This window comes from Heptranchias perlo, chromosome 25 (assembly GCF_035084215.1).
Source record: "Heptranchias perlo isolate sHepPer1 chromosome 25, sHepPer1.hap1, whole genome shotgun sequence".
Classification (NCBI taxonomy): Eukaryota; Metazoa; Chordata; class Chondrichthyes; order Hexanchiformes; family Hexanchidae; genus Heptranchias; species Heptranchias perlo.
This window is the reverse complement of record NC_090349.1, coordinates 25,578,913-25,811,899: the sequence shown is the minus strand read 5'-3', so window position 1 is coordinate 25,811,899 and position 232,987 is coordinate 25,578,913. Positions and strand designations below refer to the sequence as shown.

The 232,987-nt window shown below is 40.8% G+C and overlaps 3 protein-coding genes across 3 annotated transcripts in view; 2 read left to right on the top strand and 1 right to left on the bottom strand.

Annotated features, from left to right (window-relative positions):
• LOC137342312 (transmembrane protein 120B-like) overlaps nt 1-56,570 on the top strand; it is an 86,580-nt gene extending 30,010 nt beyond the window's left edge. The window contains exons 9-19 of the mRNA XM_068006251.1: nt 5,957-6,075; nt 7,411-7,527; nt 16,260-16,319; nt 18,797-18,889; nt 28,945-29,034; nt 44,035-44,100; nt 45,580-45,641; nt 48,699-48,791; nt 50,190-50,254; nt 52,889-52,957; nt 56,071-56,570. Coding sequence (XP_067862352.1) covers nt 5,957-6,075; nt 7,411-7,527; nt 16,260-16,319; nt 18,797-18,889; nt 28,945-29,034; nt 44,035-44,100; nt 45,580-45,641; nt 48,699-48,791; nt 50,190-50,254; nt 52,889-52,957; nt 56,071-56,184 — 948 coding nt within the window. The 3' untranslated portion in view covers nt 56,185-56,570. The remainder of the gene's footprint in view (nt 1-5,956; nt 6,076-7,410; nt 7,528-16,259; nt 16,320-18,796; nt 18,890-28,944; nt 29,035-44,034; nt 44,101-45,579; nt 45,642-48,698; nt 48,792-50,189; nt 50,255-52,888; nt 52,958-56,070) is intronic.
• A 9,607-nt stretch (nt 56,571-66,177) lies between these two features.
• rhof (ras homolog family member F) lies at nt 66,178-93,198 on the bottom strand. The gene is made up of 5 exons (XM_068005801.1): nt 92,741-93,198; nt 89,152-89,239; nt 73,757-73,866; nt 72,633-72,767; nt 66,178-69,131 (listed from the first exon to the last, which is right to left on the bottom strand). The coding sequence occupies exons 1-5, from the start codon at nt 92,867-92,869 to the stop codon at nt 68,961-68,963; spliced, it is 633 nt and encodes a 210-aa protein (XP_067861902.1). The 5' UTR covers nt 92,870-93,198; the 3' UTR covers nt 66,178-68,960.
• A 17,820-nt stretch (nt 93,199-111,018) lies between these two features.
• On the top strand, nt 111,019-227,100 carry setd1ba (SET domain containing 1B, histone lysine methyltransferase a). Its single transcript, XM_068005800.1, has 18 exons — nt 111,019-111,125; nt 111,284-111,438; nt 111,657-111,755; nt 111,955-112,225; nt 112,747-112,868; nt 119,882-121,090; nt 171,463-172,290; nt 198,142-198,324; nt 205,443-205,530; nt 206,176-206,411; nt 208,421-208,481; nt 209,018-209,299; nt 211,736-213,439; nt 220,520-220,686; nt 222,286-222,423; nt 223,494-223,613; nt 224,678-224,815; nt 225,487-227,100. Exons 1-18 carry the CDS (start codon nt 111,053-111,055, stop codon nt 225,658-225,660), a joined length of 6,048 nt encoding a protein of 2,015 aa, XP_067861901.1. The 5' UTR covers nt 111,019-111,052; the 3' UTR covers nt 225,661-227,100.
• Nucleotides 227,101-232,987: the final 5,887 nt, after the last annotated feature.

Below are 232,987 nucleotides of genomic sequence, written 5' to 3'. Positions count from 1 at the left end.
CATCCAAAATACATTTCATATCATGCTCATATTATAATGGATATATTATTTAGAAAGTAGCAAAACTTGTTGTGCAACCAGATTTGATCTGATCCTGTTCAATAGTTCAAGTATTTTTATCAATTGAGAGATATTTGTAAGAGGACATAATCCAAAGTCCATAGATACTAACATTATTACAATAAGGTGTGTCTCAGTCACATGGGAGAAGATCCTTTACTTTTAGTCTGTGAGCAGTTAGCATCAAAAAATAATTGTGATGTCTTATTCATACAACGTTTGAGTCAAAACTAGACACTCCCACCATAGCTGCTGACATTTGTTGACCCCTTCAATTGTTTCTACTGCGCCAACTTTCACAGTCATATTTTTAAAACATAGTATATAACCCTGTTTCTGAGGCATATACTGTTGCATACATATTATGCTATCCACTTTTTCAATGTTAGACATTCAATGAACTTTTTGACATAGAATGGGAGGAAGTGAAGAGCAAGTGTGACAGCTGTGTTCTATCCTGGTCACTGCGAAATAGAATTAACTGCAGTTGAAATTGCAATACACCAGATGCTTCAATAATTACTGGGTCTTCATGCATGTGACTTATTATTAGACTTGTGAGATGAGATGCCTGTATCAGGTCAGAGTGAAAGAAGTCAGTTGTCTTTTTAACCCTCTCCCACCCCCCCTCCCCTCCCATATGAGCACACTCATTCCCAGCAAAAAGCAGTTCGTGGCTGCTGCCTAACAAGTTTCATTGGTGAAGCTGTTTGTTTTTGACCAAAATTGGGGAATGACCACTATGACATACACTATTCTTGATTTTGACTTTTCTGGCAGATATTTTACTATTTTCAGCAAGAAGTGAAACTTGGGTCTATAGGATTTACTTCAATTTAACTCAAGTATCCAAAGAACAACATAAATTTCCTTTTTTGTACATATAATAAATGTAAGAGAGGCAAGTAGTGAAGAATGGGATTTGCTGGTGGACGATTAGATTGAAATCTTCTGCATCCAAATATACTTTCATAATTCAAAAGTTGTTCTAATTCTTGTGTTCAATGTCTGTTTCCAGTTATAGTGTGTTTCTTAAAAATATTTAAAGTTCCTGCAACTTTGACTTGCACTGTTATTTAGCTTTCACATTCCTGAGTCTGAGGCACAGTTCTGTTAAATTCACCATGTATTTTCTTCTTAGTGATAACACTAATTATTTACAAATAAGTGTTGTTAGAGTGCCAGCATCTGCCCCGAATAGCTGGTGAGATGATTATGTTCCCTTTAAAAATGTGTCTTAGTATATTACAGCACAGAAGGAGACCATTCGGCCCATTGTGCCTGTGCCGGCTCTTTGAAAGAGCTATCAAATTAGTCCTACTCCCCTACTCTTTCCCCTAGCCCTATAAATTTTCTCCTTTCAAGTATTTACCCAATTCCCTTTTGAAAGTTATTATTGAATTTGCTTCCACCATCCTTCCAGGCTGAGCATTCCAGATCATAACTCTGTTTTAAAAAATTGTTTCCTTACGTTGCCTCTGGTTCTTTTGCCAGTCACCTTAAATCTGTGTCCTCTGGTTACTGACCCTTCTGCCACTGGAAACAGTTTCTCCTTATTTACTCTGTCAAAACCGTTCATGATTTTGAACATCTCTGTCAAATCTGCTCTTAACCTTCTCTGCTCTAAGGAGAACAGCCCCAGCTTCTCCAGTCTCTCCACATAACTGAAGTTCCTCATCCCTGGTACCATTCTAGTAAATCTCTTCTGTACCCTCTCTACGGCCTTGACATCCTTCCTAAAGTGTGGTGCCCAGAATTGAACACCATACTCCAGCTGAAGCATAACCAGTAGTTTTATAAAGGTTTAGCATAACGTCCTTGCTTTTGTACCCTATGCCTCTATTAATGAAGCCCAGGATCCCATATGCTTTTTTAACAGCCTTCTCAACTTGTCCTGCCACCTTCAAAGATTTGTGTACATACATCCCCCAGTCTCTCTGTTCCTGTACCCTCACTAAAATTCCAATCATTTAGTTTATATTGGCTCTGCTCATTCTTCCTACCAAAATGTATCACTTCACACTTCTCTACACTAAATTTCATCTGCCACGTGTCTGCCCATTTCACCAGTCTGTCTATGTCGTCCTAAAGTCTGTTACTATCCTCTACATTGTTTATTACATTCCCGAGTTTCATGTCATCTGCACACTTCGAAATTATACTCTGTATACCCAAGTCCAGGTCATGAATATATATCAAAAAGAGCAGTGGTCCTAATACTGCCCCCTGGGGAACACTGCTGTATACTTCCCCCCCAATCTGGAAAAAGATTGTATCCACACTGCCACTGTCCCTTTAATCCCGTGGGCTTGAATTTTGCTATCAACTCTATTATGTGGTACTTTATCAAAGGCCTTTTGAAAGTCCATATACACATCAACCGCACAACCCTCATCAACCCTCTCCATTACTTCATTAAAGATCTCAATCAAGTTAGTCAAACATAATTTTCCTTTAACAAATCGGTGCTGACTTTCATTTATTAGCCCATACTTTTCCAGGTGCCAATTAATTTTGTCCCAGATTATTGTCTCTAAAAGTTTCCCTACCACTGATGTTAGGCTGACTGGCCTGTAATTGCCTGGTTTACCCTGCCTAACATGTATGCTTTAAAGGTTCTTCAGAGATAGTTCTGTTTGTTTCATGGTGATGTAGCGTATTGGTTCACTAATGCACTGAGCCATAGAGTGCAAAGATATGAGTTTCAGCATCCTGATTCCCAAAGATTTCCCGATAAGAGCCATGACACTGGAGCATGGCTCTTATCGGGACAAAAGGTCAACCTTCTGATTTCTTAGCCATAGCAGATAATGTGGATTCTGGAGAGGGAGGGGAGAAGTAAAGATGGCCTTATTTCACAATCCAGATGATGGTTCAGTATAATATGTAAAATATTAATGAATTTCAAAGGATAAAAAAATTAGGGTAATGTTAGGTACTGGAAAAATTGTAAATTATAACAAAATAGGTTAGAGATATTGAAAGAGAGAGAGGTTAGTACATTGCCCTTTCGTCTCTCTGATCTGAGTTTGAATCTAGCCCAGATTCATTTTATTATTTGTTCTTGGGAATTGGAAACACTGGCATTTATTGCCCATCCTTAGATTCACCTCTTGGTTAAGGATTAAAAAAACTATTAGACACATAATTGTTTGTACAATTGAGTGGCTTGCTAGGGGCATTATGAGTCAACCATCAGCTGGGGACTAGTGCCACACATTAGCCTGGCCAGTTAGGAGTGGCAGGTTCCCTTCCCTGAGGAAACTTAGCGAATGAGTTGGGTCTGGCATCATTCATGGTAATTTTTTCTAGGGCCAACCTACACATTACCAGATTTACACAATTCAGTTTTACAATGTGCAGTGGTGGGTTTTAAACTTGTGACTCTTGCTAGTCCATTCCTATAACCTCTACACTCTTATAGCTGTTGCATTCATATGTAAAAATCTCCTTTCTGATTGCTGCAAGAGTCCTATATGAATGGATTTGGGCAGTCAGCCAGCCTGGTAGTTGGAACATTAAATTTCCCACAATTTGGTAATAAATTGACAGTCTTGATCGTAAAGGCCATTGGAAAGCTGGAATGGAAAATGGAAATAGCAGAAGATATTTTTCTAATACTGTACTAAGGTAAAGCTACATTACTGGGACAGAGTAGAGGGTGATTTATTTGCACCTGGCCCAGCTATATCTGACCATCGCTGACCAAGAGTGACAAAAGTGAAAAGTGTCCTACTCCCTTTGGTATGCACAAAAATTCACCAAAAAATTAATAAATGTAGGTTACATGTCATCGTCAAAGAAATTCAATTAGCATAAGGCCTACAGTAAACATGGAACTGTTGTCTTCAAACAGTAAATATTGTACCAGCTATCTGGCATATACATTTCAGTATTTTTAAACAAATAATTTTTGAAGACCTGTTCAATGATTAACTGTTTCCAAGATGTTATTTAGCTGATTTCTCTATCTGAAGATGATATAGGGTTATGTATTGTACAGTATGAGGAAGAGTAAAGATGATCAATTGGAGTGTTTACATTGGTTCAGTTTAATGCCAATGAACCTTGTGCCAGTTTTGAAATTCAGGTTATTCAATTTGCATTGTTTGAGGTGTACCACATCAAAGTAGCTTTCATCTGAAATAGATTCTTTTTCAAAGGGTATTTAATATTGGAATAAAGGAATCACATGGCTGTGCAGTTAATGACCATGCATTAATTGTTTATAATCTCAGACAGTATTTTTAGAATTTTTAATTTAATAAAGCAGTATTATCCAATATGTTAGCTACTAGCCACATGTTGCTAATTGGGAGTCCAGATGTAGCTAATTGCATTTTTGATTAGTAAATAAAAAAATTAATAATAGATACTGTTGTTGGGAATGTGATCTCTGTACTCAAATCCGCACAATGTATGCATGTGTACTTTAATCTTTTTGTGCATTTGTCGGTAAAATGGTAAGAGAAAAAGCAGAGCGAATGTATTTTGACCATTGTGTGTTCGTTACTTCCTTGATTACTGCTTATTAGTTATCTGCTAAAATTGTGTGTAACACGGGTGGAAAATATCAGACTTCAGCACCATGGGAACACCAGCAACAGTTCATGGAGAGCAAACCTGTCACCATCAGCTCACCCAATCAGAATAACCACTCCAGGCCAGCGGAAGAAAGCAAATCTAGCCACTAATGAACAGCTCCAACAGGGCACATCATGCTAAAGGGCAAACATCCTGGATGGAGAGCAGAGTTGGGTCTGGCTGATCTTGTGTGAGTCAACATTCTCAGCAATCACTCTGAAGTTCAAAGTACTGCTTGCAACTGCTGGGAAAAGAAAAAACTACAAGCTGCACCAAGATTTGTTGACCAATACATTCATGCCAGAATTTTAAACTTTTGTAAGACTGCAAAGTTTTGCATTGATTGATGGTGTATGCTTGTTAAGTAAATATACATGTGAAGTACATTTACCTGTATTGTGTGTAAGGCATTTTCTACTAAAATTTGTTCATATGGCTGCAACAATTTTGCCGTAGCCATACCTGTGGCTCGTTAGTGATTTCTATTGGACAGCACTGCACTGAAGGAAAATGTTGCTCATTTAAAAAGTGAAGTCAGAGTGGATGTCACAACTACCATTTATCCAATATTAACTGGATAGGTTGTGGGAGTTCATAAGGGAATCTGTAGTGTGTTTGCCTATCCTATTTTAATGATGCTACATGGAAAGAAACTGCAGGGAAAACCATGTTCTACAGGAGATGTAGGAAAAAATTTGAAACAAAAAGAAACTGAATGAGAAATTCACCTAGTGATTGACATAAGCACTTCATGATCACTTGGTGACTTGATGGAGTTACAGCATGACCTGACTATTCAATCAAGCACCTATACCTGTAAGAGTTTAAAGGATTCTGCAAGCTACTGGATGCTATCTTACAGTAGCAGAGTATCTTATGGGATAAAGCTAACCTATGACATCCTGCCTTTTGGTAAGTGCACAACCTGTTGACTGAATAAGGAGTTCTCTGAAAACTTGAAGGAGTCAGCAACAGCTTCTTAGTGAAAGGAGTGTAAATGGGGCTAGGAGGTCTTTTTGAGGCGGGGAAAGGAAAGTGCAAACAAATCTGGTGTGTCCTACACAGTTCTTTTCAGTCAGTTTATTAGTTGCATCATGATATCTTACATCTTGAGAACATAAAAACATGAAGTTGTGACCTACACACCAGATTTTACTGAACATCTTAAACAAGATAATGAGCAATTAAGTCAAGTCCCTTTTTTAAAAAAAAAAGAGCCTTGCAATTGCATTTTCATATGTGTGTGATTTTTTTTTTTTTGCTTTCTAAATCAAACTGTAGAACCTCTAACTTTTATCTTTATCCATTGTAGGAAACGCACAAAGTGTATAGACAAAAACTTGATGAACTTACAAACCTTCAGACAATATGTAACAACTCTATAAGTAAACAAAAAAGAAGAATAAAAGACCTCACGTGCAATCTCCGAAGGTAAGAAAGTTAATGACAAGCACATGCAATTGCATTTGAACACTGTTTTGTAAAGGGAATTGTAATAAAAATCATTATTCTTCACTGAAAAATCAAACTTCATTGCAGCCAACAAATACATTCTGACCAGCTCCAATATTTTTCATAACCTGATCTGCTGAGACAGGAAGGCATTGTGTCCGTCAAATCTGCCCCAGCTCCACCCCAGACCTGCCTTTTGCTGGAAGGTTTTAATATCTTTTCACAGTTATGAGGAAGGACTTCGAAAATTTGACTGACAATCCATTACATTTTTTTTAAAAATGTTTTTTCTGTATTTAAAGTTATTTAGTAACAAAATTGCTCTGTGGAATAAATAGAAAATTCCTGACTATGTCATTAGTGTTTAATATTCTTCTATGCATTATTGCAGTTTCATGTTAAATATTTTATTTTAATATCCTGTAAGTGAATTGACTGTTTTATCATGTAATGTTCTTGGTGGCATAATTTATCATGGTACACCTGTCTCTCTCAAGCTTTGGGCACCTGGCATCAGCAATAAACAGTCCCAGGACATATATCGCTGTTCCATCACCCTCTCGCTGGGTCAAAATCCTGGAACTCCCTACCTTACAGCATTGTGGGAGCACCTTCACCACACGGACTGCAGCATTTCATGAAGAAGGCCCACCATCATTTTCTCAAGGGCAACTGTGGATGGGCAATAAATGCCAGCCTTGCCAGTGATGCCCACATCCTGAGAATGGAAAGAAAAAGGAAAACAGAATGCAAAAAGTCTGGATATTCCTATATTGCATGTAAACAGATGGACTGAAGCCTCAAATCTTTGGTTGAAAATACAAGTATTGAAAATACAATAAGTCGCTTTTAAGTGCATATTTAGCAAGCAAAATTGAACTTGGCGGTTAAACTATGGAAGTAATACAACTCATCCATATTAACATGCTTGTAGGTGCCAAATTTGCTTTCCCCCCCCTCCACCCCCAAGAAAATATTATTAACTCACCTATCGGTCACATGCCCAGTTCAAACAGATTTTTTTTAAAGTGTGGGCTTCATGCAAGTCAGTAAGACATTTGGTTATTTATAATTGATTTTGAACAATTCAGTGACTGTTTCAGACACCATTAGAAGTATCCAGCTTAACAGTAATGTATAGTTGAGCTTCATGTAACTACATTGTATATTAAGTTCCTCGTTATACCTCCCATCCCCGCTGAAAGGCTGGAGAAAACATTGCATATTTGTTATATGGTATTTCTGTTTCTTCATCAGGATAAGGGCTAAAAGACGCATGATGTAGCTTAAAAAAATCTTTTGTTTTTCGCACAGATATAAACATTCAGCTAATGCAGATGAAGCTCAAGTCATACAGAAAATTGATAATGATATCAAAGAGCGACGCAATGTTTTCTTTGATATGGAAGCATTCTTACCTAAGAAGAATGGGTAAGTGTTTTTTTTCCCCCCCAAAAAAAGAACCCTAAGTAAACATTTTTATAACAGTAGATGTACCAGGGATTGGCAGTATTGCCTGGGAGGATGTGGGTTTGCATCTACTTCCCCACAATCAGAGTTCCTGCTTTTAGCCAAGCTATTATGGGAAGATAAGCCACTTTTCATAGGGAGGGAGGCTCAGGCAGGCAGCAACTTGCATAAATTTTGCATTTATTGATTGAAATTTTATGCTTCAAGGTGAGAGATGTTAGCACTGAGTAATGCAGCATTTCCTTTTTGGACATTGTGTCAGCAATCAGCAGTCCCAGGTCACAGGTTAAATGCAGGGCAAAGCTCCCTTTTATCTTGCCCAATAATAAGCCGTAAACTCAGAAGGTCACCTACGACTGCACGAAATGTGACATTTTCATTTTGCACACTTGCTAACCTTGTAGATATGCTAAATGAGTTTGCCAGTTTGTGACAAATTAAATGCATTTTTGTACTGTGGCTGACATCCACTAGGAGCTGCCAAGATGAACTTATTTCATAATGACAGAAAATTTTCATCTCCTCTGTCTGGCTGGATCCAAACCCAGGTCCCAGCAGCGACATGACATTGTGCTAACCCATTGCAGTATCCATCTGCACAACTCTTAACCCAGCCAAGATTTAGCAATCTTGTTTCCTAAGAGAAGATGAACCATAAACCTATCAAGAAAGGGATTTAAATTTTGTTTTCCTATTTGAGCATGACATTCTTTGTGTTTAAACTTTTGGACTGCTTTTCCTCCTTGCTATTAACAAAAATAAGGTCACCACACATAACTTTTATGAGAGAATTTGAAACATAGAAATTATGGGGTAGAACAGAACTTTTTTTTCTTCTGATTTTCTGCCTTCCTTCCTGAAAGTAGCAACTCAAACTGGGATATGGTTCAACAACAACTGGTAAATATATAGCGCCTTTAACGTAAAGAAACTTCCCAATGTGCTACACGAATAAATGGAAGGAAACAGGTGTATAAGCCAAGAAAGAAAACATTCAGGGAGGTGACCAAAAGCTTGGTTGCAAAAGTGGGTTTTGAGAAGGTTCTTTAAAGACGGAGAGAGGCAGAGATATTTAGGGACAGACCTCCAGATAGTAAGACTGAGGAAACTGAAGGCTTTGCCACCAATAGTTGGGCAAAGGGAGGGTCGATGCAGAAAAGGCTAGAATCATAGAATGGTTACAGCATAGAAGGAGGCCATTCGGCCCATCCAGCTTGTCCCACTCCCTGCCCTATCCCCGTAGCCCTGCAAATTTTTTCCCTTCAAGTACTTCTCCAGTTCCCTTTTGAAAGCCACAATTGAAACAACCTCCACCACCCCCTTGGGCAGTGCATTCCAGATCATAACCACTTGCTGTGTTTAAAACAAAAAAGTTTTTCCTCATGTTGCCTTTGGTTCTTTTGCCAATCACCTTAAATCTGTGTCCTCTGGTTCTTGACTCTTCTGCCAATGGGAACAGTTTCTCTATATGTACTCTGTCTAGACCCTTCATGATTTTGAATATCTTTATCAAATCTCCTCACAACCGTCTCTGTTCTAAGGAGAACAACCCCAGCCTCTCCAGTCTAACCACGTAACTGAAGTCTCTCATCCCTGGAATCATTCTAGTAAATCTCTCTTCTGCACCCTCTCTAAGGCCTTCACATCCTTCCTAAAATGCGGTGCCCAGAACTGGACACAATACTCCAGTTGTGGCTGAACCAGTGTTTTATGAAGGCTCATCATAACCTCCTTGCTTTTGTACTGTATGCCTCTATTTATAAAGCCCAGGGTTCCATATACTTAATCGCTTTCTCAACCTGCCCTGCCTCCTTCAACGATTTGTGCACATATACCCCCAGATCTCTCTGTTCCTGAACCCCTTTTAGAATTGTACCCTTTAGTTTATATTGTCTCTCCTCGTTTCTGCATTAAATTTAATCTGCCACATGTCCGCCCATTCCACCAGCCTGTCCATGTCCTCTTGAAATCTATCACTATCCTCCTCACTATTTACTACACTTCCAAGTTTTGTGTCATCTGCAAATTTTGAAATTGTGCCATGTACACCCAAGTCCAAGTCATTAATATATATCAAGAAAAGCAATGGTCCTAGTACCGACCCCTGGGGAACACCACTGTATACCTCCCTCCAGTCCGAAAAACAACCATTCACCACTACTCTCTCTATCCTGTTACTTTGCCAATTTCGTATCCATGCTGCCGCTGCCCCTTTTATTCCATGGGCTTCAACTTTGATGACAAGCCTATTATGCGGCACTTTATCAAACACCTTTTGGAAGTCCATATACACCACATCAACTGCATTGCTCTCATCAAAAAACTCTATCAAGTCAGTTAAACACGATTTGCCCTTAAGAAACCCGTGCTGGCTTTCCTTAATTAATCCCCACTTGTCCAAGTGACTGTTAATTTTGTCCCGGATTATTGTTTTTAAAAGTTTCCCCACTACTGAGGTTAAACTGACTGGCCTGTAGTTGCTGGGTTCATCCTTACAACCTTTTTTGAACAAGGGTGTAACATTTGCAATTCTCCAGTCCTCTGATACCACCCTCGTATCTAAGGATGATTGGAAGATTATGCCCAGTACCTCTGCAATTTCCACCCTTGTTTCACTCAGCAACCTAGGATGCATCCCATTTGGGCTGGGTGTCTTATCAACTGAAGTACAGCTAGCCTTTCTAGTATCTCCTCTTTATCAATTTTTAGCCTGTTCACTATCTCAACTGCCTCCGCTTTTACTGTAACGTCGGCAGCATCTTCTTCATTGGTAATGATCGATGCGAAGTAATCATTTAGTATCTCAGCCATGCCCTCTGCCTCCAAGCATAGATATCCTTTTTGGTCCCTAATCAGTCCCACCCCTCCTCTTGCTACCTATTTACCGTTTACATGTCTATAGAAGACGTTTGGATTCCCTTTTATGTTAGCCGCCAGTCTGTTCTCATACTCTCTCTTATTTCCTTTATCACTTCCTCTCTGAACTTTCTGTATTCAGCCTGGTTCTCACTTGTATTATCAACCTGACATCTGTCATACGCCCTTTTTTCTGCTTCATCTTACTCTCTATTCCTTTTGTCATGCAGGGAGCTCTGGCTTTAGTTGCCCTACCTTTCTCCCTCGTGGGAATGTACCTAGACTGTACCCGAACAATCTCCTCTTTAAAGGCCACCCATTGTTCAATTACACTTTTGCCTGACAATCTTTGATTCCAATTTACTCAGGCCAGATCCGTTCTCAAACTCCACTGAAATTAGCCCTCCTCCAATTGAGTATTTTTACTTTAGAGTGGTCCATGTCCTTTTCCGTAACTTTTCTAAACCTTATGATACTATGATCGCTGTTCCCTAAATGTTCCCCCACTGACACTTGCTCCACTTGGCCCACTTCATTCCCCAGAACCAGATCCAGCAATGTCTCCTTCCTCATTGGGCTGGAAACATACTGGTCAAGAAGTTCTTCTGACCACACTTCAAAAATTCCTCCCTCTCTTTGCCCCTTACACTGTTATTATCCCAGTCTACATTAGGATAGTTGAAGTCCCCTGTTATCACTACTCTATGGCTTTTGCACCTCTCTGTAATTTCCTTGCAAATTTGCGCCTCTATATCCTTTCCACTAGTTGGTGGCCTATAGAATACCCCCAGTAGTGTAATGGCACCTCTATTGTTTCTTAACTCTAACCAAATAGATTCTGTTCTTGACCCCTCCAGGACATCCCCTCTCTCCAGCACTGCAATATTCAATAATCAATACTGCCACCCCCCACCCCCCCCCTTTCTTTCTTTCTTTCTTTCCCTATCTTTCCTGAACACCTTGTATCCAGGAATATTTAGAATCCAATCCTGCCCTTTTTTGAGCCAGGTCTCTGTTATCCCCACAACATCATATTCCCATGTGGCAAATTGGACATACAACTCACCAACCTTCTTTACCACGCTTCGTGCGTTTACACACATGCACTGTAAACCTATCCTAGACCATCTTGTATTCTCTTTAAATCTGATCCCACCTAATACCGTACTATTTCTTACTCTAGTGCTGTCTGTCTCTCCCAATCCTTTGAGCACCTTGTTTCTCCTTTCCAATGCTACATCCTGGTGCCCATCCCCGTGCTAAGTTAGATTAAACCCTCCCCCACAGCACTAGCGAACCTCACCACAAGGACATTGGTCCCTGCTCTGTTGAGATTCAATCCATCCGACCTGTACAGGTCCCACTTCCCCCAGAACTGGTCCCAATGCCCCAGGAATCTAAAGCCCTCCCTCCTGCACCATCTCTCCAGCCACACATTCATCTGCTGTATCCAGGGTACCGCAGAGATCAGGGCTTGGGCCCCAGCTATTCACAATATATATCAATGATTTGGATGAGGGAACCAAATATAGTATTTCCAAGTTTGCTGATGACACAAAACTAGGTGGGATCGTGAGTTGTGAGGAGGGTGCATAGAGGCTTCAAGGCAATTTAGACAAGTTGAGTGAAGTTATGTGAAGTTATCCACTTCGGAAGGAAAAACAGAAAGGCAGAGTATTGTTTAAATGGTGATAGATTGGGAAATGTTGATGTACAAAGGGATCTAGGTGTCCTTGTACACCAGTCACTGAAAGCAAACATGCAGGTGCAGCAAACAGTTGGGAAGGCAAATGGTATGTTGGCCTTCATTCCAAGAGGATTTGAATACAGGAGCAAGGTATCTTACTGCAGTTATACAGGGCCTTGGTGAGACCACACCTGGAGTATTGTGTGCAGTTTTGGTCTCCTTACCTAAGAAAGGATATACTTGCCATAGAGAGAGTGCAGCGAAGGTTCACCAGACTGATTCCTGGGATGGCAGGACTGTTGTATGAGGAGAGATTGGGTCGACTCGGCCTGTATTCACTCGAGTTTATAAGAATGAGAGGGGATCTCATTGAAACGTATAAAATTCTGACTGGGCTAGACAGACTGGATGCAGGGAGGATGCTTCGCCTGGCTGGGGGTCCAGAACGAGGGGTCACAGTCTCAGGATATGGGGTAGGATGTTTAGGACTGAGATGAGGAGAAATTTCTTCACTCAGAGGATGGTGAACCTGTGGAATTCTCTACCACAGAAGGCTGTGGAGGCCAAGTCACTGAATATATTTAAGAAGGAGCTAGATAGATTTCTAACACAGAAGGCATCAAGGGGTATGGGGAGAGAGCAGGAATATGGAATTGAGATAGAGGATCAGCCATGATCATATTGAATGGCAGAGCAGGCTCGAATGGCCTACTCCTGCTTCTATTTTCTATGTTTCTATCCTCCTATTTCTATACTCACTAGCGCGTGGCACTGGGAGTAACTGGACATTACTACCTTTTGCCTGCTTCTTAATCTCTTTCCTAACTCCCTAAAATCTTCCTGCTGGACCTCATCCCTCTTTCAACCTATGTCATTGGTACCGATCTGGACCACAACCTCTGGCTGTTCACCCTCCCCCTTCAAAATGTTCTGCAGCCACTCAATGACATCCTTGACCCTGGCACCAGGGAGGCAACCTACTTTCCTGGACTCACATCTGTGGCTGCAGAAAGCCCATCTATGCCCTAACTATTGAATCCCCTATCACTATTGCTCCTCTGACCTTTCTCCTCCCCTCCTGTACAGCTGAGCCACCCATGGTGCTGTGGACTTGGCTCTGGCTGCACTTCCTAGAGCAACCCTGTCCCTCACCAGTATTCAGAATACCGGTTAGAGAGTGAGATGCACTCAGGGATCTCCTGCACTACCTGCCTGGTTCTCCTTGTCTCTCCAGTCCCTCTCTGCCTGCACTCTCTTAAGCTGTGGGGTGACCACCTCCAGAAATGTGCTTTCCATGTAGCTCAGCCTCGTGGATGCACTGCAGTGACGCCAGCCACTGCTCAAGCTCCGAAACCCAGAGCTTGAGCTCTTCCAGCTGGCAACACTTCCTGCACATGTGATTGTCCAGGACATGGGAAGCGTCCTGGAGTTCCCACATGGCACTGGACGTGCATTTGACGGGACTGAAGTGCCCTGCCATGCCTCTATTTATTAGACTACTAACTAAACTTAACAGAAATAAACTAAAGACTTAAAAAAAACACTCACCAGTTACTCACCTACCAGCTTGTCATTTCAGGTTTTTTCCTTGTTCCCTGGGCCTGAGTCAGAGGAGCAGAGTAATTGGGAGGAGGCTATAGGGCTGTAGGCGATTGCAGAAATAAGGTGGAGCAAGGCCAACAATGGATTTACAGACTTGTTCGAGAATGGGAGCTCGTGTAGGTCAGAGAGGATGGGCATGATGGATGAGTGGAAGTTAATGCTGGACAGGATACCTGTGGCAAAGGTTTTTGGACAAGTTGGAATTTATGGAAGTTGGAAAATGGGAGACCAGCAAGGAGGTTGTTGGAGTAGTCAAGTTTGGAGATGACAAAGACATATATAAGGGTTTCAGTGGTAAAGGTGCTCAGCTGGGGTTGAAGATGGGCAATGTTACAGTGGAGGTAACTGGTCTTGGTGATGGATACGATGTGGGTTTAAAGCTCCAGTCAGGATTGAACAGGATGCCAAGGTTCTGAATTGTCTAGTTAAGCTTGAGATAGTTGCCGGGAAGGGGATGGAGTCAGTGGACAGGGAGTGGAGGTTGTGACAATGGCCAAAGATAACCAGATTGGTTTTCTTGATGTTGAATTGGAGGAAATTGTGACTTTTATCCAGGACTTGAAGTTGGACAAGCAGTCTGACAGCACAAAGGCAGCCAAGCTGTTGAGAGAAGTGATGGAGCGATAGAGCTGGGTATTATCAGTGCACATGTGAAAGCTGATGCCGTGCCTGCAGATGATATCATCAAAGGAGCAGTTTGCAGATAAGAAAGAGGACAGGGCAAAAGAAATATGATGTGCGGAGAAGGGGAGGGAATCTATTGATGGAGATACACTGGTTGCATTCATATAAATATAACTGGAACCATGCAAGGCCAATCCCATGGTGCTGGACAACAGAGGTAGATGCATTGGAGGAGAACAGCGTGACCAACCTATCAAATGCCAAAGAAAGAATGAGGAGGGATAATCACAGTCACCGAGAATATCATTCATGACTTTGGCTCGAGCCATTTCGGTGCAGTGAGAAGGGTGGAATTTGGACTGGAGAGATTTGAACAGGACGTTTTGGGAGAGATGGGCACAGAGCTGAGAGGCAACGCATTCGAGGATCTTGGGTGTCAGTGATGGTACTCTCGGTCTAAATCAGAAGGTCGTGGGTTCAAGCCCCACTCCAGAGATTTGAACACATAATTTAGGCTGACACTTCAGTGTAGTGCGGAGCGAATGCTGGACTGTCAGAAGTGCTGACTTTCGGATGAGACGTTAAACCGAGGTTCTGTCTGCCTTCTCAGGATCCCATGGCACTATTCGAAGAAGAACAAGGGAGTTCTCAAGGTGTCCTGGCCAATATTTATTTCTCATCCAACATCACTAAAATAGATTATCTTGTCATTAATATCATTGTTGTTTGTGGGACCTTGCTGTGCTCAAATTGACTGTTGCGTTTCCCTACATTACAATAGTGAGCACACATGAAAACGTATTTCATTAGCTGTGAAGCACTTTGGGATGTCCTGAGGTCGTGAAAGGCACTATATAAATGCAAGTTCTTCCTTTCTCTTTCACAATAAGGAAAGGGAGGTAGAAAATGGGGTGATAATTGGAGAGGATAGATGGATTGAGGGTTAGTTTTTTGAGAAGTGGTGTGATGATAGCAGTTTTGAAGGATGGGGGACAGGGCTGGTCCTGAAGAAAGGGAACAATGTCAGCTAGCATGGGGACCAGGAAAGGGAGTTGAATGTCCAGGAATTGAATGGGGAGGGGAGTGAGGAAGCAGGAGGTAACTTGTGGATAAGATGAACTCTGGCACTAGGAACCCTCCAGGTCCTTGCCCCAGTAATATGAACCTAGGTAGTGAATATGACCATGGGGAGAACCATAACCAGTCCAATTCTGTTCTCAAACCAATATCCTCATGCACGTATCCACATATTCAAATTTCCACCAGGATCGCTAAATGGTCATTGCAAATAGGATTACTTCTTTTCGTTACTAGCCTGGGGACAATGAGACCAATTGTAACACCCCATTGCCACACAGTTGAGAATTGCAAACCTAGCACGATTAAACTTAAAATCCCATTTATGTGACTTACCACCACACTATGTGGTGTATTTGACCATTGGAGTAGCAGAGAATGACTTTAATGTGTAGCTATCAAAGTCACCCTTCAAAACAAGCAAACGGGAAGAAATTATGAAACAAGCTTTTACTTTAATTGTTATTTCATCCAGTTTTTGATAATTTACAAAGTGCTTTGGTGACCTCTAAAAATCTAAGTTAGAGTGGAAATTTTGCCAAAATCCTGTATTTTTGATTCATTCTAATTTACCAACTGTCACTAGATAAAGAGGATTCATTTTTGCTTAGATATTTCTTCCAGACTGAAGCTCACTAGCACAAGATACATGATTTCCCAAAAATCTTAATTGATCGTCAAGTCAGACTACGTTTGTTCTTTTTACCCCATTTGTGTAAATTCAGAATGTTTTAATCATGGAGTTATGGCAAGACAAATGATGACCTTTGATTTTGTTGTCTGTGGAAATGCTAATAGTCAAATGATAGTAAAACTCTGCAAATTTTAATGGTTTTTCTTCTTTCAGGCTATACTTAAACCTGGTGCTTGGAAACGTGAATGTAACTCTTCTCAGCAAGCAGGCTAAGTAATATCAATTTACCTTTTGATCTGTGTTTCATAACTATATTCTAGCATGTTTCCCAATGCTTTTGACCACTTGATTTCTCTGGTAGCTTTGCAAAAGAGGAAGATAATTTTTTAATATATTGTGTGTGTGTGTGTGTGTGTGTGTGTGTGTGTGTGTGTGTGTTAAAAAATATGATTCCATGGGTGCCGACAGCCCCCTGGCATCTTGTCCAAGAAGCCGTTCTTCACGTGTGTTGAGCATGTCAGTGGTGTATTTAACTGTTGAGGGCATCCCAGCTGAGCCCAGTCCTGTGCTTACCTGACATGCATACTTGCACTTTCTAACAGTGCAAGTATGATCGTGAGTAGGAACTCTGGCCTATTTGCCCATGCCCTTCCAACGTCGATTGTAGTGCTCCAATTACTGCACCAGTGAGATCAGATGACTCGGCACTCACTGGGAATCAAACCCGGAACCTTTTGGTTTGTTTGGCTTAAATTCTATATCTTTTAAGTGGTCAGGCCATCTGAAGAACTTCTTTTAATTTGTACCCAATTAATGTTTAGTGAATTCAGCAGCACAGTTACCAGTTAAATTGAGCGTTCTTTTGGTTTTCACTTTGCTTAGTTAATTTGTGATATTGGGGTTTTCTTTTTTAAATGATACTGCCCATTTTAGTTATGTTTTCATTCCTTCCACTTGTCATTCTTCTTGCCAAACACCAGCCCAGGTTGAGAGGCTGGAAGTGCAACCTATTTCCTGTTATTTGCCACTTGGTTTAGTGAAATTCTATAGGGAGCCCAGACAACATAAATTAGAACTGTAGCAAAACCCTGTTGCCAAAAGATGCTATATGCTGTCCAAAAGATCACCAAGCGTGCTACTGAACCAGATTCAGCACATTTCCCACAGTGACATCTCCTCCATTCCAGTATGAACAAGTTCTGGAATTTTCTCCGAACTGCAGCCCATCAGTCGGTGCATTCCACTGAGCTGATGGCAGGAAAACCGCACCCACACAATCAGTATGGAATGAGACAAAGTAGCAATTAGCCCATTTGAAGAAAATCTTGTACTCCCAAGACCGAGCAGGAAGAAATTTGTTGAAATTTTATCCACATTCTTGGTTTACTGTTAGACTGGTGGGCATGCCAACAACATTCACCACATACCTCGTAAGTCAGCCATCTGGAGCATACTCCAGGCAATGACACCATGGGCAAAAACAGCAGTACACCTTAACACCACTGCTACCCACTGCATCAGTGTCCAATATTGTTCCCAACCCAAGCCACTCCATAAAATTCACTCTATATTGTAGTTCACCATGTACATTGTATACTATCAATTTATTGTAACCAAACAATTATTTTTTTAAAATATTTTTTTTCAAAATAGCTTCAGAACAGTGGTAAACAACAAAGCATAAATCTGTATGCACTTTACCATTTTTTTAAAAAGAAACTATCTCCTGGATGGCAAGCACATGTACAGTGGTTTTGTCTGCTATATATAATTTTTACTTCTGTAAGTTTTCCTCTGCATAAATTAACGCCATAGTTCTTTAGTTTGCCCTAGATATGCCTTTGCTGCTGAAAGGCTGGTTGACAGATTGCTTCCAGATATCTAACAAAGCCCCCTTTGCCCACTCAGAGGCACAACGTACTGCTGGGAACCCATTTTCCCTCTTGCCTGTAGGAAGCTAGTCCAGCTCTGCTTGCCACAATTCACAATTGGAAAGTGAGTAGAGTGGGAGATTGACCAACTTCTCTGTTGACCGGCTACAGCGTTGACACTCTGTCACCATCCCATTTTTTTAATGTCATCATACTTTGTGTTCATTCACACATCGTATATTCTGTGAATAAAATGTACATTATGCATTTTGAAAACATGCTCAATAAAAACTTGTACAGTCAGTCAGGAGGAACCCCACTGCAGGTTACAGTTATATCGAAGCCAGGATTTATTACTGTGCAAAGATTTCAATGAATGAGAACTTGTGAATGGATACTCCTAAAACCTTCATAAATCAAAAACAGAAGAAATACTGTATTTTCCCCCCAAAGATCTGAAATACAACTGCTGATTGGATCTTGCTGATTCAATGCATGTTCATTTTTGTTACTGAACAGTTTTTTTGATATAGAACAAAATTTATCTGAAAGCAATAACATTTGAGAAACACTAATTAATTGAGATAGAAACAGAAAATGCTGGAAATACTCAGCAAGTCAGGTAGCATCTGTGGAAAAAGAAACGAGTTAACATTTCAGGTTGATGGCCTCTTGTCAGATTTCCAGCATCTGCAGTATGTTGCTTTTGAGTAATTAATTGAGTTTGTTCTGTTGTGTGAACGTCAGTAAATAGTGGCAAGCTAGGATTTGAAGAACAATACTAAAACTGAAAGGAGAAGGGGTAAAATATTTGTTTTGTTCCATTACATTAGTGTGAAAATACCCAACTTATTGCTGTTTCCAATAATGTTTTCACAGGTTTGCCTACAAAGACGAATATGAAAAATTCAAACTTTATCTGACCATCATCTTGTTACTTGGTGCAATATCTTGCATGTTTCTGCTGAATAGGTAAAACTTTCATGTTTTTTTTGGTCTATCCTTCCATTAGAAGGACAGTTGCAATATTATATGTTTTGTGCTCACCAGGGTGCTGGGAATTTTTTAACTTGGACCCAGTGCCAGCTTTCTGCATTGGCCAGCTGCACAGTTAAGCTCCCTTTCTTCTGCTCCAACAATGTGTTTTACCGTCAACTGCAAAAGAGAGTCCTATACTTTACCAGTATAAGTTTTCTTTCCATTTCTCATGACATTGTGGCCTTTTTGGGCGCAACCCCTGGTTTAGTACCAACCAGGAACAACTTATGGTCAGGTTTGCGTTGTAACCTCATGCCCAAAAGGAACTGAATTATGACTGCTCAAACTTATCCTACTCGTGACCTTTGTAGCTGCCACTCAGAGAAGAATTTAATTGCAATAATCTGGGCTAGATTTAAGCTAACGATCCTGAGGTGAAGGGATAAGGTTTTTAACCCAATCCATGGAAATAGTGTTAATTTTAAATTAATATATTTACATTTCTTTGATAGTTTTTGCTGGTAATCCTTTTATGTAAGTACTAATTGAATAATTTTTTTGAATTAGTTCCAGGGCAATCATTTGTACAGTACTGTTTGTCTTGTAAATATTCTTCCTAGTTGTATAAGTAACTTGGTAAAAGCAAAGGGCAATGTTTGTACAGAACAGCCAACTGGGCAATGTCCAACATGACTGATCTGATTTGACTCCAATTTTCAGTAACGCATGAATTTTGGTGTTTAAATAATTCAACTTTAGTTTAAACTTTCAGGGGGTAATACTCAACTTTGACGGGGGCAGAAAACTGGCTGTAGCAGATCAGCCGTGCGTTATATACACCGCCCGATTTTCCTATCCGGAATGGATAGCAAGCTGGCTGCAAATCAGAAAAGAGAGTAGGGGTTAAAGGTAGTTACTTAAACAGGCAAAAGGTGGGAAGTGGTGTTCCACAAGGATTGGTGCTGGGACCACTGTTGTTCACCATTTAAATAAACGATTTGGACTCTGGAATCGGAAGTACAATTTCAAAATTTGTGGACAACACCAAATTGGCGCATATAATTTGTACTGAGGAGGACTGCAACAAAATATAGGAAGACATTAATAAACTTGCAGAATAAGCATGTAATTGGCAAATGAATTTCAATATAGATAAGTGTGAGGTAGAACATTTTGGTAGGAAGAATAAGGAGGCCACATACTCCTTGTAAAATAAGAGTCTAAATGGGATAGAGGAGCAGAGGGATCTGGGGATACCGATACACAAATCTCTAAAAGTAGCGACGCAGATTAATAAGGCCATAAAAAAAAGCAAACCAAGCACTGGGGTTCATTTCAAGAGGGATAGAATTGAAAAGCAGTTAAACTTGTAAAGAACCTTGGTTAGACTACACTTGGAGTCTTGTGAACAGTCCTGGTCTCCTTATTATAAAAAGGATATAGAGGCACTGGAGAAGATGCAAAGAAGATTTACTAGGATGTACAAGAACTGAGAGGTTATACCTATCAGGAAAGATTGAACAGGCTGGGGCTCTGTTCTCCAGAAAAGAAAAGACTGAGAGGTGACCTGATAATGAAAGGATTTGATAGGGTAGAAGTAGAAAAGATGTTTCCACTGGGGAGACCAGAACTAGGGACCATAAATATAAGATAGTCGCTAATAATTCCAATAGGGAGTTTAGGAAAAGCTTCTTTACCCAGAGAGTGGTTAGAATGTGGAATTTGCTACTACAAGGAGTAGCTGAGGCGACTAGTATAGATGCATTTAAGGTGAAGCTAGATAAACACGTGAGGGAGAAAGGGATAGAATGATATGTTGATAGGGTTAGATGAAGAAGGGTAGGAGGAGGCTCGTCTGAAGCATAAACACTGGCACAGACCTGATGGGCCGAATGGTCTGTTTCTGTGCTGTACGTTCTATGTAATTCAGAGGAAAGGAAAATCGGGCGTAGTAGTATTATTATTATTTATTATTATAATTACAACAACCACTTGCATTTATATAGCACCTTTAACGTAGTAAAACGTCCCAAGGCGCTTAACAGGAGCATTTTCAAACAAAATTTCACACCGAGCCACATAAGGAGATACTGGGACAGGTGACCCAAAGCTTGGTCAAAGAGGTAGGTTTTAAGGAGCATCATAAAAGAGGAGAGAGAGGCGGAGAGGTTTAGGGAGGGAATTCCGGAGCTTAGGCCCTAGGCAGTTGAAGGCATGGCCGCCAATGGTGGAGCGACTAAAATCGGGGATGCGCAAGAGGCAAGAATTGGAGGAGCACAGAGATCTCGGAGGGTTATAGGGCTGGACGAGGTTACAGAGATATGGAGGAGCAATGCCATGGAGGGATTGGGAAAACAAGGATGAGAATTTTAAATTCGAGGCATTCCTAGTCCGGGAGCCAATGTAGGTCAGTGAGCACAGGGGCGATGGGTGAATGCAACTTGGTACGAGTTAGGATACGGGCAGCAGAGTTTTAGATGAGCTCAAGTGTATGGAGGGTAGAAGATGGGAAGCCGGCTAAGAAAATTTTGGATTAGTCAAGTCTAGAGGTAACAAAGGAATGGATGAGGATTTGAGCAGCGGATGAGCTGAGGCAGGGGCGGAGACGGGCGATGTTACGGAGGTGGAAGTAGGCGGCCTTGGTGATGGAGCAGATATGTGGTCTGAAGCTCATCTCTGGATCCAATAGGACGCCATGGTTGCTGACAGCCTGGTTCAGCCTCAGACAGTGGCCAGGAAGTGGGATGGAGTCGTTGACTAGGGAACGGAGTTTGTGGTGGGGACTGAAGACAATGGCTTCGGTCTTTCCAATATTTAGTTGGAGGAAATTTTTTGCTCATCCAGTACTAGATATTGGACAAGCAGTATAACAAATCAGGCACAGTAGAAGGGTTGAAGGAGGTGTGGTGAGGTGGAGCTTGGTGTTGTCTGCATATGTGTGGAACCTAACATTGTGTTTTCGGATGATGTCGCCAAGGGGCAGCATGTAGATGAGAAGTAGGAGGGTGCCAAGGATAGATCCTTGGGGGTTTCCAGAGGTAACAGTGCGGGAGCGGGAAGAGAAGCCATTGCAGGTGATTCTCTGGCTAATGGGCTACCAATTTGGAAACGCCAGTTTTCCGCCCCCTCCGAAGTTGAAAATTACTACATGGTGTTTAAATGCCTTTTTAAAGTAGCTTGAGCTATCCTGATGGCTTAGTGTAAATGTACTGTGTGATACTTCACTGAGCTGTACAGAAGTTTCTGTGCCATGTTAGCTGATGTGACCTAGGATGGCAGTGTAGGCACTAAAATTGGTCTTGGTGTTCTGAGCTATGGAAGGGACAAATTTACCATGCGGGTCATAAGGAAGTGTGTGCATGGGATCAGGCTTGGCTATGATGCACGCCCAACACATCCACAAACAGGCATGCATGCACCTGAGTGTCCAGGTTCATTTGTGAAGAATGGCAACTTCAAGGAACCACAGGAGTGCGACTGCCCTTGGAAATGCACCCCTGTAAAGGTAACTCAGTCTTGAACTGCTTTGGAACTTGAGACCAATGTAAATTGTTCAGCAACTGATTGCTTCCCCCCCCCCCCCCCCCCCCCCAAATTACTGAGAACACCACACGCCTTTCACCATGCAAAGCCAGACAGTGGGAGATGCACAATGAGCTTGTGGTGACGACCACTCTAGTTTTTGTTCCTTCCGAGTGGATAAGGACCAAGCCTCTGCTTGCCACATCCCTGTGGGGTAGCACTTGACAAGAACTAACTTGTTCTTGTCTTCAGAAGAGAAGAGCAGTGTGGCATTTGAGAGATTATTATCTTTAGAGAAGCTTGAGCCACTTGGTAACACTTTTGCCTCTGAGTCGAAAAATTGCAGGTTCAAATACCACTCTCGATTGAGCTTGCAGTCTGAGCTGACACTCCAATGCAGTACTAAGGGAGCAGTAAATCATCAAGTGCAGTTCTTCAGATGAGACGTAAAATCAAGAAACCTTCTATCTGCTACAGTGATTTCTTTGACATTATTTGAAGAACAGTGTGTTTTGCCAGGGCCCTAGTCAAGCTGTTTCCCTCAACAAACCACCAAAAGCAGATTAACTGATCATTCAACTTATTGCTGTTAGTGTACATCTTGCAGTGCACAAATGCCTGTCACAGTTGCATTTGCTTGTATGTGAAGTGCTTTGAGACATTTCTAAGATATGTGATAACTGCAAGTCCTTTTGCTTTATTTTTTTTTTCCAAAGCTTTGATTAGCTTGCATTGTTGGATTGACAGTTCCAAATATAGATAGAGATAATAGAATGTTGTTTGGAACATCTGTCAAGTTATGACAAGGAATGTAACTAGTCAAGAATGTATTTCAGGAAGCAGGGTTATTTCGGTTTTTCTGGAGATTCGTTTGATTTACCTTTGGCGAGAAAGGAGAAACCTTGCAGAACGTTTCCTCGATGGTTTAGATAGGGCCCATGTTAGAGTGGGTTGTGCAAGGTGTATGAGAAAATGGGGCATTATGGGCCAACTATCCTTTTTCTCATTCCTTGCTTTCTTATGTGAAATAGCATTTGGTGACTGAGTACTGTGAAAGTATCTGATTTTTATTTTTGCAAAACGCTCCACCTACTGTAAAATCTGAGTACCTGCATGACATTTTCTGGTGTTTTGCAGTGTAATTGAAATATGTTATGCAGGACTGAAACCCGATTATGACATTGAACAAAACTTTTCACTTCTTGCAGTGGCTTTGCAAAGAAGTTATATTGTTGATTTTCTTTTTGCTTTAAGGAATAGTCCACAAAAAGACCATACAATGCTAGTCATATGTAGTATATTAGTGGATCTCCTATAGCATTGCACATGGTGAGTCAGAGAGTACATTGTTTTATAAGAAGAGGAACATTATATCATGCAACATAAAATGTATTATTCAGCTGCTATAGTTTTGTAGCCCTTGAAACATAGTGAATCTTGCCAAAACCTGCAAATCTCCTAAACCTTCTACCTCTCCACCTTCCTCTCCATCTTTAAGACCCTCTTCGGAACCCAGCTCTTTGACCAAACATTTGGTCACCCTTCCTAATGCCTGCCTCTTTGTCTCAATGTTTATTTCTTTCCTTACACCTCTGAAGCATTTTGAGGCATTTTTCTATGTTTAAGGTGCTCTAAAAATGCAAGTTGTTAAAAATAAATTATTGCAAAATGGATTAAATTGTGCTGGGCCATTATTTATTCCTCAACCAACATCACTAAAACAGATTATCTGGCCATTTATCTCATTGCTGTTTGTGGGACCTTGCTGTGTGCAAAATGGCTGCTGGGTTTCCTGCATTACAACAGTGACTACAAAAAGTACCTCATTGGCTGCAAAGCGCTTTGGGACGTCCAGAGATCACGAAAGGCGCTATATAAATGGAAGTCTTTCTTTTTCTTTATTAAATTGTACATAGAAATTATGCACTTTTAATGTAGGAAAGCATTTACATTTATTAAGTCCTTTATCACATCCTGAGGATGTTTCAAATGTTTCACAGCCAGTAAATTGCTCTCTAAGTGCTGTCACTATTAGGATAGCAAATGTGGCAGTCCATTTATGTATGCAAGGTCCCACAAATAGCAAATGAGATGAATAACCAGTTAATTTGTTTTGGTTGTGTTGGTTGAGGGGAAAATGTTGCCCAGGGCACCAGGAGAGTGCCCTATTCTTTGAATAATGCTATGCGACCTTTTGCACTCACCTGAACAGACAGCTGGGGCGTTCATCCCAAAGACAGCATCTCTGACACAACAACACTTGGTACTGCACTGAAGTATCTGTCTTGATTATGTGCCTACTGGAGTTTGAACCCACAACCTTCTGATTCAGAGGTGAATCTACCAACTGAGCCATGCTAACACTTAATTGAAAAAACAGATCTAATTGTATATTTAAAAAAGGGATTTATATCAGCAAGAAGAGAATTGTTAAAAGCAAGGTGGGACCCCTGAGAGGAAGGATTGTCGATTTGTAGATGATGATAAAAGAAATGGCAGAGGTATTTAACAACTACTTTGCATCTGTCTTTACTAAAGAGAAGGATGTCGGAGAGGTGGTTGAGAGTGATATTATGACGGACAAAAGAAAATGTTTAGATATGTGAGGCAAAGGGAAGGCAAAGCAGCAGGACCTGACAGAATAAATCTTAGAATCCTGAGAAGATGAGGGAGGAAATTGCCACGGCTCTAGAAATGATATTTTAGGGTTCTATCGAGCGTGGATGTATCCCAGAGGGCTGGCGAGTAGCCAGTATAATACTCCTTTTTAAAAAGGGAGACATGGCTAATCTGGGTAATTCCACGCCAGTTAGCTTTACATCTGTAGTATAGAAAACTTTAGAGTTTAATTAAGGATGAAATTACCATGGGCTGAATGTTCAGGTACCCGCCTGGCAGAGGTGGGGCAGTAGCGCCTCAAAAATAGAATCATAAAAAATTTACGGCACAAAAGGAGGCCATTCGGCTCATCGCGTCCGCGCCGGCTGAGAAACGAGCCTCCCAGCCTAATCCCACTTTCCCGCATTTGGTCCGTAGCACTGCAGGTCACAGCTCTTCAGGTGCACATCCAGGTATTTTTTTAAATGAGTTGAGGATTTCTTCCTCTACCATCCTCTCAGGCAGTGAGTTCCAGACTTCAACTACCCTCTGGTTTTGAATAGAAATCTCGGTTTTCAGTCAACAAAAAATGGTAGGCAATAACCTACTGCTCCGTTGCCGCTGTTGCTGTGGCCAAGGCAATGTTCACCCATGCCTACTGCTGGGTGGTGGGAGTGGCCTCAAGTCAGGTGATAGGCCCATTTAAAATGCTAATCGAGATCCAAAGACCTACATAGGACCGCGATTGCCATTTCTTGACTGAACTCGGCTGAGCGTGTGCCGTGCACAATTGGCCTAGTATTGGCTAGCGGCCTGGCCGAAGTGGATACCAAAGGTAAGTTCCTCTTTTTATGTGGCCAGGAGGAGCAGGAGTGCTCCCTCACAGACCTACTGTCTTACGGCCTGCAGGCAGGAGCCAACGGGCTGGCTTGGAATGGTGGAACTCCAGCCGCATCCTGCCATCTTAATGTTTGAGGCCCGGCACTCAAAATGGACCAGGCCTCATGCCAGGACTACAAGGCTGGCGTGTTCCATTGGCCAGCTGCCCAAAGTCCACTTGGGGAGAATCCACCCCCATGTATCTAGATATAGAGAAAATAGTTAGTAGCCAGCATGGATTTCAAAAGGGATGATCCTTCGTGATAAATCTCAGAATTCTTTGAGGAGTAACACACTTGGTAGATGGGGGAGTTGTAGTGGATGTAGCATACATGGACTTCAGGAGAACATGAAAGATTATTCGAGAAGATCAAGGGGTATAGAATTAGAGGGAAAGTAGCAAACTGGATTCAAAATTGATTAGTAGGAGTTAAAAGCAGTTTTTCAGAATGAAATGGGTTGTGATGTGCCAGTTCTGGGGCCACTTCTGTTCGCTGCTTATATCAATGATTTGGATATAGGGAGGGAGTGGTGCCAAAATTTACAGGTGATGCCAAAATAGGAAGTATGGTTAATTCTTTGGAAGACCAAAGGAAGCTACAAGGAGATAGTGATAAGATGGAATGGGCTAAAGTGGCAGATGGAATTAAGTGTCAGTAAGTATGAAGTGATGCACTTCGGTTTAAAAAAAAAAGCAGCAATTATAGTCTGAATAGAAGTAGGCCCAGTGCTGTAGAATAGCAGAGGGATTTGGAGATACAGGATCACAAGACATTAAAGGCAGAACCTCAGGTTGAAAAGGCCATTAAAAAAATGAATGGAATTCTAGCTTTTATCACAAGAGATATAGAATATAAATGCCACAAGTAATGAGCCTATCTAAAACCTTAACAAGTACTCATTTAAAATATTGTGTGCAGGATTGGGCTGCACACAATAAGGGGGATATTGAGGCTTTAGAGAGGGTACAATACAGATTCACTAGGATGCTGCCTGGTTTGAGGAAATACAAATATGAAGAAAGACTTGAAAAATTGGGGCTTTTTTCATTCAAACAATGCAGATGATGGGACAGTATGAAAGAAGTGTTTAAAATTATGAAAAGATGGGATAGGGTAGATAGAAACAGACTATTTCCAGTAGTTGAGAGGCCAAGAATGAGGGACTATAGACAAGATTAAATGTAAGCGATTTAAAACAGAGAGCAAGAGAAACATCTTTACAGAGAGTAATGAGGCAGTGGAATTCACTTGGAGGGTTAGTAGTTGAGACAGAAACAAACTGTCAACATTCAAAATTAGATTGGAAAGGTGGATGTCAGGATATGGGAACAGGGCAGGTAAATGCGATTAAGGTTACTTGCTCACTTGGAGGGTAAATGCCGACATGGACTCATTGGGCTGAATGCTCTGTTTTCGTGTTGTTTCTTCTGTTTATTTCTATGTAATTTTAAAGTTTTGGGAATGAAGGGAATGTCCATTAAAATAAATAAATGTAAAATAGATTATATTGTATAGTAAAGGGCATTTAAATACATTTCTTTTTTTAAAAAAACCCACAGTACCATGCAGCAAATGATGGGAAGAGGCATAGAAAAATCTGTACGAAAGAAGGCAAAATAAGTAAGAAAAGAGCAAAAATATATCAGAAAAAATGGTAAATGTAAAAATAATGAAAAGCAGACCTAAGGTGAACTGGGTGATGGAACAGATTAAACACTCGACTTTTACCTATGGAACCTGGGTTCAAATATAGCCCAAAATTATGGGTGAATTAGGCTAGCTAATACCTCAGCAAGATAAAAACTCAAGACACCCAGCTTTATCTCACAGCAAGAGGCCTGTGAAGAAAAATATTTGTGGACAGATTTCAAAGATTAAAAAAGCAACTCAACTGGTAAATTTAATAATGTGATTGCAAATCATGTAATTTTTACTTTATTTATTATGTTACAACTTGAGCACCAACTCATTGGATCACTGAGAAAATAAAAGGGTGGATGGAAAGATTTTCAAAAAAAACTTTTAGTAATTTGATTATTTTACCGTTTTAAAAAATTGGTTGCTGTTGCGAATTATCTGTTGTTGATTTGTAGGTTTTCTTAACTTAACAATTGGTGGAATTTATTTATGCTGGCTACCTGCTAATTGATGCTGTGCTTAGCTGCTAAGTTATGATTTGTTGCTGATGTGTAAATGTGAAATTTGAGACGATCAGGTGAAAGTATGACACGACTTGTACGTGTTGCATGATAGATGTACCATTTTTATAATATAACTAGCGAATGTCCCATGGCGCCACTCACAATAGTCACAGCATGTTCTTTAAGGACATGAAACTTATGCCATGTTAAATACAATCGCTGGGAATTTCTACGAGGGTTCTCCTAACCGGCCGCCATAACTTCAGTGGAGGATCGGTGGAAATTCCAGCTATACCGCGGAAACAGGATTTCCGCCAAAGTTATGAAAGTTGATAGGGGAAACCCCAGGAAAATCGCAGCAAATGTATTCTGGTGCAGTAAATGCTTTGGTGCGGGTCAATTAAGAGGCTATAGACATTGTGGCTCCAATATTTTTTGTTGTCAGAGATTAAGTACATTCTGACTGCTCTTCTTTATACTTTTTCCAGTTGGAAGTGTGACAGAAATTTACATTATAGCATTACAGTACGTTACAGGAGTGAGGATATCTGAGAAACTTGGCATGGATGGACGGTAGAGAACGAGGATTTTAAGGAGGGGGATTAATTCCAGAACTGTTAACAAGCAAGTATGTAGAAGCATCTTCTGTCTGGCCACTAAGCCAATCTTGTTGTGTACCATGTACTCCAATGCAAATGGGGTCAGGTTGCTGGGTGGAAGGCAGAAATGGATAGCTACAACTACCTGTGCTTGTACAAACCCCATAGTTATTTTTCTTCAAATAAAAATACACCTCTAATTGTGCAGACTACAGCGTACACTCTTTAGTAAGGAATTCTACTGCTATTAAGTCTACCTTCGTACATTTACTCCTTTTTTAGTTTATATTTTTTGTTTTTGTTACCAGGGTGATTGATGAAATCTTTAATTTCCTGTTGGTGTGGTATTACTGCACGTTAACAATAAGGGAGAGCATTCTTATCAGCAATGGATCACGGTAATATGACACTTTTCTGTTTATGCTACTTTTTCCTAACTACCTTGAACTTGAATTATTGTTAGTAGTTTTTCATCATATCTCAAGAAATATTTGAATTTGTTTTAATAATTATGCTGTAGTACAAGCCTGACAGCTATACGGTAACACTGCCTTCTCATTAAAGAAATTGTAATGTTATTAGAGAAGCATTATTTAAGGCAATTATTTAAAAATATATATTTACAGCCACTGTCCATGGTTGTATAGTTCCTTCCCTACCCATACATGTTGCACTAGAAAGCTAGCTCAACATTATGGTAACCAAGGAAAAAGGCTAGATGCAGCACCTAACCCTCAGAATACATGTGAATAGTGCTTTCAAAGACTGATCCTATCCTGCTACCATGTAATTTTATTGATACAACTCGCCATTCCAATTCTGTATAAAGAAGATGCTGAAGTATCTTTCCCACCCACCTCACCCCCATCCCTTTTCTCCAGTAATAGTCCCTGATGTAATGGTGTTAACCAAGGAGGTCCAGTGTTCCAGAGTAGAAAAGAATCATATCCAAAATAAAGTCCACACTGTGATAATGAGATGCGGATTGAAGAAGTGGAGGCTCACATTTGCCAGGACATTGCACAGATACTTATCTCCTGAAGCTATTGTGGACTTTTTACTGCAGATGGACCATATGGATCCAGCAAGGTGTTCAATGTAGATAGTGTTTTGCTGGAACATTGCAAGGCTCTTTTGTGTCCCTGAGGATACAACAAACTTGTACAGTTAACTGAACAATTGTTTGTGATCTTATTTTACATTCCTGCAGCTGGAAAGGACGCACTAGACACTTAAGGGGTTCTCCCTCTCATCCGCCATAATTCAGCATAACAGCTGCAGAAACCCTCGAAAAATGGTGTAAACAGCATCTAAGCCATTTTCTGTGGTTTCTGCGGCTCTTCTGCCGAAGTTACAGCGGGAGAGTGGGACAACCTCAGAGGAAATTCATGCCCTTAAACTCAAACCTACAGATGATAAATATTCTCAAGCTATTATAGCCCACTTTCTCAACTTGCATCCAAGGAACTGATGGGATATTGACAGGTTAAGCGAATGGGCAAAAATTTGGCAAATGGAATATAATGTGGGAAAATGTGAAGTCATCCATTTTGGGAGGGAAAAGAAAAAGCAAAATATTATTTGAATGGAGAAATACTACAAAATGCGGCAGTACAGAGGGATCTGGATGTCCTCGTACATGAAACGCCAAAAGTCAACATACAGGTGCAGCAGGTAATCTGGAAGGCAAATGGAATATTGGCCTTTATTTTTGGGGGATGGAGTATAAAAGCAGGGAAGTCATGTTACAACTGTACATGGTGCTGGTGAGACCACACCTGGAGTACTGCGTACAGTTCTGGTGCCCTTATTTAAGGAAGGACATACTTGCATTGGAGGTAGTTCAGAGAAGGTTCACTAATTTGATTCTGGGTATGGAAGGGTTGTCCTTTGAGGAAAGATTGAACAGGTTGGGTCTATACTCATTGGAGTTTAGAAGAATGAGAGGAGATCTTATTGAAACATACAAGATTCTGACCAGGACTTGATAGGTTAGATGCTGAGAGGATGTTACCCCTCATGGGGGAATCTAAAACTAGGGGGCATAGTCTCAGAATAAGGGACGCCAGTTTAAGACAGAAATTAGGAGGAATTTCTTCTCCCAGAGGGTCGTGAATCTTTGGAATTCTTTACCCCAAAAAGCTGTGGCGGCTGAATCATTGAATACATTCAAGGCTGAGTTAGACAAACTTTTGATCAGCAAGGGAGTCTAAGAATATGGGGAAAAAGGCAGGAAGTGGAATTGAGGTAAAAATCAGATCAGCCATGATCTCATTAAATGGTGGAGCAGGCTTGAAGGGCCAAATGGCCTATTCCTGCCCCTATCTCTTATGATCTTATGGTCTCTTTGTGTGGGAGAAGGACACCCTGCTCTTTTTTTTTTAAATGGCAAACAGCAGGATCTCAAAATAAGGCATCCTCTCCACAGCAAAGGAAGCATTCTGAAAAAAGCAAAGACACATGGAAATTATATATGATACTCTACCTCCTCCACCCCCACCCCCCAATTTCACATTAATCTGCCAAGAACCCCCAAATTCTGAAGATGCAATTGCCTACCTAGTTTTTAAGCATACCAACCTGTTCCCTCACATCTCTAAAAATGGCCAAGGACAAAGAGCTAGTATTCTCATACACTTAACATTTACAACCACCATTGTCACATTGATCATGATAAATAGCAATCTGAATTGGTATGTTTTTTAAAACATTCTATATCCCTATATCTAAATCCCTATCATGCTTCCTCCTTAAGCCACTAGAGGGTGGATGATTCCTGAACATGTATTTGAACCCAGAAAACATGATGGAATGATATTTCCTCCCTGATTGCTCTAAGGCCCAGTGTGAAATAACATAAGATTTTATGTTGGCTCCCTTAACGGCTTAGAAAATTAATCAAGTGAATAGCTGAGGCACACAGGCCAGGAACATCTCAGGCTTGATCCCTACTAATCTCAGCTGGGGAGATGGAGGAGGTTACAATTGGCCTCAATGCTCCTGGATTAAGGAAAGGAAAATCAGACAAGGTTTCCACTTCTAATATGTGTCTAGTAATCACATTCAGGAAGTGCATATGTGTGGATGTTAGCTGAAGACAGGTTTGAGTTGGCTGCAGTGTTCCCCAGAATCAAATAGCCCACCAAACTTTTCTGTCGAAATTCACGTGAATAATGGCCACTTGGCTCCAATATGAGAAAAAGTGCCAAGTGCCTTTGAAACAGTACCCCAACAGAGAGTTAATGCCTTATTCAGAGTGGCCACGGGATGGCTGCTGTGGAAAGCAGAATAATATAAATACCGGTACAGTAGATATACTGACATTAGAGTTGAGCCATGTTATTGGGCCATGGTAGGGGGAGTTTATTCTACACACAATCTGTAATATGCCTAACCTTGAAATACTTAATACTGATAGAATACAACATCTTGAGCATACTCTCAGTACTAATGTCTCTGAGCTTGTTGAGCCCCAAAATTCCCCAAATAATTTTCCTGTTTGGTTTACACTTTTGCAAAGAGTTTTGAAGTGTAAAACTGCAGCCAAACCTTTATAAGCTGTTAATCATATTGGACTATAACAACTAGTTGATTGCTGTGGCTCACGGAGGAAAAGAAAAAAATTCTTCCTCCTTTTGTGCTGCATTATTTCCTACTGTAATTCTTTATGCATTGCTTTTATTTTCTCGTGTTCCACTCTTTTTCTCTTTCTGTAGGCCTCTTGCACTTTTCTCATTGTGGTATTCTATCTCTCTTTGTCTCTGACTCTCTCTCACTTTTTCTCTTTATGTAAGTCTCTCTTCTGTGTCTCCTCTCTCTTCAGAATGCATCACTTTCTCATCATATAGCTCTCATATATTCCTTTACTCATATACTCAGTTTCTCTTACTTTTTAGAAAAAATAAGTCCAGGGTACATAGCAAGATGTTAGGTAACGTGTATTTAGTTAAAAATGTCTACTGGAATCAGATGGGAGAAGCTGTCCAGGAACTGATGGAATATGCGTGGATGAGAGAGAAAGTAGGTGTCTGGGAGAGAATGGGAAGGAACATTGCAGACAAGGAGATCGAAGGCTGGAACTAGCAATTGGAGGATGGTGTCATCTGGGAGGGAGTTGAGGGGCCTGGTCCCAAATTATGGGTTCTAAGAGTTTGCCCACAAGTGACGTTAGACTAACAGTTTGTCCTTCCCTTCGTGAACAAGGATGTTACTTCAGCTAATCTCCAATCCTACAGCATGATTGTATATTTAAGGAGAATTGAAAAAATATGGGCATAGCCTCTGCTATCTCTCTGACTTTTAACAGCCTGCCATCAAGGTAACAACCATCTTAAATTTTCAGAACCAATTCCTTTTTTACAGCTAACTCCATCAGTTGTTCCATATTCTCGAGTACACCGATATTCTCACTTCCGTTATCATTTGTATAAAAAAAGGGCAAAATATTTATTTAATATCTCTTCCATGCCTTCATCCTCCACAATTAGCCTCTTTCCTTCATTCCTGAGTGGTCCTACTTCTTATTGTTTATTTTTATATGCTTATAAAAGCCCTTAGTATTTCCTTTTTCTATTTATCTTCTAGCCTCCTTTCGTTTCCTTATAGCCCTACTTATTTCTCTCTTCACCCCCACTACACTTTCTATATTCCTCATGATTTTCTTCTGTATTCTATTGTTATCCCTAATTTTAATCATGTGACCCCCTTTTAGGTTTTCCATTTAATTTTACACACACTATCTATGGAACTTTATTCCCTGTTCACTGTATGGGAATATATTTATTTTGTACTCCATCCATCTTGTATTTGAGGATTTTCCACTTATAATGCATTGACCTGTTTGCTAACTTTTCCGCCCAGTTAATTTTGGCCAGATCCCCTTTTATCAAACTGAACTTTGCTTTTTTCCAGTCCAGCGCCTTTTTCCAGACCAGCACCTTCTCTTTGATTATTCGTAATCCTTTTCTATTCTTACATTGAACCTACGGGATACTTTCCTCTATTAGCCAAGGCATAGAATATAAGAGCAGGGAGGTTATGCTAGAACTGTGTAAAACTCTAGTTAGGCCACAGCTTGAGTACTGTGTACAGTTCTGGTTGTCACATCACAGGAAAGATGTGATTGCACTAGAGACGGTACAGAGGAGATTTACAAGGATATAGCCAGGACTGGAGGATTTTAATTATGAGAAAAGATGGGATGGGCTGGGGTTGTTTTCTTTGTTCCTCAGGGCAATGTCCTTGGCCCAACCATCTTCAGCTGCTTCATCAATGTCCTTCCCTCCTTCATAAGGTCAGAAATGGGGATGTTCGCTGATGCTTGCACAGTGTTCAGTTCCATTCGCAACCCCTCAGATAATGAAGCAGTCCGTGCCCATATGCAGCAACATCCAGGCTTGGGCTGATACGTGGCAAGTGACATTCACGCCAGACAAGTGCCAGGCAATGGCCATCTCCAACAAGAGAGAGTCTGACCACCTCCTTTTGACATTCAACGGCATTACCTTCGTCGAATCCCCCACCATCAACATCCTGGGGTCACCATTGACCAGGAACTTAACTGGACCAGCCACATAATTACTGTGGCTACAAGAGCAGGTCAGAGGCTGGGTATTCTGCGGCGAGTGACTCACCTCCTGACTCCCCAAAGCCTTTCCACCATCTACAAGGCACAAGTCAGGAGTGTGATGGAATACTCTCCACTTGCTTGGATGAGTGCAGCTCCAACAACACTCAAGAAGCTCGACACCATCCAGGACAAAGCAGCCCACTTGATTGGCATCCCATCCATCACCCTAAACATTCACTCCCTTCACCACTGGCGCACCATGGCTGTAGTGTGTACCATCCACAGGATGCACTGCAGCAACTCGCCAAGGCGGCTTCGACACCACCTCCCAAACCTGCGACCTCTACCACCTAGAAGGATAAGGGCAGCAGGCACATGTGAACAACACCACCTACACGTTCCCCTCCAAGTCACACACCATCCCGACTTGTAAATATATTACCGTTCCTTCATCATCGCTGGGTCAAAATCCTGGAATTCCCTACCTAATAGCACTGTGGGAGAACCTTCAGCACACAGGCTGCAGCGGTCCAAGAAGGCAGCTCACCACTACCTTCTCAAGAGCAATTTGGGATGGGCAATAAATGCTGGCCTTGCCAATGACACCCACATCCCATGAACAAATTTTTTTTAAAAAGCAGGTGTTTGAGGCGAGATTTAATTGAGGTGTATAAAATTATGAGGGGCCTAGATAGAATGGAAAGGAAGGACCTATTTCCCTTAGCAGAGAGGTCAATAACCAGGGGGCATAGATTTAAAGTAATTGGTAGAAGGATTAGAGTGGAGTTGAGGAGAATTTTTTTCACCCATAGGGTGGTGGGGGTCTAGAACTCACTGCCTGAAAGGGTGGTAGAGGCAGAAACCCCGCCATCACATTTAAAAAGTATTTGGATAGGCACTTGAAGTGTCGTAATCTACAAGGTTACGGACCAAGGGCTGGATAGCTCTTTTTCAGCCGGCACAGACATGACGGGCCGAATGGCCTCCTTCTGTGTCATAAATTTCTATGATTCTAAGTATATTGTTGACACTATTTCCAAATTATTGTTCTACTCACATCAGTTATTTGCCCCATTTTATTTCCCAGCATCAAATCAAGCAGTGCGTCTTTTCGTGTTGAACTAGAAACATACTGATCTAAAAAGCAGTCCTGGATGCATTCTTAAAAAAAAACGGTCCCAATTTGACCGCATGCATTACCTTTATTCCAGCCTATTTTGGGATAATTAAAATCGCCCAATATTATTGCCCTGTTTTCTCTGAACTGCCTGCAGATCACCCCCATTATCTCATTGGTACTGTTTGGTGGACTGTACTGCACACCGAAAATTGTACAGTTTTCATTGCTCTTAATCTTTATGCTCTAGTGCTGTGATAGAACCCTTTGCTAACACTGCCACCCCACTCCATTTCTTTTCCCTCCCTAACTCTCCCGAAAATGTTGTAACCAAAAATACTAAGTTCCCAGTCTATCCACGTAACCCCACCAGCAGGGGGAAAAAAAAGTTATCTTTTTAATATTCTCTCTCTCTGCCATTTGGGTCTCTTTCTCTCTGTCTGTGTAATTTGACACAATGTATATTCAGTGTACTGGGACGTACTGTTCTCCGTGGCTAATCTGTCTGAACACCAACGACACCTTTTGATTGGTGTGATGGTGTCCCAGCCTAATATAAGATATGTGATTTGAGAACCTTTCACTCATTCACCTGACGAAGGGGATAATCTCCGAAAGCTTGTGATTTTAAAATAAATTTGTTGGACTATAACCCGGTGTTGTAAGATTCCTTACATTTGTCCACCCCAGTCCATCACCGGCACCTCCACACCCAGTCTATCCAGACCAGGGGCTTGATTTTCGCATCCCCGAGCGGGTGCATTCGTGGCGGGGGGGCTCCGAAAATCGGGGATTCCTGGGGCGGGTCCGGAGCCCGGCTCCAACCCTTCCACTTTCGGGTTCCCCAGTGACGCGCTGACATGCATGCGCAGCCCCTGCATGTGGGACTCCCGCTGGCAATTAAAGTCGGCGGGATGCCACTTAAAGTAATTAACCAGGTACTTCAGGTTGTTTACAGACCTGATTGACCTGATTTTTTAGGAGGGGAGGGATTTTGAAATAAACTGAGACTGTTTCCTGTACTGGGGGAAACACGCCTAGTTGAAATGGACGTGTTGCAGCCACCAGCCTGTGGGAGCTGCAAAAGCCCATTTAACAGGTTGGGGGAGGGTGGGAGAGGGGGAGACCCTCAGTCATTGCAGGAGGCCACTCTGTCACTTTGGACAAAGTTTGGCCTCCATCACCTTCCTCCTAACACTACAATTCACCAACTTGGAACCTCAGCCCCGGTGTGCGGACACATTTACCTACCTTGCGGACCCCCTCAAACGTACATCTTCCGGATGGGGGCCGCCGTAGCGGCAGTCATGACCTCCTCGGAGGATGAACAGCATCACCAGCCTCGCCGACCACGCCGTCCATCTCTGACACGTGGAGCTCCACAACACAGTGCTGTGACACATCCACCTGCACAGCAGGAGGGAGGGCAACCGCAGAGAGAGATGCGTCGCAGAAGGCACTACCCTCGCCACAGGGTCTACAGACCGAGGCTCAGCTTCCTGGACCTCACTGGGGAGCAGTGCATACGGAGGCTCAGAGTCAGTCACCAGGTAGTCGCAGACATCTGCAGCCTCCTTAATGACTAGCTGCTCCCGGATGGACTGAGCAGCATCTTCTTACCTGTCGCTGTCAAAGTCACCACTGCCCTCAACTTCTTCGCCTGCAGATCCTTCCTGGGTGCCACCAGGGACATCACCGGGGCCTCTCAGTCGTCTGCACACAAGTGCATAAGGCAGATCACCGACAGCTTGTTCTGCAGGGCCTCGCACTATATCAATTTCCCCATGGATGACCTCAGCCAGATGGAGAGGGCAGTGGGATTCCACGCTGTGGCTGGCTTCCCACGGGTGCATGGTGTAATCAGTTGCACCCATATAGCAATACGAGCACCTCCACACGAGCCAGGACTGTTCGTCAACAGGAAGGGTTATCACTCCATGAACACTCAGCTCATCTGTGACCACTGCAAGAGATTCCTTCACGTGTGCGCCAGATACCCTGGTAGCTGTCACGATTCCTTCATCCTCAGGGAGTCCACCGTCCCGCCCCTCTTCCACTCACCCAACACCCGCAAGGGCTGGCTCCTCGGGGACAAGGGATATCCCCTGCACACGTGGCTTATGACACCTCTGAGGAACCCCACCACCAAACCACAGCGTCGATATAACGACAGCCACATCGCTACCAGGTCTACAGTTGAGCAGGCTATAGGGCTGCTCAAGATGCGCTTCAGGTGCCTTGATCATTCTGGGGGAGCGCTTCAATATGCACCACACAGAGTGGGACGCATTATAGTCGTCTGTTGTGCCCTGCACAACATGGCACAACAGAGAGGGGTGCCACTGGAGGAGGCCCCATCCACATCTGCCACCCATATTGAGGATGAGGAGGAGGAGGCCGAGGAGGAGGAACAACCCATGGGCAGAACAGCGGCTCACCTTGTGAGGCCAGGGAGTCACTGATATGTGAACGGTTCTCCTAACATCAGACTGTGTGACGAGTCCAGTCCTCATCACCTGGACAGAGGAGCGGCCACACCAGCCCCCTGCACAAAACAGTGGTGCAACTACACCTACACCCACTGTAGAATGACCCAATGGGTGGCATCAAGTGTGCGTGTTCATGGTGAATCTCATGGAAGGGACCTATTCCACAAGCCAGTCATGAATGGGCAAGATGTGGCAGTAGTGATGATAATAAGACTTCTTGTGAATGTGGAAGAAAACAAATATAAATAAAAGACATGACAAATAGTCAAACACCCTTGTGCATCCCCTTTGTGCTCACAAAACCTTCGCCTTGCGTTTACAGGAACCCCTACGTGGTGCTACCCCTGTGGCTTCAGCAGAGGTAGTGGCAGGTTGCTCTTGTCCATGCCCTGACTGATTCGATGCTTTGCGCGGACGCCCTCTGGGTTTTGGTGCCCGTGAGGGTCCCTCCAAAGACTGCTCCACCTCACCTGTGCAGGGGCAGACTCGGCCATCTGGAGAGGGGGCAGCATTGCAGGTACTGGTTGAGATGGGGGCAACAGGTGAGATGTGGGAGCGCTTTGAGTGGCGTCCCCACTTCCTGTCCCCTTTCACCATCATCCCTCTCCTGGCCCAGGCCCACATCACACTTTCCACCCTGCTGGACGACAGTTTGGAGGACTTGTGTGAAGCCTTGGCAGGTTGATTGAACGCTCTCGCATCTTCTTATTGTGTCTAATGATGCTGAGTGTGGCCAATTGCTCTTGGAACAAAGAAATACTTCGCTCCTGAGCCCTCAGTTTTCTGATGCTTAGTGTAAATGTGCTGTACCTGGACACAGAGGATTCATGATGGCTCACGTATCGTACTCCGCACTCATCACAAAGGTTCCCTGCACTGTTATCCCCTTGTGTCTAACTTGAAAAAATGTAGATATAGGAACAGGAGTAGGCCATTCAGCCCCTCATGCCTGCTCCACCATTTGATAAGATCATGGGTGATCTGTGATCTAACTCCATATACCTGCCTTTGGCCCATATCCCTTAATACCTTTGGTTGCCAAAAAGCTATCTCAGATTTAAATTTAGCAATTGAGCTAGTATCAATTGCCGTTTGCGGAAGAGAATTCCAAACTTCTACCACCCTTTGTGTGTAGAAATGTTTTCTACTCTCGCTCCTGAAAGGTCTGGCTCTAATTTTTAGACTGTGCCCCCTACTCCTAAAATCCCCAATCAGCGGAAATAGTTTCTCTCTATCCACCCTATCCGTTCCCCTTAATATCTTATAAACTTCGATCAGATCACCCCTTAACCTTCGAAACTCCAGAGAATACAACCCCAATTTGTGTAATCTCTCCTCATAACTTAACCCTTGAAGTCCGGGTGTCATTCTAGTAAACCTACGCTGCGCTCCCTCCAAGGCCAATATGTCCTTCCGAAGGTGCGGTGCCCAGAACTGTTCACAGTATTCCAGGTGCGGTCTAACCAGGGTTTTGTATATCTGCAGCATAACTTCTGCCCCCTTTTACTCTAGTCCTCCATATATATATATATAGGCCAGCATTCCATTTGCTGCCTTGATTATTTTCTGCACCTGTTCATGACACTTCAATGATCTGTGTACCTGAACCCCTAAGTCCCTTTGGACATCCACTGTTTTTAACTTTTTACCATTTAGAAAGTACCCTGTTCTATCCTTTTTTGATCCAAAGTGGATGACCTCACATTTGTCTACATTGAATTCCATTTGCCACAATTTTGCCCATTCACCTAATCTATCAATATCCCTTTGTAATTTTATGTTTTCATCTACACTGCTTACAATGCCACGAATCTTTGGTGTCATCGGCAAACTTAGATATGAGACTTTCTATGCCTTCATCTAAGTCATGATGTGGAGATGCCGGTGATGGACTGGGGTGGACAAATGTAAGGAATCTTACAACACCAGGTTATAGTCCCAACAATTTTATTTTAAAATCACAAGCTTTCGGAGATTGTCCCCTTCGTCAGGTGAGTGAATGAATAAGAGGTTCTCAAATCGCATATCTTATATTAGGCTGGGACACCATCACACCAATCAAAAGGTGTCATTGGTGTTCAGACAGGTTTGCCACGGAAAACAGTAGGCCCCAGTATGCTGAATACACATTGTGTCAAATTACACAGACAGAGAGAAAGAGACCCAAAAGGCAGAGAGAGAGAGAATATTAAAAACAGATAACTTTTTTTTCCCCCTTGCTGGTGGGGTTACGTGTAGCGTGACATGAACTCAAGATCCCGGTTGAGGCCGTCCTCATGGGTGCGGAACTTGGCTATCGATTTTTGCTTCGAGCGGCCTTCGAGACACACGACAACGCAAAATCATCGAGCAGAAATTGATAGCCAAGTTCCGCACCCATGAGGACGGCCTCAACCGGGATCTTGAGTTCATGTCACGCTACACGTAACCCCACCAGCAAGGGGGAAAAAAAAGTTATCTGTTTTTAATATTCTCTCTCTCTCTGCCTTTTGGGTCTCTTTCTCTCTGTCTGTGTAATTTGACACAATGTGTATTCAGCATACTGGGGCCTACTGTTTTCCGTGGCTAACCTGTCAGAACACCAATGACACCTTTTGATTGGTGTGATGGTGTCCCAGCCTAATATAAGATATGCGATTTGAGAACCTCTTATTCATTCACTCACCTGACGAAGGGGACAATCTCCGAAAGCTTGTGATTTTAAAATAAAATTGTTGGACTATAACCTGGTGTTGTAAGATTCCTTACATTCATCTAAGTCGTTAATAAATATTGTGAATAATTGAGGCCCCAAGACAGATCCCTGCGGGACTCCACTAGTCACATCCTGCCAATGTGAATACTTACCCATTATCCCTACTCTCTCGCCTTTCGCTCAGCCAGTTTCCTAACCAAGTCCGTACTTTTCCCTCGATTCCATGGGCTTCTAACTTAGCTAACAGTCTCTTATGTGGGACCTTATCAAATGCCTTCTGGAAGTCCATATAAATAACGTCCATTGACATTCCCCTGTCCACTACTTTAGTCACCTCTTCAAAAAATTCAATCAGGTTTGTCAGGCACGACCTACCTTTCACAAATCCATGCTGGCTCTCCCTGATTAACTGAAAATTCTCGAGGTGTTCAGTCACCCTATCCTTAATTATAGACTCCAGCAATTTCCCCACAACAGATGTTAGGCTAACCGGTCTATAATTATAGATAATGTTAGCCTGCCCACTAATACCAAACTCAAGCTCCTCTTAGTTTTTTTTCCCTTTAATAAATACTGTCCAACTGCACCTCAAGGCTGAACTTTCGATGAGGCTAAACTCTTCACTCCTCTGGCCTCCCTCAGCTTGAGGTCAGCAGTTAATGGTTCCGAACCGGCATGGTAGTCGTATCAAACCTGGATTGTTTTCAGGTGTACATAAATACATAGATTGTACTAGTATGTTGTATGTGCCACAGGTAGAAAACAGTTTATGCTCTTTATCCAGTGGTGACAACATTTCGGCAATGGAGCGGGGGGAAAAAGGCAGAGCTCTCTACGTGTGCACTCAAACATTCAGAAAGAGTCTGCTTTCCGTCCTCCAAATCCATTTGGAAAGTTATTTCAGTCCATGGTAATTAAAAGGTTATAGGTTTTGCTGCCTTTTTGTTTGGAGCAATTTTAAAAAGTGGGCTTTACATGGAATGTACAGCTGTTGATGCAAAGTGAAGGAAACAAAACCACCTGTAGGAGGCGCCATTGGTTCCTCTGATACTGGCCCACACCAAAGGTGGAGAATAGGCAGTCGTCCTTCAGTTGTGAAGGTCACTAGTCAGGAATCAATTGTTTTTCTATGGACCTCCTCATGTCTGTGTGGTCCCATGTGAGAGGCACAGGGGTTCCCACAATGTGTGCATACAACCTATTTTGGTCACTTAGTTATTGCTGCTGTTGATAACGTAATATAAGATGTCTGCTGAGTGGTTGCTACTTTATTCTTTGCCCCATCTCTTTCATCGTTAGCATCGCTTCCGTCAGGCTTGTGGTTAACAGCAGTTTTCCAGAGTAGAAAAATATTTTTGAAGTGTATGTAGTGTTCTTGATACCAATTTTATATGGTGTACTTTTTTTTGCAGTGTGAATGTAAGTTACTAATTGATGCGATTGTTTGGTTTGGTTTATCAGTCGATACCAAATTATAATCTAATGTTTCCTGTACAAGGCAGAAGTCAGATGACTGTTTTCATAAGACAGGAAATGTAGTTTTCAACACACTGAAACAGGATATAAAATAGACAACCCTAATTGATTTTTAGATCAGTTTTACATCAAGAGCTTTAATCTGATTGTTTTAAATTAAAAATTACCATCCTTCAAAAAGTTACGAGTAAAACTTTTGTTCAAGAGCATTTCAGACCTGGTTATTGTATTTAAATATAAAATGATCTTTTAATTATCTGTAGAATAATGGAAGGCCAAGCATGAATTTAGACGTGCTACTTTTGAGCTTTCACTCTTGGCCTAAAGCAGCAGCAGAGCACACATGTATCTAAGTTGTTACCATCCAGCCACATCTTTTGTTTTATTTTTCTTGATACTCAAGGTTGTTCTCCCTTCTCTTGTTTTGTTTGAAATATAGTTAACATAAATTTCAGCAATGAACAATAGTTGTGATATTGCAGGTGCATCACAATGGATGTAGTTTCCAGGATATAGTTTTAAAGCTATTTGACTTTCCCAGCCATTGCTTCTCAGCAAAAAAAAATTAAAACAGAATATTTACATTATAAATAAGCATATTCATGTTTGTATTTATATGAATTAAAAACCTTACATCTGCATGACTTCCATTATAAATTCTTATGTCCATATTTATAATGGAAATTTGTCACCCTCCCACCACTGGTGGCAATGTAGCAACTCAATTTTGCATCTTCCAGCTCCTCAGCCTGTACTGCAGAGAAACTCTTGCTCCAGCCAATGCTGCCTGTCTGTTTACCATATTGCTAGAAGTTTTGCTACTTAACTATAAAAATATAAAATCAAAGTATTATATAAAATAAGAATAAAATTAATGACTCTAAAACTCAGACTAAATTACATCCACACAATCTGGTCTCCTGCCATCTCATCCTGTTTCAGCTGAAGACTGCACTTAGTCTAAAGACTAAGTACAAAATCACAGGAGATCAACTAGGTCAGTGTTGTCCAATATACTCGCCACTAGCCACATGTGGCTGATTGAGAATCCAGATGATGCTAATTGTATTTTTAATTAGTTGTCCACAGTGCAACCCACCTTGAAGATTTTAAAATATTGCTCGTGACATGATGCTGCCTGCACCCCCTCTACGTCTGACCTTGGTAATATATTTGAAAGGGATTTTTTTCATACCTCAATAAAAATCAGGTGAAACTGCTCTGAGACACTTTCTCATAGTATATCAAAGTTACCAGGAACCAGTGAGCAGCACTTACAAGCGACCAATGACCGTTGAAATTTTTTAGTCACAAATGTTCCCCTGGACACGTTCCAGTGCCGAAGAAACAATGAGCAATAATTGACAAAGGCACAGTCCTTTTGTTTAATAGGAACCAAATCTGCTGAAACCCTGCCACGCCCCTGCCTTTACCAGTGTCGGTAAAGAGCCCCATCAGTCAGGCACAGAACAACCAGGTTAGTCATGTGATCAGCTGCAACCAAAGAGATTACTTTACTTGTCACTTTCTAGCAATCTTGTGATCACTTAGTAAATGAAATGCTTAAGTGACACTAAATTTTGAAAAGGCATCGAATTATTGACTAATGAGATTGAGAGTCATTCAGTTGGAAAGACCATTGGCCAATAGGCTTATTCAAAAAAAAAGCACCAGTTTTAAAAAATTTAGATATATGAGCTAATGTAGATTAGATAGGCATTTCATGATTTTAGAAGTTTTTTATAGCTTGAATTTATTCAGAAATGGCCTAAGGGAAGCAAATCCTCAATTCGTGGTATAATTTGTCTTTTAAAAACATGTATTGGGTATGCACAATGGATTTAAATTTGTTTCTTTAATCATAGATTTCTTTTCATTGTTAATTAAAGCTTTTATCTTGCAGTGCCAGAGAACTTCCATCTACTTTGATGCTTTTTGGTATTTTGGAAAGTGGATTGAACATACCACATTATAAAAGAGACCTAAATAAACTCTTAATTTGGTTTCAAGCAGAAATTTTTCACCTTCACATTTTGTTTCTTTATCTGATAGAATCAAGGGCTGGTGGGTGTCTCATCATTATGTGTCTACATTTCTCTCTGGGGTAATGTTAACATGGTAAGCTTCAAACTTTCATTTAATGATGCAACATTTGGGCAAATTGCACTTTAGAACATTCTTTGGGAAATTCTTGCAACAAAATGGTCATTTATACAGTAAAATTTACAATAAAGTTAATTTTTAGACTCTTTCCACCTCCCACCACCCCTCAATTGTTTAGTGGGTAAATGCACCTCTAGTTCTGGTACATAGCTGTAGATCCAGAAAGGCTTTTGTTCCTTCCGCAATCTGTGCTGAATTAGCTAATCTCAGCTCGGGAAGTAGTGGAGCATAACAATTGGCTGCAGCATCCCTGGCTTATGAAAGGCAAAACCAACCCATGTATTTCTGCTCCTGATCATGATCTGTGGCCATTCTGGAAGGAGGATGGAAGTTATGCTGCAGTTGTATAAAGCTCTGTTTAGACCACATCAGGAGTTCAGTTCTGGGCACCGCACCTTAGGAAGAATACATTGGCCTTGGAGGGGCTGCAGCACAAATTCACCAGAATGATACTGGGACTAAAATGGTTAAATTATGAGGACAGGTTACATGGACTAGGCTTGTATTCCTTTGAGTATAGAAGATTAAGGGGTGATCTAATTGAGGTATTTAAGAAGACTAAAGAATTTGATGGGGTAGATAGAAACCATTTCCTCTGGTGGGGGAGTTCAGAACAAGGGGGCGTAACCCTAAAATTAGAGCTAAGCCATTCAGGGGTGCTGTCAGGGAGCACTTTTTCACACAAAGGGTAATAAAAACCTGGAACTCTCTTCTCCCAAAAAGCTATTGAGGTTAGGTCAATTGAAAATGTCAAAACTGAGATTGATAGATTTTTGTTAGGTAAGGGTATTAAGGGATATGGAACCAAGGCGGGGAAATGGAGTTAAGGTACAGATCAGCCATGATCTAATTAAATGATAACAGACTCGAGGGACTAAATGGCCTCCTCCTGTTCCTATGACAGGATTAGGTTGGGCTGTTTTGTCTCCACAATCTGGTAGTCTGCCAATACACACTGTCAAGGCTCACACATAAATAATAGCCACTTATGTGAGGTACTGGAGGGCAACCACTGCTCAAGGCACCATATCCCAGTCAAAGTTTTAAGGAAAGTGGGGATGGAGGGAGGGGGGAAGTGGGGATGGAGGGAGGGGGAAAGTGGGGATGGAGGGAGGGGGAAAGTGGGGATGGAGGGAGGGGGAAAGTGGGGATGGAGGGAGGGGGGAATTGGTGAGGAGAAAAATTAAAAATGATCCCCTGCTGGAAAATGGACATGTGTGGATATGAGGTGAAGTCAGGATCAGATGCTTTTTATTAGCTTAGTTTGCAGCTGTACCCAGCTAGCATTGTATTTTTTCACCTAGGTTTTATTTCCTGTTTTTAAAGAATATGTATATGCTAATGTGAATTAACAGTTCACTTTAATGATCAGAAATTGTATATGTACACTTCTGAACTTTTTTCCATTAATAATGTATTTCTTTTGTTCTTAAGGCCTAATGGGTTAATGTATCAGATGTTTCGCAGTCAATTTCTAGCATTTTCCATTTATCAAAGTAAGTATTTTGTTTTCTCTGCCTCCTTGATTTTTGCAACTTGCGCTATTATGAGATATGTGCCATTTTTGGGGGAGGGCGAAACTGGAGCAGTGAGGTAAATCTGTAAGAAACAAGGACTTGTTGATCTTGTATCAAAATGAAAATTTTGGTTATCATCTTTTGGAGAGTTTAGTGTGAACATTGAGAGTTGCATTTCCACCCAGTCAGGCTGACTATAATTATAGGGTCACCTCTTCAAAATGGTGGCTCAAACCTTTATTTCCATGTAAGGTTAGCAAAACCTTGATTCCTATGATAATTGCATCGATTAGTTGGAAAAAGACTGGCCTAAATGGATCTGCGGTTGATATTCTTAAGCTTTTTTTTTGTGCTCCTTTTTGCTTTCAGAAAAGCTGTACTTTTTACAGTAAATGAATAATTCCATCCTTCATTTTTTTTTAATGTATTTTTCAACTTCCTTTGAGGACCTCATGATATTGTATATTCTCTGGGCTGTGGACTTTTACATGGATTTTGCCAACCAGGACTTCGTTATCCTACCCCTCCTGAAAATGTGTTATTTTTCATTGTCAAAATCCAGCTTATACCCTTTCATCTGTGCAGGCCAAGTCAAATGATAACTATTTGATTTCCCTTGTACCCTCTCCTACCACCCAAGGTAAGATACCTTGCTATTCATCTCAGTTTGATTGATTTTTTTTTTCCCACGGTTTCTAAGACCAGCGCAACTCTGATGCAGCTGGCAGGGAATATGTCTCCATGGAATTTCCCACCATGTAGCCTGTTTGGAAACTGATACCCTTTATGTACGTTCAGTTGGTTAGAGTGTCAGCCACTGTTGAGACTTGGACCCTTGATCATGGAGATGTTAAGTCTACATTCTAACCATTGCATTATTAAACAATTACCATTTTTGCTCATTACTAAAATCTTTTCTCAAAATTCAGTTATGGGAATTTTGTTTTAATAACTGACTGGGCTGTCCACTTGTACATTATGACAATGAACACTTTACAATACATTAAAGTGTGTCTGAATTTGAAGTATGAAATGTTTTATCTGCAAATCTGAGCCTATTGATACAAGGGGTTAAAATTTTCAGACACAAGACAAATTTTAGCATTTTATCTTGGTATTGTAATTTCCTACCCTGACGATGGGTTGGGGGGGGCGGAATTATTCTGGTCACCACGTGTAGCAGCATTGAATTGCATTCAAAAAGAACATATCTACAGTGTCATTACGCATAGCGGCCTGAGCAATTCTTCTTGTGGTGAGATTTTGACCGTAAGCAAGTAATTCAAGGTTGTTGTCGCATAAACAAGTCATTTTGGGTTGGCAGGTTGTAACTAGAGGAGTGCTGCAAGGATCAGTGCTTGGGCCGCAGCTGTTTACAATATATATCAATGACTTAGGTAAGAGGACAGAGTGTAATGTATCCAAGTTTGCTGATGATACAAAGCTAGGTGGGAAAGTGAGCTGTGAGGAGGACACAAAGAGGCTGCAATGGGATATAGACAGGTTAAGTGAGTGGGCGAGAAGGTGGCAAATGGAGTATAATATGGGGAAATGTGAAATTATCCACTTTGGTAGGAAGAATAGAAAAGCACAATTTTTTTAAAAGGTGAGAGACTAAGAGATGTTGGTAGTCAGAGGGATTTGGGTGTCCTTGTACACAAATCACAGACAGTTAACATGCAGGTACAGCAAGCAGTTAGGAAGACCAATGATATGTTAGCCTTTATTGCAAGGGGGCTGGAGTATAAGAGGAAGGAGGTCTTGCTGCAATTAAATAGTAAGGAATCTTACAACACCAGGTTATAGTCCAACCGTTGGACTATAACCTGGTGTTGTAAGATTCCTTGCATTTGTCAACCCCAGTCCATCACCAGCATCTCCACATCATCGCAATTAAATAGGGCTGTGGTGAGACCACACCTGGAATATTGTGTATAGTTTTGCTCTCCTTACCTAAGGTAGTCATGATGTGGAGATGCCGGTGATGGACTGGGGTTGACAATTATAAACAATTTTACAACACCAAGTTATAGTCCAGCAATTTTATTTTAAATTCACAAGCTTTCGGAGGCTTGTGAATTTAAAATAATTTAAAATTTCGAAAGCTTGTGAATTTAAAATAAAATTGCTGGACTATAACTTGGTGTTGTAAAATTGTTTACAATTACCTAAGGTAGGATATACTTGCCTTAGAGGAAGTGCAACGAAAGTTCATTAGGTTGTCCTATTAGGAGAGATTGAGTAGAATGGGCCTCTATTCTCAGAAGTTTAGAAGAATAAGGTGATCTCATTGAAATGTATAAAATTCTTAGAGGGCTTGACGGGAGATGCTGAGAGACTGTTTCCCGTGGCTGGAGAGTCGAGAACTAGTTGTCAAAGGCTCAAGATAAGAGGCCGGCCATTTAGGACTGAGATGAGGAAAAACTTCTTCACTGAGGGTTGTGAATCTTTGGAATCTTCATCCACAGCCCTCTGGAGTAACTCAATCATTGAATATATTCAAGATTGATATCGATAGATTTTTGGACACTGAGGGAATCAAGGGATATGGGGATAGGGTGGGAAGGTGGAGTTGAGGTCGAAGATCAGCTATGATCTTGTTGAATGGCAGACCAGGCTCGAGGACGCCTGCTCTTATTTCTTATGCTCTTGCGTTCTTATAAAAGCAATTTCCTTAATAGAAAAAAAGCAAATCGGGGAGGGGTGGAAGGTAACTCAGCCACAATACTGCACTTTGCTGGAGCAATTACATGGTCTTGACTGGGGGCCCAGGAACAGATTGCTTGCTCCAAACCTTTTACCTGGAATGGTGTGGAAAATTAGCACAGAACCTAAAGAAGGTGTGGAAATAAATTTGAGCAATATTAATGTTTTTTAAGCAAGGGAATCATAGAACACATTAGAATCCTCTAATAGTGATAAAATGGGACATATCCATTGGCATTGGTTATGTTTCCAGTTTCCTATGATTATTCCTGAGAGTGTACCATTTAGTTTTGCATAATCTTTTGAGCTTATAAATCCATTTTCCTGCAGGTTGTGTACAGTTCCTGCAGTATTATTACCAAAGTGGCTGTCTTTATAGATTGCGGGCATTGGGCGAAAGGGATCACATGGATCTCACAGTAGGTATGTGATGCAGCAGCAATTTGTATTCCTAAAGACTTCAATATTTACAAAATAACCACACTGTTTTCAGTTATGAGAATGAAAAGAGGGTGAGGCACTGTTGTCCTACCCCCCCCCCCACTTTGAAGGGCCCTTTACAGAGTAAGGGGATGTGGGTGGGTGCCCATCACCCTCCTTGCACTAATTTCTCAAACATAGCTGTTGTCCTGTGTGGATGTGTTGAATAGATTCCAGGTGCCTTCCTCAGATTTTCCCTCCATCCTTGTGGGAAGAGTCACACGAGACAACTTTTTTAAAATTATTACTCATTCTCAGGATGTGGGTGTCACTGGCAAGAATGACATTTATTGCCTATCCCTAGTTGCCCTTGAGATGGTGATGTTGGCCTTCTTGAACCACTGCAGTCTGTGTGGTGAAGGTGTTCCCACAATGATGTTAGGTGGGGAGTTCCAGAATTTTGACCCAGCAACCATAGAAGGCATTCTCTGTAATCTCTTGGATACTGAAGATTTATCTTCCCCTTTTTTGGCTCTGTAGATTTGATATGTCTACTTACTTTGATTTATAGTGAACTCTGCCCTTACGCTTGATGTAGCATTGATAAGTTCTTCTCTACTCCTATCCTGGATCTGACTGCTGCAGATTAGCAATTGAAATGATCTGATTCTGTTTAAATAATCAGTCAAACACCATGACTGAATACTATGCTATTAGTAATGGCACCAAAGAATATTCTAAACTCACATATCTAGCCTTGTAATGGGGCTAGATTTACAGTGGATCTCAGCCATAAATCATAATCATTCCTGACACTGATAATGTTGGGCATATGAGGTACAAAACCTTATCCCCAGGGTCTGATGGATAAATAAACATTCCATCGTGTCCTACTGGGTGTGGTGAGAAAGTATAATTTCATCACCTGTTTACAGAAGCTTTTCAGTTTGAATCAGAGAGTGTGAGAAGTGGAGGATTTTCTTTCTCTGTTTCCATTTTATCTTTTGTCAAAATTCAACCACCAATGTATTCTCTTCATAAAGAGATACACTCCTAGAGTACAGTAATGCCCAACGTGACTGTTTGGCATCTTATCCTAATTTTAAAGTGATATTAAAGAAAGGGAGTATAGATTACATCTAGCCACACACTGCCTAACGGCTGACACACCCGCTTGTTTGGGAGTGAATGAAGAAGGGAAGAACCTAAAAGAGGGGAGTAAATAACTACAAATTGAACATGGGAAATAATTCTTACAAATTTCTGTAACTAGAAAGAACAAAAGGATTAAAGTTTTGTATTTTTATTTTTAAACTCCCAAAATTTGGTGCCGGGTGAAGAATGTTCACTCATTGACACCACTCCGTTTGCTGGTTATTTATACTATATTTGTAATTGCAGAAGGATTTCAATCATGGATGTGGAGAGGTTTAACTTTTCTTCTACCATTTCTTTTCTTTGGTCATGTAAGTATAACAAAATCAATCTTTACTAACAGTTTGTAAAATGTTTTCAAAGATGTTTAATGGAATGTAATTTTGTCAGAGATGAAGTATTACAGGACAGCTGGATGCAGTTTATACTATTTGCTTAAGGTTACAAACATTATTTCTGCTATAGTACAGTAACTTCACATCAAAAGGACATATAAGGTAGCCAAACTTAGTGGGAGGATAGAAGATTGGGAAGTCTTCAAAAGACAGCAAAAAGTAACTAAAGGATTGATTAAGAAAGGGAAGATGGATTATGAAAATAAATTAGCAAAAAATATAAGAACAGATAGCAAGAGTTTCTACAGTTACATAAAAAGAAAAAGGGTGGCTAAGGCAAACGTAGGTCCCTTAGAAGATGAGACCGGGAAATTAATGGTGGGAAACATGGAGATGGCAAAAATGCTGAACAAATATTTTGTTTCAGTCTTTATGGCAGAGGACACTAAGAATATCCCAACACTGGACAAACAGGGGACTCTAGGGGGGGAGGAGCTAAATACGATTAAAATCACTGAGGAATTGGTACTCAGTAAATTAATGGGACTCGAGGCGGATAAATCCCCTGGACCTGATGGCTTACATCCTAGGGTCTTGAGGGAAGTGGCAGTAGGGATTGTGGATGCTTTGGTAATAATTTTCCAAAATTCTCTGGACTCGGCAAAGGTCCCGGCAGATTGGAAAACTGCTAATGTAACACCCTTATTTAAAAAGGGTAGTAGGCAGAAGGCTGGAAATTATAGACCAGTTAGCCTAACATCTGTGGTGGGTAAAATTTTGGAGTCTATTATTAAGGAGACAGTAGCGGAACATTTAGATAAACATAATTTAATAGGACAAAGTCAGCATGCCTTTATGAAGGGGAAGTCATGTCTGACAAATTTGCTTGAGTTCTTTGAGGATATAACGTACAGGGTGGATAAAGGGGAACCAGTGGACGTAGTGTATTGAGACTTCCAGAAGGCATTCGACAAGGTGCCACATAAAAGATTATTGCTCAAGATAAAGAATCACTGGATTGGGGGTAATATTCTGGCATGGGTGGAGGATTGGTTATCTAACAGGAAGCAGAGGGTTGGGATAAATGGTTCATTCTCGGACTGGCAACCAGTAGCCAGTGGTGTTCCGCAGGGGTTGGTGCTGGGTCCCCAACTCTTTACAATCTATATTAACTATTTGGAGGAGGGGACCGAGTGTAACATATCAAAGTTTGCAGATGATACAAAGATGGGAGGGAAAGTAGAGAGTGAGGAGGACATAAAAACGTACAAGGGGATATAGACAGGCTGGGTGAGTGGGCGGAGATTTGGCAGATGCAATACAATATTGGAAAATGTGAGTTTATGCACTTTGGCAGGAAAAATCAGAGAGCAAGTTATTATCTTAATGGCAAGAAACTGGAAAGTACTGCAGTCCAAAGGGATCTGGGGGTCCCAGTGCAAGAAAATCAAAAAGTTAGTATGCAGGTGCAGCCTGTGATCAAGAAGGCCAACGGAATGTTGGCTTTTATTGATAGGGAGATAGAATATAAAAACAGGGAGGTATTGCTGCAGTTATATAAGGTATTGGTGAGACCGCACCTGGAATACTGCATACAGTTTTGGTGTCCATACTTAAGAAAAGACATCCTTGCTGTCGAGGCAGTACAAAGAAGGTTCACTCGGTTAATCCCGGGGATGAGGGGGTGGACATATGAGGAGAGGTTGAGTAGATTGGGACTCTGCTCATTGGAGTTCAGAAGAATGAGAGGCGATCTTATTGAAACATATAAGATTGTGAAGGGGCTTGATCGGGTGGATGCGGTAAGGATGTTCCCAAGGATGGGTGAAACTAGAACTAGGGGGCATAATCTTAGAATAAGGGGCTGCTCTTTCAAAACTGAGATGAGTAGAAACTTCTTCACTCAGAGGGTAGTAGGTCTGTGGAATTTGCTGCCCCAGGAAGCTGTGGAAGCTACATCATTAAATAAATTTAAAACAGAAATAGACGGTTTCCTAGAAGTAAAGGGAATTAGGGGTTACGGGGAGCGGGCAGGAAATTGGACATGAATTTAGATTTGAGGTTAGGATCAGATCAGCCATGATCTTATTGAATGGCGGAGCAGGCTCGAGGGGCCGATTGGCCTATTCCTGCTCCTATTTCTTATGTTCTTATATTAAAAGCTTGCTTAGAAGGTAATTGTGTTCTAATGGCTCAGTGAATTTATCCAGCAAGTAAATCAGCTTTATAGACTAGGATTGATCCTTGGTTTCTGATGAAATAGCTGCTCTCAGTTAGAACAATGGTACAATTAGACTTAGCACTTCCGAGTTAGAGAAAAATAATTGGCCATGGTTCCCACGGGCCTCAGCTGGACGTGCATGTGTGTGCACATTGGGAGAGGACAGGATTGGGCTTGGCAATGATGTCCCGATATCAAATAATCTATTGTCACTCAACTGTCAAGGGTCAGTTGCAAGATGAGGACAAAATACACAAGTGAAACTATGCCGAAGCAAGGAGTCAACATCTTCAGGAAGAAGATTTTGGCAATGGGAAAAAAAACAGAATTTAAGTGTATCCATGCTTATTAAATTTGATTTTGTTACTTTATTTATCCTATTTTTGCAGTTTTGGCAATTATACAATTCAGTAACACTCTTTGGACTTTCACAACATGAACGGTGCAAAGAATGGCAAGTGAGTACAGACCAGTGGAATTTTCTTAAAACTTTAGTCAAGTTTTTCTACCACGAGATTCATCTCCTCTGGATGATCTCCAGCTAGAAGACTGATTCCAGACAGCAGAACTTGTTGCGATTTTACTTGATACTTTTTCTTGTATCCAGCATAAAAGGCCATTCACATAAGCAAGCCCTCGCTCCCTATGAATTCAAGCATGAATTTGTATGCGAAGTATCTGATAATGTAGCATGCCCGGTGTGACCAATAAATTCCTTATGCTGCTGATAAGCTCATTGTAAATATGGTCTTTCCAACTGACGGACAAATAATACTCTCTTTGACAGACATCATCTCAGGCTATAAACTATGAATCATCTTTATTAAGAAATAAAATTAAACAGAAAAAGAGTAAACTATGCAGATATCACTAGATTACAGTAAAAAATACTTGATTTCTCACCAGTACTTTAAAACTATTTAAAAATAATAACTGTTTTGAACCTTTAATCATTTTTGAGACTTGAATCAACAACAACTTGCAATTATATAGCGCATATAACGTAGTAAAACGTCCCTAGGCGCTTCACAGGAGCGATCAAACAAAATTTGACACCGAGCCACATGAGCCAATATTAGGCCAGGTGACCAAAAGCTTGGTCAAAGAGGTAGGTTTTAAGGAGCGTCTTAAAGGACGAGAGAGAGGTGGAGAAATTTAAGGAGGGAATTCCAGAGCTCAGGACCTAGGCAGCTGAAGGCACGGTCGCCAATGGTGGAGGGATTAAAATCAGGGATACGCGAGAGGCCAGAATTGGAGGAGCGCAGAGATCTCGGAGGGTTGTGGGGCTAGAGGAGGTTACAGAGTTAGGGAGGAGCGAGGCCATGGAGGGATTTGAAAACCAGGATAAGAATTTTAAAATCAAGGCGTTACCAGACCAGGAGCCGATGTAGGTTAGTGAACATAGGGGTGATGGGTGAATGGGACCTGGTGCAAATTAGAATACGGGCAGCAGAGTTTTGGATGAGCTCAAGTTTATGGAGAGTGGAAGGTGGGAGGCCAGCCAGGAGAGCATTGGAATAGTCAAGTCTAGAGGAACAAAAGCATAGTTGAGGGTTTCAGCAGCAGATGAGCTAAAGCTGGGATGGAGTCAGACGATGTTATGGAGGTGGAAGTATGCAGTATTGGTGATGTAGCAGATATTTGGTTGAAAGCTTATCTCGGGGTCAAATAGGAAGCCAAGGTTGCGAACAATCTCGTTCAGCCTCAGACAGACAGTGGCCAGGGAGTGTGATGGAGTTTGTGGCTAAGGGACGGAATTTGTTGCAGGGACCAAAGACAATAGCTTCGGTCTGCCCAGTATTTAGTTGGAGGAAATTTCTGCTATGTCAGACAAGCAGAGTGACAAATCGGAGACAGCGAAGGGGTCGAAGTGGGTGGTGGTGAGGTAGAGCTGGGTGTTGTCAGCGTACATGTGGAACCTGACGTGTTTTTGAATGATGTCACAAAGGGCAGCGTGTAGATGAGAAATGGGGGGCTGAGGTTAGAAGCTTGTGGGTGTGGGGGGGGGCTCCAGAGGTAATGGAGCAGGGAGAGAAGGCATTCCAGATGATTATCTGGCTGCGACTGGATAGGTAAGAATGGAACCGGGCTAGGGCAGTCCCACTCAGCTGGACGATGGAAGCGAGGTGTTGGAGGAAGATGGTGTCAACCATGTCAAATCTCATGTCTATTAGGAAAAGCTTATACATTTAATTGTATATTCACAAGTGTTCATTGACTCCAGCTCATCAACTGCCTGACAAAGCAGAAAGTCACTAAAGGAACCTTGATCCAACAATTATATGTCTTTCATTACTTTGAAGCCCAAACTAGTATAGGGTTCAGAGGAACAGAAATTGCCTGACAGGTTTTCCTGTTAATAATGGGTAACTGCACTCTTTCTTCCCTTCCTCCCCCACGCCTCTTTCTGGTAGGTCAGCAATCCCAAATAACTAACTCAGTCTCCTACCAAGCAGAGATGTGGATTCATATACAGACTAATCCCAGCAAACTGATGACTAATTTCAAGTGGTCATTAGCTGACCAGCTATCAGAATCCCAGAAAGAAATATTAAAAAATGTGACCTATTTTGTGACACGAAACAAAACAGATCTCCAACCTGCCACAAGCCTCTCCATAACTGCTGCATAACTGCTTCTCCATAACTAAGGAACATGATTTCTGATAAAATCAGTCCAAATTGATAATCCTTTGTGATGTTATGATTCTTTAGAGCAAGCTCAATAGCAGAGATGATAGATCATCTGTCTCAAATATCGGAACATGCTTGGAGATCAGTAAGGCTGCAGTCAATCAAGCTCATCCCACTTTTAAGCAAATTTAGATTAATTCTTAAACTGGACAGCCAAATAGAGCACCACACTTTAACAAAACACTTAGACTTAGTGCGATAATATTGCAAACTATCAAACTGATACCATGTCGCACTATCAAACTGAAAATGAGGAGACACTAGACGAAGGCTGTGGGGAGGGAAGGGCTGGGACTGGTGAAAATACTAGATGAGGGGGTAGTCACAGTTTTATGCCTTCTCACCTGTCAATTGCAGAGGTGTAGATCCTATTGGAAGGTAAATATGCACAAAAATGAAGTCTTTTGCAGGAGCTGCTCACTATAAGACTACCTGAGCTTTTCCAGAAGTGCAGCCAGTTCATTTTAGTGATCAATTAATAGAAGATATGCTTCCATCAAAATATGTCATTCTCCACATCCTGAGTCGAAGTGTCTTGTTAAATTGTGGTGCTTTATTTGATTGGTCAGTTTAAGAATGAATCTAAATTTGCTTAATGGTGAGATGAGCTTGACTGATTGCAGCCTTACTGATCTCCAAGCATATCACCATGTAAGAGACAGGTGATCCATCATCTCTGCTACCGAGCTTGTCCAATAATGCTCTTTGTGTGGTTTAATTTCTTTTCTAGTAAGAAACCCACTAACTGATATTTAGAAGTTATCAGCAATGGCAATCAGCAATAACACCAGCTAAAATTGGTTATTTTTGTCTTAATACAAAAGCTATGCCTCGTATTGGTTGTTTTGTCAATTTGTTTCACCTGTTTCCTCTCTCAGGTTTTTGTCTTGGCTCTCACATTCCTGGTGCTCTTCCTTGGGAACTTTCTTACTACTCTTAAAGTGGTTCATCAAAAATTTCAGAAAAACAAAGAAAAACTGAAGAAGCTATGAATGTTTGAATCCTGCTGAATAAACAACATTGTTGGGGAAGATGGCACTATTCTATTCTTACTCTTGCTGCTGTATTTGAGGGTCTGAACACTCCCACATCAGTGAGGTTGGATTTGCAACTGTCGCACAAATATTTATAAGAATCCTGATGCTAGCTGCATTCTCTACACAAATTCTTAGAGAAAATGCCGAAGCTAATTTACTCTAATTTTAAGATCTATACATTAATATGGCTCATTATCCTTTAACCAAATCTGTTGAATATTCTTTTCAGTATTAGTTTTTCACCACCATGAGAGATATTACCATCCTTAATGTGATTTATAGTATCATGGAATCCTTCTTAAAAATGACCATGGATGGGCTGGGAGGGTGGGGGGTGGGAGGGAATAAATGACCTCTCCAAGATCAGATGTTTGGCTAATCCTTTATCATGATTGGACTAGAGTTAGCCAGTTTGTGAGCTGTCTGCAATGTAAAAAGAGATGAATTTTGATTGAAGTATAAAATTAGTCTGAACTGGCTGATGAGAAGGGTTATTATCCAAGTAAAATTAATACTGCACCATTTGAAATATAAGGCATAATATTCATGTAAATTCTGCATGTGCGTTCTGTGTTCAGCCTTTGTGGATGTTATTTTAACATCAAGTAAATGTGTATTACAATTTGGATTATATATCAAATTATTTCATTGTCAGATGCTGTGTGCATAACATTACTTTTTAAAATATGCATTCACCCACCCTTCTATGTTTAGTGTGCTTTTTCCTTGGATTTTGTTTTAAGGACCTTTCTTCCAACACCATGCACTATTTCTTGTCTGAGAGGGCAAACAAACTACCTCCTCCCATATGTCTACCAATGCCACTCTTGATCTAGTTGGTTGTATGTACACAGAGTGACTCAGGGTAACTCTGATCTTTTTGCCTCCCTACAATTGGGGGAAGTGCCTGGGATCCATTTAATGCCTTCTCTTGATGGTATGGCTCAGAAGGAATTCATTACCTTTGGGATTGTGGATGAACCTATGTCCTGCCACTCAGTGAATAAACTGACTGCATAAATTAATTAAGTTTCTTTTATTTAGTGTACATTTTTTGTGAAATAATTTAAGCTACATATTAAAACAGTCACTGTGTCCTGAATTTTCCAAACTGAGAAATCTGATTTTATTTAATTACAAACAATTGCATATGTTAATAGCATTTGCCCCACCTGTTTTTTTTATTTCATGAATCCATTTGCTCTTCACTTAAGCTAGACTAAGTATTTTGTGCATATGAACTTGTGAAATACTGATATATTTGTGTGTGGTATTAAGATACATTAAAGCTCATTAGAATAGTTTATATTTTCTAGTAAAACAAATGTAATTCACTGTAAAAATTGAACCTGCTTCTAGACCAAAGGCTGTTGTACATTGAAGAATTTGATCATTTTTGGAATTCTCTGACCATTGTAACAGGTTGGTGAAAACTTAATAGAAAAATACTGTAGCTTATCTAACCCTAAGGAAAACAATTGTCAAATAAGTTGAATGTTTTTCTTTGGAACTTGAATTCCATTCAGCCATGGGAATTTTGTTTTTGTGTAGCAGTAAGCATTTTAAAAATTGTCTAATTTTCTTTTTCATGTAAACAGAAACATATCTAATTGAGCACAAAAAAAAGGTTCTCTTAAATTAGTTTAACCCTTGCTTAAAAATTATGTGACACTGACACTGATGTATTTCAAGAGAAATTCCAATCTCAGCTTAGAAATGAGCATGAACACAGCACAGGTCATGTAGAAACCAAAAACGAGGGCGTGCCTGTTCAGTGGTCTATTATTTCACAGCAAGAGTACTTATTCTTCCAAAGTGGAAGCATATTGATCTTAATGCATCTATTGATGAGCAGCAAACATTGTAGCTACATCATTGACCCTAGATTTGAAATGTGCTGAGAAGGCAGGTACCATCCACCACAGCCCATGTGATTTAGGATTTGTTAAAAATTTGTTGCTTTGGAATAGACACCTTTTAATTGATGTCAAAATCAATGTGGAAATCTACATGTTCTAGAGCAAAATCTTTACAGAGAATAGTCAGAAACTGTGAGCACTGTTCATAAGCAAAAAGGATTTGTAATTTAAACATGAAAACCTAAGACACTGTTATGGACATATGAGCAGCACATCACTGTAATTGCAATTTTCATTTTTGACTAGAGCAAGGACTCCATAAATGTCTGTAAAGCTTCCCAGAGCTAGAAATTCACTCATGATTGACTTTTGCAGAAGACTTCAGTGGCACATTGTCATACAGTGTCATGTTCAGTGGTCACTCAGACTTCTGCAAACTGTGAAACTTAATTGTCTTTTCAAATTTATGATTTACAAAGTACATTTGACTGTCACTAGGAAGTTACAATATGTAAAATATTTTTTGCAGATAAACCAGTGTTTTCTATTAATGCTAGGAAAAGAAAATTAATTTTTACTGCTTGTTATCAAACAGCTGTTTGTATTATTTAACATTTTCACTGAATAGAATTAATTTTTGCTGCACAAAATGGGAACAATTGAATGTGTACCTGTTAAAGGTGTCAAGAATTCAGTTACTTATAAACTTGAAACCACACATTATCAGGCAAGTGTAATTTAAATTATTTTACTACCAAAGTGCAATACAGCAGTAATAAGCTACAATTTTCAACAATTTGTTTCAGTCAGATCCCAGTAGGATATTTTATTGCTTAGAGGTAGTCACATGTAAAAAGTGGTTTAAGAAGGTTGCTAGTGAGCAATATTAGAGAGTGTGATGCCTTAAACTGTTGTACAGAAAAAACACACATAATCAGAGAAATAAACTTGTAGTGAACTAATTGTACTTATTGAAGTCCAGTGGTGGACATTTTATGAAAACGTCTGTAATATAATAGTGATAGCGAGAAGTCTGTTTATAAATAAACAGAATACAGCCGCAGTGACGCACAGCCTCGTTTAAAATGTTCCTCAACCTAGTGTATCTCCAAACTGAAAGTTCTCTTTTTTTTTCCCCCAAATACTGATTGTGAATATATGCTTCCTGGGCTATTTTATCTAAGTATCTGCAGCTTCAGTTCCTTGTAAGGTTCACATTATACTTGAAATAGAATTAAAAGGGAAGATCTGGATGTTTCTGATTGCGATTGTTACAGGTTAAGATGTTTCTGTCCATCTATGTGGGAAGACTTGGCCTTCCATATGGGTTAACTTCTACTGCACTGTCACTTGTGTATAAGGCTGTTAAAATAAACCAATTCAAGAAAACATCTCTTGGCCTATAAATTTATAAATAATGACATCAGATCTCCAACTATGGCTTTTAGTATTGTCTTTTGATAGTTGAGCTACTAAACCATTACATCTTGAACAGCAATCTCTTTTTAACCTCTCTCAATGGTTGTATTTTTCACAAAATTAGACTTAGTTGTGACCTAAAATATGAACAGTGCTGGAAATGCATACCAAGTTGGTCAGTATTTGTTCCAGAAATTTGGAGGCAGTAATACATTTGAAGAAGAATTGGGTGATTAAGTATTATTTCAAGGCTGGGTAATGTACTTTGTTAAATTCCATTAATTGTTTATTGGGTTGATCTATTCTTCTGTGATACCAATGTATTATAGTGATCAAATTAATTCATTGACTCACATATTTGATAGATTTTGTTAAGCTCCTCAAATTCTTAATCATTATACTGTTAGTAAATCCAGGGAATTCCACTCACTCAGGACCTGCCAATTCAGCTGACAGACTGCAGGGCTGAAAAGTTACAATAATAATGCTACTGTGATGTCAGGAGTAGCGTTATTGCTGTAATAAGGTGATATGAATAAACAAGTCATTTTTAAAATGATCCTAAGTTTTTTTTTAAACTCTTCTGCATTTTTTCCTGATTCTCTATCTTCAGTGTTCTCTGTTTTAACATTTATTGTACAGGCTATATATTTTGCCTCTAGTCTATATTTTAGCTCTAACATTTTTCTTCTTTTACATTCAAACATATACTTTACCTGTTCTGTGCCTCCAGCATCCCAAGGTCCATTTTGGAGCTGGGACCCACATTAGTACAATTTGGCCCTGGATTGGGAAAAGTGGCTTCTAGTGCCAATTGTTAGCGAACCAACAAAGAAGCAAACTTTTTTGAAGTTTGACCTGGTCAACTCATTAGAGTGACCAGGTCAAACTTATGAGGAGGCTGAAGGTGGGTGTTGCAAGCACTTGACAGGATAACTCATTGTTTAGGGAACTGGCAATGTTGAAACAATTTGCCTCAACTGTGGCTGCCGAAGGATTAAGTTAATCTATTTTTGTCACCAAATGTCTCCCCTTCCCTACAGAAGGGGTTGATTCCTTGAAGGGGTTCACTTCCACAGGCATTGAGTGCTGTCCAGTACCACATCCAAGTGCCCATTATTCATATGTTAGCAGGTTCTTCAGCGGCAGGGAGGCATTGTAGCCTAGCTGTGCTCATCCCGACTCAACATACATGTACTTCTTGCAGCGACCGCTGGATAGTGATCAGAAGCTGGAACCATGGCTGCTTTTTTTTCTTTCTTCCTTCCTTCCCTAGCCCACGGTTTTGTAGTCAATTGTAGTGTCCCTACTGCCAGACCAGGAATCGAAACTAACCTTCCTGAAACAAATAAAAACAGAAAATGCTGGAACTACTCAGACAGGCAGCATCTGTGGAGAAAGGAACAGAGTTAACATTTCACCATCAACCTAAAATGTTGGGGGTAATTTTAACCCCCAAGAACGGGTGAGTTGGGGGTGGGTGGGAGTTGAAAATAGTTTTTTGGGTCGCAACTGCAAGATTTTCAGACTTTGTATTCCCATTGGGAAGCCTGTAGTTCTACGCGCCCATGTTAAATCCAGAAGTAAAGCCGGGTTGCGGTCGCGACCCAAAAAACAACTATTTTCAACTCCCACCCACTCCCAACCCACCTGTTCTTGGGGGTTAAAATCACCCCCGTTAATTCTGATTCTTTCTCCACAGATGCTGCCTGACATGCTGAGTATTTCCAGCATTTTCTGTTTTTTCAGATGATTTCCAGCATCTGCAGTATTTTGCTCCCTGAAACTAATCTGCATCATAACCTATGACATAATCCCTAATGCATTCCTCACAAGGGTGTGTCTGTCTAAATATCCAACACCTGGATAAGACTACATTTTTTTCATTCTTGCTTTACATAGAGATAAAGGAATGTTGAAAAACAGCAACCTATGTTGAAGACATAAGAAAAAATGTTAATGGGAAAACTGCACATGTACCTCGGTGTGGATTAATAATAGGAAAAAATCCTATCCACATACAAATAGATACTTACCTTTTATTTGTATTAGTCATCATTCCTTGAATGAAACAGTCATTGTGTTAAATTCAATGTGATTATGCAATGAGAGGCTAAAGTCTAGGAGACTAATTACCAAGGATAACGTGATCTTCCTTCTATTAAATCTGCCCTCTACTGTGTCTTTTTGAGTTCTTGAAATCACAAGAGGCATTTTAACATAATATTTTGTAAAGAAATCCACAGATCCAAGTACTTAATGGATTATATTTTTTAAATAAGGATTTAAGAACATAAGAAATAGGAGCAGGAGTGGGCTATAGGCCCTCGAGCCTGCTCCGCCATTCAATACGATCATGGCTGATTATTTACCTCAACTCCACTTTCCTGCCCTATCCCCATATCCCTTGATTCCCTTAGTGTCCAAATATCCATCGATCTCAGTCTTAAATATACACTATTACTGAGCATCCACAGCCCTCTGGGATAGAGAATTCCAAAGATTCACAATCCTCTGAGTGAAGAAATTTCTCCATCTCAGTGCTGAATGTCCGACGCCTTATCCTGAGACGATGCCCCCTAGATCTAGATTCTCCAGCCAGGGGAAACAGCCTCTCAGCATCCACCCAGTCAAGTCCTCTCAGAATCTTGTATGTTTCAATAAGATCACCTCTCATTCTTCTAAACTCCAGGAAGTGTAGGCCCATTCTGCTCAATCTCATAGGACAAGCCTCTCAACCCAGGATGGAAAATTATCCTACCTTGATTACTGTAGTAATCAACAGGATCGATTTTCACAAAGAATTATTAAACATGAAACATTTGCTTACTGTAAAATGACTTGAATAATTTGGTGTTTCTGGAAAGGAGGAACATGGAGACACAACTGTTGTTGCATTTGCTACAGGTAACAGTTAGGAAAAGGTGTTCCTTATTAACTCTGCCCATAGATGTCTCGCATTCAGTAAAGGGTTCTCCTATGCAACCTCTTCCTGTAGCGTTTCCACAACTGCCTGCTCACCTTGCTGGACTGATTTTTCTTCCTCCTGAGCAAGTATCATTGCAGAGCAAAAATGTGTAGTCTACAGCATGCCGTCATAATCCCAGAAACACTGGTTGCACTATACTGAGGAGCACCTGAAGCATGTCTTCGGAATTCCAGCCTTCTGTTCCAATCTGATTCAGGTGTCACCTTGAATCTCATTTATATCACTGTTCACCTTGGGTGCTAGAGGCTACAGCTACAGAGAGTAGTCCTGATCTTCAAAGAACTACCCACACATCTGCCTTTCAGCTGCACAACACTAATGGCTGCCTTAATTTGAGAGGATCATGGCAACTTCTTTGGTAGCGAACATTTACGTGCAATATTTGGTATTTGTGATCTCTTAACAGGTTGGATAATCATTGTAAAACCCTTTCCTGTTTAGGAAGTTCATTGTATTGCAGAAAGGGGCATGTAGGGTGACATGGATGCAATCATTGAGACCGGGAACCTTGGGGAATCTTGCCATGAGCTAAAAGTTGACAGCCCTGTCACACTGATGGAGCATGTCCTTTCCTATTCCTATTCGTATACTGGCCAGCTCTCGCAAAGAATGCATCATTGACTTGTTTTATACATTGTGTCCAGTTGATTGGTTAATGTATTAAATGTCCCCAGATTGAGCCTTAAATGATCCTGGGATGTGGAAGTTCAGGGCAGTAGTCATCTTTACTGAACCTGCCAATGCAGTGCCTCTGGTGGGCTCCAGGTTTGGAAACAACATACGGAATAATTGTTGCAGTCTCATGAGTGAAGCACAGCCAAGCTGGAGATGTGAGTATATTATGCTGTAGATGCAGGTGCATGCCAGATGCTTCCTGTGGTGTCTGATCAGCATTGCTTTCCTGCTTTCTTTCTCCTCACCCTCCTTCTACCTGTAAATAACACAAATAGAGAGGAATCCCTAAAAGATGCACTATTGCCTCTTCTGTTCAATATCTTGGGTTTAAAAAAAAAGAATGCCCTGGAGACTAAAGCAGAATGCTGAACCTAGCAGCAAGGCTTTGATGATGATAAACAAAAATAATTTTCTAAACCATTACTGAAAAGTAAACTTAGTGATGTTTAAAGACCCACTGAAATGTTCCTATAAATGCATCTCTGGCTGTTGGCAGGATGCTGTTGATGGAGGCAGATCACCATAGCACCAGGGGATTGCTGCAGGAGTTTCTCGTGGTAGCTTTCTCATCTCAACCATCTTCAGCTACTTCATCAATGACTGTCCCTCTGTCATAAGGACAGGAGTGGAGCTGCATGTTGATGATTTCAAAGTATTCACTTAATAAGTGTAATAATAATATTTAATAAAATTGTTCCTCTGATAATGAAGTACAATATCCAAACTTGGGCAGAAAAGGGCCAGTTAGCATTCATACCACTCAAGTATCAGGCAACGGCCATCTCCAATAAGAAAAAGCTGAACCACGTCTCCCAACCTTCAAGAGCACCATCATCATCAAGTTCCCCATCATCAACATTTTATGGGTCGCTGTTAACCAGAAGTTTACCTGCACCAGCCATATCAATCCCATGGCTGGGCACAGGCTGTGTACTCTGCAATGAGTACTTACCTCCTGACTCTTCAAAGCTTCTCCATCATCTGCAAGGCTAAAATCAGGAATGTGATGCAGTACTCACCACTCAGCTAGTTGGGTGCAGCCACAGCAACACTCAAAATGCTCAACAACATCCAGGATAGAGCAGGTCGTTTGATTTGCGCCTCTGACAATTCTATCGCTGGCAAACAGTAGCTGTAGTAGCTACTACACCACAGCAACTCAGCAAGGTTACTTCAACAGCACCTCACTCCCCTGTGAGGTCAAGAGCAGCAACATCATCGGAACATCATCACCGCCAAGTCACACACCATCCTAACTTGAATGTATATCACAATTCTTTCATCAGCACTGGTGACTATCCTGGAATTCTCTACTTAACACCATTGTGGGAGCACCATTATCGCAGGAACTGCAGCGCTTCACACAAATGGGCAGCCACCACCATCTTCTGTTCATGTCACCACCTCATTTTCTTCTTTTCTACCACAGGAAAGTGGGCAGTAAAATGGAGGAAAAATCAACCCTAATTGCCCTTCCTGTCACATTGTTGTCTCCTATGGAACCTGAGGGTTCTAGGTTCAAACCTCTTCTACGCTCAGTTAACTGATTTCAGCATATTGGCACAACAATTGACCTTCGTGCCTCTAGGTTAGAGAGGGGGAAATTGTCCAGGGTACCAAGTACTGGTCACTGCTAGGAGTGTGCATACGTTGACAGGATTGGGCCAGTTGTGGTGAACCATATATGGTCATATAGCCTTTCAGTACCAAATTATTCAAGAATAATTGTCACTTGAGTGAGGGAGTGAAGCACGTCCAACACAGGTGGAGAGGAGGGAAGAGAAGAAAATTGGTAGAGAAAATAACAATAATAAAAATATATATAATGCATAATATCACTCATTTAGTAAACATTGCGATGAATCCTGGAGGAATTCCTGCATAACTTATTTTTAAAAGAAAATAAATAAAGTTTATATATAAAATGCAAATAACTAATGAATCCATATTCTTAGTCTTTCCATGACGAGCATAAATTGAGAGTGCTGCAGTGGATGAAATTTGGTTCTTATTACATAGTGTAACAGTGATATGTTGGACATGATTAAGGCATTATCACATTTATAAATAAATATCCACGTGCAACTCTTACAAGGCATCACTACACAAGAAGTCCTTTATTTGTGCTAGTCGAGGTAAAGAATGTTAGTACTGGGGAATGAATACTTTTCATTTCAATCACCATGTCAGTTATAGCAGGGGTGTCTGTGTGTTTTGTCTTTGTAGGTCACATAGGTGTCTAGCATGGAGCCTTGGGCTATGTATAACGATTAAATCTGTTCAATTAATTTACATATATCTCAAGTTTCTGATACTAACATTTTGGTATTTAGACCACCAAGGCGGCAAAGGTGCTACAAACAGTTCTTTCCAAACCTCAAGACCACCACAGTTTAATATGGGACAAGCTAACAAATAAGAAATATAGGCACAATTAGCACTGAGTTGCCTGGACTTTGAGGGCTGGATTACCAGTACTCAGGGTCAGGGTCATAGTTTAGACTACACAACAAGGTGCCCTCAACTCCAGATTTACATTTCTCCTTTTTCCACACCAACCATGCCATGGTCTCTCCAGGTGAGATTGGTAATTAAGTGCCAATTAGTGCAGAATTAGGACCCTCACAAGGTAACTTTCATCCCATCATTCTAGGCTGGACTTGAATGCAGCTCCCAGAGGTGAAAGGTCCACTGTTCTATACCACATACTTCCCTAGAACCCTTGTTTAAGATGATGATTTGTCTCATTTTACCTGCTCTACCCATAATCACTTATTTCCAACTTTGGGACAAAATGACCTGGACTCTCAGAAGCACTCAGTTGTCAATGGTTGTGTGAAGTCATGTAGAGAACAAGCTGAATTGATTTAATCTGGATGCATTTTGTGCTGAGCTGCAACCTACAGAAGAATACCATACTATTAATAGAGGTAAACAATATATGTACCTTAAATGATAAAAGTTTATAGAGTAGTCAATGACAAAAGATGAAAACAACAATGCAAATGGTTTTAAATTCTTTATTAAAATATAATTTCCCATGTTGGTAGAACAGTTTGCTAAAGTTTGGGATTCAATGACTTTTTTTTTAAATGCTGAAAGTTCAAACTGATGGGTGAAGCTCCTAGCTGATCATCCTTGTCTCATGTTATCGTCAGAAATATACAAAAGTTATTAAGGAATGGAGTACAATCTCTAAGATATATTGAGGGCAAAATTGGTCTGCACAAGTAGTGCGAAACGGGCAATAGTGAATCGACAGCCCATTTTACACCACGCCTGATGTTCTTTACCGTTGAAATCATTGGTTTTACATAGGAACCATCTATGCAATTCTTTGTCAGACACAATTATAATCAGTTGAGTTTTTGAGCATTTTTGTCAATTTACATCAAATGCAACAATACTAGATGGCATTGGCAGGAACAAAAGTAATATGTAGGATTCAATTTTTCATGTTATTACATACACTTCAAGTCGTACAGGAAGCCAGCTCACATTGCAGTACTTAAAATGACAAATCTGGGGGTGTAAGCTGATGGCTTTGGTGATTTCTGTTTCAATTTTGCTAAATGTGATTAGAAAAATTATTCTAAGTTTACTTCGAGCAAACTTCTGAAGCACTGGTTAGCATGTAAGAGAAATTAACCTTCACCCTGCTGATTTGATAGAGGTATTCAAAACCATGAAGAGTCTAAACAGAGTAAATAGAGGGAAACTGTTCCCATTGGTGGAAGGGTCAAGAACCAGAGGACATAGATTTAAGGTGATTGGCAAAAGAACCGAAAGCGACATGAGGAAAAATTTTTTTACACAACGAGTGGTTATGATCTGTAATGCGCTGCCTGAGGGGGTGGTGGAGGCAGATTCAATCATAGCTTTCAAAAGAGAATTGGATAAGTACTTGAAGGGAAAAAAAATTGCAAAGCTACAGGGAAAGGGCGGGGGAGTGGGACTAGCTGGATTGCTCTTGCAAAGAGCCGGCATGGACTTGATGGGCTGAGTGGCCTCCTTCCGTGTTGTAACCATTCTATGATTCTAATACGTAGGGACTCAATACCGTTACCATAGCAAATGCAGTGAATGGTGCATTTTTAATGCCATTTTTTATCTTTGTATCATGCTGGACAACCCACCCTGGACTTTGGCTGCAGGAATAGGCAGGCAGCTGCAGACATCTCTACAGTGGCTCTCAGTGCTGTCTTGTATTTCAGCTGTTGTGGGCCAATAAAGAGGGGCAGCTTTTCTTTTCCCTTATTTAATAAACTCTTTACTTTTGCACTAATGTGCTGCAACCGGGACCCCTTTCTGCCTAGTAATTTATGTTATACAAGGGACTCAAAATGATGACTTTATGAAAAAGGCAGAGCTGCAACTTATGAAAGGACACTAGCAATTTAAAATACTGAATTGATTTTTCTTCAGGACATTGTAGCTAGTCCTGTAAAAACAGCCGACTATTTCCCAACCCAAGGTAGATTGATCCTGTCTCTGTTATCTGGGGAAAAAAACGGAACATAATTAATCTCAGTCTGGCTCCTGCAGCATTCTTGTATTTGTTTGTTATTTCTAGTAGCTAGGCACAAGGAAAGAATTGCAGCTGTTCAACAAAATGCATTTAAAACTTATTTCTATATATGTGTATTTTGTTTAAAGTGCTTCAGTAACTCCCCTGATAGGTCAGTTTTAAAGGCAGTGTGTGACTGAGTGATGTACACCAAAAGGTCCTAGTTTTATTTCCCATTCAGTGTTGAATTAGCTGTTCTCAGCTAGGGCAGTGGTAGAGGCACTACAATAGGCCTGAGTGTCCCAGAGCCATGGAGGGGAAAATTCTGCAAACATTCCCACTCCTGATTGCTGCTGGAAACTGAACATTAAATGAGGAGAGGGTAGGGCTCACCCATGTACCCACAGTTGCATAGCCTGCTGATATTTAAGATCACATACAAAAAATATGATAATTTGAGAGAGGTGCCAGAAGGAGTGTAACTGGAGTCCTGCATGATTCAGTGCCTGCAGGAGAGGAGGGGAAAAAGCTGGAAAAGTACTTCTTTTAAAAAGTGCTTTAGTGCCATTAAGCTGTTGCTCGTAGTGACAGGTTATACTGTTACTCTCACAATTTCAAGCATGGTTGATCTGAAAACAGCTGCTAGTTATTGTCACTTTTACAGTCAGCGTTAATTTAGAAAAACATTTGCAGCGGTAAGATGCAGGAGACAAATCAAACACGAAACCCAACAACCGATGAGCAGCAGTGATGGTTAAAGTGACAACGCTGCATTGAGTGACATACACACACTGACTATTTTTGAACAAGAACAGAAAATTCTGGAAATGCACAACAAGTTAGTCAGCATCAAGGCAAGGCAGGGTGCGTCTTCAGCCATGAAGAGAGGCCCTGCTCAAAATATTGTCCTGTCTTCTCCCTCTGCAGATGCTGACTGACTTTGAGTTTTTTTGTGTTTGATTTGCAGTTTGTTTTTCTTTTTATTTGTTGGGCTATTTTTTAATACGGATGAAACATCTGTTTCTGTACACCACAGTTTTCTTGCATCTTTGATTTATTTTATCGTGCTTTGGCAAATGTATCTCTAGCCTGAAGAATCCTGCAACATATGGCTAAAACATTTTCCCAGGGATGTGAAAAATATCCCGCTAACAGTAAATGAGTGCACTTAGAAAGTAGTACAATTACATGAAATTATTGATAGCTTTGATACATTTGCAATACACCGTATGGAGCACAGTCTGACGCACTGATGACCAATAACATCGATAGGTAACAACTGTCAAAGGAGCAGGCATTGCTTCTGCTTCCTTCTCCTTTTGCTTTTTTTCTTCTTTATGGCATTTAAAGCGACACGGGAAGCTTCTTTAAAGATGTCCTCTATGTTCTCACGGAATTTGGCTGAGCATTCCAAGTACATCACAGCGTTAATCTGGCAAGCAGCCTCTTCACCCTGGAAGAAACAAAAATGTGACAATCTGCAAACTTTTTCCTTGTTTTTTCTCTCACCTCTTAGCCTGTTGTACTTCAGTTCACCCCACACCTGCAGCCAGGTAGTGGAAAGGTTTTGGTTATGGACTTCTCTTTAGTTTCACTCTGTACAGTTCTGTCCTTCTGCTGAAGGGGCTGCCAACTCTTCCTCTTCTACCGGCGAGCTGGCCAAAACTTAACCGATAAAGACAACCAAGTGCAAATGTTATTTAGGACTAGGATTCAAACTCAAGCTCCCTGGTTGGGAGTCCAATGCTCCACCACGATTGCAGAGACACATAAATTGTTCAATCTGATGAGGAAATCTATCTTTCTCATTATACCAAAGGCTAAAACAATTGAAATGAGATTAAGCTCGCATACAAATAAAGAATGATGCAAACAGTTTTGATTTATTAGAGAATGGGTACAATGGAGTGTTAAGAATAGCTTCGCACAGGTTATTATGGAGATTAAAAGGTGTGTGTTGGTGTATTGGGAATTTTAAGCAGGCTGAATATCTGGAACATCAGAAATAGCTTGCTATGAAAATACCACTGAAATATTACCTTATTGACCACAGAGGTAAATTTGTGCTCCCAATAATGCACCTAATGGGTGTTAGCCTTGGCTCAGTGGTAGCACCTTTACCTCTGAGTGATGTCAAGGGTTCAATCCCTACTCCAGAGATTTGAGCATATAATGTAGGCTGACACTTCAGTGCAGTACAGGGAGAGTGCCGTCATTTAGATGAGACATTAAACCAAGTCTTCGTCTGCCCTGTTGGGTGAACGTAAAAGACCCCATGGCATTATTTCAAACAAGAGTCGGGGAGTTTCTCAGATTCTGATGTCTCTTAACAGTTTCTATTGTTTCCTGTTTTACTTTCAGTTCCTTATTTGCCTATGTTTTTCTCTCTTTTTACTGTTTTTCTGTACTCTAAGGGCCAGATTTTGACTGGGCCAGTCAGCAATTCTGACAAGTCAGGAAAACTGAACTGAAGGAGAAAGATCAGTTTCTCACTCAAATGGGAAGGGCTAGGCATGAGGCTTCGGCATTGTCATTGATCTGTACAAACTCATAATCCATCTGTCGGGTGTTTGGGAGAGCTTTTTTGGCATCGTAAGAGTCTCGTACTTGTTAGTCGGTTGCATAGGGTCCATATTCTTAGAATTGTCTGTAATTCTCTTTGGGCTATCTTCAGCACACAAATTGACTGCATTGGCAGTTTGGTGCCATTGACAAAGATACATTGATAGTGACCGCTCCATTCTTAGAACTTTTTAGTTAAAAAAAATTGCAGTTACAAGAGAAAGTTGGAGGAACTTGCAGTAAAACAGGCCTAAACTGCCATGGCAAACCAAAGGTAGGCTGAAGGAAGAGATGAACATAATTTTGGGTCTGTCTGACTTTTAAACTTGGGCAACATATATCTTATGTCCATGATTGCTATTTTTTTTTATTCGTTCATGGGATGTGGGCATCGCTGGCGAGGCCAGCATTTATTGCCCATCCCTAATTGCCCTTGAGAAGGTGATGGTGAGCCACCTTCTTGAACCGCTGCAGTCCATGTGGTGAAGGTTCTCCCACAGTACTGTTAGGAAGGGAGTTCCAGGATTTTGACGATGAAGGAACGGCGATATATTTCCAAGTCGGGATGGTGTGTGACTTGGAGGGGAACGTGCAGGTGGTGGTGTTCCCATGTGCCTGCTGCCCTTGTCCTTCTAGGTGGTAGAGGTCACTGGTTTGGGTGGTGCTGTCGAAGAAGCCTTGGCGAGTTGCTGCAGTGCATCCTGTGGATGGTATACACTGCAGCCACAGTGCGCCGGTGGTGAAAGGAGTGAATGTTTAGGGTGGTGGATGGGGTGCCAATCAAGCGGGCTGCTTTGTCCTGGATGGTGTCAAGCTTCTTGAGTGTTGTTGGAGCTGCACTCATCCAGACAAGTGGAGAGTATTCCATCACACTCCTGACTTGAATTCAATCATATTTCAAACATCTTTGAAAACTAAGGAAAAAACAATCATTTTTATATGCGCTCAAAATTTGTGCAGTGAATACAGCTTTCATCTGCCTCTCTAATCCCACTTCAACCCTTGCAGTCTGTGTGGAGTTAGCTGATCTCCACCCTGGTGGCTACTGTTGACCTTAGCACTTCTGGGTTGGAGAGGAGAAATTTTTCTTTGTCTTAAAAATTAATTCTCGGGACATGGGCGTCGCTGGCAATGCCGGCATTTATTGCCCATCCCTAGTTGCCCTTGAGAAGGTGGTGATGGGCCGTCTTCTTGAAAAGCTGCGGTGAAGATGTTCTTTCAGTGCTGTTCTGTAGGGAGTTCCAGGATTTTGACCCAGCAACAATGAAGGAACGGCGAAATGTGTCCAAGTCGGGACGGTGTGTGACTTGGAGGGGAACTTCGAGGTTATGGTGTTCACATGCACGTAAAGTGTCTGGAAGTGTTCTTATATGGATGTTGGCTAAGGGCAGGAACTGGCTATTTTGTGTTGTCCCCTGAAATCAATTAGCCTCCAAATGTTTATTAATATGGCTCAAGCATAAATAATGGCATGTGGCACCTATGGAACTATATCTCATTAACAAGCCAAACAGGAGAAAGTTGGCAACAGAAAGCAAGATTAACTTCAAATGCACAGCTTGAAAAACTTACTTTTTCTGTTAAATTTTTTATTGTGATGTTTTTAATGTACTGCAAGTAGGCAGAACTTAGGCAATTATATCTGTAGCCTGAACTCACTTCAAACATCAGAAGAGAATTTAAATTTCCTTGAAAAACAAGAATTCCCTTTGGAGGGTTAGTTTAGAAAACAGCAGTACTTTGCTCTGACATGATGTGGAGATGCCGGTTCGCATCTCCGACACCGCGCAACAATTGCCAAACAGGAGGGTTCTCTCCCTGTCGGGGAACACTTCAGCAGTCATGGACATTCAGCCACCGACCTTCGGGTAAACATACTCCAAGGCGGCCTTCGAGACACACGACAACGCAAAATCGTCGAGCAGAAATTAATAGCCAAGTTCCGCACCCATGAGGACGGCCTCAACCGGGATCTTGGGTTCATGTCACACTACACGTAACCCCACCAGCGAACAAATGTTATCTGTTTTTAATATAACGGGTCATTGACTGTCTTCGTTCTGTCTCTTTTTTTTCTTTTTTTTCCTTTTTTTCCTTTTTTTCCCCTTTTTTTTGGGGGGTTGTATATTCAGTGGCCTTTTAGATGACACCTTTCTGTCTGCTCACTGTGATTGCCTTGGCAACGGGCAGTAATCACCAGGCTTTGTTATGTGATCTTAAAATGCGAAGGATTCGAAATTGTCACTTCCACACCGCCTGAGGAAGGGGAAAGCCCCCGAAAGTTTGTGGGATTAAAAATAAAATCGTTGGACTATAACTTGGTGTTGTAAAATTGTTTACAATTGCTCTGACATGGCATTGTAGCCACGTTAACATCATTCAATCACTTTACCTCATTATATGTGATTGGTTCCTGCTGGGCAGCTCTCAGTCTTCTCAAGCGTTCTTTGTCCATCCGAAGGTCTGTTTTGCAACCAATCAAGAGTATGGGGACTTCCTGGCAGAAGTGATTTACTTCTGGAACCCACTGCCATAGTTGAGGAAATACAACAAAAAATGTGCATTTTAACATCACTTGTAGATATGTATGGCATTTTATATTTGTCCAGAATTGTTCCACGAAACCTCTGCCAAGGCATGTACTTGATTTACTTTGGCTTCAGTAGCTATAAATGAAATTATCATTTTGATCAGAATTAATGTTTTACAGATTTTACATGTACTGGCTTCACCAAGTATAGACTCCACCAGCTGGTTTAATTTTACGCCAAGAAATATTGAAGATAAAAAATTCTGCCCATAGGATTAACATGAAAGAAGTCAATCACATTTCAGCAATGACTCTTACTGTAGCTGTATGATGGATTTAACTAGACTGGCCATTTAGAAAGAACTATTGCTGTAAATAAATATATGCATTTAAATGTTTTAAAATGTTAATATGCAGTAATAAGCTATAGAAAACTGATACTGTCTGATAAAATATGATTGTGAACTGACAAACAGTGCAATTGGCCACATTTATACTGCATATAATTCTTCTATGACAGTCTAACATTTCTGGAAATCCTTGGGCCTTATTACCATCCTGGGACATTCTGTAAGGCGAGACATTGCAGTGCTGCAATGTGTGGCGGTCCAGTGCACTGCACTATATAATGGTAGGAGGTAGATTTGTACCTACAATGTTTCTTATGATGAGGTCCCAGTTCCACCCTTGACATAATGAGGATGTTGAGCAGAGGTGAGGCACAATGGTCCCCTCATACACCTCCTGATACCTGGATAGAAAGTGGTTTTAGCAGATTGAGGAATGGGTCATTTACCCACCCTTTTAGTTGTAAATGATGTGCTGGGCTACCATGAGAAGAGAATGGAAGAAAATAATAAATGCTTTACCAAAAAAACGAGTGGTTAGGGTCCATCAATAATTTTGGAAAAATGCTAAAACAAATGAGCAAGAACTAACATGATTTTCTTTCTGTTGAAAATAGAAGACATGATTTGTCCTCTCACCTTAATACGGACGTTCTCAAAACTTGTGGGGTTTGTGACATCATAACAGATTAAGACAATATTCGTATCTTGGTAGGATAGTGGGCGGAGCCTGTCATAGTCCTCTTGACCTAAATCAAACAAAAGAGAAAAGCAAGCACAAAATGATGCATGTTCTTTTAGTGTTTCATTTTAAACTGTTTATTCAGCTAATAATGCTTTGTCTATCCAAGATATACCAGAAATGTATGCATTTGACATGGATAAATGCAAAGAAACAAATCATGCACTGTGTGAACTCCTGTTGGTGTATGTTGCCATTACTGCTGGCAACCCCCCTGTACCTCGATCAAGTAGTTGGTGTTCATATGAGTCTGGACAGTGTGTGGCAACAGGACCAATTCAAGGGGGAGTATAAATACACACATCTTCCAGTAATCATGAGTGGGAACCCAGGCTGATTTTTCCTCCTGATAACCCAAAGATGCTGAAATAGCAAAGGCTCCCCTCCCTCACTTGGCTAAGATCAACAAATTCAGCATGGATCAGAGATCAAAGCTATGACCTTCCTGGTCTGCATAGCTTGGAATTGCCCCACAAAGTATATTTATCTGCTGAGATAATGATATCACTTCTAAATCAGCCTCAGGACAGAAATCATAACTTCTCATTCTGAATTTTGCAACACTAACGTAAAACTGATATGTAGATCTTGGAGAAAGAGATACTTTAAAAAAGAAAACTCAGTCTTGGGAATGTGAATTTTATGTGCAGAAATGGTGAAAACCACTACAAAATTTATAAAGATCGTGGATATCCTGTGTCATTGCTCATGGTGAGTTAAAGGACATTGGTTGAAACTTATGAGAGATATGGAGAGATACAGATAAATAAGTGAATAGTAACAAAATGTTTTTTTCTGGGAATTGCAGGCACAGATGGTTTTGTAGTTTGTTACCTTGTAGTGTCTCTTCATACAGCTTTCACTTCATACAATGATAGTTCCAGGACGCCCAAGAACTCTAGTCTTAGGCTTCTTAGACAGGCTCTGATAGAAAATGGTGTTATAGACATTTCAAGCATAGGAAATGCAGCTGTAAGTTTAATCATTTTTTATTATAAATCTCATTTCCAGTGCTCAGTTTCTCCGCTTAGTGAGAAACCAAGATGGATTGAAATGATTGGCAAAGATATTTTGAGCATTTTCATTGCTTCCTCTAAGTTTTGCTAACTACCGATTGGTTGCTTTCATATGTCCATGGTAGTTTTTCATTAGAAGTTTATGCATCCACGTTCAACTCTACAATCCCTATATGTTCAGGTGTGATTTATTCCTGTTTTATGGATATGAAATCTGAGCCAATCAGATGCAAGAGTAACATAAATTTGCATATAGACAGTTGAGACAGACAAGATGCACACTAGACATGAGACTTATATGTTACACACACCAGTGGAGTAGAACAATATGCTCTTTTACAAGAACAGACGTGTTACATGATGTATTGCAGAATGTAATATTCTGTTCTGAAGGGGGAGCTATTTCCAATTAAGCTCACAAAATTCTACTTGTTAAATGAGCCTCAGGTCATTCAGAGCTTAACTGTTGTTTGGTCAAGGAGTGTAACGGATTGGAATGTGCTTCTCCGTTTTAGCCTCCATAGCATTTTAAGATTGTTCTGCATCTAGAACAAAGTGTGATATCTACCATGTGATGTGTGCTGATGTACTGTTTTAATATATTTATGACCCCTGGTTTTGTACTCCCCCACAAGTGGAAACATCTTCTCTATGTCTACCCTATCAAACCCCTTCATAATTTTAAAAGACCTCTATTAAGTTCCATGAACCAAATGTTAAAAGGATGCTTTAATGCTTTAACAGTGGTATATTGCTTAGTCATCCAAGATACTGAAAAATCTGTGGCACTACTCATGGTAAATCAGAGGATGCACCATACTATGTAACATGGAATGCAATATGCAGCTGCCTACATTGTTGAAATGAATCCTGTAATCCTGTAATCAGTTACAGATCAGACTGTCATTCTTTCTCTTTTCAAAAAAAAATTAGCCGCAAAGTCTAAATAGGTTATTCAGAATTTACAGACATTCTGGCTTCTGTGTCAAAAGAATATCTTTGCTTATATATTGTTCATATTTTTCTTTTGAAGTATGAAACTTCAACAACAACTTGCATTTACATACCACCTTTAACGAAGAAAAAGGCACTTCACAGATATCAAAAAATGTATGATGGTCAGGAAGTGAATGGTACTCACTTAATTAGATCAACTCAAATATTAATTGTTTTTCAGGAAATGTATATTATCTTGGATCTTTTAGTTTTTTAAAATTATGAAGGGGTTTGATAGGGTAGACATAGAGAAAGTGTTTCCACTTGTGGGGGAGTCCAAGACTAGGGGTCATAAATATAAGATAATCACTAATAAATCCAATAAGGAATTCAGGAGAAACTTTTTTACCAAAGAGCGGTGAGAATGTGGAACTTGCTCCCTCATGGAGTAGTTGAGGTGAATAGCATAGATGAATTTAAGGGAAGTTAGATAAGTACATGAGGGAGAAAGGAATAGAAAGATATGCTGATAGGGTTAGATGAAGTAGGGTGGGAGGAGGCTCACGTGGAGCATAAACTCCGGCACAGACCAATTGGGCCGAATGGCTTGATTCTGTGCTGTAAATTCTATGTAACAATTAAACAAATTTAGTAGATTTATAAGGAGATCAGGAGGGAAATAATGAACCAATTCCTGTCATCAGCAGAATACACCAGTTATCAGTTAAATACATGGTGCTGCAATAACAGAATTACAGAAGTATTTTAAGGTTCAGCAATAAATGCTGTTGTGATACATACAAAACACAAGCTTCAGAGGAAATTGTGTTCTCTGGCAAAGACAGGAAGAGAGGCAAGGCACATTATCTATCTCTTTACAGTAAATGCTAACCACATCCCTTTCCTTACATGATTTCAGTGCATTGGGTGAACAATGCATTGAGGATGCACAATTCTGTTACAATTTCAGACTTTTACATATTGTCTTTGGTCAGTGATCTAACAGCAGTTCCCTTGAGTAGGCCTTATCCATTACAAGCAAAAGCTATACATTTTTTTCTATAATGTTAGCAAAGGCGTGTGCATACCTGAGGACTGACAATTATCCTAATTACAACAATCTTAAAGAAAGAACTTGTCTTATCACATCCTCAGGTTGTCCAAAAGTGCTTCACAGTCAATCAATTACTTTTGAAGTGTAAATACTGTTGTTATGTAGGCAAATACAGCAGCTAATTTGCACATAACAAAGACCCACAAACAGCACAGGAGATGAATGACCAGTTAATCTGTTTTTCTGATATTAGTTGAGGGGGAAATGTTGGGCAGGACATCAGGAGAACTCCCTACTCTTCAAAATGTGCCATAGGATCTTTTATGTCCACCGAAACAGTTAGATGGGGCCTCAATTTATCTCCTCACATTTCCTCCTGTTTGTGTAGCCAGGACAAAAGAAGCCCATCAGGCTCATCCAAAAGTCAGCACGTTCAATAAAGCAGCACGCCTTCAGTACTGCACCGGAGTCCCAGCCAAGATTATGTGCTCAAATCCTACAATACACTCAGAGATGACAGTGTTACCAACTAAGTCAAGCTGGCACTATATCTTCTTACTAGATTTAATAGCCGAGTTTGGTATTGCAGTCTCATTCTTCGAAATAATGGACATCAAACATAGACCAGATTTTATTAACTAAAGAATAAATACTATATATGAATTTGCATTTAAAAGGTGATACAAAGCACAGAAATCGCATTCTAGAAGTAAAATATATATATATATATACACACACACACGCATACATACATACACAATGAGAGAGTCTGTAATGGGTCAATTAACATTCAGAAGAAATATAAAAGTCTCTGATAAGTAGTAAATAAAGTTCTGTTTTATGAATGGAAAATAAGCTGCTTTCTTAGTTGTGTAAACCTTTCTGTATTGCTGTCTCATAAAGTAATGTCACCTAAGTGGAGAGTGAAACTCAAGTCTTTCACCTGATCAAATACGAGAATTTCAGAAAAGATGCCAGCCCTACTGTAAACTTCAACTATTGGGGGTTGAATCCATCAATTCTGGAAATCTTAAAAGCTCCTTTCCCAAACCACGTCAAATAATGCCTTGTATGATCTTTCTATTTGTTTAGGAGTTTGCATAAGAACAACATAAGAAATAGGAGCAGGAGTCGGCCATATGGACCCTCGAGCCTGCTCCGCCATTCAATAAGATCATGGCTGGTTTTCAACCTCAACTCCACTTTCTCGCCCAATCCCCATATCCCTTGATTCCCTGAGATTCCAAAAATCTATCAATCTTAGCCTTGACTATACTCTACGACTCAGCATCCAGAGCCCTCTGGGGTACAGAATTCCAAAGATTCACAACCTTCTGAGTGAAGAAATTCCTCCTCGTCTCAGTCTTAAATGGCTGACCCCTTATCTTGAGACTATGACCCCTAGTTCTAGACTCTCCAGCCAGGGAAAACATCCTCTCAGCACCTACCCTGTCAAGCCTTCTCAGAATCTTATACATTTCAATGAGATCACCACTCATTCTTCTAAACTCCAGGGAGTAGAGGCCCATTGAACTCAATCTCTCCTCATAAGAAAACCCTCTCTTCTCAGGAATCAATCCAGTGAACCTTCGATGCACCGCCTCCAAGACAAGTATATCCTTCCTTAGATAAGGAGACCAAAACCGTATACAGTAGTTCAGGCGTGGTCTCACTAAGGCCCTGTACAATTGTAGTTAGACTTCCTTACTCCTGTCCTCCAACCCCCTTGCTTGTTGTACCTGCATGTAAACTTTGTGTTTGTATGCGAGGATACCCAAATCTCTCTGAACACCAACATTTAATAGTTTCTCACCATTTGAAAAATATTCTGCTTTTCTATTCTTTCTACCAAATTGAATAACCTCATATTTTCCCACATCATATCCCATCTGCTGCCTTTTTGCCCACTCACTTAACCTGTCTATATCCCTTTGCGGACTCTTTGGGGTCGATTTTAGCACCTGCTATCGGGTGCGTTCCTGGCGGGGGGGCTCCGAAAATCGGGGATTCCCGGGGCGGGGCAGGAGCCCGGCTCCAACCCGCCCACTTCCGGGTTTCCCACAGACGCGCTGACGTGCACGCGCAGCCCCCGCATGTGGGACTCCCGCAGGCAATTAAAGCCGGTGGGGTGCCACTTAAGCTATTTATTTAGGTATTTCAGGTCGTTTAGAGACCTGATTAAGGAGATATTTTACATGGGGTGGGATTTTGCAAACAACTGGGACTGTTTCCCATACTGGGGGAAACACTCCCAGTTCAAATGTACGTGTTGCAGCCATCAGCCTGTGGCTGCTGCAAAGGTCCATTTGACAGGTGGTGGGGGGAGACCCTCACTCATTGCAGGAGGCCACTCTGTCACTTTGGACAAAGTTTGGCCTCCATCACCCTCCTCCTAACAATAAAATTCACCAACTTGCACACTTACCCCGGTGTCCAGACACATGTACCTACCTTGCGGACCCCCTCAGATGTACATCTTCCAGATGGGGGCCGCCGTAGCTGCAGTCATGACCTCCTCGGAGGGCGAACAGCATCACCAGCCTCGCCGGCCACGCCGTCCACCTCTGACACGTGGAGCTCCACAACACAGTGCTGTGACACATCCACCTGCACAGCAGGAGGGAGGGCAAAAGCAGAGAGAGGTGCATCGCAGAGGGCACTACCCTCGTCACAGGGTCCACAGACCGAGGCTCAGCTTCGTGGACCACTCTGAGCAGCAGTGCACACGGAGGCTCAGAGTCACTCAACAAGTAGTCGTGGACATCTGCAGCCTCCTTCATGCCGAGCTGCTCCCGGCTGGCCCGAGCACCATCTTCTTACCTGTCGCTGTCAAAGTCACCACTGCCCTCAACAGTGACACAATGGGTGGCATCAGGTGTGGGTCTTCATTGTGATCCTCAGGAAAGGGCATTATTGCACAAACCAGACAAGATTCGCAAAGACGTGGCAGTAGCGGCGCCAATATAATATGTAATGTGAGTTGCTCAGAAATTAAATATAAGTAAAAACCATGACAAACCCTCAAGCACCCTTGTGCATCCCCTTCACGCTCACGACACATTTACCTTACGCTGCCTACTGCACATATGTGATGCATGCCCTGTGGCTGCAGCACAGGTAGTGGCAGGTTGAGTGAGGCTGACCGTGAAAGAGATGCATGAGAGGATGAGTATGAGATAGAGCCATGAGATTGTATGAGGATTGGGTTGAGTGGTAGTGGCGGGATGAGTACTGGCGAGGTGAGTAAGTGCAGGTAAGATGAGAATGAGGTTTGAGTGGGTGTGACGGGTGATGTGACAGAGTAGTGTTGGCAGTGCAGAAGGAGGTGTGGGGTGGGGGCAGTGATGTGGCAGATGGAGTGTAGGGGAATGAGTAAGTGTACTCACTTTGGCTGACCTACTTAGGTCATTGCAGCGCCTCCTGCACTGTATGCAGGTGGGCGATATGTTGGTGGTGCAGGTGACCTCCTCTGCCACCTCGAGCCAGGCCTTCTTGGTGGCAGAGGCAGGCTACTTCCTCCCGCCCGCCGGGGGGAAGATCTCTGTCCTCCCCCTCCTCCTCACCCCATCCAATGATACCTGGAGTGGGACATCATTAAACCTGGGAGCAGCCTTCCCCCTGAGCTGCTCCATGCTGTAATTTTTCCTATTTCTTGCAACATCAGTCAGTGGAGGACTGCCCCTTTAAAAGAGCTCCTCCAGCTGGCAGACCTTATTGTGCGTGCGCAGTCCGCCCGACGCGCAGCTCAGCAGCGGGGAACCCGGAAGACCAGGTAAGTGGCTCCAATTAGCCTGCGATTGCTCGCGGGGCAGACTGATTTAACCGGTTGCGTGGGTCGATCCCCCGCCGCCCTGGTAATATCGAGCCCTTTGTGTCCTCCTCACAGCTTACTTTCTCACCTAACTTTGTATTGTCAGCAAACTTGGATATATTACACTTGGTCTCTTCATCTAAGACATTAATGTAGATTGTAAATAGCTGAGGCCCAAGCACTGATCCTTGTGGCACCCCACTAGTTACAGCCTACCAACCTGAAAATGACCAGTTTATTCCTACTCTCTGTTTTCTGTCTGTTAACCAATCCTCTATCCATGCATGTAGATTGTTTCAGCAGATATGAATAATACTTATTATGTAAATTCAACTAAACACAATAGACAGATTGTACTATCTACAAATATATGATTAAGTACATTCACAATAACACTCAGCATTACAGAAACCTGGCTGGAGATACAATCATAATTCTCCAACAGTAAGTCAAGTACACTTAATATTTTTACCAACAAACCTTTGACTAAGTTCATCTTCAATTAAATGAAACAAGCAATTCAAACTTTGTGATATGTATCATGCCCTTCAGAGATCATTTTATTAAAACAAAGTGCTATAGAACTGGGGACTTTGCAGAACAACTTTGCAACAAACTATTTTGTGGTGTACATTCTACTGTGAGTGCTGCCGCATACAACACAACCCAACCCAACCCAAAGGAAATCTATTCTGATCAATGTTAACAAACCACTAATTAAAAGGAAACATCCACTTTAAAACAAAAGACATGGACTGTACCAAGTCAGAGGAAGCAACCAGAGTAAAAATGTCAATATTGATGCAATGTATTATAGTTGAGAACATAAGATATAAAAAGGCATAAATTGCAGAAGCATATATTCAACTACATAAAGAAGCAAAGAAAAAGAAAAGATTATTTGACCTCTTGAACCCACTCCTTTTGGAAACAGTGCACAATCTACACTTTTATGAACTCTAATGGGGGGACGGGGGACGGAGGATAGGGATAACCTCCTGAGGGCAAGTTCTGCAAAACAAAAGCTCAGTTAGCAAAGACAATGCTATATCTCACCTATACAGACTAATGGGTCCCAGGCTCTACTCCCAGTCTTTGATGACTTAGCTAATTCTAGGTGAGGTGGCGGTAAGGACAGTATAATTAGCCTCAGTGCCTCTGAGTTAGAGAGGGGAAAAATTTCTCTCGTGTCCCTGCTTCTGATTGCTTTCCAATAACCCCTGCTGGAATGTGTGGGTGGATGTCGAGCTGAGGACAGGATCCAGTGCTGTCCGTGCTGGAATAGTCTGCGAACACTCATTGTCTAGCCTCACACCTGAAAAAAAGCCAACTGGGCGAGGTACAGGAGGATGGCTGTTTCTCATGAAACTGCACCCAGCCCCTTTAGGAGAGCAGAGGAAATTTATTTTGCTTCCTGATTTCCAAAGGTAATTTATTCAATTGTCCCCACATCTCCACCAATTAACCTTAGCCCTGCAACACTGGATACGTTTTGGAAGATCCCACAACACAGGGCCTTGCACGCAGCCAGAACATTTGGGACATTGTGGGAAGGGTACCCATAATTTTCCAATGTGCACAGGCTACATGCAGTGCCCTGGTGGTAGTGCATGGTCTTCCAAAATTTTCCTTCGCATGTCAATCTAAGCAATAACTCTTGAGTATAAACGTCTCAATGGATTCAAAATTCTTGGATACCTGCTCTGATTCCCTGTTATTATTGGAGAATATGTTAGGTTTTAAGTGCATTAACAATCAGACATATAGTCACTGAAACATGAGTTGCTGCTTATCTTTGTGTATGACTATTGCGGCTTATGGTGCTAGACAAAGCATCGCAACAAAGCATCAATTTTTTATTCATTCATGGGATGTGGGTGATGCTGGCGAGGCCAGCGTTTATTGCCCATCCCTAATTGCCCTTGAGAAGGTGGTGATAAGCCATCTTCTCGAACCGCTGCAGTCCATGTGGTGAAGGTCTTTTTGTAGCAGGATTGTACAACTGAGTGGCTTGCTAGGCATTTCAGAGGGCAGTTAAGAATCGACCATGTTGCTGGGAGCCTGGAGACATATATAGGCCAGACTGGGTAAGGACAGCAGGTTTCTTTCCCTAAAGGACATTTGTGAACCAGATGGGTTTTTACAACAATTAAGTAGTTTCATGGTCATCATTACTGGTACTAGCTTTTTATTCCAGATTTTTAGTTAATTAGCTGCCGTGGCAGGATTTGAACTTGTGTCTCCGGATTATTAAATACAAAAACTATCTTTTTGTATTTATAATAGGTGGAATTTAAGGGTATGTCGTTGTATTGACTATTTCCACTAGAACAGAGAAAACTAAGGAGATTTAATAGATTTTAAAATTATGAAGAGTTTTGATAGGGTGAATATAGTCAGACTTCTTCTTCTGGTTAGGGAGTCAGCCATGAGAGTGTCATCAATTTAAAATTGTCACTGAGAGTAAAAAGAGTTATTTTTATGGAGAAAATTGTTGTAGTATAGAATGCTTTGCCACAGGGAGTGGCAGGGAGTAGAAAAGTGAAGCATAGGAAGAAGCAGACTATGGGGAGAGCAGGGCAGTGAGATTAGTTTTGGATTGTTCTAACAAAGAGCTGGCACAGATATGGTGGGCCAAATGGCTTCCTGTGCTGTAACAACAGTTAGATTTCTATTGGAATTGATAAGGAACAGGAACTCTGTACAACTTGTCCCTTCCTAACCAAGGTGCACTGAGGTAAACTGTAGGACCCGAACCATTGTACCAGCTGAGGTCAGTTATCTCAACATAGACCTGAGAGGAAAGCTGATACTTTCCTGGTATGTAAGGCTCAGCTGCTCATTGGATAAACTCACTCAACTATTGGGGAACCTTACAATCTCGTATTTTAGTTGTTAATGGGAAGGAATCTCTGTGGGTTGGCAATCTGAATTTATAGTACTTAACTTTAGATGTGTCCTATGTTCGTGTTTGTTTATGCAATGTATTTCACATGGCTTCTCTGAAGAAAATAGCTGTTACGTGCAGAAAGAAGACCAAGAGAAAATTGTAGGGATGAATGGATGTAAAATACTTACCACACAGTATGTTCCAGTTGGCTATTTTTTAAATGCATCATTGATTAGGAAACTGTATTTAAGAGGCTTGACACTATAGCTTTTGTTCCTGTTGGGAGAAGTTAGGAGGCCAATTTCATAATGTCAGCCATATAAACAAGTACTGATGCAGTCTTGTACTCTGCATTAAATATATGTTTCCTACAGGGAAAAGTCAAGATGATATGGTGTGGTCCAACAGATAGGGACAGTCTTGAAGAATGCATCCACTATCCATATCAAGGGCTGTGTATTTTGTGTGTATTGTAAATGGATTGGGAAATTTTACAGTTTGTTTTTTGAAGAATTGTAGGCCTGCAGCTTGGAGACATATTTAAATAAACACACACTTTGTAACTAGTGAGACCTGCATGAACCCATGACTGAAATGCCCTTGCTCTTCTGCTAATGTATCACTAATGTAAGAGGGGGATAACACTCATAGTACCTTATTCAGACAAATGTCAGTGAGACATTAAATTAATAGAAACAAAAAATGGAATTCAAATTTGAGACAATGGTGACAACTGTAATGGCCATAACAAAACATTAGGATTTTAGCTGTGACACTGTGGGAAGGCATTGAGTGGAGGCCTCGGAAGGGAGAAGGGCTTAACTTGACAGCAGAGTGTTCACCAAACTGCTTTTCTGTAGCTGTAGTAGTTGCTTCAGAGTGGCATTGTAAGAGGAGTTGGAACGGTTTATCTGCTCACCCTGTTGCCTTCAGTTAATGTATGACCCAAGGAGTCCAGAAAGTGTTGGGAGGGAAAAACAACATTTGTACTTTCAAAAGTAAATAAGAAACATTTTTTTGCAAGTAATTGAGTTTTATCTTACTCTTAGGTCACCTTCTGCCCTACAGCAGAATATGCAAGTCACCTGTTTCCTGGCCTCTGACATTGCCATTTGTAATCAGTTCCTGGGAGGTATGCAACAGTGCATCAAGGCTACTTGTCCGCTGACTTTCCATCTGTTCCCAAAAGAAGAGCTTGCCCAACACTGAATAACTCCCGTTGATGACATAGCTGAGTTTGGGACATCACTTGCACACAGCACTAGCCTGCCTTGTCTCTGCAATACCCAAACAACTTATTAAGAAAAGCTTATTTTTATACAACTACCTTCCACTATGCCTACCATGTCTTGGACTCCATCTTAAAGGATGGATATGTATTCACGGACATTACAACAGTGACTACACTTCAAAGGTACTTCATTGGCTGTAAGGAGCTTTCACGTCCTGAGGTCGTGAAAATCGCTATTTGAATGCATGTTCTCTCTTTTTTTACATCTACATGGCTCCTCTGTCCAAGGACAGTGCAATCTGATGTTGGATCCATTGATTTTTCCAACTGCCCATTAGCCGGACATTTCTCTTGATGGGGAATTACTCTCAACAATTAGCAACATCTATCTTGTGAATTTCTAATGTGGACATCTGTAATTTGTTACCAGCATCAGTTTACTAAACACATTTCTAGGAGTAAAGAAATTTAGTTACTATGTGCAACTATCCTCATCTTCAGCTCAAGTTAAGGGAACCTGACTACCCAAATCAGCCAAAGTAGCCTGCAGAATTGAGCTAACTCCTAGTAAATCTGTTTGAAAAGGCATCAACTGATTGGCATTTCATTTAATTGACGAGATAGTTCAGTTGAAAATGGTATATAGTTTCAAACTGATACTAGTTAGTCAGTTCCTTCCTGTGGTTAATCAAACTAAGTCCAACACAGGCAGGAAATGGCTTTGTACAAGTGTCAGACACTCCTAAGTAACACGCTAATGCTTCAAAGGAGATTCAAGTTCCACACCTAAATCACCCAGTAAAGACATTGTTTTAGCATTCTTGAGCTTGTTTTAAAACATTATAACATGCGGTGCACAATGTATTATTCTACTGCTAAAATACAGCTGTGTTTAATCCAGTCTGTCCCTTTAAATCTAACTGTTGTGAATAGGCTGATTCCGAAGTTAATTGCCATTAGGGAAGCAAGTGCTTGTAAGTTCCTGGTTCCACGTCACAAAAAAATGAGCATGAAATTGCTGTTTTTCTTTTATTTCATACTCTTGACATTTAGATTGTGACATGTACACCGTCTGCAATATGTTTAATTATATAGAAGATACAAACTAAATTGTAGTTACTAAAGTAGGGCAAGCTTAGTATGAGTACTAAATATTTCTGCCTAAGAATTTTCATTTTCACTTTTGAGCCATCAAGCTCCACTTCTATTATGAAGTGTTGTGCAGCTGTGGTAATGGGACATCCTATAGTATTTAACTGGAAAAGATGTGCCACAGATGTGTTTGTAGCAACACTACTTCCTCCCCAAATAAAATTCATCAGTAACAACAAAGAAGCTTAAATATTCAAAATGGAAAATGAGGAAGGTGTTGGTTTTAAAATATTGCGCACCAAACATTAACATAACAAAAAGCAGGAGCAAACCAGCAAACGATGAGCAGTTCAGATTTCACCCAATAAAACATTGTGTTACACATTTCAGACACTAAACATCAGAGCCACCATTTAGTATAATTTATATAATGGTTGCAAAATACCTCTGGGCTAAAAATCCTCGGGCCCCCTCCACCCTCTTTCCTCCACCCCTTCTACTCCTGACCCTACCAAAATATCCATAGTCAGGGCGAGGTCATCTAGTTTAAATATCTCCGATGGGTGCTGCAAGAGGGTGGGGGGAGGAACATGCAGCTCTGTTCAGCTGCCTCAGGATGGCAACTTTTGGAACAACCCCACCAGTGGCACTATCCAGGTCATGGGTTCCTTTTTATAAGAATGCTGGTGTCAAATATTTTTTCAGGCACAATTCTGGGGTCTTCCACTTACACCGGATTCTTTCCAGTGTTCCGATTGCTAGACGCAGGATGTGGGAGAAACCCTTCTGGAGGTCTCACATCTTTGTGGTGTCGCAGGCCCTGTGTACAGGGCAGTCAGAACTTCCACCCATTCCAGGCCCCAATGGCAGTTCTTGTTGGCTTCCCTTTCTGGGTGTAGACCCAGCATTTCTGGGTCATGTCTGATTTTCCACACCCGCCCCCCCACCCCACCCCCTGCACTCTTGTCCATTTTATGTCGGGAGTGTGCCCAGATCTCAAAGAAATTTAAGGCCCTGTTCTTCTGGGCCATTTAATGGCTTGTAATAAAACATGACAAGTAATAAAATTTACTGTTCTCTGATAAATTTTAAAGGATATAAATTTTAAATGTGATGAAAAGGTTACTGTAATAGTCAAAAGGTTACATTTTATTGTAATAATCAACTGACTAATAGACTATTCTGTTTTTAAATCAGCTCAAGTTTATAGAGATTCTCTTGAAATTAATCTCTGCAAAGAGATACAAAGCAGATTCTCTGAATCATGCCTATGGTTTTAGAGTCATAGAGTTATAGAGTTATACAACACGGATAGAGGCCCTTCGGCCCATCGTGTCCGCGCCGGCCATCAGCCCTGTCTACTCTAATCCCATATTCCAGCATTTGGTCCGTAGCCTTGTATGCTATTTTGATTGATTAAGCCATATTGCAGGAAGGTGCAACATGAAAACCTTTAACTAGAGCATATTAGAGCTCCCCAGTGACTCAGTGAGTTTATACAGTGAGTAGCTGAGCAATACAGATAAGAAAGGAATTAGGTTTCCCCAATTCTGACAATGATCATACTGTACTAACCTTTGACCAACAATTACCAAGATGTGTTGACAGCCATTGCGGGGAGATCTTTGACCTACAACACTATCCAAACTGTAGGAAAAAGTGACAAATTCTAAGACCAAAGCAATTCTCCTCTGATTGAGAATTTGTACTATGCAAAGTTGTGATCAATGGATAGCACTGGAGGTACAGGAAGGGCCTTGGCAGAAATTATGTCCAATGTAGAAATAAAACATTGGACATAATTTCTGCCAAGATAAGCAGTAGCACATTTATCATTGGCAGTACCACTACAGCAACCCATACTTTTCGCTGAAAGGTATCCCAGCATAAATTAGAATATGCAAACAATAAGCTGGCAGACTTAACTTTTGCACTGATTATTGATGCCATCTCTTGTTGCAGTTCATTCGATATTCTGTCTAACCGAGGGATCAATGATCTGATTTTTGGAATTGGCTTCTCTTTATATAGTAATATAAAGTCCTGCCCCTCTAAAGACCAAAGTCACTGAACTGCAGAATTCGAAAGGCACCCAGGCTATTGAAAAATCTGCTCTGCTGGGGTAAAACCTACTTCTGACAGTCTTATCTCCGGCGATGCCAATATCACTAGCAGAATGGGAAAATCGGTTGGCAGGTCATTATGATCACAAACCCACCCTCTTCCCAGAGTTCCAGTGCTACTGGAATGAGGAGAAAATTGAAAGCTTACTTGATCAAAATAATTCTCAATCTCACAGGCTGACAATGGATGTGGCATTGCTTTGGAGAAAAAGACTTCTTTCTCGCTCGTAAATGCAAGCAATGTGAATGCAATTGATGCCAAGATTGGGTGAAAAGGATGTGAAGGTGGCAATACGAAGCCACAAGAGGGTTGCATGGTCCCAGCTGGATACGTTGTTGCTAGTGAATTCTCCCATTTGTGTGATGACCTTACTCAATGAAAGAATGTTATTTCACACAGCAAAACATCAAGTCTCACCTGTAGTCTTTCATCAATTTTTTAATATAACCATATAAAGTGAACCCCAGCAAGTTCAAAGACACCTGCTGAAGTGCGCAAAACACAGAAGTGTCTTCAAGAGCCAGTAGAAATGTATTTATCAATGCTTCTAACTGTAAAGTTTTATAAATTGAAAAACAAGAAGTGACACTTCCTAATGACGGTATTAGATTTTAATATTTTTAAGTAAACCTACTATCAGTGACGGGATGGTCAAATGTATTTTTAAAGAAGGAATCCACAAATTCAGAAAGTGGACAAGATATTTTGAGGTTGCTTCTTTCAGGGGGTTCAAGGAAAATAAACTATTTACCTACTGATAAATGATTAATTCTTAATGACGAGTTGTTTGCTTGGCTCTACATATACTATCCCAGGGTAAACATATTCTACATTTTGTACGTAACAGAAGTTGATCCTTACTTTGCCTACAATCTAGACACACACACAAACAGGAATCACTGATTACCTTCCCCCCCTCTCCTCAACCAGGGACATTGAAACCAATTGTATCCCCCCTCCTGCAGTACTTGAAATCAGCTAATCCAGCACAGACCAGAAATGAAATCTGGGACTTTCTTTGTCTATGGCTCAGGTTACATTGGATAGTGTGTTGATCTGGTGAGCCATCAGGGTGCCAGAATATTAAAACATTTTGAGTAAAAATTCACCAGAACTGAAATACTTTGAAGAGTCTTACCTGCTGTATCATACAGAGTCAAGGTGACTTTCTTGTTCCTAATAGTGATATATGTCACATACTTCTCGAACACTGATGGGGCATATTGCTAAGAGCAAAACATGAATGAAAAAAATGAAACTGGATAGATTTCAAAAGTAACTAACAAACTTATGAATATTGACATTTTATTGACCTACAATCATTACAGAAGAAAGTTTCTGTTTAATACCTCAATGAGTAAACATTTAATATCACTCTAAGTCAACAGGCATAATAAGATAACACATGGAGCCACCTGAATTTTTCTAGTTGGACTTTGTGTGACATTTGTAAACCAAATTGCAAGTGTCAGCCATCAGGTCACTGTTTGCATAATTATACAAATTAAAGTACAAAATAGCAACTGTTCTGAGCAACAGCTTTGAACTTATGTTGCATTTAAACCTCCCTCAATATAAACTCACACTGTTTTAAACTTAACACATGGTGGCCCCCATGATGGCTTATCTGGTCAATGTTAAATTAGGTGAGATCAGCCGGGTTGGTATTGGAGATGCTTCTATTGGTCTCTGCATCTCTGGTTTGCGAAGGGGAAATCTAGGGCTCCCACTCCTGATCACTATTCATGATCCTGAACAGTGCAGACATCAGGTAAGAACAGCCTGGTTCAAATGCCCCCAGATTGAATTGTCACCCAACAATCATTGTCTAAGCTACTGACTCATAGATGATGAATAGGCTCTTGGATGGCATCCAGAGCCCAACGAAATAATATTCCAGTCAGAGCCAATGCCTTCTGGAGAGTAGGAAGGGAGAACATTGCTACAGAAATGAGTACTTCTCCTGAATGAAAAGGCGGGCAATCTAATCCCAAGTCTTGGCCAGAGCGATGTACCAAGATGTTGTGCCAAAGAGTGACAGTTCTTGGGTGGTGCTCCCAATTTGCTACGTAGGTTCCAGATCTTGGTCACAGTGTTAAAGGGAAGGTGCAGAGTGGAAAGGAGCTACTTTTCAACAGGAAGATATTCATTGCTCAAGTCTTGTGCACCTTGTTGCAGTGAGATCAGGTGGGGCATAGAAAAGGTCTGGGACCAGGTCCCTTGCTGATTTTTCCCCTTGCAAGCTCAGGGTTCTGCAGCATTTTCAACCGCCATTCTGGCTGAGATCAGCTAACTCAGCACAGACTGGAAATTGAAGCTGTGGCCCATGGCAAAGCTTGCTTTATCAACTCAGCCATCAGGAGAGCCCATCTGTAAGACATCTTTCCATTACCAGCCCATTGTGAAGTTTTCCTATCCCAACAGCCTGATGTGAATCTTCTGCTAGATAGCTACAAGGTCAAAATATCAAAATCTTTACTCCAAACAAAATTAAATAATTTACCATTTACACTTGACCATTTCAATATAGTTTAGCTTCAAATTGGCAGCAGATGGCAGTTTGAAACTAAAGTACAAGTAGGACATAATGGGTACTGAATATACTTTAAAAATTGTGGCCCAGAATTTGCTGGGAAAATAACAGCACGTTCATGGCACACGCCGTTATTAGTACGTAAAAAATCCAGCAATTTGTAGTGAGGAAGAGATACGTCATGAGTTGCGAATTGTCACAAATTGCTGGACGATCTGTGCAATTCTGCCGTTAGCCTTACAAAAATGGCATCTCACCGTCATGAGTGTCCCATGAGTGTCAAGAAACTGCTGGAGTTGTGCAGTAAATATGAATTGAACTTGCTGCAGAAAGGTAGGGCTGCTATTTCACGGCACATGGAGCCTGTTAATGGGTGATTTGTGGTCCTGACATGCTACTCAACCTAAGAGGCCCAGAAAGGGAACAATTGAAACTGTGGCGTCTCACTCCTGCAAGTAGTAAATTGTTCCTAGAGGTTTTATCATTTTAAATGTTTTATTTTTTTTTCTTTCTTTTCTGTCTCTTTTCTCTTTCTCTCTCTCAATCCAATCTTTATATCCTTGTCTTTATTTCTCTTTCTGTATCTAATTTGACTCTAATTCACCCTATTTCCTTCTCCATCATTCACTCTGTTTCTTTCTCTGTCCTTAAATTTAATTGGCTAAGGAGATAGACTATTGGTCCCATCGTTCACCATCAATTCGCACTTCCAGCAATTTGCGGCGTGAAAATAATTGGAGCTGAAGAGTGAGGAAAAATATCCAACTCACTGCGAGATGCCCCGCTCCAGCAAATTTTGACCCGTTATTTTGTTCACATTGGACTGAAAGTTTTATATCCATCCAGCCAGTAAAACCTCTATTACTACCTTTATATTGAACCTTTGACATCCATGCTATGTTGTGACTTTTGGGACAGTTACCAAAACAGTAGTACAGTGGGAGCCAATACTGGAAGAAGCCAGAACAACTCCAATTAGAGGAATCTAACAAACGTCTATCCCTGAGAGAGGCAAAAATCTACTCTACAGACTGCTACCTGTTCATGGAACATTGTTATCTGGTTTGCACTGTCCAAGCTCATAAAATAAAGACTCTAGTCAGAAAAAGATCATTAATGTGATTGCAACTTGAGAAGGTGACAATTCAACCTGCTGTGAAACTGCTCTCTGTGTCTTTGTAGCGAGCTTAATTTCACTTGTAACTGGGACATGGCATTGCTTTCAGTACTTGCACTTGTTCTTTCCTTTCTAAAAAAAAGTTTTCCTTTTTTCACTTGTTTTTTCTAAAAAAAACTGAAAAAAGGAAAACTTTTTTTTTAAAAAAGGCCTTCCAAAATCCTTCTGTCGTCAGACATTTCCTTCTAAAGGGGAGAAGCTCTTGCAGTAATCCGCATATTACTCATATACATGTTTAGTAATAGTAAAAAAATAGTAGTAGATATACTGATTCTACCAACACTTACAATAAACATCAACATGAATGATCCTCACAACAATACTTTAGATGAACTTTCCATTGCTAAACAGTATGTTTATTGTAAAATTGAAACAGACTCAATCGTTATTGTTATTAATTTATGCGTCTGTTCTCTTTCCCCTTTTCTATTCTCTCCCCCTCTCTTCTCTTCCCCGCTGTCCCCCCCCCCCCCCCCCCTTCACTTTCTTCCTCACTCGTTCTTGCCTCTCAAGTTATTCCTGCCCAATGCCGCCGGCACCTAGTCACAGTCCCAGACCACTTCAAGGAGAGTTCTGCTAACCATAGATTTCACTGAGGTGATGCACATTACACAGCACGGCCCCTTATCTGCTATGACCTCGTCGTCTGGTTACCACCAGTTGCATTACCTTATCGTGAGATGCGTGGACATTTTCATTTAACAGTTTTCTCTGTACCTTTTGGAATGCAATATTGCAGGGATGAGCCCCATATGATGAATTGATGAATGAAATACAACAGGATATGCCCCAATAATGAATGCTACTACTAGTTCCAATATTTGGTAACAAAACAGCAATGTATCAAATTACATTTTTCTAAATGAAGATACTCGTTACTTGTATCAAATCCAATCGTCCAGACGGTGGGTCTGCTAAGATAGAAATTGGACTCTTACCATCTTACTGCTTCACAGCAAACTCATAAATTATTCTGATGGTTATTACGAGCTCTATCGCTATGTTCATTCAACTTACTTCTGGAAAGTCCCCTTTGGCAAATACCATAAGTAGCGACGTTTTCCCACAGCCACCATCACCCACTATCACAATTTTCAGTTCTTTTCCAATAGCGCCAGTAGAGTCGAGATTATGGCCATTTGCCATAGCGACTTTATTTACTGTCTTTTTAGAAAACAATCTTTTTCCCCTAAAATACGATCAGATCCTGGAAACTCCGCTAAACTCCAGTGAGATTCCACCAGGGCATAAACGTGACATTTGGCGACACATCTGCTGACAGTGAATCCAGGCGGTTGGTGTATTATTATATTGCACTCCACGAGAAAATGTTGCCTTTCTGACTGAATTAGTTTAACTGTACTTAGAAGAGTCCGCGCGCCAGTCTTGTCCGTGTTTCAATTTTTCTCATTTTGAGCGATTTGAAGCAGCCTTGCCCTTGGTTATCCGGAAGGACGTTGAACCGGTGGTGATGCTGTATCGTGTCTGGGTAGGTGTTCTCAGATCAGGGACACTCCTGCTGTGCAGTCCCGCCTCCCACTAACCAGACGCGCACTAACCCCTCGATCTTATTTCTCGTCATGAATGTCTCATATTGTACAACTGGTTTCGGGGGTCTGGTGCAGAGAGCAGTGCTCTTTCTATTTCCCAGTATAAACAAACACATTTTAACACGGGTTACAGAAAAGACAAATGTTCACTGAAGTCGCCAAAACTTTTAATTGTAACTAACCACAACCTCACAAACAGACTCACAACTAAGACTTGACACCCAAATTTAATTCGCCACTGCGTTTAACGCACGCTGGAGTTGCATTTTATAATAGATGAAGTTAATCGATGGTGTTATTTGTACCTTATTCAAAAAACAATGACACTTTGTATGAATATTCAGTACGATTTTATTTAAAGTTGGAATCCATAAAAATCACATGGTGCAGTTCATTTACTGTCACATGTTATCAGATGTTCTGAAGGTGGTTTTGGTATTGACACAGAACTTCCCAGAGGGAGGAAATTTGTCATTGAACGAACGTCAAATCTGAACCTGCTTTAATCAGAAGGTTCCTTGCACTTTAAAATAAAGGAGAGGTCTACTTATTTCTAAAGCCCAGAATACTGAGTAAATATTAATTAAATTAATGCAATTAATTAATATAATGTTATTGCAGACAGGGTATTTTTATACACACTAAGAAAGTAATTGGAAGAAACATTTGTCTTTATTTAAAATAAATTGTGTCTGATACGAATTTGAGGTGGTCACAACGTCAGAGCAAAGGCACCCGCCAAACCCCATCAATGTCGACTGGTTTGCTTGCGATCTTCCGTTTGCACAATTTAGTTGGGTAACTATCGAAACACATTAAAACGAAGCTAGGAAATTTCGGAAGATTGGGGCTCTACTGAATTCCGATCGCTCGGCATCCGATCACGAGGAGCTGCCGTTACTACCAACCCCAAATCTTTTCCATGTTTACTGAAACAAAATAGCTTCGTTTTTTATCCTATTTTTCAAACTCCAGCAAAAACACGCCACCTGCTGTAAATTTGCAAAATGTGAGCTTACGGTCAAGGCTTTATCTCAAGAACAATAGGAAATAAACGTTTCATGGTCACTGATTTGATACATTAGATTCTCTCACCTGACACAATGTATTTGAAGCTAATCCCACAAGGTACAATTAGAAAAATACTGGAGTGAGGAATCGGTTAAAGGCAATGCAAACAATAATGGAGGTGCATAGAATTACACCGACATCAGGAAAGGGAAACAGGCCGTTCGGCCCAGCCAGTCGATGTTGGTCTTTATCCTCCACTTGTAAACAATTTTACAACACCAACTTATAGTCCAACGATTTTATTTTTAATCCCACAAGCTTTCGGGGGCTTTCCCCTTCCTCAGGCAGTGTGGAAAAGACAATTTTGAATCCTTTGCATTTTAAGATCACAGAACAAAGCCTGGTGATTACTGCCCGTTGCCAAGGCAATCAGTGAGCAGACAGAAAGGTGTCACCTAAAAAGGCCACCGAATATACAAACCCCCCCAAAAAAAAGAGAGATAAGGAAGACAGTCAATGACCCATTATATTAAAAACAGATAACATTTGTTCGCTGGTGGGGTTATGTGTAGTGTGACATGAACCCAAGATCCCGGTTGAGGCCGTCCTCATGGGTGCGGAACTTGGCTATTAATTTCTGCTCGACGATTTTGCGTTGTCGTGTGTCTCAAAGGCCGCCTTGGAGTACGCTTACCCGAAGGTCGGTGGCTGAATGTCCATGACTGCTGAAGTGTTCCCCGACAGGGAGAGAACCCTCCTGTTTGGCGATTGTTGCGCGGTGTCCGTTCATCCGTTGTCGCAGCATCTGCATGGTCTCGCCAATGTACCATGCTCTGGGGCATCCTTTCCTGCAACGTATGAGGTAGACAACGTTGGCCGAGTCACAGGAGTATGAACCGTGCACCTGGTGGGTGGTGTCCTCTCGTGTGATGGTGGTATCTGTGTCGATGATCTGGCATGTCTTGCAGAGGTTACCGTGGCAGGGTTGTGTGGTGTCGTGGACGCTGTTCTCCTGAAAGCTGGGTAATTTGGTGCGAACGATGGTTTGTTTGAGGTTGGGTGGCTGTTTAAAGGCGAGTAGTGGAGGTGTGGGGATGGCCATAGCAAGGTGTTCGTCATCATTGATGACATGTTGAAGGCTGCGGAGAACATGGCGTAGTTTCTCCGCTCCGGGGAAGTACTGGACGACGAAGGGTACTCTGTTGGTTGCGTCCCGTGTTAGTCTTCTGAGGAGGTCTACGCGATTTTTCGCTGTGGCCCGTCGGAACTGTCGATCGATGAGTCGAGCATCATATCCCGTTCTTACTAGGGCGTCTTTCAGCGTCTGTAGGTGTCCATCGCGTTCCTCCTCATCTGAGCAGACCCTGTGTATTCGCAGGGCCTGTCCATAGGGGATGGCCTCTTTGACGTGGTTAGGGTGGAAGCTGGAAAAGTGGAGCATTGTGAGATTGTCCGTGGGCTTGCGGTAGAGTGAGGTGCTGAGGTGCCCGTCTTTGATGGAGATTCGTGTGTCCAAGAAAGAAACTGATTCTGAGGAGTAGTCCATGGTGAGCTTGATGGTGGGATGGAACTTGTTGATGTTATCGTGTAGTTTCTTTAGTGATTCCTCACCGTGGGTCCATAGAAAGAAAATGTCGTCGATGTATCTGGTGTATAGTGTTGGTTGGAGGTCCTGTGCAGTGAAGAAGTCCCGCTCGAACTTGTGCATGAAAATGTTGGCGTATTGGGGTGCGAATTTGGTCCCCATGGCTGTTCCGTGTGTTTGGGTAAAGAACTGGTTATTGAAGGTGAAGACATTGTGATCCAGGATGAAGCGGATGAGTTGTAGGATGGCGTTTGGAGATTGGCTGTTGTTGGTGTTGAGTATTGATGCTGTCGCAGCGATGCCGTCATCATGGGGGATACTGGTGTAGAGTGCCGAGACGTCCATCGTGGTGAGAAGTGTTCCTGGTTCAACAGGTCCGTGGGTACTGAGTTTTTGTAGAAAGTCTGTAGTGTCGCGACAGAAGCTGGGGGTTCCCTGCACGATGGGTTTCAGGATGCCCTCGATGTATCCAGAGAGGTTCTCACACAGGGTTCCATTGCCTGATACGATAGGACGTCCGGGTGTGTTGGCTTTGTGTATCTTTGGGAGGCAGTAGAAGTCTCCCACGCGGGGAGTACGTGGGATGAGAGTGCGTAGGATGTTTTGAAGGTCTGGATCGAAGGTCTTGATCAGTTTGTTGAGCTGATGGGTGTGTTCTTTGGTCGGGTCTGCGGGTAACCGTCTGTAGTGTTCCTGGTTGTCCAGTTGTCGGTATGCTTCTTTGCAATAGTCCGTTCTGTTCTGTATGACGATGGCTCCTCCTTTGTCCGCTGGTTTGATGACGATGTTGCGGTTGGTCTTGAGAGCTTTGATGGCGTTGCGTTGTGCTCGGGTGACATTCTGGACTGTCTTCCGAGTGCGGTTGATGAATCTGGCATAGACGCATTTCCTGACAGCTTGAGCATACATGTCAAGCTGAGGGCAGCGACCCTCCACCCAAGCACTAGTCCTAATCCCATGTGAAGATCCTGTTCCAATACCCCTTCAGTTACATTTTCTTCAACCACCTATCTAACCTTTAATGTTCACACGTTATCCCCTTCAATCACTACCTTTGGTTGTACATTCGACAGCCTCACAACCCTCTGTGTAAAAAAAAACCTTATCCGGCCGCTATCCTAAATCTCTTACATTTAGTCATATCTATGTCCCTTCATTTTGAACCCCTCAATCACTGAAACAGTCTTTCTATCTACTCTGTCCCATCCTTTCATAATTTTAAACACTTTAATCCAATCACCCCTTAAACTCTTCTGTTCTAATTAAAACAGCACCAGTTTTTCAAGTCTTTCTTCATTTCTACTTTCTCATACCTGGCAACATCCTAGTGAATCTGCGCTGTACCCTCGCTATTGCCTCAACATCCTTCCTATAGCGTGGAGCCCAAAACTGCACACCCCAACTGTGATCTCAACTAAGGTTTCATATCGATTTACCATTACACTTTTATATTCTATTTCTCCTGCCATAAAACCCAGTATTCCACCTCCCAAATCCAAACTACTGATGTACACAGTGAATAGAAGTGGCCCCAGAACAGAACCCTGTGTAACATTGCTACCCACTTCCAACTACTCTGAGAAACTGCCCTTAACTCCCACTCTCAAGACTTGCTCAGAGACAAGATTACCACCACCGAGCCAAGGCTAACACCCTTTCTGAAATCCACGTTGGCTGCTCCTACTGTAAATACTTTCTCCTCATCTAGACATTTAGTAATCTCATCTTTGTTTAAAAATTCCAAAATTACCTCGGTTAGCTCTGCCTCCCTTTTTGAAAATAGGTATTACACTGGTCACACTACAATCCTTAAACAAACATTCCCTCACCATAGAACTCTGACACATAATTTCTAGGGCTCTGCTATTTTTCCACCACGTCCCTCAGAATCCTTGGCTGTATCCCATCTGGTTCTAACACTTTGTCCTCTTTTAGTTTAACAAACTTTTCTAATGTTTTCTTTTTCATTTATTCTATCCCTCAGTGCACTTTTGACCAATTCAGAATTTACATTCTCCCCAATATCCTTCTCATTTGTAAACACTGAAGTCAAGTACTTGTTAAGTATCCCCAACAATTTCTACTTATCATCTACTAACTCACCATCCTCTCTTTATAATTTTCTTTTTCTGATATATTTGAAGAATATTTACTGTTTTTTAATATTTTGTGATTCTCCTCATACTCCCTCTCTTAACCTTTATTTTCTCATATTCGCTCTTATTTTTATCATACCTTTAGGTCTCATATGCCCTCTTAGTTTGTTTCTAACCTATACTTATCATGAAACTTGAAGCAGTCTCCTTTTTAACAGGATATATTTACTCGGCACCTTTGCTATCTCCTTTTAAAAAATATCCCATTGTTGATCTGCAGTCCTGTGTGCCAATTTCTCTTTCCACCACACCTCAGCTGGCTAACTCATCTTTCTTAAAATCTGTTCTATTCCTCTACAGTTATAAAACAAAGGATATACCACCATCTCTAGGTGTGCCCAAGAAGCCTATCAGAATCTGTAATCTGTCCCAATATCTCTAGGCTTCTTCTGCTCACCCTACCAATGTCTTTCAGCCTATTCTCTGTACTCCCTTTCCAACTCTCACCCTTGGCTTTTCAGTATTCACAGTGCACATTAGTTAGCAACCCTTTTTTGATTTATAAACACTGGCAGTCAAATAAGTTTCCTTAGAGGCACTGGAGGAATGGTACTTGGGTTCAGTCCTCTACTGTGCATGAATTCCTAGTTCAATCTCAGGAGCGATGAGTTGTGCAAGGTCAGGAAGCTCATTTCCATTATACAAGTCCTGGGTTGCAATTTCCCCTACTGGTGTCCAGGGAGTAACAAATTCCATATATTGGATTCAATATTTTAGAGAACATCTGAATAAGAATTCCCTAATTGCAATGAATAATACTTGGGGGAAAAATCCACCTAAATAAAAAACATTTAATTTTGGATGTGGTCTTGTCACTTATTTCTTCTAAGCTTTCAAACTTAACATTGTACTGTTGGAGCAGACCAAGCTGTCTATTAGCAGAACTTGGAACTGCTTTAAAAGGCCATACAAAATAAATTTGATGTCAAAATCCCAACTGTCTCATGTGCACCAGATTGGAAGCCTAGACTGAAAAAAATTAAATAGTTGATATCCCATGGCATTGCACGTAGGGAGCTCAAGTGTAATCTTCAGGTAAAGCAGGGGACAATTAGACCAGGGCCCATTTAAAAGCGACGGATTTTGTCCTTATTTTTATATTCCCATAATAAGTATACTTTTGCCAAATTTATAAACAGAATGCATCAAATAAAGCAGGATACCTTGGGTGGAATCACTCAGCATTAACCTCACATTGCCCTGATTCAATTGCACCTTAGACGTTTTAACTCTGTTTATTTTATTTATAGGTCAACTCACTGACCACACACTATTTTACTTATATAACTTATATCATGCTCTTTTCTGCTTGAGTCTGTTTCTTCCCTCCATTTGTAATTTTCTTTCTTCTGCTCCTGAAGCATTGACTCTTGTTCAGTGATAGGTCCACAGTCACCAACATTCCTCCAGTACCTTACCCAAGTGGCATTCTTTATTTATGGGCCTAGACATTGGTTGTAGGCAGGCTTTTGAACCTTGGAAAACGTCAAAACAGAGCTTTATCTTGCATACAGACATGCATTGTCTAGCAGTGGTCACTGGATGGTGATCAGGAGCAAAAGCCTATAACTTATTTTGCCCTTTCCTTAACCCAGGGTCGCTGGAGCCAATTTTAGCACCCCAACTGCCACTACAGCGGAGATCAGCTAACTCAGCGCAAACCAGGAATTGAACATAAGGTCTTGGATGAATCGGTTTCAATGTTAATACTATTCAGATATCCTCAATTCATCTTAATGTTGTCAGTCCAAAAATAGAAGATTTTAAATCCAATAAAACATCAGCATCTAAGTAAAATATAGTCAAATACTAAATTCCGCTGGGAAGGATAAAAGATGATTAGGATGGATAAATGCTGAGGTCGCAGGCACTGAGTCTTTTATGCAGTAGTAGGAGACTTTTATGGCAAGAACAATATATCTTACTTATAATGTGCCTTTATTTGATTCTTAATTGGATTATTTAACTAAGTCCTTTACCATATGCCAAAAGTGCATACTTTTTTGCTAGGGTCCACATGGCAAAGAGAATGGGTGTTGGGACCTATACATTTTCAGCATTACATCAACAACTTTCATTTATACCTTTAACATAGTAAAGCGTCCCAAGACGCTTCACAGGAGTAATTTTCGAACAAAATTTGACACTGAGCCACATAAGGAGACACTAGGACAGTTGACCAAAAGCTTGGTCAAAGAAGTAATTTTAAGAAGCGTCTTAAAGGAGGAGAGAGAGGTACAGGTGGAGGGAATTCTAGGCAGCTGAAGGCATGGCTGCCAATGGTGGAGCAATTAAAATAGGGGATGTGCAAGAGGCTAGAATTGGAGGAGCGCAGAGATCTCGGAGGGTTGTAGGGCTGGAGGGGGTTACAGAGATAGGGAGGCCCTGGAGGGATTTGAAAATCAGGAAGAGAATTTTAAAATTGAGGTGTTCCCGGACCAGGAGCCAATATAGGTCAGTGAGCATAGGGGCGAGGGGTGAATGGGACTTGGTGCAAGGATACATGCAGCAGAGTTTTGGATGAGCTCAAATTTATGGGATGCCGGCTAGAAAAGCATTGGAATAGTCAAGTCTAGAGGTAACAAAGGCATGTATGGGGGTTTCAGCAGCAGATGAGCTGAGGCAGGGGTGGAGATGGGCAATGTTACGGAAGTAGAAGTAGGCGGTCTTGGTGATGGAGCGGATATGTGGTTGGAAGTTCATATCAGGGTCAAATAGGACGCCAAGGTTGCGAATGGTCTGGTTCAGCCTCAGATACTGACCAGGGAGAGGGATGGAATTGGTGGCAAGGGAACGGAGTTTGTGGTGGGGACCAAAGACATTGGCTTGGTTTTCTCAATATTTAGTTGGAGGAAATTTTTGCTCATCCAGTACTGGATGTTGGACAAGCAATGTGACAAATCAGAGATAGTGGAGGGGCCAAGGAAGGTGGTGGTGAGGTAGAGCTGGGTGTCATCAGTGTACATGTGGAACCTGACATTGTACTTTCGGATGATGTCGCCGAGGGGCAGCATGTAGATGAGAAATAGGAGGGGCCCAATGATGGATCCTTGGGACACTCTACAGGTAACAGTGCAGGAATGGGAAGAGAAGCCATTGCAGAGGATTCTCTGGTTACGACTGGATAGATAAGAATGGAACTAAAGCGAGTGCAGTCCCACCCAGCTCGACGACTGAGGAGAGGCGTTGGAGGATGATGGTGTAGTCAACCATGTTAAAGGCTGCAGGCAGGTTGAGAAGGATGAGGAGGGATAGTTTATCATGGTCACAGTCACATAGGATGTCATTTGTGACTTTGATTGGAGGGATTCAAACATGGAGTTGCAGGAAAGATAGGCACGGATCTGGGAAGCAACAACATATTCAAGAAATTGAGAGGAAAGGGAGATTGCAGATGGGGCGGTAGTTTGCAAAGACAGAGTGGAGTCAAGGGTGTTTTTTTTAAAAAGGAGGGGAGTGATGACAGCAAATTTGAAGGGGAGGGAACCGTTAACATTACCAAATAATCCTTTATGTACCATGGGATGGTCAGCCCAACAATAGAATTACATTTTAATGAACAATTTATTATACTTTCTCGCATTGAAGCTGTGTAAACAGAAAATGCAAGTAAACAAAGGAAAAGTCAGGGATGAGAATAGGCCACCTATCCCATCAGCTCATCATTAGATGGCACATCAAATTGTAGCAGAAAGTTTGAAATTAACCCCAAAGGTATGCATCAGACCCTGTTGAAACATTGACAGTCTCAATGTGGACTCATACCAGTAATACATGGTAATTCACTGCCAGAAACAGGAAGCAATAAAGAAAAATGTTTCATTAATGCCATTAATGGCACTGCATTAGTCCTCCAGTAGCCAATTATGGCCTAGTCATCTCCTCAAAGAAACAGGGTTGCTTTTTTCACTGTTCCTTCACTTAATTATTCTTTGAAAATTCCTGACAGAAATGACAGGGAAGCTCCTCTGAAAGGCTAAATATTGTATTGGCTATAAGGTAGTGATCATTTGAGCAGATCTCTTCTTGCATTTCTGGCACTCTTTCTGTGTGTGGTTGTATCAGAAAACTGTCCTGAGAACGTAACCTACAGCATTAGCCAACATATACCTCAGGAAGGCAACAAGATAAAAAATGTCATGTAAAACAAAACCTCTGATTTTGAGCAAATATGCAGGACTACTCAGCTTAATTTTGACCCATGATTTTTGATCTAAAGTTTCCAGGTCTCAGTACGGTAAATCCCAACTTGCCCCGGATAGATTGTTGATCAGTGCCAACCGTTTGAATAGCAGAAACCCTCAGATAATGAAGCAGTCCATGCCCGCATGCAGCAAGACCTGGACAACATCCAGGCTTGGGCTGATAAGTGGCAAGTAACATTCGTGCCAGACAATGACCATCTCCAAACAAGAGAGAGTCTAACCACCTCCCCTTGACATTCAACGGCATTACCATTGCTGAATCCCCCACCATCAACATCCTGGGGGTCACCATTGACTAGAAACTAAACTGGACCAGCCATATAAATACTGTGGCTACAAGAGCAGGTCAGAGGCTGGGTATTCTGCAGCGAGTGACTCACCTCCTGACTCCCCAAAGCCTTTCCATCATCTACAAGGCACAGGTCAGGAGTGTGATGGAATACTCTCCACTTGCCTGGATGAGTGCAGCTCTAACAACACTCAAGAATCTCAACACCATCCAGGACAAAGCAGCCCACTTGATTGGCACCCCATCCACCAGCCTAAACATTCACTCCCTTCACCACTGGCGCACTGTGGCTGCAGTGTGTACCATCCACAGATTGCACTGCAGCAACTCGCCAAGGCTTCTTCGACAGCACCTCCCAAACCCGCGACCTCTACCGCCTAGAAGGACAAGGGCAGCAGGCACATGGGAACAATACCACCTGCACGTTCCCCTCCAAGTCACACACCATCCTGACTTGGAAATATATCGCCGTTCCTTCATCGTCGCTGGGTCAAAATAATGGAACTCCCTTCCTAACAGCACTGTGGGAGAACCTTCATCACACGGACTGCAGTGATTCAAGAAGGCGGCTCACCCCCACCTTCTCAGGGGCAATTAGGGATGGGCAATAAATGCTGGCCTTGCCAGCGACGCCCACATCCCATGAATGAATAAAAAAAAAAGAAAAGTCAGACACTTCAGTTGCTAACTCAAAGCAGATACTCAGGAGGAATCACTCCACCACTATTAGTTGCCATAATAACCCTAAATACCATCTGATAAAATATCATTTAGGATACCTCCCTTGATCAAAAAGGTAGATATTGGAGCCTGAAGTGAAACCTTTCACTAGCAACTTATTCTGCTGTTAATGGTCAGGAGTCATGCAACTTAAATCCTGAAGATCCAATGACCAGGTATTTTACAGTGCCTTGGATTATACCAGTTATACAAGGATCTGGGAAAATCCTAATTTTTGTGAATGGTTCCAGTGCTCCCATTTGGCTGCTAATGTCTTCTGCCATCACTGTCCAATCAGCCCCTCTCCCACTCGATATATTTTTTGCTTTTGCACTCGTTTTTTCCCCTATCACTCCTGAAGGCTTCCAGTACTTAACCAATTGACCAGTCTTCATATTTAAGCCCATATGTTGAGTGTCAGCTGACTATTTGACCATGGATAACACAACAGCTGAGCTGTTCCATCAGTACCACACTATATGGTGAATTTACTCATAGAGCCAAATGAGAGCACTGGAACCATTCACAAAAATTAGGATTTTCCCAGATCCTTGTATAACTGGTAGAATCCAAGGCACTGTAAAATACCTGGTCATTGGATCTTCAGGATTTAAGTTGCATGAATCCTGACCATTAACAGCAGGATAAGTTGCTAGTGAAAGGTTTCACTTCAGGCTCCAATATCTAACACATCCAACATCTACACATGCACAGGGTCACCAAATAGCATCCAAAAATGGAAACCCTGGCTGACTCATCCCTCCTTAACCCAAAAGCATTGAGGTCAATTGTATTGTTTCTACTATTTCCTGAGCTGAGATCACCTAACTCAAGGTGGATCAGTACCACACTATATGGTGAATTTACTCATTGAGCCAACAGGTGAGCTGCTCCCTCTCAAAATATCAGTCAAGGTATGCTACAGGTTGGCATGGTTAGATTCATGTCCCATTACATTTGAAACTGCTCTGCTTCCTATAGTGAGAGATGATGGTACAAGTCCACCTGCCAGGAGCATTCCCCGAGTCTTGTGTTATGTAGTTGAAGACGCTATGACCAAAGGACAAAATCTATAATGGTTCTGCTGAACATTTTTCACAGTTCATGTGTATGTGGTACAAAAACATCTAACATCACACATTGGTGAAAACCAAATGACAATCTGACCTATATAATCTTCTTGTGATTAGATTATGTACATAAAAATGTAGAAAAATATGTATTTATTATGTAGAAACAGCAGCTTATTATCTGAAATAATTACTTACTTCTAGTCAGTGGTATTTTTCATATAGTCAATAAAAATATATAGGTAAGGGACACTTATCTAGTCATTTCTTCCTTTTATATGTGAATATTTTATTGAAAACACTTTGCAAAATGGTGAAAACTGGTGAAATTATCATAGTGTATTGCTATGTAACAGGAGCTGTTACAGTGTTTCAATTGCATAAAAAAAATACTATTTCATGTTTGATTTGCAAGTAATGCTACTTGTAGAAAACATCACCAATAAAGTTAAAACAACTGTATCGTACAAGTGCTGTGTAATATAGTTTATATCTCATGGTTGTGAATGTCCTCACAACTTCAATCATGAAGTGAAATATAAACTGGTATGACATGCTCCCTCATGGAACATTGTTTCAATATCATCCTGGATACAAAAGTTGCTATGGTTCAAATAAGCATTTTGTTTAGCAGAATTCGATACATTTTCTACTGCAGATGATAGCATTTCTCCCTTCAAAAAGCAGATCTTCAAATTGAAATCTCATCAAATTCTTATAATTAAGGGCACAATTTTAGTTAATGAACCCAAGGTCTTTAAGAATTGCTTCATTAATTCAGTAAAAAGGTCACTGTATATTTCAATGACATTGTCATCTTTGCCATAAACTGATCTGGAGCGTAGCTTGGGGAAGGGATACAATCATGCTGCCTTTCAAATTTAAGTAGAAAGTTTTGCTTTTTAAAAAAAAAGTAAAAGTAAAATAGGCTCTCCAATGGCTGGGTAAGATTACCCAGCAAACAGTTGAGCCATAGAGGCCAGGAGGTTCCCATGTTCAATCCACAGATCTTGCTTGGTTAGCTGATCTCAACTGGGATGGTAGTAGGGGCACCACAGTTGGCCTCAAAAGTCCTGGGAGAGTGGTGGGCAGGGGGGAGGGCGAACCTGCCTGCTTACCATTCAGTTGGAATTGTGCATGGATGGCCATTGGGCAAGAACAGCATCAGCTCACACTCAAGCTCACGTGAGATACCCTACCATTGTTAAATAGCCCACTGATACTTATGGTCAAGGCTCACACTGGACAAATGGCCATTTGCAGAAAAAAAATCAGAAGCCTGTCAGTTGCCATAGAATAGTACCTTACAAAGGAGTTGACACCTTCAAGAGGAGGTTATAGATCATTAACACAATCAGGCAACACCACCATAGCATAATGGATGCAAAAATAATTATGTGAAGCAGGATTGTGTAATTGTCCCAACCCTTTCTTTTTTATTACATAGCTATGCTGGATGATGCCACAGCAGATTGTAACAGGGACATCTACTTATAATTCCAAAAGACAGCAGCCCTTTCAATCGCAGTAGATAGAAACAAAAAGTTAAGATAAGATCATGTGTTATTTATGAACTTTTAGTTCCCATTGACTGTGCTATACTTACCCATTCTAAAGCCAATCTTTAGTATATTATCAGTTTGCTGGGTTTTTGTGTGTTAAGGATTGGCCATCAGTTTGAAAAAGACAAAGTTATGCACCAGAATAGAATCTGCAATGGATCCAAGATAATAAGGGAACACAAAGCTAAATACTGTGGCTAGTTATATATGTATGTCTGAGCAGCATACTCAACTGCAAAACACAATTAGACACGGGAAATCAACAGCTACATTAAAAAGGCCAATGTGGTACATGCATCATTATGTTTGAAACCAATACAGCCTGAAGCTGAAGACAAACCTTCCAGCATGTAGTGCATTTGTATTCACTACACTCTTATAAGTCTGCAAAACTTTCACTCTTTATCACTAGCATTTGAAGCAGCTAGAAATATTACCCCAACTGCATATACATGATCTCATTACAAACAATTCACTGCGCTAAGTGACTAAACACTGAAGTACTGCAGTTGCCAACATGACAAGCACTAACATCATGGTTATGTAGACAAGCTCCAGTGAGCTGACCATGTTGTCTGCATGTCAGATGAACAACTTCCTAAAGCTATATTCACTACCAGCTGATGGTAGGAAAAAAGGGCAGTGCATTAGAGGAAACATTTCAGTGATGAGAAATGTTATATTCATCCTGAAACCTGGGAAGATTTAGTCAAATATTCCAGAATCTGGTGTGAAATGTGGTGCCACACACTTCTAAGGCAATAGAATATTAGCAGTGGAAGACATCACAAGTGACCCAACAATTGGCAATGGCATGCAACAAACATGGCTGTCAGCGTCCTTCACTCATTGGTCTATGGAGCAAGTTTAACATTGGTATTTATGATTATGGTTATGCGTCATGACCATATTCACTTCACAAAAACATTTATATTATAATAACTGAGTTAACTGATCTCAGCTGGGACATCAGTGGCCTCAGCATCTCTGGGATGGGGGTGAAACTGGAGTAAAAGAAGAACATCAAGTCCCACACAATGGTAGGAGGGACACTGGAGCTCCATCTACATGCATTCCCCACCCACATAATGTCATGCTCATTGGCCTTCAATAAAGCTGGATCAAGCCAATTGTTATTCTTGACAATAAATTTGAAGACAATTATCTCATTGGCACTCAAACTTTTTGGGGGCCTGGCCCTACCACAATATCTTAGCACTAGCAAGGGGTTTGAGAAACTAAGTCTGCAAAAAATTGTTTCATCCTTCACTCCTTTCTCTCTGTCTGACACACACTTCTGTTTCTCTCACACTCTACTTCACTTTCTCCCCTGCACTTCTGTTTCTCACTCTCTCCATCCTCACTTTTCTTTGTTACTTTCAGTTTTCCGCCTCTTCCAACTGATAACCGGAGCAGGAAATTTGAGGGGAAAACTTTTTCAAAAGCGCCGGGAGTAGGAAATTGACGATCTGGTTGTTGTTCGGGATTATCCTGCCCTTCTCAAGCACTGGTTGCGGCAAAGATGAAGAAAAATAAAAAGAAACAACTACTGGTTTTGATTATTATCCAGTGCCCCAAGCTGAAGAAAGTGCATGTGGATATTTGGTGAGGAAATAATCAGGCTCAACTAACCTAACACTCACTGTCTATTCTCATAGATGAATAACTGCTTGAAAGAGAACTGCCAGAGTCTGTGGATGGTTCCCCAGTATGAGTCATTGCATTGGGAGGGGGAAGAAGGGGTAACAAGATTGAAAAACAACACCCCACCCCCACTAAAAAAACTCTTTTGTTTTGAAGAGATACAAACAGGAAGTGCTGAGGACACCAGGAACAGCCTTGGGAGAGTCCCTGAGTACCAGAGCTCGAGAAAGTAATCATTATCTATCACATAACTGTTGAATCCATATTCCCACATTGGTGAGCACTCTTTCAGCCACTACTCCCCTGCCTTCTGAAAACCCTTCCCCAAGTCCCTCCTGGAATTGAATCAGACAAGAGAGAGAGAGAGAGAGTCACTTGACAATTACACAATGCTCGTCATGATGTACTTTGGCTTCCGGGGTACTGGGCCACACAATATTGGCTCAGGAACGAACTTTGGACGGTGATGCTGGAGGCGGAGCAGTGAAATTACTGTGCGATTCAGCTGCTGTGGCGATTACACTAGAGGTTCCCCGGCCAAATTTACGCCGCTACCGCTAGAACAATAGTCTATTTCAGTCCTCTTACATGGTGAAACTCAGCAATTCCGATTAGTCAATTCCCCTCGTGATGCAACTGTTTAAACAAAAAGATTCCCCTTTCTCAGAACAAAAAGGATCTTTCCAATAGTGTATTTTTTGAAAACACTGGCGGGTGAATATTTTGGGGTCGAGTGTTTATTAGCTTTTACTTTCACAGATGGGGAACTAACCATTTTTTAAAAAATTCTGAAACAGAAACACATTTCACTGCTCGCACTTGAGTCACCGCGGCCTACTCTTGCCAGGCAAAAAGTATCACACGATAGCAACAGAATTATCCAGCAACTTGTTTAATCTTTCTAAGGTCTCAACGACACGAGTCATCAGCTCCATTTTGTTTCGGCAAATACATTTCTTTACCACAGTACAGCACTCTCTCTACATGACAAAAAAGGCAGTGCCTTAGGGCCGTTTGTAATCCGAAACTATTTCAGGAGGCTATAACCGCCCACAACCCGAACAATATAAGCACTAAATATACAGTAATGCGAGAGGGATAAAAGCCATCATTTTCTTGCATCAGATTGTCATGACGTGTAGCTCTCTGTCTAATGGCAATAATAAAAACCAACGAGCATTTCCATTAGAATGAATCTGCATTTTAAAAATCGGTTAATTTAGAGCATTATTTTCCCCCCAAAAGAAATTCAGTTTCTTATGAGCTCATTTTAATCTTTACAAAATTACTAAGGAACGAGGCCATATATTGGAGTATTATTATATAGACTTTTTAGAAAAAAACCACATCAATCCTTTGTAGTCTAGATTCTTGAACGCTCCCAGCAAGCGTAAAATAAAAGTAAAAAGCTTCTGGGAATGAAGTGCACCGGCTTTTGTAAAAACGTAATTGAAGTGCATCAACCAGCAAAAATTCAAACCAAGAACACAAATGCGAATTACAAGATAGTACTGTTTGTAAGCGATGCAGAATGGCTCATTAGGAACAGATAATAAAGCTCCAAATTTATTCTTAATCTAATTAAAACCTGTACTATCCACACCAATGGAAATGTTCCAAACACGGCACTTCGCTGGATCCAGGTTATATAATAAAAGTGGTACAGACCTTAGTTTTAATCCAGGTTTAAAATAATGTCATACATACGGCAGTTTGCGAGAACACCACCTGTCACAGATATATTTTGAGACGAACCTCAGAGATACATGTTTTCTAAAAATACATCTGCATACTGAAAATAGCTTGCATGCCATATAGGAAAGTGTTAAAAGGGCAACGTCAGTCCTGGGTAAAGAATTAATTTTAATTTTCAAAAAGCAATAAGCAAGGCAGAGGTCACACTTTGAAACGTGAAGTCTGGCGGTTTTCCTTATCGCAAATCCCCACCACAGAACTAAATATTTCTGATTCAAACCCAATTATTAAGGATTTTTCATTCTGAAGTGAAACTTGTATAATTACTTAAATAAAATATCAAAGTTTTAGGAAAGATTAGGTCAAAAACCGAAACATCAGTAAATTGGACTTTGCCTTTTAAGAGATTGACAATTATCTGCGGTTTCAGAATCTCTGTACTGAAACGACTAAACCAAAGGGTTCAAAGACATTAATTAAAAGAAACAATTCTGGCAGTGATTATTAACATTTTCAGTTAAGGACAACGCCTATCTGCTATAGTAAAATTAAAAAGCGCTTCATCAATTGTGTAAAATTAGGAAGTCTTAACATTTAAGGCATATACTGTATATTGAAAAGTTAAAAATCATCTACTTGTGAGATTTTAGCGTCGAATCCTCTAAAATGCAAAACGAATCTAAAAATTAAGATTCACAAATATGTATCTACAATTTTAAAAAGACTATGTTGCCTCTGCCATTTTTAAAAATCCGCTTTTAGAATAGTTATATAAAAGAACACATTTTTAAAAAAAAATCCAATCTTTGCTTAATTTTCCTTTACAAAGATTTCATATCAATGTAACTGTAGACAACGCGGGTGTGCCGTGACCTAGTTTCGACCCCAAGATACATTCCAAAAAAATAATAAAAATAAAAATAATCTTCAGTCTTTAGTGCTTCGAAATAGTGTATCCAATTCGTCATCAGTTCTTCAAATGTGGCCAAAGATTACAGAATCTAAATTAGATCCCTTTTTAAAAAAAAAACAGTGCTTTGAAACTGTGAAGAGAGATCTTGCCATTTGTAACAAAGGAGAGCGCCGTCCTTGCTAGTACTGTTGCAACGCGCTCACAAAGCCCAGTCTGAGCCTCTCCTCTGCTCAAGGATCTTTCACTTCAGCTTCAAAAACCACAAGCCTCATGCAAGCCCCTTTCTGATTGGCTCCCCTTACCAACCACCTTTAACAAGCAAAATCGGCCAGCCATTCAAACCACTCGGAAGTTAACGATTGTGTGACAGACCGGGCGAAATTCCTGAGCCATTACTTGGTATAGGTGTCAAAAAAAATATCGGAAAACGCTCCGCTGGGAGCCAGGGCAATGGCGAAATGGAAGTTAATGCTCAATTGGAGTCCTCAAACTTGAACCACCTATACCCATCTTGTTTGGAGACCCAATTTTACGCTACGTAAACGTAACATGGATTCCCAATCCTGATTCAAAATTACCGTAAGTGAACCCAAAGCAGTATAAATCGAGGACTGGACTAAAAACGCACGCACTCGAACTTTTGCAGTGTTGCACCCATGCAGGTTTTTATTAGTTATTTAGGTCAGACGAGGCGGTAGGAATCTGGTGACGGGAGAACTGAAACGTTGAATGTGCTGAGAGAATGGAAGGCTAGTTAGTCTCCCCAGACTAGGCGGGTGGATTGTGGGATACGTACACTGAGCAGAAGCACACAATATGTGTTGGCTCGCAAAAAGGAGGCAGGAGCCGTACAATGTAATCTAATCAGCGAAATGTAATTGTTTTCCAGATCACGCCGTTTGGTCCAAAACGTACAGAAATCGACGACAATGTCTTTCAAAGAACTGAAACCTGGAGAGAAACCTAGGCATCACGAAGATCATGGCAAGAAACAGAGTTCAAGTGAGATTGTTTTTTCCCGTCTCTTTTCTCTAATGGTCCAGCGAGCTTAGATTCCCCATTTAATGTGCAACGTATTCGTGGGGGAAGAAAAAAAAATCTGCAGAACTGGGGCATTTGTCAGCTTTGTCTGAAACCTTCTTGTGTTTCACCATTTGCAGGTTTGATCAATGGGATGGAGCACAGCCACGCAGGAGGGAGTTCAGCAGAGAGAAAAAGTCACCATTGGCGAAGTTATAAGTTGATTATTGACCCAGCGTTGAAGAAGGGACAACACAAACTCTACCGCTACGATGGCCAACATTTTAGTCTCCCTGTGAGTGATACTGTGGCAGTATAGCCATTAATTCGATGTCTGCTGTGTTTATCACAGGATGCTGCCATTGTTACAATGTTGTAAGCGAGTAAAGTTACATTGTGGGTCGTCCTGTCAGGTGCTCTTAAACTGACAGTCCAATTACTCGGTAACGCGTTCGCCAGTTTGCTGCACATTCTTAGCCCTTTTTTAAAAAATGCCAATCATTATCATTACAGAATCCCGGTATCCCACCGGTTGATACCGTCAGAGACCCTCGAGTTGGACGCATGTGGACCAAAAGCAAAGAACTAGATTTGCCTGTTCCAAAATTTAAGGTAAGGGGGAAAAATCTGAATGGTTTCTCCACTCCAACTCCTTAGTAGAATTTCCTGACAACCCCAACACGCAGTGTGTTACTCAAACGTTTTACCCTGCAACTTCAAAACGTAAATAAATATTGAAGTGTCCAAAATGACCTTTTTTGATTAGAAATGGAGAGTAAGTTTGATCGAATGTACCCCCTGGTGTCAACAGATCGACGAACATTACGTAGGACCCGTACCTCCCAAGCAGGTAACGTTTGCAAAGCTGAACGATAACATACGAGAGGCGTTTCTGTTAGACATGTGCAAGAAGTATGGCGAGGTGGAAGAAGTGGAGATACTTTACAACCCCAAGAACAAGAAGCATCTGGGAATCGCGAAAGTGTTGTTCGCCACAGTGAAGGGAGCGAAGGATACAGTCCTGCACCTCCACAACACTTCCGTAATGGGAAACATCATCCATGTGGAGCTGGATACCAAAGGTGCATAAAAGTAACTTTAATCAATTGCGTTCAGTCAGACTGTGTATCCCAAAATTATTTAAAGCCTCGCTCGTTTCATTATCAGGGACTGTAATGTAAATATGTAATATTGACTAGTTTTAATGTCGGTTGCAAGTCACGTGTACACATAAATGCAAGTTGTTTAATGTTGCTAGGAAACAGACATAGGGACTGCTGTAATTTGTAAAATCCACCCCCCCCCCACCCCAACCCGCGTATTTTGAGGATCTTGCTGCTGAACATTAATACGTTAATGAATGACCGAAAGCTGTGGAATCGTGCTGCTATGATTTGGTATCGTTCAAACTAAGTTTGTACAGTCGCGTCGGTTTTTATACATACAACAATCACGTGGAATTCTGATCAATATGTTGCTTCCACCTTGAGGGGTAGCGCTTGTTTCCGTTGATCGGCGAGTTACTGTGAAGATCTGTGTAATTTAAGACTCTTGTGTTCTGGCTGTGAGCTCCGTTAGTGATCATGCTCCTGCCATCCTCTAGGTGAACATCGGATGAGATACTACGAGCTGCTGGTCAGTGGTCACTTTACCCCTCAGACCCTCCCCGTCGGTTCCGATGCTTTTTTGGACACCTCTCCCTTAATAAACAGTGAATTTGGACAGGTATGGACAGTTTTATTACATTTAAAGATACTGTAGTATCCGTTTGACAAATGGTGTATTGAGGCAATGTGTTTGAGTGACCCTTCCATTTTGCATTTGTTTACCGGTGAATGGCGAGCAATTAGACTGGCTGCAGGAGGGCAGGGAGTTAATTTAAAAGACCTTATCGACGACCGTTACCAATGAGAATTTGTATATTTAGAGCTGGGTCTGCTGACTAATGTGGGATCATATGAAGCTCTGCACACGCCGAGTTTAGCGATGCTTGCTGTTAAAAGTCTACTTAGTTGAAGTTGCGAGGCTTTCGAGCTCTTTAAACATCGTGCGGGACAGAAAAATAGACGTTGTTGCAGGATCCCGCATATCACCTATTACTGCCATTGTAATTTTAAAAAAAACATGCAATCTGGGAAATAAAGTTGATCTGAAACAATAAAAAAATCGATAATATGGGAATTATTTCAATAATCCTCTTAAGGTGGAACATTTCCAGGTTCTTATTATTCAGTTTATAGTAAGATCCTAAATGTAAAATTATTGGATACATAAAATCATTTGTAAACATTTTTATGCAACAGTCCCATGTACGTTTTAGGGTAAGGTGTTTCCATTTCTTGTCAGGCTGTTGCATTGAGTGCCTAGGTGGTAGAGAAGTGATCCATCTCAGGGTACAAACCTTTTGTGGATCCTATAATGCCTGGTAAATTGCACCTCTTATCTATGGTTATTAAATAGTACTCTTGATACCATGAAGACGTCCAGAGTTCCCCAGTCCATTAAAAGGCTGGCATTGAGTCGACTATTCAGTCTTTGCCACCCTGTAAAGCTGTTTGGATATAGTGGCAGTTGTGGAGAGCTCCATAGCCCAATCTCTGCCATGCCACAAAGTTGTCCCCCAATTGGATATAGGATCTGCACACAAATTCACTGTGATAAAGAAGGATGTAGAAGCCAAATAGACGCAGGGAATGAGACAACAAGGGGAAAAATAAATATAGTCTTTTTCAAGTCCCATTTTTTTGACCTGTCAAGTCTGAATAATTAGTGAAAATAATCGAGCTTTTCACTTGGTGTCACAGAACTGCCACTGTAACATTTTACAATTTAGTTGTGGTTTTACTGAACAAATTTTTAAAAAAAAAAATAGAAAACTTTTTTTTTGCTTTTCATAAACCATCAACTTAAAATTTGTATAAATCCGATCCAACCTGATGAAGGTTATTAAATGACGTTAGCACAATAAGGAATAGGAGAAAAATATATTTTTCAATCTTTTAAAAATGAATTAGTCTTGAATAATTTGGAGTCTGCTCCAGTTTCCCCACAATGCTCCAACCAGTATTTTGTTTATACTTAGGGGAAAATTTATTTATTTATTTAAAAATTTATTGTGACTTAAAACACTTATCCCTGAGCCGACCATTTTACTATATCTCCCCGGCCTTTAGGTCTACCTTATGGGATACACTAGTCACCAACACATAAGGTTAGTCAGGAAATCTGCTCCCAGGCTCCTGCCAGTACCATTGTTTAACTAGCTGCTTGGAAATGGTGTGAGAGAGGTGGCCGGTGGTAATTCATGTTGTGGGGAAATGTCTAGATAGGGACCTCCAATGACCAGGTGTGGAACCTCAGCCACTTCTTTTCCTATTGCAGCCAATTAATAGGAACTCAGTGGGGGAGTCCTGGGTGCCACCCAGTATTCTATCACTTTGGTATGCTGTGTGCCAATCCAGCAATGCGTTGGGCCAATGTAACCATTTAGGTTACATTTTAATTAAATTGAAGTGTTGTTTGCCAGAGGAGTTAACTTCATCATAGGTTGAGGAAACTGTTGTTGACAATGTCAGAGGTATTGAATGGATGTTGTTCATTCTTTTCAGAATAAGCAAAAGGTTATAAGTGGGTTTGTGCTTCTACACCTGTGATCTAAAATTTTGCTATGATACTCCAATGTGGTGCCTAATGATCAAATGGTCAACAGAGGCAGACCAAATCTCAGAAACTGACTCCTTCTATAACTCATCTCTCAGAAATGTCACCATTTATTTTTATTCAATGGATCCATTTTTTTGCTGTAGGTACTGGTAATAACTCTTTCTCTACTGGAGTATGTCACAGTTTTTCTCTTGTGAAAATTGAATATTATTAAAGAATAGTAAAAAAAAACTTCCCAGAAAATCCTATACTGCACACCATTTGCAGCCCTTCATTACAAGTTACAGCTATGAGCAAAGCATAGGTAGTTCAAAGTTTTGATGTGGGATATGTGAATAAAACCTCAAGGCCATTCTGACACTCTGTCATTATCCACCGCTCTCAGGAAAAACGTCCTTACGACTCCAGTATAGTAAAGGAACAGATCAATAAAGCAGAAAAAAGTTATTTAGCACACAATGTAAAATAACATCATATTTCTACTTTTATAGTTTGAAGGGATACTGAAATTAGTGAGCCATTCAAAGTTACAGTGATGTTACATTCAAACCATTGGTGCAGGATGTTCTATTTTTAAGCAATATGATAGGTTTAAATACACACCTGGTGCGATTGAGACATACAGACCAGAAAGGACCCTGGCTTGAGCCCTAATATTTGTTGAGTTAGCTGATCTCGGGCAGATTGGTTCTGAGGGTGCTATGATTGGCTTTAACATCACAGGGCTAGGAAGGGGGGAAATTGGCCATTCCTGATTTGTTATTCAATAACTCCTATTGGTAAGTGTGCATGTGGATATCAGGTGACAAAAATTGTAGGCTTGGTTATGATGTTCTCCAGATTGAATAGGCTGCCAATACTCAATGATGGCTCATGCATTTTAAATGGCCACTTGGGCAAGGTACCAGCGGGCTGTTGGGAATCATGGAACTTTACCTCATCCTGAGTGCCAGCCTTTAGGAAAGCAGAAAAGAAAGCTGAATAAATTTGAAAACATAAGACAAGGTTTTCAGAATAAAATAAATAGAAATTCAGTCAGTGTGGGGGTTATGTAAATTTGCTATATCATTAAATCATGTATTTTGTATTAAGTTTCATTCCATTGTGGAGCTTTTATTCCAATTTCATGAATCATTTAAAATGAGCTATATGAACATAAGAAATAGGAGCAGGAGTAGGCCATATGGTCCCTTGAGCCTGCTTCGCCATTCAGTAAGATTATGACTGATCTTCAACCTGAACTACACTTTCCCGCCCTATCCCCATATCCATTGGTTCACTTAGTGTTCAAAAATCTATCAATCTCAGTCTTGAATATCTTCAATGACTGAGCACTCACAGGTAGAGAATTCCAAATAGTCACAACCCTCTGAGTGAAGAAACTTTTCCTCATCTCAGTCCTAAATGACCAACCCCTTATCTTGAGATTATGGCCCCTGGTTCTAGACTCTCCAGCTAGGAGTAACAGCCTCTCAGCATCTACCCTGTAAAGCGCTCTCAGAATTTTATATGTTTTGATGAGATCACCTCTCATTCTTCTAAACTCCAGAGAATATAGGCCCATTCTACTCAATCTTTTCTCATGGGACAACCCTTTCATCCCATATGAATATAAATTTGTAATGTTTAGAGTGGTTTGCTGTTGAAAGGTGCTATTAAGGGTTATTGGGGCAAACACTTCAAATTCCTCTTCTTTATGGTTAAAATGTATGTTCTTAAAGTCCACTCTAAGAGTTCAGTATTTGTAACAATCTAGCTTTAAAAAAAATTCTTAATATTCACTGCATTCATGGCAATAAATGCATACACACTGCCAGAATACTACTTATTAGGATATAGTTGTATTTTACCTGTGCAGACAAAATGTTTGGTTTTAAAAAAAGAATTGCCAGTATTTTGCAGAGTATGGATAATGGAAAAAATATTCCAGTGAGGGTTAATATTGTATTTTTTTAAAAAGAGGCAAGATTAGTAAAATATAAGTGGCCAAAAATGTACTTTAATTTTGTAGTATTTAACTAGTACAGAGTAACAGTACTATATCACCATTTTAAAAATCCATTAAGTTTTTTGTTTTGTTCCTCTTGTATAATCCTGCTCTGCTGCCTACTACCAGGTAGGCAGATAGCTTACCACTAGTGTGTTGCCAGTGCCACTTTGTACTGTGCATGGGGATGTCTATGGGAATGATTTCTCCTACAAATTATTTTCTCCAATTCTCTTTGGTGAAATCTGTGGTGCCTCACCGCAACCTCCTGGCTGGGATTGCTAACTACCCATATGGGGAATCGAAGGGGCAAACTGATGTCCTGTCACTGTCTGCACAGTGTGATATTGTTCAAACACACTGTGTGGTGCCCCCTTTTTATAATATGGGTTTTGTTGTATTAAAATCTATGAGCGCCATCAGTGAACCAATTAATAGTGTAATACATAAACAGCCTTTAAGAGAAACCTGATCAGAATGAAATAGTTACAGAGATTCAGTCAAACTGAATCTCACTTACAAATTATGGATTTGTAAAATGCAATCCTTAAAAGGGAATACTGCTACTTTGAGCAAAGTTCCATTCCTCTTCCCAGGCATCAACACTAACCAGTAACTCTGTAAAGCAATCCCCTCTCCCCAACAGTATAATTTCTTGTGTTACCCTTTTTAATTTCTACATTGCAGTCCATATTTTGGCATTTATGGTCAGTATAAATTTCTAGTATTATAGTTGCTCCTACATTAATGAAATGATTAAAAAAACCCATATGGCTCAGTTGGTGTGTGCACTGACCAGTGTGAAACTGATTGATGGAGTAGGAGGGTCGTCTGTCTTTGCTGGCGAGGCAGTAGGGAAGCTTTTAATTGGTCACAGCATTCCTGGACTAGGGAGGGAAAAAAAACAACCAGTATTCCTGCTCCTGATCAGTTTGCAGAGACCCATACTGGAAAATATGTGCGTGGGGACAGGATCAAATCTAGCTGTGATGCCTCCCAGGATCAAATAGCCTGCCAACACTCACTATTGGCTCGCACATTGAAAAAATACCACTTGGGTGAGATAGTGGAACTGTACTCCACCATGTGTCAGTAATGATGTGGAGATGCCGGTGATGGACTGGGGTTAACAATTGTAAACAATTTTACAACACCAAGTTATAGTCCAACGATTTTATTTTTAATCCCACAAGCTTTCGGGGGCTTTCCCCTTCCTCAGGCGGTGTGGAAAAAAAAACACCGCCTGAGGAAGGGGAAAGCCCCCGAAAGCTTGTGGGATTAAAAATAAAATCGTTGGACTATAACTTGGTGTTGTAAAATTGTTTACAATGTGTCAGTAAAAGAGAGGATAAAATGGGAGGGGGGGGCGGGGAAGGAGGGGAGAATGACTGATTTTAAAAACCTGAACTAGGAATCTATAAATTAAAGAAGTTTCATCCCTGCTAAGTGAATAACTTGTTTTTCAGGATATTGTAGTAAAGGAATAGTTCAACAAAAAAAACAAGCATTTCGTGTTAATTTCCTGCTTAATTTTAATTGTAATGGGCAGTTTTGTGACATTGGTGGTTTTGAGCATTTTTTTTCTAGTATTGACATTTATTTCACACATCTATCAATATTTTGGAAGAGGTGACTTATATAATTTGGGCAGGTAGATTGGTAATCTGAGCCCGAAAAAGTCAGCTAATCGGAGTTGGATTAATTATTCAGTGAATGTAATGAGGTACGTAGACAAGTTTGGATCTTTAATATCTGTTAACGGAAATATTCATTTATGAGGGATTGTCTTAAAGGAAGCTGAGGTAATATTTTAAATCACATTTTCCAGCCATTTTCTTTTTTAATAAAGCAACCTTTTGACAGTACTGTACAGTAACACAATTCAAGGAGTTTCTTTAGATTCTGAATAATGCATTGATTACTCATGTTTTAATTTCAAGAAACATGCTACTGAACTTTTGTAGAAATGTAATTGTAATATAGCTACAGTTCTTCAAAACTGTAATTTTCCTTTCTCTTCGGGCTATGCTTAAATCTGAAAATAGAGAAAAAATGAGTTATTCAAGGTTTGGTTTCTGTAATTCATTTCACACCACTATTATTTTCCCTTTAAAATCATTTAATTCCATTGAACTAATTTATTTCTTGACCATTTTGTTAGGAGGTTGGCCTGACAACACAGCACACTTTTTGGTTGATTCTTTTTAATATAAAATAAATGCGCATATTGTTTGAAAACAAATACTCAAAACTATACTTTTAGACAATAAGCAAGTGGTTAAACATGGGCTTGTGATTGTGATTTTCTGTATTATTAGTTTCTAATCTCAGCCAGGCTAATTTGGGGACTGGGGAGGTGGGGGGAAGCCAAATTAGCTGAACAGAGGGTGGAATGGGTTGAGTCAGTCAGCCTGTTTCCATGTCAGTCTTATTGTCCGGCAGCAAAGCTGTGATGATATAGGCCTGAGGATGGTACATGCAACAGTGGACTGCAGATGTGGCAGAAATTATTAAAAAGGAGGGGACGGGAAAATAAATATTTCAAGCGAGTCTCAATGGTGCGACATGTTAGTATGCTGCCATACCACACCATGTCTATTTTCTTTGTTCAGTTCCTATCTATCTGAGGTGCACACTGAACAGCAATAGAGCACTCCCCCAACAGGAACAGGAGATCGGAAGGTGTGCCAACACAAGAAGCTGTGCATCATCCAAGGGCCAGCTGTGGAGTGGCTGTAACTAAAGCCTGGGAACCAGTCACCTCTGTGGAAATAAAGCTGATTAACTGATTCAGCTAATTTCACAGCAGAGCCACAATCCTAATTACAAGTTGGATTTTGGGAGAGGATATAATTTAAGCTTTTTTTCTCTTTGCTGAAAGATTAGTTGATTTAAACAACTTTATTTCTGTTCTGATATAATGTGGTGTGGCGTGTATTTGGGGTTGAGAAAATTGTACTAGATGTCTGTGCAGAAAACTAGATGCTTGTGACCAATCTTTAATTGTTTGTATAGATTTTCATTTTGGCTAAAACGTTTTTCCTTTTCCTTTTCCCCCCCCCCCCCCACCCCCAATCCATTGCCACAGGTTAATGATCCCCAGAAACCTCGAACTGGTGAAAATTACCTTCCCATGGGACCGTCTGTAACCCCAAATAGTAGCACCCCATTTTCCCACGATACTGCTTATTCCAGTTGTCGCCAGGATACACCAAATTCATACAGCCAGTATACACCGCAGTCGTCCCAAGGCACGCCACATACACCACGGGTGGGAACTCCCTACTCGCAGGATTCCAGCTATTCCAGTCGACAGAGTACACCAGCTTATTCTTACTCCCAAGAATCTGGGTACAAATCCAGAAGACCTGAATCTAATTATCAAGATTCCTTCAGGAGGTTGGGACATCATTACTCGCATAACACAGGATCGTACAGAGGCCCTGAGTTACCATTTAACACTTACAAATCAGCTCGCTCAGAGGGTGGACCATATTCGCATAACCCTTCAGTAAGCCAGTCTGGGACAAACTACCAGTCAGCCTTTTCTCCATACCAAAATGTGCATTCTGCCCAACCGCTGTATTCCCGTACTCTGGATCAACAACATGGTCAGACATCCAGAGACCACGATTACAGAAGACCTGTGCCACCATCTGAAACCTTTGGGCACAATAATGCCAATTTGGACTGCGTGCCTGTAAAGGAGAAGGCAGAAGATCCAGTTCCTTTGGAGAGTAACATCTCAAATGATCAAACACCTGTTTCCTTTAGCAAATCTCCTGAAAGGGCTGTGACTCCTGAAACCCTAACGTCTGAAATACCTAGTAGCTCAATACAACCAAACAGCTTAGATTCTCGTATTGAGATGCTTTTGAAGGAGCAACGGACAAAGCTTCCTTTCTTCGACCAAGAATCTGATGACATTAAAATGGAGCATAGTCCCATATCCTCCTCTTCCTCCCAGCTTTCTCCATTACCACTTCCTGGGTCAAATACTCAGTCACTTCAGCGAGGTCCTACTCCATCCTCTCGTCCTTCTAGCACAGGCCTAGAGGATATTAGTCCAACTCCTCTACCAGATTCGGATGATGAGGATCCTATTTTTGAAACTGTTCAACAGAATCAAAGCTCAAGGTCGACATCAGAGGCCAGTATGACACCTGTTGATCAGTCCAGTCTATTAAGCAGATTTTCCACATCTTCAGATGGTAGGACTCCTGCAGCTAAATCAGAAAGCTGTGAAGCAAACAAGGAAGTTGCTGAACCTACACCTACTCCCGATGCACTGGAAGAAGTAAGTAAAATCGCTTCAATATCTGAAGTTTGCATTGTATTTTAGAACCACTATAATGTTGAATAGAGGCAACAACTCCTCCTATAAGATTCCTGAGATTTATTTCCAGACAAAGGATACCTGTTTTTAGGAGTGGGGGGATTGGAATTTAATCCTAATTGGGAACTTTATCATTTGATGTGCTAATCAGAATATTGTTTCATGGATGCCAAAATTTTAGAGTAACAGCCATGCTTTCTACTATCATGGATTTTATTTTATGTTATTTTTCTGTGTTTTCCAATAATTTTTCTATTAGAAGTGGCCATAGCCAAGAGGAAAATGACTTGTAACCATTTAGTTATAACTTAGTTAGAATTCCTGGTCAAAAAATAAAGGACAGAGTCATACAGCAGACTCTGGCACCGCTTTTCAATGAGTCCTCTGTGTGGCAATGTAAGCTTGAAGTTTCATTAAATTGCTGCTGGTCAACCTGAGGCTAAGAGATGGGAAAAACACAAACAATGGGCACATGATGCCAACAATCAGAACAATATAATGGGCTTGTATTTTTGAAAAGTGTTAATATTAATAATGACCACTTTTTCGAATACACCCAAGGAGTACAATTATAGCAGTGAAACCAGTTCAATGCAAATCATTCCATTCAATTTTATGATTAATCAGCACATAGCCTTCCTTCACGGGGCCTAATATACTCATAGAATTATCATAGAATATTACAGCACAGAAGGGGGCCATTCAGCTCATTATGCCCGTGCCAGCTCTTTGAAAGAGCTATCCAATTAGTCCCACTCCCCCACTCTTTCCCCATAGCTTGCAAATGTTTCCATTGCCGAGTATATATCCAATTCCTTTTTGAAAGTTACTATTGAATTTGCTTCCACCATCCTTTCAGGCAGTGCATTCCAGATCATCATAATTCGCTGCCTACAAAACTTTCTTCTCTTCTTCTCTCTGGCTCTTTTGCCAATTATCTTAAGCCCGTATCCTCTAGTTACTGACCCACCCGCCAGTGGAAGCAGTTTCCCCTTATTTACTCTATCAAAACTCCTCATAATTTCGAACACCTCTATTATATTCTCCCTTAACCTTCTCTGCTCTGAGAGCAATCACAGCTTTTCTAGTTTCTCATCATCATCCTGTTGATGTCCATTCCTTTGAAGATCTTAAATACTTCAATAAGGTCATCTCTGAGCTGTCCTATTTTTCGCAACGTGAACATCCCTAGTACTTTTAGTCTTTCCTCATACCTTAGGTGCCCAATTTCATTTATCAACTTAGTTGCCCTTCTATGTACTCCTCCAAGGTCAGATATTCCCTCCTGTGCTATGATGCACAAACTGTACACATTACTGTAGGTAGGGGCAGACCAGTGCTTTGTACAAGCTAACTGTCACACCCTGAGACATGTGCTCAATTGTTCAAGCTAGACATCCAATGGTGATGGTTTAAGGATGTTTTCCACTAATACCCCAGGCTATCACTCCTGTATTGTTTCAGTCTAGGTATATTAAATCTATTGATGTCCATTGAGTTAACTCGGTTATATTTTCAAAGAACCCAACAGCATGAATCCATGTTCACTAATTTTTATCATTCTATGTTTCACCTTTCTTCCTTTCAAGAAATTCTGTTATTTCCCAACTGCTAATGCCAAAGCTAAGCTCACAGGTTTATAGATCCCCAGGTTAACCTTCCATTTTTTATAAATTGGTACCAGATTTATCTCTGTCTAGTCCCTTGGCAGAATTCCTGTATTTAGTAATTCCCTTAAGATATCTATCATGATGTGACCAATTTCATATGCCCCCTCCTTTACTAAGCTGTTTTGAAGTCCATCAGGCCCAGGTCCTTGCTCCCTTTCAGTGCCCTTAGTCTGTCTGTCACTTCTTTGTGAGTAACTATTAGTTTTCTCCCCTCTTGGCTTTTTTAATTCAAAATTTATTTGGAGAATGTGGTCCTCTGATTCATTTGTAAATACTGACACAAATAAATCATTAAGATGATCTACCATTTCTTATTCATTAGTTATCATATCCCTCCTGGGATCCCTCAGGGGTCCCACAGTTTTCTTTGTCTCTTTGATTTCCGTGCCTCTTTTTTAGTGGGAAGGCACCTTGTCTCCAATAAACCATCTTGTCATAGCAACATGACTTATTGGAGTGGAAGGGCTGGTGTGAAATTAACCTGCATTTCATCATTTGCCTGCCCTGTTGGTGCTTAAATGTGCTGTGTTGGCAGAAATAGACTTTGGTCAACTTCAACAGGGTTTTGTACATTTTTCTATACTTTTTGTTTAGTAGTTAGCTCTGATAACATACTTGGGCTTCCTGGCTGCTAGGAGTTATTGAGTTTGTCAGTGTGAAGTAACTTTGATGGAGATATAGTTGTTTACCTAGGGTGCTTCAACAAGCTTCTCAGTTTAACTTGTGTGCACTGCTGCAATCAATATCCACCCTACTGCAAGCCAGCTATCCCTAAATACATCATCAGTGCTCCTTACTGAATCAAAAATATAAAAAAAGTTAACAAATGCAGAAGTGGGGGGGGGGGGAGAAAAACAGATGTTGAAATTAATCATAGTTTTTGTGTGTTTAATTTTGTGGATATTGATGTTGAAACTCCTCCTGTAGGTTATTGCATTTTGTATACATCAGTGCAGCTCACCATCTTGCAGGTTCCTTCATTACAGCCCTCTATACATCACTGAGGAATAAAATACAGCCTGCGTTTCTCGAAGTTATGAGCATAGTTCTTTTCTCAAAACTGCTGAGCACCCTATTAGATTTTAAGCACTATTCCTAATCCAGGTCCCATCTGAATGATATCCAAAATAACTTCCATGTTTATTTACGGTAAGGGCCGTAACACATAAATGGAACTTCTCTATACTTCTAAGTTCAACATGTCCCTTCATCATTTGTATAATAATAAGTTTTAAGAAGGAAACTTTGAATTTTAAAATGATTATGCTGTCTGTAGTGGAGCAATAGGACACTAGTTCACCTCTACAGTTCATGACGTGGTGAGTTTACAGGTTCTACTGGGCCACTTGGAGAGGTGTTAAGTGAATGCAAGGTAATTCCCCACAGACAGTAAGGTTATGCTGACCTGTCCCACTTAGAGAATATCTACCAGGTCTTTGCAGATTTATTGGCAAGAATCCTGAGTGTAAATCATCTGCCTGCCCTGAGAGTTGGATAATTATGTGAAGGAGGAGGATGGGGGACGGAAATGAACTAAACATTTGGAGAGGGAAGAAGAGATTTCAGGCTGCGGTTGAGTGGGATTTCCTGCCACTCGTCTGCCCTGGCGTTGATACTGTCCAAATTCCCGACGAAGGGGTCATTTGCATAAAGGGGGTGGACGCTTGGGCCAGTTAAGGCATTGCCTTGTGGTGGGCTAGGAATTTTGGAGCAGCACTTTGATGCAAGTGTACTTTCCGTGGAGTGTAAGTGAGGCGGAACTACCAGGATTTCGGGTGGGTGGTTCCAATGCTCTCCTGGCTGGCCTCCTGCCTTACATCCTCTGTAAACTTGAGCTCATCCAAAACTCTGCTGCCCTTATCTGCACCAGGTCACGTTCACCCATCACCCCTGGGCTTGCTGACCTACATTGGCTCCTGGCTGGCAACACCTTGAATTTAAAATTCTCATCCTTGTTTTCAAATGCCTCCATGGTCTCACCCCTTCCTATTTGTAACCTCCTCCAGCCCTTCAACCCTCTGAGATCACTGCGCTCCTCCAATTCTGGCCTCTTGCACATCCCTGATTTTAATCGCTCCACCATTGGCGACCATGACTAGCCTAGGCTCTCCCTAAACCTTTCTGCCTCTTTATCTCTCTCTCCTCCTTTATGACTCTCCTTAAAATCTACCTCTTTGATCAAGCTTTTGGTCACCTGTCCAAATATCTCCTTTTGTGGCTCTGTCAAATTTTGTTTGATAATGCTCATGTGAAGTGCCTTGGAACATTTTACTATGTTAAAGGCGCTATATTAATGTAAGTTGTTGTTGTTGATGTCATCCTGCCAGTTACGCTTCCTCCTCTGACATCAGTGGGGGAAGGGAGTGGATGCAAGTGGCACCCTCCTCCTTCCCGTTGGAATTTCTCATTGTGAGGAAAAAGGGGCAGAGACCTGGTGGAACTGAGTATTGCCCTGAATTCTGGCCCCTGTGCCAAGCCTATGCCCTCATAGAACCCTCCTAGGCCTCGGAATTTTAGGACCGTCATGTTTTTTTAAAAGTACTTTGAAAGAAGGTGTGTTAATTACAATAGATGCCCAAATTAACCAGGCCTATGTATAAATTGTACTACTTCTTCAATCATGGAGTAGTGTGTTAATCCCTAATGGCCAACTGAATAAAAGCTTTGCCTTTTTTGTGGTTCTAGACCAAAAAGTACAGGATTTGATCAAGATTTCATACACCCCCCTCCTTTACTAAGCTATTTTGAAGTCCATCCCTTGCTCCCTTTCAGTTCACTTAGTCTGTCCGTCACTTCTTTGAGGGTAACTGTTGGTTTTCTCCCCTCTTGCCTTTTTAAATTCAAATTTTATATGGAGAATGTGCTCCTCTGATTCATTTGTAAATACTGACACAAGTAAATCATTAAGACGTTCCACCATTCCTTGTTCATTAATTATCATTATCCTTCCTGGGATCCCTCATGGGGGTCCCAAAGTTTTCTTTGTCCCTTTGATTTCCTGTGCTGTTTGCTTATCTCAGCCAGGAAAGGGGTAGGGATGCTACAGTTGATCACAGTGCTCTGAGCTCAAGGGGAAAAATCATTCGGAGTGCCCAGTCTCTGTCCAGTCACCCCTGCCGGATGTTGGATGAGGGCAGGATTGGTTGCGATGCCCTCAAAGGAAGAAAGGCTTGCCTTCAGGAGAGAACGGGAAAGAAAGCAAATGTCGGATGAAGGCTTTTGAAAGCAATGCTACTGATAGAATCAGATTGGCCACCACTTTGAAAGCTCTGACTAAGAGCACTGACTGAATGAATTAAAATCTGACTGATGTAAATGGTCTGAATGTATCCAATCTCCAATTGCCTTTTCCAGTCGTCATATTGAGGGTTATATATGGGTTGAATCTTCACAGCTTGGCCAGTCTATGATTTGATCTGACACTCTACTCTGTGCTACTCCATATTAGCTTTTAGCCTGGCCTGGCCTGGACCAATATTATGCACAATATTGTACCAAGCAAGGTTTCAGAACTGAGTTGAAAAGCAATCTTTTGGACGTCAGACTTGTGTACAGCAAAACCAAAAATATATGGAGAAAATTAGGCATTCTCTGTTGGCTGATTGCATACTATTGCTAATTTTACACACACATATAATGTTTTGTACATACATAACTGATTTGTTGTAAGAATTATTAATTTAGAAAGCAATTGATACAGTTTCACAGGTAACAATCTATACCGTTAGTATGTCATTTAACTATTAACCTCTTCATTTTGTCATTTACTACTTTGTGCCTTTTCATAAACCGTGGAGAGATGTGTTCTGATTGTTGATTAAATATAATGTCGGAAAGAATCTATCATTTTCTCTTGGCTCCAGCTTGTAGGCCGCTGGCGGGCCTCTACTGGGATGTATGCCAGCACATGTTTCGAATATCGTGTAAAGCTTATGTAAATATGATGCAGCGGTTTATATTCTGTTGGTACAGGGGTGCCCTTTTACGATTACGCTCTATGTTAAGTGCGCTCTGTTCTAGATAACCCCCAATTATTACAATATATTTAGTGCCGTTCATTACTGCTAACATCAAATATCTGTTAAGATTTAACTTTTTCAGTGTAATAGTTTGACATGATCAGCACTGTATTGTAGAATCACCGATTCTTGCTCCACAGTTTGGTCTATTAGACCCATTGAGTCGTGGGCCTTCACTTAGATCTACCATAGTCCTTCTGCCGATAGTGCTCCCACAATGATGTTGGGGAATTCCGGAATTTTAACCCAGCGATGATGAAGGACTAATGTTGTATGTCCAGTAAGGATGGTGTTTGACTTGGAGGGGAACTTGGAGGTGCTGGTATTCCCATGACATTGCTGCTCTTGTTCTTCTTGGTGGTAAAGGTCACGGGGCAGAGAGGTACTGTTGATGTACGCCTGGGAAGTTGTTGCACTGTACCCTGTAGATAGCAAATACTGCAGCCACTGTGCACCTGTGGTTGAGAGGCTGTATATTGAGTTCAGTGGCAGGGGCACCAAGTAAGTTGACTGCTCTGACCTGGGTGGCATCAAGCTTCCTAAATGTTGTTGCAGCTGCACTCATCCAGGTGAGTATTTGAGCCTCCTAATTTCAGCCATGTTGATGCTGGAGAGGATTTGAGGGGTCAGGAGATGAGCCACTCATCTCATCTCATCCCACAAACAGCAATTAGAAAAATGACCAGATAATCTGTTTTAGTGATGTTGGCTGAGGGATAACTTTTGGCCAGACACCAGGAGAACTTCCTCGCTCTTAATTCGAATAGTGCCACAGGATCATTTATGTTCCCCCAAGAGGGCAGATTAGGGCTTGGTTTAACGTCTTATCTGAAAGACGGCACCAAGAAAAGGCCCAGCCCACCTCCCTGTCCTTCAACAACTTTGCCATCACCAAGTCCCACACCATCAACATCCTAGTGTAATAAATTGGATAGCCAGGTGGTGAAGGATAGAATACTAGAGCCTGGTCTTCAGTTGCTTCCAAGCCTTCATTCACAGAGATCCATATTCTCTAATGTGCACCCCCTCGATAAGCTCTCATATAAATGGATACAAGAGAGTCCCCAATTGATATATACCACCTGAATACACTAATTGATATAAATCACATGAATACAATTAACACCTAGCAGTCATAATTGAACATAAATGATCTTGTTGCACTATTCGATGAAGAGCAGGGAAGTTCTCCCAGTGTCTTGGCCAAAATTTATCCCTTGTGTGTAAATTGGCAGCCGCATTTCCTACATTACAACAGTGACCACAAGTCAAAAGTACTTCATTGGTTGTGAAGCACTTTGGGATGTCCTGATGTAATGAAAAGCGCTGTGTAATTGCAAGATCTTTTCTTATGTGGCTTGAATGTTACTTGTCACTTGTCAACCCAAGCCTGGATGTTGTCCTGTGTTGGTTGGAATGGGCTGCTTTATTATCGGAGGAGTTATGAAAGGCGCTGAACACTGTAGAATTGTCAGCGAATTGCCTCAGTCCTAACCTTCTGATGGAGGGAAGGTCATTGATCAATCAGCTGACACTGCCCTGAGGAACTCCCGCAGCAATTTTCTGGGGCTATGATAATTGGCCTGCATCAACTACAACTATCTTCCTTTGTATCAGATATAACTCCAGCTACTGGACCTTACAGACCTTAGTTTTGCTAGGGCTTCTTATCATAGTAGGTACAGCACAGGAGGAGGCCGTTTGACCCATCGTGCCTGTGCCGGTTCTTTGAAAGAGCTGTCCAATTAGTCCCATTCTCCTGCTCTTTTTTCCCTTCAAGTATTTATCCAATCCCCTTTTGAAAGTTACTATTGAATCTACTTCCACCACCCTATCGGGCAGTGCATTCCAGATCATTACAACTCACTGTGCCTCTGTCTCTTTTGCCAATCAGCTTAAATCTGTGTCCTCTGGTTACCGGTCCTTCTGCTATTGGAAACAGTTTCTCCTTATTTACTCTATCAAAACCGTTCATGATTTTGAACACCTCTAACAAATCTCCCCTTAACCTTCTCGTTTATAAGGAGAACAACTCCAGTTTCTCCAGTCGCTCCACTTAACTGAAGTCCCTCATCCCTGGTACCATTCTAGTAAATCTCTTCTGCACCCTCTCCAAGGCCTTGACATTCTTCCTAAAGTGTGGTGCCGAGAATTGAACTCAGTATTCCAGCTAAGGCCTAACCATTGTTTTATAAAGGTTCAGCATAACTTCCTTGCTTTTGTACTCTATGCCTCTATTAATAAAGCTCAGGATCCCATATGCTTTTTTAACAGCCTTCTCAACTTGTCCTGCCATCTTCAAAGATTTGTGTATATGCATCCCTAGGTCTCTCTGTTCCTGCACCCCCTTTAAAATTGTACCATTTAGTTTATATTGCCTCTCCTCATTCTTCCTATCAAAATGCATTACTTCACACTTCTCTGCGTTAAATTTCATCTGCCATGTGTCTGCCCATTTCACCAGTGTGTCTATGTCCCCCTGAAGTCCGTTACTGTCCTCCACGTTGTTTACTACATTTCTGAGTTTCGTGCCATCTGCAAACTTTGAAATTATACCCTCCTATACCCAAGTCCAGGTCATTAATATATATCAAAAAGAGCAGTCGTCCTAATATCGATCCCTGGGGAACACCACTGTATACTTCCCTCCAGTCTGAAAAGCAACTGTTCACCACTACTCTCTGCTTTCTGTCCCTTAGCCAATTTTGAATCCACGCTGCCACTGTTCCTTTAATCCCATGGGCTTTAATTTTGCTTATAAGTCTACTATGTGGTACTTTTTCAAATGCTTTTTGAAAGTCCATATACACATCATCAACCGCACTACCCTCATCAAAACCCTGCGTTACTTCATCAGAGAGCTCAATCAAGTTCGTCAAGCACAATTTTCCTTTAACAAATTTGTGCTGACTTTCATTTATTAGACTATACTTTTCTAAGTGCCAAGTCATTTTGCCCTGGATTATTGTCTCTAAAAGTTTCCCCACCACTGACATTAGGCTGACTGGCCTGTAATTGCCGGGTTTATCCCTCACCTCTTCTTGGTGCCAAACCCGATTGAATGCTGTCTTGACGTCAAGGACAGTTATACACACCTGTCCTCCGGCATTCAGCTCTTGTGTCTATGCACGGATCAAGGCTGTGATGAGGTCAGGAGATGATTGTGGTTCTAGCAGAACCTGAAATGACTATCGGTGAGCAGGATATTCGCGGGTAGGGGTTGCTTGATGGGACTATTTATGACTATTTCCATCAGTTTGCTGATGATTGTGAGGAGGCTGATGAGGCAGTAATTGGCTGAATTTGATTTGTCTTGCTTTTTGTGGATAAACACACTTGGGCAATTTTCCATGTTGTCTGGTAAATGCAAGTGTTATAGCTTGGCTATTTGGGTGGCTAGTTCTGTTGTGCAGGTCTTCAGAGCCCATAGTCCTCGTTATGTCCAGTGTAGTCAAATATCTGCGCCATTAACATTGGATACTGGGATGAAAATAATAATTGGGATGAGGCACTATAAGAAATTTAGGTCAAACTATTTCTGAAAATCTGCAATTTGGTGATTTTCAATTGATCATTTAAGAATGTGTTTGTGGAAAAACTACTTTGATTTCCTGTGACTGGCACTGATTTACATTTAGTTTGCCAAAATGTATTCGTTTTTCCTTTTGGGAGTTGGCAGATATCATTTATTTTGTGTCCGCCTGATATGTCCTCATCAGTAGTAGGAACAAACAAAGATGAATTTAAAATAAAAGCACTATTGGAACCAGAAATTACTGTTTCATTAAAATATTTTGAATTAAGGAGCTCTGAGAGTGCAGTACATTTACTTTTGAGATGGTGTTGCTTCACACTTGTACAACTTCTCACAGCATCGTCCTGACTTCAGTTGGTCTTTGTGGGGAAGGGAATGGGGCATATCCGTCACCTGGACAGGGTGGGGAGCAAAACAACGGGGGAGCCAAAAAAGTGCCACTCTTGTTTGTTTTTTAATAGATGGCTACAGAGTAGCATTGGTAAAGATCTACAGGGAGGTCAGCTGAACAAGAGAATGATGTGCTGAGGGGAGCCTAAAGACGGCGTAAGGAAGGATTTTTAACTTCGAACAGCAGATGTTTAAAAAATGTCAAGTAGACAGGTGCTGCATAAAAATGTCCACTCAATTTGCTGTGTGTACATAGTTTGTGAAAAGTGCCAGATTAACACGTTGTGTGCCGGATTTCTTCCTAACTTTTCAGATAATTTGTGACCATGGATTGCACTTAAATTATTAAGTATTATACACCATGTTTTATAGTATTCTGAGAATAAGTTAGAAACTTCTAATTTTGGCAAAAAATTGCTATTGCAAGTCCTTGAAGGATCGTTATACAGTCCAATCAAATACACGTTGAAGTAACCTCGAAATAAGCAAATTGCTGGCAAAATATGCAAATTGTATAATCAGCCCTGTCTGGTTAGACAAAACTTCTTTTGTCTACTTCTGCAGTTTTTGTGCCTCCACCCTTTTCTCCCTTCTGCTGCTGAAATCCATGTCTATGCCTTCATTATCTTGAGACTTGACTTTTCTAATGCACTCCTAGCTGGCCTCCCCACATCGACCCTCCACAAGCTTCAGCTCACCCAAAATACTGCAAGCTAAGCCTTCGCCTGCACCAACTCCCAGGTTCTCATCACCCTGTCTTTTCCAGTCTCCACTGGCTGCTCATGACCCAGTGTGTCGATTTCAAAACTGTATTCTTCCTTTTCAAATCTCTGCATGGCCTCCCCTACCCTGACTGTGTGCTCTCATTTGCCTTATATCCTGGCATGCATTTTTCACTCCTTTAACACAGGACTTCATGTTCCTTCAGCTCCTCTGTTTGTTTAGCCATTACACTCTTGTGCTCTGGATCTCTCTATCCAGTTCCTTAAACCTTTTCCCTTTTTTGCTTTCAAAAACCTCAAAACTGTCCTTTGACCGTGCCTTTGATTGTCCATCTTAGCCTCTCCATTTTGTCTCCCTATTTCCGTGCTTGGTGTTTATTATATCCTCATCTTCCTTATTGTAAAGTACTCAAATGTCTTTCTGCATGTGAGGAATTCTATATAAAATACAAATTGTTATCCATATGAATGGATCCTTCAGTATCTACAGGTGTTTCTACAGAGGCCACTCTAGTGTGGAATTGGTTTTGTAGATCTTGGTGACATAAAAGTTTATCTTCAGGTCAGTTGGTTCCTTTGCAAAATTCTCAGGAAAGTACTGATGTTATTGGGTTTTATTTCAGTATGTACATGTACAACTGTGTTGACACCAGGCATATTTGAAGTATTGATACCAATTAGCTATAGGAAAACTCTCACTTAAGTCAATGCATTTTAATGTGCATGTATTTAATATACATTTCTTGTATGATGTATTTGATTCATCACCTCAAGACGCTCCCACTACCAGTGATGGAGCTGTTACAGTAAAACAATTTGCAAAGTTTTTCAGTAAGATCTTTCTGTCCACATTTCCTCACATTTTCTCAAAGTTTCCTGAACTCCAAGTGTTTTCACCTTCGTGTTACACAGCTAAGAAAGATCTGGTAGTAAATATGTGATAAAACTAAGGATGCATTTTCAGCTTTTCATACATTAAGCCCTAAAGACTGTCTGCGTGGCTCTAAGTAACACAATTGATCAAGGTCAAATTTTATTGCTCATTAACCCAATGATGACCTTTTTCCTTTTCTTCGCACATTCCATTGAGGAAGAAGTTCCTTTGTTTCCTTTTTGATGTAGGTACCTCAGTAGTAGACATTCCACTCCATTTGTATATAGCACCAGAATCATAGGGATATGTGTTTAATTTGTCAGTGGTAGTATTTGTACAAACCTGGAAATTAAAAAGATTACAGTTCAGTGAAATGAGTTTGCTAATTTTGGCAATAGTAGTTCCTAAGGGCATAAAATATAGTTTGTTTTTTTAAAAAAAAGTTCTTATTTGAAATGCTCCTTTAAGAAACATTTATGTTTCTTTTTAAATGCACTTTTTATTACTTCTGTTAGACCTGAGACCTGTGCTGCTACCAACATTGCTATGCTTCCTCCTTTTACCAGGGAGGGTGGATGGCTTAGTTCCAGTATATTTCTCGAGGGTTGCTTCTGTGGCTGGCGAATGGGATTTGTGTTACTGCAGAATAGGACTGGTCTTACCAGAATTTCAGCTCTTCCTTCCTCGCCAACCACCATCACTACCACAGTTGGCTCCTCTACCATGGAGTATTTCAACTAATGAGCTGGGTTAAAGCTGTCACAACTCACCTGACTGGAATAATGTCCAGTTATATTTATTTCTAGCCCAGTCTCCTCCATTATTAAATGTTTTATTCAGGGGTCCATGTTAGCTGTTTTAAGTACTTTAGGATAAGTAGCTGTTGACTTCCATTTGCCCTACATCCATTGCCCACATTTCTATCCCCCTCCCCATCCTCTCATCTTACACTGCTAGTTTTACATATGGAGTGAATGCACTTTTTTTGGGGCCCCAATTTGAAATCTTCACATGCTGCTATGCTCCTAATCTTTGATAAAGCAGTTACAGAGACTGATGAGAGCATGGGTCATTTACACAATCAGCTGAAGCCAGCTGGGCAAACAAATGTATAAAGGTAATTGCCCAAGAATGGATAACTAGGATATTGCTGATTTCAATCCTTTTTTTTTATCTATCCTGTAAATGTTCTTTATGTATTTTTTGTTTGTTCAAAAAATATATCACTGTGTTCGAATACAACACAAGTTTGGAATAATTCTACTCCTGAGTACCACAAATCATATCTGTGAAATTTTGTATTTTGTTGAATTTTTTTCAAGAAGTTATCTCAGCAAAAATATACCAGAGCTCAGCAACAAGTGACTGAGTCTGTTTGAGGTGTAACTTGTTTCTTAAGACCGTCATTTGGTGAAAGCTATAATATGTTTTTTTTTCTGTCTGGATTTTTTTCCCTCCAGACTTTCCTGCAAGTAGCTATTGTGGACTCTGACTAACTGCTCAATTATTCTAATGGAATATCATTGCTGATTAACGTTAAACATGTATTTTTAAATAACTGATGGACGAAAGCCTAGCTGTATTTTTGCAGGGTTTAGGTGTACATTTGTTTTTATTTTTAGTCCATAATAAGATGCAGCCAGAACAGCTATGGATGCAATATTTTTTGATCCAGGATTGACTGATGGGAGGGTTACAAACATAACACTTTTCAATAGGACGTGCTGGGTAGGAAGTAAATTAGAGATGATTTTACTGTAATATATATAATTTAAAAACCTTCACTGTGCTTTGACTTCAGCTATTAGAATTGACATTATATATATTAGTCTGAGCTATAGTAGCAAATTTATTTGCCTGGTAGACTGAAGTTCACGCCAGTAAAAGGAAATAACAAACTGACACAAGTGCAAATTATTTATAATTGAAGGCCACCCAAATTTCCAGAAGGCTACCCAAATTCCCCCAGTTGTTTCTGTCTCATGTAGAACAAAGAAATAGTATAGTACTGATCTGTTCTGGTGGAGAGGCAATAAAAAGGGGCTTTTTGTGGAAAAGGCCCTCACAATCCACATGCACCTGTACAGGGCTTTCACACGTTGAGGGAAAGCTGGTAACACAGTGTCACTGTGCTGGACAGGCACAAGCAGGTGTTTTTTTTCATTAAACCTCCTAGTAGAAGTCTTTCTTTATGATTTTATTCCCTCGTGATTTGTAACATCTGCTCTAGCATCTGTTTCTAAGTGCAGTTTACATTTTTCTTGGTTCAGTAATACTGAAGGCCTGGCATATGGACTTGTCAGTGGTATCTGAAATCCTGTTATATGGCGTAGACCTGGATGGTCACACTATTACTGGATACTAATCTGCTTTTTAACCCAAGCTACTAAGAATTTGCATTTCTCCAATTTGCATATTTGTGGATTTGATTGTTTCTATTTGTTGAGCTTTTATAATTATTTTAAAATCTGTTACCAACTCATGATTCAAATCAGTAGATTTGAATGAGATGAAGACTAACTTCTAATAGAATGTGAAAGGCTTTCCTATTTTCAGTTTTTAAAAATTTTTTAAATCAAAACTAATACCTTGCCTCTGTATCCATGGGCAGTATACTTAAGCTATGTTATATTTATAGCATTAAAATATTAAGAATAGTTGGGTTTTGAACATTGAAATGATTCAACTAATGTCACTGATGCTGAATGTCAAAGATTGAGCCCATACCATGGGAAAATCATGAAAAATGCAAATATTGTACATAACAGTATTGTCTCCTTGTTGCAAATCACCCTCCTGGAATCTCTGCTAATGGCATGTATTTCATTTTTGAACTTGTACCTATTTTGCCTGGAAGGAATTTTGTTTTAATTCAGGTTATATTGCTAGAAAGCTTAGGTTCAGTTTAGAAAAGGTTAACTCCTAGAGCTGCTCAAGTTATTTAGAATGTTGATTAGAATGGTTTCTGGAGTGGGGGGGGGGGAGGTGAAATATGAGATAGGCTAGCCAACATAAACATCAGAGTGTCCACCTTTGCCTCATATAGCTTTGAGACAATGAAGTTCATTAATATCTGGTCTTAGGTATTTCTTGCTATGATAGAGTGGTTTTAATTCATTGTACCCAGACGGGGGCTTTGCTGGACCAGACATACAGGCAATACCAGTCCCCGTGTCAAGGGGGTGGCTTTTCATTCAAATGATAAATTGATAGCTTTGTGGGTCAATCTTCAAATCACAGAGTTGAGGGAGGGTCAGAGGATTACCTTTTTGTATTTTTTTCTCTCTCTCATGTCAAGTCAGAGATGCAGATCAATTTCTCTCCTTTCTCTTGTTAGGTAGAGAGACTTCAGGTTAAGGTGCAAACCCATGCAACCTGTAACCAAGCAAGTAAGGAACCAGTTAGCTTAGGGACAGTTAGCTTGAAGACTGAATTTCTACCCTGAACGGCAGCACGGTTTATTATTTTTATGGTACGAGGAGCACTAGGAAATAATCGTATCTACCTGGAAAACTGTAATCTGTTCATTTATATATTCCATGTGTAATAAACTCGGTTGTTAGTTTATAATCGTGCCTTGCCTTACGAGAATACTTTTTAGTCCATCTCAAAGCCAGGAGACTGTGCATGGTGGCATATGCAAGACATAGGGGTCAATTTTCGGATGGCCGAGCGGGTGCATTCGTGGCAGGGCGGGGGCCCTAAAATTGGGGATTCCCAGAGCGGGTCCGGAGCCCGGCTCCAAACCGCCCACTTCCGGGTTCCCCAATGACGCGAATCGCCGCAATCAAAGCCGGCGGGATCCCACTTAAGATCATTATCTGGGTACTTGAGGTCGTTTACAGACTTCATTAGTTGGAGATTTTAGGAGGATTCGGATTTTGGACTACCCAGAGCACGTTTCCCATGCTGGGGGAAACACTGCCTGTTTAAACAGACATGTTGCAGCCAGCAGCCAGTGGCAGCTGCAAAGGTCCATTTAACAGGTGCAGGGTAAACCCTCATTCATTGCAGCAGGACACTTTGTCACCTCAGACAAAGTTTTGCCTGCCGCACTGTTGTCTCCACACTCTGAATTATTAAATCATACCCTAAACTCTGCTGACCAAACACATTTACCCACTTTGTGGATCCCCTCACACTCACACCGTCAGGATGGGTCAGGGGGGTGGGGGTCCATTGCTGCATTCATCACTCCATTGGAGGACAAGCAACATCACCAGCCTCGCTAGGCATGCCGTCCACCTCTGCCACATGGAGCTGCGCAACAGGCATCTGCACAAAGTAGTCGTGCAACTACACATACACGCACTGTAGGGTGACCCAATGGGTGGCATCAAGAGTGTGCATGGAAAACCTCGTGAAAGGGCCTTATTGCACAAGCCAGTCAAGAATGGCTAAGACGTGGCAGTAGTGGTGACAATATAATATGTAATGTGAGTTGATCACAAATCAAATATAAGTAAAAACCATGACAAACCCTCAAACACCCTTGTGCATCCCCTTCATGCTCATGACACGTTTGCCTTACGCTGCCTACTACACATATGTGATACATGCCCTGTGGCTGCAGCACAGGTAGTGGCAGGTTGGGTGAGGCTGACCGTGAAAGAGGTGCATCAGAGGGTAAGTATGAGACGGAGCCATGAGATTGTATGAAGATTGGGTTGAGTGGTCGTGGGACCTGGAGTGAGGCATCATTAAACCTGGGAGCAGCCTTCCCCCTGGGCTGCTCCATGCTGTAATTTTGGCTTCTTTCTGCAGCATCAGTCAGTGGAGGACTGCCCCTTTAAAAGAGCTCCTCCAGCTGACAGCCTATGATGCGGGTGCGCAGTCCACCCGCTGCGCAGCTTTCCAGCGCTAAACCCGGAAGGCAAGGTAAGTGGCTTCAATTTACTTACGATCGCGTGGGGAACCCACCGATTTTAGTGGCGGGTTACCCACGCGCCCAGTCGACCCCCGCCCTTGTTGGCAACCCACCTCCCTCCTAATATCGGGCCCATAGTGTTTAGTACACACAATAAAGGATCTATGTTATGAACTCCAGGTCATGCTAACTAGATATTGAGCAGTAATTACTCCCAATTGTACGGGACACAAGGACCACTAATGGGAATGACTGGTAAAGCCGCACAGAAGAGAATATCCAGCGTAGACCTGTGAAATTTGTAACAGTCTATTTAGCCCTAGGCATAAAAATACTGGAGATTTTTTTCAGTCAAAATAAACGGTAACAGCAAATTGTAGAGGAATTAAACTTTAATTTGACAACCAAACAATTCTCCAATTATTTTAATCTGACAAAATCAGTTTAATCATTATAAAGATGTCATTCTTTGAGGCCTATGCTCAGAGTGTGCCTTGGTCACTGGGGGTCTTTTTAAAAAAAAAATGCTTAGAATCTCTCCTGCAAGATCCATTAAAAGTGTATTGCTGGAAGTTTTGGAAGAGTAATGCGATGGAGAAGAATTTTAAAAATGTGGAGGAAAAAAGCACGAAACAAAAGCATTTTACTTCCTAGTATTGTAATAATAAGCAAGAAAACATTGCAGGGATTTTTGTTATCTTTTTGATTTAGGTGCAGAAATGGATGCAGTCTTCACTTTATGTACCAGTGGAGTGGTAAAGGCAGTGGCAGTTATTATGATCCTGTTGGCTATCTTGCATTTTGTTTGTGGCATATTGAATAGATCTGCTGCAGTTATTAAGATAAACTAATTATTAGAAATTTTCAATCTGCAGTCAATAATGTAGGAGAGAATATCCGGAATGAACAGGACTGTTTTTATCTGGAGAAGAAGTTATTTATTGGTTGGGGGGGGGGTTTCTATTAATAAAACATGCTCATTGATGGGACAGTATATTCGTAAACATGCAGGAAAACTTTAAATTACAGCTACAAACTATATTAAAATTAATAAATGCTTGCATTTATATAGTCCATATTACGTCAAAGTATTTCAAACCACTGCACGCAACAAACTACTTTTGGAGTGTAGTGTCTGTTACATAAGCAGACTATTTAAAGAAAGAAAGACTTGCATTTATGTAGCATCTTTCATGACCTCAGGAAGCCCCAAAGCGCTTTATAACCAATTAAGTACTTTTGAAGTGTAATGTAGGAAACAGGGCAGCCAATTTGTGCACAGCAAGCTCCCACAAACAGCAACGTGATAATGACCAGATAATCTGTTTTCGTGATATTTGTTGAGGGATAACTGTTAGCCAGGCCACCGGGGAGAAGTCCTCGGCCCTTCTTCGAAATAGTGCCATGGGGTCTTTTACGTTGCCTGAGAGGTTTAACATCTCATCCAAAAGAAGGCACCTCCAATAGTGCAGCACTCCCTCAGTACTGCACTGGAGCGTCAGCCTGGATTTTGTGCTCAAGTGCCTGGAGTGGGACTTGAGTCCCCAACCTTCTTATTCAGAGGTAAGAGAATGCTACTACTGAGCCACGGCTGACACCACTGCAAATCAAATTGGTTTATAAAACCAAATGCAAATCACACCACAGGAAACGAACTAAGGGGAATTGCTCTCAAGTTCTCTTCAGGTTTGGAGAGCTGATTTATACTGGCTCCTGATCGTTTCCTCGGTTCAAATGGCCATGAACACTGACCTTATTGTGTCATGGTGTCTGCATGATGATGTCACGGTGTATGTACACGGGATGGTTATTAAAATATAGGAGCGATTAAAGACAAATTTTTTCATCAGAGATTTTTCATTAAATTTCCATTTTTAAAATTTCCATCTCCTGTGCTGCCAAAGTTCCAGCCATATCCTTGCTATCCTTTGCCCTTTGGAACCCAATATGCAGAACACTGGTCTGCGATCTGCAGTTGGGCCTTAAACCATCAGGTGCAGGGGGTTCCACTTTTGGGTCTGCAGATTGACTTGATGTGATGACTACTCGTTATACTCTGACTGTGGCATTGTGATGCTTCACTGTGATCCTAAAGATGGTGTCCACTGTGACCCTAAAGATGGTATAAGCATGCACTCTGAAGTCCTAAATGCAAGAACTGTTATTTAAAATAATTTGTTTTTGGTTTTAGACTGATTTTTTTTTTTCCGACTGCCTTCGTTCCTTTTTTTAGAAGAAGCTGTTTTGCTCCTATCATTTCTTGCCTCTCTCTATCTCTGTAACCTCCTCCAGCCCTAGAACCCTCCGAAAACTTTGCGTTCTTCCAATTCTGGCTTCTTGTGAATCCCTGACTTCCTTCGCCCCACCATTGGCGGCCGTACCTTCAGCTGTCTGGGCCCCAAGCTCTGGCATTTCCTCCCTAAACCCCTCCGCCTCTCCACCTAGCAGTTTCTTTAAGACGCTCCCTAAAACCTACCTCTTTGACCAAGCTTTTGGTCACCTGTCCTGATGTCTCCTTGTTTGGCTCAGTGTCAATTTATTGTGTGAAGAACTTTGGGATATTTTACTACATTAAAGGTGCTACACAAATGCAAGTTGTTGTTGTTGTTGTTGTTGTTGTGGTAAAGGTGGGGTAGCCCTTCAATCTGATCTGCACTAGCCATTCTTCATGTGTGAGTAGACAGTGAGAAACAGTGTGCTATTAAGTAGGGAGTATCAGAACTATTTCCTCCTTTTGATCTTCATGCACATTCACCTTTTAGCAGGGTCAGCGGATGGTGATCAGGAATGGGAATCTTGGTCAAATTTCCCTCTCCTGCTTTGTACAATAAAGGCAACAGCTTGCTGCACTGCCACTCTGAGCATTTACCCACTGAGCCATTCAGGCAAAGGGAGTGTCTCGATGAGCATTTCTAATTCACTTGAAACCCCACCATTACTTATAGCTATTTAAAGTATATTATTTGGTACATACCAAACAAAATCCATCTCATTTAAAAATTCTATGGGTTAGATATTAAGTTGTTTCAAACCAACTACAGTACTTAACCTGCAGAGTGGGATTTTCAGGGTGACACATCACTGTGTAATTCCTTCAGTTTTCAACAGACATTGGATTTGCTTTACTTCAGGTGTCACCTCCTTTGGTCCCGTCTGCACTTAATTAGCTCCACAGTAATTAGCTCCACAATATACCTGGAGTAGATCAGCTGGAGTTGATAAAATAAGCTGGTAGACATACTTCCAAATGTTGCATGCTGTTTCCTTTTGCTTTTGCTGAGTCCTGTGCCTTGAGATTTAACATTTGTGCTGCTACTTTAGTTCTGTGTCCCTAGGGGTGTGCTCATATATCTGGCAGTTGAAGCTAAATTGTCACAGCTCAGAAAAAAAAATATTGCCAGACAATGTTGCAAGTACCTTTAGTACCTATAGCAAAATAACAACAGATATTGTTTGTTCATCACGTACTATTTTCTTTGATGTAGCACTGCCTTCATAATAAGTATTAATGGGGGTTTTATGGTACTGCATGTTACTGTATTATTGTTGTTGGCTCCTCAATTACCAAATACTACATATTTTATCAGTTTACTGTGATATATACATACATATCCATACATAGATATATATGTGTGGTCACTAGTCTCTAATCTCTAATGGCCAAATGATGACCATTCAGCTGATCCAGCCAATTTTGTGGTGGTTGGGGGTTGGGGGTGGAGGGGTTTGCCCAGATTCCCCTGTAGTCTAATGCCAGCTATGTAGCCAATCATTAGTGGCTGATAAATAAGGAAGTGTGCTTCATGCATCTGATCCATGGTAACTAACTGACAGGGAATGGCTTTGGATTTTGGATCTGGCTACCTATCTCCAACCCTCCACTGTCCTCTTCCCTGGAGTAAAAAAAATCCCTTCATCCCGTGCCCCACCAACTCACTCACCAAATTACTGTCTAACTCTCAAGCTTTGGTTATCTCTTTTAACTCTGCCACAAAGGTGCAGCTTTCATTCCTCTCCTGCTCTATGAAGCACCATGGCTTTTTTCTGTTGAAGGCTATAAAAGTGCATGGTGTTGTTGGTATCTGTATTTTGGGCGTTCCATCATCCAAACCAAAACTGAATAGACCTAAAGTTCATCTCTAGTCAACAAATATAGCGTGGGGAATGAATGGAGACACTCCGTTCATCCCCTGCCCCATCCAACAGAAATGTAATTACTTAATATACTCCCTAGTTTATCCTAGAAGTAGAGTTTATACCTCTTATTTGGCATGTAATGGCAAAGAATACAAGAAACTTATACTTTATGTCAAAAGCTTTACTGTATGTAAAATCTTAACATTCATTGATTAGCTTCTGTATATCAAACTGCTTAAAAAAAAGTTCAGACAATAGACATTTGGATATTTCACTACATTATGTGACAAATTAAGTAATGTAGATCAATAAACTTACTCAGACATTGTACACTCATGTTTTTTAGTACACACCTTCTGGGTTGAATAATAGTTCACAGGCTCCCCCCAACGGCTCAAAGAGTTCATCTAGCGAGTTGCGGAGTCACAGGGCCAGGAAGGTCCTAGATTCAATACCCCGTCTGTACTGATTTAAACTGATCTCAATCAGGTTGGCAGTAAGGGTGCTACAATTGGCCTCTGTGCCCCGGGTAAGTTCGGGGAAAATTGGCCAGGGATGCTACTCTTGATCGCTATCTTGCGGAAACTGCTGGAAAAGCATATGTTTTTGACTAGTGAGGATAAACCAGGTTTGATTGAATAGCCTACTTACTCTCACTGTCAACAACAATAACTTGCATTTCTAACACTCTAGTACAGAGAGAAGTCTCAGTGCACTTTACATGGCGGTGGATACCAACTGAACAGAGAGGAGGGGTAAAATCATGGTTGAAAAGGAGGGTTTTCAGGATGCAATTGAAGACAGAAGGAGGTGATAAGGCATTGAAGCTGAAGGAGAAAGCTATGGGAAGGCAGGGTTGAAAGAGTGGCCCTGGATGGTGGAAAGAAGGGATCAGGAGTGAGAATTAGGCTAACATTGGAGGAGTGGAAGGTGGGCATAGGGACTATAGGAGATTTTGCAAATATGGAGGGGTGAGGCTGTGGATGGGTTTGAAGGTGAGGGACAGATTCATAAAATTGGCACTCTGGGACACAGAATTCAATGGAGGACAGGGGTAATCGGAATATGGGTGAGAACATGGGTTCCAACATTATGGAGGATGGAAGTGTAGATGCCTGCAAGGAGAAAGAGCCTTGGAGATGTCCAGCCACAAACCAATAAAAATGCAGGTTAGAGTTTTGGTTGCAGAATGGGAGGGACTGGAGCAGAAGCGGTCAATGTTTCAGAGGTGAAAATGACTGATTGAAAATGGTGAGGAAGATGAACTCAGTTAAGCAGCATGCCATGGTTCTGCATGTCTGGATGAGGTGGCTGGTGGGGGTGGTGGAGGTAGGGAGGTAGATGAAGTAGACATTAGAGCTGTGTAGCTGTTTGAGAGCTGAAGACGATGGCTTTGGATTTTCTGATAGTGAGCTGGAGGAAGTTTTGGCTCATCCAGGTCTTAATGTTAGAATGACAATTGGAGAGTGGTGTCAGCCATGGGTAAGAAGTGGAGAGGTAGAGCTAGCCGAGTGTCTTGGTATACATATAAAAGCTGACTCAGGCTTCCAGTTGATGACAAAGGAAGGAGGGGTAACAGTGGAACCCTGAGGTATACTAAAGATGACTCTGCAGGTACGGAAGGGGAAGTTATTGGAGGCAATGTAATATCAGGTAGGAGTGGAACCAGGGGAGAATGGTGCAATGGAAGCACTGTGAAAGGGAGAGATGTTCAAAGAGGATTGAGCGGTTAAATGTCAAAGACAGTGAAGAAGTTGAGGAGGGAGCCACAGTTGTAGTCAACATAGAATGTCACTGGCAACTTTGATCAGAAGAGTCTTGGTAGTGTGGGTGGGACAGAAGCCTGATTGGAGGACTTTGTTCTGGTAAAGGTGCAAATATAGATGTGAGATGGTTGGAATGGAGAAGAGTAATTTGGAGTTGTTTGCTTTCTGGGTCAATCTTGAGAGTAGTGCAAGGAATTGGCAATGGAAATGAAATACGGAATAATATTCATTTGGGCAAGGCGCCACTGTAGGCCTGATAAGGAGTTGATATTTCCTAGAGAGGAGAAGAGAAAATTGTTGACGAGGGAAAGAAAGGTAGTTAGCAAAAAGTTGGTTTATATCGCATCAGCTGTTTGAAGGGGGAAAAGAGTCATTACTGTACTTGATACTAGTAGTGACACGTTGAGTGAAATTGGCACCAAGCTCATGTGCATCATTCCCAAAATTTTATGGCAAGAGTCATCCAGCAATTTTATAATTGTAACTCTGTTTGCATTCGAAGGAATCTTTTTTGCAGGTGTTGGTCTGTTCAGCTGTCATGCAAGTCTATATAGGTGTTCATTATATTGTACAGTAAGTGTAAGCAGAGCAGAACTGGAGCCAAAAACAAAGATTGTGGTGATGATCCAAAATACAAGCCAGTCAGTGAACCTTGAAAGGTACTTTCACCAGTCATTTTCATGCCATAAATGCAATTAATACACAATAAGATTAAATAAATCCCATTTTTTACAGAAGGACCAATTATTAGAAAATTTTATGTTATTGTGAATATAGTTCCTCATGAATGACTAGAAAAAATAACCCAGCACCTCATTATGATTAGTAAAATAGTAAGGAACAGTGCTGCTGCTCAATTCCAATGTGTAGATACTATGGCCCCCACTTTCAAGTATACCCAAAGCTAGTAATAATTCAGACAAATATGGACCCTTTCCAATGTAAACAAAAATGTGTACAAGCTCATGGAGTTTATTTTAAAGCCTAAAGTGTATTTAGTGGAGGGACCTCAGTATAAACAGGACAACTCCACTCTATATGTGCCATCAAATATCTTGTCAGATATAATATATAAACTTGAGGTGGAATAGTGAATGCCAAATTGTGCACCTATTGGGGTTAGTGAACTTCAAAGCTGTATATATTGGGGTTATTGGTGTGCCAGTGGTATTAGCCTTTGATATAAAACTGCCTTGTTATTTTTTAATCAGCTAGTTTTATGTTGATCACTTTTATAATACAGGAGCTTAATCTAGTGATCAGTGGCTATATATCAGCAACTGTTGATGCAATAGGGCTGGATTATTTTGAAGTCCATGAAGGTGTGTCTAGTACCTATAACTTCATGTCTGTGAACTGGCAGGAAAGTCAGATTGGGGAAGAGAACTGCTGGAACAGAAGCTTCAAAATCAGAAGTTTGACTTTGAGTGAAAACTCCCCACAATTTTGTTTGGCAGGTGCTCCACCAGCAAGTTCCTAAAAATTTACCTCCTTTTTAATATTTGGAAAACATCCACCTTCCAAACTTCTGAATTGTTGAAATAGTGAAAATGGATAAATCTTAGGGACTGAATATTGGATAATCTGTGTTCCAAGTAGGTTGTTTGGAGTTTGCATTAAAGGGGGGATTCTGGCCTCATTAAGAGATTGTGTGTAGCAGCTGGGGCAATGATACTGTAAACTTGCTGACTGCATTCCAATTGTGAAGCGTGCCTGTTTATTCTCTCTTGATTGTGTGCCCTGCATTCATCCAGAAGCAAAATGGCACTTCTTTTTTAAAAAAAAAGCCCAGATCTCCACAGGAAAAACTACTTTTAATTTTTCCACCATTAAATGATGACTCATAGAACTCTAGAAAATCAAAGCCAAATGAATTGTTCTTGGAATTGAGCACTTAGGAACTTTTTTTTTAAAAGAATGCTAATTTCACCAGAAGCTAATGCATAGTGAACCTGGCTTTTCATCCACATTACCATTTAAAAATCAAATGAATTAATTCAATAAAATGAGAATCTTGCCAATATTATAAATTTCATTTATCATTGGTCATTTTCTCTCATTGCTCTTTTTGAGACTTTGATGTGTGCAAATTGGCTGCTATATAAATGCAAGTTCCTTCTCTTTGTTTCATGTACAAACCATCACTTGTGAGATAAAAGCTATCCCATTATTCATGGAGAAGTCTACACATTCTTTTTCGTGTGCGCGATAGCAACAAATGTCATATGAAAAAAAATTATCTGCTCTCAGCGTTTGGAAAACATCCACTTTTGTAACAGTTTTTCCTATGCTGCTGAACTTGTGAAAATTAATTAATGCTAGAGACCAAATATTGGACAGGCATTCTTTGGGTTTTCTTTGCTTCTCAAAAAACTGATTTTTTTCAAGCAGTAACCAGAATCCTTCTTTCCGATGCAGTTCTGGATTCCCATGAAGATTACCTGCTTTCTGCATTAGGGCATCAAATTCACTGATCTGATTGTCCTCATTCATGTACATCTTTCATTGACGATCCAAACGCAGTGTTTGCTGTAGAATCTCAGCACTTGAAATCTCAATTTGAAGAGCATGTTCCTCCTTGCCTGTCCCTAGTGCTATTTTCTTTGCTCCACAAAGCAGTTCAGAATCTTCCATCCCTGGGAAACTCTGCTGAGCTACTTTCTTGTTATCCTAGCAGACATCTTTGCGGATGCTTGTTGTGGGAGTTGTTTGACGTTGTTGTTGCCTACCTGGGGGTGACTTTAACATTAATGTCCACTATCTTGCTGTGGCTGGAGAATTTGTTTTACTTGATTATATTCCATTTTCTTATTTACCATTTGTGAACCCTGCTTTTCATTTGCATAATGTAATATGACATTCCTATAACCGAGGTAGTCTTACAGTTGGTATGCTTGGGGAGTCCCAAACAAAGTTTTCACGATTTAACTAAAATAACCACATTCAGACTGGTTGATTTCTGAATAAATATGAGATTGATGCAAATAAGCATTTGACGCAGAAACTTGTGTAAGGTTCCTCTAATTGGTCAGTGAGTTTATCCAGTATTTTGTTTGCCTACATAATAACAGTGACCCATCTGAAGTAATCCATTGATTGTAAAGACCTTTAGGGCGATAAAGATTGGATAAAGCACTGTATAAATTAAGAATTTTCTTCTTTTTCACTTGTTTGTTTGGTCGCTGAGTAGCTGAGCCATACAGTCCAGGAAGATCCCAGATTCAATCCCTGCTCTGTTCTGAGTTGGCTGATCTCAGCCAGGGTTGTGGTAGCAATGCCATGTTGCCTTTAGCACCTATGGATTAGGGAAGGGATAATCGGCCAGGGTTCCCACTCCTGATCACTATCCAGTGACCTCTTCTAGAAGTATACATTTGTGAATGTCAAGGTGAGAACAGTATCAAATTCTGTTGTGATGCCCCCTGCAGTTGAGTAGCCTGCAGATACTTGCTGTTGAGGCTCACGTGACACTCAGGAATTGTACTGGAGGACTCGTGATGGTTGTGGAACTATACCAAAGCAAGAGCTCAATACCTTCAGGGTACAGGGGAGAAAAATTAGCTTTTTCCCCTCCATCTTCTTTATTTTTCTCTCTCGCTTTCTGTCCTCCTCACTTCTTTGCTCATATTTTTAATTTTCTTCTTTTGAACAGGAAGAGGGACTTTGAAAAATACACATTTAAAAAAAAACAGAGAATAGGAAATTTACGATTGGCTCCTGCTAAATGTTGGTTGAGACTGTTCTGACCGACTGTGCCAGTGCAGAGACCTCTTCTGTGTGGTTTAATGCTACACAAGGCAGGTCATTGGGCAAAGCTGAAATTTAATATGTGTGGAAGAGAATCTATAGCGTCTGTATCACGAGGACTCCTTTCCTTTGGGGAAAATAAATCTCTGCCTTCTGTGACTAGATTGGTTACTGATACAGGCACTGTTGAGTTTACTATGTATCATATGGATATTCATGAATCATACTGTATGATGTGCAGCTGTAAATCCAGATCATAAACAGAAACTGCCTTTCAACTTTCTTCTCCTCCTTCTCCTCCTCCTCCTCCTCCTCCTCCCCTCTTCTGAGATTCTGTAGCTGCGATCCTGCCTCCAGGCCTCTGTTAATGCCAATGTATGGTTGACTGTGTCTAGAGTGATTGCTGCTCCCAAGCAGAGGTTCATTGCCTCCACTTAATACCTTCCTGATAACCTCAGTCAAGATGAGGTATTTACCACGTGGAGAATATTGATTGTGAACCTGCAACCCCTGAATGGAACAGCACATTGAGCACGCCACAGGTTCTAACCTGCACTTTTACCAAGTCAGAGGTGTAATTTCAAAAAAAGACCTTCTGAGATTTTATCTAAACTTTTAGAGCATTTTTATTGCACCAAGGACTTGCTCCGTGAGAAGCTTTGAGCTTGTGTTTAGGTACAGTGCATGCTGTTGATATCTGTTTCTTTCTTCTCTCGGTTATCTTTCTCTCTCATGTTTTCTCTCTTTCTCTCTCATGTTTTCTCTCTCTCTCTCTCTCATTTTCTCATTTTTCTCTCTTGTTTTTCTCATTCTCCTCTTTCCAGTGTAACTACATAATTGATTACAGATTGATTTTTTTCTTTTAAAATTATGTAACTGCTGTACCATTTGATATTCTCTGTTCTTCAGGCAACTTTAATACAGGCCAATTCAGAGACCTAAAGTACCAGATATAAGAGTAAAATTTGCTCCTGATCAACTTTGTCAGCTTGGCTCAGTTGGTAACATTCTTTCCTCTGAGTCAGAAGTCTGACGATCTGAGTTATGTGCTTGTGGACATAGTGGCTCAAACCCCACTATGGACATGAGCACATAAATTAGATTGACACTTCAGTGCATTACTGAGGGAGTGCTGGATTGTTAGTGATGCTGTCTTTCAGATAGGCATTAAACTAAGGCCCCACCTGCCTGTTCATGTGGATGTTTAAATCTTATGGGACTATTTGAAGAAGAGCAGAGTCTCCTCTCGGTGTCCTAGCCAACGTTGCTCCCTAACTGATACCACCAAAAAGACAATATCTGGTCATTCATTAATTTTCCATTTGCTGTGCTCAAATTAATTATCTTGTTTTCCTACATAACAAAAGTAACTTCACTTCAAAAGTGATCCATTGGTTGTAAAGCATTTGGGACATCCTGAGGATTTTAAAGGCACTATATAAATGCAAGATCTTTAGTGTTTCTTACTTAAAGGACATTATGATTGGAATTTTTTTGCCCATTCATGGTCAATGGGGTGGGTAATCCAGCTTCTCTTTTTGGAAGCCACGGCACTTTGCTTGCTGGGATATCAACTGCTATCTTTTTATTTAGTGAAGTGCCAGTTTAAAAATGTATCAAATTCAATTTTTGGTTGAATGGGAATTCTGTGTTTACTGAAGAAGTGAGTTGCAAAATTTGTCTACAAAATCTTTGCTGCTTTACGTTCCAATAGCAATACATCAGCTGCAGGATTTTAGGCAAAAGGTCAAGTAGAGATGAAGCGTGACAGGTGCTCTGATTAAGACACTAGTAACGTGTCTCTGTGGATAGCAATTGCAATGTTAATTTTTTAAAAATTTAAATAAGGAAGTGGAATGCAATGGAAAACGTGGAAACCCTGCTTTATTTTCCTAGCTTTCGGAGACTTCCTCCTTCCTCAGGTAAATGTTTAGGGTAAACATTTACCTGAGGAAGGAGGAAGTCTCCGAAAGCTTGTGAATTTAAAATAAAATTGCTGGACTATAACTTGGTGTTGTAAAATTGTTTACAATTGTCAACCCCAGTCCATCACCGGCATCTCCACATCATTATTTTCCTAGGGGGCACTACATCTGTCTCCCCATAGAAAAAATGTCCCGTATGCCTTTGACCGTGGACCTGCTGGGTGGAAGTGAAGTGAAGTGAAGTGGAGTGGAGCGGGGTGGGGGTGGGGGTGGGGGGAAGGGAGGGGCAGTGGGGAAGAGATCTGTTTGAAAATATGGTTGGCAAGGGCTTGATACACCAATTACTGCCTGAGTTTGTAACTTTTCCTTGAGTTCGAACAGGGGAAATTACAATGACATAATTGCCCCAAGCAACTATACATCCATGAACATGCAAGAGGACTGTATTAATCTACTGTATTAATAATAAGAAACAGCTAGCACAGACTTAGAAGTGGAGGATCCTGCCTGACAAATTTGCTTGACTTCTTTGAGGATGTTACAGATAAAGTAAGTAGCAGAACTCCCAATGATATAATTTATTTAGATTTTCAGAAAGCTTCAGACAAAGTCCCAAATCAAAAACACCTGATTGATCTAAAAGCCACAGGAATCCAAGGCAGCACATTAGACTAGATAGACAGTCGGTTAAGAAATAAGAAGCTGAATACTTGGGAAAGGTGTAATGTCAAGCTTGGGGGAGGTACTGAGTGGAATCCCACAAAGTTAGTACTTGCACCCCTGCTATTTCTAATCTACATTAATGACCTGGATTTTGAAACCAAATTAAGCTTGTCAAACTTGCTCACATCGCTAAAATGAGAACAGAACAGAACTGACCAAGGATACAGGAAGAAATTTATGCACAGATTTAGATTAGCTCTGCCATTGGGCAGATAAATGCCAAATAAAATTTAATGCTGATAAATTTAACATATTGTACATTCGTTGAAAAAAATATGCATCATAAGTATACAGTGAATGGAATTAATTTGGCAGCGGGAGAATTAAATTACTTTGACACCAAAGGAGTGCATCCAGAGCCAGGCACCCAGTTCTACGTTCAGCAACTGCACTCCATTGTATAAAGGAGCTGAAGTTCTAGGAGTTGACCGAATCATAGACTGATTAAAAAATGTGTTGGATTAAGGCAATGGTTTGCTATGATATAAACTAGTGCCATGCAGAGAACTAGTTCCTATATTTGCACTCTGGGTGCATGTACTAGACAGCACCGTCCTGCAGTGCTACAGACATTGACTCCTACTTTGCAGCTTAAAAGCAGAAGAGTGGCCCATGGAGGTCACTCTCCGGAAACAGGATTTCTGGACAAGCACAAAGGTGCCTTTGGAAGTGATTGTAGACTTCCAATATTTGAACAACTATAGACATGAAGGCTTTATAATGCACTGGTCATACCACAATAGGAATAATGTGTTCATCATATCACAAAAATGTATACAGTCATTGCAGTGGGTGGTGAGAAGAAGACCAGTAGTTGAGCACTGATTTCAAGAAACTCAAGCTATGGATAGAATATACAGTCTGCTTTTAACAATTCAAATTAATTTTTGCACTAAACATTTACATTATCCAATAATTTGAATTAAGCATGTAAATAGCACAGGTAAGCTGGGAATTTTGTGCTTCAAACATTGAATTATCAGATAATTTGAATTAAGCAATTCTGAATTAAGAGGAGTGGATAAGGCAATTGGTGGGCCATGAGGGCAAGTCCAGAAAAGTTCAATCTATCAGTCTAGAAAGAAGGCGGTTAAATACAGAACCTTATTGAGGTACATAAAATATTAAATAGTATGTGTAATGTAAAGCCATCATTTTATTTCCAATTAAGCCAGCTGACACGGGACTGAAGGGCATAAACTTTTAATTAGTGTGAAGTAAATTTAAAGCAATATTAGGAACAATTTCTTTTCTCAAAGTCACAAATGTTTGCAGTAATCTGACGGGGTGATGAAGGAACTATATAGTTAAAGACGCTATATAAATACAAGTTGTTGTTGTTGTAAAACACATTAGACTTGTTCAAAATGCAGCTGGACAATTTAAAGGAGAGTTAGGGTAGTTGAGGGATGAGCCTTTTCTTGTCCATCATTTTTTCTATGTTGTAATAGAATTCCACTCCCTTAGTGGTTTAGTAGGCAAAGGCATCACTTAATGTAACCCTAAGCCCAAAGTTTGATTCCTGGCCTGTACTGAGTTTACTGATTTCAGCCACGGCCGTACAACTAACCTCAATGTCCCTGGGCTAAGGAGGAAGGAAAATCTGTGATTACCATTTAACGATCCTCTCCTGGAACTTGCCCGTGTGTGGAAATCAGGTGAGAATAGGAATATGGGCTGGATTGCATCAAGTCTGCCAACACTCACATTGTAGGCGCGCACATGAGAAATGGCTGCTTGGATGGTGTAGGGAAGGGTGGTCCCGTATTGCAGCCAGAGTCGGCACCATGAGCAAAGGAGGGGAAAACACCCACTCAAGATAGAATAATACTCCATTGCACCTATGACACTAAGAAATGAAAGCCACAAATTATTGTGAGCAAGCTCAGTGAAGAACCTAACAATACTCAAATTGTGAGGTTGAGAACATGAGTTTTGATATGCTCTGCAAGCCTTGTATTCAAATGTACCTTTAACTCACTCGAAAATTGGTCAGTGTCTCCCTGAATACAATTAAAATATTATACTCTTGAGTCCTATCCTGAGGTGGCATGAGTCTCAAAAACAGAAAAAGGCAGTTCCCACTGTTTTGTTCTACTCTTTTCTCCTTTTCTCTCCCTCTCCATCACCAAAAGTAGCTTCCACATCCAGGTGACCCATGGTGGGTAAAGGGGAGAACAGTGCCTCACTGCAGTCTGAGAATTCCTCCAATCTGTTAATTTGCCTGTGAAGCGATCACATAATGTTACTTTTGCTGTCTGGAATACAAAAGGACTGATTTTCCTTCACCCCTCCCCCTCCACCTATTCCAGTGCTGGAGAGGAGTAGTACACCCAAAGTGTACGGCTTCTGTCCAGGCCTTGGAGTTTTGGGATTTTCTGTTCCAGGTCTGCAGGCATGCCCAGTGCAAGCCTGCCTACTGGTAAGGCCAACTTCGGCAGAAGGAGTGGGAAAGTGAGGCCGAACTGCAGGATTCGCAGGCCTGTAGCTATATTTCTGGCCTCTGAGATCGAGGTCGGGTTACTGGTGATCAGCTGCCAGAAAATCTCAATGATCTACAATTCCCCATCACAACATCCACCCAGAATGGGTGTAACATTCTTCATTGTGGCATCCATCTGAAAAGGAGCTACAATCCCCTAACTCAGCATCCATGCAGATAGGACCTACAGTCCTCCATCACAACATCTAGCCATTTACAAAATGATTCCAGGTATTTTTGCCTCCACAACCTTACCCAGAAGTCCATTCCACTCTGTGCAGAAGAACTTTCTGAGATGAGTCCTGAATTTGCCTTTTTTGAACTTATGTGCCCTGTGTAACGGTCATAGTTTAATTTTTCATTGCAGCCATGGGTTCTAATATTACCATTTTGACCGTTTTTTTCTCTTTCTGCAAAATTGTTACTGTGCTGCTGATATTGCAGTTCTGACGAAGGGTCTTCGACCTGAAACGTTAACTCTGTTTCTTCCTCCACAGATGCTGCCTGACTTGCTGCGTATTTCCAGCATTTTCTGTTTTTATTCCACTGTTTGATCTGCTTAGGTAGTTAGTTTGTAAACGATGTCAGGAATTAATGAAATTTTTTGAGTGATTTAGGAGGGGTCTAAAGCAGTGCTTATATAATTCAAAGTGGAAATTGGTTCTTTCTTTCTTTGTTACCCTTGACCTGGAATCCTCTCTATTTATATTGTGAGGTAGATTCTAGAGTACAACAGATGAACAGCTGCACGTGTGTAATTTTGTGAATTGTGCCTTTCATTTCTGGCTGTGGATTTTCTCTGATATTGCTGGCTGTATCGGCAAGCTGCGAAAATGGTGACCTAGGATGGGCCCATGCTCTCAGTGGAAGCCATTTATGCTGCTGCTTCCAGCGGCATTAGGAATAATCATCTCAACAGAACCGCCTCATTTATGTTACATAACTGCTAACAAAATCAAGAATGCCTGATGTGAGAAATAGAAGTGTCACACTGGTGCTCCTCAGAGACTGGAATTAAATAACATTGTTAGGGCAAAGTAAACAGGGCTTTCCTGTATTTCTGGTCTGTGCTACACCCGATCTGGCAATGCTTGATGCTGACATGATAACAAAATGGAGAGGAGTGTAATATTGTGTTGCATTTCCCAATAATGACATCTCGCATCTTGATGAGCACATAACCGCCCTATCACCAATTTTTAAAAAAACAGGCTTTAACTGGGCTTGAGCTGTGAAATTCAGGTCGTTGTTCATTCTGCACCCTCTGTACACCTATAGGAATTATAAACTGGCTTGATATGTTCTGATATAAGGACTTGCACAACACCAGGTTATAGTCCAACAGTTTTATTTTAAATCACAAGCTTTCGGAGCTTACCTCCTTCGTCATTCACCTGACGAAGGAGGTAAGCTCCGAAAGCTTGTGATTTAAAATAAAACTGTTGGACTATAACCTGATGTTGTGCAAGTCCTTACATTTGTCCACCCCAGTCCAACACCGGTATCTCCACATCATGATATGTTCTGGGCACAGACATCAAAATATCATGTGACGTCGTAGATTGGCCATGCTGTATGTGGATATTCTTTCCCATTTCATATGAAATCCTAAGGCTGTCACCGTTGTATCAATTTGTTTTTCCCCAGCTAAGGGTTCTTAGATAAGTCTGTCAAAAGACAATAGCCATCCTCTCAACAAGAATAGGTTAGGTTAGTCAAACAGAGCACCAAACATTCTATTTAAATATATAAGTCTTGCACCTGTGTCTTGACAACTTGTGCATCACTGTCTTGAAATGCAACATATGCACCATGTTTGCACCTGATTCACTCAAATTTCATATGTAAAACTGCAACATATTTGTAAAATTACAACTGAAAAGGTAAGGATCATACCAGCCAGAAGTAGGCACATAAACGTACAATGAGAAATTATTAAAACATTGAAAACAACCAATCAACAATGAGCATTCAGCAAAAGTTACAATTAAAAAAGGGAAATTAATTCAATTGCTCCAAATGTTTTTTGAAAATGTTCTACGTCTGCCACCTTCTTACGGTGACATTAAATTACAAAATTTACAAGAAAATGATTAAACTTACCTTTACAGCAGCTTTCAGTATCTTTAAAAAGTGTCTGAAGTGATTTCTGTCAGAGACTAGTGCCTCTCTGAGAAGCCTATGGCTTGAGTGAATAAGACTTCCAGATTGTCAGATGAAGAGACTCAACATGGCACCAGGCTACAATTATCAGCATGTATCTGTGCTTGAAACTCCTAGAATTTTTTGATGATTGCTAGCAAAAATGGTGATTCACAGAATGTGGCAGGACTTCCTGTTTTGTAAGCTTTCTCTCTCCTATATCCAGCATTGAAGCAGCACTGACAAGACTAACAGAGAAATAATTATATAGGAGCAGGCAATGTAACCAAAATATGTGTTTTTTGTGTCTAAAAATGTCAAAACAATGCAAGACAGGAACTTTTCAAATTTTTGTGAGAGTACTTTACCAAAAAGAATTGAGTTACTTTTTCTAGGGGTTGTTCATTTGGCAAATACAGCATATTACGTGTGACAAGTGAAACTTTGTACTTAGAAATGATAATATTTTGTAATACATTCTAAATGTTTACAGCAGCTACACTTCTATTTTTGATGCACATTAAAAACTTAGTCTAAGCCTGCGAATTTGGGCTGGGTTTTACCACTATTCAAGTTTGGAGGAGCTTTTGAATAAAAGTCCTGAACTTACACATGTTTAAGCAGAATGGTTTAATAACACTAGGTACTATTGCAGGGTTTTTTGGTAAAGAGGGAAAGCTACAAATTAGTTTAATCTTTTGTCAATTGGTTATATATTTCTTGGCCCTTTGCTATAAAAAGTCCCACCCTAACCAAGTGCACAGTAAAGGTAAAGAGTTGCTCCCTATGTTGTATGCAGAGATGTATTTGCTATCTATAATGGGTAGAGGGAAACATGTTACTTTCCAGGAACCAATCACAAACACTTCCTTCTCGGTCTCTGAGGAGATCTCTTACAAACAAACTTCTTTTCAAATCCTTTCAGTGGGAATTTTTACCCACTGAATATGTACTGGAATAATAAGGCTGTGTCCTCCAGATCTTTTAAAACCAATGGAAAATATTGTGCTGCCAGACTGTGCAGTCCAGGCTTAAAAAAATTCCTAATCCACGTTTATTAAGTAAAATTACAAAACCAGTAATAACACAGCAAACACTGTACTCATTTTAACTTTATATTTACCTATTCGAAAACAAAAAAGTTTGCAAAATCTTAACCGTTCTCTTTAATAATTTTTAACCACGAGTCTGCGATGAAAAGCTTTACTTGAGAAATTAAGCTCACTGAGTCTCATTAAGCACCCAACCCATATAACACCATAGTGAAATTGGAAACTGAAGAACACGGGCCCCTCTGGCTGGCTGTAGCGCTTTCTTTTCTTTTGATGTGTAAATGGTTAAAAAGGAAAATATAAAGCATATTCTTAACTAATCATCAAAACTCTCAATCAAAACAGATTCAACGGTATCATGACAGCTCTCTGGTATAGAGCTGTCAATCAAAACCAGCATCAGCTAAACTGATCCACACCTTGTTGTTGTGGTTTTGAATATCCAATTAAGGCCTAGACGGATTAGCTCTGGAAAGAACCTGTGACCCTAGAGCCAAATGTGGCCCTAAACCCTGGCAGTCCAGCTGCTGAAACCCAGCCGACTCAATCCTACTTGTGCTTATTTCTTATTTCCAAATTGTTGTGAATGTGGATTTTAAATCTTGTATGTGGCCTCAGAGGCTCCACGATACACACCTACTTAGCACATGATGACCAAACCTGGACATCTCTGGTCGAGGAAATAACTGGCTGACTTGCTGAATAAAGCACCTGGCCATCATTGTGTAGATAGTAAGGCAAGAAAACTTCCATTTAACAGTCAGTTCAAAGTCATGCATGCTTCCTTAATGTAATTAGAGGTGTCAGAGAAGAATGTTGCCTTGTCAAAGGTTATAACACTGACAACATAATGTGCATTCCACCTACACACAAAGACAGACTAACCCCTTTTTAGCAAGCATTAACAGAAATCTTTTTCTAAAAAAAATGATACTGTACTCGACCTAGCTAAAATTCATTAAAAAATATATAAGATATAGAAATTCTTATGATCTGGAAAAGGTCAGATCCTCCGGTCCAGCACAGTATTAGCTTGATCGAGGGGTGGTAATTGAGGGCAATGGAAGCTTCTATGATTCAGATTATATCGTCCTTTCAGCGAAAGGAGGCAGCCGAATGGAAAGAGGTGTCGGAGGAGAGAGGGGAAGAAATTGTGAGAGTGTTGGAGAGGGGGAAAACAACATTTCTGTAGTTGAGTTCTGAATGGGAATCTAGATGGGGGAGTGGGTTGTAATTAAATATGTGGATGATTTTGTCTTGTGTTTTAATGGTTATGTTGTCTGAAAAGTTTGGATTTAAAAAGAAAATATAACTTTAATCTGTCGTAAGAGAAGTAAAATGGATAATGCTGTAAATGTTGCAACTCCATAAATTGCAGTTAACAGTAAACCCACAACAGGTTGATCTTAATACTGGATTGATTCTGAACACATTTTTAAAATTTGTCCTAGAACCTGACCACTGGAATGGTTCAGGTCCATGCCTTTATTCTTATGCTGTTGTACCAAGCTTCTGTCAATTTAAAAACTTTTCATAAGCTACACAGATGCTACAGCTATTTGTGGTAGCAGAAAATAAATATTGTGTGTTTTTAATTGACACCACAGGTCACCAGGCCTTGTACTAATTATTTTCTTTTGGTCCTAACCTTCCTTTTTCTCCTTCCACCTTCCCACCAAACGAAAAAGAAATTCTGGAACTGAATCATGGGCCCCGATACTACTGGGGTGCTGGGGAGGTTGTGCGGGAAGCCGAAATCGGCCAAAGAACCCGGCTAAGCCTTAACAGTGCAGCCGCATTAACATGTTGGAGGGTCGCGTCCCACCCAGCCACCAGCCAAATTGACAGCCTGGCCGGCGGGCGGGAAGGAACACTATCGGCAGGAGGTCGTAGCTGGGGACCTGTGGGGACGGTCACTGGCACTAGGAAGGGAGCATCAGCTCCGGGTGGCAATCGGGAGGGTTGGGAGGAAGCTGGCAATGGGGGGGGTGGGGAGTGCTGGCGATTAGGAGGGCTGGGGGGAGGCTGGTGATTGGGGAGGACTGGGGGTGGCTGGCGATCGGGAGGGCTGGGGGTGGCTGGCGATCGGGAGGGCTGGAGAGAAGCTGGTGATTGGGGGGAGGCCGACTGTTTCCTTGAGGGGCCTAGGGGAGCACTCCTGTTCCTCGTGACCCACAAGAAGTGCTAAAAGAGCCATTCACGTTGGGGAGCCGGCAGCTCCCGCCTTGGATCAGCTGCCGGGAATCCCACAGCTCGGGCCTCCCCCCTCATTTACTATTAACTTTAAGTCGCGGCGCCAATGTTGTCATCAGGCCACGACTGTGTTGTGTTAATTAGGCCCCCGCCTGCCTTTTGAGGGAGTCTTGTCCATGGCCTGATTTTCTGCACGTTAAAATTTAACTGGGCAGGAATGGGGTCGGGTTGGGGTCGAGTCGCCTAATCTTGATATTTTAACTCCCTCCTCACCCCTGCATGTTGGGGGGTGGGGGGGTGTGGTGTTAAAATCGAGGCCTTAGAATTTCCATCCTCGGTACTTTGGAAAAACCTTTTGGGTTTTCTAATGGAGTTGTGATGTCAGGTCAGCTGTTGGTCAGTGTGTTTGATCTAATTTGCTATAATTGGCTGGCAGAATTTGGTGAGATGTTGTTGATTCCATGTTTTCCTGTATAACACCCTACCTAATCTGCTCTTGTATGTGTCAGAATTTGATTGGATAACAGCACATTTGCCTCCATCCTAGCTGTAATTTTTATACAGATCACATGATGCAAGAGTTTGTGATTTAGTTTACAATTACCTCATGTAATCTGCTCAATTGATCTGGATAAAATACTGGCAAGACGTTTGATGCTGTGCTTCAAGTGCTTCTCATAAGGCAAGAAAAGTTTGTTATACTGAGTGGATTGAAAGACTAGCAGTCTTGTTTTATTATATATCTATTAGTTTCCCCCTCCCCACCTGGGTTGCCATCTGGAGACAATTTTTAACGTGTGGCATTTAAGGCTACATGTCCAATGAAAAAACTACTATCCAGCTCCATTTTATGATATTAATTTTTTATATGAAAATATCATGCTCACTCTTTTATTCCCCTTCCTTTCCTCTCTCCTTTTCTGCTATTTTTCACCTCATTCTCTTCTGAAGACACCTAATTCTTGCTGTGGTATGGTTTCACAAGCAATGGGTACATTGCTCAGCTGGCCATTCTTCATGTGAGTCTAGACAATGAGTGTCAGTAGACAATGTGATTGGATTGCCTCACAACCATACCTAACCCTATCCTTACCCAGTGTCCACAGCATGTTGTTCCAGGAGGGCCAGCTGAATAACTAATAAAAAGAAAGACTTGCATTTATACAGCGCCTTTCACGATCTCAGAACGTCCCAAAGCACTTTACAGCCAGTGAAGTACTTTTAAAGTGTAGCCACTGTTGTAATGTAGGAAACACAGCAGCCAATTTGCACACAGCAAGGTCCCACAAACAGCAATGTGATAATGACCAGAAAATCTGTTTTAATGATGAGGACCAGAAACTCTGGCTGACTTTTCACTCTGTAATCCAGGGGCACTCCTGCTGTCACCCTGGATGAGATTAGCTAACACAGCACAAGTTGGAAGTTGAATGTGGGATCTTCCTGGTCTGCGTGGCTCAGTTACTTATTGGCTTAACCAGCTGAGCAATTGGGAGAGCCATCACCCTGTCTTTTTATCACTTATTCTTCAGAGCTACAGTAACGTTTTTGGTGTTAATAAAAAAAAAACTTAGGTGAATGAACAAGGCCCAAAGTGCAGAATGCGATCAGGGTTAAAAAGAGTATTACTGAAGACATGGTAAATGAGGAAATGATGATTAGTTGATGCCAAGCTTTGTTTCTGGAAGTCTGAAGATTTTAGGCGGAAGTGAAGACTGATTTAGAAGTGAGAAATTCTATAATTTTGAGGCCTTCAGGAAAAAAAATGAGTTAGAGTAGGAAACAGTGCACTGAGTCTAGTTTTCAACATTTTGGGGACTTAGGGAGGTGGGAAAATGCGCAGGACATCACAAAAACAAATAAACACTGATATAGATGATCCCAGTGCAGCAGCATCGTTTGATCAATAGTGTTTATTGTATTGCACAAATCCAAAGAAGTTAATAGTTCAGAAACGGCATTATTTACATTTTTAAATAGTAATTGGTGTATATTAAATAGATATTATGCTGCTAGTACTACATTAAAGGGTTTATGTCTGGGAATTCTGGATTCTTTTGTAACATGCAGTAATGCATGGCTGGGTGCAATATTCTCTTTAAAGCATTTTGACTGTGGTTCTGATCTGTGGTTGCGGTTTAAATTTGAATAGAATTGAAAAAGTGATTTTAGTGAAAGTATCAGCACATGTTTGGTCAGTGTGATTTATTTTAAGTTACTGAAATCTTACAGTGCTGAATAGAGATTGAATTGGTTTCAGTATCAGCTGCAATTTAACCTCTTGACATTCAGCACAACCCACCTGAACCATGAGAGTTCTTTTGACAGTGCCATTGATTTACACTTGTCTCACTAAGAATTGGCAGCACAGTCCAAGTCAGACTGCCTTCATTGCAGCCACTGAACGATGTGTACATGTACAGGAGCAACAAAAAAAATACAAGAATTTAATGAGGCACAACCCAATGAACGTACTTAGTTCAATGGTGGGACCTCCACTAATTCACCCTCATGGATCCCTTGCACAAGGAACATAGGAACAGGAGTAGGCCATTTAGCCCCTTGAGCCTGTTCTGCCATTCAATGAGATCATGGCTGATCTGTGACCTAACTCCATATACCCGCCGTAGCCCCATATCCCTTAATGCCTTTGGTTAACAAAAATCTATCAATCTCTGATTTAAAATGAATAATTGAGCTTGCATCAACTGCCGTTTGCAGAAGAGAGTTCCACTCTTTGCATGTAGAAGTGTTTCCTAACTTCACTCCTGAAAGTCCTGGCTCTAATTTTTAGGCTTTGCCCCCTAGTTCCAGACTCCCCAAACAGCAGAAATAGTTTCTCTCTATCTACCCTATCAGTTCCCCTTAATATCTTGAAAACTTTGATCAAATCATCCCTTAATCTTCTATATTCCAGGGAATACAGCCCTAGTTTGTGTAATCTCTCCTTGTAATTTAACCCTTGGAGTCCAGGTATCATTGTAGTAAATCTACGCTGCACTCCCTCCAAGGCCAATAGATCCTTCCTAAGGTGCAGTGCCCAGAACTGAACACAGTACTGCGTGTGTGGTCTAACCAGGGCTTTGTATAGCTGTAGCATAACTTCTACCCCCTTGTATTTTAGTCCTCTAGATATAAAGGCCAGCATTCCATTAGCCTTTTTGATTATTTTCTGTACCTGTCTATGACATTTTAATGATCTGTGTACATGGACCCCTAAGTCTCTTTGGACCTCCGCTGTTTCGAGCTTTTCACCATTTAGAAAATATTCTGATCTATCCTTTTTAGGTCCAAAATGGATGACCTCACACTTGCCTACATTGAAATCCATTTGCCACAGTTTTGCCCATTCACTTAATCTATCAATATCTCTGGAATTTTATGCTTTTATCTACACTGCTTACAATGCTGCCTTTCTTTATACCATTGACAGAATTGGATATGCGGCTCTCTATCCCGTCATCTAAGTTGTTAATAAATACAGTGAATAGTTGAGGCCCCAACACAGATCCCTGTGGGACACCACGAGTCACATCCTGCCAATTTGAGTACCTCCCCATTAAACCTACTCCCTGTCTCCTGCCGCTCAGCCATTTTCCTAACCAGGTCAATAATTTGCCCTCAATTCCACGAGCTTCAACTTTAGCTAACAGTCTCTTATAAGGGACTTTATTGGATGCCTTCTGGAAGTCCATATAAATAACATCCATAGACGTTCTCCTGACCACTACTTTAGTCACCTCTTCAAAAATTTCATTCAGTTTCGTTAGGCATGATCTGCCCTTTATAAATCCATGCTCGCTCTCTCTGATCAGCTGAAAATTTTCAAGGTGTTCATTCACTCTATCCTTAATTATAGACTCTAGTGATTTCCCTACAACAGATGTTAGGCTAACTGGTGTATAAGTCCCTGGTTTCCCCCTCTCACCTTTCTTAAATAGCGGAGTGACGTGCAATTTTCCAATCTAAAGGAACGGTTCCTGAATCGAGAGAAGTTTGGAAGATTATAGTTAGGTCATCTGCAATGTTCTCACCTACTTCCTTTTAAACTCTGGGATGGAAACCATCTGGTCCTGGGAATTTGTAACTCTTTAGTGCCATTATTTTCTTCATTACTGTTAATTTGTTTATGTTAATTATGATTATGGTACTGCATCTCAGTGTAATTCTGATGTGAGATTGGTTCTGAACTTTTGAATTATGCTGTGGATTCACCCTCTTTTGCATGTGCATATACACTGGAGAACAAATATTTGAGTGTTTCAGGAGTGCTTTAATTTCCACTTAATCTCTACAAGAAAAGATGTTGCGGTTCATTGACAGCGGTGTTTTCTTGTGTATACTGTACAGAAACTACTTTCAATATTATCAATTATAAATTGATTGAAAACTATTGTGCAGTTCCTGTGAAAATATATTTGTAATATGATTTGGGTCTAGCACATATCCATCGTATTTGAGAAGTCACACTTCGATATAGATACAAAACAATTTTAAAACAAGAAAGCAAGCTGCTCACTTCATACCGGGTGCTTCTGATCTGGATCATGAAACTCGAGCAATTTTCCATCTGGAGTACCCTCACCAAACAACAGTTAAATTCTGGTTGAGTTAAGGTTGTGTTTATTTAATAATAGTTAGATTTTGAGGCCTTAAAGGGATGCAGCTCCACCTTAGTAGCAGAAGAAGACTTGTGTATTACATGGCCTTATCCATGTAACTCTGATGTCCTTTGTGACTGTAGCACATTATTCACCCTTGTCCTCTTGACCTCGCTGGTGTTTGACACAGTTGACTAGGCCATTCTCCACATCGTCTCTCCTCCATGGGACTGTCCTTGCATGGTTCCACTCCTAAATGTCCCAATGCAACCTGTGCTTTCTAGCAGTGGCTTCTCCTCACACCCTCATGTGATCACTTCCATTTTTCTCCAAGAATCCATCCAGTTAAACAATGGAAAGGCCAAAGCAGTTGTTTTTGGCCCACACCAAAAACTCCACTTCTTTTCCGGCAACTTCATTTCCACCACTGAATGCTTGCTTGGGCTGAACCAGACTATACGTAATTTCAGTGTCCCATATCATATCCATCACCAAGACCACTTATTTCCACCTTCCACATTGCCCATCTCCACCTTTGCTTCATCCCGACTGCCGCCAAAGCCATTCTCCACGCACCTTCACCTTTTGACTCAACTGCTACAACCTGGCCTCCTGACTTCCATCTCCAAACTCTGTTGCCCACATCCTGCTTCAAACGAAGTTGTGCTTGCCCATCATCCCCATCCTCGCTGATCTACACTGGCTCCCTATCCACAATGCATCAAATCTATACTGTGTCCTCGTCTACAAATCTTCATGACCGTGCCCCATTATACTTCTGCGATCGTCTCCAGCCTCCCATACCCCCCAGTCCTCTGACTCTGCCATCCCTCGTGCTGCTCCATCATTGTGGCAGAGACTTCAACTGTCTCCGGAACTTCCTGCCACACTACTTCCCTCTTTGCCTTTCGAAAAAACCGTCTCAAAACCCATCTGTGTGATGAAGCTTTTGGTCACCATTGCTAACTCTCTCTCTCTCTCTCTCTCTCTCTCTCTCTCTCTCTAAAGCTTGGTATCTTTTGTTTTCCTCTTCCGTGAATTGCTTTGAGACATTTTTTCTACATTAGAGGTGCAGTACCTGCATTTATACTGCACCCCTAATGTAGAAAAAATGCTTATTGTTGTAATTGAGCCATAGAAGTTTAAAACACAGAAGGAGCTCATTTGGCTCTCCATGTTTCTGCTGGCTCTTTTCTACAGCAATCCAAATCTCATCCCACTGCCCTGCTCTTTCCCCACAGACCCATTATTGCTTCAGATATTTATCCACTTTTTCCTTAAAAGATGCAATGGGCTTTGCCTCAACGACACGCTGTGGCAAAGCATTCAATGTTGTAACAACTCTCTGCAAATATAACAAGATCACTAAAAAGATTTGAATTTGAATATTTGCCAAAAATACCTCCTTAGTGTTGCTCCATAAACAGCTTGTCAGGTTATCTACATACTCGGTGATAGACGAATAGCATGGGAGTCAGAGCAGAAACAACCCTTCCTGGTTAGATTTTAACTAAATCGGGCATTTCTGGTATAATTCTTTTTGAAGTTTCCTCCAAATTGTATAGCAGATGCATGCAATTCAGATCTTAGTAACAAAACTCAGAATAGGTAGTGATTAAACTTTGTAATTATGGGGCACTGCAGCATTGAACACTGTAAGTCTACTTAAAATGTTCTTTTTTATCCCCCCTCAGTATTTCTGCATCGGAAGGTGCTGATTCCTGCTGGGGTGTGGTGCCATGGGCAGCAGCAGCTGTCCTATACCTTGCCCAAGTGGCCATTTTAAATGTGCCAGTGGGTATTCGACCGTGGGGAGATTCATAATTGATGCAGATACTGTTTTCACCTGACGTCTATGTGGATATTTCCAACTGGAGTTGGTGAATTAGGGCTGGGAGCCCTGGCTAATTTTCTCCTTCCTAGCCCAAGGATGCTGAGGTCAATTGTAGTGCTAACCGGTCTAGGGTCAGCTAACTCAATTTCAGACTGAGAATTGAACCTGGGACCTTCTGGTCTATGGCTTAGTGTTACATGGGTGGTCTATCCTCTCCATCTCTCTTTTGAAAACTTTCTCAAAACCTATCTTTTTGACCAAACTTTCAGTCACCCCTCTTAATCTCTCTGTCCATGTCTTGGTATATGTTTTCTCACCTATTTCTATTTGTAAAGCAGCTTGGGACTTTTTTTTTGGTTAAAGTTGCTGCAGTCATTGTAAAATAGTGCATTATCTGATTTATAGTGAACAATTCCATGGGATATTCATCAGCATACAATAGAGATTTTTTCGTAGACATACACTATGGCAACCTGGTAGTGTTGAACACTATTGAACTGATGCTTGATCTAAGATGCATCAGAAAAGATGGGAAAATTAAAAGAGGAATTTGTGGGGATTAAAAGACACATCAGTCAGTTTACATAGAATTACATAGAATCTACAGCACAGAAACAGGCCATTCAGCCCAACTGGTCTATGCCAGTGTTTATGCTCCACATAAGCCTCCTCCCATCATACTTCATCTACCCCTTTCAGCATATCCTTCTATTCCTTTCTCCCTCAAGTACTTATCTAGCTTTCCCTTAAATGCATCTATGCTATTCGCCTCAACTATGCCTAGCAAGTTCCACGTTTTTCAGGCTACGCTTTATTGAACTGTATAGGCCCTGTCTAATGGTACTGTGTACATTCACAGCTCCTACATCATGCCTCCTTGAACTCATTACTGCCAGCTTAACACGCCCGCAACATAATGATATGAAAACTAGGTCACAAACACGACACAGTATATAAAATAAACGTTCAGGAGTGAGTTAAAGGTCTCAACCTAATTTGGGTTTCATGACCCCACATATGTTTCACTCTTGGTATCCATGTCAGCTGAACTCCTCAGTTCAGCTTGCAGGTTATTAAGAGGCCATCTGTGATTATCATCATTATTATAAGAGCGCTCTGTTTACCTTACTCACTTTCTCAAAAGCTCACAAAGCGATGAATACTGCATCGATCATCGTTTTTCTTTATATGCCACCGTGTACCCCTGTAAGAATGAGATCTGTTCTAGCTGGCCCTTCACTCACTTCCTTTGTGTCTGCACAACTGTGACAAAAATTACCTAACCAGAAACTGCACTGGTATCATTTAAGCTCTGATTATAAAGCTTAAGGGAAATGCTACATTATGCCTTATTACTTTTCACTTAAAAACAAACCCTGTAGTCTGCAATTGTTCTAATGTTGATCTGGGTTCACACCAATCTATTCTTTATTGTGTGAACCTTTCTTGTTAGAGGTCAGTTTTGGTGCGCTGTATGTCTGCTTTCAAAACACATAGAAGGCTTGATTTAATTAGCATGCTGAGTTAGCAAAGAACCAAATTTACTTTGAATGAGCGGTAAATTAAACATTGTGCAGCCAGTGCAGAGAAGCAATGCTGAAAGTAATAGCTATTGGGAGCAAGTCTATCATATTCTCCACTTGTTTTATAAATAAAGAATACATTATTTTTTCTTGCCACTTTTTGCTTGCCTTTGTGATGGTGTTGCTGACTCCTTGCTGGAGGTACAGTTCCACCTCTGGTACCTTGTTCAAGTAGCCGTGATTAGTCCTAAGTGTGAATGTTGGCAGACTATTCAATTTCAGGGGCACACAGCCAAGTCCAATCTTATCCTTACCTGCTATACAGATGCACACTTTTAGCAAGGGTCGGTTGCATAGTGAAATAGAGCAGGAACTCTGGTTGATCTTCATGCCCCAGCTAATTTGGCACAGATCAGGGATCGATCCTGGGATCTTACAGGTCGGCGTGGCTTGAAACATCTTTCATTGTTTAACACAAATTGACAGATTTATTGGAGTTTTTTGAGGGTAGATAAAGAGGAACCAGTGGATGTAGTATATTTAGATTTTATAAAAGGCATTCGATAAGATGCCACATAAAAGGTTGTTAGGCAAGATAAGGGCTCGTAGGGTTGGGGGTAACATATTAGAATGGATCAAGGATTGGTTAACGGACAGAAGACCGAGTTTTTCAGGTTGGTAGGCTGTAACTAGTGGAATGCCGCAAGGATCGGTGCTTGGGCCTCAGCTATTTACAATCTATGTTAATGACTTAGTTGAAGGGACCTAGTGTAATGTATCCAAGTTTGCTGACTGTACAAAGCTAGGTGGCAAAGCAAGCTGTGAGGAGGACAGAGTCTGCAAAGGGCTATAGACAGGTTAAGTGAATGAGCAAGAAAGTGGCAGGAGGTGTATAATTTGGGGAAATGTGAGGTTATTCACTTTGGTAGGAAGAATAGAAAAACAGAATATTTTTTAAATGGTGAGAAACTAGTAAATGTTGATGTTCAGAGAGACTTGGGTGTCCTCATACAAGAAACACAAAAGGATAGCATGCAGGTACAGCAAGCAATTAGGAAAGCAAATGGCATGTTGGCGTTTATTGCAGGGGGGTTGGAGGACAAGAGTAAGAAAGTCTTCCTACAATTGTCCAGGGCTTTGGTGAGACCTCACCTGGAGCACTGCATACAGTTTTAGTCTCCTTTTTCTAAGGAAGGATATGCTCGCCTTAGAGGCGGTGCGACGAAGGTTTACTAGATTAATTCCTGGGGTGAGAGTGTTGTCGTATGAGGAGAGCTTGAGTAGAATGGGCCTGTACTCTCTGGAGTTTAGAAGAATGAGAGATGATCTCATTGAAACATATAAGATTATGAGGGGGCTTGACAGGGTAGATGCTGAGAGGTTGTTTCCCCTGGCTGGAGAGTCTAGAACTAGGGGGCATAATTGCAGGATAAGGGATCGGCCATTTAGGACTGAGATGAGAAGGAATTTCTTCACTCAGAGGTTTTGTGAATCTTTGGAATTCTCTACTGCAGAGGAGTGTGGAAGCTGATTCGTTGAGTATATTCGAGGCTGAGATAGATAGATTTTTGGACTCTAGGGGAATCAAGGGATATGGGGATCGGACAGGAAAGTGGAGTTGAAGTTGAAGATCAGCCATGATCCTATTGAATGGCAGAGCAGGCTCGAGTGGCCGTATGGCCTACTCCTGCTCCTATTTCTTATGTTCTCATAAATTGATTTGTGGTTGAAACTTGTGCCATTACTTTATCTAAAATAAACACTATAAAACATAATTTACTTACCAATTACAGTCACTTTAAGTATTCATATAATGAACAACTCCTGTTTGTCTACAAAACTACAGCTATTTAAAATAATAGTTTATGAAAATCATCCATTTGTTTTTTTTGCAAGGAAAAATATTCAAAAGATTGAATACCAATGACTTATTTCAGTAGACAGATAGCAGTGTGAAGTAACAGATCCTGATAGTTCTACAGTAAGCACCAGGGCTGTTCTGATCCTATGTACTGCTGCGCTTCTGCCCATTTATGAACTCGGCACATGTGCCCCCATAAATTAGAGCAAACTCCATCCCTAGTAAATTCTATCATTATTATAGTATAATCATCCTCATTGGTGATGGAGAAACCTTGAGGTACCTGATCACAGACATCCTCCTATCCCTGCATTAGTGCAACACTGTATGTCTTTGTTTAAATAGTTAGATTTATAACCAAAGCTCACAGCCGTTACACACTGCATACTAGAACAGCAGTTGCTGGAAGTAATTAGATGATCCATGTACAGAATCAGTTGCCTGCTTGGCGGTGATGATGATCTTTATAAATGTGAAAAGCATTGATTGCTAGTTCATCAGTTGGTGTATGGACTGTTCAACACAAGTGACCAGAAGGAGTGGATTTGTTAGATAAGACACAGGTTTTGATTACAGGAAGGGTATAAAACTTGTAGGTTTGTCTGCATGTCACTGGAAAATAATCTGTCAACAGGAAAGTCAGCTGTAATACATTCATAGGTTATCTTGGAGTAAGCCATATCTAGTGTGGTCCTAGAAAAGACTGTATGGGCTGAAATTTACTCCTCTACACCATTTAAAAAAGTATCAACACTTCCATAATCACTCTTAATTAACTCTTTCCTGTAGTAGTTCATTTGAACACTGTCCTTCCTGTTTGGGGATTAGAAATGTTTTTGATTTCTAGGAAAGAGGGTGAAAGTGCAACATGTTGTGAAAACGTAGTAAGGAAATGTGAAGACAATGCTGGCTCCAAGCCACGACAACAGTAGGCAGAAGCCTGGCCAGCGGGTGGTGTTCCAGTGCTGAATTACACACAGCATTGAGAAAAAGGCATGAAAAAGATGTTCTCAAATTATAATGAATTGTGTGACTCAACAGAAATGGCATTTTGCATAATTTGCACAAGGGTACTGTTTAATGTTGAGGATGTTTGAGTTGATGTATATTTTTTGTAAAGAAAATATAAGTATTATGAGTAGTTTGGGAAATTAGATTAAAAGATATGATGGTAGATAAGCAATGGCGAACATTTAAAGAAATAATTCATAATTCTCAAAGAATATATATTCCTTTGAAGAATAAAAATGCCTCGAGAAAAGTGATCCAACTGTAGTCAGAGGGATTTGGGTGTCCTTGTACATGAATTACAGAAAGTTAACATGTGGGTAAAGCAAGCAATAAGAAAGGTGAATGGTATGTTAGCCTTTATTGCAAGTGGGTTGGAGTATAAGAGTAAGGAGGTCTTGCTGAAATTATATAGGGCTCTGGTGAGAGCATACCTAGAGCACTGTGTACCGTTTTGGTCTCCTTACCTAAGGAAGGATATACTTGCCTTAGAGGGGGTGCAACGAAGATTCACTAGATTGATTCCTGGAATGACAGGATTGTCCTGTGAGGAGAGATTGAGTAGAATGGGCTCATATTCTCTGGAATATAGAAGAACGAGAGGTGATCTCATTGAAACGTATAAAATTCTTAGAGGGCTTGACAGGGCAGATGCTGAGAGACTGTTTCCCCCTGGCTGGAGAGTCTAGAATTAGGGGTCATAGTCCCAAGATAAGGGGCCGGCCATTTAGGACCGAGAGGAGGAAAAATTTCTTCACTCAGAGGGTTGTGTATCTTTGGAATTCTCTACCCCAGAGGGCTGTGGATGCTCAGTCGTTGAGTATATTCAAGATTGAGATCGATGGATATTTGGACACTAAGGGAATCAAGGGCTATGGGGATAGGGCGGAAAAGTGGAGTTGAGGTTGACGATCAGCCATGATCTTATTGAATGGCGGAGCGGGCTTGAGGGGCCGTATGGCCTATTCCTGTTCCTATTTTTTATGTTCTTATGTTAGTACAGGACTAGTATAAGGAGTTTTTATAAGACTCTTTACTATTAGGTAGAAGTAACCTTTCTGCATTATAATTGTACTAGTAATGCATGTATAAGAGGGCATCAAGAGTTGCATCAGACTTTTTTTTATTAAACTTTATACTGTACATCAAAATGAGAGGAGCAAATTAATGTAAACTGCCTGTTTGCTATACCAGCGATATCACTAAGAAGGCCTCTTAAGGTATCCCACACATTATGGCTGCCTATTCTGCTGTAATTTGCTTCAATTTAATTTACTTTACTTTCAAATCAGAGAACTTAATAAAACAACACAAACATTACCAAATAAAAACTTAATACAACAGAATCATCTTAAATGGAACTCTGAGATGAACAAATCCCTCACTGTATCCAGTCATTTCTATTCATCATCAAACCGTATAGAATCTTTGGAGAATTAATTGGTACCTGAACAAATGTTCCCATTGAAACCCTCCAAATCTGTACTGTGGGCCATATACAGCCCTTAGCTAGCTGGCCCATGAAGCTCTAATAACTGTTTGTATTTGCATTTATGTCTCTTACTCTGCTGGTTCCCCCTGCTTGAATTTTGCGGGCCTGGAGGTTTGGAAAACTCAGCACTGCTCACTCGTTAAGGATAAATCCTAAATATGAGCCACAAAATCTGTTCGGTTCAGTTCCTTGGGAAAGATGCAAATTAACAGAAATTATCACTTTAAATTTGGTTCCATCGTATGCGCCTAAGTGATCCACAAAGACAAAAAGCTTGGACACCAGTCTTTAAACGTAGCCCCCATTAATAAATTTCTGTTTTGTTAATGGCTTCAATGGAAATAAAAATCAGGAGAGATGTAAAACGGGCTGCCGATTCGCTATCACCTGTTTTACACTATCGCACAAAGTCAAAATCTACCCCATAAAGCCTTAAACCACTGAGGGAACTTTTAAAATTTCACAGTTTGAGAACTTAGTGTTCTAATCACATCCAAGATTAGAACATCACAGTTTCACAGTATATAATTGCGTAAGGTTGTTCTCAATAGAACAGAGAAGGTTAAGGGGAGATTTGATAGAGGTGTTCAAAATCATGATCGGTTTTGAAAGAGTAAATAAGGAGAAACTGTTTCCAGTGGCAGAAGGGTCGGTAACCAGAGGACACGGATTTAAGATGATCGGCAAAAGAGCCAGAGGCAACATGAGGAAACATTTTTTATTCAATGAGTTGTAATGATCTGGAGTGCACTGCCTGAAAGGGTGTTGGAAGCAGATTCAATAGTAACTTTCATAAGGGAATTGGATAAATACTTGAAGGGAAAACATTTACAGGGTTATGGGGAAAGAGCAGGGGAATGGAACTAATTGGATAGCTCTTTTGAAGAGCTGGCACAGGCATGATGACCCGAATGGCCTCCTCCTGTGCTATACCTACAATAGCACTATGATAAGTTAGAGGATGTGAGAAAGGAATATTTTCTATTTGAAAATGTCCACACCTGCCCATGCTTTATTATACAACACGTAAGCTGAATACAGTTTTAAGTTAGTTTGATACCATGCTGTGTACTGTTAATGAATACTCAGTATTGAATGTGATGCTGAATATTGGATGTCTGCTTCAATGCCCATTATTGATTCTGTTTCTTTCAAAGCATTAGAATAATGCAGTACAAGCTCCAAGACAAGTTTCATTACCTGGTTAGCATAAAATGCTTCTTTCTTGGTCTTCAACAAACCTGTTGTATTGGAAGCCAAGATTGTGAGGAGCTATAAGATGTTGACTTTGTGTTTCTTTCTTCTCCCAGTTTGATGTTTATTATAAGGTTCACTTTAACATTAATGCAGCAGTTTCCTGCCAAGTTGTTTCATTGTGGATGTTGCCAAGTTCCTGGAAGTTTCCCGAATAGAAGTATAACATTTCTTTATTAGGCAAGCTGTACTAAACATCACAAAATGTAAACCAACCAGTACTGTGAGATGAAATAAAGACTACCATAAAGTGGAAACATATGAGATGGTCATTTTTACAAGTTTACATAGAAGTTGTAAACATGGTTTATGAATTTGCAGGAATTAGAGATCAAACACACTATAACAGAAAAGGAATTGCTGTTTTCAGTTATAAAATGTTTTTTTATCATGTTCAGTTAAACAAAGGTAATGCCTATTCCTGTACAAGATAAATAACTTGATGATTTAAAAGGTTTAGTGTTTTTTAAAAGTAAAATTATTGAAATTCTTTTAATTTCCTTCTTGTTTCTACAGACCCAGCAATCATCAGGGGAAGACATGGAGATATCAGATGACGAAACAAATACAAGTCCAATAACCAGTGCAGAATGTTCAGAAACTATAGTGGTCAGCTCCTCTGCTTCTGCTGTTATGGCTTCAGCAATACCTATACCACCACCAGGATTCCACCCACTGCCCCCACCACCGCAAACAGGATTTCCATTGCCGCCACCTCTTCCTCCACCTCCCCCACCACCTCCAACCCATCCCACTGTTCCTGTTCCACCCCCTCCACTTCCTGCTCGGCCAGACTTGTGCCCTCCTGGAGTGCCACCTCCACCGCCGCCTCCTCCTCCTCCTCCACCACCACCACCACCCCCTCCTCCCATGCTCCCTCACCTTCATCCATTCCCTCCCAACATGTATCCAATGATGTCCATGGACCTAATGAATTGCATAGGCAACCAGTGGGGGAGCATGCAGATGTCCTTTCAGATGCAGACTCAGATGTTGAGCCGAATGATGCAAGGCCAAGGGCCATCTCCTTACCCACCCTTCATGGCTGGTGGAATGAACGTGCAGTTTGGAAATATGCAACCATACCGCCCATATCTGATGGATTCAAGTCTTGCTCATGGTCAGCAATGGACTCCGTTGCCAAAGTTTGATCCCACCGTCCCACCACCTGGATATGAACTCAAAAAAGAGGATCCTCACAAAGCCACCATTGATGGAGTCCTGCTGGTGGTTATGAAGGAACTTAAGAGCATAATGAAGCGAGACTTGAACCGTAAAATGGTTGAGATGGTGGCATTTAGGACTTTTGATGAATGGTGGGAGAGGAAAGAACGCAAAGCAAAGGTAAAGTACTTGTTTTACATGAACGTTTTAGCATTGAGATCTCTTCTGTATTTTGGAGGTAATGATTTTTTTTATTGCAATTTATTTTAATGTTCATTCTATCATTGCCCTTTATTTTAATTCATCACATTTTTGGCACTCGTACACTGCTCAAAAGAATATACAAGTTAATTATCCCACTAGAGGATACACGAGTACACTGAGATCTTTCTCCCTCTTTTTGCTCCCCTTCACAGGGCATGTTTAATGTGGGAATTGTAGGCACAGAGTTATCTTCTAACATGCTACTACCTCAGCATGTTGCATAACTGGCCAGTAAACCATTCTTTAAATAGTTAGATACCCCTATTGAAAACTTATCTGTGCAAAGACTTGCATATAAAGGTTTATGTTGCGAGTTGATCAGTAAAGATTTTGGATCTCAGACTTGCCGATTGGGGTTATTTTAACTCTGCCATTAATCCATTTATTTTAAGCAGCTTAACACCAATGTTAAAATAATGAATGGAAACCCAGGCTTGGATTTCTTATTGGGTGATTGTGATCATTTGGTTTGGAATCGTGCTCTCTGTGCTGTAAAGCAAGGATATTTATATCTCAAAAATAGTTGGCTACAGCTTTTTTTAACTAAGAATTAAATTGTTTCATAATAAAAGTTTGTCCCTTCTCTGTAACAGACCAGCACTGGCTAACAGAGAAAAAATCAACACCAACACAGGGTTAGACTAAATCAAACTAATTGCTCAACATGAATAGATGCATATTTAACCAAAGAACTGTGTCATTTTAGGACTGTTTTAATGTTTTTTAATACTCAGTCAGTTGTTTCTTAGGTCTTCGCCAACCAGCTCAATCTTAATTCTTCACAGGTTTTTAACAACATTTTATTACTTGAATTTGATGATTCCCAGGTGTTCTGTTTGACAGCCAATGTACAAAAGTTATGAAACCCTTGTTAATAGTTTGGCTACTGTGTGAGGTATACTTATCAACTGAAGAAACTTGGACGAGGGTAACTCCCAATAACCAAACAGGAAACTACCAGTTGGAGCTTTGGTAAATTCCTTGCTGCTTCAAGATATTTGTTTGCTGAATTTTTGCTGCTTGTATCACAGTTCTGTTCTCAGAGCTGAATGACTGCCTCTTGCAAACCTTGTTAAATTCTATTTGAATATTATTAGGAAACATAATATAACTTATAGTACATATGGCACCATAGTTTAGGTATTTGACTCCAAATTAAATACTTATGAATTCAAGTTCTGGGCTACTAGTCTTCTCTTCATTGGTTGAGTTTAGTTCATAGTCATGGGGTGCCATACAGATGTGAGGTATTCAATCACCACCCATTAGGAAAACTGATATTGTCTGGTATACATTGATAATTAACCAGTGGTGGCACTGTGATGTGACACATTGATATACTACTGCACTGTGTCACACAATGGTAAGATGTGGGGTCAATTCTGATTTTCGCTTGCCAGGTACAACTTAGAAGCACAGTGCTTGATTGAGAATGGGGAACCTAAAGAGAGAAGAAAAAAATTAGCATGGGGGGATGCAAAAGAGAAATGATTGGGGCAAGTGATTTCATGCAGTGTGACATCCTGAGACAGATTCTGTGAATTTCTATACTTGTCTTGTGTACCATGATGTGCTTCCCAAATACTGCAATTTTGCATAGAACAGGATGGAGGCAGTGAAAATTCTATTTTCCAAGCAGTAACAAATCACTTACCTTAGGAATGATCTAGCATCGTCAGAAATTAACCAACTAATCACCTACGGCAAAATGGGGTTTCAGACAGTAATTGTATTGCTTTAATTCCAAAAATATAGCCAGTTTCCACTTAAGCTAGTTACCATACCCGTGCTTATAAATTACAATAATCATTTTGCTAGTGGAGACGTGAGAGATTGATAAAGGTTGCTAACCTAAAGTGTTGTCTAATTTGCGTAATTCATGTTCTTTGCAGTGCTTGGCAACAACTGCTTGCATTTATATAGCACCTTTTAATGAAAAAAATTTCCCAAGGCACTATACAGAATGGAGAGGAAATGATAAAATAATGTAGATGAAAGGGATAAAAGAATGAACACTGAGCTACTGTGGGATGCCCCCCTTTTCTGGATTCCCACACCAGAGGAAATAGTTTCTCTGTATCTACCCTATTGAATCCTTTTATCATTTTAAACACCTCTATTGGATCATCCCTTGATCTTCTACACTCAGGGCAATACAAGCCAAGTTTATGCAACATATCCTCATAATTTAATCCTTTAAGCTCCGGTATGACAGAAGATGTCATTCATTACTTTAGCCAGGATGGTTTTGGTGCTGTATACAAGGCAAAAGCTGGACCGAAGGGCTTCGGACAGGGAGGTGTAGGCAAGATGGAAATGGAGCTGACCGTGACATGTTTCAAGACCTTGGAGAGGAAATGGAGGTTAGAGATGGGATAGGACAGATGGGTCAAAGGTGAGGATGGAGGTGATGACAGTGGTTTTGAAAGGGAAAAGGAGCCATTAACAATGTTGGCATGGATGGGGGTCAGGAGGCGTAGTTGATTGGTCAGGGATTGAGGGAGTAGGAATTGTGTCTCATAGAAGACATGAAGTTGGAGAGGACAGATTGCAGGGCGATGGGACAATCAAAGGTAGAATGGGTAGGCCCCTGTGGGGACGTTAGGAACAGGGAAGGTAAGAGATGAAGGGGAGGTAGCGGCAGAGACAGCTGCATGAATGGCCTCAATCCTAGAGATGAAGAAATTCATGAGCTCTTCATACTTTGCATTGTAGATAAAGGTGGAGGAAAGCGGTCTGAAGAGGCAGTAGTTCATGGAGAAAGGGAGACTTTGGGTGGTCCTTGCCTTCCAGAATGGCAGCTAAATGGTACAATTTTAAAGGGGTTGCAGGAACAGGGAAACCTGGGGGTTCACATACACAAATCTTTGAAGGTGGCAGGAAAAATTGATAAGGCTGTTTTTAAAAAAAAAAGCATACAGGATTCTGGGCTTTATAAATAGAGGCATAGAATCCCAAAGTAAGAAAGTCATGCTAAACCTTTATAAATCACTGGTTAGGCCTCAGCTGGAATATTGTGTCTAATTCTGGGCACCACACTTCAGGAAGAATGTAAAGGCCTTCGAGAGAGTGCAGAGGAGATTTACTAGAATGGTACCAGGGATGAGGGACTTCAGTTATGTGGAGAGACTAGAGAAGCTGGGGTTGCTCTCCTTATTGGAGAGAAGGTTAAGGGGAGATTTAATAGAGGTGCTCAAAATTATGAGGAGTTTGGATAGAGAAGAAAGGGAGAAACTGTCTTCACTGGCAGAAGGGTCAGTAACCAGAGGACAAATTTAAAGGATTTCAAATAATTGGCAAAAGAACCAGGGGGGAAAATGAGGAGAATTTTTTTACGCAGTGAGTTGTTATGATCTGGAATACTCTGCCTGATAGGGTGATGGAAGCAGATTCAGTAGTAACTTTCAAAAGGGAATTGGATATATATTGAAAAGGCAAAATTTTCAGGGCTATGGGGAAAGAGATGGGGAGTGGAAATAATTGGATAGCTTTGAAAGATCTGGCACAGGCACAATGCACCGAATGGCCTCCTTCTGTGATGCTATGATCCTCAAATAATAAGAGGATTTGGCTAAGGAAAGCAAGGCACGGTCGATGCAGACAAACCAAATCTGGTGATGAATCATTGGACCAATTATGCAACACGTTTCAAGTTTGCGGCCCTCTGAATTAATGGAGCGAAAATGGGGTCTGTGCCAAGGGAATGCACTAATTAACATGCAGAAATATTCAGTATATTTAATATAGTCAGACCTCCGTTTTAAAAACTCTGGGACGAGTAAATTAACTCTCATCAGTAAATTATCTTATGGCTTGAATGCATAGTGGTTTCGGGGGGGAAAGCTGCTTGGATCAATAGATTTGTAATTACATTTTGTAGTAAATTGCTAATTAGTAAAGGAAGCAAGTTATTTTAATGGTTTAAGTTGTTTCTTTTTAGATCGTGGTTGGTGGAGAAAAAGTATAAATATACTTGCATCAAGCTGAGCTGTTTGTAATTGGTGATAAATACAACTTTGCTAAATTTCTGCATGGGCAATTATAATTTAAAGGAAATGCTGTAGTGGTATATAGTCAGAGCTGGTTTATCCAAATTGATTTTCGTTCTGTTTGCAAATCAATGCATCAATCAGACATTCCTAAAAATAGTACCCTCAATTCAGTAGAATTGTGCCTCCCTGAAACTCCAGAGCTTTTAAATTGGGAGCTTTTAACCAGTTTTGAATGGGGGAGTTTTTAATCAGTTTAATGTGCTCCGCTTCTTAATTCGCCAATGTGCTGCTCAGTCGATTTTAGTCCTGGTGAGTGGAGCACGCGTTGTTGACTGTATAGTAAGCAGCTGGTGTTACATTCAATATTATGCTCTGCTGACTGGCACTTCAAACAGTTGAGCAAGACCAGATTACTAATTGGCTCTGAGAAAAGTGATTGACCAGGTTATAGCTGTACAGCATCTTTATTTATCTTGCTTTAATGTCTGCTGTGTTGTCATATATTAGACTGGTGCTTCAGGTATAGAATTGCCAGACTTCTTGAATAATTTTCTTTACTGAAATCATCTATAACATTTTCTAACCAAATCCTGTTCAAGCAATTTTTACGTTTTTGCTCCTGTTTGTCAGCCATTTTTAACACTGATTCGTGCAGGAAGGAATGCCTTTTCAGTCTAGTCAAATTCTCAACGCTTTTAATAATCCATCAGTGGCTGTTGATTGAGAAATCTAGGTGCTTGTGTATCTTAAATGTTGTTGCCATGGCTTATGTTGTAAGGAGATGGAAATTTCATATTCTGCTGAAAGTTTTATCTCATCTGTCTATCTTAACTGTGATGTGGAGATGCCGGTGATGGACTGGGGTTAACAATTGTAAACAATTTTACAACACCAAGTTATAGTCCAACGATTTTATTTTTAATCCCACAAGCTTTCGGGGGCTTTCCCCTTCCTCAGGCGGTGTGGACTTCCACACCGCCTGAGGAAGGGGAAAGCCCCCGAAAGCTTGTGGGATTAAAAATAAAATCGTTGGACTATAACTTGGTGTTGTAAAATTGTTTACATATCTTAACTGTAGTTTATCTCACAGTCCTAATAATCAGCTGTTGTCGTATCCTGAGTTACATTATTTGAAAGTACTCTAGCTATATGTGATTAACAAAAGTTAACCTTCTTTCATCTCCACAAATGGTCAGTGACGGTGCCAGGTATTCAGCAACTTACGGAAAGTTGGTCATCTTGCATACTTCCTCAAAGCTGACTCGAGCATTATTGGCACAGACCTGTCACTTATGTAGTCTCTCAGTTGGGACAATGTCGTGCGGTGTTAAGAGACCAAATAAACTTTGGCAACAAAACAATTTTAAATAGTGCACAATAAATTCAAAACATAACTTGAATTTATTAGATAAAGAGGATTTGTGTTGTATAGTAAAAGGTAATTTCCGTACAAGCAGCAAGGTTGCTGTATTAGCAGTGTTGGATTTGTTGCTAGGATATCTGTGCTTGAAATTCAGTCATAAATCCTAGTTCTCTCCAATCCCCCACTCCCGGGGGTGTGGTTTTTGCTAGAGGCCAAGAATTGCCAGTCTCCACTGAGTCATCAGTGGGAGAGAGGAAAAACAGGCTGCCCTGGCCTCGTCATGCAGTATAACATTTAAACTTTCTCCCTGGAGGGTGGGGAGGGGGTAGATACAGAAGTGTCCTTGAAAGTCTTCTTGGAACTGCTGTTTTCCCTCCACCATCCCGTGACTAAAGAGAAGGGAATAAATTGGAATAAAAAGTTGAATGTATTCATGGTGCAAAAAATAACTGTATTTTGGATATGTCACTACTGTAATCTTTACTATTTTATCTAATACTCCAAATTAGGAGTCTCAATCATTACAGCATTTTCTGAATATCTACATTAGACCAAAGCATTTATGAAGCCCAGGAACTTCTGCTCCCAGATCATTTATTCTGACCACTGGTACTTAGAAATAAATAAAAATTAATGCACTTTGTACTTACTGCTTTTCCCCAAATTTTTTCCAATATTTTTGGAGAAAATCTTTAGATTAAAAATACTCCTTCAGGGTATATTCTCCTTTTAAAGATTGGATTCTGAAGTCTGATCTCTTTAGATTTCTGGCACTAATGTTTATTTTAGAAAATATCTTGGGATTTTAAAAGTTAAATAATTGGTGCAATATATTTTAATTGCATTTAATATAGGTGTGAACAATGATTCCAGTTAAATAAAAATCTGACCGATATGACCCAGAATGAATATAAACCATAATCTCCCACATACTGATTTCAGCTGTTGTATTCAAATGAATTTTCAAGTTAAGAGTCTTACCATGGAATAGGAGAATGTCTGCACCGTGGATATTTTCAATGTTTCTTTTTTCTTCTATACATATATTTAAAACCCTTGTACTGAGATGTTATCATGATTCACATGAGAGTTTTCACTGTTTCTTCTTAACTTGTGTCAGCAGCCTGTAGTTTTCTTTTGAGGTGTACTTGTTTGGCAAACTGCCACATACACAACACACACCATCAGTTGCCAGTCTGTAAATCCCATCCTTATTTTGAAGATAAAAGAATCTGACTTACTTTTGGCCTGCCTTGTTCAGAACTTGATAGTCAACATTTTTAAAATAAAATTAAATCCAAGTGTGTAATGGGAATAAATATTGAGCTCCATTTCCAGGCTACAAAGTAAATCTTTGCCCTCATATTTACAGAAATGATCCAAAGTTATGAATAAAACCCTTTTACTTTGGCTTTGAGCAATCTGAAATCTACTATTCAGTAATTGCCATAAGTCTGTATTGCAATCAGTATTTGTATATTGCCTAATATTTAAAGTGGCGTTATGCATTGGCTTGTAATCCTTATTTGAGTGCTGCCAGAAGTTCCCTAAAAAGGACATGTGATGATATAATTAGCACTTCAGAACGCATTGGATGCTGCTGTATTCACCAGTTCCCTAGCAACTTCTCGTATCACAAAGCTGTTTCTCAAAAACTTCCTATTTTGGCTGCTTATGTGTTGTTTGCAATGCATTTGACGTTGTTAGGGTGTGCAGTGCCTTTATGCACAATATATATTTTTTGTGTTTATAACAACGTTTAACTTGTATTTATAAAGTTCATTTAAGGTAGAAAAACATCCCAAAGCATTTCACGGAGGGGTTGGTTATGTTACTGGACGAGTAATCCAAAGGCTTAGACTAATGAACTAGAGAACGTGAGTTCAAATTCCACCATGAATTCAGTTTTAAAAATCTGGAAATAAAAAGCTGGTGTCAATAAAAGTGACCATGAAGCTGTCAGATTGTCGTTAAAAACCCAACTAGTTCACTAATGTTCTTACCCAGCCTGGCCTATATGTACCACACCAAAGAACTGCCCTCTGAAGTGGCCTAGCAAGCCACTTAGTTGTATCAAACCGCAAACGGTTCAAGGAGGCGGCCCACTGCCACATTCTCAGGACAACTAGAGATGGGCAATAAATGCCGGCCTTGCCAGTGATGCCCACATTCCAAGAACAAATTTTCAAAAAAGGATGTCAAGCCAAAGAAGGATATATTAGAAAGAGTGACCAAAGGTTTGGTCAATGAGGTGGGTTTTAAGAAGGGTCTTAAAGGAGGAGGGAGAGGTGGAGAGGCAGAGGAGTTCAGAGAGCGAATTCCAGAGCACAGGGCCTAAGTGGTTGAAAGCATGGCCACAAAAAGCGGAGCAAGGTGGGGCCGGGGCAAACATATATATCACTCAACTGCAGTACAGTTTATATAAGTATGTATTGTGTAGTTTTTTTTAAAAATCAGAAAATACCAAATTTACGCATCTGTATCGTAGTCTACTTTCTCATGTTAAGTTTGCTTTTTGAGTCAACTCCAGTTTGCCAGGTCTGTGTGCAGCCAGTTCTCAGCCAGAGGTATGCACCTTCAAAGAGAACTATCTAGTGCATTGTCCCTCTGTATACCGTATGTTAGCTGGGTGACTGAGAGGAACTGCTGCTAGAAGTTATGGAGACTTCTAAAACCCCATTCACCCTATGACCTGCTGTTCTCAGCTGGAGCAGGGAAGTCAATAGTTACAGTGGAGGATGGGTCAAAAAAAAACCTCACAAGTACCAAAAAAACAGTGGATCAGGATTAGATTTGCAGTTGTAGCGGTCTAAGAGTGATAACTAGTATTTTTAGAGATATCCTACTGCGTATCACTATACCACACCAAGCTGCCTTAAATTTGGCACTGAGCGGCACTCATTTTTGACAACTTGCCTAGAGCGTCTGTTATCACTAAGTGGATGAGAAATGGAAACATCCTGTGGTGCGGGGAAGGTGTGCTCCTGAGGTTGATGATGTTTCGATGTGAAATGCGAAAAAGTACCATTAAATAGCATTTTCTCATCTGCATTGTTAAGTTTACGTTATTGATGATTTTGAAGAAAAAATTGTGTTTGTGCGTGAGTAAGAGAGCAGGGAGAGTTTTCACAGTCCTGTTATGCACTAGACCTGTCATAGAGATGCTAGTGTCATTAATGACAACTAGGCACTTAATTTTGTTGAACAGGAGGGGAAGGGAGCTGCTGCAGCATGAACCGTAAAAAGTTCTGAACTTAACTGACAGTTGGTTAAATCTATGTTAGGTCAAAAATAACATAAATTAAAATGTCTCTTTGAGATATTTCCTGTGTTATCAAATTTGTTTTCTGGTAGCTGTCGCTAGACTTCAAAATTATCGATACACAACGTGAAAAATCACACTTGAGCAACATCCTTTAATGTTGTGCAATACACTCTTTGTGAACTGATGAACTCAAATTGCAGCCATTACTAGCACCATCAATGACAAAATTGTTACCACCAGTACCTCACCTTGCTATTAACTAGCTAAAACTGCTCTCTCCAGACACGACCTGAGTTTAGGAAAAAAATCTATAATTGTATTGCTGGATGCTTTTCACAGTTTGCGTATGTATTGTGAAAATTGCACATACCCATCACTGTACTGAAATCCTAGTGACAATACTGCAGTCTTTACCAAAGTAATATCCACACAATAATACCACATGTGCAGAAAATGATTAAGTTTAAAAATAAATTGAATGACCCTTTACTGTGATGGTGAGTTATAGGAGTGCTGCTGCAAGTGTGAAAAGCCCATAACTTATTATGATCAGCTTTTGTGTAAGTCAGTTAACACCTGGTACTTAGTGTTGCTGGTGAAAAATCCTGTTGCTAAAACCTGAAGCAGATCCTCAAATTAATCCTGGGGCTCCATATGCTGTTGCTCCCCTTTTGCATATACCTGCTTTTGCAATATTAATCTTGTATCAATAGAACAAGCAAAACAACACAAAATAAAATGTGAAAAGTTAGGACGTAGGCTTCTCCAGCTGGCCAAGGTAGCTGCTCCTGATCTGTATGGTGTGGTTTGTATTGGAGCACATACTGTGCTGAGTGAAGTGGCTTGTTTCTGTCTCGAAAGAAGTCGATGACTAAATAAATAAATGTTCTTTTGTTTTTAATCACAAATTTTGCAAATTGTCTGACTTCATTTACAGTAAATTTATCTCAAAGCACAATATATGGAGGCAGAAATCCGCCTAGCGGAAAATGGGCGGTATTGTATCGGCCACTGTTATACTGATATTCAATTCCATTGACTGCAATGCAACTGGATATTGGGCAGGCGCCCAATGCAATTCCACCCACTCCGTACTACGTCCAAGACTAATTTCTACCTCATGGTGCCCTCTTTTTATTGGAGTAACAATCTTATGGAATGGCCGTTGTGTGCAGCTTCGAGTGGAGCAATTGGTATCGCTCTATTTGCAGGGTCTGAAGAATGGGGATTGCAGGAGGCATGCTAGACAGGTGTGTTTGCACTTCCCGAGATTAATGAGACCACGCCCTTGTGTTGCTATCACTGTTTTCCCAGATGTTTGTTCCTGAACAAATCGGATGAAACATATATGTGGAAACTAATCTACCCCAAAAAGGCAGACGTGGAACTTTGTAAACTCCTGCAAACCAATTCAGCAAAAGAGATTATTCTCTCAGTTACAGTCAAGTATTGCAGAATGCAAGTCTCCGATGCCTTGTTTACCCATACACCTTGATTTATCAACTTCCCTATGGAAAACAGCAATGAGTGAGTCCTTCTCTTTTACTGTCTGGCTGGAATCCGCAAAGCACAGGCCATTATTGATGGCACGAAAGTGGCCATACCAGCCCATACTCCCAGTGATATTTTCATGAATAGAAAGGGTTTCCACTCCATTGATGTGCAGCTAGTTTGTGACCACAGGTAACAAATCATATACATGAATACTCCCTACCATGGCAGTTGTCATGATTCATCATTTTACAGCAGTCCATGGTTCCATCACTATTTGAAGGGCCAGGAAAACTGGACAGATGGCTGCTGGGAGAGGTGCGGGTTGGAGGCTATCCACTTCAACCATGGCTCGCTTACTTCATTGACGAACCCAGGGACAAGAGGGGAATATAAATATAATGAGGTGCACACTGCTATCAGAGTTTGGGCTGAGTACACTGTTGGCATCTTGGAGTGATTGGGGGAATTCCTGCATTGCAGCCCAGCATGGGTATCCAAAATTATTGTAATTTACATAACTTCGCCTTGCGAAGGGATGTTACTATGTGGTAGTATACAGTGGAAGATATTTGCAGAAGATGACCCTGACTAAGAGCCAGAAGATATGTCTGCCCAAACAAGCAGCTAATCAGCCAGTGATATGGGAGTCTCTCACAGAAGAAGCTTTCATTTAATTGCATGAATTACTAAAGCACAACAGTCATTTGCACATGTACTCCACACCCTAACCAAAAAAAATTCACCCCCATTGCTCTGAGCCTAACATCAGGGTCTCTTAAGTTTTCTCTCTAATTACTTTAATCTGCCTCAATACAAATAAACACTCAGGATACCTTGGAGAATGAGTAATCCCCAATTTTATTTCCCATTACTTTGTGTGCTGTAATATATTTAGTTTGTATATAGTTCAGAGTGGTTAAGTAAAATGCAGCAGGCTGCAATAATTTTGGATACCTTTGCTGTGCTGTAATATATGGCACTGCTTCTCCTTGGTGATCATGTACTTCCTAACCTTCTGCTCCTTCTAAATGTTTCTCCAGTGGGAGGAGGAAGTGAGGTGGATAGCTATTGCATGCCATTGGCTGCCTTTAAGGATGAGGTGGCCTAGGTAGCTTCTTGTGCTGGGTAAGAAGAGGACTTTAATGTAAAGAAATGGTCCAAGGCACTTCACAAATAGGTGTAAGAAAAACAGATGCTAATCCAGCTAGGGAATGATTGGGAAGGGCGATCAAAGACCCAGTTAAAGATTCGGGTTTTGAGGAGGTTTGAAGATGGAGAGATTGAAAGTTTTTAAGGAGGAGGATTCAGAGTTGGACCAAGGTGACTGAACAACAGTATTGCAGGATGCTTCCTCACAACATAAACGGGACATTTTCACCAACCAAGGGTGAAGTTCCAAATCTCCCAAAATTACTTTTTGTTACAGGCCAGCAGCATGACAGCAACAAAGAAGTAAGAAATTGCATTTGCAAAAGCACTTTACCCTGTCTTTGGTACTTCCCATAGTGCTTTACCACCATTGGATTACTTTTTGAAGTGAGGTCACTATTGTTATCTGGGTAAACAATGTGTATTTCTGTGATGCTTCTCACAAAAAGAGACTTCACAAAGCACTTGACATTTGGGGTTTGTGGAGGGGGTGGGGGAAGGAGGATGATAAGAATTTGGTGAAGAGGAGTGGAGGTGAAGGCATGATCATAACAAAGGCTTTTAAGTAGGATTTTGATAGCAGGTAGGGAAGTAGCGATTTGAAGAGATTTTGTGAGAATTCCAGAGATGGGTGGTTGACTGAAGGAACAGTCAGTGGAACAAAGGTGGTAAGGAGCTGGAGTCAAAGAAGCAGAGGCCGCATACTACAATGTACAACTGAATGGGATCAGTTAGATAGGAAGTAGCAAGGATGTGGAGGGAATTCAAAGTGAACATGAGGATGTTATCAATTTGCTGGGATGCAGTAAGCTAGTTTGGGAGATGGGTCTGCTGGGCTCTGCAGGAGGAGACACAGGTCACAAAGTTCTGAATGTTTGTGCAGGGTGGAGGCAGGGAAACCGTCAAAGACAAAATTTAAGGCTTCAAACCTTAAAGCAATAAATGAGTGGATTAAGAGCTCAACAGTAGTGAGGAAGAGCTGACCACAGTATTCTGGAGATGAAAGAAAGTGGCTTGGCTCATGACCTCCCAGTGGCCAGAGAGACTACTCACTCTCCCTCCCCCAATGATCTGAGCCCTGACAAAAAAATGTGAGCTCTGACCCTGCAAACTAATATCTATATCCTAGTGTGATGAACTGTCTGTCCTCAATATATGTATCTGTATGTACTGTGTAACCTGCAAAGCAACACGAGTGACCCGAAGGTGAGTGTAAAATTCCTGTGCAGCCCAATAATAAAATAACATAAAACTTTTTGATTTGGAGGTGGTAGAAAGTATTCCATTCAATGGACCCAGTGAGCACAGTGTGACTCTGGGAACTCTCCAAAGATTGATGCTGAAAATCCTGCCTGAGTCCGACATGAGAACATATTGTTGAACTCCACCGAGGCCCTGTCACATGAACTTCCCCTTAAGCGTCCTAAAGATTGTACCGTAGACATGTGACAAAATAGAAGGAAGTGATTGTGTTTCAGAAGTTTATAAAAGAGAGAAGAAAATGAGAGCCTGAGTCTTTGCAAGAAAGGAGGAAGGGATTGCTCTGCCCAAAGCTGTCGTGTGAACAGTTTGTTTTGTTTCCTTGTACAATAGAATCTATTAGGAACATAGGAACAGGAGTAGGCCATTTAGCCCCTCGAGCCTGTTCTGCCATTCAGTGAGATCATGGCTGATCTGTGACCTAACTCCATATACCCGCCTTAGCCCCATAACCCTTAATACCTTTGGTTAACAAAAATCTATCAATCTCAGATTTAAAATTAACAATTGAGCTAGCATCAACTGCCGTTTGCGGAAGAGAGTTCCAAACTTCTACCACCCTTTGCACGTAGAAATGTTTCCTAACTTCACTCCTGAAAGTCCTGGCTCTAATTTTTAGGCTATGTCCCCAAGTCCTAGACTCCCCAACCAGTGGAAATAGTTTCTGTCTATCGACCCTATCAGTTCCCCTTAATATCTTGAAAACTTTGATCAAATCACTCCTTAATCTTCTAAATTCCAGGGAATACAATTCTAGTTTGTGTAATATCTCCTCGTAATTTAACCCTTGGAATCCAGGTATCATTGTAGTAAATCTACGCTACACTCCCTCCAAGGCCAATATATCCTCCCTGAGGGGTGATGCCCAGAACTGAACACAGTACTCCAGGTGTGGTCTAACCAGGGCTTTGTATAGCTGTAGCACAACTTCTACCCCTTTGTATTCTCATCCTCTAGATATAAAGGCCAGCATTCCATTAGCCTTTTTGATTATTTTCTGTACCTGTCTATGACATTTTAATGATCTATGTACATGGACCCCTAGATCACTTTGGACCTCCACTGTTTCGAGCTTTTCACATTTAGAAAGTACTGATTTATCCTTTTTGGGTCCAAAGGCACCTCACACTTGCCTACATTGAAATCCATTTGCCACAGTTTTACCCATTCACTTAATCTATTCATATCCCTCTGTAATTTTATGCTTACAATGCTGCCTATCTTTGTGTCATCGCCAACCTTGGATATGTGGCTCCCTATCCTGTCATCTAAGTTGTTAATAAATACAGTGACTAGTTGAAGCCCCAACACAGATCTCCGTGGGACACCACTAATCACATCCCGCCAATTTGAGTACCTGCCCATTAAACCTACTCTCTGTCTCCTGCTGCTCAGCCAATTTCCTAACCAGATCAATAATTTGCCCTCAATTCCATAAGCTTCAACCCCTAGCTAACAGTCTCTTATGAGGGACTTTATCGAATGCCTTCTGGAAGTCCTTATAAACAACATCTATTGAATATTAACTCTGTATAGAACTAACTTTTCTTAAAACTAGATGCCTCCTCTCATAAATGTTATGGTAATAATAAATATGACTCTCAAAATTATAGCATTCTTCCGGAGAGACAGCCTCAAAATTCAAAGTTAGTTTTAAGATTAATATTATTTGGCTCAGTGCAGGGATGTACCAGCATGCTTGTCATTGCAGGCTGAAGCCCATAATTCACCAATCTGTGAATGCCTGATATCAGTGAGGCTGCCTGGGGTACAGAGGGATTATCCACAGGTAAGAAGAGAGGGAAAGTCAAAGGGCATGATGTGTTTTGACAGGTAGTTGGTAGAAACGCCAGTGGTTGGTTTGTAAACAGAGTTCCCATAAATGCCAGCGATGAGAAATGGAAATCCCCTTGGCCTATGTCATCCCAACATATGAGCATTGCTGCTTCATGGCTAAAATGGTGGTTATAAAGGGCTGTATTTTTTAAAAAGTTACTATCCTCTCCACTCCAATAAAAACACTTACTAAGGAATCATTTAAGGTTATTGGTTTACTACTCCCAGTGCTATAACCCCTGCATAAAGTTTCCCTGTAAAAACATAATTTGTTGAGGAATGGTGTTTCAGTTACAAAAGTATAAATCTAGCCAGCTTAGCTTATTCAGGTTCTATACATTCCCTTAAATCTAATTCAGCCTTCAGAATTCACAGATTGTCAGATTTATGACTCTTGTACATTTAGCTGCTTTTGCACTGTGAATGCAGCTAACACGGGGAGACCCTGTCTCCCTCCATCGTTTGCACTCCGTAAGAAAGAGCTTCCATTTATATAGCATCTCAAAAGCATCTCAAAGCACTTTGTATGCAGTGAATTACTTTTTGAAGTACATTCACTGTTGTTACTTAAGCCAATGTGGCAAATCAATTCATCTTTTTTGTGTGGTGGTTGAGAGAAGAATGAAGGTCAGGACACTGGGAGAACTCTGCTCTTCTTTGAAAAGTGCCATAGGATCTTTAAAGTTCACGTGAATCACCAGATGATTTAATATCTCATCTGAAGATCAGCATTGTCAGAGTGCTCCTGACAATGTAGCACTCCTTCAGTACTGCACTGAATTGTCAACATAGATTATGTGCTCAAGTCCTGGAGTGAAGCTTGAACCCCAACTTTCTGACTCACAGATTAGAGTTAGCAGCTGAACCAACCTGACACTTACGGGGTGATTTTAAACCCCAAGAAACCTAAAAAAATTGTTAATGGTCACCATGTGAATTTGTTTAAAGTGAGCATTTACTTGGAACCAATTCATTTTATAGTACATGCTTAACGAATACCTTGATTGGCACAGGGGTGCTCCCATTTAAAGACTCCCACCCACCCCCACCCACCCCCAATTTTGCTGTAAAAGTATTTGTTGAGTTCTACACTATATGACTTTAAGGTGGAGAAGGAAGGTGTTGTGTAATAAACATTAGGTTTTGTATTGCAGTCAATAGCTGGTTAACATTGTAGACTACAGTATATTAGGTTGTAGAGAAGCGCAGGAGATGGAAGAGTTAGAGAGAGGGAAGGAAATGCACACAAGATAATTGGGATTCTCCTCCAAGCACAACTTGGATTCTCCACAAAGCACAACCTTGCTAGTGAGAAGAATTAGTTTTAAACGTGTCTTTGATTCTGGGTAATTGGTATGAAGTGCAGCATTTCACAAGGAGCACTCACAACCTGAGTGGAATACCTCCTCTCTGACAACAGCTGTCTCTGCAACTAATCCAAGTACACTTCATTAAAGAGACAACATTAAGAAGCACTAAATGGGATTGACACGGAATAGGTTTTTTAGTACAAATAGCATAATGGATTTTGTATTGTAGTATCTGGCAGTGTGGATCTATATTTTGGGGAGGCAAGGTTAAAGTCGTATTTTCCCTTCCTTTTTAAAAAAAAAATCCTCTCTGTCCTTGTATTCTTGTTGTTTTGGTGTTTTAGTGTAGGCAGTTGCTTCATGTCCAGGAAGCAGAAGTTTTGAGTGGAGGCAAGAGAGACGTGTCTGTGTTCCAACTCCTCCATGCACGAGGGAACAACTTATTGTGTAGCACTCCATCTAGTGTATGGCTGAGAAATGACCACTGATGCAGCTGAGGAAAGCAAGATTGATTACAGGGCAACTTCAGGAAGTGGTTCTGTAATACCAGCTCCTAGTCCATGTGCTGTCGAAATCATCCTGCTTTATATTGCATAGCACATTCTGCAAAACGTAGTTAAAATTGAAAACAACTACCATTTGGAAGCGTATACATGTATGGTCTTAAGGTCCTTGTTTTCAACTATTTAGATGGGGAAAGTTGCAAAACACTTTGCTGGCCTGTACAAGGTGGACATGAATGCTTCTGTTGTTCAGCTTGCCAGCGGTTTAAAAACCATGCTGCCTTCGACATTGCATCTACTTTGTGTTTGTTGTTGTCGGAGGCATCAACCAAAATCACCTCTTTCAAGGGTGCTCCAGTCACAGCAGTGCCATAGAATCATACAGCACAGAAGAGGACGATTCAGCCCATCGTGCCTGTCCGGGATCTTTAAAAGAGCTATCTGATTATTTCCACTTCCCTGATCTTTCCCCACAGCCCTGCAAATTTTTCCTTTTCAAGTATATATCCAATTTCCTTTTGAACGTTACTATTGAACTTGCTTCCACCATCCTTTCAGGCAGTTCATTCCAGATTGAGACAGATTGCTGCGTTTAAAAATAATTCTCCTCATGTTCCCCCCCCCCCCACCCCCGCCACTAGTTCTTTTGCCAATTACCTTAAATCTGTGTCCTCTGGTTAACGACCCTCCTGCCAGTGGAAACAGTTTCTCCATATCTACTCTATCAAAACCCTTCATAACTTTGAACAGTTCTATTAAATCTCCCCTTAACCTTCTCTACTCTAAAGAGAACAATTCTAGCCAATTTGTTAATATCACTGATTCAAATGGCAATGTAAATGCATTATGAATGAACAGAAGCCCTGGGACTTAAACTCATGGCATTATAGTTGGGAGTCAAGCATCTGAATTGCCCACCCATTGGGTACAAAGATGCTTCTTTTCTTGACAGTTTCATTTTTGGAGCTTTGCCAAGTTCCTGTACTCTAAAATCATAAAAGTACACACTTCCTGTCCGTCACTTCTCAGATGTTCAACACAGATCAGATGTCACACATTATCTAATCCTAATTTCTGTGTCACACTTTGTATTTAAAAAAAAGTTAGTATAAAGAAACAAAGGCAGTCATTTACATTGTAGAGATATACTCTCTGGGAACAGAAAATACTGTGAACATGATGTCTGCAGTCTCTTAATTGACCTACCCATAACAAAGACAGGATTCTGATCTCCAGCCTCAATAGTAAGCAACCCTTGAAATAGTTCACCCAGTGTTTACTTAACATGAATTAGACTTTATAAAGGAAAATAAAGAACTTGCATTTATATAGCATCTTTCACGACCCAAGGACGTCCCAAAATGCTTCACAGCCAATTAAGTATTTTTGAAGTGTAGTCACTGTTGTAATGCAAAGAAATACAGCAGCTAATTTGCACACAGCAAGGTCCCACAAACGGCAATGAGATTTGTAGCGTTAAAGGAATACACGCGCACGCACGCACGCACGCACATACATTGTGAAAAGATAGGTTTTGAGAATGTTTTTAAAGGTGAGCAAAAAGTGAAGAGTTGGAGGACTTTAGGGAGGAAGTTACAGAGGCACTCAAGGCTCTGCCACCAATGAGACGAATGGAAGGGCATGCACAAAAGCCCAGAGGCTGAGGACTGAAGGTTGCAGGGAGGATATAAGCCTGGAGAGGAGATAAGGACAAGACTATGGAGAGATTTGAAGATGAGGATTTTAAATTTAATGCATTCGGATCATGTTAGGTCAATGAGGACAGGGTTGATGGGCAAGTGGGAGTCAGTGTGAGACAGAAGATGGGTGGCTGTTGCATCCTATTACTCTGTTGAAATGTCTTGCAGTGCTTCACACAATGGGTTACTTTTGAAGTGCAGTGACTTTTTTATGTAAGCGAATGCAGCAGCCATTCTTTACCAGCAACATGCCATAAACAGCAATGAGATGAATAACCAGTTAATCTGTTTTTCTGGTGGTATTTGTGGAGCAAGGTTGGCCAGGACACCAGGAGAACTCTTTGCTCTTCAAATAGTCCACTGGCATCCATCGGAGTAGGTGAACTGGATATCAATTTAACCTCTCACCTGAAGAAAGGCACTTCTAATGATGCATCTCTTCCTCAGTACTACACTGGAATGATCCTAGATTATGTTTTTATGTTCCAGTGTAGGACTTGAACCCACAACCTTTTGACTCACAAGCTACCACCTGAACCAAGCTTGTTGTTCTCCCAGTGATTTTTAATAAAGTGTATTCCTATGCTCTAGGAAAAATTGTTCTTGCACTGTTATACTTCAGTAATGTGGCAGTACACTCCTTACGTGAAACTCTTAATTCGTCACCTCACACTGCTCCCATTGCAGCAACCGGTGGCAAACCTGAAACTGCCAATACTTTACCCCAATGTCATACAGAGTAATAAATTGGAAAAAAGGTGATTTTGAGGGGATGAGGATGGAACTAGGAAAAAATTACTGGCAAACAAAGAAATAGAACAGCAGTGGGAAACATTTAAAATGGTAATCAATAGAGTCCAGGAGAAATATATCCCATGAAAAAGTAAGAACAAACTAGCCAGTAATAATACACCAAGGATGAATAAAGAAATAAGGGCAAAATTGAAACTAAAGAAAAAGGCATAAACTAAGTACATAAACAACAAAGGAGAGGATGACAATAGGGAATATGAAAAGGTTAGGAAATAAGTCAAAAAAACAATGAGGAAGGCAAAAAGAAACCACAAAATGAAATCAAGGAATATAAAAAATAAATAAAGTATTCTACAGACACATAAATAACAAATGAAAAATCAGGATAGGGATACACACGATAAACTCACAGGCAACGACAGTGAAATGGCAGAAATATTAAATCATTACTTTGCTTTGGTATTTACCAAGGAGACTGATATGGTAGGCATGACATTAGAAGAAGATACATCAAAAAAGATGTGACGACACTTAAGATAGAAAGGGGGAAGATAATTGATAAACTAATTAAACTTAGAGAGGATAAGACTCCAGGTTCGGATGGATTGCATCCGCACATATTAAAAGAAGATAGGGAAGAGATAGCAGAGGCACTGTTTAACATATATATATAAAAATTCATTAGAAATGGGAATAGTGCCAGAGGACTGGCGGACAGCTAATGTGATTCCTATATTTAAAAAGGGAGATAGAACCAGTCTAGGGATCCATAGACCAATTAGCTCAATGTCGGTGATGGGAAAGACAATGGAATCCATACTCAAAGATGTAATAGAGAAACATCTAGAAACCAAAAATACAATAATGAATAGTCGGCATGAATTTCAAAAGGGAAGGCCATGCTTGAAAACCTCATTGAATTCTTTGAAGAAGTAACAGAAAGTGTAGAAAAGGGCAATGTAGTAGATGCAATATATTTGGATTTTCAAAAGGCCTTCAATAAGGCACTGCATAGTAGACTTGTGACTAGAGTCAGAGGACAGGTAGCAGAATGGATAGCAAGCTGGCTACAAAACAGAAAACAGAGAGTAGGGGTTAGGGGTCGCTTCTCAAACTGGCAAAAGGTAGGAAGTGGTATTCCACAAGGATCAGTGCTGGGACCACTGTTGTTCACCATATACATAAACGCGAGACTTGGACTCGGGAATCGGAAGTACAATTTCAAAATTTGCGGACATCATCAAATTGGGAGGTATAGTTAATACTGAGGAGGACTGCGACAAAATACAGGTAGACGTTAATAAACTTGCAGAATGGGCATATAATTGGCAAATTAATTGCAATATAGATAAGTATGAGGTGGTACATTTTGGTAGGAATAATAAGGAGGCCACATACTCCTTGGAAAATAAGAGTCTAAATGGGGTAGAGGAGCAAAGGGATTTAGGGGTACATTTACACAAATCACTAAAAGTAGTGATGCAGGTTAATAAGACCATTTTAAAATAAGGCAAACCAAGCACTGGGGGTTCATTTCTAGATGGATAGAATTAAAAAGCAGAGAAGTTATGCTAAACTTGTACAGAACCTTAGTGAGGCCTCACTTGGAGTACTGCAAACAGTTCTAGTCTCCACACATGTAAAAAGGATATAGAGGCACTGGAGAAGGTGCAAGAGAGATTTACTAGGATGATACCAGAAATGAGAGGTTCTACTTATTGGGAAAGATTGAATAGGCTGGGGCTCTTTTCTCTAGAAAAGCGAAGATTGAGGGGTGACCTGATGGAGGTCTTTAAGATTATGAAAGGATTTTTAAAAAATTCGTTCATGGGATGTGGGCGTTGCTGGCAAGGCCAGCATTTATTGCCCATCCCTAATTGCCCTTGAGAAGGTGGTGGTGAGCCGCCTCCTTGAACCGCTGCAGTCCGTTTGGTAAAGGTTCTCCCACCGTGCTGTTAGGTAGAGAGTTCCAGGATTTTGACTCAGCGACGATGAAGGAACAGCGATATATTTCCAAGTCGGGACGGTGTGTGACTTGGAGGGGAACGTGCAGGTGGTGTTGTTCCCATGTGCCTGCTGCCCTTGTCCTTCTAGGTGGTAGAGGTCGCAAGTTTGGGAGGTGCTGTCAAAGAAGCCTTGGCGAGTTGCTGCAGTGCGTCCTGTGGATGGTACACACTGCAGCCACGGTGCGCCGGTGGTGAAGGGAGTGAATGTTTAGGGTGGTGGATGGGGTGCCAATCAAGCGGGCTGCTTTGTCCTGGATGGTGTCAAGCTTCTGGAGTGTTGTTGGAGCTGCACTCATCCAGGCAAGTGGAGAGTATTCCATCACACTCCTGACTTGTGTCTTGTAGATGGTTTGATAGGGTAGACGTAGAGAAGATGTTGCCACTTGCCGGGGAGACCAGAACTAGGGGCCACAAATACAGATTAGTCACTAACAAATCCAGTAGGGAATTCAGGAGAAACTTCTTCACCCAGAGAGTGATAAGAATGTGGAACTCTCCACCACAAGGAGTAGTTGAGGCGACCAGCTTAAGGGGAAGCTGGATAAACATGTGAGGGAGAAGGGAATAGAAGGATATGTTGATCGGGTTAGGTAAAGAAGGGTGGGAGGAGGTTCACGTGGACCATAAACACCAGCATAAACCTGTTGAGCTGAATAGCCTGTTTCTGTGCTGTACATTCTTTGTAACTCAAAATGCTCTGTTTAAACACAATCCAAGAAGCATGAAATCCGTACTTTCACAGCTAAGTGTTTTTCATACTTCAAGTCTACATCATGGGGATAATTTTTCAAGGATACACTGGAGGCTGGGAATCTCTCCTGGCAGCAATATGTACTTCAGTAAAATTATCCCCCCTGTGTGAAAATATGACATGCTAACTATATGCTTTACTGAAATGCTCATGAAAGAACTGCCCAGTGATTTTGTTCCTTTTACTACTTCTAATCAAAAATGTTGTTTCTTTAGAATTTTAGGCTTCATTTACATGTGGAAGGTTCTGGAACCCTGTTCAAACTAAAACATTCTGCTTTTAAACAGTGTTAGTCAGAAACAGGTAATATTATGGAGTCTGCAGATCAGACACGAAATGTAAGTGCGTCAGGCCAAAGGTCTTATCGTCTCATTTGAATTATGTTATAAGGTCTTTTACACTTAAATTTTCCTTGTTTTTATAGACAGCAAGGTGAGATTGGCGGGGGGGGGGGGAAAAGAAAGTTCACTTGACTGTGCTTGGATGCTGATGTCCTAATTTTAGATTTGATTGTTGCTCCTTTACGCTTTATATAGAAGAGAGATCTGATGTAAATGTTTTACCTGTACGTTATTGAAGTGCTGTACTAAACTGGTTTATCTATTTGAATCTGTTTTTTCCTCAGCTTCTCATTATATCCAATGCCCTCACATCATCTAACCTAGCTCTTTTCTTGAATGTTATTTCTCTGTCAGTCAGCGTGATGATCCCCAAGTGTGTGCACTACTGATGTGTGATTATGCTTGTGAGGTTGTGAATCTGTGTGCAACCATACAATCAACCTGATAACATCAAAAAATAAGCAAAACTATTCATTCAACTGAGTCAGCTTTAGAATTCATTTCAGCGTGCTCGTTCATCTTTAGGGATAATGCAATTTAAATTGCTACAAGAAATAGCCTCAACATGAACTTTGTATGTAGTAAAGATAATTCAGTTTTACCATGTACACTGATGTCTCTCTCCTCTGAGCAACGTGTGCAGAGTAGCATTGGCTGGCCATGTGTTGAGCAGTTTAAATGTCTTTGGATATTGCCCTAATAGCCTTACAGATTAATGATTTTAATTTGTTTTCACTGAATTATCAGAGTATAATATGTGCCTAAAGGATTATAACAGTGCTGAGTTGAATGTTGATCGAACACTGAGCCTCCCATTGGTTCTGCAGATTTCAAGCAACTTATATACTTCAGGATGTGGAGATGCCGGTGATGGACTGGGGTGGACAAATGTAAGGAATTTTACAACACCAGGTTATAGTCCAACAATTTTATTTTAAAATCACAAGCTTTCGGAGATTATCCCCTTCGTCAGGTGAGTGAATGGAGCCATTCACTCACCTGACGAAGGGGATAATCTCCGAAAGCTTGTGATTTTAAAATAAAATTGTTGGACTATAACCTGGTGTTGTAAGATTCCTTACATTTATATACTTCAGGGGCTCATTGGGAAATTCATAAGTAATACTTTCAGCTCTAGCCAGACGTATTCTTGTGTAGATCTCGGAGTTTTCTCTGTGCATGATCTTCTGCATGTTGAGGTTGATTAATTCTGCTGTTGCTACTGGCAAAATGCTTTCCATTAAAGCGGGCATATAGGTTGCACTGGTATAAAATTGCTCTCGTAAGTTACACAACCCGGAATTGCAGGTAATAAAATCACCAGATTTGTTGGTATATAAAATTATCATTTCATGTACAGTAGTGCCAGCACTTTATTTTAAAAAAAAATGTAATTTTAGAATTCTTCGTTTTCATTCAGAGTGATGGTCTAGAGCAGACATCAATGTGGGGAACATTAGTGCTGGGGAATGGAACAACCTCTAATTTGGAGACCTAGGGCTGGATTTTCCTGTGAAAATAATGGCGAGGCTAAAGGGGCTCACCATTATTTCTGTGCAAATGGTAGAACAACTTCCGGCATGCGCAGTTAAACGCGGAAATCCGGAAGTTGCTGTACTGGATGCGACCCTCCTCCATAAGCAGCGTGAGAACGGCATCTCGCTAGCTGGCTCGCCATTCAAATGAATGGAACGGTGTGAAGTTCCTGCACTGACCTGATGGATACGAACTAATCACGCCAAAAAAAGGTACTTCAAGTCATTTTAAGTCCAAGCACCCCTGTTTACAGCGTGGTAAGTCTCAATGACTGCCAAACAACCCCTCTGGCACTGAACATTAACTTTTACAAGTGGGGAGTCTCATTCCTTCAGATTTTAATTGTTGGACATTTTTAAAAAAAAAGTTAAATAAAAAAAATTCTTACCTTTTTTTAAACTTTTTCTTTCTGTCTCCTTTATCTCCTGTCTCTTAATTCAATATTTCTCTTTATTTCGCTTTCTGTACCTGACTTGACATTGAGTTCACTATTCCAATTTACAATTCCTGGTTCAGTCTCTGGTTCAGGGGATACATAGTTGCTTGCCCAATTCATGCAGGTCCCAGATGCCCTGTAGAGGGCGCTGCTTTTGGATTGAACGCCTCATGAGAGGAACACGCCATGCAAAAGCCCATGAAAAGTCTATGGGCAAGTGCAAGTGCAAGTCTAACTAACGGCGGGTTAGACTCCCTCTACATGTCTCCAACAATGTGCCTATTCCCTAACCTCAAAAGATCACTGTGTGGTATTTTTCCATTTCCTGTACCAGCCATTCTGTGACCTCTGTGAATGAGGCTGTCAGTTGGAGGCAGCTTGTTCTGTCGCCCATGCTGGTAAGTGGGCTGAGACTGTCTCAAACTCATTTCATACAGGACTCCTTTTAGCTAGCAGAGAAGACTTTAATCCAATTAGTTGGTTGGATTTCTACCCAGGTCCCAGAAGTAAATCTGGATATATTTCCATTGTAACATTTATGTGGTTTACTCTGGTCCACCAAAATGTACTGCTTTTTGGTGTTTGTTGTCTTATTTAAACATATAACTGGTATGTACAGTTATCATCCATTAATGATTCCTAATTAATAAATGAAAAATGATTTGCTTATTTTATTTAGTTCATTTTGCCATGTAGTTTCTGTGTCAAACATTATAACCAGTTTCTAGAAATGTACAAATCAATTGTGGTAATTTTGTGAATGCTGCTAGATTTGTGATAAAACATAGTACAGTGAGATTTAAAAAAATAGAGTTGGATGAACAATTTCACACAAATACACACAGTGAAAATGTGGAATTCTGAACCAAGCCATCACCAAGCACATTGAGAGTTGATTCAGTTGAAACATTCAATAAGGAGTTGACAAGTTCCTAGTACAATAAAGATTAGAAGAATGTGGACTTGGTGCTGAAGCAGGGGGCATAAAATGGCCTGTTCGGTCTTTTTAACAACAGTCTGAAAGAGTGCAGGAGCTGGAAGAGCCGATCAGCCTTTTCTCATTTTATGTTCTGGATGGTTCTTGTAGCAGTTCATAAGTATCCCTGGATTCAGTTTTACTGAATGTTTTCTTACTGTGTGTAAAGCAGTTTATATTTCCAGTGTAGAGTTTATAACAAAGGAACTCAAGAAAAATGATCTGGAAATTAGATTCTGTTCACAATCGAGCATTGTTTGGGAAGGAGGTAAAAGCACATTGACTGCCAAAGATTTCCCAGTAACTAAATCAGGGGAAAAAATGCAAAATGCCACTTAATCACATTAACAATAGGGTACGGTAGTGTAGTGGTTATGTTACTGGACTAATAATCCAGAGAACGTGAGTTCAGATCCCACCATGGCAGTTGTGAGAATTTGAATTCAGTTTAAAAAATCTGGAAATAAAAAGCTGGTATCAATAAAAGTGGCCATGAAGATATTGGATTGTCGTAAAAACCCAGCCGGTTCACTAATGTCCTTTAGGGAAGGAAACGTGCTGTCCTTACCCAACCTGGCCATTATGTGACTCCAGTGCCACACCAATGTGATTTACTCCTAACTGGCTTGCAAGCCACTTCAGAGGGCACTCAGTTTATCAAACCGCTAGAAAGAGTAAATTAGGATCGACCACTAGCCTTCGACTCAGGACATAATGAAGGCACATCCAGCCGAGCCGACCCTGCAAGTTCATCCTCGCTAACATCTGCAGACTGGTGTCAAAAGATGGGAGAACTGTCCCACAGCAGCAGTCTGACCATATCGATCAGCTTATGTCCTGTGCAAATGGTCATGTGCAAATTCTGGTTTTAGCAGATTGAAACTTCAGTACATGCTCACCTTCATTTTATTGGAAGCAGAAACTGCATCAAGTGAGTTGTGTTGGTAATATTGATAGTGTTTACTTCTTCAGATTATAATATGCTTCCTTAATTTCAGAATAAATTCACATTCAACCCCAGAATTTTCATTTGGTTTTGGTTCTCAGTCCTGTATTTTTGTGTAATTTTAAAAAAATTCACAATCTCCTCCCACAGGCTTCACAGACACCAATAAAATCTGCAGATCAAAGTAAAGATGAGGAGAGACCAAAGCCTAAAGAACCAGCTCCAGCGTCAACATGTCTGCTCGAGAACTGGCCCAAAGGAGAAGGGCTTGGCTATGAAGGCATAGGACTGGGCATGGGTCTGAGGGGTGCAATCCGATTACCATCCTTTAAGGTGAGGGAAACAAAGCATCTCCAGAGGACAAAAGTGTTTTTATCAATATCATGATGATTTTCAATATCAAGATAAAATATTTTTGGTGCATGACTTCTCTTAATTCCAATGCTTGAAGAGTTTGTAAAATTCTAAGTTGAAGAAAATGCTTTCACGCAATATTGGAAAATAAATTGTGCTGTTTTTTTTTAGTAACAGCTGCTTAGAGCAGGGATTTTCAACCAGGGTCCCTGGAGAGACTATGTAGAGTCTTCAAGATTGCATTGTATTTTTTGTGTGTGATGTAACTGCTTAACATGGCAGTGGTGAAACGTCTCCTTTAGCTTCAAAATATCCAATTAGTCAATTCATCTCATGCCAGAACTGACACTAAAAAAATTTGAGTATACATGTGCCTTGTTCACTGTTGTCTAATCAGATAATAGATTTCCATACAAATGTTGCCAGATTCCATTGTTGCAAAGTTTCAGATTATAGTGTTGTGTTAAATTATTCTCATGGCTCCTCTGACAGGATTGATAGGTTGACCCCCCCCACCCAACCCTCCCACCCACCAAATGTAGCATCTTTATCGAACATTTGAAGCTGCTTTTACACTGATGTTGATGGGGTGTTTGTGACGCTGGTTCTCAAATGTGTAGATGGCAGCAACCCCAGTATACAAATGCCGATTCATTAAATTTGGTTGTCACAAAGACCCAGTTGAAAAAAAGGAGGCCTTCCTGACATAAATTAAGTGAACCCGGCAGTTTTACAATGGGGTTGCCACTGGCTACTTGAGGCTTGTGCTTTGGGAACCAGCAGCAGTGACTTTAAAGGCACTTTTTTTATTTCAGCACTGGTATCAGGAGAGCGATATTCCAGCTTCCCAGAACTTCTCTCGGTCCCCATTACACATCCACCTGTTATCGTTCTCCATCAGAATGGTTGCCCACAAATCCAATGACAGCTCTTAAGACTCACAAAAGTCGTTTTTTTGTGCCTCTGGAAGTCGACGAGTTTATTTTACTAACTACACCATGGCGGAAAAGAACTGCATGTTTGCTCTCAGCTCCAGTTTACAAACATGAAAGCGTTTTATGGTGCTACTACCTGGAATTCCAACTTCAGCATCTGACTGGTGAAGTAAATTAGGTGGTGCTGCTGTTCCCAGACAGTCCAAAATGCACCAAAGTAGATGGTCTCCACAAGCCCTTCTGGAGATGGCACTAATGCTGATGGGGATATAAACACACAGGATTTTGCTGCCTGGGGCCAAAGTAGCCATGTGCTCTGGTCCCTGCACTGGCCAGCAAAACACTTTTGAGCTCAATAGACAATACTTTCCCCAGGCACTGGACAAAGTGCAAGGGCCAGAACCACATCATGCACAGATGTTTCTCTGTTATATTGGCTGCTATGGTATCTTCGCTAGAATACAAACTGGCCAGTTTCCATAGCACAGGGGTCCTCAAGTGTTACTGTTACTCAAAGTGGTTTTGCAATACAGTCTTTTTTAAAGAAAATAATATACACAGATTGTTTGTTTGTTTCTTTATGGAAAATATTTTGTAGAACAGACCCAAAGAACATGAGATTTGCTAAAGAAAAGCTATGACAGAATAAAATGTCTGGAAAAAGTACATCTCATTCAGTATATTACCAAGGTCAGTCAGCACTGATGCCATTTTTTGGAACATCCCATCCAAATTCCTATTTTGTAACACTGCCAATAACCAGGAATTTCCATACTGGACAACAAATACTCACGGACTTCTGAGTATGAGCCCATCTAGGTTTCAAAAAAAGTTAACAAAAACCCCAAACCTTTAACAGAATGGTTGTCGTGGCATGGTCTTTTCAATAAGGTTAGACTTTAATTAGATTTAATTATTGTGCTGCTTATACATAGCACTATCTGAATATCGCGTTAATTAAGCAATTTGAATGCAATATGATTGAAGAGTCTGCAGTGGACTCCCATTCTACTGCCATGTTGAATATAAAAGCCAACCGTTAGGCATGCTCTTTGGAGACTCTATTCCAACAGAAACCCTGACATGAAACTAGTTTTAAAGCAATAAAATTTAGCAGACTCGCCGAAGCTGATAAATATTTCAGCAGAGAAGCTGCAGTGCAATTTCCTGTAACAACAACTCTTAAAACACAAAAGAAAATTCAAACGCTCCAACTATTGTACAAAATGATCAGTCAATCTGTTGGTGCTCCATTCGTACCTTATATCTGCCAATGTTCTTGACTTGCAGCAGTTTCCAATATTTTCTAGTTCCTGTATTACAGTGCCATCTAAAATATTGCAATGTGAAATTCCTAAAGATTGTAATCTCACTCCTTAAAAATTTCCAAAGTCGGCAACTATAGTTAATGTAAACCATCACAGATTGCTAAATAATTTAAACTCTTACCGTGAAGTCATGTTACGAAAATGAAACTTCCATTTGGAACATGATCCAGACATCTGAGCTTTTCCAAGTCCCATTTCAGGGAAACCTTGCTAAAACTGTTGTTATAATCATCAAAGTATTTCACAATGTAAATGCAGCTAGACAAAAGCTAGAATCCAGCAGTTTTACATTTGGTCTGGAGTTCAGTTCATTCAAGCAGTAATGGTACTTTGTTTAGATGGATTTAAACCCAGTTCACTCATAAAAGTCTTACTCACAACCCCTTAACTCAAAAAGAGAAGTAAACTCCTTATAAAGAATATTTGCATCGTACTCAATTAAGGGCTTTTCGAAATTAACCTTTAAACTGTTTGCAGGTGCAGGATAATTCTTGTCCTCTTGGCACGGCCACTGTGAAGTTGAAATAAACAATAATAGTACAGAATAAAGATCCTTTAACATTACAAATGGCTTCATTCCTAATAATTGTAAAGTAAAATAAGCACTTAAATACAATTTTAATTTATAGTTTTTAAAAAAAAATTAAAAGTTTATCAGCAGTCTCGACCCATTTTTTTTTGAACCTAGCATTTTTTTGTACCTAATCTATCTTTTTTTGTGCTTTCTTTTTTCTTCAGAAAGTAACTTTAAATTTATGTTCTTGTCTCCTGGTTTCCACCATTCATTTTGGATGCTGCAGAAACTTAAAGAAAAAATGCATTTTCAATGGCTGGGCACCAGTTTTATTGCCCATTTTTCCATCCAATCAAAAGCCAAGATTGACATGGTCATATCATTCATGCAATTAGGTCAAAACACGTCAAATGCGAAAGATGCTCTGCCAAGGTAGCATACCTGTCGGTGATTTGTGTAAACCTGGCCATAGTACTGCAAGAGTTAATTCTGTTTCTCCATCTATGTAGTCCTGGATTCACAGTCTTAATCAATGTTTTTACCACCATTGAGAGTCTCCATGAAGCAGCACATTAAAGATTCATTTACTTGTGAGGAAGACTTTTTAACAACAAGCCAGTTTGAATCTGGGACAAATTTAGACTGTTCAGGTTGTGGAACAATTTGGACAGTATTAAAATTATGGTGTGGTTGGAGTTTATGATCTGTTCCTGCACAAATAAAATAGTGTCCCTCTGATATTGAGGAATGTTTCCCTCTCCCTGACACTTTATTTCATGGAACCATTTTAGAATTTCGGACATTAATGTCTGCACCCTTTAATAGAGTACCTATGGGCACTACAACACTGCCACATTTGTCCCAACATTTCATACAAGTGTCTGACAAACCATAGCTTCCTAGCATACTTTGTTACATTTGAGTGGTTGAGGCATGGGGTTGGTGTAATGCTATTTACTTAGAACACTTACATAGTGTAGCAACTGTGATAATAGAAGTCCTATTTCCACAGTTGTCATGTCATTAGTTAGCATACTGGCACTATTTACAGGCTGACTAGAAACTGAAGATGCCCAGAACAGCTGCTCTGCTCCCATACTGTGGCATGTTGGCCAGTCTAACAGCTTGCTCTATAATATTGAAGTGTTCAAAGTAACTGCATTCAGTGCAGCAGCTCATAAATGTGGAAGGTTATTTTTTCTCTGCATTTATATATATATATATATTTTTTTTTATTCGTTCACGGGATGTGGGCGTCGCTGGCAAGGCCGGCATTTATTGCCCATCCCTAATTGCCCTCGAGAAGGTGGTGGTGAGCCGCCTTCTTGAACCGCTGCAGTCCGTGTGGTGACGGTTCTCCCACAATGCTGTTAGGAAGGGAGTTCCAGGATTTTGACCCAGCGACAATGAAGGAACGGCGATATATTTCCAAGTCGGGATGGTGTGTGACTTGGAGGGGTACGTGCAGGTGGTGTTGTTCCCATGCGCCTGCTGCCCTTGTCCTTCTAGGTGGTAGAGGTCGCGGGTTTGGGAGGTGCTGTCGAAGAAGCCTTGGCGAGTTGCTGCAGTGCATCCTGTGGATGGTGCACACTGCAGCCACAGTGCGCCGGTGGTGAAGGGAGTGAATGTTTAGGGTGGTGGATGGGGTGCCAATCAAGCGGGCTGCTTTATCTTGGATGGTGTCGAGCTTCTTGAGTGTTGTTGGAGCTGCACTCATCCAGGCAAGTGGAGAGTATTCCATCACACTCCTGACTTGTGCCTTGTAGATGGTGGAAAGGCTTTGGGGAGTCAGGAGGTGAGTCACTCGCCGCAGAATACCCAGCCTCTGACCTGCTCTCGTAGCCACAGTATTTATATGGCTGGTCCAGTTAAGTTTCTGGTCAATGGTGACCCCCAGGATGTTGATGGTGGGGGATTCGGCGATGGTAATGCCGTTGAATGTCAAGGGGAGGTGGTTAGACTCTCTCTTGTTGGAGATGGTCATTGCCTGGCACTTATCTGGCGCGAATGTTACTTGCCACTTATGAGCCCAAGCCTGGATGTTGTCCAGGTCTTGCTGCATGCAGGCTCGGACTGCTTCATTATCTGAGGGGTTGCGAATGGAACTGAACACTGTGCAGTCATCAGCGAACATCCCCATTTCTGACCTTATGATGGAGGGAAGGTCATTGATGAAGCAGCTGAAGATGGTTGGGCCAAGGACACTGCCCTGAGGAACTCCTGCAGCAATGCCCTGGGGCTGAGATGACTGGCCTCCAACAATCACTACCATCTTCCTTTGTGCCAGGTATGACTCCAGCCACTGGAGAGTTTTCCCCCTGATTCCCATTGACTTCAATTTTACTAGGGCTCCTTGGTGCCACACTCGGTCAAATGCTGCCTTGATGTCAAGGGCAGTCACTCTCACCTCACCTCTGGAATTCAGCTCTTTTGTCCATGTTTGGACCAAGGCTGTAATGAGGTCTGGAGCCGAGTGGTCCTGGCGGAACCCAAACTGAGCATCGGTGAGCAGGTTATTGGTGAGTAAGTGCCGCTTGATAGCACTGTCGACGACACCTTCCATCACTTTGCTGATGATTGAGAGTAGACTGATGGGGCGGTAATTGGCCGGATTGGATTTGTCCTGCTTTTTGTGGACAGGACATACCTGGGCAATTTTCCACATTGTCGGGTGGATGCCAGTGTTGTAGCTGTACTGGAACAGCTTGGCTAGAGGCGCAGCTAGTTCTGGAGCACAAGTCTTCAGCACTACAGCTGGGATGTTGTCGGGGCCCATAGCCTTTGCTGTATCCAGTGCACTCAGCCGTTTCTTGATATCACGTGGAGTGAATCGAATTGGCCGGAGACTGGCTTCCGTGATGGTGGGGATATCGGGAGGAGGCTGAGATGGATTATCCACTCGGCACTTCTGGCTGAAGATGGTTGCAAACGCTTCAGCCTTGTCTTTTGCACTCACGTGCTGGACTCCGCCATCATTGAGAATGGGGATGTTTGCAGAGCCTCCTCCTCCCGTTAGTTGTTTAATTGTCCACCACCATTCACGACTGGATGTGGCAGGACTGCAGAGCTTTGATCTGATCCGTTGGTTGTGGAATCGCTTAGCTCTGTCTATAGCATGTTGCTTCCGCTGTTTAGCATGCATGTAGTCCTGAGTTGTAGCTTCACCAGGTTGGCACCTCATTTTTAGGTACGCCTGGTGCTGCTCCTGGCATGCTCTTCTACACTCCTCATTGAACCAGGGTTGATCCCCTGGCTTGTTGGTAATGGTAGAGTGAGGAATATGCCGGGCCATGAGGTTACAGATTGTGCTGGAATACAATTCTGCTGCTGCTGATGGCCCACAGCGCCTCATGGATGCCCAGTTTTGAGCTGCTAGATCTGTTCTGAATCTATCCCATTTAGCACGGTGGTAGTGCCACACAACACGTTGGATGGTGTCCTCAGTGCGAAGACGGGATTTCATCTCCACGAGGACTGTGCGGTGGTCACTCCTACCAATACTGTCATGGACAGATGCATTTGCGACAGGTAGATTGGTGAGGACGAGGTCAAGTAAGTTTTTCCCTCGTGTTGGTTCGCTCACCACCTGCCGCAGGCCCAGTCTAGCAGCTATGTCCTTCAGGACTCGGCCAGCTCGGTCAGTAGTGGTGCTACCGAGCCACTCTTGGTGATGGACATTGAAGTCCCCCACCCAGAGTACATTTTGTGCCCTTGCTACCCTCAGTGCTTCCTCCAAGTGGTGTTCAACATGGAGGAGGACTGATTCATCAGCTGAGGGAGGACGGTAGGTGGTAATCAGCAGGAGGTTTCCTTGCCCATGTTTGACCTGATGCCATGAGATTTCATGGGGTCCAGAGTCAATGTTGAGGACTCCCAGGGCCACTCCCTCCTGACTGTATATCACTGTACCGCCACCTCTGGTGGGTCTATCCTGCCGGTGGGACAGGACATACCCAGGGATGGTGATGGAAGAGTCTGGGACGTTGGCTGAAAGATATGATTCTGTGAGTATGGCTATGTCAGGCTGTTGCTTGACTAGTCTGTGGGACAGCTCTCCCAATTTTGGCACAAGTCCCCAGATGTTAGTAAGGAGGACCTTGCAGGGTCGACTGGGCTTGGTGTTTTGCCGTTGTCGTGTCCGGTGCAGTTTTGTCTCCTTATCTAAGGAGGGATATACTTGCCTTAGAGGCGGTGCACATAGGCAAAAATTCATAGCAGCTCCATATTTACTGGTGAAGCAATAGACAGGTTCTTGAAAATCTCACTAAATGGTTAGTTTTAAAGATAGCAATCATGTTATGTTTCTGTAATAATTACCAGGTAAAGAGGAAAGAGCCACCTGATACTGCCTCCTCAGGTGATCAGAAAAGAATTAGACCATCTACTCCACTGGATGATGATGATGAAGGTTGGTTTACATTTAATACATTTAAATACTTCCCCAAGCTCAATACTTGCAATTTTACAAAAACAAATTTTAAACTGCAATACAGGAATTGACTTCACACACACATTTTCTGAACTACTCTTGTATAGGCTTCCCTCCCTTAGCTCAAGCACTGGTTGCAGAGAGTTCAGCCACCATGCGTCTGCACTCTGGAATTCCATTCTTAACTCTTCAACTTTGCTACTTTTTCCACCTTCATAAACCTCCTTAAAACTTACCCCTTTGTGCCTTCATTTACCTTCCCCAGCTTCTCCCCCACTTGCTGCTCAGTGTTATCTCATCCCCTATGTTTCATTATGTGAAAGGCCCTGCATTAGTGCAAGTTACTTGGTAGTACTTCATGCAGTTTGTGAATGAAATATTCTGTATAATATATGCTGCAAAGACACATTTCTGTGTAATGTGCTGTAAAATATTCTCTGGTACTATTGCAATCATGATGTCACAAAGTCGATTATGTCACAAATGAGCAACTTTTATTATAAAGGGTTTTTCTGAAAAGATAGTATATTAGAGAAGATTTATAATACTATTAGGCGTGGCAATGGCTGTGTGGGTTAATTGCAATGCAGAGTACTCATTTTATCTCTTCGTCGGTTATAACAGAGTCTGAGCGTGACCGAGACATGTCAGATGTAGCCAGTCATTCTTCTGAATTATCTAAGAGAGACTTGGAGTCAGTCACTGAGAGGCGAAAACCAGCAAAACCATTAAAGCTAGACAGTGAAGGGGAAGAGGAAGAGGAGACTTCTGGGAAAGAGGAAGAGGAATCCTCATCAGAGAAGGAGGACGAGGAGGAACAGGACGAAGAAGAGGTTTCTGAAAAGGCTTCATCAGAAAAGGTTAGTTTGTCCATAAGTGTTCTGTTGCAAGTTAACACAGAGGATTCTAGGGTGTAAAAGCTTGTCTAATCAAGTCTACCACATTTTCAAACCTGGTAGAGGTTATTTATTGAACCTTTTGAAGGGTCCACAGTCTAGTGTTCTGTTCTCTAGGGACTGTCCTGAAACAGAACTGACTTCAGTGGTCAGTGGTGCTTACTGCTCTAGACCCCTTTCAAATTGAGAATAGGTCTGTAGACAGCTTGAAACTGAAGTCCAGTAGAAAAAGATTTAACTCAGCTGCAAACAAATGTTTAAGAACATAAGAAATAAGAGCAGGAGTAGGCCATATGGCTCCTCGAGCCTGCTCCCATCCCAGGAATCAATCTAGTGAACCTTCGTTGCACCGCCTCTAAGGCAAGTATATCCCTCCTTAGATAAGGAGACAAAACTGTACACAGTACTCCAGGTGAGGTCTCACCAAAGCCCTGTACAATTGTAGTAAGACTTCCTTACTCTTCTACTCCAATCCCTTTGCAATAAAGGCCAACATGCCATTTGCCTTCCTAATTGCTTGCTGTACCTGCATGCTAACTTTTTGTTTTACTTGTACGAGGACACCCAAATCCCTCTGAACACCAACATTTTTAATAGTTTCTCACCATTTAAAAAATATTCTGTTTTTCTATTCTTCCTACCAAAGTGAATAACCTCACATTTCCCCACATTATACTCTACCTGCCACCTTCTTGCCCACTTACTTAATCTGTCTGTATCCCTTTGTAGACTCTTTGTGTCCTCCTCACAGCTTACCTTCCCACTTAGCTTTGTATCGTCAGCAAACTTGGATACATTACACTCAGTCCATTCATTTAAGTCATTAATATAGATTGTAAATAGCTGAGGCCCAAGCACCGATCCTTTCGGCACCCCACTAGTTACTGCCTGCCAAACTGAGAATGACCCGTTTATCCCTACTCTCTGTTTTCTGTCCGTTAACTAATCCTTAATCCATGCTAATATGTTACCCCCAACCCCATGAGCCCTTATCTTGCGTAACAACCTTTTATGTGGCACCTTATCAAATGGCTTTAGAAAATCCAAATATACTATATCCATTGGTTCCCCTTTATCTACCCTGCTGGGTACATCCTCAAAAAACTCTAATGGGTTTGTTAAACATGATTTCCCTTTCATAAAACCATGTTGACTCTGCCTAATCATATTATCATAGAATAATAGAAAGTTATGGCACAGAAGGAGGCCATTCAGCCCATCATGTCCGTGTCGGTCGAAAAAGAACTATCCAACTTAATCCCACTTTCCAGCATTTGGTCCGTAGCCCTGTAGGTTAAGGCACTTCACGTGCTCATCCAAGTACTTTTTAAATGAGTTGCGGGTTTCTGCTTCTACCCACCCTTTCAGGCAATGAGTTCCAGACCCCCACGACCCTCTGGGTGAAAACAGTTCTCCTCAGCTCCCCTCTAATCCTTCTACCAATTACTTTAAATCTATTGCCCTTGATCACTGACCCCTCTGCTAAGGGAAATAGGTCCTCTCTATCCACTGTATCTAGTCCCGTCATAATTTAAATACCTCAATTAAATCTCCCCTCAGCCTCCTTTGTTCCAAAAAAACCAACCCCAACCTATCCAATCTTTTCTCATAGCTAAAATTCTCCAGCCCTGGCAACACCCTCATAAATCTGATGTGTACCCTCTCTAGTGCAATCGCATCCTTCCTGTAATGACCAGAACTGTACGCAGTACTCAAGCCCCTCCCCGCTTTTGTCTTTAAGGCATTCTAATGGTGCTAGCCTTATTGTGTGTAAAGGACACCAATATAAAGACATTACAGTATTGAACAATTTTTTGACCTATGCACCATAAACAGGTTCTAAATTGTGTAGCCATCTTTATTATAAAAGTCCATGTGATTAAAATTCATCTTGTTCTCAGTGGATGGCTATAGAGTCATTATTTTCTGCTGTTGATTTTTAGTATTTTATTAATATCACTGAATATTTTTAGGAGGAAGATGATGAAGCAGATGCTGAGACCAGTGAAAAAGAGGGGCTGGACTCTGAGGAAGGTGAGGTCTTGATCAGGTGACAACCTGCAGCTAATGATCGGTGACATTTGGATTTTAGTACATCAATGATTTTAAAATAGTGTGAGCTTAGCCTCCTGTTAATGCTTCTATGTTGACCTGCATGTCAGGAAAGTCGGGATAAAGAAATGTGAGATGGGCATCCTTTCATTCCACTGGAGATTGTATAGTTCCCTAATGTACCTAGTTGCTTAAAAGCCCTCAGTTCCAATGTTGTGAAATTCTAGAAGTATTTTCTCCCACTTTGGGTCTCCTGTGTCACATGCCGTATCCCCTATCGAACACCACCAGCTGGGAGGTGTGTGACACGGGTGTGGATTTATGTTTTCCAGTTATTGATTTTCTCTATCAGTGCTAAAGATATAAAGAATTAGAGGTAAAACAACTTCCTATTGTGCTGTTATGCAACACATGTTAGTGTATTATTGCAGCGTGCCCCCCCCTACAGCCTTTTACTTGCCTGCGGATTTAAATTATTGGATGCTGCAAATAACATACTCCAATTCCTATGTCCGCAGATGAAGCGATCAGTGTCGCCTCGTCCAAAGTGGAAGTGGAATATTCAGATGACAGTGACGAGTCCTCAGAATATGAATCTAGCTCCGAGGATGAAGAGGAGGAGGAGGAAGAAGAAGAGAAGGAAAAAGATCCGCTGTTAAGAGGGGCTGAGGTGGAGGCAGAAGAAGAAACCCATGAAGAGGAAGAGATTGTAGATACCCTGAATGATGATATTGCAGTTGAAGCTCCAGCAGAAACAGAGCCAGACTTAAAATCCGTTCCATCACCAGGAGAAGTTCCAGGTAGAGATAACTGCATACTTAATACCTTGTTACAATTAGGAATCAAACTACAATTTTTTTGCAAGTCCTATTGTTGCTAAACTCTAAATGTCAATCGCCAGATTTTATCAACGTTATTAAGAAACATTAGAATTGGCCCTTCAGTAATATACTGTGGCAACATTTTCATTCTTATCAATAGCACTCTGCCACTGTTCTGGGGTTAGGCACTGCTGTGCTGTGCTGGTGGTGGGATATACTGGATGTGCAGTACTTAGATATCAGCCCAAAGTATTAATTTGCCTAATTTTATAGTAATAGTTTAGTTTCTGTGTGCAGTTGATGAAATTGGGCATGTGTCTTATGTATAAGGTTAACAATCAAGGTAAACTCTCCATGATCTAGTTTTTAGTATAAGGGCCTGATATTTCTGGGGGGCTGTTCTGCTGCCGGATGTACAGCAGGGCGGGACCTCCTCCTGCCAATCTGCCGCAATGTTAACTCCATTCCAAATATAAGGGATGGCGTGATTAGCATACAAAGGTTGGACACTCGTACCTTGTACTGTGCTCAGTTGGGGAAGGTGGGGGGGACGCTCTGACCAAAGTGTGAGTTTGTCCCTCTGAAATGATTTTTTCCTGTAATTTGACTCTTCTAACAGCAGTTGATCACTCTGAGATGGATTGCCCTTTGGAAACTGCGTTATGGGCCCCACTTACAACTCTTGCATCATGTACTGCACATTAGCCAAAGAATAGGCCAAACTGGCGGGAACTCGGTGTTTTGCCCCGAGTTCCTTTCCTCTCCCACCCAGACTGCACAATTTCCATGCCAGAAAACCAGAGGAATTTTGGGGCTGAGATGTCTCTGCTATATTGCAGAAATATAGGAAACTTGTAGTGCATTCTTTGTAAGTGAAGATTGAGCTGGATGCAAAGAATGATGATGACACTTACAGTTTAAATCCTACCCTTCAAAGCTTGCTGCATGAAGGATTTGCGTAACTTCTGGTACAATATACCGCATAGCCTTTGTTAGAACTTTTCAATGGGACAGCTGTTTAAAGGATAGCTCTGTAGTGTGCCAAAATGGTGCAAAATGCTTGTGCTGAGTGGTAGAACATGGATAGGTTCCCGCCCATGGTTCCATACATGATCTCCACTGTGCCATCATAGGAGCATGCCAAGCGGAGATCAAGTGCTTCCCTACAGATAGAAGAAAGAATCTGTTGAGTCATCCCTGGCCATTACCATGCATCTCCTATGGCCTTGTTTGGAGTGGCACAGACAGAGGTTGTGTGCCTTCCCACTCAGATAGATATGATGCATGCCATTGGAAGACCACAGAAAGTAACAGGGAAAATAACAAAGCCCTTCATTTTAAAAGCAGGTTTTAGAGCATGAACCAAAAGCTAAACTCAATTTAAATTGTGCATAAGCAAAATTAAGATTCCTTGTAACTTGTAGAAATATTTATAATCAAAACTGCTGATGGTTTAAAATCAAGCTTCCCCGATGATTTAACAGTTTCTGAGCTGTACAGACCAATAATGATACTAGGACTTCAAGGGTTAAGTTACGAGGAGAGATTACACAAATTGGGGTTGTATTCTCTAGAGCTTCGAAGGTTAAGGGGTGATCTGATCGAAGTTTATAAGATATTAAGGGGAACAGATAGGGTGGATAGAGAGAAACTATTTCCGCTGGTTGGGGATTCTAGGAGTAGGGGGCACAGTCTAAAAATTAGAGCCAGACCTTTCAGGAGCGAGATTAGAAAACATTTCTACACACAAAGGGTTGTAGAAGTTTGGAACTCTCTTCCGCAAACGGCAATTGATACTAGCTCAATTGCTAAATTTAAATCTGAGATAGATAGCTTTTTGGCAACCAAAGGTATTAAGGGATATGGGCCAAAGGCAGGAATATGGAGTTAGATCACAGATCAGCCATGATCTTATCAAATGGCAGAGCAGGCACCAGGGGCTAAATGGCCTACTCCTGTTCCTATGTTCCTATAATGCCCCAGGTTCAACTGCCGCTACGCTGTCTTAGCTGATCTCAGCTAGTACATCAGCAGGGACACAATTGGCTGCATCGCCTCTGGGTAATGGAACAGAAAATTGCAGGGTTCCCAATCCCTGATCGCTCTAGAGTGACCCTTGGTGGAAGAATGTTGGGTGAAGACTGGATTGGGCTGCGCTGTGTTATCCACCACAATTGAGTAGCTTTTGGTTCTCACTCTCAGCCCGCATATTAATAATTGTCACTTGGTTGAGATATTAGAGGGAAAATGCTGCCATAGAATCATATCCCAGCGTATCAGCGCCTTCAGGAGAGAGAGAGGGAGAAATCAAGAGCGGCTAAATTCCTTGGGAATGTCTCAATCCATAGACAGTGTTGTTGTTGTTGTTGTTGTTCAGTTTTTTTTATTTGAGTATTTCATTGACCTTTCTTGCAGCAGACAAGCCTGAGCCAGGCATTGAATTGGAACCTGAAATAGCTGAGTCTCGAAAGGTAGACACAGCTGATGATGTTGGAACTCACAAGCCACCGACTCCAACAGGAGCCTTTACTGTTTTGTCAGTTATTAAAGGCAGCCTTCTCAACAAGTCTGATGACAGTGACTCAGAAATGCGGAATAAAATGAAGTTCACCTCACCGACAGTAGATGAGGACGATGGTCTTCCACGCACACCTGGCAGAGAAATTTCAACCCATTCTGACTCTGACACTTCCATGTCATCCCTTGCAAAGCCATCTGTGTCCATACCAGCAATTCCTCCAACACCAGGCAGACAGGAGATCCCTGCAGTCATTAGATCACCCATACCTGAACATCCAGTTTTAGTGAAAACAGCATCTGAAGATGGTCCACCAAGAACTCCTGGGCGTGATTTTGTGGCTGATTCTGTAAAAGGTCTTGCAACATCCCTGAGCACTGAGACAGTTCCACAGACACCAGGAAGTGAAGGACCATTAACGGGAAACAGCTTGACTCTGAGTTCACCTCACATTCCTGGCAGTCCATTTACATATCCATCTCAGTCACCTGGTGTAAATTCTGGAGTTCCTCGCACTCCTGGCAGAGATTTTAACTTTTCTGCTGCTTTCCCTGAAGCAAGTACTGCTGTATCTCCATTATCGGCATCCAAAAAGCCTTCACTGGATGGAGAAAGAGAAAATCTAATGCATAAGGAGCCTTCCAGTACTTCCCCATTGCTAAATGTAAATAGTTTGCTACCACCTTCCCTTCCTCTGCCTGTCACATTTATTACTCCTCCTAATTTCCCAATGGACCTTGGGTTATTGCCCGATTCTGCCTTGACTCCATTAATAAAGCCCACGACAGTGCCAAATAACAAAGAAAAATTGGAAAACAAACCAGAAACTGAAACAGCATTAATCTTGTCAACACCAGTACCTTCTTTACCTCTCAGCAGTGTTCCAAACCAAAAGCTCCCACATCACAAGATCAGCTATGCAAAAGAAAAACAGGTGTCGCAACCGCCAGTCCCCACTTTTGATTCCCAGCTAAAAGAGGAACCAAAGGTAAAAGTTGCCAGTAAGCTAGATCCGCCTCTGCGGGCCAGCACAGTGGAAGCTGATGTTACTAAAGACCTTTGTAGTCAGCGGGGTGATGATCAGTTTGGTGTGAAAGACCCAGCAGCTATTACATTAGACTTTAGGGAAGATGTCTACTTACAGAAGACAAAGCCTTCTTCAGAGGAAAGTTTTGTGAATAACACAGAAACATTTTGGGACTGTAGAAGCAAAAAACCACTAAAAGAATCTGACAGGTTGGCTTTGAAAGAACTGCAGACAAAGATCAAAATTGAAGATGAGGAGGACGAAGATGAAGAATATGAAGATGATGAAGATGATAAACAAGAAAAAGCTAAATTTAGAGAACGATGGACTCGAAGGCATAGGAAAAGACATGAGGATGAGTGGCATGATGATATTCTGTCATCTGAATCTTCACCACCTAGGTCACTATTTAAACCTCGCTCTGAATTTGAGGAGATGACCATTTTATATGACATATGGAATGAAGGAATGGATGAGGAAGATATTAAATTCATGAAGATTACCTATGATAGAATGCTTCTGCAGGACAATTGCATGGACTGTCTGAATGACACACTTTGGGTCCATCATCCTTATATCCTTTCAGATTATGATACTGATTATGTGGCATCTGTGACAAATCAGTTTTTCTTGAGCATGGTCACTTCTTGTGTCTTTTGAGGCAAGAGAATTGTATGGCGCATCACAGAGCATTGTCAATTATTTCTGATTCTTAAATTTCTTTGTGTGGTGATAAATGGAAGAGCTAATTAAAGGAAAATAACTCGGCATTATAATTTTTGCTCTTCTACAGATTCTTTAGTTTGTAAAGGAACAGGAAACTTGCAATTATTTAATCCTATACACATTAGTGCCTCAGAATATCCTGTGTTGAATAGTTTTTCCAACACTCACTCACTCACTCACTCACTCACACACACGCTTGAAGCCACGCATTAATGCTTGTACAACATTGAACAAATGGGGGGGGTGGAAAGTGTGTGCATGCGGAAGATGGAATTTGAACTGGAAACGTTAACCCATCCCCCAGTAGCTGATTTGAAAAATGCACTCTCTAATTATTGTACTGAGCCATTTACACCAAGAAGGTCCCAAGTTCGATCACTGGTCTATACTGAGTTGGCTGGTGTACAGGCCACCCCATAGTTAGTCTCAACTTCTCTAAAGTAGGGAAAGGAAAAATACGAGCCAGATTTCCCACTGACTGGAAGAGGCAAAATAAGTGGAGAAATCTGTTACATAAGGTTAAATCTCATGGGATCCAAGGTGAGGTAGCCAATTGGATACAAAATTGGCTTGACGACAGAAGACAGAGGGTGGTTGTCGAGGGTTGTTTTTCAAACTGGATGCCTGTGTCCAGCGGTGTGCCTCAGGGATCGGTGCTGGGTCCGCTGTTATTTGTTATTTATATTAATGATTTGGATGAGAATTTAGGAGGCATGGTTAGTAAGTTTGCAGATGACACCAAGATTGGTGGCATTGTGGACAGTGAAGAAGGTTATCTAGGATTGCAACGGGATCTTGATAAATTGGGCCAGTGGGCCGATGAATGGCAGATGGAGTTTAATTTAGATAAATGTGAGGTGATGCATTTTGGTAGATCGAATCGGGCCAGGACCTACTCCGTTAATGGTAGGGCGTTGGGGAGAGTTATAGAACAAAGAGATCTAGGAGTACAGATTCATAGCTCCTTGAAAGTGGAGTCACAGGTGGATAGGGTGGTGAAGAAGGCATTCAGCATGCTTGGTTTCATTGGTCAGAACATTGAATGCAGGAGTTGGGATGTCTTGTTGAAGTTGTACAGGGCATTGGTGAGGCCACACTTGGAGTACTGTGTACAGTTCTGGTCACCCTATTATAGAAAGGATATTATTAAACTAGAAAGAGTGCAGAAAAGATTTACTAGGATGCTACCGGGACTTGATGGTTTGACTTACAGGGAGAGGTTAGACAGACTGGGACTTTATTCCCTGGAGAGTAGGAGGTTAAGGGGTGATCTTATAGAAGTCTATAAAATAATGAGGGGCATAGATAAGGTCGATAGTCAAAATCTTTTCCCAAAGGTAGGGGAGTCTATAACGAGGGGGCACAGATTTAAGGTGAGAGGGGAGAGATACAAAAGGATCCAGAGGGGCAATTTTTTCACTCAAAGGGTGGTGAGTGTCTGGAACGAGCTGCCAGAGGCAGTAGTAGAGGCGGGTACAATTTTGTCTTTTAAAAAGCATTTGGACAGTTACATGGGGAAGATGGGTATCGAGGGATATGGGCCAAGTGCAGGCAATTGGGACTAGCTTAGTGGTATAAACTGGGCGACATGGACATGTTGGGCCGAAGGGCCTGTTTCCATGTTGTAACTTCTATGATTCTATGAAATTGAAAAGGGGACGCATCAATTTGTTAAACTGTTAAACATTGGATATTCTGAGGCATTTACGATGTGTACAGGAGTAAATCATTACTACGATTCTTGTTCCATTTCAAACTAAATAACTTATCTGTTCTCTCCACAGATGCTGAATGACGTGTTGAGTGTTTCTAGCATTTTCTGTTTTTGTTTCCGATTTGCAATTTTTGCATTTCACCAGTCCCCATTAATGCTACCTTCCTTTTGCTACATTACAAATAAACCTTTGCAAGAAAGAAACTGGCCATTGTAAATATTGGGCTATTTTGGCAGTGTTTAATGCTGCAGCAGCACAATAAGAAATCCTTTGTTTTTTTTGTAATAACAGTATGCTTAAAAAGTTTTAAAATTAGATGTAAGTAATTAATGCAACAATCACTGCCATGGTGAATACACTGAATTAACTCCACATTTATAGTAGTCTACATCTATCTTGCAAAATTACATATATCATTTAAACATATGTTTTTATTTATTTCAATGAATACCTGAAAGCAATAATTGCATTACAACTAAATTGGTTTAACAAACATATAGGCCTCCCCATCTATATATTAAAAATATTACGAAACACACTCTGTCCACAAACCTTACTTCCTGTATCACAATTTTGAGTTCTTCTATGTCAACAGTTTAAAATTGAAACTATGTCAACATTTACAATGAAAAAATCCTATCCCAATATGTCAACCTTTAACTGTCATGGTTTGTTGATGAACCAATTGAATTACTCAAAATGCCTTTTGAAAAAAAATCATACTCCCCTTTTTCCTCAGTAACTGAAATTTTTCAATGTCCAAGATAAGGTTTTAAACAAAACAAAATAAATCAGCAACATAAATATTTTACAATAACATTATTAAATGTACCTTTTGTGTCTTTTAATATATTTATTAAAGTTTTTACTTGAAGGCCTCAGCCTGTCTCAAAACTATGAGCTATGACTGGAAAATTTTACCTCAACAGTTAGACAGGCTAAATCTCTGCATTCTGAGCATGTGCATTTGCAGAATTTCCCAATATGCAATGTGTGCATCTTCTTGACTTGATGGGTAGCAGGGTGTGTCCAGCATCCCACAAAGATTTCAGAATTTCTTTCCTTTTTCCAAAAAGACTTTGAAAGAAACTGGAGATTAAATTCTCAAACCTTTATTTTGAGCGAGTCTAACATTAAACTGTTTTTTTTATTATGAACTGCTCACAGACACACAACACCTATGATTAGAGTAGGTGTGGTTTCTTTGTTGATGGTTAGAAAAGAAGACAGAGATTGTTTATAAAGAAAGGAATTCTTTTTTGGTCACTTGCCTCTTTATCATTCTTGAAAATTCAGTTAAAAAAATCTCTCTTCTGAACCATTTTTGAGGCCTAAGGATTTATTTAATTAAAAACTTGTAAACTGTATAAATAAGGAACCTTTTGTATATTTTCATAGCATCATAGTACATTACAACACAGAAGGACACCATTCGGCCCATCGTGCCTGTGCCAGCTCTTTGAAAGAGCTATCCAATTAGTCCCACTTCCCTGCTCTTTCCCCATAGCCCTGTATGTGCTTCCACCACCCTTTCAGGCAGTGCATTGCAGATCATAACAACGCTCTGCGTAAAAAAATGTTTCCTCATGTCACCTCCGGTTCTTTTGCTAGTCACCTTAAACCTATGTCCTCTGGTCACTGACCCTTCTGCCACAAGCCATTTCTCCTTATTTACTCTATCAAAACTGTTCATGATTTTGAACACCTCTATCAAATCTCCTCTTAACCTTCTCTGCTCTAAAGAGAACATCCCAGCTTCTCCAGTCTCTCCACATAACTGAAGTCCCTCATCCTGGTACCATTCTAGTAAATCTCTTCTGCACCCTCTCTAAGGTCTTGACATCCTTCCTAAAGTGTGGTGCCCAGAATTGAACACAATTCTCCAGCTGAGGCCTAACCAGTGTTTTATAAAGGTTTAGTTAACTTCCTTGCTTTTGTACTCAATGTCTCTATTAATAAAGCCCAGGATCCCATCTGCTTTCTTAACAGCCTTCTCAATTTGTCCTGCCATCTTCAAAGATTTGTGTGCATACACCCCCAGGTCTCTCTGTTCCTGCACTCCCTTTAAAATTGTACCATTTAGTTTATATTGCCTCTCCTCATTCTTCCTACTTCTTACAAAGTATTTTTTGTTTATTTATGGAAATGTATGTGTAAAGACTGTACCAGTGCACCAAAGTGTAAATTGCACACCCCAATCCATTATTTACCATTGATTTTAAGAAACAGAACATTTACCCTTAAGTGCTTTAAACCAGTGTTGTCCAATAGAAATTGCTGACTAGCCACAGGTATGGCTACTTTGATATCGCTTCAGCCACATGCACTAATTTTAGCAGAAAACGTCTTACAGACACTCACATATATTTACTTAAACGCTCGCACCCATTGCTTTTCATCTTACCATTTTACCAACAAACACACAAAAAAATTGAAGTACACCAGCATATGCCGTGTGAATGTGAGTAATGAGATCACATGCCCAACAACGGTATATATTACTCATTTTTTATTTACTAATCAGAAATCCAATTAGCCACATCTAGATTCCCAATTAGCCACACGTGGCTAGTGGCTAATGTATTGGACACCGTTGTTTCAAAGCAGGAACTTAAATGCAGAAACTAGCTGACAATGGGAAGAATGATGAGGGGCGGGGCATATATCTGACGGCGCAAAACAGGCTGCAGATGGATTGGGAGGAGGCTGGTGGACGTGAATAAAGCAAGGGGTTAGGCCCTGATGGTTTGAAATGGAAGTTTGGGACTTATTCTCCTGGCTATTAAATCCTGCTCCCCCCACCTCCCTTCCCATTATGGCCTTATCCCAACAATTTCCAATACTGTCAGACTCTGGACACCCCAGTGCTATCAAACTATTTCCCCCAATCCTGCTATCCCTCAGGATTCTCCTCTCCAGAGTTCCCCTCCGCACTCCCAAGATCCCAGGAGCACCTCTGTGCTCACATTCCCAGTTCTTCCTGATCGCAGGAAACTGTTGCAACATTTCCAGAACCACCTCCTTGAGTGCTCCCAGGACTCCATTCCTGCGTTCCAGGGACCCCTCAAAATAATGTTAGACCTTGAAACTCCATTCCAGTAATGCTAGATTCCAGGCCCCCTTCCAGTGATTCCAGAGCCACCCACCCCCAATGCTGATAAGACAATATACCTGGTGGTACTAATTGGCACCACACCGCTGGACATAAAACATTTGACTGTGAGCATTGCCACAGGTGGTCTGCTAATACGTTATTAAAAATCTTGCATATGTGCATACTTTCGTTACTTCCTGTTATACATTTTATGTCAATGTTTACAATGGAAACTGCCGATGTAAACTTTCATAATGGGGAAAACTGCATCTAAGTATGTCAATATTTATAATAGGAAAACCCAATCTAAACATCTCAATATTTTATAGGGAAAACTATGTGTAAACATTTCACCATCATGGTTTGTTAATGAACCAATCAAATTAGTCAAAATGTTTTTAAAAATATTTCATCTGCTATTTTTTCCTTTGTATGATGTTCAAAAAAGGTTTTAATCAAAGAAAACATGTTATATTTCACAATGACTTAATTATATATACCTATTGAATTGTTTTTTGTGTCTTTTAACACTTTCCTCAAAGCTGTACTTAAAGGCCATAGCCTCCTCCAAAAACCTAGGCTTGAACTTGATATTTTTGCTCAGAGCTACAAGTTGAAGATATATCCTGCAGTCCAGCATGTGTACGATATTTCCCAGGATACATTGTTAGCTAGCCAAATAATAGACCTCTCTCAGTCACTAACAAATTCTATTTGGTTGTTTTTGAAAATTATGTGACGGGCAAAAGGACAAATTTTAAAAGCTTCATTGAGGTAAAATTTACATTGATTGTTTGGTTTTTTTTAAACAGGGGCTGCCTGTATACGAGAGAAAGAAAAAAATGACAGCCTGTACTGATCACACACTGTTGCAGCTTTTGTTGGCTTTATAAAGTAAAGTTTAGAAAGCGTACTAAGCTGAGTGACATTATATACACACACGTTCTTTCCTCATGCTAATTTGAGTTCTTTTTAAAATAAATGAGTTGAATTTTGGAAGCAAACAGAAAACCTGTAATTCTGTGTTATGTTGATGGTTAGAAAATGTAAATATTCTAATCACAGAGAGAGGCAGAAACAGAAGAGAGTGGGAGAGACTGAGACCTGGAGAGACAAGATAATGAATGTCAGGGATATAGACATACACTTCCAGGAACCAATCAGTAAACACTAAATTTAATGTTTGCAGAAATCTTTTAGAAAATTACAAACCAGTGCTGCAAGACCAGGGATGCCCACAAACTCATCTGGTGCTGTCAGGCCAAATCCACCCCCCCCCATTCTCCTCCTTTCACTAGTGCAGGAATCCCTCAATGAATCAAACCCTACATTCTACCCCCCAGGTCTACCAAAGCATGCGTTCCTTTTTCCACAGTGATGCCAGACCAAAGGTTCCCCCATGCTGCCAAACCCCAAGACCCACCCCAGTGCTTACAAAGCCGAGGATCATTCCCATTACAATCAAAACGCAGCACCGTCCCCAGCACTACCAAAATGCAAGTCCATCTCCAGTACAAGTAAACCCCACTCCCCTTATGCACTACTGCAAATATCAGATATTTAACTCAAAAAAATGTAAATATATGGATAAAGAAATATAAATAATATATTTTATGATTTTCACAGAATAATGGACAGTGATAGAATTTGATCTCCAAAACACTAATAAAAGTCCCTGGATATCAATTAATAAAAATGGAATTTGGCTTATTCAGTCACTGTAAATCAGTTGCCATATGTTTTCCCCAACATGTCAGAAACAACCCTATAATCATAAAACAGCGTATCCCCAACTCACTATGAGCAATGTCGTGGGAAATTCCTATTACACAGAATAGTCATAATTAAAATTTGTAATGTGCAGTGTGATCAGATGTATTAATATCCTTATGTAACATTCTTAATAATTATGTTTTTAATGAATTTTGAAGGAAATTACTTGTTTCAGTTTGCACACTTTTTAGTTTGAGGATACTTTGTATAATTTGGTTACTTTTACCTTGAGGGAAGATTGGGAGAAAAGTTCACTATTTAAGTATAATATTTTGGTTATAAAGCTACCTTTTTCTTACTTGATGTATTTGGAAACACTTCAAAATTTCTCCTTAACACCTCGCACATACCAATATTCTCACTGTTAAGAAAAAGAAAAAGGAAGACGGAATGAGGGAGCATGTCACAGGCTGTGCCCGCAGTGAAGGCTATTACAAGATCAGTAAGAAGGACAAAGCAAAATACCTCAATATCAGTGGCGAGTTAGCTGATGAGCCACCAGCTGACACACAAGTAAGATTGCTGAGCAGAAAGAGCGTTGTAGGTTAAATTTGAAATTGGGATTCTAATTCCTTAATGTTTGCCAATCATTTTTTTTCTGGGCACAATTGGCATCTGAAGTCCAAGGTTGAATTCTGAAGCCACTTTGGAACTCATGCAACAATGTTTAATTTCTTATATGTAAAAGATTCCATTTTATTGCTTTTTTTTTTGGTGTTGGGGGTTGGATGCATTGAAGTTGAACTAAGTTGATCAGGACTGCAGTGTGTTATTGTGTGAATGGGACAAAACGAATGTGTCATCTTTAAGCTTATTTTAACTGTTCTCAACAGGGTTATGGGGTTTGATTAGTTGCAGATGTGTACAGGGGGAAGGTTAAGTTTGCACTTAATTTTTTTTTCAGCCAGATCGGTACACATTCCGTGGTCTTAAACATTCTGTGCCGTTAGAGACTTTCAGCTTTATGTTGTTAATGTTTACAATTCAGTGAGTTTAGTTTCAGTACTTTGTAATAAGTAATCATTGGTTTAACCATAAAGTTCTTTTGGATCATTGTTGAAAGTAAATTATAGTAATTTTACCAGAATATGTAAATACACTTTAGTAGTTACAACTTTTCAGAATGTATTGTCTTTGTGGCCTAGGCAACATACTCTATTATCCACCATTCAGGACACCAACTTGAATAAGATATCGTGATACGTTTACCATTGTGCTGTTTATTGGATATAATGATTTAACTGAAGTAAACGAAAGCAGCTGGTGGCCCATATGAGATGCACATTAACCGTTCCGAGTAGTAATTTCTTCGTAGATTTTATTACCAAGTAGAACTTTGGTAGTTTTTGGTAGTCGTACAAAAAAAGTATGTTCTCATGAGCTGTGTGTTATTGAGGTAGTATATTGTGTAGTTTCTTTCTGAATGAAGAATCAGGTCTCTTAGTTAAAAAGTCGTAACCAGAGCTACTGGAACATTGTGGCAAAAAATTGAGGGGATTTTTCTCATTTCTTGTGGAGAAATTGTGGGATATTGTGAATGTATATTGGTATTCTCTGTTGCTTAATCTGAGTGGCATTCTTCTCACCCTTCCCATTTCCTCCTTTTTCACCCCCTCCAATGGTTCACAGAGCCAGTGTTTTTGGTGCTGCTCTGTGGGGTTGAACTCTGCCACAGGCTGTGCGTGAGAATTCCTAATCTTGTTAAACTCTTGCGAGATTGCCCGCCCACAACATGGAGCAGAGTCGAATCCCCTAGACCAGCAGGACTATCCGGTAGGAGCTAGAAGCACCAGTGAGGGGTTAGTTGGGGAGCAATGGAGGGCGAATTTTATGGATTCCGTGCTTAAAAACATCATCGCAATTTTCCAGTGACCCTGACCTTGACACCTGTTTTATTTGGAGACATGTACTTGTGTACCAGATTATTATAAAATACAATATCACAAGGTAAATGAAAGCCAATAATTTACATAATACTCAGCAACAAAAATAATGTATGAGGCAAATAACTAATTATAAAATCTCTTCATATTTGATGTACAGGATAAAAATGTGATGTACATAACAGGTTCCAGCAGCACCAATATTAATAATGCACTCTCGTTCAAACAGGGAATGAGTATTCCAGCACAACCTCATGCTTCCACTCGAGCAGGCTCAGAAAGGCGGTCAGAGCAGCGCAGACTCCTGTCATCCTTCATGGGTGGCTTACCTGCAGACAGTGATCTCCTTAAATTTAATCAACTGAAGGTTTGTGGTCTCTGTTCCATTCATTTTGGCTGTAGTTTCTATAGTTTTCCCCTTATCTAAGGCTCTAACTACAACAATGTGTTTCTGTCACATTGGATGTGTTCATTCTCAGTAAAACAGGACCAGCTGTCACTCCAAAAGCGAATTAACTTTTTGAATTGAATGCAATGGAAGAGTCGTGCTTTTTGTTACACTACTGGTTTTCTCTCTACTTGCCATAATCTTTCTTAATTGGTTTATTCCCATGTTAATTTATTTAAGCCATTTAGATATCTTGCTGAAAATTATGGGTAGCTAACTATGCTATGTCTGTGTTACATCAGAAGCATTTAAAAATATTCTACATACTTTTTCTTCAATTTCTTCTGTTCCTCTCCTCTTTTCCTGAAGGTCTTCAATTATTTTTGCTGGGGTATAGTTTCATGGGTGCTGGATCCTCCTTGCCCAAATGGTCATTTTTAATGTGTGAGCCTAGACGGTGAATGTTGGCAGGCTGTTTGACTGCAGGGAATTGCAGCTGAGTTCAATCCTATCTTCACCCAACATGCACCCTTCTAGCGGTGGTCTCTGAACAGTACTCAGGAGTGGAAACTCTACCCAGTTTTCCACATCCTAAACCAAGAGTGTTGGCCACCTTTAGCCCTCTCTCTTCCCCTGCCCCCCCCCCCCCCCCCCCGCCACTGCTCTGGCTGAGCTTAGCTAATTCAGCACAAATTGGGGATCAAACCTGGGACCTATTTAGTTTGTATGGTTTAACTATTTACTGCCTTATCCAGCTGAGTCAGTGGGGTAGCATCTGAACTTTTCCTATTCCTAGCCAAGGTTGGGAACAAATCATGGATTTGTGTGGTACAAAAGCAAAGAAAGAATTTAAGAAGTCAAATAATCAAACCATTCGTTCTTTGGTCTGATTTTGTTGTGTACAATTTTGAAGTAAGATATAAATAGTAAAGAACATTACTACACTTTGCACATGCCCATATTTTAGTCATTGGTGCTTATAGAAGGCATCCTTTGCAAGATGATTTTATTTTGAGAAACCTGTTTTCACTGCAACTTGTCACTTACAGTTCCGTAGGAAGAAGCTGAGATTCTCCAAGAGTCATATCCATGAGTGGGGGCTTTTTGCCATGGAGCCCATTGCGGCAGATGAGATGGTCATTGAATACGTTGGACAAAACATCAGACAGGTAAGGACCAGTTTCTGTTTGTTGTTGTATAGTTTCTCATAGTGTATTTATCCCCTCGCCTTGTGGAAATGTTTGGGTTGTCTCTCTGTAATTTGTAACTCAAGATTACTTCTAGCTGTGGGCTTGAAACTGTTAAGAGTTAGTTAGTTAGTGTAAAATTCACTAATTTATCAGTCATCAGGAAGACTTGATTATATAAAAAACCCTTCAATAATTTAACACTCTGAATCCATGGTAGTCCCAATACGTGAAATTATTTTGCATCTGTGTTGAACTATAATGATGTGTACATTGAAAATAAAACAGAAGAGTGAATGATACACTACCAATAACATAAAGGTTAAAGGTGTGTGAATTCAATAAAATCCTGCAAGCCACGGTTTAGATAAGAAATGTGGCTAATTTTAAGTTTACACATATTATTTTAAACAAGAATGTCACTCATCCAAATTGCTGCAAAATATACTCTAACTGGAGATATCTACACACTTAGTAGAGTTTCTCAATCTTCTCTTGTTGCTGAGTTTTATGCTTTAATGCTGCAGGCTAGAAGCAACCTGGGAATCGAGCTTAAGTGCAAGCTCCTGCAGTGACATTATGAATGGGGAGCACTGCTTGCCACCATGTTTGTGATGTTGCTGCTGAACTTCATGACACGTCGCTGCAGGAGCCATTCTATTAATTCCCTAAGTATCAGTTGTCCCTGGCAATCGAATCAGGAGAATTGTATTCTCTTCCGTAACTGGCATTCTGTACATTACGGAAAATGCTGCTGAAGATTTTAAAGGGTCTGCTTTTGAAGTGCTTTCAAAAAAAATTCCAGCGTAAATGATATTGGGCTGATCGCTATTACCCCAGTAGATAACCACATGCACGATTTACCACACATCACACTGGCAATTTCAGTTATTTTATTAACTAATAGATATTGATTATTATAATAAAGTTGTAAAGTTACTGGCATTAGTCTTATGGGTTATTTTGGAATATGTGCTTGTCTTCTTCGTAAGCCAAATATGGGTGGAAAATTCCTTTAATCTAAGTCTGATTTTATTTCCTTTCAGGTTATTGCAGACATGAGAGAAAAGCGATACGAAGATGAGGGAATTGGAAGTAGCTACATGTTCAGGGTAGACCACGATTCTATTATTGATGCCACAAAATGTGGCAATTTTGCCAGATTTATCAACCATAGCTGCAATGTGAGTATTTATATTTGCTACAAGTCTTCAAGTATTAAAATTTTAACATTTAACAGAAAGATTACTATTAATGTTAGCTTGACTTGAATATTTATATATTATAATCTAGATACTGTATCAAATGATCAATAACTTGCTTACGGTAATCTTTGCCAAACTTTGATTTGCTGACATTACCATGAATATTAAACTATATTCAGGTTTTTTTTTGAGAAACAGATAGATCGGCTCAACTCTACATTTAATGTAATAAAAGCAACAGAAATAGTTGCATTTCTTCTAAGTAATATACAAGAATCTACAGAAATACAATTCACAGGTCTAAGCTGCTGAGACGTAACTGGAACCTAGGTTCTGAAAAACCAGAACCTGTATACGACTGTTTAGATTTTAACTGAGCCAGAAGGATGTACAATACATCAGGAGTCAACTAAATTTATTTTTAGACTTGAATGTTTAATACAACAATGATTTATGAAAATTGTTAAAGGATCTTCTCTTCACATTGAGAAAATAATGCTATGACTCCCATTAAAGAAATATAACTGCTAGTACTAAAGGTGTCTTGGACCTCCAATCTTGGCATAGAAAGAAAACCCTGTAACAAACTCTGTGTCACAAAACTGCTGTACTGACCTTCTTAACTGTGGATTCCTGTTCTCTATAAACAGCCTAATTGCTACGCTAAAGTCATCACAGTGGAGTCGCAAAAGAAGATTGTGATTTACTCCAAACAGCAGATAAATGTGAACGAGGAGATCACGTACGACTACAAATTCCCCATTGAAGATGTGAAAATTCCATGTTTGTGTGGTGCAGAACACTGTAGAGGAACCCTCAATTGAAAGGGTCTGGTCTGAGATGCTCAGTTTGAGAGCAGTAACCTAGATGTGGTTGCACTTGCCAAACCAACAATTCGCACTTCTGCTGAACCTAAGGCTAAAACGCACATAAGTGTTGGGACTGCAATTAGGATTCAGGTGCTCTTCCTCTGGAAAGAAAGGTGTTTACCACTTTGTGTCACAGTAAACTAGTACAATACTAGTTCTTCCTCCCCAGGTCCCATGCAGTGGAGCAGGGTCCCCACTCTTCCTTCTGCCTAAATGAATGCTGCTACTTTTTCTTTTGAGTTCTTTTTTACATTAAAAAAAAACAGAAAATGTGAAGAAGTGGCCATTGAGTACTTGAAAAGGTTTATGGTTTGCAGCTCAAACTACATTTCTAAGAAGGTAATTAAAGTAGTTGATGGGAATTTGCGGCCTCTGCAGTAGCATCCTGTGCGTCTAGTCTAAGTTTGGTGCTTTTTTTTTTAATGCTTCCCCTTCCTTTCCTTTACATATTTTAGTTGTAACATTTTTTTGTGAATTGTAGATACGCTGGCTTAGCGAATTTTTATTTTTGTGCTAATGCACTAGGGTTTGGCCTATGGAGGCTTTGTGCACTATTCGCTTACAGACTTGCACGTGACTATTGGTAATCACCTTCTCGGTATAAAATTCCAGAGTTTTTTTTGTGCTCTAGTGGGTATCCCTAGCCAGGAGAGCTCTCTTCTTGTTTATATTGTACAAAGTAATTTCTATCTACAAGAAAAAAAACAAAAAAACTTTCTAACCTCTGACAGAATTTTCACAACAAATTTCATTTATAATTTTTGTGAAGTTTTCAGGGATCATTTCAAACATGTAAACATTTAAAAAAAACAACAAAAAAAGTTTTTTGAAACCAATTTGCATCTTGTACATAGCGCACCCAGGTTTCTCCTCTCTGAACATTGTTTCTTGTAGAAACATATCCTTTCAAATAAAAAGAATTTTGCTGGTTCCTTTGTACTTCAAAAGCTTGTAAATAATTTATTAAGAAAGTGAATATTGTAATTTGGGTTGTTGAAATACAGCTCTAACTAGAGGAGGCAAATTAAAAAAAATGTTTAACAATGAGCTGGTAGCAATTTTTTCAGCTTGTGTCAAGCTTTGTATCATGTAAATTCTGTATAAATATTACCTCTATCAATTACCTAGATTTATTGGAAGCATTAAGGAATACAGTGAAAATGTTAAAAGGTCAGGCTTTTTCATCTCTGATACCTACTGTGCAAATTGTATTTATTTGGAGGAAGAAAGGAGTGTACAGAAATTTGGAAAAAATGGCATCCCTTATATGTGTGTTAGCCAAGCATAAACTGGATATCAACGTTTTTTTTCCTCCTTAATATCCACTGTAATATTTTTTTCTCAAAAACACTGTACGGGACACTCGGTACCTAATAAAGGGTTATTATTTAAAAACTAGCTCATTTGCTTGTTTTTTTCCTAATATTGTGCAGATGTTATTTTAACCCTTTCACTCATAGATACCAAATTATCAGATTTCATTCAATTGCGTCCTGGACAATATAGCCTGGTAAACCAATGTATGTACAGTAACTGTCTGATCATCACTGTATTTAATCATTCTAGCGCAAATAAATTATAATTTCTAATTCAAATCATTACACGTAAAAAAATATATTTATTCATAAACCTATGATGTTTCTGTAGCCATCTTGTCTTTTCTATCAGTCTTTTAACACTTGATTGAATGCAATTCCTTCATCACTTTGCTGGGAACAAGCTGTCCAGTGACTGGTTGTAACTAAGAAGAGGTGTGTGAAAGGGTTAAATCTGAAAGTGTTTGGTTTTTTTCTCTCCCGGGAAGTGGGGACCTGGTGAATTTTAGAGGGGTCTATGTGTGAAAAGGTTTGAAAGAACAAGAAATACACATGTTAACTCTAGGATTTTGTTTCATTAGACAGTTTCTGCTTTGGTGATGTAGGGGTTACTTTGTGCTTGCAACTTTCCAGATGGAATCAAATGAATTTAAGAGTGTTTTTGTTTTGTGCAAATAGAAACTGTGTTAAGTGTCTCATTTTGATGAAAGTGAAACTGTTCTGTGGTTGTGTTTTACTTGTAAATATTACTTCATATTTTTGTGAATTCATTACTATGTAACAATGTATGATAGTACCTTTTATAAAGCAATCCATAAATATACTGACCTTTTCTTACAGATAAACTGGATGTTGTCATTTATTCTGAAAAAGTAATTTTCCATACCTCAGGCTTTGGACAGATGTTTTTTATAATTTGATTCCCAATTTAAAAAAATTGTTGCACTCCTCTGGTTTCAGATTAAGTGATTTATTTATCAGGTTAAACACCTGGGCTGGTTTGCTGTTTCCTATGTATCATAAACAAAACAAGCTTTGCTGTCTGTGCCACAATTAGAAAAGCTATTTCCTACAGCATATCATAGATCCATAAACTGAAAATGTATATAAATATTAGATAATTAATTCAATCACGTATATAGTGTAGGGATACAGATGTTCCAGTGATTCGTGAACCTGGACAATAGTCACTCAAAAAAAAGTCACATTTACGTAGTAGGTTCGTTAATCAAATTGATTATTTAATGATTTAAACAATTCACACAAGCGTCAAACAAATCAAGCAATACATACAACCTTAAAGACCAAGGATTTCAATATCAAGGCAGTTAGAATGATCAGCTCTCTCATAGCTTGAGGTTCTTTTTGGACATCTTGGACGTCCTTCCTGTACGCAAAGCTTCTTCACGCTCCTCCAACTGCAGTGAAGTATCTGCCACAATGTCCCATCTTTATATGATTTTTGCCAGTTGGGGTGTGAGTAAAAGTTAAGAGAAGTCCTATTTTTGCAACTCACCAACTGTTGCATTATGATCGGTTGACTGGGCCACTCAAAACTGTGTGATCCCAGGTGCAGCCTTTTCCCAGTGTGAAACCTTCTGTAGCTTTCTGTCCGTGTGAACCCAGGTGCAATAGTTCTACTTGTCTTCCTCACAGCTTTCTAACTGTCTCAGCACTGTTTTTCCAAGTCAGTTGTTTTGAGAACCAAAGTTGTTTGTTTTGAGAACCAAATGGGTTGTTCGAAGCTTCTGCACATTATTGCTTTCGTTCTTATTAGTTGTTGAAAACCGAGGCTTCTCGAAGTTTCTGCACGTTGCTGCCTTTGCAGTTTTAAACTTATAATGTCCAAAGGGGCAAAGTTAACCCTTTCCTTCAATAGGTAGAGTAAGACAAGCAACTGGGAAAATCGGGGTAATATTTGCACCTTTAAAAGATTTCAGGGTGGACTCCATGTGATGCCAAATAAGAGATTTCCAGAAAATTTTACAAAGATTATTTTGATCTGTTTTAAACAGTAGCTAGCGTGCCACGAGCAGAGACAGAGAAACTCGAGAGCTTCAGTAATGTGAATCTTGAAATTGTAAACAATTTTACAACACCAAGTTATAGTCCAGCAATTTTATTTTAAATTCACAAGCTTTCGGAGGCTACCTCCTTCCTCAGGTGAACGATGTGGAAATGATTTCCACATCGTTCACCTGAGGAAGGAGGTAGCCTCCGAAAGCTTGTGAATTTAAAATAAAATTGCTGGACTATAACTTGGTGTTGTAAAATTGTTTACAATTGTCAACCCCAGTCCATCACCGGCATCTCCACATCAATCTTGAAATGAAAATGGAAGCAGCCTATCTTAGGAGGAGCAAATTGTAGATTCCTACAAGACCTCCCAAATTTCATCATTGGATGGCAAAACATTGAATTTTAATTAGTTGTTAATACTTCTCATACTAAGGTTTGATTGGACACCCTGGGATCTTCTTCCCATTCTATATGGCTATACCAGCAGCACTGGGAGATTTCCACTGTGTAATATGTTTTCACTACATCTAAAACAAGGAATATTCCCCTGTTCTCTTCTTCCTCCTGTTATTACAAGAAGCCTTTTTCAACCAAGTGCTGTTTTCCCATCTTTAGATTTGGTTTTCTTCTAGGTTTCATGATAAAGAAAGAGCTTGTGTTTATATAGCTCCTTTCACATCCTCAGGACATCCAAAAGTGTTTCACAGCCAATGAATTACTGTCACTATTATGTAGGCAAATTTGGCAGCCAATTTGTGCACAGCAAAATCCCACAAACAACAATGAGTTAAATGACCAGTTCATTTGTTTTTTAGTGGTGTTGACAGGGGGAGATGTGTTGGCCAGAAAACTGGGAAAACTTTGCTGCTGTTCTTCAAATACTGCCATGGGAACTTTTACATCTACATGAACAGGCCTCGGTTTAGCATTTTATCTGAAAGATGGTACCTCAGCCTAGGTTATGTGCTTGAGACCTGCAATGAACCCATAATTTTTTGACTCAGCGTTGCAAATGCTAAGCTGACTGCTTAACTAAGCTGACTAGATGGCCAAAGTGGGTTTTTTTCACCCATCCCATCTTATAACAACTTTAACCTCAGATTTGTCTTCTGCTACATTCTGAATTTGGATCATCTGGGCTTTGTTTCTGATATTTTTCAGACTACCTCTCTGAAACTCAGCCTTCTGCTGTGATCCCATACAACTGCCACATCTATTTCCTCTAAGCATGCAGACCCTCAGTGCTGACCCTCCCATGACAGACCCACCTCATTAATAAATAATAATGCTTGCATTTATATAATACGTTATCATATCAAAATATCTGCGTCACGCAATGAATTATTTTGAAGTGTAGTGATTGTTGTTACATAAGCATAAGCAGTTGTTATCCTGCACCAGCAATGTCCAACTGAACCGCTGAAACAGGCAGATGGGACCTCAGTTTAAATATTGGTGTAGGTTTTCCCATTGTAATGCCGAAGATAACTCAATAATATGAATGGATTGCTGTTGGTGTTATGATTGGAAAGGCCATTATCTAAAGAATGGCACCTCTCAAGATAGCACTCCCTCAGTATCGCACTAGACAGTCAGCCTAAATTATGAACTCAGAACATGTTAAAATATGATGATGATGGTACGTGAGCCTTTGCTGACCAGTTACCACAGGATGAGGCAGTCGGGTTGCTTGACATTTTTGATGTTGTAGCCCGTGGTCTGAGTGTCACTGAACATTGAGTTGAGCCATTGCTCAGGATTTCTTACAAGTTCCATGTTTTGACATTTGGAGGTTGTCTTCACCACCTCCCGTTGAAATTGCTCAGGAGGTTTGGAAACACTTTTGTAAGTAGCTTTCAATGACAGCCAAAGTAGATTGAACCTATTGGGTTCAAAGTTCTACCATAGTCCTGTTATGTGCTCCATGGGCCACTGATTCAAAAGTGACACTTCCAATGTTGTACTGGATAGCATGCATATAGAAGGAGAACCTGATCCACCCAAGTGAGTCCATACTGCTGGACTCGTGGGACAGATGGACATTTGTGCAGGGGACTGTACAAGTTTATTACCAAATCCATTGGGCTGGGTTTTCTCACCCATACGCATCCAGGTAAAAGTTGTGATAAAGGCAGCCAACAGGTCTTTCAGCGATCAATATCTACTCCTATCCCCATCAAGAACCTTCTTCAGACTACCTCAATGCAGTAGGCTGCAGTCAACACACTAGAAGTATGTATGTGGTCCATAGGCTGGCTAGGCTTAGTTTTTTGAAGTTCCTGCAAGAACTGAGCTGCAGCTTTTAAAATATGACTGGTGAAGGCCAGGGGCTTTTTGGCAGGCAATTGAAGGAGCTATTGGAGATGTTGCAGACAGAACCTTCAAGCTATTTCTAGGTCTATCACATCAGGAGAGACCTTCTCACATCCACCCATCTACAGGCAGAGACACCAGCAACAGACCTTTCATGGCTTTAGGGCGATATATAACATGAAAACCTATTATACTGGAGCTGGACCTGGCCTGCGCAGTTATCCATGGGACCAGGCCCAACTCTGCCGCTCCCGTATTGACTTTCCTGTCTCCCTATCTCCAGGGACCCAAATAGAGGGAGGCTGCTTGACACATTTTGTAGCCAAGTGGAAGAGGATCACAACAGATGCCTGGATCTGTGAGACCATTAGAGAGAACTATCTGTATTTTCAGACTGCATCCCTGTGGTCTAGTCTAGTCCAACCACCTGAAGAATCCTCACTTGGTGCATATAATAGTCACTGAGATAGCTTTCAATAATCTACGCTCATTAATTCATTTGGATCAGGAAAGGGCCCAAAAATCTGGACATTTCCTCCCATTCTCTAAGAATACTGAGCAAATTCTTACATCAGGAAAAGTTCAAGATGGTGATGCCAACTCAGATTATTCAAGATATATCTCCAGGCGACTGGCCAAATGCCACTAACCTCAAGGTAATTTGACAATGTAATGGGAGTTACAGGTTCAAACTCCAGGGTTCACAGGTACCAGTGCACAACAGCCCATTGTCCTTTCTACAACCTGTACTCATCAAATGCCTGTCTGCCAAGCAGGTCAGGCTGCATGAGAGATGCCTTGTTTCCACCTGCTGGTACCCACACACCTGTGTTTGTAGAGAGGTGTAATGACCTTGCTTTGACACATAATGCTGGTATAGACTCCTCTTCGTAAAGGAAGATGCACCAGCAGACTCCTGATTCCATCACTAAAATATTTGAGTGCCTGACTAACTGTAATGTTTGATGGTTCCTTAGAAACACCCCATTCATAGTATGTACTGCTTTCAGGAGCACTGCATGAAAGAAGGCATGCCAGGGTGATCAACAGTCAGTGTTCCCTGATTGGCTACTTCTGCTAAGATGCCACCAACCATTTTTGCAGGTCCTGTCACATATACCTGGCAACCACCATGGGGAACTATCTTAAGTTCTGGATCAGCAGGGAGGCAGATACAAAGTTGTGCCAACTGCTGCAAGGATACTTCCAACTACTATGCAACATAGGGTTGGCACATGCAGTGACAGTAATGGTCAACTGTGGCCTGACTTGGTTGCATCTCCATGCTGGCAAGCTGCAATGCTGACCCACAGAGATGGTAACATAGAATGGCACATAGGGCAATCCTCCTTATAACAACTTCATGCAGCATCTTGAAGTCAGCAGCCATCAAACAGGGTCAGATGCTGGACTGCTCTAGATCTGAGGTGATAGTTCTAGGAGCAAAAGGTTATCCAAGACAATTTGTTACAACCATCACTTGCTCCTGGTGAAAGGTGGCTCCCTGTCAGGGTAGAGATTCAAATTCAGAGCACGTTGCTTGCTTGCCAGGTGGTTTATGGAGTGCATTTTGCATTTTCATTGTCTTCCTAGAAACAGACCTTTTAGGTTAGTGAAGGGTCAATCCACCAGTT

Coding starts and splice junctions, on each gene's coding strand:
- rhof (XM_068005801.1), bottom strand. CDS start 92,869: ATGGCAAATGGCCATAATCTCGACTCTACTGGCGCTATTGGAAAAGAA. Junction 72,768..73,756: donor TTGAGAACGTCCGTATTAAG/GTGAGAGGACAA, acceptor CAACTATGGCAG/TGGGTTCCAGAAGTAAATCA. Junction 69,132..72,632: donor AACCAATCACATATAATGAG/GTAAAGTGATTG, acceptor TGTTTCTTCCAG/GGTGAAGAGGCTGCTTGCCA.
- setd1ba (XM_068005800.1), top strand. CDS start 111,053: ATGTCTTTCAAAGAACTGAAACCTGGAGAGAAACCTAGGCATCACGAA. Junction 206,412..208,420: donor AAAAGGCTTCATCAGAAAAG/GTTAGTTTGTCC, acceptor GAATATTTTTAG/GAGGAAGATGATGAAGCAGA. Junction 224,816..225,486: donor TTATCAACCATAGCTGCAAT/GTGAGTATTTAT, acceptor CTCTATAAACAG/CCTAATTGCTACGCTAAAGT.